This window comes from Trachurus trachurus (genome assembly GCF_905171665.1).
Source record: "Trachurus trachurus genome assembly, chromosome: 5".
Taxonomy (NCBI): Eukaryota; Metazoa; Chordata; class Actinopteri; order Carangiformes; family Carangidae; genus Trachurus; species Trachurus trachurus.
This window is the reverse complement of record NC_139896.1, coordinates 35,843,223-36,079,815: the sequence shown is the minus strand read 5'-3', so window position 1 is coordinate 36,079,815 and position 236,593 is coordinate 35,843,223. Positions and strand designations below refer to the sequence as shown.

The 236,593-nt window shown below is 41.4% G+C and overlaps 5 protein-coding genes and 1 long non-coding RNA gene across 7 annotated transcripts; 2 read left to right on the top strand and 4 right to left on the bottom strand.

The window, feature by feature from the left end:
• Window positions 1–6,723: 6,723 nt before the first annotated feature.
• On the bottom strand, window positions 6,724–10,017 carry LOC310985654 (guanylate cyclase activator 2B-like; the record flags this gene model as incomplete). Its single annotated transcript, XM_083971273.1, has 3 exons — window positions 6,724–6,794; window positions 8,132–8,318; window positions 9,946–10,017. 3 exons carry the CDS (start codon window positions 10,015–10,017, stop codon window positions 6,724–6,726), a joined length of 330 nt encoding a protein of 109 aa, XP_083827399.1.
• Window positions 10,018–13,957: 3,940 nt separating this feature from the next.
• On the bottom strand, window positions 13,958–15,038 carry LOC310985989 (guanylin). The gene is made up of 3 exons (XM_083971677.1): window positions 14,912–15,038; window positions 14,444–14,636; window positions 13,958–14,306 (listed from the first exon to the last, which is right to left on the bottom strand). The coding sequence occupies exons 1-3, from the start codon at window positions 14,987–14,989 to the stop codon at window positions 14,248–14,250; spliced, it is 330 nt and encodes a 109-aa protein (XP_083827803.1). The 5' UTR covers window positions 14,990–15,038; the 3' UTR covers window positions 13,958–14,247.
• Window positions 15,039–32,755: 17,717 nt separating this feature from the next.
• On the bottom strand, window positions 32,756–35,530 carry LOC310986732. The gene is made up of 3 exons (XR_014595421.1): window positions 35,238–35,530; window positions 34,674–34,705; window positions 32,756–32,945 (listed from the first exon to the last, which is right to left on the bottom strand). It is a non-coding gene; the product is annotated as an uncharacterized lncRNA (long non-coding RNA).
• A 2,691-nt stretch (window positions 35,531–38,221) lies between these two features.
• nmur3 (neuromedin U receptor 3) lies at window positions 38,222–43,522 on the top strand (the record flags this gene model as incomplete). Its single annotated transcript, XM_083971174.1, has 2 exons — window positions 38,222–39,071; window positions 43,092–43,522. 2 exons carry the CDS (start codon window positions 38,222–38,224, stop codon window positions 43,520–43,522), a joined length of 1,281 nt encoding a protein of 426 aa, XP_083827300.1.
• A 2,721-nt stretch (window positions 43,523–46,243) lies between these two features.
• Window positions 46,244–61,028, bottom strand: lactbl1b (lactamase, beta-like 1b; the record flags this gene model as incomplete). Its single annotated transcript, XM_083972679.1, has 7 exons — window positions 46,244–47,222; window positions 47,978–48,083; window positions 49,135–49,382; window positions 52,130–52,287; window positions 55,553–55,659; window positions 57,501–57,672; window positions 60,969–61,028. The coding sequence occupies 7 exons, from the start codon at window positions 61,026–61,028 to the stop codon at window positions 46,244–46,246; spliced, it is 1,830 nt and encodes a 609-aa protein (XP_083828805.1).
• A 45,926-nt stretch (window positions 61,029–106,954) lies between these two features.
• Window positions 106,955–234,501, top strand: ephb2b (eph receptor B2b; the record flags this gene model as incomplete). Of its 2 annotated transcripts, none has more annotated exons than XM_083972675.1 (16): window positions 106,955–107,006; window positions 154,898–154,962; window positions 165,359–166,043; window positions 198,025–198,180; window positions 201,024–201,359; window positions 217,291–217,415; window positions 218,736–218,898; window positions 220,626–220,734; window positions 222,166–222,233; window positions 223,824–223,946; window positions 224,082–224,329; window positions 228,138–228,353; window positions 229,347–229,496; window positions 231,270–231,463; window positions 233,179–233,334; window positions 234,393–234,501. In XM_083972675.1, 16 exons carry the CDS (start codon window positions 106,955–106,957, stop codon window positions 234,499–234,501), a joined length of 2,955 nt encoding a protein of 984 aa, XP_083828801.1. The 2 variants fall into 2 exon arrangements, with proteins under 2 accessions (XP_083828801.1, XP_083828800.1); XM_083972674.1 differs by having other exon boundaries at window positions 154,898–154,977; window positions 222,169–222,233.
• Between the last annotated feature and the right edge of the window lie 2,092 nt (window positions 234,502–236,593).

Sequence of the window (236,593 nt, the reverse complement as noted above, 5' to 3'; positions counted from 1 at the left end):
ACAAAAAAGGGAAAAAAAGTATTATGTTTCGACATAGACAAGCTTTGAGGGGGCTTCGAGTGTTTTGTAGTGCCTCCCAGAGGTTAACAGTGAGAACAAGTGATGGCAGGTGACCTATTTAAGGGTTTTTTGATCCGTGTAGTGAAACACTTCATGTTTTTACAGCTTCAAAAAAATAGATAGAGAAAAGGAAACAGACTTCCCATCAAATAGTTTCCATGAAAGATCATTTCATCAAGCAGTCTCTGCATTTACCTCGAAAACAACTCTGGCTCATAACGTTCCGTTATCTCGTATAGCGTGGTGAATGTGCAGGTCACAACTTGTCCACCAGAGCGTTGTGGAGTTGTTGGATTGTGTATTTGATGAGTTTGATGAGGGAAACCAAGAAATCCCATTAGCCTCCGTAGCGTAGCTCTGAGCAGCTCGCGCCTTGGCTCGGTTGTTCTAAAAATAGCTTGCACTGCGGCGGTGTTCAGCTCACTTGGTAGAACTGCCGGCCCAAATTGAGGCTACAGTCCTCACTGCAGGCGGCCCCAGTTCGAATCCTGCATCGGGTAGCCCTTTCCTGCGCATCATTCCCCCTCTCCCCTGCCCCATTTCCTGTCTCTCTCTTGACTGTGCTTAAATTAAAGGCAATAAAAAGACCCAAAAATATACTTATAAAAATATTTTTGATACAAAGCTTTTAAGATGGAGAACATCCACCAAATGAATTAAGCTCGGCCAGATACCATGCTGTAAGCCATGTGTTGGGCATTGTGATGATTATGTGTCTCAACACCCTAAAATGTGCTAATATATTATAGGTTATAAAGAGAAGGATGGCTCAATCATAAATTGTGAGAACTACCCAAAGGTTTTTAAACTTTAAATTTGGAATCCAGAAACCATTGGAAGCTCAGTTAAATGTGCACCCATCCTGTCAAGTTTAGATTTACACTGATATACTACAGTATGAGTGAAGCAGAGAAGTTGGCATCTGCAATTATCTCACCCTCACACCCTACTTAAAATTAAGCAGCAGGTCAAGTTAATTCATTCATGGCCACAATAAGTGTGGTGGGATGGTTGTGACAAGATAAGAGAGACTGGAGAGGGATGAGGCAGAGAGGCAACCAGGTCAATTGAAGCTTTAATTTGCCAAACACATTTGTGTCCCTCCAAGGTGAGAGGAAATCTACAGCAGCTGTGCCTGGAATATTGAGCGATTCTGATGAAATGCACGATCCCTTCGCATTAGGGAGTCATGAAAGACCATGGTGCACGCTCACAGGTAAAGTACAGCTTATTATTTGCCAGAGTAGGAGACAGATGCACGAGGGAACAGGATATTGATCATTTGCCAAATCCCACCTCCAGACAGTGAGTGTCCAATCAAAACATAGCACGGCTGAGCGGGCCTGTCAGACTTTCAATTTGTCAACACAATGAGGCAGTGCATGTGCTTGAAGTTTGGCTCTTTCTTTTGTCTTTGTAAAAACAAAAAAACTTGTAGGAAATGGATTAAACAGTGTTTTAATAGCATAGCACTCTTCTTTTATTTACTGATGTTTTGGTCAGAAAAATAAGTAACTGTTACATCACAGTTACATAAATTAGGGCCAACAGAGATTTGTTTTTCAAGATTCTGAGATAAAAAGTCAGAATTTCTGAGAAAAAACTTCTTAGATAAAAAGTCTGAAAGTTTTTATCTCAGAAATTCTGATATTTTTTTCTTTAGAAATTCATGCTAGCAGATCTATCACGGGCACTGTAAACCTCAATGAAGAATTTAAGTTTCCTGAGAAGGTGAAAGGGTGAGGTTATAGCAAATTACACAACTACTGGTCCAACCAGTAACCACTTGAAATGTATGAGAATTGGTTTGGGAAAGGGGCTGACTCACCCTAAAACACTTCATAATCAAAGTCACTGGGTTTAAATGCGACATTGCGACATACCGATGGGACCTTTACATGTTTGCCCTCAGTCTGGAGATATGGACATTAAATTGTAACTTTAAAACTAATGTGTGAATGTGTGATGGCCCTGCATTCAACATGCTTATCTCTAAGTGTACAAGGCTCCGGGAGCTCAACCCTGAACAGAATAAGAAGTGGAACTGAAAGAGGAATGGACTTACAGTTTCTGATATCCATATGAATCAAGCTATGAACATGGAACCCTCCCTTTCCGGAAAATTGTGAAGTAACTTGTGTGAATCTCTCTGTTTCTCATGGTTCAATAAGACAGGTACAGGACATAAACTTCACAAGGATGTGGTGTCAAGCTGTAGTTTGTCCTTGTGAAGTTAAGAAAAACTATGTTTGATGTAAACAGGACATGTTTAGTTTATTTTCTTTATGATGCCTTTTAGTTTGTTTTCGTTGAGCTGTGCCACGCCCTCTGTGCCACAGTCAACTATTGTGACTTTATTTTCCAATTTTGTTCTCATGTAGCATGCAACTCAGTTGTTTCCCACTTTGAATTAAAATGAAAAGAAATTGGCAAGTGAAGTGAATATTGCAGAAATCTTAGTGACACAAAATGTAAATGAAAGACTATACCTTAGAAAAATCTATTCTCCATCCATCCAGATGCCATGTCCTTGCTCTAAATGCTGCAGGATGTAATAAAATAATTGAGGTGATTGTGCCCTCTGGTGGGTATTAGGAGGAATGAACACACACAATATTATATTGCTCAGAGGGGGGCTGGAGCTGTCCCCAGCTGACAGTCTATCACAGCAATGACATATAGGAACAAGCAACTTCACATTCTGAGATATTAAAGTAACATTCATTACAGATTAAACTGGAATAGGTCAATAAAATGTAATAATAAAACTAGCATTTAATTTAACTATACTTAATTCCAATCACTTTATATAGGCTATCGTTGTTTGAAATCTGTAATGATGCATCATATTTTCAGGCATACCATCTGTGGATGTGGAAAGAGGTAGAGTGTTCATCCATAAAGTAGCCTACCTATAATAGCTGAAACAAATCTGAGAAAGATCAAAAGATCTGAATGTTTGATATGTGTGATTGATAAACCATCCAATTATCAGTTAATTCTTGGAAGTGTTGTTTGCAATTTGCAATTGATTGAAAATTGAATTAATCAACTAATCACTTCAGAGCCAGTCTCACTCAGGCTACTCACTGGTTGTGTCCGTGTAGGCTACAGCTTATTTCAGGTCACTTCTGGATAGGCTACTGATGAAAGTTTTTTAAGTTGTCTTTTTAACTTTTATTCAATAGCCTACATACCTACCCTTTTCTTACTAATTCTATCTTCATTGGCAATACATTTCTGTTCACTCAAAGTTACTAGTAGAATATTAAGACGGATCCTTTTAAAAAGCAAGGGCTCGTCCGGGATTTGAACCCGGGACCTCTCGCACCCTAAGCGAGAATCATACCCCTAGACCAACGAGCCGCGTGACTGGCCGGGATCAAATTTGCACACACAACCAAAGAAAGTAGCAGGAGTTAATACAGTTCAGATCCTGGTTAGCTTTGTCATATTGCTGTTTAGGCTACATGAGTGGGATGAATGGGAACGGTGTCCGTCCGCGTCTAACGTGTTAAAATGCATCTGTCTCTTAACTCTTCATTTTGTCATCTTCATTGTAGAAGGGGCACCGCGGAGTGAATGGAAACCGTAGCTTCAAAACTAGACACCAAAATAAACATGGAGATATGCCAGAGCAGAAATTACTGTTCATTATGCACCAAAACGTTATTTTGTAAATTAAGTGTCCGCTTTTTAGGCTGGCCGACATTGTGGCGGAAGACGTGATGTTTCCCTCCCTAAACACAAAAATGTTTAGGCTATGTCAAAAGCATAAAAAGAGGTCAAAAGTCCAAACATGGCCGACTTGCATCAGTAGGCTGGTTCGACGACAGATGTTTTACGGACGGTAGCTATAGGTGCAAATGTAGGCCTATGTTGTTATCAGAGACATTCTGACTTTGGTTAATGTCCAGAGCGGTCGTTTTATCTATCGCTCTGGTAATGTCCATTAGATATTGGTGTTATGTCGTCCAATAACCGCCAGATGTCGACATACATACATAAGCAGCGTGGACACAGAAGGAGGTGAGGTCTCACTCCGCGTCGCACCTTACACCCCGTTGGGCAGCAGACTTCCGGATCCAGTGGTCTATTTTTTTTTTTAAGCTATGTGTTTATGATACATTGTATAGAGAGCCTAAGCGGAAGCAGGAAGTAACGGCGCCATGGGACCTCAACTCTGAAAAACTCGCCATTCAAATGAATGAGACTGAAAATTTTATTTCGTGATCCGATTGAATTGCGCCATGAGAAAAAAATATGTCCTCTACCTGTTTAAAACATCACGTTTCATGAAGAGAAATCAGCAGTTTATCGTAAAACGGCAACAGAAGAATGTATTTTGTGTAAAGACCGCTCTACGGACTACAGATCTGTGTCCCACAGAAAATACGTCACCAACTGACACGGGAAAGGGCGGCATTTGGTGTGTGACGTCACCTACGCGACTTGTAGTCTTTCTGCTTACAGATTCTTCTGAATTTTATTCTACAATAGCTTTACAACAAACTGCTGATTTCTCGGGATGAAACGTGATGTTTTAAACAGGTAGAGGACAAAATTTTTTCTCATGGCGCAATTCAAACGGATCACGAAATAAAATTTTCAGTCTCATTCATTTGAATGGCGAGTTTTTCAGAGTTGAGGTCCCATGGTGACCGTTACTTCCTGCTTCCGCTTAGGCTCTCTATTTCTATTTTTAATGTAATTTGATAGGCTAAGTGGTTAATGAATGGAAATGGCTAGACTGAAGAAAAGTAGGCCTATCAGTATGATTGAGATAGATTTGTATCAGCTTGTTATGGGTGAATATGGGTAAACTGGGACAGTTAAGCTTAATGATGTTTTTCTATACTTCAATTAGGCCTTCTAAAAATCATCATTGAGTTCATCAAGTATGACATTAAAAAAGATTGGTTCTGTGTTGATGACATCACTCCCGGGGGCGTGACAAAAGGTGAATCAAAAGTTAATTGTATTGGACCTCTGTTTTTTGAAAATTATTACAAATATTTCAAAACAGAAATTAATAGTTGTGCTTATTATTGTGTTTAAATAAAAATTGAATGTGTTGCAAGTGTCCCACTTTGCAAATAGTGCCAGGGAATTTTGGTGTTTGTGTTTTGTGTTTTTGGTGAAGGGTCATCCATCCAGTGTTTAATGTTTCTTTGTTTTTTTCTTCTACATAGTATACAGTAGTAGATATCTTAAGCTGTTTAGAATGGTATCATATGATGGGCTAAGACATTTGGTTCATAATCAAAAATTATGTTGAAGGTTAATTTTCAGAAAGTGTCCCAGTTTACCCATATTCACCCTATATTATCTTAGATATGTAGCCTATAGATTTCTGTCAGAGGTATCATGTTTTAAAAAATGTGTAGGTTATGTAACTGTGAAAATATTCAGATCTTAAATCCAGTAAAGCAGCAGCCTGTCCCCTGTGTGAATGTATCTCAATAGGCTACTTGGGCCTAAACCATGACATTCACTATTATCAGTCCATCATTAGTGTTTAAAGTGAAAAAAAGAGCAAAATTGCTCTACTCTTGACCTGTTTTGAAATTGTGTGTTTAACAAACAGTCCATTTCCCAAAGGCTGAATACATTTGTTTAATGAAACAGGATGACACGCAAAAAAGGACGTGCCTGTCAAAGGATGCATTGACGAGTTGAAAAGAGCAGAACAGCGTTGGCTTTGTTTCTAATTAGTTAAATGCACACTAGGGATGGAAACACTCATCAGCCATTAAGGATTAAACACAGTGATTGTTGAGACTGATCGCTTTAATTTGACCAGTCCATTATCTTATCCCTTACACTCACATTATTGCAGGGTTTATGGATCAGTGGATGCAAATTAAACACTATGTCGACAGCAGCTTTAAATGACTGTTAATAGAAATTCCCTTAATGACTCCATGTGTAAGTACTGATGAACATGAAGTGCTGTGGTAGGAGAAACAGCACACTGACCCCATGTGTATTGATGCATTTTGTCAGTAATGCATCCTCTTGCACACTTAGCTGCTCTAATTGGCTATAAGTAGGCTAATTATTGACAAAATCCATTGTCCATTGTTATTGTTAATTCGATGGATTGATTTTAATTTGGCAATTGTTGTAAAGCTTTTTTCCAAATGATTCATCTCCAAAAGAGATGAGTTGTGAAACTATTTTTGCAATTTGCTTTCATTTGACTTTGAATAGTGACCTTTATTTATTTATTTTTTTGTCCATTCAGTAGCGTTGTCTGTACTACAAATACTCAAAAAAAAACAAAAAACTCCAAGAATACACATTTTATATTTTTATATAGTGTGCATCAAACTCAATAAATTAAAAGTTCAATATGAAAGCAAGAGGCAGACATTAAAGTAATCAAAGACTACAGGACAGCTGTTTTGACTCTTTATTTGCAAGTGGATATATATGTATAAGCACAATCAAAAACATATAAAAATGGTAAATAAGTCAGGGGTTTCTATGTAACTTCTATGTAAAAAAAACAAACAAACAAAACATGGCTACAGCCTTGAGACCCATTCGGCTTGGCTGGATGTCTTAAAGACAGAAATGTAGAAATGTAAAAGACCTATGGAAGTGACAATCCCCAGACGCTCTCTGCCGATGTGTTTCTGTATTGAGCAGATGGCAGTCTCAGTTCAGACACCCATAGCAGGAGGGGTTGGCACATATTTCACAGGGATCTGAAGGCGTGATGATATACGCTGGAAAGAAAAAAGAAAAAAATTAAACTCAATATAATATTCATATGACCCAAAATATGTGTTTGTGCCACCCAAGGGCCAACTTTCCACTTCTGAAATGCCTCTCTTATACATAATGGGATCAACAAGGGTGCCATCTGTGTCCAATGAGCTTTAATGGCCCTGAAAGACTATTTGCACAGCTTTTCATATGCCCTCTCTGGTATTATCATTCCAGAGCCACTTTATGGGGCAGTTGTTCCAGGATGTGCATAATACAATGTGTAAACAGAGATCTCGAGGAATATAGTGTCTTTAATCCTGAGTCTAAGAGAGAACACGTGCCTGAGTAATAAAACTGTAGATTAAACAGCATCTGCGTGTGATTGTTTCCTACAAGAATTTGCCTAAAGCGAAAATTAATGTTGACGTAGATAGGCTACTCATTTAACAGGCAGTTGAGCAGTTGTAGCTTGGGTGGTAGAGCGGGGCAGTGGTTTGATGCTTAATATGCCAATTCCATTTCTTGCTGAGAGAAACACAGTTGGAGTGAGCTGACTCTCATGTCGGGGCTGGTGTGCAGATTAAACAAACAAGATATAAGTCACTGGCTGGCAAAACTTTAGAGGCGCTGAGAAGCCGATGTTATCACCTTTCCACAGAACAAGGCTAAGCAGCCGCTGCTCTTGATGCTCATCAGCCTCTTAGCCTAGTTGAGTGGCACTTTTTGGGATATTCTACAATGTAAGTGGTTATTATTCATTTGGAATAAATCACACATACAAACACGTGGTCAACTATTAATCTTTGACAGAAAATAACACCCAACAGTTTGAGTAATGTTTGCCAAATAACTACAGAGCCCAGCTGTTACATTTCCACTATGGCTGAGTGCCACAGACAGGAGGGTAGATACAACAAATACATGTGTTATAGGCTTTAGCTATGCACAGCTCCACTACTTCCTGAACTTAAATAAGCTCCTTTATTTCCTGTCTGACATTATTGGACAAACTGATGAATCCAGGTGTGTCTGACCATTGTTGTGACCACTGAGGTCAGAGTCAGACACACCTGGATTCATCAGTTTGTCCAATAATGTAAGACAGGAAATACAGTAAAGGAGCTTGTTTAAGTTCAGGAAGTAGTGGAGCTGTGCATAAAGCCTATTGGCTCGTTGTGATAAACACCCACTGGCATAACTTTTCACCCAAACAATGGCCATTGCAGTTCTGCACATTTGTCAGAAAACATATTAGAAAGCAAATTGAGAGGGATACACTAATAATATAACATGAATGGGTTTGTGTCCACATTATTCATCATTATTTCTTGATTTATCCTAGGCTCTGTCTTACCGAGTGTGGAGAACACCAAGCCTGCTCCTCTTGCTTTGCAAACTGGGTGAAACACTTGTGGCAGGAGAGGGTCGTCACAAACGGCTACAACGCTTGTCTCGGCGAGGTGAGGGCTCGCATTATCACCAACGTCCATCAGCTCCTTCAGCTGCTTCACTGCCTCCAAGGGGAAGCTCCTGTCTCCAACCTGGAGGGGAAGAAACAAGAGGTGCTTTGAGAAAAGGAGCAAAATCTGCAGTACAATTTAATTGCTTTAATTTGAGTGTGCATGCATGCAGGGCCGGTTTTAGCTATGGGCAATATGGGCGACCGCCCAGGGCGCAATCTTTGTGAGGGCGCACGAGCGCTCTCCAAAAAAAAAAAAAAAAAAAAAAGACAAAACAAAACTCGCAGTCAAGTTAGTCAGTGGAGTGGTCGCTGGGGCGCCCCTATGTCACGTCAACTTGCTGCTGAGAGTCATAGGTCTACTACATATACTGGGTCTACTACAGGTTGTGTGTGTGTCAGGAGAGGTGAGGGGCGAGGGGGGATCAACTTGCGACTGCTGAGGTCTCACGTCGGATGCTCCGCCGGCCCAGAGTGCTCTCATGCGGGGAAAGAAAGGAGGGTTAAGCGCTAAACTCCTCGCCCTGAAGTTGGCTTCATTTTGGTAATGTTGCTATCGAGATGCCCAGCAGCAATATTACTCTTCTTCCTCTTCAATGTCCGGTCTCTGGTAAACAACATGAATGAACTGCGACAGGATCATGTGTTAAAAAGGATCCTGGACTGTCATGATGTTTATAATGAGCAACGTCACGCTGTTTCCAAAACCACACCGACTTCAGCAGAGAAGTGAGTTTAAGCACATTTTTAGTTTAGCCTACACAGATGGAACAGTGGTTCCTGTCATTACTTTATATTCAAAATATCATCATGTTGCTGGCCCTACACTCACAAACAAAAACTTTTAAATTGTGTATTTTTTTAGAGGTTCAGAGGCTGTAGTCAAGCTGCTCAGTTTTAATATAGCCTAAGCCTATAATTTTATGTGATTGGCTATTTTAAAAAATCATTTAAATATGGCTGGATGATCAATAACAAATTAAACTGTGGTTTGACAAATTCAAACACATTCATTGATGATTTAATTTAAAGGAACCACGGTAGCCTACAAGATCATGTGTAAGATCAAATTCAGTGTTAAAGGCGCTCAGGCAGGTGATTTTGAAATAGGCTAAAAGTCATCCAGAAAGTACTTACTTTACTTGAGTAATCGAAATGCATTACAGATTACAGATTTTGGGACATGTAATCAGTAATCTGTGGGGGAATACATTTTAAAAGAAACCCCCCCAACACTGATTATAATATTTTCTTGTGTTTGTTCGTTGGTGGGGTTTTTGAGGGGGGGGGGGGGGGGGGGGGGGGGCACCAAGGGATGGTTTCGCCCAGGGCGTAAAACTAGCCAGGACCGCCTCTGCATGCATGTGTCTTGTAATGGGAATGATAAGAGGTGCAAAGGCTGAAATTAGCTGGATGAATACTCAAGCTTGAATTGTAAGAGTGGACTGGATTGCTTTTTAAGTCGTGGCTTTGCAGCACTGAAGAGTGAACGTGACTAGACTGAATAACTGTTGAGAAATGCATTTTTAATGCCTTAGAAAACAGGCACACAACACAAAATAATGAATCTTTGGTGTCAAAGACTATTCCTAAGCAACTTTTAGACAATAAATAACAGAGTAAAGACAGCCTGAAAAGAAAGACGCCAAACACATAGTTTGAAAGGATAAAGAAAGTCAACAGTGTGCCCAAGAAAAAGAGATACTGACCTTAACCTGCACACCCAGAGCTCCACTGCACACACACAGCACCAAAACAACGACGACGCTGAGCGATCTCATTTTCACGTGATGCAAGACTTCTCTCAGCTTAGAGGAGGGTTTCTTCTGTGGTCGCTGAATACCTGTGCCGCCTCTTATAAAGCGTCTGGACAGATTAGTGAGTGATTTATTAACAAAGGCAACTGGCAGGTTGAAGAGTAAAGGTAGGGGAACACAGGTTAGTCAAAGATAACCCCAGGCTGCTGCACTGCCAATGCTTTGGATCCTCTTTTTTAGTTTATAACCCCTATACTCTAAATTTGTTTATAACCCCTATCTCTGTTGTGGCCCCCGTCATCCCCATGTTTAATTGTTGACTTTGGGTTTTATACTAACGTACACGACCCCTTAGTGCCATCCAATAAATCTAATCTCTTGTCTTTCTCCCACAGATATTCATCACATAGCTGTCTGATAAGGAGCAGGCTAAACACCTACGTACATGTAGGTCACTTGTTTGAACAGTAGTGATATTTGCAATTGGTGACGATATCAAGAGGCATATGGAAACTCTTTTGTTTGCTTTCACACCTAAAAAAATGCACTTAAAACTAAAGTTATGATACATTTAAAATGCAAGGAACATAGTTAGATTAACACTTAATTCAAAGGATATTTTACTTCCTTGAAAATATACATGTCTTCATTGGAAAAGCAACAAGGAAAATCTTTCTCAATGGTCAGCAATAGATAAGGGTCAAATCTATGATGTCATTAAAAGTCACAGTGTGCTCCTACACCAACAATGGATTATGGTCTGACTGTGTGAACTAAGAAGACTTTTGTTTCATAAGTAATATTGATCTCCAAATCAACCTATTGTGCCAGTATTTTTATCCTGCTGAGTTAAAAAGATGAAATGTAAGCTTCAGATTTGATCTTTTGGTTAATCTCTTCTTTATAACTTTGAGACATACATTGTTTGCACATTGGGCCCAAGCATCAAGTGTCATGTTATGAGAAACAAGCATCATGACATTTTGACATACGTGACCTTTAACTTTCGAATACTTATAGAGGCTTTATGTGCTATACAGAGACACCTCTCTAGTCGGCTGTTCTTATAAATCACACATCACCGTTAATGAAAAACTTTGGAGTTGCCAGATAGGGGTATTGTTTAAAAATCAATAAGGAGTATTCATTGACTTTTACTTGAATGTGCATTATATAACTCAGTAAGCCCTCACAGGTCATGATGAACATAATTGTAGCACAGCTTTAAGTTCATGTACAAAGTATGAGGTGATTTGCTCTCAGAGAAAACATATCATCTGTGCCGTATTCTCTCAGTTAATCATACTAGTCAAGTTTGCCTTAAAAAAACATAAATGTACCGGTATATTTCTCACAAAGAACAAAAAAAATCTCAGATTTGTACCCATCATCCCCAGACTGATGACCTTCACATTCAAGTAATGACCAACTGCCATTTCCCTTTACCTGGTTGAGAGTTTCTTGCTCTGATATAGATTACTACAGTTTTCAAATAGGGCTGGTAATAGTATTTCAGCACAGCTCAACTGATTTTCCTGAATGAGTTTTGGTGACTGCGGGCGGTTGCAGTCCTAAAGATGTGGAATACATTTAAACACATAATGATTACAATAATTGTTATATTTACCCCGGAAGAAAACATTTATTAAAGCACAAAGCAATGTAATATAACTTAAAGGAGAATTCCGGTCATTTTTTACCCCTAAATCGTTGTCCTGATGGTCACAGTGTTGGGGGGAGCAAAAAACGTGACTAAAATTGATGCAGGCAAACCAGAGTTCCACTATAGCTAGACGGCGCTAGCCAGGGACAGCAACAACGCTAACCTACAGTATGGGGGCAATTCTTTCAACCACAACAAACACTCAGAAAACAATTAAATATCTATGGTACATGACTGGAATCCTTATGACACACCACTGAACTCATATAGTGTACAATATAAACAGTATAAACTTTGTCCAAAAGGAGGGGTGCTCTTGCGCTTCAGCCGGTGAATCGGTGCTCTCAGACAGGACCGGTAATAGAAAGGTGCAATTGGGTCACTTCACAGAGGACTAAACCCAAAAGAAACAACTGGAACACTCGATATAATGCAGAGGTTTAATAAAGGTGCACAACAACCGGAATTTTCCTTTAACGATTTTTTTTTTGGACTCAGTTGGCTAAACATACGTAACCTTTGCACAACACTGAGATTTCCTGTGAACAGCCAAAAGCATGTTATTAAATGGTGTGTGCTGATTGTTGTGATCACCACTCGTAATGAAGCGGAAAGCAGTAATGGAGTCTGCAGGAGTCTGTAGTGAAGTTAGCAGCATGTGAGGGAATGACATCTCCATCTTCTCTGTTTACAGCTGCACCTGTTATATAACCTGTCAAACACATTATGGAGTAGCCACCACTAAAATCTCTCTCTCTCTCTCTCTCTCTCTCTCTCTCTCTCTCTCTCTCTCTCTCTCTCTCTCTCTCTCTCTCTCTCTCTCTCTCTTTCTCTCTATCTCTATCTCTATCTCTATCTCTATCTCTATCTCTTTCTCTATCTCTATCTCTATCTCTTTCTCTATCTCTTTATCTATCTATCTCTATCTCTTATATAATTTATTTTCCTCTTCAACTCACTTACTCAGATAATTCTTTTATTCCCTACATGTCTAATCAGTCTAATTAGTTTCCAATCCTTAAAAAACAAAGAATGTGAAAAGTGCGGCACCGTCCTGCTAGAAACAAGTGAAAAAAACTTAAGTGATGTTTTCTTCCCATGAAGCAAGAAAAACATTGAGCAATAACAAAATGAAGGATACAGACAATACCATACAGTGTGTACTGTACTTTGTGAATTTTATTTCTGTGAAAGGTGCTATACAAATAAATGTATTATTAAATTTATTATTACATATTCATTCAGATCCCTTTAGACTACATTCATCATTTTATTAATAATTAGACATTAACATTGTAGATATATTGCACGTGTCGTGGCCAGTAAAGTCCACTAGGGGCCTCGGCTGACAGAATATCTGCATAATGAGATACGAGCTGAGTCAGATATTATCTATATAAAACACATAAAAATATTTGCAATGTCAAAAAACATGGACCTATTTTTGAGGCTGCAATGAGGGTAAATGAGGCTTGAGGTGATGCTATAAGTTGTATTAATGATAGAATGGGGAAGACCGGGCCAGTCGTCAACAGACTGGGCCTTACCTGTGGATGAGCAAATGCATACAAGGTCCAGAACCTTCCCTGGGTGAGCTAAGGGTTAAGATAAGGGGACTAATCGTAGTAGTGATAAGAATAACGGCCTATTCACACAGTTGCACGTAGAAGTTAACACACCTGTAATTGAATATTTATAGCTGTGGCCTCTTTGCACTATTTAAAGACGCTGCCTTAGAGTTTGAAGTGATCTTGTATATCACAGTGAAAGTAAACTAATAAATGCCACTGGTGGTGTCAGAGCAGCTCTACGAGGTGTCTCACCCAACATCAGCTCACCAATTAACGTACTTGCATTTACTGTATCTTTATTTACCTCTCTTATCAGCCCCTGTTATTACTGTCAAACAATGTTAATAACCCCCTGTATGCCACCTGCTGAGCACCACACAAACAAACACAAAGCTAATGAAAAAGTTGAGCATCTGTTATTAAAAGACGTCATCAGGTTTCCCAGGAGGAGACCAAAACACAGCTGAAAGGGGGAAGGAATAAACACGTTTTTGTGTGAACACATCAATACTGTAGTATTATGTTGAAAACCATTGAATATGGTTTGTTTGTCCTCGTCCTCCTCCTCCTCCCCCGCCTTCTGGCTAAAAGTCAGCTAATGTAACTAATGGTACCAGAGCACAAAAAGAGTACAAAGTTAATATATGAGTAAAAGCTTTTTATTCAAAACAATAATAATAAAAAAGAGAAAAGGGAAAACAGAGTATGCTCCTTTAAATACAAATACAAAGCTCGGTGAGATAGAATTGTAACAAACGATGTCATTTCAAAAATAAAATATATGAGGAATAATGTTCAGCAGAAGTACCAAATATGCTACAAAGTAACAGTTTGCAAACAAACAACAACTCAAAAAATTCGAGTCAGAACCTCGGTATTCAGGGGGCATAAAGTCACTGTCTCATCATTTCCAGGAAATCTTTGGAGAAATTCCTAGTCATTAGTTTGAAAGGGAGAAAAAAAAACAAAGAAATGACATGTCTTAAGTTTGGCAAGATGCTTCAGGCTTGGTGGGTCGGTTTAGCAGCCAGTGCAGGCAGCGAAGGCACAGATCTCACATACGTCCAGGGGAACCGCAGCTGAAAGATAAACAGACACTTAACCACTGCAACAGAGCCACTGACACTGTCAAATCACCTGCACTTAAATATTCATAACCTCGTGTCCACTTGAAAATCAATCACAAAGAGAGGGCTGTTCAGTTTAATGGTCTCACCTAGTCTGACAAGAGATGCCGATGCTCCCCTCTGCCTACAGAGTGGCATGAACTCCTGAGGGAGCATGGGGTCGGTGCAGAAGGACCCGCTGCTCGCCCTGAATCGTGGGTTTTGTTGTCCTTTTGCGAACCTGCTCTCTGTCAGCGCCTGAAGCCTCTTGACGGCCTCCAGAGAGAAAGACAATCCATTTTCCTGGAAGAAGAGGCAGATGTTTGTATTAGAGAGGTGAAACCTAAATAAAGGCTCAGTTTGTTAGTATAGCATTGGCTCAAATGCCGAGACCAGACCAAAGTATGTGGCCCGGAGTTCTTTTCTAATTCTGCAGTACAGTTATTTCTGCACTGTAATGTGTAGGTATATGAAAAAACACACTGTCAGGTTCCCTTTAGCAGAAACACTCATTGTCCAGCCCCTGGCATCCCATCATAAAGACATCAGTTAACATAACTGCTAATTGATGCACTTACTTCGACTTGCACAGACTCGGTTGTCCAGCCAAGAGCCAGGACCAGGAGGGTCACCGTGGCGATGAGTGTGGCCTTCATGGTGTCAGCTGTTTGCCTTAGAGCTTTGTCTTTGTGTCTTGGCCGTGGATGTGCTCAGCAGGTGCTCAGCTCAGTGTGTGCCTCTCCCTCCAGCCACAGGCCTCCTTTTAACCAGTTTGGCCCCCGCAGCCCAGCGGTCATGTGACCACAGGTGCTTTTCTCACGGGTTAATGAGTACCGATATGTTTTACAGCGCTGTAAAGGGAAATTCATAAATCCCACTTTGACCTCATCATCTGTCTGATTATTTTTATGGATCTCTGGCTCACTCGTCTGCTCTGTTTTGCAGAATCAACCACACCTCTAGTGAGTTAAAGAGTTACCACGATGACCATTGATAATGATGAAGCCACACCAGCCCATTGTTAGAAAATCCTGTTACTCACACCTATTGGATCGATCAGACCTGAATTGAACTTACAGTACTTACAAGGAATCATATGTTGCTGTAGTTTCACCACATTATACAAGCTTACTGTTTGTTTCAGAGAAAAAGACAATGCTATTAAATTCAATTTCAATGATGTGAGATGCCTGCAGAGTTCTCATTAGACTGTGGTGTGGAATAATCACATAAAAATCATAATTTACTTAAAACTGCTGTTTTCTGCCTCTTCAGCGTAACACATCAAGTTCACTTTATTTATTAAGCCCTTGAGTGCGTCTAGATCTGAATTAATTGTTGGTAACAAATGTAAGACAGGTGGATACCTCCTAAAAGACTTTTAGGCCAAACAGACACTGGATCGGTGCAGAGAAACAGCTGTAACAACTTTTGGTGCAGGTGAGTGTTGCATAAAAAAGATCAGAAACAACATGAGCATCTCTAGCATCATTTCCTTCAAAGCTGTTTGGTAGATGGAGGTTTGGTGACAAACATCAGCAGCTGCATGAATCAAACCTGTGACCTGTAATGGGGCAACTATCTAATCACTTTGTCTGTCAAAGACAGGCAGAGGCCATGAACAAATCAGTTGATTTGGCTTGTGAGTGGCACCAGGCGTGTAAGGGTGTGGCAAGCCAGTGAGACATCTGTGTGGTCGTTAATGAACTCATTAAACATAATTCTTTACGCTGAGCATGAAAGGCCCATCTATCTAGCAGACACAGCTGCACAGTGGATCTCATCACTGTTGTCATCATCTTACTTTAACTTCTGTCGAGACATAAATCAAACCCGATGAAGAAAAAGTCGAGTTTTCTGAGGTGGTTTTAGCAGATAATGATAAGGATGGTTTATTTTATTGATTTTTATAAATAAACATTTACCTTTTTACATATTCAGACCAATTTTTATGATCTCATTGTTTTTTTGGGTTGTTTTTTTGCTAGGGGGTGCAAACAATTTTAAATTCTAACACTGTAAACAGACAAGTTTGTCAGTGTGTTGCTGAGCACGTTGTTATACTGGACTTTAACATTGGTTTCGTTTCACAATCACAGCTGACATAGGACGAGGGCTGGGCACACTCTAGATGGGCCACAAGTCTATCACTGGACGGAAATGTATAAATAAACTTAAAGGATAATTACCGTTTTTTACAATCTGGACCTTATTTCTGGCATAAAATACGATCATTTACTCACCCAGATAACTTTGGTGTCATTACAAGTCATTCCGACGAAATTAGCTCCAGCCATATAATGTGAGTCTACAAGGCAGCAGAATGCAGCCTCTAAATAACACATTATCTGCCACGAAACTCGTTCATTTCACTAATATTTTGTTATTATAGGCTAGTGCTATTCCCCTCTGAGTCCGGGGTTAGCTGTTATCAACATCCGGTGTGTGTAGGTTGACGTTTAACCTCTGACCTGGATGATGTCATCTCTGAGCGCCGCGCATCGTGGCTTGTTGCTACCGCTAATGCTACGGTTCGTTTCCGACTTGTCAGAACAAAATGAGCAGCTGGATGAAGTTCAGCTTCCACAGGCTTCCTCTCCTCAACCTGGACTCACTAAAGCTCTGACTAGTTGAGCTAAAAATGGACCCGAATGCTGAAGTGGAATGATTATTATCAGAATAAGCCGGTCAGCGCTCAGAGATGACATCATCCAGGTCAGAGGTCAGTAGGTCAACCTACAGACCCCGGATGTTGATAACAGCTAACCCCGGACTCAGAGGGGAATAGCACTAGCATATCATAACAAAATATTGGTGAAATGAACGAGTTTCTCTGCAGATAATGTGTTATTTAGAGGCTGCATTGCGCTGCCTCGTGCACTCACATTATACGGATATACGCGGCTCTCGGCTGGAGCTAATTTTGTTGGAACGACTTGTAATGACACCAAAGTTATCTGGGTGAGTAAATGATCGTATTTTATGCTAGAAATAAGGTCCAGATTGTAAATAACGGTAAGTATCCTTTAAAGCGAAAGAGTTCAATTATTCCAGCAGAACTATTTGTTGAATAGCGTTGGATCTTCCATATACACTTTCCTGATGAGAGGGCTCTGTGTCTGAAACCGAACCTTCAACATTCATTCGCACTTGAGGTCCCACTGAGGGACCCCCGGTAAAACAACTTTTTATTATTTCACAGCAGTGTATATCTATTAACATTTTTCTGGCTATTTAATTACTACAAAAAACAACAATACTGGCAAATTACAAACTGATTGAAAGAGGGTTAAAAGAGGCTAAGATTTGGAGCCCATTGGGATTTAATTTAGGCTTGCAAGTGTGTGTTTATATTGGTTTCTATTCTGGTCTTTCTGAATGTATCTCTTTCTCAGATGCATTATGGGTTAAACTCCTGCCCCCACTGACAGGATAAGTAGTTGCAGATAATGGATTGATGGAAAGCTGATACCATGTCTGAATGATCCTTTAACACGTGTATTAGTCATCATTTGTCAGACTGTCTGCATCATCAGTCCACGCAGTCAGGTGGGAGTAGTATATGGGACTAAGTTAGCATTGTTAATCAATAATCTTCATTCTAGACAGGTAAGGTTTTTACACAGTTGGGTATTTTGAAATCAGGCCGACAGGAAGGCTGGCGGAAATGTGTGGGCGTTTCGCTATGACGTGACACAGAAAGAAACAGAAAACAGATAAAGAAAAATAGGATGAATAGATGCTAGCTTATAATAATCTTATTTTTAGTTGTATGTCTGATGTGAAGTGATGTGACAGATGGTTGATTTGGCTCAGTCTGACATTTCAGCACACTCAGTGAACCCTGTTCAACTAGTGTGCTGCTCTTAAAAGCTGCTTATATATTGGTGATTAACAAAGTAATAATAAATCTGGGTTATTGATTTTAAGTCAGTTTCTTTTAGAATCAATTTCCTGTCATACTTTACTATTTGGCCAAATGGCTCTCTGTTGAGCCGAGGAGTGAAAACCAGTCTCTAAGTCATGGGAAAGGGCAAGTACCCAGACAGGTAAGACTGATGACAACCATTATTGTCTGGCGGGAGGTAAATCATCAGCCTGAGTATGAATGGAATATGTTTGAGTATTTGTCTGGCCCCAATTACCACACATTTCCAAGTCAAGTAGGTCAGTAAGCAGTGTTTCTATAGCTCTGTAAATCTGCAAATATGTATTTATTTTGGCTATTTGGGGGCATCATAAGTAAGCTACAAACCTTAGTGTATTAGCATTTCTTGAACATGTGACCAAGCTGTTGCAGCGGTCACTACATGAGACAGGAAAAGAGGGGAGAGAGGGGGGTGACAAAGGGCACATGCCCACCAAAGATGTGTTGTGCTGTGCCAAATGGTAAATACAACTCTCTTACTATGTTAGTGTCTAGTGTGTTTTGCTTGCTCAAATAGTCTAATGAAAAAAACTTTACTCAATAAAATATAAACATGTAGCAAATTTTGTGTGTGCTGTTGTGTGTCTGCGAGGCAGGGAGTGTACAGTTGGTTAATCCAAGGTTAACTACTGAAAATGTATGTGTGTGACACACTGACCACAGAGAAAACCACATTCAATCAACATTATTTACAAAATGTTACAAGAAAGTTGGAGTCATATACAGTATGGGAAAAAGGAACAATACTCTTGGTTTAGCTGGGCCTACAGTATTTGATGCAGAGGTGTTTGTCAGTAAATTAAGTGATCACTCTGTTTAAAATTATTATCTGGTAAGTTTTTTCTATCTATCTATCTATCTATCTATCTATCTATCTATCTATCTATCTATCTATCTATCTATCTATCTATCTATCTATCTATCTATCTATCTATCTATCTATCTATCTATCTATCTATCTATCTATCTATCTATCTATCTATCTATCTATCTGTCTGACCCTGACTTTATCTGTCTGACCCTGACTTTATCTCATACTTCATCAACATTCCATTATTCCATTCCATATTAGCGTGGTGAATGTGCAGGTCACAACTTCTCCACCAGAGCGTTTTGGAGTTGTTGGATTGTGTATTTGATGAGTTTGATGAAGGACAGGGCAGGGGAGGGGACTACTGTACTGTAGCTCACATCTCTTCCCCCCGGTCTCTAAACATGCACCAACAATTAAAGGTAATTAACCTAACCCTATGACTATAGGGATTATGGCAATGGGCGAATTTGCCAAAATGTGGAACTATCCCTTTAAGTAAATAAAAAAAAACATATTAAAAACACTTGACAATGAATGATGGTTTTCTCACACCACTATTACTAACATTTGCAAAACAATGCATTTCTCAAAACAATTAGTGCAAACTGCAAAACTGGATAACCTGCAAAAGTGCGTCACTTGCTCAAAATGGATACTGTAGTTCATTCCTCAAAAGCAAGTGTTCATGTCAATGAAACTGTCAGTGTCAGTTTATTGTAGTGACGTACGTTTCGAGCAATGTAGCTCTTCGTCAGACAGGACTGACGAAGAGCTACATTGCTCAAAACGTACGTCACTACAATAAACTGACACTGAGTCCTGCAGAGTTGCGAGTGCTCTTGTTTTTTCTATTTTGCTTATTGTTTGCACTCTGCACCTGCCCTCACTGGTGTGATGTGCGTGTCCACTCTGTTTTTAATGAAACTGTCAGTGTCATCAAAATGAGAAGTCCTGACACCATCGTTTATGAACAAGATAGTCAAATGGCTTTGTCATGTTTTCATTATGACAGTTTATTCTCTATGTGTTTTCTAATGCAAAAAAGTCAGGTCTTGGTGACACTACCTGAAAATGCTCCAGACATCGTACTTGTACAGCCATGTGAAAACTACAGCAAAGTTACACATTGCTGTATTTAGTGGAGTAACTGATTCTGAATATGTATGTTTCACATTTTGACTATGCTCTTTGCAATTCTAATTTGTTCACAGCATTGTGCAAAAGAAAAATACACTACAGTCATCTATTTACAACAAACATAAGAAACACACTTTGGGTAGAGCTGTGCACAACTGTAAACAATATTGCAGTATTGTAACTGAACCTACAGAGTACTAAACCATTCCTGTCTGTCTGGCCACATGTCTTCATCTACATCACTCTGTCAAGTGTAACGATTGAAACAGATTCAATATTCCCAAGGATCTTGTCATCATCGCTTTGTATCTCTCTCAACCTTATGTCATTGTTTGCAGTCACCACTGCACCTCTTCCACCCTCTTCCAGCTCTGGGAGGTGGTCTTTAATCCTATGTGGTACAGTACATATAGGCTACTGCATCAACCCATATTACTGTAGTGTACAATACTGTAAAAGTGCTTCCCACTTGTAAAATGCTGTAGTACAGTACCATACTGTAAATATGTCAAATATTTACTGTAAGTAGGTTGCTGTAATACTACAATACAGTAAATCTGTACTGTAGTAAAGCTGTGAGTCTAAATGTAAAATGTTTGCAATACTACACATACCTGTTCTCCCTGAAATGTTTGAATAATTGAATTCACAGTGCTTCTCCCAACATTAACATTAGTTTGACAGATTTTGACTAGTTCAACAATTTTGTATGTAATGACTCAAGCAATGAAATGAGGACTATTATTAGTTTTATAGGGAACAAAAGACCATTCAGCATTCATAAGTACATTTTGGCTGACATAACATAAGCGAATGATGTTATAAAGCAGCAGAGAATTGTATGAGAGCAACTGATACATGTCCAAAAGCATTTGCAATTTGTTCAAAGGAAGGAGAAACTGTTACTAATGTGGACAAATGAATACATGTTGTGGAGGTTGAACTAATAGTTATGAGTAATTTTCATTCTGATCTGAGAAAAGCACCAAAGCGACTGAGGAAAAACTGTAAATTAATGTGATATATTTGTTGTTTAATTGAATAACAGTGTATTGGACCGGTGAGGTGAGGTGAACTTTTGGACACGTACCTAAAGAAATACAAACTTACATAAAGTATGGAATTTAGAAAAACTTTGTTCTTGTAAAAATGCCTATGGATTTGATTTGTTTTCACAGCCAGTTATATCCACAATAGATTACGTAATAAAGAGATTGTTAGAGTCTCTTTGCTAATCAAGTCCCACGCTTGGAGGGCTTTAAATTACACCTTTTGACTAGGGGCAACAGTGGTGGCGTTACTACAAAGCCATAAATTGACAGTTGACTTGTCCAGCTCCTGAAGACTAAACTTGTATAGATTTATCGCAAGTGTCAGATTTATGGTTGGCTGATTTCATTCTCACAAATAAATCAGCCTTTTTTATTGAACTTGCAGATTGGGCAGCACTCTGTTGTATGTAGCCTACTGCCACTGTTCCCATCACTTTGTTGTCCACTTGTAAATCCCTAGAAACTACATTTGCTGATCTACTACATCAGCAAAAAAGCAGAGAGAGACTGAGGTCAACTTTTTATACATTCTTCTTCTTCCATCCTCCCTCTAATCTTATATATTTTATTGTGAATAACTGGATGAGTTTTTCTTTCTTGGTGGATTTTCAGGCCTCCAAAAAACAATGGGGAAAATTGGTTTCTAAGGGGATTTTAAAATATGTTGGATTGGGAGTGTCTGCCCGATAAAAATTAAATACAGAAAATATTCAAAAGCATATTATACATTTTTCAACCAGTTATCACACCACATCCTCAAAGTAAACAAAAGGCTTTGGTGAGTGTTTGGTTTAAGGGAAATTGCTGCAGACTTTATCTCTGTCAATTAGAGTTACTTTCACTTTGATTAGTGCATAAACAACATCCTCCAGTTGCTATTTAAGTGAGCAATGATATCATCTTAATCAGTGTTATCTTATCTATTACGATTATTTTATTAATGTTGTGCTAGTATCTGCCTGGCAGAAAACAATCACAACAGTGTTTATCTGATCAACCTAAGTAACTTATTATCCAGCAGTATTGATTAGACATACCCATGACTGCAGCACTATATTCATCATGGGATGGCATTGAGTGGCTTATTTATTTTTATTTATTTATTTATTTAAATTAACGTATGATGACATACATGTCAAGTACAATTTGGGTGTGATAAGAACTGATCATCAGGAGAGGGTTTAGCAGGTTTGGGTCTTTGGATAGGATTTAGTTTATCTCAACCACCTGGTTGGGTTATGTAAGCCTAATAAAAGTATTTGTACTGTGTGTCCCTCTGTTGACTTGTGAAGATGTTAGGAAATGAAAAACATGGGATGAAGGAGAGAGATAAACTGTATTAGAATGTATTGCTCAAATTATCAGACGGTACAAAGTCGATATTAGTCCAGCTGACTAACTCAATCAAGTTGTAAAACAACAAAAATGATAATGATACCATACACAATAATGTCTACTGCAGCCATAGATTAGCTGGATCACAGTAGCAAGTCTACACAATAATCTCTGACTGACCAGTGATGCTACTTTGACCACTGCTCAGCAAAGAGCAGAGCCGAAATCTAATGAGCTGCTGTGATTTCCCAACTGCTTGGGAAGTGTAGCGAAGAGGAAGAGCACTTCCAATACACTCAGCCTTGCCTCCATAGCAGCAAAAACATTACCCATTACAGTAGTTTTATGTATCACGAGTACTTATAGAATAATTACTAAACAAAATTAAATGCCACAGAGAGAGGGGTGGGGTGGGGTGGGGTGGGGGGAGTCATTGGTAATGAGGCTCTGACAAAACAGAGGGAGGTTGAACATGAAGCCTCTGATTAAAATAAAAGTCTATCTTGTTCTGGAGCAGGGGCTACGCCAGAGCCCTTTTACTGGGGCACGAGTCCCAGTATGATCCGGGATCTCCTCCTTCTGTCAATCAAAATCTGTAAATTATACAATTTTATTTGTGCTCTGTGTTTTATTTCTCTTTGAAGTTACTCATAGATCACCTGTTTTGGATGCATTCTAATCCGAGAAAAAAGAAGAGAGGAGAAATTGACAGGTGTCAATCATTAGGTTACGCGATGTTGCAAACCAGTGAGTTTTTTTTTTGGCGCAAATAGGGAGGAAAACAGGAAAAAAAGAAAACAAAAGGACAATTCTGGGACATAGAAACGCTAGTAGAGTAAGAATATACAATAGGAATTAGATGGTTTGTGGGCGGTTCTCAAAGGTAAGCACATGTTTTTTTAATTGCTATTTTCTGTTGTGCAGTGTAATTGATTAAGAGCGATGGGTCCCATCGTTGTGTGGGCATGATGTGCGCATCATGACTATCGGTAGAGGTACTGCTCGACCGATAGTCACGCATCACTCAGTTGAACCTTTTTGAGATTCTGAGACAGGCTGAGTTTTAGAGCTGTAATGGCCAGCAACACTCCTGTTCTGGACTTGTAAGTAATATACAATACGCCTACAGTATTTCTCTCTCACCCCAAGGCCAAAAGACAACTTAAGCACAGTCTGTAACTACAGTTCACAGCTTCTTTCTTTAATGTATGTGTTTGATGATTTAAAGCAGAAGTAAGCGATCCGGTGGTTTTGGCTAACTTCTTGTCAGCAGATGGAGTTAGCAGTCCCCGCCCTCGTCCCTACGTCACCACATTCACGCGCATCCCTTGGCTGCACACACAGAGAGGACCGCCCCTTTATGCCGTTCTCTCTCCTCATTGGATAAAGGTTGTAGGATACAAGGAAAGTTTTCTCCTGGGCTTACAGCAGAGCAGAGTGACTGACAGACCCGTGTTTCAGACCAAACACTCTATAGAAGTGATTGCTGTCGGAAGATACAACTATTTAAGACTTATATTAACACAAATATTCTGCTTACTTCTGCTTTAATCAGGCAACATCAAACACAGTTAGAAAATCAGGATTTCACCACAGGCAGCAGGCACATACTTAGTTTTTTTTTTTTAAGTATATATTTTTGGGGCTTTTTCATGCCTTTATTTGACAGTGCAGTCGAGAGAGACAGGAAATGGGGAGGCAGAGAGAGAGGGAATGACACGCAGGAAAGGGCCACCCGATGCGGGATTTATACCGGGGCCGCCTGCACAAGGACTATAGGCTCAATACATGGGACGCCTGCTAAACCCACTGCGCCACTAGGTGCCCCTACTGTACCTGACCTAGTCTTGTTTATGTGATTATTATGTCGACCTTTTAAAAAGCCAGATTAATACATAAGCAATTCCATTCAATCAGTCAAGCACTGTGACCAGCGTTGCCCTGGTAACTGACCACACACAAACAAAATAACAGCTACACAGACAAAAGTTTATTTCAGATTGTTGCCTTTTAAAAATGAAATGACACAGCCTTGAACATCAAGGCCAAAGTTGGCGACAGCACTCTGCTCCCTGTGACCCGCTCTCATAATGATACCATCATCGCCAGAGCAGTTTTATTGAAGGGATACAACATGCTTTATGCCGTGTAGGTCTTTTCATTCATCCTACTTCATTTTCAGTCAGACAATGCTGACTGTTTCTCTGTAAATCATCACCTCAGAGCAAAGAGCACAGCCTGTTTGATTTATGTCTCTGGTGTAAATTTCAGACTCTTTTCAAGGACGCCTATGAAAACAGTGGTGTAGTGAAAGGCCAAACATGTTCAAATGATAAATAAAGATAAAGATAAGAGGAACTACTACAAAGGGCTAGGTGAAAGACACTATGAAAGCAATAAATAACCCTACTATGTTTCCACCTCACCATATTGAATGAGGCCTTTTATATTTATTACACATTGAAATAAATTGTAAGGTAGATAGATAGATAAATACTTTATTTATCCCGAGGGAAATTCAGTTTCTCAGCTGCACAAAAACATCATCATTCAACAAGACAACACACCAGTTCATGAAATTAGTGCATAGAGAATAGAAGGACAATTGGAACTTGATGTTGCATTGCATTTTACAACATTATGCACAACTGTACTTAACACTGACCAAAAGAAAAGCATCAGATAATCCAATTATACAATTTTGTATATTCAGAACCACCTTTCACTGAGAAAGGGTTGTGAATTTAAGGCCTCCTGAGCTTCAATATGGGAAGCAGCTACATTCATCTGGTTGCAGTGAAAGTAGTTTTCAAACACAGGTTTGCTCATTTAAACAAGGACACAAAGTGCATCCACTTTTGTGTAACAGTATGTGTTCACGTCTTTGCGGACAAACAAAGAACTGAAAAAACTTTTAGATGAGAGAGGAAATGCCATCAAGTCCAAGTCCAGTTGACCTAGATTCAACTCCCTCAGACAACTTGATGACCTGGATGACTGAGAACCTTCACAGGCAAACAAGCATAAAAACAAACCTGATTGTGATTGTTAAAAAACTCATTCCAAAACTATGGGCGCCAACACACCTCTCTGCAGCCCTGGGATTTGGTTCTACTCAGTCACAAGAGACTGTGATGAGATGCAGTCAGTCACGGATGTTGATAGGTGAGAAGACAATATTCACATTGGGGGTTTGATTTAATATCAGGTGTGATGGACTGGCTTGAGGTCAGGGCTCATCACTTGCTGCACAAGTTGCATCATGGAGGAAAGACAACCAACATGTTACAGTAACAAGTTGTGGCACATATTAAACTGATACAGAGCAATGTTAACCCCCGGTGTGTGGACTGGTGGGGCAGTGGTTGGCCTCGCAGCTTTCCCTAGGCCTTGTGTGCCTTTTGGTGTGTGCGACTCAAAATGATGTGTAGGTGTAAATGTGAGTATGTGTATGTGTTGGACCTGTCCAGGTTGTACCCTACCCTCACCCTGTGCCATCTGGGATTGGCTCCAACTCCCATGTGACCCTGAACGAATAAGCTTTGTAACTAATGGATGGATGGATTAGCTTTTACTTAGAGTCTTTGGAAACTGGAACTTGCCTACTCCCCTACTGTTTCCCACATTCTGTTATAAACTGTTTTCTTGTCTGTAACAACATCTATGTCACGTCTGTCCGCCCTGGGTGAGGGATCCCTCCTCTGTTGCTCACCCTGAGCTTTCTCCTGGTTTTCCCTGTTAAAAGGGTTTTCCATGGAGTTTTTCCTCAGTGGATGTGAGGGTCTAAGGACAGAGGATGTTGTTATGATGCCATGTGAAGCCCTTTGAGATAAACTAAAATTGCCTTGCCTTACTGCATGGATGCAAGACTGCATGTTCATATACCTCTTGGTAATATAGTGTTTTACTGTTCATTAAATTGATGTCAGAGTCAAGGCGACATTTCACTTGCACTTATCTAAGCTACAGTGTTGGATGTGCAGGACAACTTGGTACTGTTGATACTTCACCTGACCAATGGGAGGTGCTGCATCCTAGTAAATTATGCAGAGCAGTCATGTTATGCACGTAGAACACGTGACTTTGTGTCCCTTGTTGTGCCATGAAGCTGAACCTACTGTGCCCTCTGTTGGCGAGCTGTTACCTGTTCAGTGACTGTTTCATGTGGCATGTGTGAACTAGAACTCTGGCTTTGAGCAAGCTGATAAAAGAGATTGTTTTGTATGTGAGATCTTATTGTACAATGGTGGTCCAGGCTTGAGCCTTTTTAAAGTGTTTTTCGTTGTGTCTTGTATGTCCTTGTGTGTTCTTTTTTGTTTCTCCACCTGACCTGGAACAACTGTACAAAAATTCCTATGTGTGTATGCACAAATGGCAAATAAAGATTTTTTTTTGACCTTGCTCTGTCTGCAAGCAATGTTTATTCTCCATTACTGTATCTTTCATGACACTGAAAAGTGTTGATCCATGCAGTAGGCTACAGTACATTGTTGAAAGTAAAAATTGACGTAAATGTCTGGTTTATTTTGTTCTTTTTCAAGGTAATGACTCAGCGTTTGACTGTATGTGACTGCCTCTGCCTCTTGTCTTTCCACTGTGAAGGGATATTCATGTTTGATTAATGTTTAGGTTTGTGTGCAGTAGTTGGCCTTGCATCCCTTTATTTCTAGTGTGGCTAATTGTGCCCACTCACCACTGGAAACAACCATAGCAACCAAGGTTGAGTACAGACCCTCAGAGACAGGACAAGATAGAGTCTCTGCCGAATAGGTATTACACCATTAACCGTAACGTGCCCCAGGCCCATTAGTTACACACATATTTCCTGAAAAGGACATACTGTATGTCGACATGTTCCAGATTATTCAATTCAAGGGGCAATTAAAAAGCACGCTGAGCAGGTCAAGTAAGAAGGTAGGAACACAGCAGGAGTCCTACACAGGTACAGATGTGATGTTATCTCATGGGGAGTAACCGAATTTGTACTTGTAGCAGTTTTGACAACATTAATTACTTTTTATTTATTCTAATGTTGAGCTGCTATGCACAGGTTTTGTAAATAGTAATAGGTAAAATCACTGCATTGGCTCCCTGTGTGTTTTAGGACTGATTTTAAGGTCCTTTTAATGGTTTTCAAATGTCTTAGGGCTCTTGGACCTTCTTATCTTTCAGAACTGCTTTTACCATATGAATCCTTGTGGACCCTGAGATCCTCCGGCACTGGCCTTTTAATAATCCCCAAAGCTAGAACACAAACTTACAGTGAGGCATCTTTCCAGCACTATGGCCCCCGAGTATGTTAATTGTTGAAGACCCACCTATTTAATTTGGCTTTTAAGTAATGTCTTATTCTTATTTTTATTTTATATGTTTTATTCAATATATAGTTCAGCCCTCTCTTTATTTGTTATTCGGCAGTTATGCACCTTGCTCCTGATGGGTCGTGGTTAGCGCCTTGCATTGCAGCTTCCGCCATCAGTGTGTGTGAATGGGTGAATGCGATGTACTGTATGATGTAAAGCGCTTTGGGTATCGTTGCAGGTATAGTAAAGCGCTATATAAATACAGACCACCATTCTTATTCTTTTTACTTTTCATTTTAGCTCTTTTATTATTATTTTAGTTTGCGCTGGCTTGGGCCGTGGCTGTCCCTGGCTGAGATCTCTCCAACCCGTGGTGAACATTGGCTTGGCCAGGTGGGGGGTCTAAAAGTTGCCTTGTTAGTTAGTTGTTCTGCTCCAGTTTTTCAGTTGTACTAGAGTCAAATTAACACTTTTGGATACATAGTGGCAGCCAGCTGAGAGCCATGTAGTATAATATAATGGTGGTTATTTGTAATTCTGTGTTACAAAAAAACTAAAGACAACAGTGGCTTGTTAGTGCAGGTTTATCCTTTGCATCAGCGGCAGAGTTTGACAAAGATACAGTGATCACCTCAGACATAAAAAAAAGTGTGAGATGGCGTCGTTTTCTGAGTTGTACAGTAATGAGAAAGCACAAACAAGCTGTGCTTTGCAGTCATGGCCCATCTGTTGCAGTATATTTCTCCTCAGCTCTGGAACTTTATAGCACAATTTACAGTCGCTCTTTAGTATGGTCTGTGAGTGTTTAGCAGCTGAAGAGTCAGATATGCGCCTTAGTGTTTAGGTATACAGCAGCTCGAATAAGGATCAGATTGATCTGCTGTGATTTAAAAGGTGATGATGTGGTGGTGTTGCGTTTAAAGCTGGTTTCAGTAAAGACCTTATATGGCATTTCAAGTTGTAGGTATTTGTCAGTGATAGAGCATGCTGTCTTAGTTTCAAAAAAGTTGTCAGGAACACTGATTGGTATTACCTTGCTGGAATGAAAATGCAGGTGGTGGGACGACATGCAGCAGACACCAGCTCAAATGTTCCCACATCGATCCTCTCGCTCCCTCTACACAGCTTCCTGAGGTCCAATACAGAATCAATACCTTGAGTGTTGTCATTCCTCTTTCTTCTCTTTCTAGCACCTTCGCTTCTATATTTCTAGGAAGAAAAACACAGTTTATAATGGGGATTTATAAAAGGGCAGAGACAAGCAGTTTTTGTAGTGTGTGCTTTGTAAAAACAAGGCTGAATACTAAGTGGACGACACATCTTTTTGTGTAACACTTCAGGAATTGATTGTCTGCGCAGACGAGTGCACATTCTCATTTTTATTCCCAATGACAGAACAGGTTAGCGTGTTACGTTGACCTCTGCATTGATAGCAGCTGTATGTGTGTGTAACCTGCAGAGAACAAAGGATCCAAGATCAGTCAAGGGTTCAGTGTCAATAAATTGCAGCCAGAGAGAGTGTCTTATATGATAGTGGATTGAGGAGATTCTTTACTTTTTGAGTTACACACAGGTTGACAATTATAATACTGCATTTTTTTACCCAATGAAAAAGTAGATTTTTACTGTGACTCTGTGTTGTTTGTTCTTGCTGTGAATAAACTTGGAAAAAGTAAAAACTCAAATTAAACATTTTCTCAATCTCTGAAGTGACTGTTGCACGCCAAAAGCTTTGGGGCATTGTTGTCTTTATAACATGAATGGCTCATGATTTTCAAATATATGAAGATTCAATTTGAACAAATTATGTTGATTGCTGAAAAGTAATTTCCCACAAGAATGCACCAATCCACAATAATGCACACACTCATTTAACACTCACAAACACTATTTGTGTGTGCCCACAACATCCATGCTGTCAGACAGAGCAGCAGGGCTCATCCACTCCAGGAAAACATTTCTGAACAAATGATGTGTTAAGCTAATAGGCTTGGTGGAGGTGTCTCCTCCTAGGAGATATAAAACAGCATGTTAAAAAAGAATACTGGTGTTAACCTTGATTTTCAGAAATTAAATTTACCATGACCAGTGGTATCATCGTGGCTTAGTCGAAGCCAGCCCATGTTTTCCCTTTTTTAGCCTTAGTTTGTTGTGAAACTGACTAAAAAATGATACATTTGTGACACACGCAGTGCTGCATTGTTATATGAAAAGGGGAGGGTTTGCAACAAATTTCAAACACTATTTCTGTGTAAAATGGCCATAACCTTACTGTATAATACAAAAGGGTTTTGAACATGTGACCCCTCAGGGTATATTGGAACACCTACACAGTGATTCACTATCAGAAACTGTACTGTAGCTATAGCTGAGCCAGGGCTAGCTGTTAGCGTGCTAACTTCAGTGGAAGAAAAGTCTTCCTAAAGTGGCTGTGTGCTATTAAAGATACTCTACCCCAGGGGTTTTCAAAGTGTGAGAGAGTGAGCCCCCCTTAATGAAAAATAAACAGCTGTGCGCAAAGGGCCCTGACCAAGCGTCAGTTTATGACGCGTCAGGAGTGAGTGTGTTGCTCCCTGACACATCAGTCGAGCATAATCGCAGCCTGTGTGTAGATCGTGTTTTATCATATCGCAGTATTGCAAACTATAAGCTACTGCAAAAACATGAATCATTTAGCCCTATATGCAAGTGACATGTAACTCATCTTTTGTTTGAATGTTTTCAGTTTTTCTTTTTTCTTTTTCTCATGTCGCGCCCCCCCTCAAACTCTCTGGCGCCCCCCAAGGGAGGCGCGCCTCACAGTTTGAAAACCCCTACTCTACCCACTTGATTACACTTTAATGCTTGGGCACTTGGTGTGTGCGTTCATGTGCTTAGTGTTGTGCGAAAATGTGTTCTCTAACAACCAAAAGTGGAGTACACTTGATTTACACTTTACCCACACTTATGGTAAGACTGCACCAGATCAGTATTTGGCCATGAAAGTCTGCTGTCATCGGGAGCCAAACCAAATACATTTCAATCAAATAAATTGGACTTTCTATTTCATGATTATGATGTTTAAATCTCATATTGTTGTCTTTATGGCTAATTTTGACCTTTTATCAAATAATTCTTTTTTTTCTCTCTATGACTTGAATATTTTTCATCAAGCTCTGTTTAATCCTGTGTTGTTGTTTTGTAGCCTACTTGCTGAGTTGGGACTTCACATTAATGATGTGAATCTTGCGCAAAGGTATACTTTTGCTGTATGAGAATGAAAATATCTATAGACTTCCCCATGTACTGTAACCACTTGTGCATGCAGAGCTGTTCAGCTCTGTTGACAAGAAGATGCCTGACCCTCAAACACGCCACATACGTCATTTAGCAAATCCTCACTCTAACATTCTAACATTCAATAGATTTTGCAAACTATGAAAATTATATTTTCGCGTTTGGAGGAGACCTGTTGGAGTTGCGCTCCAGTGTGAAAATGGCACTCATACACAAGGCTACACTTGACAATGCCTGCTTGGCCACTTAATACATGCTTGCACACTATAGGCTAAGTGTTAGAATTAGCTCCTTACAGCGGAGGAGGGAAAAAAAATTCAAGAACATTTTTTTAAAGCAGAAGTAAGCGATCCGGTCGTTTTGGCTAACTTTTTCTCAGCCGATGAGTTAGCAGTCCTGTTCTGCTGCTGTCAGAACCTACTTTAATAAGGGAAAACTGACTCTGTTATATCAAGATAACAGAATAAAAATTTGTTATCATGAGAAAACCGGCAGTAAAAAAAAAAAAACACAGTAGGCTACATGGCAGTTCTCAGCTTCTGTAGTTTACGGGGTTATAGCTCAGAAAATACTTTTTCTTAAACATGTAATTTCTTTCCACTGCTGGAGACAGTTCATGGTGTGTTTGAGGCTGGGCTCAAGTTTCCTATTCACTGGTAGCATTGTTAAATGTAACATAACTTACAAATAGCCCCTGAAGCTAGCAAACCCTATTAAAAAAAAAAAAAACCTAATCCTAATGCTGTGCAGGCCTATCCTCCCAGCAAACATTTTGACGTCTATTTCACGTCTAATTAACGTCGGTCAGGCAGGTTGATTCGACGTCGATCTGAGGTGCTCAAATGAAAGTTTTTCTGACGTCGGTGTTATGACCGACGTCATTTCGACGGCTAATAGACGGCATCATTTTACGTTGTTTCAACGTCGTTTAGACGACTTATCAACGTCTCACAGAGCAGGCTACTTCATGACGTCTATCTCACGTCTAATTAACGTCGATCTAACAGGTTGATTCTACGTCTATTTGAGGTGCTTAAATGAAAGTTTTCCTGACGTCGGTGCCATGACCGACGTCTTTTCGACGGCTATTAGACGGCATAATTTTTACATCAACATTTCAACTTTTGTCGTTTCGAATTGCAATATAGCTTACATTTCAACCTTTTTTTCTACACATGTAATGTATTGCATTTCAAAAGGTGTCTATAACTGGCATTATCATATCTAGAAATTCTATGAAAAGCACAGATCTTGTGCTGCATATCCTATGTGTAATTCTCAATGCTCTAATCTACACATACTTGAACAAACTTCTCAATTTTAGCAAAAAAAAAAATCTCAAGCTGCATTGACTTCAAAAAGTCAAAGACATCAGATCACATCAGCATTTTTGGAAAAGTGAACCTGACGGAAACTTTGATAGCAAATAAACCTGAAGGTTTAAAATATCCTTGTGATGTTCACCTAGGCTATACTGTAAAATACAAGTGGTGCATGGACTAATAGGTAGAATAATAAAAGGAAAGCATTCAGGACAAGATCTATTCAACTGGTTGTATTGAAAACATATAAACAAGTAAAACAAATATATTTATTAGAGAACAATTTTTTTTTTGTAAAGTCAGGTCATAGCCAAGGAGGCTTAACAGTCAGCGACGAGGATCTGCTCCTTCCCCCCGCTTCTGGCTGGCGCATGCTTTAGATGATTCATCATTGCATTCTCTATTTCCACATCTGTGGCCTTAATGCTCCATCTTTTCACAGCAGCTGGAGAGAGGACACAAGAAGAAAAAAAATTATAGAGCACCTATTCAGATGTAAAATGCACTTTATAAATTACAGTAAGACTTTGTCCTGGGATTTGAAAGAGTAATGACATAACCACTTCTTAGACCCACACAGTAGCCTGAATCTTCTGATGGTTCCTTATAAAGCCTATAGGCATTAGTTACAAGTCATTGATTTAACCAGCATTAGGACTCTGGAGCTAAGGGACACATGGAGCAGGTTTGAGGATGGAATCCTTAAGAGTTCCTCTTTAACCATCCTGTTGTCCACCTGGGTCAAGGAAGGAAGTACAAAGGGAAAATGTAGATCATTCATGATGATCCCTGTTGTGCCCAGTAGGGGTCGCACCGCCTGTGTGTATTTGTGGATGTTTGGGTTCAGTTGTTTATGCCTGCTAGGCTAAAAGTAAGTCTGCCACTCCATGCTCTCGGAGCTACAATAAGAACATGAGCAGGAGTGTCTTGAAGGTCCTGCTTTCTGTGACAAGAGGAAACTTCTCACAGAACTGAAGGAAGCTAAAAACTGCAACAGGGCTGTTTGACTACTACTCTTACCCAACATTGTAATATTGCAACAATGATAAAAAAAAAAAAGTTATTTCAAAAAGTCTAGGGAATATCTTGCACAGTAATATACATGTTCTAGAGAATGTAGTAAAAAATATGGAGGGTATTTTAAGTACTTCAATCTGACATATTGATTGACAGATTAGATCACTAAATCCAAGTAATGTTGCAGGACCGAAAATTGTTTGACTTATTATTTTTGCAACAGTGGGTCTTCCAGGGTTAGAATCACATTTCCAGAGTAATCTGCCAACACTGTGGCTGCTGATGAAATGGTAACAGGAGATAGCCGAGCTCAGGAGAAGTTCAGGCCCACAGCCGTCCAGTAACCTCCCCCTCACAGCCAGCTGCATGTTGCCTCTCTGATTTGTGTGACAATGGAAGACCAATTGCCCACTTAATGCAGACAAAAGGTTGATGGGTTTATAATGCTAATTCAGCTGCTTACTATTTACTAGTACATGACACCACACATCACACATCCTAACACACATAAAATCCTGTTTAGTAGATAAACACATGAGCATCAGCAACATCCCTAATGATAAGGCTAATTCCCTGACCTAAGACATAAGGCATGCACTGAATACCTGCACAGCTGCAAACATCTTCCAAAATTATTTAAATCGCCTGAAATTAAAATTAAAAGAGGAATCTTTAAATGGAGATTCACAACGATTACATTGTGATCCAATATTTGACAGGAGGTATTACTAGCCTTCATTTCTGAATAAAACAGTGGCCAGCGCATAGGCCTGTTATCATTTCACATCACAAATCAAATCAAATGATGATTATGACCAGAGGTGCTTTAAGTGCTGCCTCTGGCGGTCAGTGGACATTCAGATGACATCAGAATGACTTTTGGCGATGAGAATTTGTGAGGGTCATACCCTGTATTTCAGTGAATGGGTGGAGTTACAGCAAAACATGGACACTCCCATGAGAAAGAGGGGGGCCACTCCTGCGGCTGGGATTTGAAGGGAAAACATAGGGAAAACCTAGGCCATTCATCTGACTTTCAGCCTGGAGGGGAACTTTTGAACCGCTACTACTGTAGGCCCTGTGTATAACAAGAGCAATGATGGTAAAATCTTCACAATCATTCAAGCCCCCATCACCCTTAGTGTGTGTATCTTACCTGGTATGCGTCTCTTTATCACAGCAATACACCTGTAAAGTGAGATATTGAAAAGATAGTTATCAATACAGGCCTATGGGAGAGACAGAGACACAAAAATATAGTCCTGTTTCAGGTAGAGATAGCTAAATATGACATCATCAAGCTCAGTAACGTTAGTGTGTCATGATCTTAAAATGTTTGTCATACTGTTAGGTCAGGTAGCCATGCATGTTGCTTATGATAAAAAATATAATGCAGTGATACACTTTTCACAGCAGCAAACTTTTCTTTTTCTAAGAGGTTACTCTGTTTCCTTGGTATGAATTTGAATTTAAAATGTACATTTTGTGAACATATACTCGGTTTAACATCGATGCTACACTCGATGTATCAGGGTAGGCCTTGCTATTTCGCCTGCTAGCTTACTGTTAGCTGCCGCTCGGTTACGAATAACATGCAGCAGATATCTGTAACATTACACGATGCAGCAACAAAATCAGAACTTTAACATGTAACTCATGAACGTATAATGTCTTACCAAGCACATTTTCATTTTAAATTACACTATTTTTCGAAGCTCACCTTTCACACGCGTCTGTGTCTTCTCCTCGCCGACTCAAAACTTCTTCTGCCGCCGCCGCCGCACCGCAGCTGAAACCAGGTGCGTTCACTACGCGAGGAAAATAGTTCCTTGATGGATGCTAGAATAACAAACATTTAAGCCCACCCCGCCAATACACTTGATGGTACTACATTGTTTTCTCCCATTCACAAACATATTTCCATCATTTTGAATAGTTTTTAACAACGTAAACCGATGCCGTCTAAACGCCGTTGAAATGACGTCGTCATCCGCCGGTCATCTCACCCCTCAGATAGACGTCATATCAACCCGCCTGCCCAACGTTAATCAGAGGTTGAATCTACGTCCTGACATGACTGGACGTTGACTGGATGTCTTCATCTCCACACAGCACTAGACAGCAGTAGATAGAGGAAATCATTCTTGGCAGTGTTTTTTTTAGTTAAATATGTGTTATGTGAGATCGTATCCCCCCTAATGTTATCATGTCGAAAAAAAGTCTAAATAAAGTCACGTCGTGACGCAACGTCTGATGGACGTCGTCATCTGGACGCGGATTGAGAAAATGTTTGCTGGCAGTATTTAACCAATTAATCCGATCTAAAATGACTCATTATGTATGTCATATTTACTCAGATGTTATTTTATCATGTTGAAAAACTGTCGAATTAAGGTCACGACGTGACGCGACGTAGATTGGACGTCTCCATCTCGACCCAGGTCGAGGAAATGTTTGCTGGGCTATAGACACACACACACGCACGCACGCACGCGCGCACACACATATTTATCTAATCACAATTGATTTAACTGCAAGATTTAATGCATTTTTAATTTACCTTTTTTTGTGTCTTTTTGTGAAAGAACGCTCGTTCTCGTCATCCTACAGTACAACAAATGACACAGATACGTGATCTCATGAGCTCTCACTCTCTCCCTTTACCTCTCTCTCTCTCTCTCTCTCTCTCTCTCTCTCTCTCTCTCTCTCTCTCTCTCTCTCTCTCTCTCTCTCACACATCTCACCACTTTAATCTCTGGCTGCAGCTCAGTCAGGATCCTTCTGTGTGCTCCCTCCACCTGCTTCTAATCTCTGCAGCGCCCTAAAACATCAACTTTTGCCTCCGCTAATCAGTTTTTATTTGGCTCACTGGCGCCGTTTGTTTCTGCGTTTACAACCATGAGCCCAGAGAGCGCGCACAGAGGGCTGGCACAGCAGCATCAAGGTGAGGATTTCACTTTTATTAGAAATATTGTCAACAAAGTTATTGTTTTCTGATGTCATAGCAAATCCTGCTCATTCTGTGTATTTGTTTGTGACTGGTGTCTGTACCTTAGTATTAAGTTGTAGCCTATAAGTAATAACATTTAAGTTAACACACGATTTTTAAAGTTATGGGCTGCCATTCGACCTCATAATTAGAAGAAGATAAAATATATAAGTTGCCTCAAACAGGCTAAGGTAACATTATATTGGACAGGCATTCTTGATTCCTTTGCAGATCACACTGTCTTACAGTGTTAGTCACATAACCTTGGGTCTTTGCATGAAATGTTGCAACATAATTAGTACAGTGTGTGTAATAATATAACAGCAATTATCCACAGTCCCTACTTAATGAGAATGATATGAGCCATATTACTGTGACAGTAAAAGCAGTATTTCCCAAACCACAGGGGGAAAAACTATTGTTCACTAAATTGCTTCTTTGTTGTTCATGACCAACAAAAACGTTTTCATCATCAAGTGCTGGATGTTCTACTGCTAAAATGACTCAATTTGGTGAAAACAGACACTTATAGGCTCTTATGTGCTGTGAACAACGTACGTTCACAGTCAAAAGTTTGTTTCTCAAACAACAGAGCTGAAAATTATTCTCTTTTAACCCAGATAGGAATAAATAAATCCATGTGTGCCTCACATGCACATGCAAAACAGATTCAAAGTGTGTTTTAATTATTTTGGGGACAGTCTGTAACAGCTGGCTGTTAATATGATATTGCCCTAAAAATGTCTGGCCTCCATTTCACTTTCTGGCATTCGTCCCTTGAAAAAAAATAGAAGAAACATCTGTTGTTGTTTTAATTGGACAGAATGCCAGATTTAATTTGTTATCTGAGTGATAATCTGCAGTGGAAACTATTAGTGAATTGATGGTGGAGTAGATGGATATTAAAATCAATTCAAGTCAAAAAACAAAAAACAAAAAAAATCCTTTTTTCTCCTCAGATTTGAAGATTTGCTACTTTTTGCTTGGTTTTATAGATTTGAAACTAAACACCAAGGGTTTTTAGTGATGGTGAAAGAATTTAAAGACACCGTTTTAGGCTCTGTGAAATTATAATGGACATTTTTACTCCATTTGAATATTCATAATCTGCAGATGAATTGCTAGTCAGAGTAGCCTGACAAGCCAGACTATATCATTAATCACTGTATACGACCGGTAGACCTCGGCTCAATCCAGGGGGCGGGATGAAGGCTGTCTTTCAAACTGCCTCTGCACCAATAGGGTAGCGCTACGACTAATCAGAGCAAAGAGCAGGATGACGTTAGCCTGACAAGCCAATTAAAATGTATGTCGTCATGGCGTTAAGCCGCCCAACGACTCTCTAAACAGATAGAGCGCTGTGATTGGTGAACACAATCGGTGTTCGAGACTCAAAAAGTTCCTATGGCTCGTTTCTAGACCCACCTACGGAGCAAATAGATTTGCTGCCGCTAGGGGGCAGCTAGATGTCTAGGCTAGTCAGAGTTCTTTGGTTGAAATAAAAAGAATATGTGAGTCACTGAGTTTCAATGGAAAAATTATGAAAGTTAAAAAAAAAAGCTTGATCAAAGGGTTGTTAATGAAATAAAGTAATTTCACTATGATTGTCTTCTCTCTGTTTGTCTCTTTATAGCAGGTCTCTGGTGCTGAACCAACCCACAACTCAGTACAGGATGTGTTGACGTCTGTCGTCGCTCCAGCTCTTCTCTCCTGAAATGAATGTCTCTTCACAGGGCTCCACCTCAGACTCATCCAGACTGTTCCTCAACACCAGCATGCCACTTAACAGCACTGGGAATTACACCACCAACGACCAGTTTACTGAAGTCAACCTGTTTGACATCCTGGGTCCAAAACGATCTCCCTTCTTTCTCCCGGTGACCAGTGTTTACCTTCTCATCTTCCTCACCGGCTTGTCTGGAAATCTTCTCACATGTGCGGTGATAGCAAAGCACAAGAAGATGCGTAACCCCACCAACCTCTACCTGGTGAGCCTCGCCGTGTCCGACCTCCTCGTGCTTTTGTTCGGGATGCCCTTGGAGATTTACGACCTGTGGCAGAACTACCCGTTCCCCTTCGGCGAGGGCGGCTGCTACTTCAAGACCTTCCTCTTCGAGACGGTCTGCTTCGCCTCCATCCTCAACGTGACGGCTCTGAGCGTGGAGAGGTACATAGCTGTGGTGCATCCGCTCAAAACGCGCTACCTGTCGACGAACCAGCACGCCAAGCAGGTCATCACCGTGGTGTGGGTGGTATCCATGATCTGTGCCATCCCCAACACCTCGCTTCACGGCATCTTCTACCTGCCAGAGCAAATGGAGGAGTCGGCCATATGCACTGTGCTGAAGCCCCTGTGGATCTACAACATGGTCATGCAGATCACCACCGTGTGCTTCTATTTTGTACCCATGATGGTGATTAGCATGCTGTACCTGGTGATGGGTCTTCACCTGGGCAGAGAGACACGGCAGCCCAGCAAGAACCTGGGAAAGAACTGCAGCAGCAACACTCGCAGGAAGATCAGTTTGGAGAGTGGGCGCAGGAAACAGGTGACCAAGATGCTCGGTGAGTTTTTTTTTCTCTCCTGCTATACAGAAAACGTGCATTGCCATGACAGGCTGCAAGGATGTGAAAGCAGATCCCATTTAATCTGTGGCATCAATGCGAAGACATGTTTCCAAAGAGGCAAACACCGAGCATGTAATGACAGAGGATTGTCCATTCTTTGGATAATTTGTATTCTGTAGGGACTTACCATTATTTCTCATCTTCTAAGCTCTGCAACTTTATGAGATTTGATACAATGTTAGCACAGTTCTTACAGTCCACCACACAGTAAAAACCATTTTATAGATAATTGATTTGTTGCTCTAAAGTAATAGATCAATCATCTGATAATGCTTCCTGCAACAGGGAACAAAAATAGCTGGTACTGAATTGAATTCTGCTTTGATCCATCATGAAGGTCGTGTTTAGTCAAGCGGCTACGCACATCAAGTGATGGAATCCACCACCCGCACAATATCATAAAGTAATCCCTCATACATTCAAGGATTTCTGCCTGTGCTTGCCTCTCTGGCTTGAAGTGAGCCGTAGGAAAAAAAGATGAGGCCAGGTATTTCTTCATCAAACAGTGCAAACAGTACTGGGTTGTTTGATTTTGTTTACATGCTGCTCTCACTCCCACACACTGGACAGCCTTGATGAAGCTGATTTGAAGGTCGGTTTGATAGATAATGCACTACCTCAGCGTTAGTGATCATTTTATATTGTAGAACAATTCTTCCACCTGGATTAACAGACATTTTGTCCTCTTGACTTGGCCCTCCACTTCCATTCAACCTATAAAGTTAATGACATGCCGACCATGGCCCTGCTCTGCTCTGATGGGGAATTAACATGCGGCCCACAGAGATTTGATCACAAGTGGTTGATTCTAAGAGCGTCTGTCCACACATGGTGCTAGAATGAGTCTCCACACGTCTTGAGTGACCACTTGTGATGGGATCTCATTTCACCGATTTATATGCAAACAAACACATGTGTTGTTGTTTAAAGCCGGTCTGACGATGACAGATGGAGAGTCATGTTGTGTGCGAGAAAGGAGGATGAGGAGAGAGAGGGGGTGGGTTAGATAATTATTTCAGTCATTATTGCATTGAGCACAGCTGAACAGAGAAATAATGTGTTATCCTTTTGAAATATCAAAATATATTTTCCGTTTCCTATGAAACTGTGGCAGAGAGGGGTAAGCTGAGTTGAGTTGAGGTGGCCCTGGACCACAGACTGTAAATAACACTGGACATGAGCTGCATGATGATGATGACCCATAGCGACCACTTTACTTTTACCATGTTTGGAGCTGAGACTTAAATCCTTGCTGGTTTGTTGCAGGCATATGCTCACCTACCTGTCACTCAAAGTGGCCACGCCTGCAACTTTGAACCCTAATAAAATGTAAAAGTGGAGTTGTATAAATTAAATTCACCCTCACAGTACACAGTTAGTCCTCCTGAAGGATGAGATCTGCCATGGAGACCAAAGCAGTTTTTGTACCAGGCTTATTTAATTCTGATGAAAATTTTAAAATTTTACAATTTTTTAAATGAGAGTCTGGGGATTAACTCGTAGTTTCAATCACATACTAATTGCAATTAGAGGAAGAACAGTTATTTATACTTTTGGGTTGGCTTCATGTCTCAGCCACAGAGCTTGCCACTTTCCCAGGATGCATTTGGGTTCACACTGCTAAAAGAAATGTAGACACGTGCAGCCCAGACCACCTGTAGTCAGTGATCACATCTCTAATGTGTTCACCTCATCTGACCTCAGAGCTCTCCGCTTGTGATATGATCACGCAAGATGAATGCTAATACCAGGTCTGAGCTGGGCCTAGGTTACCAGTCATTCAGATGGTGTTGTGTGTGTGTGTGATGACTGTGAATCCAGGATTCCTTCTTCTTCTCTCCAGTATCTCCTAACATTGGCCTTTCTGATAAATGCTCTACTGTGTTTGCAGATATAGTCATGACTGTATTTGTCTTTCACCCAGTAGGCAGTGGGCTTTTTAGAGCTTGATTTGCTGTAAACAGATGGCTGCTTTATCTTGAAGGCAGTTAGAGTGAAAAAAAGACCCAAAACAATATGTTGAAATGACTTGAAAATTCTGTATGGGGGTATGGGGAGCTAAGGTTGGGTGATAATTTACCCAAATTCAAATTCAAGCTTGCAAAAAAAATAAAAAATAAATCTAGAATATGTGATGCATGCTGGATTTATAGAGCAGACTTGGACTTGGGGGTGAATATTTCACTCAGTGTAAACATTACATAGCTTCAATGAGATGGAGTTGGAACAAGATGATAGAGAATATAAATGTGGAAAAAAGTTGTTTTTTCCAACCTTTCAGTAATACTTAAGGGGGCAAAATGAAAAAAAAGAAAAAACATTATTCACAGGGATTAGACTGGCAAATCTCACCAACTCTCTTGATGCTGCTCGTCCTCCTTTACTCAGCAGTGTAGCATTTAGAAATAGTTATGATTGAAATAAGTGAAAAATACTTTTTACACCTGCAGGATTTTGTGTTCAGATTTATATTTTAGGACCAAGGTGGAAATCAATGCAGATGATATTACCCAGTGTTTTATGATGCTTAAGAATTGCACAGCTTTCCAGTTTAATGTGGTGTTTGGGGATGGTAGAGGGGGATAGGTATATTGTACGATTTTTTTTTTTTTTTTTTTTTAGATTTAGAGAAGATTAGATTTAGAGTAAATTGTGATAGTATGCAAATTTCCTGAGCAAGACTGGTTATTACATGGAAATGGCACACTGCTTCCTTTTCAAGATTCTGAAGACATTTTCTTTGAAAACATCATCATTAAGTGACATGAGTTAGTTTTTAGATTTTAGTGTGAGATGATTAATTGGGCAGGAAAACAAAACAAAGGTTCCACATATTTTTGATGTGGTCGTATGTGAGATCTAAGGTCAGATGTAAACAGACTCAAGATGCACCAACGATGCTTTTGAGAGGTGAGGTGATTCTGGTGGTCTGCCACATTCTAATTAGTGACATGTGTAGATCAAATATGTTCAACTACAAACAAGAATGGGGGAAAAGATCATTCAGCACACTGTGGCAACAGCTCCCACAATTTTAATTAAATTTAAGCTTGAGAGGATCGTCAACAGGGTCTGCAGTCTCAGAGCAGGCAACGTGACATACTGTACAGGTGATAGTCATCTTCCTGACTGAAGCTCAGATTGTCCAGGGGAAAGTCCACTACAGCTAGACACTATCAGACTTCAAGCTCATACAAAGGCTGCATACATTAAGTACATGTCTTCAGAAAGCCGGTCGGATATAATTAATGAGTCAAATAAGCTCTTAAAAAAAACTATTGAAGCCCATTGAGAAGGAGCACAGTCACCTGTGTGTGAAATATTGCTAATTTATGAAAAGGAGCCATTACCACAGCATGAGGACTTTTCATTCTCCCTTGTTACTTACAGGTCTAATTAGTGCTACTAGAGTTTCATAATGGAATGAAATAATGAAATATATTACCATTTCAAATGACTAAAACCTAATATCATTGTAGAGCTGATTGGCTCAGCCCTCTCCTTGCCTCTTTCTCCAACGAACCCACTGACACAAGGCATGTGTTTATTTGCATATAGTACAGTACAGTAGATCTGATCACAAGTGGTCACAGGAGAAATGCCAGATGTGAAGTGACGATCTGTCCACCTGAGACACGTGTAAATACCAGGTCTGAGAAGGCCCTAAATTTGTCAAGGGGCCCTTAGACTGCTTTAGTGCAGTACTTGAATAAATGTCCTTTCATCCACTGGTCTATGTACAAATCCTTCGTAGGGGCTGGTGTTATGAGCATGTTTCACCTTGTCTTTCCATTTAAACAGCTTTTCTGATGACATCTCCTTTGATCTTCCTAGTGAATGGAAACATGTAATCAACAATATCTTATAAATAACATGGGAGAGAGCAGTAAGAACGGCCCTGTATTAACTATGGTACCTGTTTTAACAGCCTGCTTTCTCTCTGGTCTGATCCTCTAGCGGTTGTGGTGGCTGTGTTCGGAGTCTGCTGGGCGCCCTTCCACATCGAGCGGCTCCTGTGGAGTTCCATCAGCCAGTGGACCGACTTGATGCACAATATTTATCAGTATGTCCACATCCTGTCGGGCGTCCTCTTCTACCTCAGCTCTGCGGTTAATCCCATCATTTACAGCCTGCTCTCCACACGGTTCAGGGAGTCTTTCCGAGAACTTGTGTGTTCCCATACGGAGGACAACAGCTCGGTCAGAGACTCACCTCCCTTCCCTAAAATCTTACTGCATCCCTCTGCTTCAGGTTCCAGAGTCCAGGCTAAGGCCAATGACTCTAATGCTTTCATCCCTTTGCTGTCTCCTGCTATTACACTCACCATGGACACTGCAGTTCTCACATGTGCATGTAAAGAGACGACCCGCAAGACCTCTGTGTTCTAATGAGATTTGATAAGGGAGAGCTCACAAGCAGCTGAACTTCAGAGGAGTACTCTAATGTTTTGTCAAATAAGCTGATTTACTTTCTTGCTGAGGGTTAGAAGAGAAGATAGATACCACTCTCATATTTGTCCAATCAGCACCCAGGCTGGAGCCAGCAATTTACAGATGCATAACGACTGGAAATACAGGGGAAACAGCTGGCAAGGTAATTAATATCTGCACATCTCACAAGTTCAATTTGTGTAAAACCCAAGAAACTCAAGAATGTAAATACATTTTAAAAGTAGAGTTGGTACATTGTTTTTTAGTCTTGAACAGAGTCTGGTTTAGTCTTTCTACTAAGCTAAGTGAGGTCATGTTTACTTTACAGATGTGACAGTGGTTTTCATCTAACTCACCAAGAAAGTGCTCAAGTGAACTATTCCTTTAAAGCTGTAACATGTCATTATAGCGCCTGTACATATACTTTGAGCTGACTTGGTTTCTTTGTTACTATGGACAACAGTGCCTGTACACCCCACCCGCTGTCTTATACCATAAGTGCTGTTTTGCGTTATAGAGTGAACCCAGTGAGACAATCAAATGTAATCTGATTGATACAAAAAGATGTCAAACTTGATTATTCATCGGGGGGAAAAGAGATGTGTTGCTGGGCAGGGAAAACAGGTTTTGTTTCTAGTGTTTTGTTGAAACTGGTAATGCTGAGCTGCGAGCTTTTCACTAATCTTGTTTTGCCTCTTGTTGAATATCCAGGCATCATGTACATGATGTGATTGATTGGTAAGCTGTTGTTCACTGTGATTGCAGATATGAAAAAGTGATTATGGCTCTTGTGCAACGCCTAATTTAAAAGCTATACAAATAAATGTCTAAGATATCCACTTATATTTTTTTTTACTTCTGTTAAAATCTGGTTACTTCTGATGTTGTGTCACTCATTGTGCTGATTGCGTTGTGTGATTACTGCTTTTATAAGGCTTTGTAAACCTCATGTTACAGCTTACTTAAAATAACAACATTCAAAGGTAAAGAATCAACACATGGTATAATTTGCATGTTGGTGGAGTTGTTCCAGTCTGGCTTTTACAATACTGACCCAAGAGATCATTTGTTTTTTGTTCCTTCCCACAATTTATCAGAACAAGATTTATTCTGTGGGCTGTGATAACGTTTGATTGTATTGTTGAATGTCAGTGTCAGTATTTCACCCAAAGAGGGATAAAGCAAATTTATTTTCTTGGCATCCATTCACATGCCCCTCGATTCCACTTGTCGCAACTGATGCTTCAAGAGTGAGCAACATTTTCAATTTCTGTTCCATTCCCATCACATCCCCAGAAGATCAACCTATTATTAAAAAAAAGGTAAAACATCAGCCTTTACCCTCAGGAGGGTTATTTCTGTACACTTGAGTCTGTCATTATCCTGCAGCAGTCGGGGGCAGTGTATTACTCATATTGGTGTTCGGGGGCTGGTATGAATTGGAGTCCATTTTCAGGGATTACACAGGAAAGTGTCACACGGGCATCCAAAAGCCTCTCTGTCCTTAATCGCCGCTTATTGGTGAGCCAAAAAATATTTTGCATTTTATTCACATGTAAGTGCATCATTGTTGGTATTAAATCATGGATACATCCTTCTTACTGTGTAATAAAAGTGATTCATATTCACATTTGGCCATGGACATGTTCTGAGTTCACCTGCCACAATAATAACACAAAGATATTAAATCTTTTCTTCACTGATGGAAGGATACATATGCATGAGGTGATGATTTCATGGAACTGCAATCTTGGCCCAAGAATTTGAAAAGAAATGTATGCAAATATTCATGAATGTGACCACAGCAAGTGTTTGTCGTGAGCCATTGTTCAGCTGTTCGCACTCATGAAAAACTCAAGGACAGAGCAGACCAGGACAACACAACAACTGTTTTGATGAAGGCAGGAGAAACACAAGCACCATAATGTGAACGTTAAAGCAGAAGTAAGCGATCCGGTCGTTTTCGCTAATGCTGCGTTCCAGGCAGGCTTTTGAAATCGTAAATTACAGCTTCAAGTCACGACTTACGACTTTGTAGCGTTCCAGGCAACCCACTCGTGTTTTTCCGACCTGTTTTACCGGTGAAAGTCACTATAACGGCCACTCGTAACTTCTGACCCGTGAAGTCGTACCAGATCGAACTGGTACAACTTCACGGTCGGAAAAACAGGAGTTATGAGTTGCCTTGAACGCACCATAACAGTCCTCGTCCCTACATCGCCACATTCACGGCGTTCCTTGGCTGCACACACAGCACTGCATGCCGTTCTCTCTCCTCATTGGATAAAAACTGTAGGATATGATAAAAGTTTTCTCCTCGACTCAGAGCAGAGCAGAGTGACTGACAGACCCGTGTTTCGGTCCAAACACTCTATGTAAGTGATTGCTGTCGGAAGATATAACTATTTAAGACTTATATTAACACAAATATATCACTTACTTCTGCTTTAAGTCAGGAGGCATAACGAAGGACGAGTGCGAGGAGGACGCTCATATACATCTTACAGAAGAGAAATTAATTCACTTTCTGTGTCAAGCATCAAGCATCTGTGCTCTTTATAAATCTGTTACTCCAACTTTTCCATGTGGCCTTTCAATATTCACAGCCTCCCTTATTTACAGTCATTCACACATCCCAAGGGCATAGCATTTGTCTTTAGACCGCAGCATCGCAGCTGTTCAGCTTGAGAAGGTTGGCCTGCGGGCTATTCTGACCACGTTGTACGTATTCAGACCTGGAGCATCAAAGCCAGGGGACAAACCACGCTTGTCAAATATGTAGAAGTTAAATAATTGGCCATCTTGGGCCTCCAGGGACACAGACGCTGTGCCGACCTGCAAAACACATGGGTACTCTTTTTCAAACACCACTCTGAACACCCGGTCCACCAGGTAGTTGAGCTTTATTGTCCTGTACTTCTCTGGGATCAGCTCTTCAATCTGAGGCCCAAACTGCTGCATGACCAGAACTCCATCTGAACCAGCTTTGATTTCATAGAAGGTGATGTTGCCGTAAGTGAAGAAACCAATGTAAGGTTCTGGGTTTGGGGGAGGAGAGAGGATCTTCTTGGCCTCCCTGAAGGCTTTCTCTACAGCTGGGATAATGTAGTTGTAGGCCTTGGTGACCACATCCTGGTTCTGAGACCTGCTGCCGGCCATGAGCACCACCAGGCCCAGCTTCAGTCTGGGTACCAGAGAGAACGTGGCCGAGTACCCGTCCAGATCTCCGTCTTTCCTCACCATCTCGTAGCCCAGCAGCTCATTCACCTCCCACGGCGTCCCGGTCCGGTTGGCAAAGTAGTCCTTATCGCACCTGAAGAGTGGAGTCAGCATGATCTTCAGTGAGTCTGGCTCCAGCAGCTTCCGGTGATAAGCGCCCAGCAGCATCATAGCGAGCTTGGCCAGATCTGCCGCCGTGGAGAACATCTGGCCTGAAGGCCGGTACCAGCCCAGGTCGTAGAGCGGGGCCGCCTTCCCGTTGGAGTACACCCCCACAGCCATTTGACCCTGCAGCCCCGGGGTGATGTCGAAGCCCGTGTCCTCCATCCCCAGCCGGTCCAGGATGTTGTCTGTGATCCAGCGCTGGTAGTCGACGCCAGCCACCCGCTCGGCCAACACATGAGCGAGCAGGGAGAAGGCCAGGTTGCTGTAGTGACATCTGGAGGGAAGGAAGTCACGGAGATGGAGAACATCAACGGAAAGCTAGTTAATTATTTTCCAAACTGAATGAAGTTACAGCGAGCAGACACTTTGAACTATTTAATCATATTTCTGTCATGAGGGCAAGATATAATAATTTAGCATTCAGTTAAAGGGACAACGAGGAGTTTTGGAAAAGCGAAGTGTTTTCACACTTCATTTATGATCGGTGCAAGACAGACTCATGTTTTCATTCATCAAGAATTAAAGTCAGAGGTTGGAAGACGATCACATACCGTCGTAGTTCCCACCATAAACGGTGATTCGGCGGCGTTATTCTCATGACTCGCCACGAAACCGAAAGTAAAGAAACACTGGTCGGCTCGACCAGCATTTCCACCACCACTAATAATAACAAAATAACAATAGAGACAAAACAATATATTTATCGAAAATGGGCCCATTAACAAGTGTGGGTAGCGGAGATTCATCCACATTAACGTGAGACTTTTCCTCGTTGTCCCTTTAAAAGACACCTCAAATCCTGTCAGCTTGTCACATTATTTAGAGACAATATTTGAAATAAACGTGTGAATTTATGATAGTGTTAATATTTTTAACAGTGCAACACTGAAAAAAATGTAACGAAATACGTTAAAATAACAGTTATGAAGAAAGGAATGCATGCGCTTTCACACAATTGCCTATTCTGATTTGCACAGGATGATTGTGTACCGACATATTGACGAAATGACACAGCTAAACAAATCATACTTGGTGCCTGGGTCTGCAACAAGGACGTCATCTTGTAGCAGATTGATTGCAGATTGTGTTTTTCCTTTCCAAAGCAGATTTGTGGCCCTCAGTCTCCTGGGCAGACCTGGAACCATCCCCAGGAAAACAATGTTAAATGGACAAAACACAATGAAAGAAATCAGCAAATAAAAACATGGACCACCTACAGCTGAAGTGTGTTTGTGTGCAGCAGACATTTCCCTCTCTTCTCCACCCTCTTCACTTTTCGTCGCAGTCTGATGGTTTTTTTTGTTGAACTTGTCACCATTCATCTCAAAACACAGTCACTATGTTTGGCGTTGATGCTGATTTATGGTTCTTCTTGTCATGGCCCGTAAAGTTTGATGTGTGTGTCTTTGTTAGTTTGTCTGCGTCTTTATTCCCTCTTCTTCAATTTTCCTGTCTGGCGTTTTTTACCTATGGTTCCGACACTTGCCTGTTTTTGACCTTCCTCTGCCTAGTGTTCTTGTACTGTTGCTTTCTCTGATTGACCCCCCGTGTACCGACTCTGGCCTGTTAATACTGTAAACACCGTCTATTGGATCCATTTGCCTCCGTTCTGCTCTGTGGGTTCAAGTCGGTCCAACTGTGACACTATCTATCTATCTATCTATCTATCTATCTATCTATCTATCTATCTATCTATCTATCTATCTATCTATCTATCTATCTATCTATCTATCTATCTATCTATCTATCTATCTATCTATCTATCTATCTATCTATCTATCTATCTATCTATCTATCTATCTATCTTCCATGAGAAATTTCATGTGAAATGTTCAAAAATGCTCAGTGAGTTTTTTCATCTTTAATAAGACACACTCTTTGCAAGTTGTGTGATTATTCTTGCAAATGTATGACTTGATGTCATGAGTTTTTACTCATAGATTAGCAACTTTAAATTTGAAAATACTAAATTATAGACATTTTTTTTACAGTAACCCACCATGGCTCTACGATGCTTTTGTAGAAACTGTAGTTTTCAAGAGATTTAACATTATATATGTCAAAGTAATGCAAGACAAAAATCATATTTGAGAAGATTTTGATGATTACGGAAACCAGAATTACTTCAGTCATTACCACAGTTCACATAGTTCTCAAGTTTAATTTTTCATTATAATTCCACATACCAGAGAGCTGGCTGGCCATCCTGCGCAGGGTGACTGAAGAGGAGCGGATCTGAACCTCCCCGCTGTCCAGAAATATCAGACCATCTGTCACATACTTCAGCTCCGAGTCTCGCGTCTTCCCTAGAGGATTTTTGATGGTGAAGTTCTCCACATATTTCTCCAGAGGGTCATCCAAGGAGGTGATCTTCCCGTCCTCCCATAGTCTGTACAGCATCAGGGTGGGGAAGATTTTGGAAAGGCTGGCAATTCTGAAAGACAGGTAACAGAGCAAAGTCTGACATGTAATAAAAGGAAACAACAAGAGCGTCTATGTCCCTGTACACTGATGATTTGTTCAGAAAGCTGAACGTTTATTTATCAGAAGTAAACTGATTCATACATAGGAATTGTTGTACAACCTATATATATACTGTATGTGCTCTGACAAAGGAATAGTTCAACTATTTGGGTGAATATCCTTAAACTTATACACCACTGTTGTGCAATAGGTGCTTTATTGGTTAGAGAAACTGAAACTCCAACAGTCAGTTTAAAAACATATACCTAAGACAAAGGATTTGTTATTGAACCATTTCCAGTTTTTTATGTGAAGACTTTTTCATGTGTTAAGTTTGTGAACTGACATCAGTTTGTATACTATGTCTCTGTACACGCTGACAGTTCCTTCACTTTAAAACTCTACCCTGTTTCCAGACATCTAGAAATGCCTACACTGCCACAAGCACTTGCAAAACAAGACAGGGATTTAGATAAACAGCTTTTAGATAACAGAAAGACAGATTTTCCAAAATAATGCACATGAGTGCGTGGAGTCTGACAGCAAAACAAACTGATAATTCAATTTTAAAACTGTCTCTGGAAAATCAATTGCTGAAGAAAATGCAACAGAACAAACAAACAAACAAACACCCCAGCATTTAGAAACCTATTCCACTTCTCAGAGATTCGTTACTTAACCTTGACAGTGAGCAGTGCTTTGTGTTCAATGATTGGTGCTCATGTTTTTTAAGTGCCTGAACGTTGTATTGTGTGTTTGTCTGCCTGGCCTGAAATGGAAAAAAAAAAGACTGAAACATTAATAATGATACTGCATCATCTCAAAAATCAAAATCATTAAAGTCCAATATTATTTAATTAACATTTGGTTTAGGATTATAAAGCTAAAGTTAGTGTTGTACCATGAGATTGCTGTTGAGGTTAAGTAAATCTGCTAAACATCTGAATTTTTCAGATCGTTTCTGGGCTCAGAGCACTGCTGCCATAATTCCTTGTCACAATGAAAGCTCATGGATGTAACATAAACTGTGACCAACTGCACAGAGAAAAACTTACAGCTGTAGCAAAAAAAAAATTATTATGAAAAATTACTAAAATGGTGCTTGTGTCCTTTCAGAAGGAGCTGTGAATGCCTCACAGCACCAGGATGCCAGTAAATCTGTATGGATCCACCTTTAAATGTCACCTCTTCAGAATAAGACGTGTGCTAAAGACACAGCTGTTATGGCTGCTTAGAGCTATACCTACTGCATGTTACATAATGCTGTGGATGTGTGTTCTACAATACGGTCTTTATTCTACGTACGGTTGGCATTTCTGTTCAAAGTTAGGACTAAGGACAATTTAGCAAGAACAGAAATTGATTTTCAACTTCTGTGGGACTGCTCCTTTACTAACCCAGTCATCAAGCGTTGGGAGCATTCCTCCAATCTTACACATAAACATCACAGGCTGAGATGTAGTGCTGGGTCCATGAACATGGCTGCATAATGTCTTTCACACACACGCAGCAGAAAACCAGAGATGGTGTATTTCAGATGCCACCACTCATTTTTGGTTTGAGTGACGCCTGGATAAAGTTGTAAAAACACTGAATAGTGCCATCAACAACATGCCCATTCACTCTGAATTCTCCAGACATTGACTTGCTCAAACTCACACATCAGCTCAATCACATGAGCTGGTTGGCTGAAGTCTATTTAATAATTTAGATATTCGCATCCTCTGGGTAATGTGTGGGTAAGTTTGCGGTTGCAGTGGCTGTGTGAAAACAGTTTTGGACCATCATCAGGATTTTTCTTGAGTGGGCTCTTGGAGACTTCACATGTTCAACAGTGAATCTAAAGGAGTTTGGGATGTTGACATTGATCAGAGAGAACCCAGCTAAAGATGCTACCATGATGCGTTAATGCAACTGCAGGATCTAAAAAACTGATCAAACTTTAGTTTAATTTAATTCTCATCTATTGCACCTCTGCCCGTCCTGGGCTCACCCTGAGGTTTCTCAGATTTTTCCCTGTTAAAAGGGTTTTCTATGGAGTTTTTCCTCAGTGGATGTGAGGGTCTAAGGACAGAGGATGTTGTTATGATGCCATGTAAAGCCCTTTGAGACAAACTGTTTGTAAAAACGGGCTATACAAATAAAATTGCCTTGCCTTGCCTTGCCCACTACAATTGCAATGGGTTAAGGTTAGCATGCTGCTGCTAAACTAAGATGGTTACCATGGTAAATACTGTGTCTGCTGTCTGGGCGTTAGGGTTATCAAGCAAATATAACATGCTGATATTAGCTAATTTTACTGTATGGATCCCAGACCCCTGTCCCTGAACCACCCCTGACCTTTGCTAGACCACTTCCCTGAATTTCAGCAGGAGCATTGTGCAGCTTCATCTAAGTCAGGAGCTCCTGGGCGGATGTGCACATTCTGAATGATATTTATATCCAGAGCTCAAGGACCCATTACACTGACTCAGAATGATAACAATGCTCATCCCATAATGAAAACACATTGCTTCCTCTGCAGCACCGGCAGCACACAACACTGTGGTTGAGCAGAGCATGAAAAGAGAAGGAAACCAAACCCCCAAAAGACGGCGTCAGATGTTTGATGAGTGATCATCAGCTCTTGTTGAAGACACGGAGGTCCAGGGTGGCTGTGATTAGTCACCATAATCTAAATCTAGCATCACCTTACAGTCCTGTGATCTATCTACCCACCTGTAGATGGTGTACTCATTGGGAGGTCCTGAGAGAGGGTCACTGGCATTCCTCTTTCCAAAGTTACCCGTCCACAGAACAGTATCGTTCAAAATCACAATGGCCGAGAGAGCAGGAAGGCCGATGGGGTTGACGTTCTGACGTAGCAAAAGATCCACCTAGAGGAGACATGTAGATAAATCAGGCATCAAGCTAATCCAAAGAACCAACACACAGCAGCATGCCACCTGTTGAAGTTGAGTGGCTTTGAGACGTAACAAAACAGACGTAGCTAAAAAAATAAAATAAAGCTTTATCATTGAAAACAACACTATGCAAAGATGCTTTTGCAAATGAACTCTTCAATTATTAACCTCCTCAGCATGACCACAAGGATTACTAATACAATACAACCGTCATCTAATTGTACTAATTAATGATTATCTCCTTGAAGAAACCACAGGAGGCAGCTGAATGCCCCTCATTTGGTCTGCAAATGGGTTATTATTAAACCACTCAGGGATTAAATGTGACCATCCACTAGATCTAAGAAAGAGAGATTCTATGTTTCACACCACAACATTTGTCCAGCAAATATTGACTAGTTGCACGGAAAAACACAATTTCATAAACTATAATATATTGTTAAAACCAGTGCTTTAGTTCCCAATCCCTTAGAAAACCGTTGTGTCTAATTGGGGCTTCTTATTGTGTTTCAGATGTTAGAGACTTGTTAGCGGCTCCAGCAGAGAGATATTTCCCTTCTAAATTCCTCAGCTAGTTTAATTTTTTTTTTTTTTTTTTTTAATCTGAGGCCCAAAGAAGTAAAAATATGCAACATTTAGCAAAAAATGGGAAGTTGAAAGAATAGATGAATTCATAAGTACACATTTGAGGCAGAACTTTGTTTTCTTTCTCCCTAGCCCATTAATTACTGTATCCCGCAATCCTCAGATTATTCTGGTAACTCTTTGTACTGTAGCTAGGGAACTGTCGCCGGTCCAAACTGTAAACACACTGACCAGCTACTGCAATGAAATGCTGCTTGGATGCATCAGTATTAGGAATTCAATAACGTCATAGCCTAAATAACAATACTTAAAGGAATAGTTCACCCAAAATTCAAACTTTACTCATTATCTACTCACCCTCATGTCGACTAAGAGCTGTGAGAATTTTCGGAGTCCTCTGTGCCTTCTCTGAGTTACGGGGGGGGTCCATGCAGCAGTATTTGTCCATATATGAATGGATGGATAACAACTTTCTTCGTCCAAAAAGACACACCAAAAAACATCCAAATACCTCCATGCTGCTCGTCTGTAATGTCCCTCTGTATTGAAGCCTCAACATGAGAAATTATTAAATTAATTATTAAAAAAATTAAATAAGTCTATATTTTCAGCTTGTTTGTAGCGGAAGCTCCCAGTGTCTCGGTTCACTGCTCGTCCTGTGTCAGTGCAAACCGGCGTAACAATTTCTCATGTTGGGGCTTCAATACAAGAGGGACATTACAGACGAGCAGTATGGAGGTATTTGGATGTTTTTTGGTGTGTCTTTTTGGACGACAAAAAGTGGTATCCTTTCACAACCATTATATGGACAAATACTGCTGCGCGGACCCCCCCGTAACTCAGAGAAGGAACGGAGGACTCTGAAAATTCTCCCAGCTCTTAGTTGACATGAGGGTGAGCAGATAATGAGTGAAATTTGAATTTTGGGTGAACTATCCCTTTAACTCACAGGAGCACTATTACTGCAGAGCAAGTGCTTCTATAGTTACAGTGAACTGAAAATAGTAGTTTGGAATATTTTTGTGGGGTTGTTTGAGGTAATCAGTCTGTTTCCTACAGCACATTTAGCTCAGCAGCACATAGTAGTCAGGAGGCAGCAGGGAGCCTGGAAGCATTAGTGATGCACTACTGTGGATGGGACCAGCGGGAAATAAGTTTTGAAACACTTATTTTCCCTCTCTAAACAGAACTTTCCTTTGAAATTGTACTTTCTTAACAACTGAACTACTGTACACCACACCTATGCATTACTACATGTTTGAGTGGTTTGTAGAAGACACAGAAAATAAAAGAAAATGAAACACTGTACACTGAAGGAGAACTTTTGCAAATTCAGAATGAATGAGCTGAAACAGAAAGACGCAGAGCCCACACAGTGCATAGTATGCTTGGAGGACACTGCTTTGTTTGAGCAGCACGGAAAAGCACAAACACGCGCCAGCCTCAAAAAAATACATCTCTTTCATGATTCACTCAGCAGATCTGGCGTAATACAGCGCAATGCTGCGAAGAAGATAAAGCATTGAAGAATAAAGTGTAGCCTACACTTCAACATACATTAGGCTGTTTGAGTAGACTCATTTTAAAGAGATTACAACATTCTTCCTGCTGCCTCACACAGCAGCAAGTCACTCACATCTCTCTGCTTCTCCTCACCGACTGAAGGATCTGATCTGAATACCTCGTCCACCACTGCAGAACAAAGTGAGGTAACTGTAACTCAAAAGCATGTGGTTCTGTAGAAAATATTCTTCATTGAAATTGATTGATCAAAGATTGAATTAAAGGGGACATATTATACTCATTTCTGCTTCTTGACATGGTACCTTGATGTCTAAAAGTAATGTTAGTAACACGCTTTGGTCAGAAAAACCAAAAGATTGAGCAAGGCTGGGTTCTCTGCACACCAGTTTCACAGCCCTGCTCTAAACGGTCGGTTTAGAATCTTCGCTCTGGTAGCTGAGGTAACCATGGGAGCGAGGGCTTGAATATTCACATCACCCGGCTTGTGATGTAATAAACTGGGTGAAATTAAAACGGCTCGTTAAGACAAAGTTTCTGACTATGGCAGTTTACAAAATGTTGACGTAGTTGTCAAAACTTACGTTTAAGGGGTGAGGAGGCACTCCGGATACGCAAATACACATACTAAAGCAATGAAAAAGTGAGTTTTGCATAATATATTTAAATCTTCAGTTGATCAGCAAACAGCTTAATGAATATCAAAAGGTTCATATGTTTTCTTTCATTATCAGTTGGGTTATAAAATTGTGTGGTTGACGCAAAGATGAAAGAAGTTCTTCTCTGCGCAGGCAAACTGATATATAACTGGCAAACCCACTGCTCAACTTCATTACATGTGGTCAGCACTAATGAGCACCCACACCTCAGCAGCCTCAGGCTCTTCCAGGGTGCTGAAGTGTTGATGAGTTGTTAGTCCATCAGCTGGGAACACTGTTGCGCCCTGCGTACTTAAACCCAACCTCTCACTCGGTCGGACACTCAGTATTTCATCCACTATATCTTTAATCTCCTTCTGTCAACTGCAGCAGCATTTGGTGTGAAGGATTACCACGGCTGGCCTGTAAATTTCCTCAGAGTGAGTGCATGATGGAAATGCGACCGCAGATTTGCATGATGGATGACTCCTCACCTTTTCCAGGGCCTCCTTCAGACTGGGAATAGGATGCTCCAGTGGGAGGGGCTCAGGGAAGCGGGGACAAGTCATCTCCAATTTGGCGTTGCGACCCATCCCGTCATCTGGCCGTCAAGAAAATGAAAATGAGAAGAGGAAGGAAGGAAAAGAAAGAGAAAGTGGGAAAAGTAAAAGGGGAGTGAGCTTTTGTAAGTCGGTCCCACTTGATGTTTGTTAGGATATTGATGGCACAAAAGCTGGTATAATGCAGTAATCAGTCTGGCTTATGGCTTCATTAACGCTCGGCGTCTCCTCATGAACCCTGCTGATCTTATGCGATACAATTTGGCAAGATGTGCGAAGTACAAATCACTGATCAAAAGAGAAGCAGCCCGATCCCACTGTGAACTGTGGATGAACAGTACGTTTCACAGGAGCTTCCGGCCACACTTGCATTTTCATTACAAAGGATTACTATAAATGAAAATTTATTTTTTTGGGATACAAAGAGATGCATTAGTGCATAAAAAATATGAATCAGAGCTGCCAGCAGGGAGCTGCGATTTCCTATTAATGCTAATCCTGATTTCTCTTTAACTCATACAAAATCATACAGAGAGGGGTCACAAAAGTAGACATCACCTAAGCAAGTACAGTATTTTCTTGGTGAGATGTCATTTAGGAGCCAGATGAGATGTTATCTCTATTATTTACTGTCGACATGTTTCTCAGAAAATCGACCTGAGAGCATGGCAAAGGAGTCTGATGTAGAGGAAAAGAGTCTTTTAAAAACATCAGTACAAAGGTTTGGATTAAATCCCAAAAAACATTGACAAGGTCCAAAACACAAGCAGGATCAAACAGGTGGGCAGGGGACTGGGTGCTGGAGAGATAAGGCACATGGCACAAAGACAGTCTGGCACAGAGTAAGTGGAAACAGACCTGCATACAGATGAGGGAGTTAGTGAGGAACCGGGGAACAGGTGAGCAGGTGAATGAGGAGGAGGAGGAGGAGGGTGTGAAATTAATGGACTGAGGCTGAAAGCCTTGTCACTTCAAACCAAACTTAAGATGTGAAGCTCCTTTTGTGCAGCTAGAGTTTGACATTTGCACTGATTTTCCAAGAATAAATGCACCATAAATTAAAACCATTTTATTTTGTGTGTCAGTCTTGTAAGTTGGCAAATTTCCTTTTTTTTTTTTTTTTTTTAAATCCAACTTGTATTGACTTGAGTAAAGGAAAAATGATCAACTTATTGTTTAGCACCAATTGTTTTCCCAGTTTTAGCTGACACTGCCTTCTGAGAACTTAAACGTGTTATGATGCTGCTAATTATACAAACCCCAAGTGAACACAACAACTGGGGGCTAACAATTTACTTCACACACATAATAAGAAATGTGTTTTTTATCTGTCAATCACAAGATCTGTATCTCTTAATAAGGAAAAATGACTACAGGTAATCAGCACTGCAGCAGGAACTAAGGAGATGTTGATCAGATTAAAACAAAACAGAAAGTTGTTTGATACTTAAAAAAACTAAAACAATAATTAACAAATGCAAAACTAGAAATTACAAACTCAGAGTTGAAACAACAACAAACTACTGCAGTTGGCAAAAGTTTGTATCATGCACCATCCTTTTTAAAGGATTTATATATTACTGTAAGTCTCATGAATGGCCAAATCTGACAGCGGTCACGTCACAATGAAATCGCAGGTCAAAATTAAGTTTAAATCTAAATTTAAATTTCAGTTTGTGAACAAACTTCAGTTGCGCTAAATCAAAAAAAAATGACATGATATAATTTCTTTCTTTTTTTTTTAATCTACATGGCAGGATGTGGTTTGAAAATAAAATCCTAAACACCTCAGATATCAAGAAAAGATATGGTAACGGTTACACAGGTTCAACAGGTAATCCACCATGGTGCATTACCCATCAGCACCTGTGCTGGGCCTTACCTAGCTGAACCTTTGGCAGCTGATACTGCCAGAAGAAGCATCCGGTCATCACCAGGGACAGAATGAGGAAGAAGACCAAACCCAGCTGGGTCCACTTCACCTTCATCTTGCCAACCTTGGTCAGTCCTTCAAATTTAACGGTAGCGGCGGGAGCGGCCACAGCAGGGGTTGGCTTAAAGTACACACAGACATGCAACAACACACAGCAGTTAGCTCCCAGCTGTTGGACTCAAACACCTCAGGAGGATTCCCATATTCACAGCATCTGAGCGGACATATTCTCCTCCATATCATCAGCTGAGCACAGTTAAAAGAGAAGACACCAGAAAACCCTGTCACCTTGCTCACATAGCCTACAAGTGATCCCTGTTGCACTTAACGGTACTCACCACCTGATGCTTCACGGGCCAGAGCGGGGTGGATTACCAGTGACACAGAAATCCTCTTATCACTCAATCAACATCCGAGACATTTGCTCTGAGTTAGTTCTTCACTGTTAGTGATTCCTGTAACCCAAAGGCAGTGAATGGTGTCCTATGGAGTTTTCCTGAGAAGGAGAAAGGCACAGACATGGACTTCTAGCTCGGACTTCTCACCGACTGTGCCGTAATTCTGGGCCATCGATGCTCTCGTCCCTCACAATTCAATTTCCTCTGCTGCAGCCACAGGCTGTTGACATCATAATCCCCAGATTTACTCCACCAAAGCGGCCGGGGGAAATCTTAATCCTTAATCCCAGTGAATCAATTCACTCCAGTCCGGCTTCGCCTTGTCGAGCCCACCACCGAGCCGCACGAGCTGACAAAGATGGTGCCCACTCAGCCAAAACAAGTTGAGATGGGGTGATAGTGTGTTGCTTTTTTTAGCTGGAGCATGAGCTGAAAAGTACAATCACTTGGGTGCAGCGAGTTTGGATGAACTGGGCCAGGGGATGACAGACAATTTGGAATGTCGAGGGGAATTCAGATAATGGCTAAGGATAAGATGCACTCTGACTTGTTCACGCAATCCACTGCCAGCTGACACACAGACCGCTCTGCCTGACTCATGCTGGATTTGTCGGGCCACTACGAGATCTGAGAGTTTCAACTATCTCATATTTTGACCAATCCATGGTTTTCTTTAGTGTAATGGTAGGGTTAGGGTATAGTGGTATAGTGAATGGTAAAATATCAATAGATTTTTTTGGACCTCTTTGTACATAGAGAGACCGTTAACCTTTAAAAAATAAACTGATCTTAATAATGGAATTCATTTAATGTAATTTCTTATTTTTTCATTTTGATATTTTGATGCCTAAAATCATAATCAGGTTCAGGTTTGATTACAGATGCTACCTCAGTAAAGAATAGAGAATATGAAGTGGGTAATTAACATAATGATAAAAATGAAGATAAATATAGACAGAAAGTCTAAGCCATATATTATTATATATATGAGTAAAGAAATATTTAAAGATATTCTAAATTCTTTCTTCCTTTCTTAGTTTGTTGAAAAACATCATCTCATCTGACTTTTATATTCAGGGGTAATACCTATGGTTACTAAGCCATGCTCATCTTATCTTCTTATATAACAGTGGCCTCTATGGTTGGATGATATGATGATATATATATACCGTGATATGATGAGATCTGCTCATGCTAAAGTACTTATCCTTTTAATATCTACCAATGGCCATTGAAGACAACAACCATGATCCCATGCCACTTCACATCTTCAAAATTTTTTGTTTTGTTTTCTATCTTATATAAAGAAAACCAGTCTTGGCAATAAATAGGCTCTTTATCCGTCATGGGGTACATTCAGTGACTCTTATTCCTTTACTCATCTTAATCACAAGACATAAATGGTTTGTGCAAAGCTGAGTGATGTATTTTTATGACTGAAGGTACAGCAAGATGAAGCGATGTGGGAAAGATAAGTGTGAAAGTAACTAAAACTGCGGCTGATCCTGGTTACATAACCTGTAACAGCTGTAGAGTACAGCAGCAAGTCCTTTTTGCACAAACAAGGTCTCGTTTCAAAACCACCTAGCCTAGCCTAGCCTAGCCTAGCTTAGCTTAGCCACTAGTCTCAAAAGCTGTCATGGCAGTTTAATGTAGTCTACACTAGAACTGCCAGCATTCCAAGTAGGCTACTCCTACCAAGAGGTCATTTTGACCTCCATTCATTCTAATGCAAAAATGGTAAATGGACTGCATTTATATAGCCATATATATTATATAGCCAGCCAGACACACAGAACACTTCATAGTATTATTATAAATTATTTTTCTATTTTTCGAACAGTGTGTGTATAAAGATTTACAAAATTGTTACAAATTTCTGAATTCATGTCCATTTCTCATGAGAGAATTGTTACATGCCATTGTTATGTTCAATGTTTATGAGTAATGTTCATTTTTTATCTGTTTGACAGCATTCTAATATCTGAACTTGTAAGTCACAACTTCAAGTCACCACTTAGGACTTTGTAGCGTTCCAGGCAAGTTACGAGTTCCAACCATAGGTTACAACTGGGAACTGGAGTACATCGATCTAGTACGAGTTCACAGGTGGGAAGTTACAAGTTTGACTGTACGTTCCAACAGGTAACCATAGGTACAGGTCGGAAAAACACGAGTTACAGGTTGCCTGGAATGCACCATTATAACAATGTAATATTCCATTGTTAGTTCAACTGAATAGAATTTGTATTACAGTATTACATCGCTAAAACAAAATTATCCTATGGTGGCAAAATTCATAAAATCAGGGTTGGGGTTATGTTATTTCATTCATTTTCACATGCTATTTTGAAAAATTCAGAGTGACAGTCTTGTAATTATAGGGCCTGTTGTGGGTGAGGTCAAAATGGCAAACTAAAATAACTAACTATCTAACTAACTAACTGACAAACTGAGTGATTAAATGGACATTCTTTAGCCCAGATTGCAATGATTGGAAAATCAATTTGATACATTTTTATATACACACACTATTCAAAAAATAAACCAACCAAAAGCTTTACACCTTGGTTGCCTATCAATGTCTATTGTTGTTTTTTGTAAAGTGTGTATGTGTGTGTGTGTGTGTGTGTGTATGTGAGGCAGGGTGTGTTTTGAGCTGTGTGTCTGGCTGGTTATATAATATATATGGCTATATAAATGCAGTCCGTTTACCACAGAATGAATGGAGCTCAAAATGTTCTAGGTAAAATCACACTTTTTTTCGTTCTCTTTTATACTAGAATCGTGAAAACGCATAAGATGATGTAGAACACACTTTTAGGAAAAGTCATCGACTGGGAGACATAGGGTTTTATGCAAACAGAGTTACATGCATTTTAAGAAGTGAGAGAGGTCAAAATGACCTCACGACGGTTCTAGTGTTTAGGTTGAATGCACTTTCTTCCTGTGTGCCTTTACCGACTGAGCAGAATAATTTTGTGCAGGAAGGAGTTTGGCACAGCTTGTTCCCTTTTACCTGTGCTTGAACCCCGTCCACTGAGGTCTCTCTCAGGACTTTACTCCCCGCCTTGCCCATGGCTCCTCCGCACCAACTGAAAAACAAAAAAGATATACAAAACAAGGTTGACAGGTTTATGGTCATACAAAGAGTCCACCGTGTATTGTGTAAAATGTATCTCTATACTAAATAGCCAGAGATGAATTAGAGCAAGAAGAGGCGAGAGCAGCCACAGTCTTACTGCTGGAGAAGCTTGTATTGCATCAACATATGACTCACTGGTTATACGTAACCAAAAGCTCTAATGGAGTGCCAACTTTTGAAGGATTGGCTGCCATTCATAGATATTTCCAAGCTACTAAAAGCAGTAAGGATGTACAATCTCCCAGTCTGCATCATGCAGTGTGGGTCAGAGTGATAGAAAGTGACAGTTGTGGAAAAAGAGACAAGGACCTGCTCACTTCCAGTACCTGCACAGCTACTCACAGACGAGTGCCCCTGGGACAAAAATACAGCTGCTGATCCCTCGCCAACTCTGAACATTTTGTCAGAGTTCTTGTTTGACAAGACCAAGGAGACTGTTGAATTACAGGTCAGTGAGCCACAACCCAGAGAATCCAGAGATGCTGTATGCTTTTATAGGCTCTGCAGGAATCAAGAGTACAGCTGGAGAGTTTTTGATTGGACGTCATCTTGTGCTGTGATCAGTGCATGCCCATGCAGCTCAGATTTGATAATATGTCGACATCAACATTTGCATGTTCTACCCCTGCGCCTCCAGCTTCTCCAGCTTTGCCCCACACTCAGAATACATGCACAACGGGTTTACTGGCAACTCTTAATCGTAGGCGAGAATGACCGGTGATACTGCCGACCTGTCCAGAGCGTACAGTGTTTTCTCAAGCAAATACTATATTTTAATGGGCCGTTTTAATTAATTAATCATCGCAATGTTCAGTGCAGGGCTCTGTGTGCGTGTTTCTGAATGCTTTGAGAGGTTGTAGATATACATCCCACAAATTTAGCCATGTAATGTCTGCTCTGTTTCACCTTTCAAAACGTCTCAGAGTCTGCTTGGTGCACTGAGTGGCCAGCCATGCGTCATCTTTGACCTCATTTTAGGGAAGCTTGACCTTATGAACAAAATACTGTCAGACCATTTCTAAAGGTTAAAATGTTTGTACTTGCACAGAGGGACCACACTAAAAGTAGGGTCACAGTGGAGCGAGACATCATTGTAAAAATGGGGATGACAACACACTCACTATCAGTCACATCACATTTACAAACAAAAGCATGAAAGACTGAATAAAAGTGCTGTTTGAAAAAATGACAGCTAAAAGAGCTGGTACAGAAAACTATGTTCACTAATCAGTGGCTGCAATACGAAGATTCCTCAGTTAAGATCATAACATTTTATAAAGCATATTCAGTCCTATGTTTCAGGGTCAATATTTAACTTAATTCCATTTGATTCAGTCTCGTACTGATTATTCTTTGAAGACAACAGCATAAGACAAAGGGCTCTATTTTCGTAAACTAGCGCAGGCGCAGCGGATCAGGCCTGCGCTTCGCGTTCGCTTCGCCAACGAGGCGTGTCCAGGAGCAGTTTGCAATTTTCCTTCGAAGCGCAGCAGGGCGCATCCCGCCTACTTCCCTCCCACCGGCGCAAATGGCATAGAGGGAGGAGAGAAGGCGTGGAGTGGGTTTGACACAGCCAAGTCAGATCTTCACCAATCAAATGAGCTCCTCTCCTCGCCTTTAAATCCGCCGTGCGCGCGAGGCGCACGTTTGATTTCACCGTGGAAGAGGGAGGCAATTGAGAGTTTTCTCACAGTCTGCCTACTGATGTACAGACTAGGCACTATATAGGAAGTTAGTTAGTTAGACTCTAACCTTCACCACTGCAATTATTGTGTTCAGTTACACAGTATTGAACCTAAACTGAATGAGTCACATACTCCTCAGTCAAAACTTCTTTTCAAACTAAAGGGAGAAATGTTTTACAATATATGTGCTCGCAATTTTGCTTGAATGATAACTGTGTTTCCTTTACCTATCTATTTAGATTAATTAAAATGAATGGAATAATTCAATAATTCCTTACTGAAAAACCTTAAGATGGAATGGTTGATAATAACCCACAGTTAACAACTCTGCATTACAACTGCTTCATACCAAATTACAAGGTTTTTATAGCCTATCTCAGACATGGATCTTTTCCCATCATACTGTAAACTTGTCATACTGCCACCTAACTCCACTGTGAGTTTAGTGTTTTCAGAGAGTGAATTAGAGTGACTCTTTAAACCCCAGTAATAGTGCAGAGCAAGTGGTGCTCTCCTATGTATGAAAATAACGTGATCAATTTATAAAAACTTGAAATAGCCTGTTTAGTGATACTTAGTGATACAGTACTGACATGGTCTAAATGATGCAATGCTTCAGACAAATCTGATTCGTATCCCACCATACATAATCATAACTCGAGTACGAGGGATGGGGTGCCAAGTAATTGTTGGCCTATTTCTGATCATAATCAAGCTCATGGTTATTTATCAACAGGTAAATGTGTGTGTTTCAATCAGCCCTGTCATGAGTCAGCAGCTGTTGCTCCTTTTGTATGTAAAGCAGAGCAGGTCATTCCACACAACAAGTCTCTCTCTATGTGACATGAATTAAAGAGATTGATTGATCACATTGTGTCTATACATTTCCAGAGAACTAGAAACTCAGTAGGCTATTCCAGAAGAAAGACGTGAAGTCAGTAGCATACAGGTGACGTGGGGAGATGGGTTAGGGTAACCTGCCAAATGGGTGGGAAATAAATGCCAAGACATAGACAAAACAATAATGGCCAGAAATAAACCACCACATCACACATATGACTGCAATTCAGACCCTACAGCACCAAAATATAGGGACGGTCAGACTTGTGATGTAAAAGTTGAGAAATATTGGGCATATAAAACTATAGCCTAACAGCTCAGGCTAGGGGATTAATCTAGGTAGGCTACAAAACACAATCTGAGAGGACCAACCATCTGAAACAAAGCCAGCTTTAACTAACTCCTCAGTGACGTTGTTGAACAGCACAGGCCATCAAGTTAAAACACTGAAATCCTCTAAACAGCCACAAGGAAGGAGAGAGCCTGTGGTGTTGTTTCTGCCTCCACCAGAGACTAGCTAACATATAGAGCCAGTTTACTAACTAAAGTGTAAAACTGTGGTGAATATCGTTCAACTGGGCTCATACCTGTGGCGGTTTTAATGGTCGAGTGACCGTGCAATGATCCAACAGGTGGGGCAAGCGCTACCTGAAGGAGCCCCGCCCTCTGGACCTGCTTCATGAGCACGATTCTGTTCCAACCATTACAACATGCATGTTGTAATTAATTTTGATGAGCTCCATCATCAAGACCGGAGGTCAAGCCCCACCTCCACTTCATGAATTTGTTAAAAAACAATCAAATAGATCAACCAGAGCGAGCTCTAGAGGCGACTGTGTTGTACCACTCAGGAAAAGTGCTTTTGGTCAAGCTGTATTTTTTTCCGTGCATCCCAGACCTGGAACCAAATACCTAGCACCAGAGCGATAGATATAACAGAGTGGCGAGCCAGCCACTGCTGGCTGGTTAAATTATTTTTAAGAGATTAATGTTGGTCTTATTGATGAAAATTAACAACTGTGGCAGTGGCATTAGTTTGTTTGAATGTGAAGTGAGCAGGACTGCTTCTGGGCTACGGACTGAAATCACCACAGTTACGTAAATAAATAAATGTTTTTCAATGAACCGATCCGTCTAATAATTTTTATTTTGTTAAGTCAACATGGTTACTGTACTTGGGAAAGATTATTACCACTTTATGACTTAAAATTGGTCGGTATTTCATCAACGTAGCTCAGTAGCCTAGTTTCTTGCTGTGCGGCCATAGAAACAGACGTGGTCCAGCGCCGCGGGAGGAATGTTTGGAACTATTGAGGGCTCCATGACCCGGAAGTCGGCCCGCCATTTTTTACAACGGAGTCCTATGGGAGTGTCGCCACTCTGTTATATCTATCGCTCTGCCTAGCACTATACGTGGACTTCCAGCTCCTAAGGCATTACAAAATCAGACCTGTGATCATGAAGTCTAGATTTGTATGTTCACCTGATTGGTTGATTGTATGGGGCACCATTCTGTATTCTTTTTTCCTTCCTTTTCTGTATTGTGTATACATAGGCTATATCTCAATTCATACAATGGTGTGTACATAATACATTTATGTATACAAACTTTGTGCAATATTGAACACACATCTGCATGTGCAATCGTGTGCTATGGGATAGTGCAATTATAGTCGATCCTGCACTTTATTGGGGCATTGTGCAATCAAATTAAATTCAATCTTACACTTATGCACAATTGTCACTTTAGCAAACAGCACTTTAACTAGCACTGTAGCACTTTATAACTTCTCAGTAATCTTTTGGTCCCCTTACCCACTCTTTTAACCGTCTTTAGTCAGTTAGCCTAACTGGTGATTTATGTATGTCGTTCATATATGTTTTGTGTAAGATGTCAAGGTGTTTTATTGTCCTAGTCCTGCCTCTTGTAGTAGTACTTGTTATGTCATTGTTTTCAACCTGCCAATGGGACTGGGGATACAGGCTTGGGGAGTAACGGACTACATGTAGCCTAACGGCGTTACGTATCAGGATACAAAAAAAGGGTAGTCCGTACAAGTAGGCTACAGATAAAAAACCCGTAATCAGATTACCGGTAGGCTACATTTGATAAAAACGGAGATTACTTGGCTGATTACTTCACATTTTTAAAATCAACCACAGGCTATAAAGCGGCCGTAGAAGTTGTATTTCAGAGGAGAGGCACAGAGCTGCTCTGCCTCTTTACTTCTGCCTGTACGGTGTGTGTGTGGCTGAGGCTCCGCAGCCTCATTGTGTAACTCTACTAGTGTGAGCGGCACGTAAATTCAGTTGCTTTCGTGAATTGTAAACAAACAGACGCCCCCTCGGTTTTAGCTTCCAGCAGTTTAGCGGCTAATTCAACTGCAGTGATGGATACCTAGTGATGGGTCTCTGACACCCGAGGCTCCGACACATGCGCGGTAGCTCATGAAGCATTTGTATCGAACCACTGTGCCGAGGCGTGGTTTGGTCACGTGACTTGTGACGTATGAACCACTTGGATGACGTTTGAAGCAGTTGAGTGGTTCAGTCATTCATGAAGCACCGTCAATGTTTTGGTTGTCTCGGCTCTCTGTGAGAGCTGAGCTGAGCCTTCGGAGCACATAGAAACTGAGGCGGCAGAGATTTGGTTGGAAAGTGTAGCATTCAGTACCAGGAATTCTATAACATGATATGTGGAGCAGAGGAAAAATAATTTATTTAAGCGTTGTAACACGCATATTTGTAACGATTGAAGCGTCAACGACCGTATGGGCTTCAGAAATATTTAATACGTCCCGTACAACACATCGTGAAACTGACGGTGGTGCACTGTGATTACATCGGGCTCTCACCCTACAGACGTGAGTTCGAATCCTTTGCCGAACTTGCCATATTTCTTTTCTATTTTGAAATGAGATCACATTTGCCATCTACACCATTTCACATCGTATAAAGCCATAGACTGTTTAGACTTGTTTCAGAGGAGAATCAGGCTATCAGGCTAAGTCAATACCGAAAGCCTATCACAATCATATGCCAAATGAGAAACTTCATGTTTATTTTATATTTTTATTTTTATTGTGTCAGCTTGAAACCATACAACCATGTAACGTTTGTTGAACAGGAGTGTGCATGGCAAATCAAATCTCAAACAATCAATGAACCAATGAATGACACGTCTCAATTGCACTTCATTTTATTGAACACTAGATGTCGTACTGGAGCACTGTGTCAGTGAAGCCTCGCGAGTAATGAATCATTACTCGAAAAAGGTGTTGAAGCCTCAACAAAGCCTCGATTGCCCATCACTATGGATACCTGTACCGGAGACGCTCAACAACTTCACGAGCTTCATTTGAGGAATAAACGACAGCTTTTACCTGACGGAGACCGACGCCTGAGCTACGGTAGCTAACAGCTAGCAGCTAACAGCTAGCAGGTTACAGACTTTCTCTCTCTCCCTCTCTTGTTTACACACGCACACGCACACGCACACGCACGCACACACACACACACACACACACACACACACACACACACACACACACACACACACACACACACACACACACACACACACAGCCCAGGTTGTCTGTCATATCTGTTGTAAACATTGTAATACTAGCTTGTTGAGTACAGTTAACATTATTGTTGCTTTGGTTTGAGTGTGGGTTAATTGTTAACGGTTTGTTGTGTAGCTAATGTGAGCGGTGGCCCAATACCACGATCCTGTTACTTATGAGTTGGGTTTTAACAGCTGATCGGTGTACTGTAGATGGCGTGGATTGTGATGAGAAGGTGTTGCAATGCACACATTTTAAGACTTATCTGTGCAAAGTGTAATCCATTGTTTCCCTCAAACCTGTTTGTTGTGACCCCCCAAACTCGTGGTTTATGCCGGCGGCGGCTGTCACTAATGTAGATAAAGTGATGATTTACAATCGTGTTTTATTTTGAAATTTAGCGGATGCTCGGTGCGTTTCATTTCCTGTTTCCTCTGCGTGGATTGATGCGTGACTGAATTTGCATGTTTGGTATTAAAGTAATCCAAAAGTAACTAAATGTAATCCGTTGCATTACTTTAATTTTGTGGCACTTAGAGTAAGTTACTAATTACATTTTACAGGTAACTTGTAATTGTACTGGAATACATTTTTAAAGTAACCCTCCCAACCCTGCACACATATTTACAGTACATGTCAATGTCCATCAATATGTACTGTTCCCATTTAAAAAATAAAAAATAAATCTGAAATCTGAAATCCGGAGGTAACACTCTGGTTAACAACCCGACTTCCCACCAGTCAGACATAGGCCTCTAACAGTGCGTTCACACCAGGCATGCCTCGCTCTACTCGCTCAAGTTTGGCCGCTGGAATATTTGTTTTTACTCACTTACTTACTTATATTTCGCTTGAGTTCAATATTTTGAACTTGCGCGAAGAGGCATATTTTGTGTCTTTGCTTCATTCGCGTCGCTGGCACAAATTTGCGTCCATTTGCATCTGTACATTGACTTTGTATGTAATCTTATTGTGCGAAAAATTCACCTCGCGCCCGGTGTGAACGCACTGTAATTGTCTAAATGTCAACACTTAATTTTCTATCCATCATTCCGACAATTTTTGCCTCCTATGGTCGGAATGACGGTATTTCAAAAAAATGTTTTAAACATCCTGCCTTTCCGACAGTTCCTTTAATAGCATATAAAAGATGTTGCACTGGTTGGGCTTAGGCAATGATGAAAGGAGTTGGTTAAAGCAGAAGTAAGCGATCCGGTGGTTTTGGCTAACTTCCTGTCAGCAGATGGAGTTAGCAGTCCCCGCCCTCGTCCCTACGTCACCACATTCACGCGCATCCCTTGGCTGCACACACAGAGAGGACCGCCCCTTTATGCCGTTCTCTCTCCTCATTGGATAAAGGTTGTAGGATACAAGGAAAGTTTTCTCCTCCGAGCAGAGTGACTGACAGACCCGTGTTTCAGACCAAACACTCTAAGTCAGTGGTTCTCAAACTTTTTACACCAAGTACCACCCCAGAAAATACTTGCCTCTCCAAGTACCACCAAGTGGGGGGGGGGGGGGGGGGGGGGGGGGGGGAGGTGTGGTGTGTATCCTAACATTAGAAAGCTGTCTTAAAGATCATATTCATATATTCATATGTAAGAAATGACTCATCTTTCACCCAAAAACCTGCTGCTCTTTCATCTTATACAAGTTACTTAATTTAAACTTAAACGGTATCAATACTAGTCAAAATTTAGGCTTGAAAAAAATATATTAGTTTCTGACCTAAAAAAAATGTTTTTGAGCTGTAAAACCTACACACTGACACAGCCATGTAAATTCACATGCAATGTCAGGGAGGGAGTGGGTATTGAGCAAATTTACACACTGTTATCCCTTATTGGTGAAAGTGATGCTGTTACAACCATCCCCAGTCTTCCCTAATAATAATAATAATTAGCCTACTAATTACTAATTATAATGGCGGTATACAATGATACGTCGTTTCATTTTTCAGCTCATACACGTTTGTTTTCACTCGGGTCCAAAAGCCACAGCACTGACAGAGCGTCATGTTTCCATGACGACTGGCCGGAAAAGATTAGCAGTGCCTCATGTTTATATGACCCCCGATCGTAAAAATAAAACTCTGAGAAGTAACACTAAACTTTAACATCAAAGACACACGTACGCAGTGCACAAGTACGCAGGTTATTTGAAGCGCTGCTCAACGAGCCGCTCCAGTTGGACTGTAGCCGAGCTAACGGAGCTAACGGAGCTAACAGAGCTAACGGAGCTAACGGAGCTACGGCGCTAACAGGTAAACAGATACACGTGTGGTCGGAGCGGTGCCTGGACTTGTTTGCTGATAATGATGTCGGCATTTTCGGCAGGTTTTTGCTTGTATTTATACAGTCTCTATTCTATGGTATCATCACAACATCCTGCAAATGCATTTTTGGTCATTTTCGGCCGAAAATATGCGGTTGCCTGATTTTTTGATGCATCTGAAATTTATTTCATTTTATTTATGTTTAATTCGGTGAGTCTTTTGCGTACCACCTAGAGGGAGCCCACGTACCACTAGTGGTACGCGTACCACAGTTTGAGAATCACTGCTCTAAGTGATTGCTGTCGCCTGTCGGAAGATATAACTATTTAAGACTTATATTAACACAAACATTCCACTTACTTCTGCTTTAAAGGGATAGTTCAACATTTTGGCAAATTGGCCCATTGCCATAATCGCTATAGTCATAGCAGTAGGTTCGTTATCTTTAATTGTCAGTGTAAGCTTTTTTTAGAACGGAGGAGCGGAGCGGCAGGCTGCTCAGAGCTATGCTATGGAAACTAAGGGAATTTCTTGGTTTTCCTCATCAAACTCATCAAATACACAACCCAACAACTCCAAAAGGCTGTCGTGGACAAGTTGTGAGCTGCACAATCACCACGCTATGAGATAATAACAGAACGTTACCAGACAGAGTTGTTTTAGAGGTAAATTCATGCAAAACCGCTGATGCGCGTTGCATTCAGGGACAGTTTTTCAGCAAGCAGACTCTGTATTTACCCTGTATTTACCTCGAAAACGGCTCCGTTTCGTAACGTTCTGTTATTATCTCATAGCGTGGTGAATGTGCACGTCACAACTTGTCCACCAGAGCGTTGTGGAGTTGTTGGATTGTGTATTTGATGAGGTTGAAGAGGGAAACCAAGAAATTCCTTTAGCCTCCGTAGCGTAGCTCTGAGCAGCCTGCCGCTCCACTCCTCCGTTCTAAAAATAGCTTACACCGACAAATAAAGGTAACGAACCTACTGCTATGACTATAGCGATTATGGCAATGGGCCAATTTGCCAAAATGTTGAACTATCCCTTTAAGTTAAGTAAAAAGACCTGGTAGAGGCTAGACAGGCAGACTAGTCTGTCAGCGGTGTTTCAGGGGGACGTTCGGAATAACTGTGTTTCGGAGTGAGTGTGTGTGTGTGTGTGTGTGGGGGGGGGGGGGGGGGGGGGGGGGGCTATGATAATATAACCAATATTACAATTGTGACTATTCCTTTTATTACTAGGCTACTGGCCTTCTGGCATGATGCAGTGACGACTGTATCTTCAATGTACTAAATGTGGTTCAGCCTTCAGACAGTCAGTGATTTCAACCTGATCGTGCAAAACTGAAGATTCTCTATTTCTTTTCTTATAGAAAAAAAATTGTTGCTCCAACAGCGCTTACTGTACGTCCAACCGTATGGCAACAATGGTCAGTCAGATGTGCAGAACACACCTGAAAGTCAAAATGAGTCACTAACAATCAGGGCCTCAAAAAGCAAACCAAGAGTAAAAAAGGGAGAGAAAAAAGAAAGGAGCAAGGAGGCAATGCTGCATTTCTGACCATAGCTTATTAGAAAACACTACTGTGCTACCCTAAAATTTGCACAATTTCTGCCTGAATTTGTTCCTGTAATAATGTACTGACGCTGCTGGTATTAGAGCCAGGAGGTGGGAAGGTACAGTAGTCATGACGGTGCTGGTGTGCGTGTGATTCTGGATGAGGGGCCCAATTTAGAAAATGTCGTTCCCCTGTTCATATTTCCTAATGGCTTGTCTGATGAGGCTATACAGTCTTGGAACTAGAATAAATTAATTTGATGGACATTTAATCTCCTAAGAGGGGCAGTGACAGCTAAGGATTTTCTGCTTTTGTTCAAAGCAGCAAATCAGTCAGTCATGAAGGTGTAGTCATTAAAATGTGAACAATGAAATAATGGGGTTACCCCCTTTTGTTAAGGACAACATTAGCTACTCTGATGATGAAATTCAGGCATCTGCAGCGTGAAAATCCTCAACTTGGATCACAAAATAGTTATTCTTTGGATGTAGGTTTTTCTTTTTTTTTGCTTTTCAGAACAGAAAACAAGTAAAGGTTTGTGACTGAGGATGATCAAACTATGCATGCAGTGTGTGTTTACATTTAATCCTAATGCAAATAAAAATAGGTTTGTGTCCTGCATTTCTTGGCCTCCAACTAATTAAAATTCCATCAGATATTCAGCATCGAGCTAAAACCTGACCTGGCATTTTGGTAGTTATTCAGTGGCCAGGGGTAATGAGTCAAAATGAGTCTCTGCTCACAGAGCAGCCTCTATGCTGACCAGGCTGCATCTTTCCCAGTGTGTAGCTTGTTGTTGGGAGTGATGGGCTTGATTTTAATACATCAAATAAATGCATAAAACATGACATACAACAAAAAAAAAAGGTTTAAAAAGAATGAATGCTGTGTCTGCAGCCATTTAGACACTGGTCTCCTGCTAGCAACAACAATGCTAACATACTGTAGCACACACACTGAACAATGTTAACCTCATCTCATCTTAGCATGCAAGCAGTTGTTTATCATTACGAAACATACAGTAGAGGGTGATGAGATCAAAAAGTCAGCATGTATTTAGTTGTAAATTAAATAGACTTATTGGATATATTAAGTAATTCTTTAATGTTTGCTTAATGAGTCCTCTTTGCTCTCTGTTGCTTAAACTGATCTAATTTGTTGAAGGATCATTGAAATTGATCTGATTTCACCAGGTTAAAACCATGCTGTCCACTGTCATTATCACTCTGTCATATTCACAAAGCAACTTGTCATATTTTGACAACATGTTCTGCAGGCAATGAGGGTGTAATTATGTTAAACTGGTGGTTGTGTAGTGTAACATTGATTAATGTCATAGAATGTTTATCTGAAGGTTTATAGAGGTGTTGTGCACAGCATAATTTGTGTATGTATAGTAAAACATATATTTATATTATCTTAAAATATACAGACTAAGGTAAGCTTTCATGCTCAAAAACATGTATTTAATTATGCAGTTGAAATTCTGAACTGACATGAGTTCACCTCAGAGGTGAAAGCATGTACGTATGTATTCAGTATAGTTATCATGAAGACATTGACTGAGAAGAAATGAGCTTTAAAACAAGTCACCTGATTTGGACATCACCTCAAACAACCTCTCGTCAATAAATAACATCTAAATGAAAAGAGATCATAAAATTATAGCATTAGCAATGACAGTCCATGTGATCCTCGCATTGATGTCGACAGCAGGATAAAAGCACGTATCCTACTTTTAATTCTGCATAATTATATTTTGAGCAATCAAACTCTACTTTCTTGTGATATACTATATCTGCAAATCAACTGGTTGTGTTCATGAGCCTAGCTACGAACAATCTACTGTCATACATTGCATAATTGCTCCTGATTGATTTAGGTTTGAAAATGCAAACAGGTCTATTATGTTGACTCATAAAGAACATGAATTATATTTAAAAGGTTTTCTGAAATGTAGAACGTCCTCAAATGGAAAGATGCGCCACATGTATAAAGCATGTAGAATCCAGACTGTGGAAAAACATGTTACATAAGCTGTAATCAAACACCTCTTTTCTAGGCCATGAAATGCTCTGCATGTATTAATTCCTTATACACTTACCTTCTGAATCTATTAACTGCTTTTCACTCCTCTTTGTCAAAGTAAGACAAAAATATTCCGCTTTCCCGCATCAGGGTTTGGGAGCTTGAAACTGGATCCTGACAGATGTTAGTATCATGGTCATGGCTAAATCCTGCTTGTAGCAGACCCAGCATTCTGGATTAACCAGCACAACCAATGGCCACATCTGTCATGGCAAAAAAAATTGGTGCCCTTTCAGTGTGGGTGGTATGCGTATTTATTTATTTACTTTTTTTTTTGCATTTGCATGGCATGTGGTTTTTGGAGGACAAGTTCACCAACTGGTGCTATTCACTGGGCTGAAAACAGTTTTTACAGGCGGGGAGAGATTACACAGCTCATTAATGAGGTTATAGGTTTTATATACAGTATAGTACAGTCTTTTGTCCCGGCTGCCTCAAAATACCTTTTGTGGTGTCGTCACCAAACTAGTTCACCAAGCCCTTATGTTGCTCTGTTAACTTCCTGGCACAGCTGAAGAGCACTGGTTTTCTTTATGAATTTGGAGCCATTTTTTGGAACATGCACAAAACAGATTTCCCCCTCCTCCAGTTCTGTTGTGGATTTATAGAAGATGTCTGATCTGACCTAATTATCTGCAATGTTCTCATTTAATGTTGAATAGGAATGTGGTAAACATGTCCTTGTAGGTCAGATGCATGTTTAATACGATCTGATGAACACAGATAAGAGCTTGATCAGACAGGCCTGTTGTCCCTAACAACGGTATTGAGTAGATGGATGAAACTCAAAACGCAAAAATGGATGACACGCTGTAACACAGGTGCACAGTTTCTGTCTTTTACGTCAACGAGCTTCAGGGAGTATGACACTGCATTTGGTCATTTTAAAACATTATGAAATGTCCTCAGGGGTCTACGAGCAGAAGGCAACTGTCTCTTTAGTGCACGCGGGTTATTGTATAGATTGCAAGCTGCTGCTGCGTTCACTGGCATTTTGATTATTCACAAGATCACTGGTGATATGAGAGAGGTGGCTGTATTAAAGGTTCACTATAAGAGGAGCGTTGTGTCATCCCCATGTTACACAAATGCCGTCTTGAGGGTAGGTTTTATAACTGGAATATTTGGAACAGGATTTAATGAAGTAAAATATCGTTTGCACATTTTGAACTGCAAGAGTAGGGAGAAAAGACAAGCTAGGCATGGATCACAAATAATGAACTGATGTTAAAGGTTTCCAATCTCAGCAAAATTCTCAGTAATGATGTGTTTAATCTAAATTTACATTTTTGGCCCTTTTGAAAGGGACACACAACAAATAATTCTCACATTAAAGGTCAAACACCGTCTCACTCACTCCTGTCTCACTCTTCTTTGCATGTGTATTCTGATCTGATCCTGATCTCTCTACTCCATTTAATTAATTCTATATTCATTCAATTTTATATATGTTGTATGTTTAACATCCGCCCTCACCATCTTTACTGAAGCTAACATCAGTAATCTCTAGCACTTCAGCATTAACAGAGTAAAGCTACTAGAAATGGAAAATCCAAATCCTTTATTTTCCATTAACAATCAGAGACAGTTCTCATGTGCATTAATAAAATGCTTTCTACTTTATTTGACCTTTTTTTCCAGTAGTATACAACATTTACAATAAGATACCTGCCAGATGGGTCTCGGTATTATATTCACAGTAACTCCACCCAAAATTTGCTGCTGGGAATATGCTTGGTTTCTAGTTTTTGGACATTTTTATGCTTCTGTACAAGCTGTTATTGTACAGTACAGTACTAGTGATTTATTTATTTTTTAAAAAGAACACATCTTTATTTTATGGCACGTATTGTAAAATATAATGAAATCTGAAGAGGAAGTGCTGAAAGACACCAGAAAACTTCAGCACAGTCTCATCAAAAGATGTGCTTAGTGCTTAGGTGACACTAAGTACAGACCTACTGTATCATTTTGTTCAGATTATTTCCATGTTATATGTAATGTATTTTTTGTTTGTATCTTAATAAAGAGACTAGAAAATAAATATGGAGGGTAAAACTTAGTGGTGGTCTGAGACTTTTGCACAGTACTCTACATTTAATCTTTACAACAATAAAAAATATATCTAACATAGGCTATGTTAATACATTAAATGCTCCCTTTTAAATGTTCTGTTGCTAGTGGCAACTTACACGTGGCCCGGTCCTGAAACTGTTTGAATTTTTCTGGTACATCCAATGTGCAACCACTTATCCATCCTCTAATTGGCCTTGTTGGAACATTACCATCCAATTTCGTGACTTTTAAGATGTTGAATTAGGTTTTCAGCAATAATTTCAATGCTAACGACGCTGTCCATTAGCTGTCTTCAGATATGTTCAGACAGAATGAAGTCTTCAGGACACTGTGTTTCCACGTGAATGAAAAACCCATGGATTTATGAATGTAATCCATTCAGAGAGCCCACATCAGAGGCTGCTGTTTACCATACAGTACCATGCTCCTTTACCAGAAAAGAAAACAGGTCAGGACTGGAGTGATAATTAAACGGCAGCTTCTCATACCAATGGAGATAATTAGTGGTTTTGGAGCTAATTACATGTATAGAGTGGTAGTGGTACAAGTGAGCAGGATGTGACATCCACAGGAAGTTGTCTATCAAACCAGTTGAGCAAAAATGTGGCACATTTTTACTCTGTAACATAAGAACTTCTGCCTCTTGTCTGTGTGTGTGCAATGATACCAACTTGTGAGATCTATAATCAAACACTGGCAGCCGTCTTCCACCCTCTCTTTGTCCTCTTTAAAAGCTCGTGTTTGAGCATTGTATGTCAACACTCAATAGCTGATTCTGTTTGCTGTCTGTAATTTGGGATGTAAATGGATTTTTAATTGCAAACAAAGCTAGCTGTTACACCAGCTGTCATAATAGGCTGTCCTAATTCTAACCTTTTTCTTCTTGATGGCTTAGATCTCATCTTTTCGATTATGTTATACATGCATTCTTCTGTTTACAGTAAATAGCCTTTGCTCATGTTGTTCTTAGCATGGCACCTTTTTTTTGCCTTATGAGCATCATACCATTGAGTATCAAATTGATAATTCACATTTAAAACAAACAATTATCTTTAAAAAAGGTCATTCTTCAACCTTAGAAGTATGTTTAGCTCACCGCTTAGTTTGTTGTACCTACAGTATTAGATCTGAAGAATAGTGTTGTGGTTATGGAAGAGAAGCCTGGTTGTTGCTAGGATTGACAGTGGCCTCTAGTGGACAATGTGCATACTACAACTGCTTCTATGTGGGATCCTAAAATTGGAGTCTGAAATACTATATGTACAAACAAAAGCCTGGGCTGATATCACAGGATTCATTTTACCTCGCTGGCCTGAAAGGTTTGAAAAGATGACTGAGGTGAGGATGCTTTAATGATCTGGTCGCAGTGCTACCTTTGATGAACTTCAAAGCTAATGTCAGAACTGGTGAGGATTAATCTCTTTGAAATTGCTCATGCTTCGCAGGAACTGATTGGCTTGGCTGTTCTTTGTACTTGGTTGTCAAGGCCTTGTCTCTCTGAGGTCCATGCACACAGATTAATACCACAAGGTTTTACATGTAGTGAAATTCTCATTTTCAGCCTGACCTTGAACCAGTGGAGCCACAAAATGTAATTACTAAATGTAAAATCTAAGTTCCAAAACTAAATGAATTCAGTGTCATCAGACTGAATATAATTTAAACATTGGACGCAAGTGTTAAAGAAAGTATCAATTTCATCTATAGTTCAATAGCTGCTTGCCCTTGTCTGCTACTTTGATTGAACTCCACACGCCTGCAAATCAGAGCACTGTGTAGTTACCTCTCTTTTTAGCTACTTTATCTTAAATAATCGTTTTTATTCTGTATGTATCCAAGTAGGTAATAGTTTGAAAATATGGGAAATGTGCATCTCACTGGTGGCTAAAAAGATGAATGAGTCACTCTGGTTTGAAGACTTGAAACCAGAAGACAACGTGTATCACAATGAAACTCACAATACACAACACAACCCCCACACTACAACCAAAGGAAACTCAAAACCAATCCAATACATGCTCTTTTTTAATAATTCTTTATAAAAATTCATCTTCACAATAAACAAATACATTCAGAGTGAGAAAAACAGTGGTCAGAAAAATACAATAAGTAGAGATTTCTGTTAAACAGAAAAGTGTCAGATATTAATTGAATGTAATATCTGTCTTGTATTATTCCTTGAAAAACAGAGACACAATTTTAACTTTAAAAATAAACATTGCTTTATTTTCTGATGTAAAAAAAAAAGGTAATCATTTCCATTATAGTTTGTTTACTCCCATGATAGCAGGAAACAAAGTTTCAAGCTTAATGATACTGTGTTCCAGTGTTTCTTTGTTTCACATTTTCATCATGAATTATTGTAATGAATAAAAAGTACATCACTGTATGTATACATATTATGCTCTTAGATTGATTCTTTCAGAGCTAATTTGGTGCCATTTTGCAATCTTTGTCAAGTCAAGGTCAGATACAATGAGCTACAGACAGATGACTGACATGTTTTGATACATGCTTTTAAAATTAATCAGAGATGACATCAAAAGGCCATCTGCTGTTATATTAAGACATCAACAACAGGAAAGCAGCAGCAGAAAGACCCTGATATTCTCCCATGTGCTTTTCACAGAAAACAGGAAGAAAAAAAAACATCCCCTGCCTCAATTACAGTAACTGCACTAAACTGCTTCAGTTTAACAGCACATCGCTACCCAGGGAGTTTGATGTGAAGAACTGTACGTACAGTCCTTCACATCAAACTCCCTTCTTCCAATACAGTTCATGTATAGTGAGCTCCCTGATGAGCTCACTATATAGTATGTATATAGTGAGCTCATCACTATACAGTATGTATATATGAGCTCACTATATGTAAGTGAGCTCATCACTATATGTATATAGTGAGCTCATCAGTAATAATGAAACACTTTTGCACACTACACAGTTGATTTTGATTTTCTCTTTTTTTAACTTTTGTCTTCCAAAAGTGAAGAGCGCCTCGGCCCTCATAACAATCAGAAAGTCTTCTGGGGCCCACGCAGACTTTCCACATCTTGAATGTAATATCTGTAAACCTTCACAACATAAAACACGCTTACTGTCACAAGTGCAAACTAGATGTCCTTGTCATTCATATATGACTACAGGAAACTATTTTTAAAATGATAAATGTAAGAACTTTAGTGCAAATAGTGAATAGTTGTCCTGCATGTCTGCCTGTTAATTTACTATCTGACTCAGTATCAACATTAATAAAGAAAGACACGAAAGTGAGCTCCCTGATGATATGTATACAGTTATGTCAGTTCTTTTTTATGTATAGCCTAGTTTTATTTATAGCTAATATTCACATTTTAGTACAGAAACTCAACTGAAACAAAAGTCAAATACCAAAAACAATGAACAAATAAAGAAATTTGAGGTCCAGGGGTGATCTGTAAGTTTACAAGACAAAATACCATACAATAATCCTTAACAGTCTCCCTCATATGCCTTTTTTCTCATGCCAGTATTTTGTAATGGCCTTTTTATTGGCGACCGGTAACACCAGAAGATAGTTTTACACAATCTGTCCGGCATATTTCAAGGTAGGGGAGAGTGATGAGCCACTTTTCATAGTCTGGATCACTACATCAAGACAATTATAATTTTGTTGCTAACTAATATATCTGCATAATATCTCAGGATGTTGTGCATCCATACAAATAAACAGAATGAGTGTAAAACATAACTGTTTTGATAATATAGCATGTTCAAAAAAAGTGGTCTTGTGGCACAACTTACTCCTGTGGGGTAAATTGAGCATACCTGTAGGGGCAGGGTAAATTGAGCCACCTCCCCCTTTACCCAGTATTCCACCTGTCCACGTTGCAGGGAACACAAGCTGCTGGGAGCTCCTCGCTGAGCCAATAACTTACTGAGGTTTGGAGAGTTTTGCAATAACATTGCATCTTGGGAAGAATAACTCGTCTTTCTCATCATTTTGAAAGTAATGGCTTGCCACAAACAGCCTTGCCTGTTCTCAGGGACATACTTACTATAGCCTACTACAGTAATCATAAAAATACAGAATCATGATTTACACAATTAATCATAAAATCACTAGTCACCAGAGACTTAGGAATCATGTTAATTTGAAATACTGATCTAATTGACAACAATAGTACAGCCAGAATATTTGTGTTTAAAAATTTTATTTGCAGCCAGCAAATCATGTTTATGTTTTGATGTTGTGTTTTGGCCTGTTGCTCCACCCACTGCTCTCTCCCAAACAGAGTCTGTGGCATTTGGGCCTCTGGGTTGCCAGTTAAGCTACCACTGAGCTGCAGCTGCGGTTGGGAGGGAAAACGACCTCCATTTGAGATTGTGACAAAAATTTTGATTGATTTCTAACAATGGCTATGGTCATATTTCCTTGATATCACACAGGAGAAATAAGCAGCCTGTCCATCTGCCATCTGCTCCACCTCGTGAGCTACAGCAGCTAGAGCTAATGGGAAGGATTACAAAGTGAAAGTTAGAAAAGAGGGAGGAAATGTGGTGAAATGGAGCCGATGGTACTGTAAATAAAGTGATGGTGAATGTGTGGAGCGGTTCATGAGACGAGTCTGGCCCGGTCAGGTCGCCTCTCTCCGGTCGTCATGTGTTGACGGTCAGAAAGTGGAGGAGAAAAGTTGATGAAAGTTGAAAGTTGAAAATTGAAAATTATTGAAGCTATAAGCTCCCATTTTTGTCAGTTTTGGATATAGTAGTATGCCCATTGTCTGTATCAATGAATGTCTTGTGATGCTGGTGTGAAGCAGGGTCATACGCTGGACATCTAAGCAGTTTTCTCTTTTTTTGAGTTATATGTTTTACTTAATATATGACAACATATTTGTGAGTAATTTTGAAATCAGTTACTGAAAACCTATACCCTAGTTATTGTTGCAACGTCTTCCCCCACCAGGGGGCAGCAGCCCACATCTTATGACTCACTGGTTTAGATTATAATGATTGATGGCATACAGTAGTAAAGTGGGAAATTCATTATAGTGAACTATGAGTAGTGAGTGATTTCAGCACTGATTGATTGGAGTATATACTGGACTATATAGACAGTCACAGTAGTGAGTGATTTCAGACTTAATTGATTGATTGGAGTCGTCATCAGTGTGATTAAGAACACCAAAATGTCCAGAATTCAGCCCAATAACTAAGTGAAAAATGATGATGAAACAAGGCGAGATATTGCAATGTCATTGGAAAGGGTCTGTGCATGAACTGGAGCTTTCTTGCTCTCTGCTAAATCCTAAGAGATGTGGTGACAGGTCCTAACCACTAGATGGCAGTGGTGTTCCACCCAGGTTTTGAAGCTACCCAGCTTCTCACTCAGCAGAAGCCTGAATCACATGTGAAGAGATGTGACTGAATAACTTGAAGTGGACTGATGTACTGTATATCAACGTGCTTTTGGCAAATACAAGAGAACATAGCAATGTATGTTGTGAAGTAAAAGTTGCATGATGAATTATGAGACTGTTTTATAAATGCTCTGGTGATCTCCTGCTGTGAGCTGTAAACTGTCATCTGTTTTCCAGCAGAGAGGGAAACGCTATTAAAGTAAATAGCATTGGTGGCTTGTGTTGCATCTTGGCCTCCAACCCTCGTTTATTTCTTTCTTTTTTCTTTATTTGATATTCGTGTGCCAAGTCTCGACAGTCTTGCCAACTGTTGCCACCAACACTAAACCCACAGGACTTTCCATCCTTGATACAAAATTGCAATCAAGTCAAGTCCCAGGGGAAAAGTTGGGATTCAGTGTCTCGGTTTGTGATGTTCTGCGGATGGCAACAAACTGTTGTGCTGCCTGCCAGCGCGTCAAGCCAGGAGCATTAGAGAGGGAAAAGTGGAAAATTAACTGGTGCCACTTGCCAAGACGCTCACGTGACTGTGACACATGGGAAGCACTGGTAAGGACGCTAATGCATGAGAAACATTCCAGCAAACGCTCTGACATGTGACACTCAATTACAGCATCACACAGGCCCTCAATGTTTGTCCTCTTTACTTTTTTGGAACCTTGCAAACTATGTAAAAAAATCCGCTTGGCCCACTAAAGATCAGATACGATGATAAAACAATTACAGTGAGTCTCGGGGCTGTTATTAAGACAGGGAGGGGTATTTCACCCTAACAATCGTTTGAAGAAGTCAGTTTCACAAAGCACAGACTTTCTTTAGAGGCAAATGATCAGTAATCAGACTGAGAGAAATTCTCTGACGAGGAGCCAGAGATAACCAATTCTACTAACAGCAGTCGCCCCATTAGACCAAATGTAGTGTAGCTTTGTGGATTCTCTCTCTTCTCTCTTTCAGTTAAAAAACACAATCCTGATCTTTCCTTTCAATCACTTTTGCTGTCGCTTTAAGGATGGACGAGAGGGTGACCATAAATAACTTGTAAGTTACTATTATTTTACATAGAGTAAACGAAAGGCAAAAAAGAAGCCAAGTAGCTACAGCAAATCAACCTCTATATTTAGTTAAAAGAGCCGGAGCAGTCAGACCAGGTGAACTAAAATCCCCTAAGAAAAGCAGAGCAGAGGGCAACTGGAGTATGGCTTCGATCATTCAAGACTCTTCACTTCTCATCCAAGAGGCTTCTTCAGCTCTGAGTGAGTGCTGAGAAGAGTCAGGGCATTTAGCCTGCATAACCGACAAGTATCTACAACCATGTGGTGCTGCCCTCCATTCAACTGGATTCAACCAGCAGGTCAACAGAGTCCTCAGAGATGTTCCTGATGATCTGTCTCTGTCATCACACCTGCATAAAAACCTCACAATATGATCCAAGGAATGAAAACTTAACATTATAATAGCTTTTCAATAGTTTTTGTGTTTATTATGGCTTAATGACGGCTGACAAGTATCAGAGTATTTGTTGCAGTATCAGTAGTAGTATTGGTTTGACTCATGATCGATCATGATTGATTTTTATTTATTCCATGAACATTTAAACTGTTTTATGTTAGAACCCACCATTGCACTTTATACACACTTACAGGATTTTCTTCCCTTAATACTCGAAGGGTATTGCACTGGTACACCTTCATTTACAAAGCTATTTTAGGCAAGCTGCCGCATTACATCTGCTCTAAGTTTATTGCTGTCCAGTTGACACACAATCTTAGAGCCAACAGTTGGCTGCGATTTAAGGTCCCCCATATGAGGACCGAGTTAGGGATGAAGACCCTCTCCCATTTTGGGCCATGGTCGTGGAATGACCTACAAGCCAGGCTGAGATTGAGCTCTCTCATCCCTCTTTCTTGCTTCAAATGCTCAATCTCAGAACTTTTAGTCACCAGCTGCACCTGTGACAATTAACTTAATTCTGTAATTGTGCTGCTTGTTTTTGATGTCTGATGTCTCTTGTTACCTTGATCTTGTTGTGTATGTTTGCTTGTATCTGTATTTCCTCAGGACATCCTCGAAAAAGAGATTTTAATCTCAATGGATCATTCCTGAATAAATAAAGGTTAAATAAAAATAAAAATAAATGTTTGGACACAAGCACTGACTGTGTTCTTGTCGTCTTCACACTGAACAGTATAGCTTCTGCAGATTCATCCCCATTTCTTTTGATCTGTGACAAACGTCTTCAGGGAAAGTCCCCATAAAACCACTTGCTGCCTGTTTGGGTCTTGATTTGCTTTGGTCTTGGTTTTGTGTCCAACTTCCTAACTATGCAGATGTAGAGTTATCATACGTAATAGCATTAGTGTTGTAGTATCTGTGTAGTTTTCATTTCATTTGCCGATGGATGCATTGCTATTGTGAGTTTGAGATCATTTCAACAAAATGATTTGCCGCCCGTCATTTTTTATGGTTTTTCTCCAGTGGCTTAATGCTGCATTCAATATCGGCAGAACAGAGCTCAAACCTCCTGTTACTCCTACTTGGAAACATTCTTGTGTAGCTACTCTATTGTTATCCTTGTTGTCGAACCATTTATTAGGCTAATTTAGCCACTTTATTAAATATTAAATTAGCTACCTAAATTAGCCATGTCGCATTTTCAGTATGGCTTGTCCCTTTTTTAATTAGCTAAATTGATCATATCAGTGTTAACATTGAATTTTAGATGTGACCGCCAAAGTTTGTGCCCATGTTTCCACAAGCACGTTTACTGACAGGATTTTGTAGCTGTCAGAATTTCCAAAATTTTCCAAAGTTACAATTTGGAGGCGGATATGATCATTGTGAACTCATCTGCTCCTAATTAGGTGGTTAACGATGTGACGTGGACGTGCATAAAACAACGGCTCGTTTGGTTTAACTTCATGCAGCTGTGGGGAGTTTTTCAGTTCTTTTGTGAATGACATTGTGGACCAGCGTTGGTAAACTGGATACATTTAGTATGCACACACTGACATCTCTCAGTGCACTTCATTATGTCACTTTTCTGGTGTGAACGTACTGTAAAACCTGCATGGAGTTAGCCTGTAGTGTGAAACTGGGACACACTCTTTAGTCTTCAGCCAGCAGCAGGCATCATAATACCTTTAGAAAGCACTCAATGTCAGACCTTCAAATGACTCACTAATGAACGTTTCAGAGGCTTATGGCCGCTGTGAGCGAACACTCACCCACCACACACACACACACACAGTGTCAGTGTGTGAATCTGAAGGTTGACGCCTGCAGTGTCTAAAGTGTGCCCACAGACAAGCTGAGCCCGCTGCAAACATGGCACAAACAAGCGGCCCAGGCTTTTTGTTCTTCTCCATTGAGCCTGTTGCTGATTGTGTGTCCTCCCCCTTTCATTGGTTTTCTCCTGACCTCCGACCTATTTTCACTCCTGAGCAGAGAGAAGGGCATCTGGACGCAGCGTTCCCACTAAGAGCAACTCAAACACTGAGCTCTATGTAGGTCAGCGAATGGCCCTCAGTGTCACTTGCAAACCATAAACAGATCAAGAATGCATGAGAGTGTGTGCGTTCGTGTCTGTGTGTGTGTGTGGTAAGAGTTCAACTAACTAATTGCAGGGTTGATGTGCATTTCACAGGATGTCACCGCATTGGGGGGAAAAGTCCATCTGTTGCCAATGCTTCTTCATGCTTCACGCTTGTTTGGCCATTCATATGGTCTGTATAATTATTTGTTTTTGACATGCATTACATGATGTTCATGCTAATAAAGGCTTTACGTTTACTGGATGCTGCTTAAAGCCATTCTGCTAATACTTGTGTGTCTAGAGCACGAAACGTGGAAATATTTGATGAAGCAAAAAAACATTTTAGAAACAGTGATGTGTTGGAGCTGCATTTAGGTTAAAACTACATTTACCAGTAGGAGGCACGATGAACCCAAAATAAACTCACATTTTAAACTGAACTCTTGGGCATCTTATTAAATTCCATTTTAAGTTATATCCAGCACTCACTTGTTTTATCTCTGGTTTATTGCATGAGCTCCTGTTTTCATTTCCACATGTGACATCTCATGGTGTGATGTTGTGTGTCAGATCATCAACGCTCATGATTTCTTGACATGATCTTCAATATGCCAACTTCCCATCACCTTTGTCCTCCTGTCCTTTAGCTAAACATTAATGAGGAAAAACAAATTAAGCAGTCTAAATTACCACCAACGAATCAAAATTGCAGGAAATGTGGTCATGATTTCCCCATTGGATATAAAATGTCACCACTTCATCGCAGGGCTATGGACAGAATAAGATAAGTATGAGGCTGTTATGTTAAGTTGTGTCATATTAAGTGTAATACCCCCCCCCCCCCCCCAAAAAAAAAAAAAAAAAAATTGAGCTTCTACCACCATAATTTGATCAACTCATTGAGTTTAAGTAAATGTTTTTACCAAATTTGAAGAAATTCCTTGAACGCATTACTGACATATTGCATTTATGAGAATAATCCAATCCAACTTTATTTATAGAGCACATGTAAAAACAATAAGGATGACCAAAGTACTGTACAAATAGATATATAAGATAAATTACAAATAAAAAGGATGAAGGAAGAACAAGGCAGGCGGATGGACAGATACACATAATACCAGCAGCTGTGCAAGTTGCTGATGCAGCGGCAAAAACATCATTCATATAAAATCACAATTTTTCCTTTCCAGAAAATGGATATTGTCAGTAATTCTAAAGTGAACAAAGTTTACATAGAGTTTGTGGCTGAAATTGCCTGTAAACAAAATGTATAATAAACACAGAAAACACTGACGGGCTGAGGATTAGAACAGACTGAAACAGAAAAAGAATTTAGCATTTACAGTATCGGTAAACATAAATCACTGAAGATTAACCCTCTGTTGCTTAAACAAGACAGTCACCCTGTACAGTTGTACACAAGTCAGAAGTTCAACATGAATACCATCCTTTATGGCAAATACAGGAGGACAGAAACTGGTCACAAGCTGATCACAGGGACAGGATGCCTGTCTGGGTAAAGACTGTGCATCCTAACTGTGTCTGACAAGCACGTGGCATTTACATCAACACAGGTACAGAAGGAGGTAGACTAACAGAAACAAATACAAAGTGAGCACATGATCGACCGCAATGCACCATGCAGGTTTGTTTTCACAGGCTGCAGACGGCAGTGTTTAGACAGGAAAGTTCATCTGGCTTATAAAAGAGGTAATTCAGTGTATATGTGTGTGCCTGTTCCATCCCAGCTGAACTTACTACCCCACTGAACTCTGCCGATTGTCATTCACACTTAATTTTACACTGTGGGTGGCTCATTGATCAACATCAGCCAACAAACAACGGATGTCTCTCATGATTTCGCTCTGCAGAGGAGATGTATCGGGTTTGTGTAGTTTGACACAGATTCAGCAGGCAGCAGCGCCTGGAGGGGAGCGAGCATTGATGAGTCCATGCTTCAGCTAACATCGGAGAGTTCACAGAAACAAACTCTTCATGACCTTTGTGTGACACCCCTGATCCAGCCAGCCATGGCTTATGGTGAGGCTTGAAGCCGGGGAAGTACAAGTACCGTACCATCCAGCGCTGCCTGGCAACACACACATCTGACCAGTTTGAGGAGCAGTAAATAATCACAACCCAGTTTTGGAAGTTTAAGATCACACATGGTTGTGAGCTACATTTGAAATAATTACATATGTAAACATTTGATATGACATCTAATTTTGAAAACAAGACCCTGCACCTTGCAATACATTATAATTCTTTGTCTAAATAATAATAATCAACGGTAACACTTTACTTGAATTGGTATTCATAAGATTGACATAAAACTGTCATAACCATGACATAACAGCTGTCATAAACATCAATGAATACTTATGACAGCTGTCGTTAAGTGTCATTCGGTAAGTTATGTCACTTTTGATGCAAAGTTGACATTGTTTGAGATGTCCTAGTTATGAGAACTTGACATAATCTTTTAAAGTTTGGCAATTAGGTCTGCTATGACAGTTTAAATTGTCTTTATGTCAAGTTGTCAGAACAAAAACATCTCAAACAATGTCAACTTGACATTAAAAGTGACATAACTTACCGAATGACACTTAACGACAGCTGTCATAAGTATTCATTGATGTTTATGACAGCTGTTATGTCATGGTTATGACAGTTTTATGTCAATCTTATGAATACCTATTCAAGTAAAGTGTTACATAATCAACTAACTATATTTCATCCATGTGAAGACAAACCATGTTCTATACCCCGTGGAATCAAGACAAAATGTCAAATATAAAAATAGCATCTTTATGACAAATGATTTTTCTCTCTGTAACTGAATAATTTTAATGGTGAATATGAGATAATTCTTTCATTATGCCCCTTTTAAACAAAGTGTAATTGTAAAGGTGTTAAACTTCTATTTCAACAGCAGATTTGCAAAGATAAAGGAATACTACCCAAACTCTTGAAACTCTTATGAACTCATACTGTAAACCCACCGTCTCCCTGAAGTCACAGCAGGAAGCTCCTGAGTGTGACTGGTAAATGCACAAAGACCTGCAAATTCTCTTACACCTTCCTCACCTCCTGTCTTCTCTCACCAGAGACGTGTGTCCTTGTCTTCACACCAGCCACAGTTGTCAATGTCTCTCGTGGTATCAACAATGGCAGCGTGTTGACAGGGATCGATTCTAATGTCAGCAGCTTCACGGCGTCGTCCTGAGGAAGAAAAAGACATCATTGGTGGAGAGTCAGCGACTGAGGTGCCACTTAGTGAAGACAGAAGAGCTCTAATCTCGGTGACAATAGAGCTCGTTCAACAGAGTCCATGATGCTCACTCGACAAAAAGTAATGTAAATCATTTCTTATTTATGCCACCATGATTATATGATTATCTTTTATTCTATTCTATTCTTTTCTATTCTATTAGACTGGATGTATTTGAATATTTTATTATATGCAGACAAAGACAAATTTCAGTTTACAAAAAATGTAATAAAAATAAGACTAACTTGATAATAGGGCCATCAACATTAAATCAAAATAAAACCAGCCATTTACAAGCCTGGTTTAATTAATTTACTGGTAAACTTTAAAGCAATCTATACATGTAATGCAATGCATAACTAAAGTAGTAACCTTAGAGCTGCTTTTTTTTTTGCATCTATTGGCTAAAACATCATGCTAATGCTAAAAACTGGTTGAACAGAACTGTTAACTTTTAAACGCATATTAACCCTTTTTAGGGCCAATGTTTCCTAACTTTGTAAATGTTACATATAGATTCATTAAAAAAAATATTTTTTTATTTTTATCTTTATCTGTTCATGAGTTATGCTCGTTCTTTGGGGAAGTATGGGCATTTATGTCTGCTCCCATTTAGTTTAGCTATACAGGCAAGGCAAGCCATGTTACTGTGGATTGAAGTCTGACTCTCACAGATGAACAGGGGCTTGTCATGTTGATTCTCTATAAGGAGGGGGAAAACCCCACAGATTTCTACCACTGACATGTCAAACAGTTGCAAAAATAATGACACCTTGAATATGCTAAATTTGGAAGTTTATATCCTGCAGGCCTAAGGGGGTTAATGGGGGAGATGCCTGCAAAACACCCTGAAACAATTGTTAATTAATGCAACATGTCCTAGTGTAGAGACAGATTGGCATAGTGTAATTCATCCTTATAGACATAGGATGTAAACTTCCCCAAACCAAACCAAGGGTAGAAAATAACAATTTGTTACTCTAAACTCATCCTAATGGTCACAGGATGGAACTTCTCCTCACGTAACCTAGAATAAAGAATAAAGAACTGTAACATGAATGACATGAAGATGATTTTAGGCAAAGACCATTCAGTTGGACTGAATTGCTTTTTATTGTTATGTCTAGACGGATCTCTGCTGTTGGGGTTCAAACATTTAAACTAAAGTAACATGAAGGGGCTTCACCACTGCTGATACTGTGGCAGTCTAATTTGCAAGAGCCATGCAGCAGCATCAGTGATCATCACACAGAGCACCTCGGTTAATCTTTCATTGCCACTGGTGACTTCAGTCATACAAATTTAAAGACTGCTTTGCCGAAATTCCACCAGAATTTGTTACAGGAAGAAAACAATACAGTTTAATGGATCTTATCCAAGTTGTTGCTGCTGATGCAAGAATGCTAATTCTTAGCCTTGAGACTGTGAGATGTTTTTATGTCTGTGTGACGCACTGAGGAACAAAGCATAATATGAACACAATGAACCTGCCATTGGAAATAATGCAAGGTGACTCATGCCAGTGCATGACATAGTTTATGGGCTTGTTGACGTATGCAGCTTACGTTAGAGCAGATACACATATATCTATTAGCTAAGATTTTGCTCTTGTTGATTCAGGTCATTGATATTAGTATTGAATTGGAAACACGACTGAAGAAAAACTTGTTTCATAATTCATATTACACAGCACAGCCTTCAAAATAAAAAAAGGAAAAAGTACTGGAGAACTACACTTCCAGCAAGGAAAAAAAAGAAAAATGTCAGCAACACACAGTTTATTCTGTGTTTGCACTTAAAAGAAATAGTAAAATCTTTTTAAAAAACAATATATGGTAGATGGAGAAAACATCAAAAAAAAAAAAAACTCTTGAGCAAGGAGCTCAGCTTTTGTAGCTGAAGCATTAATATAAAATCTATGGTCTAGATTCTCTATTTCATCTGGGCTCACCATTGTGTCACACACGGCCTGTTTGGCAGCACACATCTCTGTTCTCAACAAGGCATCAACATGTTCCGTTGCTGTGTCCTGGGAGCTCTGTTACTTTCAATAATGCATGAGTTTGACTACAGTACGTGTGCCAGCAGAAACAGATGATGCCCCTGGTTTTTATCCCATTTGACTGTAATCAGCGTGTGAACCTCCTAAACTTACCTTGCCCTCCCATCACGGTTTCTCTTCAAAAGGAGATACTACACCAGACCCAGCAGAGCCGTCTCTCCAACTCTACCCCGGCCCTCATGCCATGAACGTTAGGCTACTAGTTTTTATACAGTAGCACCCACAAACGGAAGCATGTCATTGACCTTCGTATAAATGTTTAAAGCATCCACAAAATGATCTTTAGGCATTGTAAAAGCCTTTGCAAATTTAATGCTGTAAAACCTACAAGTTAGAGGCTGGAAGGCTGAACTATTTTAACCTCTACTACTCACATATAATGTATTCTGACATCCAGATAACTGTAAACAGTGAAGTTTTTGCAAAGTCTTAAAGTAGAAGAAGGTTTAGCCCAAGTCTAGGCATGGCATTGCATGAAAGTACGGCCTACTGGGCCTTGCAACATAGATATCTTAAAGGGACAACGAGGAGTTTTGGAAAAGCGAAGTGTTTTCACACTACATTTATGAGCCTCCGCACCGTGAAATTCTTTGACCGGCGCAAGACAGACTCATGTTTTCATTCATCAAGAATTAAAGTCAGAGGTTGGAAGACGATCACATACCGTCGTAGTTCCCACCATAAACGGCGATTCAGCAGCGTTATCCTCATGACTCGCCACAAAACCGAAAGTAAAGAAACACTGGTCCGCCACCACTAATAATAACAAAATAACGATAGAGACAAAACGATATATTTATCTAAAATGGGCCCATTAACAAGTGTGGGTAGCGTAGATTCATCCACAATAACGTGAGACTTGTTTATAACCAAATAGAAACTCCTTGTTGTCCCTTTAAGTGCATATTTGCTTGTATATGAAGTCAATTTTTAAATGTGTCTGGATGTAAAAACAAATAATTAAAAAAAAGAATCCCTGTACAGATTCAATCTTGTCTATAAACTTCAGCAGTTAAACTAGCATACTGTAGGTGTATATCCTAATTACATAACAATGATAACGACTGTATTCCTTTTAGTTGGGCCAGTTCCAGCAATGGAGTCACTGTCATCAGTCTTATTAATGAAGCCATAGATTTTGTTGAAGCTGCATTTAATAGAAGAAAAATAATTGCCAAATGCTAACTGGCTAGCTAGCAGTGCTGCCAGCTAGCCATCTACCAAACGGCAGATGAGCTGCCAGACAAATGAATTTCCCCTGGGGATAATAAAGTAATTCATATGGTATTGTACTGCACCGTACCGTACAGTACTTACCGCATCGTATCGTATCGATGCACAGCTATGTGTCTTTGGTGTATTCCCTTGTAGCTGTGATAGTAAATTAACATTTGAATTGTTTCAATAAATGTCAAAACATACAAACAGGACTGAATATTAACAACACAATAGTGGTGCATAATGCAAACTAGTGTTTTATTTTAGATTGTGAAGCACTGGTGATAATGGTACTGACTTTTCCCCCCATATAAACTAACGGTAGAATTCCCCTGTGGACAGGGGTTTTGCAGAAGTGTTAGTGCAGAGGGGCAGAGTGAAAGAAGGTGGTGGTATAGTGCTTTATCCCTTGATCAGCCTTGGAGGAAAGTTGATGCACAGCATTAACTACTCATTGGTGTGCCCTTTTGCCTGTCTCTCCCTCCTTCCTCCCAGATCACTGTCTATATCCGGGCCAGCATCCTGAGTGGAGCGCGCTCTCATGTTCTAGATATTAAATTACTCATAAAATATTTGCTTGGCCTCCAGGCTCTGCTGCAGCTTGCTCCAAAACCTCCACTTAGCCCCTGAAACGTCTCCGAGTGCAGGCTTGTGTCACCTCTCCGAGGAAGGTCAATTTTTCCAATTTAGAAATGGGGCATTACAGGCCATTTCAGATTGCATTAGCGTCAGAGTTCTGCTCTTGTCACCTTTTTCCTCTTCCTTGCCGTCGTTACCTTTCTTCCTTGCATTCAGACGGGGAGGACTCCCGTCCTAAAACAAGCAGTCTGAGAGGTTGAACATTGCATGATTCAGTAACAAGAAGAAGCCTGATCACTCACGCTGTGTGCACTTGACTGTACCAGAAAGTTCCATCAAGCTCGGTGAACCTTGAAGACATTTTAAAGATACAGCCGCAGAGTTCAGAAGGGCAACATGAGAGTTAGAAACTGTCTAGACTGACGTGCTAAGACTGAACCTGATGGCTCCTGGGTATGCCGCATTATGAATATCAGCTTTTAACTCTGACTCAAAATATAATTCATTCTGAAACAGAACAATTAAGTTAAATTTATACATCGTGCCAGGCACTGTGCACCACAGACAAATCAGTGTTATGTAAGCCATGATCTGGTAATCGCTACTTTGAATTTAAAGAATAATGATTATGATTGAAATGTACATTTTTAAATGACAAACGGTGTTTATAAATGTTATATATCATATTTGAAGAGCTCATTGAAAAAGCCCAATAATATTATAGATCAAATTCTTAGATAAGTGTTAATGAAACGGTCTGCTGCAGAAAAATTATTACAATTTTATTTATCACCACACTGTGCCTGGATAGGTTTGCTATTAATTCCTTATGACCAATAACTTTATTACATTATTACATTTTCATTCATTCATTTATATTTCTATTACATTATTAACTTTATATATATATATATATATATATATATATATATATATATATATATATATATATATATATATATATATATATATATATATATATATATATATATATATATTCAGATTATATATAACTTTATAACTTACAACAGCTGTGTTCTAAATTTGAAAGACACTAGGAGACTATTTGGCATGTGTTTACAGTACATCTGATAGTGACCACTCATAGTTATTTAATTATATTTTAATAAATTTAAGTGTATCTGCCAAGAATAAAGACAGTGAGATAGAGCAGTTCCTTTCCTTGTTTTTATAGGCTCAGTTATTCTCATGCAGGCAGATGTGAACACCAGTGAGGATAGTTGTATCAAAGTTACTGCACTGTATATCTTTGGCCACGCATGCTGCGGTACAGGCATCCACTCCGAAAATGATCTATTTAATTCCCAGAGGAGCTGCATGCACTAATAAGCCACTCAGTGTGTGGAATTACTCTCAGAATATACCATACCTGTATTAATTAAGTCATGCAAATTTTTACCGCAATATGTTTTCTGTTGCTTATGGAATATGGAATATTTTGCCTCCAGGAGAGAAAATATGCAAGTGAAGGAATGTTTCTTTGCAAACTGCAGACACTGAATAATTTTTTTAACACCTGCACCTACTTTTCTTGAATATTTCAAGATGTGTAAGGTAAGATTATATTTGCAGATATGGCCTCCCCATTTCAGTGCTTATTTGCTTCCAACATGTCCCCATGAGATTCAACAAACGTCAATAATCAACAATGTGCAAATACTGCTGCAAAAATAAGTTGTTATTTTTTTCTTTAATAATTGCCGCAATTCTGTAATATGTAATCTGCTATTTCCTAAACTTGGAAGCATATAAAAAGCAGATAAAGTAACGAGAAGCAGATGTAAAGATTGCTCTGACTTCAGACCTCAAGCATTCCCATATGGCCACCGAAGGTCTCACAAGTGTAGCTGCGCCACCTCTTATAGATCTCAACAAAAAAAAGAAAAAAAAGAAGGTGAGAATGCAGTCACCCGTGATTATTACCAGCTCACTCATGAAATTGCCAACCACCGGGCAGTGATGGAGCAGGGAGAGGCAGTCAGAGATCAGTTTGAGCCTGAACTTGTCCACAGTGTGTTTCCTTGTTTAGCCACACCACCTGACAAATACCAGGGAAATAAAATATCATCTACAATTTGAACAGAAAATATGCATTCAAATGTCGGCTACCACAGTAATTCCTGTCCTCCACAACCAATTCTTTATTATTTCAAATTCACACGGATGAAACATTTATATTCCGCAGCAAAGCTTTTCCATTTCCTTCAGCATTGTGTTCATTATGTCCAGATTAGATTCAGTGTTTTATCAGCGTGCAGCAGTCTTTAGGGCTACACCAAGCTGAATCATGAGCGTTTCTCAGAACCACAAGCAAGTGAAGAAACCCTCTGCAGCTATGTCTGCAGAAAATTAATGTCTTCCCATATACAAATCAAATTTTATTAATGCATAAGTGAGTGTTAAGAATTTAGATGATCCAGACCATGAAGCTGACTTGACCTAAAATACGATTTAACAGCTCTCTGAACCACAGAAAATGAGAGTTTGTATTAAGCTCCCGCATTGCTGTATGAGAATGTATCTGGAAACCCTTTACCAAAGGCACATAAAACTATAAGACCCCTCTGAGGCTGGCTATCCGCACTATCCCAATACTCTAGAAACATAGCGTATAAATCATTCAAATCATATCTGTGTTTTTGCTGCATGGCCGCAGGCTTCTGTAGCTCACATCCTGGATAGAGTGCTTCCCAGAGTTTCTCGCACTGGTGACTTTGTGTGAGGTTGGATTTATCAAGTTACATCTCTGTACAAAGATGTTCAGCACGAACAGAGGTACATTTTGAAATATCAAAGTTCTCTTTCACTTAGTGGCCAGATAAAACACACAGAGCAGGAACAGTCTGTATCTGGTACATTTGGGCCTCCTTTACTCTTAGTGTTGTGTTTGGGCTCTTGAAGACCCAGCGGCCTCTTTAACAGCTCACTAAACATACTTCACTTTGTTTTAGCTTCGTACTTTGGGACTTTTCCTAATTTTATAAGAATTGCTCATAGACATGAGTTTGAACTGACGATGGGTTTAAAAGTTTGACAGAAGATAATGCATCCGCAAACCCCTGTTTGCTATAAAGTTAAATACATTTTCATAATGCGAAGTTGGTTTGTACTTTTGCAGTACACTGCTTTACCTTACCAAATCCCAGATATTTCTGATTTCTTTTTTGTTATTATTCGTTTTTATAATTATAAGTAGAGGTTTAAAATCTGCCAGAAATATAGGCTAACTAACCCAAACATTAGTCATATTAATACAGAGGATACTGTGCATTTCAATGTCTATGAATATATGTTTTTGGCAACATACTTCTTTGTCATGCAACACACAAACATTTCTTTCATGGAAATGCTTCATGATAATTTGTATATTTACACTGTATATTCTGGGTTTTAAAAATCTTGATTTGTAAAATACTTGAAAACAAAATAATAGTTGCTATTCACTTTTTTTTTTCAAATACAACAGGTGGATCTACAGTATAGGACTTCAAATTATAAGGTAGCCAATCTTAAGAAAATATATACTTCATGATATGATTTAATAAGAGGAGAACAATGAAGATCTGTTAAGTATTTCAAATTATTGAGGCAATAATTTGTCATTTTGTAACTTTTTTTTTTCTTTAATAATTAACTACTACTGTATAACATAAAATTAAGGTGATTGATAAAGGTAAAACTTACATTGAACTTATATTATGATTTTCTGCCATATAAATAAAATTGAATCATAAAAAATATTTATGAACTTTATTTTTACTGCAATGTGGATCGGGAGAAGTTTCTCTCATTAGTGAAATTATATATTTGTTATATTCCAAATATAGCAAATGTTTAATAGATTGAATAATTGAGGAGAAAATTTAGATTTAACATGAAACATTTAGATGACATAATTAAAATAAATGAGATGAGTGATATTTCTAACTAGAACATATACTGTACGTGATACCTCTACACGTCCTCATGGCGGCTTTACACTCAGCAGGATATCATTCACTCGGCAGCTAGTGTTGCTCTGTGCCAATAGACACAACATAAATTTGTTGACATATACATTTAATGGGTCAGTTCATCATGTTACTATAAACACGACCATTATCATATAGGTTAGCCCGCCGACGAGATAAGCCACAGTGTAAACCAGCTTTCCAGTATAATTTATGACCCACAAGTCAAGCCAGATTAGGCCTGATTGGATCGCTGGTGCCATATGTGACCTACAATCTGTGCTCCGCTTGCACTACAGGGCGGGGGGGGGGTCAGTGATCTCCCTGGGCAAAGGTTGCCATGGGAACGACCTCTGGATGCTCCGCTCTGTTCTTTGCAGCCCTCACACATCTTAGGGCAGAATTATCCAGGATTTCTTTATGTCAGGCCCGTTTTCTTCTGCTCTATTTCCTCACTCTCCTCTGTGCAGTTTTAGCTCCCTCTGTTTCCTCTCCACTCACACACACAGACATTTACATGCACTGGCATTTGGACACTTGCATGCACGCTGACAGATATATGTTCATGCATGGCCCCAAACACACAGGACAACACCCCCACCCCTGCACACTCGCACATATATGGTACTGTAAACACACGTAACTCTTTGAACTGCCAGTCAAAGGGCAATGTTCAGCCCAAGGACATTTCTAATAGGCACGCACTTGCTTGTTAAATCAGGCAAATGTCACATTTCCTGTAGAATTAGAAATCTTTGAGTACAGCGAAGTCAGCTTGCATGTTATCTTTTCATGCTGTTTGATAAGATAAGATAAGATAAGATATACTTTATTAGTCCTTGACAGGAAACTTGTCTTGGGCACAAGTGCTGACACAGCTGCATCTAAGACCACACATGCATATAGCGAGCACATGGTACTCATACACCTGCACATTCACATGTACACATAGTACGCACACATCCACATACACGCAGAGAGCATAATTAAACATGGTGTACACATACATGTCCATATACACACAGAGCATATTACACAGAACATATTACCCATGGTGTACACATACAACTATGCAACAACCAGAGAGCCGCAGATAGTATGGTGCGCGAGGAGCACATAGACAACCACCATTATTTAGATTCAAATAATAGAAAAAAGAAAATTAAAATAAAGTCAAAAATAAGAATAAGACTCAAACGTCCGTAACACCTGCTTCTACTCTACTATGGAGGAGGCAGGGCCGGTTTTTTGTTAAGAAGTGTTATGGAGGTAGGAATGAACGAAAATCTTACTTTACTGGCCCTGAAACGTCTTCCCGAAGGAAGGAGTTGATATTGTGACAGGATGTTTGTTGGATCATTAAGGATCCTGTGTGCCTGTCTGATCACTGTTTGGCTGCTTTATAACCAGGTTACACACTTGTTTTGTCATCCCCATCGTCATCCTGTCAGCTGAATATCACCTGAAGATATTTAAGCGTCCAGACAAACTCTAGTTGGTGGTGACAGATTGGTGGAAGCCGGCTGCAGAGAAAAAATTCAAGCCAGAAGCTACAGGACTCAGAAAAGTTACAACGTCTGCTCATGGTGAAGCTTCATGGCTGAATTCCACAAGATCTGTGATTTGCAGAGAAAACGTGCATCTGTGAATCTTAACCAGCTGTTTCTGAAGTGGCTTTTAATTAAAGGGTTTGATTTAGTGTAAGTGCTGAGCTTGTGCCACATATAAGTAGTTCTTGTCTGCCATACTGATAATTAGGGTAAAATTGTGAGATGGTCACTGGATAACAAATGTAGAGGTCAGATAAAGGATCCTAAAGGAATATTAACTTATTTTCCTGAGTCTATTGAGATACAATCTGAAATCTGAAAAAAAAACCACAGAGAGCAAAAAAGGGCTTTTTTTTTTTTGCAAAGTCATTATATTTCTGTGAACACGGGAGAAAATATAATTGAATCCCTCTGGAGATCTCCAATTCCTCTCCCTCCTTCCTCTCAGGGGTTGAGGTTAAATACAAAGGAAATACAATAAAGAGGTAATATCCCTCAGAGCAGCAACCAAGTTAAATTAACCATTTTTATGCTTTCGCACAGCAAAGGTATCTACACCCAGATCCCATGAAGTCATTAAACGACTGCAGGATTTTTATTAGATCTCTATTGAACTGTGCACGTGTGAAATACCTTTGCAGTAGTTTGTACCTTTGAAAGTTGGTTCTTTTGTAAAATCGCTCAAGTAACATGACTTGAGAAATACTGATGCAAATATGTGTGAGTAGTACACTCACCCACAGAGGGTCTACTCAAAATAACATTCACCAAACTCAATAGAAAATCAGTGCAACTGAAAAACTCTGTGCAATTTAAAAGAGATTATTAAAAAAAAAAACACATCATAAAGGAAACAAAATGCATTTCCTAGACCCACACTGCTGTACAGACCAAGCTGAAAGGTGTGTGGATGAAACAAAGGCTTAAAACACTATCACCACAATGCAGTCATAGTACACAGTAGCATGTAAAAGACTGCACGGAGAGTAAAAAGCACGAAGGACGGTGACTCGGGCCTTTCAATAACATTTCTTATGCTGTGCCAAAGCATTGTGGGGAACAGTTTCTGTGCGCACAAAACATCAATGAACCAGACTCACTATTCCTTTGTACACTGTAGCCCAGTGTTATCATACAAACACTTCCACTTGTGTTTGTGTGGAGGGGTGAGGGGTGAGGGGAGGGGGGAGGCTGTGTGGAGTGGAGGGGTCGGCATGCTTAGTGCGCCTGAGGAAGGAGGCAGCTCTCTGAAACTGCGTTGGCACAATAAAGTTGCAGCCCTGAATACCTTTTCCTTTCTGTGCAATCTCGTATTTCCAAGGTCGGAGGACGCCTTCAGGAGGCTGTAAAAATGAAAATCCTGTGTACAATTGAAGTGCCTGAATGCTTTCACAGACTGTCACCAAGATCTTTGACACATAAAAAAAAAAGAATTCCATCCAGTAAAAGCTTTACAGTTAGAAAATAATAACTCTTCAGGAAACGTATGCACAAAGCGCAACACAGAGCAGCTGCAAACTACATTTTAATTAATTATGCACCACATACATTCAGATGCTTCCTCAAACATCCCACCTCTCATCACCAGATATGAGCCCGGAAGTGTTGTATGTATGTTGTGATGCTAACAGAATGCATCAGCACCGATCACATTTCAACATGTCTATCTGAATTTGCGTTTTCAAAACATCATCATCATCTAATGCCTGCAAATCAAATCCATGCAGCTACCTGCTGATGGGAAGCTCACACCTCCTCCTGTGACAGTGTCACTCTAGTACTACAGGTGAGTAAACTTGACACTGGGCCATTCACACACACACACACACACACACACACAGAGTGAGAGAGAGCTGGCACATACCTCAGAGTTCTGAGCGAAAGGTTAGAGTTCAGGGACTCAAGATGCTATGAGTACTTTCTAATCCCACCTGGTTACTTATTTTAATGTTATTCACAGCAGACCCGACTGGGGATTTCTGTTTGCCAAGCAGGTCAACATGAGTAGTGGCGGGTTTCAGAGGGCTTAACCGACAAACTCGACACCAGTTCCAGTAAGCCAGTCGAGCTGGGTCATGATGAAAGACTCTGTCTCCGCAAAAAAAAGTCCAGAGTGACAGGCAAGGAAAGAGGAATCCTCTTAGTGGTAATATCCTGTTGTGCACCTCCATCTGTTGCTCTGCGATGGCCGGCAGGCTAGATGGAGAGGGGAGAAGAAGGAGATAGATGAGGAGGAGCATCATCAACAGTGTTGTGGAATTCCTTAAAAGTAAAGGGATTTATTTACAACATTTCGGATCAATGCAACATTTGTGTACATTTTCTGTATAAGAGATAAGGTCGGCTTGGTAACTTTTAGACACTTGTTCCAAAAGCACACAGTTGTACTTATGGCACCAACATGAGATGAGATATGTTTAATAAAAGATAATTCATTGATCTGGATTGTGACTGATGGTTATTAAAGGGATAGTTCACCCAAAATTCAAATTTCTCTCATTATCTACTCACCCTCATGTGGACTAAGGTCTGGGAGAAGTTTCGGAGTCCTCCGTGCCTTCTCGGAGTTACAGCGGGGCTCCGCGCAGCAGTATTTGTCCATATAATGGTTGAGAACGGAGCTCACTTTTCTTCGTCCAAAAAGACACACCAAAAAACAGCAAAATACCTCCATACTGCTCGTCTGTAATGTCCCTCTTGTATTGAAGCCCCAACATGAGAAATTGTTGGAGCAATGAACCGAGACACTGGGAGCTTCCGCTACAAACAAGCTTAAAATATAGACTTATTTAATTTTTTTGGAACAATTTCTCATGTCGGGGCTTCAATACAAGAGGGACATTACAGACGAGCAGCATGGAGGTATTTGGATGTTTTTTGGTGTGTCTTTTTGTTACGAAGAAAAGTGAGGCCCATTCACAACCATTATATGGACAAATACTGCTGCACGGACCCCCTGTAACTCAGAGAAGGCACGGAGGACTCTGAAAATTCTCCCAGCCCTTAGTCGACATGAGGGGGAGTAGATATTTGAATTTTGGGTGAACTATCCCTTTAACTCAAGTTATCAATTCGCTATCTAATCTACAAGACACATTCCCATAACAAGCACTAAGAGCTACAGAAAAAACACGAAAACTAAAATGATTAAATAAATTATTAAGAGAAATAATAGCCTATCTTTTTTTTTTTTTTTTTAAATAGGAGGACAAATGAAAATTGTGAGTCTGCGAACAGTAATTATTTGAATAACAATGAAACAAATGATTAAATTTGCCAAGTGTATTTATGTTGATTGACAGAAAAATTGTTAAATACTTGAAATTTCTGTTCTATTATTGACAGCATATTTTAACAGGGAACATTGTTTTTGTTGATATGTCAAATCATAGGGAAAAAAAGTACCAAAAGGAGTGATGAATAAAAACAAAATAAGGTAATTGTTCTCTTTCTTGCCCGACGGAACCCAAAAGAATAAAACTCTCAGACACTTGGAGCAAGTAAGAGTAAGAGTATAGCGTAGATACTGTGGTGTACAAAGGAAACCAGTCATGATACGAGCAGCAGGGAGATTTATTCATCTCCCTCCCTAAAGTCTTTCTCAGACAATGCAGTGGTAGTTTTTGGTGCCAATTAAATAGTTCACAGTTTATCTGTCTGCCTAGATCTTTGTGAATCTAAAGCTGCTTCTACAGTTCAACACAGGCCGAGGATCATTTCACACAGTGTTTGAACTTTGTGCTTATCTGAGACCACAACTCAAGTGTTTGGGAGTGATCCCTGGAGCAGTGCAGATTCTCAGCCAGCGAGGATGGGAGTGGGTGTCACTCAGCATTTATGAGAGAGATCAATCTGAACAGTTCAAAACCATATTCTAGTCTAGTCCTGTTAGAACATGACAAAACTATCCACATTGTGGGAGAATGAGATTAACACATGTAGACGACTGCTCAGTATGTGTTATGGGAAAATTTATCTGTGGTTCTGAAATACAAACCACAGCGACAACAGCGCGCTGCATCGACACATGGCTGCTGATTTATGTGAACGGTTCATATCAATTAGTAGAGAGCTTAGACGGGATGTTAGCATCCAAAACCAAAGTCATGATTGATGACTGCCATTTTATCAAGGCATTCATTTCATCATGACTGTCAGCTGAATCACGTTTTACTGGGCCGATGGTTTATGGCGATACTGCTTGGATTTATTATGATGGTAAAAAGTGTTGTCTGCCCCCCGACAGGCATGCACTGTTTAAACACGTTTCTGGAAAGCCCGTAGATCACCATCAACTAGAGAAGATGTCGATCCCAGCCCTCACCTCAACTCATTTGTCCGTGAAGTTTGTGAAAATTGTATCAATTAATTCTAATGAAGTGAAACGGAAGGAGCCCAGAGCGCCTGTGTCTCCTCTCGGGTCTCAGCAGTACACTAGTGGAAGTTCTGTAAAGTTCACTTAACAAGAAAGTAAATGAAATCCTGCCAAGGCTTTTGGTCTATTTAATTAAAGCTGGAGCAACTTAGTGGGATTGAATTAAATTTTTGGCAGGAGTAAACCAATACGCTGGGAAGGTGGTGGTGGTGGAGGATGGTTGGAGTGCAGTGGGGGGGGGGGGGGACTTTTCATGAAAGATAAGCAGTGAGCCCATCTTTTTTTTTCAGCTCTATTCAAGAAATTGAAATAACCAAGAATGCCTTTTGTGTCTTCAGAATAGAAAGTGGCAGGAAGGGACAAGGTTTGCCTTATCTAAGGCAAACAAACAAACAAATAAATTAAAAAATAATAATAATGGATAATCCACCGAGGTTTGGTCCCTGTGCTTGTCAGGGTTCAATCAGCCAGCTCTCCTCTGGTCTGAGCTAAGGTTAATCCATGTGCTAAAGGTCTCTCTAGATTAGAGGGCTCCATAGCTCCTTCTCAGCTCAGGGTCAGGGAGCACACACCAACTTTTATGGAGAGCAGGTCGTTTTATTCCCCTGCTCTTTATCCAGCTGCCGATGCCGACCGAGTACAATACTTCACCGTAAGCCCTCCATGGCTCAAGGTGAAATTGATTCCAGCCCAGTGTGGTCGTTTTGAATGGGTTTAAGTTCCAACTAAATATTCCAGAGGATAAGTAATAGCTTATGAACTGCAGGAACTCCCTCTAACCCTCATCAATTTGGTCTCATCCCACTTGACCAATAATGACATGTCTTTAAAAGATAATGGAGCTCAGTGTTCAGAATTTTTTTTTTTTTTTTGAGCTGAAGTTCGTTTAGGTGAATAGCTACCAATAGATAATAAGTAACAGGAAAAAAATAAATACTAATGTCGCATATGACACTGCAGGTAAATCATTAATATTAATTTAAATACGACTTTTCTAAGGAATATCTTCTGTGCAACTAATCATCTTAGTAAGAATTGAAAAAATACAATTCTTCTTCCAAGGTTAATCAGAATTTAATAACTCTTTATGAAAATGCATTTCTAACTTTTTATTTGACGAAAAAACAAATTAGTTTGGCCAAAGCATTCAACCATTCTTTAAAAGATGAAATTCCTAAAACTAATTTCGCACTGATTATTTTCAATTTGCAAGATACCAAACTAATATTGCCTGCAAGTATAAAGAAAATCTGCACTTGGAACTGACTGTTAATAAAAACGGGTGACCCTGAGCTACATTCAGGCAAAGAACTGCTCTGAATAATCTTTGTTGAAAACGTTCATGTGAGAATGAATTAACTACGATTGTTCATCCTTCAGACTCTGGGTGGCACTGTTGATGCAACGACACATTACACAGCTTTGGAAAGGAAATCCACCCCTGCTAAGCAAAATATTTCATTTTCATATTATTTTTTTTGTTTTATAGGAGGTGCTGTACATCACTGACTTTTGCTACATTATGATTTTTTTTCAAAATATTAACATTCATTCTTTAAAAAATAAGGTACAAATGATTTGCTTTGCCTAGTTGAGGTCTAGGCATCAAATATTAAATCCCTGTATAGTGAATGTCTAAAGGTTTTTGTCCAAACAGCTTCCCATCCATCACTTATCACATCTTTTATACAAATATTCACATTAATATAATGATAAAGGTATTCTTTATCAATATAAGTGTATGTTCATACATTCCATTTATTTTCATTGTCAATTTAACAATTATTAAAATAAATAAATAAAAATATGATATATCACAGTAATGTAGACATTGCCAAAACACAAAAAAATTAAAAACTGCTAAAATAATGGGAATTATTTTTTGGTATTTATAAAACAAACAAAGAGCCAAACTGGAATCTGTGTTAATTATATATTTGTAATAATAATAACAGTAATAAAATCTATGTCATCAAAGGCATACTGTTGATAATACTTGCAGTTTTGATGAGCTCTATCAAATTTGAGCCATTCATACAAGGCGTGTGTTTGATTATCATTACTAAAAGTAAATTAAAATAAATAAAAATGTATTACACCGCCATAGCGAAATTTCTTTTTATTGGTTTATGTGCCTGCATAAAAAATGCATCCAAAAAGATAGCAAGCAAAATAAAATACATCTATTTTGAGATGAATTTGAAGAAAATCTGAATAATAATACACATGTTTATATAAGGATGAATTAATTATAGTTATGATGTTGAATTAACGCTGAAAATTCCGTATTATGTGCAACTATTAAACTAAACTATGTCTCACATTCACATCGACATAAATAAAATTCAGATTAATTTGAACCATGAAACTAAAAAATGATGATATGGCATTTTTAAGCATGCTAACTTGTTAAAATAATTCCGAGCAAACAAATAGCTCGGCATTGCTGCTGTTATGCAGCTTTTCTTCCCAGCATGTAGCTGGCCAGTAGAATGCCCTCACTTCATGAATTCAGTGATTATACTACTGAGCTGCATGCTGTAGTTTCTCAAGCATGTCTGAGCTAAAATCAATTTCTCCTTGGTACACCTTGTGTGCATTATTAGGGAGTAATTTAACAAGTAATTTGCCGCATGTATTATGAGCTATGTCTTGTGTTTACGGGGAACTGCTGCAGCTAGCATTACTCTAAAGCTGTGTTGTGTAGATTGTGCTGTGTAAGGGAACGTCACAGCGACAGTACTGTGTGTGCTGTGCTTTTCTTGGAACCAAGAGTCGCTGAAGAGCATGAGAAGATTGATGCCACATTCAGACATCTCTGCTTTGCATTACATATGTTTTATTACTATGCAGCCATTATAACATAGCGTGACAGAAAGATCTCTGTGGGCAATATTAGAGGAGTATTAATATCATTTTTTTCAACATCTTTCACTTCTCTTCTGGCTTTAGTCAATATTGAGCTTGTATGGAACTCATTATAATGAGCTAAAGCTGCCTTCTCAGTGCCTTGCCGTTTTGTTCCATCTGTGTTGTAGTCACCTGAACATGATCTGAAGTCAGCCAGTCAAGTGACCTGGAATCAATACAGTCAAACTCAGTGGAGGCAAATAAATCAGCCTGGCTCATTTAACCCATGAGAGTGCCGCTGCATGGCCACAGTGGTGCAGCACGTATTAGGGAAGAAATGTTCGATGACAAATAATTTATTCTATCTTGTTTCTCAGGCAGCTTTATATGAGGCAACCCCCTCTACGTACTGTATGTTACTCATGGTAATCCTCATGAGCACATCTGCAAAGCAAAGTTTTTTTTCTGTCTTTCAATGTCACTTTTTTGTACAAAAGGCACTTTGATATTGTTTGTCTCTATTGGATTACTTACTTTTTAAAATCATATTTTCTTTCTGGGTATCTTTCCGTCTATCTCGTCTCTTTATATTTAAAACAAAGGAGCAATATTTTGTCATATTTGCAATTCCTGTTGCTGTTACAGTGTATCCCTATGGCATCTGTCTCCATGCCTGTTGTCGTGCCATATAAAAACCAGTCTGTGTTTTATTCTTTACCCAACTTGTATAAAGATACTGGAATTTTTACAACCAGCTTCTGGCACAGGAAATAGGTTTTATGCTCCTCTCAGGAAATTTCAAAAATATGACGAAGGCTGGCAAGTCGCACCATAAATTCAGATGTCATTTTAGGCCAAATAACACTGTCAACTTGAGGAAAGAGAGTAATCCCATTACAATAGCAGAAAACTCATAAAAGATGAATGTGTTATGATTATTAATATGCATATTTATTTTACATATAGAATTTTTATTTATCGTTGGAAAATGATCGCCAGTAACTCCATCGTGCCAGCAAAATTCACCTTAGTGCAGACACAGCTCTAGTTTAATAATTTAGGAAGATTAATTGTGACATGTTTTGAAGGTTCGACGAACTTGAGCCAACATCACATCAACTGATTATGGTTTTATGATGATTCATGCAGAGGAAGGAAAGTTTTGAATTCAGGAGGAAGTTACATTTCACTTGGGCTTTGCTTCTTTGGCTCTGTTATTGGAAAATAACTGCTGTTCAGGTCTACATAATTGACAACACTTAAATCACATGATGCCTTCCATGTGGTGCATGTCTGCCTTCAACACCAAGCTGAATAACTTACATATCTGACTTCTGAATAGATTCTAAAAGTACCTCCTACTGCATTGATCACAATAGTATGATGTTGCCCTCTTACATATCATCATAACATTGTTGACTGCACAAAGGAGAACTTATGGAGCCAATACACACTGACTTTGAGATTTGAGCGTATATTTATATTATGAACAGATTCCTTGGAAACACAAATTTGGAAGTAACTTGTTGTAAACTTAACAGTTATACTATAGCCTACTATTCATTCATAATGTAACTGCTTCTTTTCAGACTATTTCTTTATATGGGACTGTATTTAACAGCAGGAGTAGAGTGCTATGACCCGTTCCCATAGTTTGTCATAATGTCTTGCAGTCTTGTGAAAGCTGAGGGAAACGCAGACTAAATGCAGTTTCATGCTCTGCTGTTTATTGGTTCAGGACCTTGGATCAGGACACTTGGTTCTAGCTCTAAAACGTAATCGTTGCAAAACTTGTGACAGAGAGAAAAGGTAACAATTTATATAAAAAAGCTATAAAATCAATCAAACATTGAATATTTTGAATATAGGCTATTGATATTTTGTGTATGCTTTGTTTAACCCATTGTGCACAAGTATCTGATTTATATATAATAATATGTTGGTGCTAGTGTGGCTTCAGCTACAAACAAATTAGCCTGAATAAGATTGTACCAATGTAAACAAATTGGCCTACTATAGCAGGACTCAATCAATCAATCATTCATTCAATCAATCAATCAATCAATCAATCAATAATTTAAAATATAGGTATAGCAGCAAAATAGCAACAATTGTATTGTGAATGAATTTGGAGAGAACATAACAATTGTTATTATTTCACCCAGATATTATTAGCCTACTAGGCTATTAATAATAACTATTATGTAGAGGGACCGGTGGAAATGTTAGTAGCAAAGTATGAAGTGGGAACAAATTAAGCTAAAAATAACTGGAAATAAAATGGAAAGGAAAATGCTGAACTTACTTTGATTATTCTCCAGTGTTCGTCACCTGTTACAGCGCCAAAAGTCCATTAATGACCCACAGAAGCTCCATGGTGAACCCCCCACCCCAACCCCCCCACCCACACACACACACACATACACACTTTGAACGTGGTCTGACAGAAGAATAGCTAGTAATTCCCCTCCGAGCGATGTGGCAGTGAGAATAAGTTGCTCCATCTTTTATAAATGCCCTACATGGTCCCAAAACACTTAATTATCGCTAGGTAAGGCAGTGCGGACTGTCCCTCTCCCTGTGATTGACAGCGGGGTAAATTGAAGTGGCTTTGAAGGGGATAAAGGGTCCGCTTGAATCACGGCTGCATCGATAATGCAACTGTTATAACCCTTATAACCTTAACAAAATTCTTAAAATAATACTTTCTGTCCAGTGTGAGGCTGGTTGAATTGATGTGACACGGAGATGCGTGGCTGTGGTACTGTGGTGTTCGGTGCTCCCCTCCGTCTGTGGTTTTTTTGGTATCGCCCAAACTTGGTTCAGATTTGAGTTGGTTTTCTCTCCTGTCTGGGATCGCTCTACTGGAGGTAAAGGACCGTCTGTCCCCTCTCTGCCTTGGCTGTCAATGGCTTTCGGGACGTATTTTATTTGAATGTCTGGGCCCTTTAAGTGACCAATAATGGATATTCTATGGATATTATGGACCATACCGGCCGTAATAGCAGTTGAAGGTAAGCTAATGTTTTCATCCCAACGGTTACAGCCGCATCCTCCTGCCGGGCTCTGAGTTTGAGACAAAGCGCTTGCATGGACGTTTACGCTTTCTAATTGACAGACTAACAGTGAAATAAATCATTTCTTCTTCAATATGTGTCCCACCGTTTTACACCGTGGCGTTTCCGCTGCTTAAATATAGCGTAGAGTTAGCGTAAAAAAACAGCATGCGAGCGTTGATGGTGGGACACAAAAACATGCTCCCGCATCTCAGCAGGTACACGGATGCTGTTAATAGCGTTTAATTGCAGATTAATTCAAGGGGCTTTTGTGTGACTCGGTTAAGCTACATCAGGGCTGAAAATGTCAAATCTCAGTCTCAGGTCGCATCCCGAGTGGAGGTGTGTCACAGTTGTCAAACAGTTGGTGATTAAAAAAAAATTAAAAAAAAACGTGTCATAAACAGGGGACCTTTTTTTCTTCCTCAAACCCGTGTCAGAGGTTAAATATGAATATGCAAATGTATGTCCAACTAGGCCTACATGCTGTTGTTAACTTAGAGAGGGCTCTTCCTGGTCGTTATGCGGTCCTGAGGACGCAGAGCTTGGCTGAGCGGCACCGTGGCTCAACGCACAGTCAAACAGGTTGAATGGAGAAAATAATGTCTATAATGATGGTTTACAGTAGCATCTCAGTCATACTGAAAAGTAACTGTATAGCCTAGTGTTCCGTCTTACTATACTTGTTGCTATATATTTTTTTTTAATCCAATAAGATCCCTGGTACAGTAAGCTTCTATTCTACTATTATTATTGTGACGTTTGGCCTTTTATCTTCCATCATAAATTATAAAAGCAGTTGTTCAGGGTTGGTTTTATTCCAGAGGTGTTCAGTCTGTACTTTATAGTATAATTTGCAGGTGATTTTGTGTGGCTGTCAGATGTCTCTCTGATAGGACAGGAGACATCCGCCACATGGAAGAATGTGTCAGCCCAGTCATACATTTATTCAAGGCTATTTTGAGGATGCTGTCAGAAAACAAACATGTCCTCTTCCTCTGGTCAGTTTCACTAAACCTCATAATTACAGGTGCAGCCCAGAAACTACGGAAAAACTCAACCCAATGTAACCACAGGATGAAATAACAACAACAAAAAGAAACACAAGAATAAACACTTAGTTGCCTGTTTGAAGTAAAACCATTTGTAGTCTACATGCAAAATAACATACTGAATTTATATCTGTTAAAGGACCTGTCAGTGCATATGTAGGACTGGCAGAGACTCTGACAAATGTCATGTGTATTTATGCAGACTACTGCTGACTGCTTTTGTTTATAGTTTCAACATATCCAACTTGTTATAGAGAAATGCCAAAAAAAAAAAAAAATCAAGTCTTCAAGGCCTACATTACATTGCTCATGGCAGCTTTAACATTTATGTCTTTATGCTGTAGCTTTGAAATTTATGTCGTAGTTTATTTAATTTATGGTGTAATCATGAGACATAGTTCCCCGAAAACATTTTTATATTTTGAAATTGTATCTGCAGACGTTCTTTGCAGTAAAATCACACCATACAAGTAAATGGAGCCATTTATAACGTGCATTTCATTTTCAATTCTATTTTTTATTTGAATATAATTTTGCTGTTTTGTCGTACCTCTTTTGTTGAGTAGTATGATTAGTATTAATATAGCCTACACAATGAAAGTATGGATGATTTATAAATTATTTTAGCTTAAAGTGCCAAGTGCCACTGCATATTGCCCTCCCATATAATGCGATTTGTTTTCTTTTAATTAATTAAGTCATGATTGCTGTTATTGGTTATTTATTTTTTGATTTTTATCTTGGGTGTTCGGTCCAAAAGCAGGGGAACCACGGGATGTGCTGAATGCCAAAAATAACAAGAGATTCACACTACATATTATTCCACTTCCCCTTGTCGTCTCCTTCTCTCTAAAAAGCAAACATGGCCATGGTTACAGTTTGTCTACTACTGTACTGTAAAATCTTCTGTGGAGCATATCTGTAAGCTGAGAGCACACGGTGCCTCAAACACCAGCTTGGCACAGCTCCTCACATAGTTAATGCAGTTGCATTGAAATAAACCAATCGGTTGAAAAAGAAAGATGCTGTCGATATTTAAATGTCACACCGGGAAAACGATGCATGACACGCGTATACGCCACAGTACCTATCTGGCCTGCGATGCTTCACTTTTTGATTCGGAAACCAAGCTAGTCCCGTCGCCAACCCCCCTCCATTTTACCCTGTGAATCACCCTAGCTCACTGTCCAATGAAGTTGCAAGGATGGTTTACGTATGAGAAATGAAGAGTTGAGAAAGAGGTCACTGCAGCTCTAATCTGTAAAAAAAAAAGAAAGAAAAAACACCCACATCCCAGCATGCATCAGAAATGAACCCTCCAGTGGATCGTTTTGACACATTTAGTGCCGGGACACTACATTGCTTCGATTGTTGTTTTTGTTTAATAGAAAATGACATTCTCGCATATTTAAGAGTACATAGCCTACTGGTTCTAGCTGATGAGTGTTATTACTAAATGTGTGGTAAATAGTAGCCATTCAATTTAAAAACTCGTTGATCCGCAAAAATACTTTAATATACTGCGATAATTTAAAAACATTGTTTTTAGATTGGGCGTGTTCATTATATCACCCTTTTCCTTTTCCCGGGAGTTTCTGAACCTGTTTTCTGTAAAGCAAACGAATGAAAAGGCTACTTATTATACAACTAATCAATGAATCAGGCAAGGGCCAAACAGGAGAAGATTAGAGGATTAAAACAGGGGCCAAACTTAAAGTCGTGGCTGTGCCCGAGCAACCATTTGGTGAGGGGTGTGAACACTGAAAACCATGTAAACACGGAAGTTCTGTAAATTGGGCTAATGCTAATATTTGACTTTAGCCTGTGACCTTTTCCTCTGCATATTATCTCTTTTTAGATTTCTCCACTGTGTCTCTCTGCTGTTGGTATTGCCATGCTAGACATGTATAAATGGCATCCATTCATTAGTGGCTTGCGTCTTTTTTTCTCAGAGGCATTTCATTTACCCTGTGGAATGTGAAACAACTCTAAATTGTTGATTAGTGTTAATGTAAGCTGCCATTGATGCCACGTCTTATTAGTTCGGTTAACAGGAACAGACAGGCTCTTTTTGAAAATTAATGGAGGTACTACTGCCAAGGAAATTAGCTTAGCTATGTCAAACATGTCTATGAAAACACCGTGTGGATTTATCCCTTCATTAGTTTAGCCATTCATTGTCATCAGTGCTCAGATGACAGCCATACTAACAATAGCACTGTTATAATTTTGTTGAGTGGAAATTCTCAGATTCATCCTCGGCTATAAAATTGCAGTAGCCTGTATTGTTCTGAGGAGATGAAATTTACTAGACGGACCCCCCCCCCCCCCCCCCCCCCCCCCCCATCCTTCCTCTTCTGTTGTGATATTACAGTGCAAACACAGCACATGTTTTCTGGGATGATTGGTGTTGCTATGATGCAACAGTAGCCTCCTCCAGACTTGTATGTAAGTTGTTGTTGGGGTCAGCAGGATGATAGATCACTTCGATACGACGTTTTCTCCCTCTTTTGTCTTTGAAGGCAACATAATAGGACAGAAACCACAGCCGAGGATGGTGAAGTGGGGTAGAATGAGATCACAGCATGGAGTCTTTAAAAAATGTCTTGCAGATTTGATTGCATTTCAATATGCGCTGCATTCCTTCAGCGCTCTGTTGAGCACCAGAGCCCACTCATTTAAGAGTTGGCAAACACTGACCAAATTGATGTTTCAAATGTTTTGAGTAGTTTGTTTTGTTTTAAATTCCTAAATCACATTTGTATTTAGTGTCATCCTTTTCTTTACCGTTTCCTTGCACAATTTAAGGCGGCCTGACAGTTGAAGGCCCTGTATGATAATGTTTATAAAATCCTGCCAAGTTTGTTAAAATGCTTTCATATGTAAATTCATTGGCTGTTTTTGACCGGAATTGTTTTGTAAAGCACAGACATGTGAGTGTAACATGGAAGCATTGTGTTTTGTGGAAGAGTAACAAAAGACAGTCGGAGGCGGGCTCAGAAATGGGATTAGATAAAGGTAAAATGAGCGACCGTATACAATCCAGTGTTTTCTCAGTCCACCCAATGAGCAGATGCAGGGAGCTGGCCTGCACGCCAACCGCCACAGTAGGCTTTCACAAAGAATCTGTCTCTATTCAAGCCCTAATCCATGCTGCCGAGGGCCCAGGCATTGTCACTTTGCATGCAAAATTTCAATTAGTGCTGGTACCAGTTGTTTCACTTGAAGGGGGGGGGGGGTGTCACATTTCAGAGACATCTATGGCTACCTTTAGGGTGAGATCAAGGCAGGAGTATCACTGTTTTGCTTAAGAAAATTTAGTGCTCTCTGCACGGCATAAAGTTACTGACGCTGGCACTGCGCCGCTTTGCTTCCTTATGGCTGTTGTACAGTATCAGCCCTAAACCGAGGTCACATTGCCAGTGGTTGGAAGTCTACTGTAGCACAGTTTATACAGTTTACTTATACAGTTTATTATGTCAAAGTTAAACAGGAAGAAAAATACTGGAGGATGTTTCCTTTAAGGCGGCTTTGTCAAAACCTTCACTCATGGGATTTGGATGTTGTAGGTATTTGTCCCAGCCGGCTCTCCAAGCAAAATAGTTGCGCATGTTTCTCCTGGCCGCAGTTGGTTCAACTAATTTAACTAAGGATTCAGTTCAAGACATGCAGGATTGTTTGACACTGTTTCCGTACTTTCAGCTGTTTAACTCTGACTGCTGTGGTTCAGACACTGTCACGAGCTAGCTCTTTATCCTCTCCTGGCATGAAGGGCTCCAATCTACAAATATTTGCCCTCTAGACATCATGCTCAGATGGCATTTTTGTTTGCGGAACATATTTGGTGAACTAACTGACGTTCATAAAATTCAGTTGTGGTTAGGAAAGTTAGGAAATCAATAATGGGCAATGTTGGTGTTTTAAGAGTGTACAGTAACTGCTTTTTACTCTTGACATCCTTACGTGTCACTGAAACAGAGGAAGGTGCAAACAATAACACACTGACCAAACTGGAAATCTTGTGAATGGCAACCCGAGCAGTTTGTTTACTGCGTAGGCTGCTGTAGAAGACTGATGGGAGATTATTACAGTGTCCCATTGTACACCTGAGAATATTTCAAATCTACCGGCGTGACTTTGGTTCTGGTTGTGGCTGCGACACAACTCCCACTCCCATGTATTATAGTACAAGTTGAGATTGTGAAGCGTATCAGACTCAGGTTTGCATGCATCCACTGCCATGACTGTACCACAGGCTTTAGAGTGGAAGCGTCTAAGGATCGGCTTACTTGAGCTCTGAGTTTAACTACTACACTGGCTAGTACTACATTGTACATTTTGAAAACACAATATGGCCTACCAAATTACAACTTCGGAGGCCAAGCCAAAACTCTATCCAAAACTAAATCATACTGCACAACTCCTACAGACTGTACATATAGTGGCAACATACTTTATATTACTATAGAGATGTGTATATAGTGTGGTTGCTGTACTCGTTTCATTGACCTACAGTATTTCCCCTTTCCCTCCCTTTTGTATTTTTATCTCCATTAAAAAGAGCAGGTGATTTATTGTCTGTGTGTTGTAATTAGGCCTGTACCATCTGTACTGTTCAGATATGACTGCTACTCACTGCTGAAAAAAAAGAAAAGAAAATATTTTCAAGCCAACAGGTGTTTCAGGTCTTTCAATATGTAGCGTTGTGTGTCATATTGTGCATTATACTCCCTCCCTGGTTCATTTTAACCTTCAAGGGGGAAAAGAAGAAATGAAAAACAACCACAGCGCTGTGATTCCTGATGCATTCCTTGTATCACACAATCCTAATGAGTTAGACGCTTGCATGGTTTTGATTTAAAGCACACTGTGTCTTAAATTAACCCTCATTATTTCACTGTGAAGCTTTGCACACTCGTACAGTATGGGCTGGAATGTGTTTCTTACTCTTAGATGTTGTGCTATAAAAGTTCATAGCTTTTGGGAATATGTAGTAAAGAAAATGCACATGGCATGAATCACATCGTAGCTTGGTGCCAAAAGGGTGTAATTGTGTCTAATTTATTTGTTTCAGTCAGTCAGGTTGATCAAACAAAGCCCATAGCTAATTAATTCATTATATAAAAGATACAACAACAATTGTGATAGGAAGTTTATCGAGACACAGTTTACGCTTGCATGGGCACAGAAATGATTATGGGTTCACAACGATACAGAAGTCTGTCAAGTGCGTACATGTCTGAGTCTGGCAGGAGATGTTAATCTACAATATCTTTGGATCTTAATCACATGAGATAAATAAGATAAGATAGCTGCACCCACCCACTTTCACTTAATACTAGGCTTGCAAACACCAAATTAAGGCATGCGTAGGTAGCACACAACTCTTAGGATTTGATATATCCTTAAAGCATCAAATAGGCCTACGTCGTTTTAAATTTCTAAGTTAAGAACTAGTGCCAGAGAAATACACCAATTGACTTCTAAATAAGGTAGCTGGAATTAATATTTTCTACCCTGTGGCAAAAGTTTATCAATCAGTTATCCATTCCAAATCCTTTGAGGTTTTCTCAAGCACAACCCAATCTCTGTTCAGAATATAGTTTAATCATTTTCACACCATGCTGCTTTGTGGAGAATGTCTATTGATGTTGGTTCTTATATAATGCTATCGGTGCTATGTGCTCTGAATGGTAAAAAGATGCATTATGTGGAGAGATGCATTATTCAGTGAGGATCAGGTGAATTATGGGTCTTGAGATTTGTTTTTCTTGCAGTGCTTTAAGGATAGGTGTGCCCTTTGATTGGAGGGCTATAATTGTTTCAGAATGTTGTTGGGAAAACAATGTGGTCAGAAAGTGAAAGAGTATGACTAAGGCAATTATACCAGTGATACAGAGCTAAATATAGAGCTGCTAATCCTCACATAAGAGGGCACAAAGATTGAAGTGGGCATCGTACAGTGGGTTGGTGTTCTCTTCTTCATATTATTACAGAAAGTTGCACACGGGGACTATAAATTAATTCAGGGAGTTTAACTCTGAATACAAATAATATTTGCTTCAGTATACTTTGCATGATGTGTTTTCCCGCGTGGAGAAGAGACTAGTTTGGATTGCTGCATAGTGCTGGAAGAAACTTGCTTTACCTCCATGTAACCTCTCTGATATTTCACACAGGAATCTAGATCAAGGATGTTCTTATATCCTGCTATCTTAATTAGCACATGTTAATTGGCAATGTGCAGTCTCTTGGTAAGTCATATTTATTAGGGAGAGCCTGATTCATCCCAACCCACTGGGAATAGAAATCATTAGGGGACAGTGGAATGTATTTCCAGACATTATTCATAACAGGAAACGTGTGAGCACTCACAATCAAAATGTCCCCTGCAACAGCGAGGCCTAATTTGCAGGATGAATTCTTTGCGCAGTTTGCTTAATTTGACAGTGTCTCAACCATTATGTGGAATCAGTGTATTTTATGTCTTTGTCACTGTATGTTTTCCTCTTTTTCTCCAGGCATTCAAACTGTTGCTCATAACGATAACTGAGTTTGCTCAAAGAGCGTAGATAAACTGATCAATGTGACCCCATCTCCTGTCACATCCTTCATACGAGCGTTGAGTCACACACACACATGAACAATATGGCGCTTATAATATTCAACCCAGCAAAGCCCGCTACTCAGCTAGGACGCAGGGAGAAAGAGAGACGGAACAAGGAGCAGGAGGAGGAGGAGGAGGAGGGAGAGTGTACCCTGAGAGAGGTCAGACCTCGTTTCAGAGAGCCCCATCCACACACACCCCAGGTACTGTGACACTGCCTTTATGAGCGCGCCCGGAGAACACAAACCCAGCGGATTAGTGTCTGGCTTTCAATGTCCCCGGGAGCAGAGCCCATCGGCCGAAACAAAGCGGGGCTGATTGCGTTGTCATCTGCATCACAAAGGGAAGCCTTTTCTACCTGAACCGCTGCCTTTGCGCCACGCTGCACATCACATCTATCAGCGACTCTGCACCCACGTGACATCTGCCTTTTTCTTTTTGTCCATCTCTGTCTCCACCACTCCTATTCTCTCTCTCTTTTTGGCCCACGCCGTGTGTCCACCATGGTCCCCCTCCTCCCTCCCTCCCTCCCTCCCTCCCTCCTCAGTGGAAACTATACCTTCTTAGCCTGCGCCAGCACTGGCCGATATCTGTTTTTGCCGGTAGTTATGTGCTCAGTGCGGTGTGCATCATCATCTCTCGCTACAAAGAGCCACTAACACATTCGCTGTCTTCCCTCTCTTCCCCCTCTGGCTCTCGCTGGCTAGCCGCATCCCAGCTCAGCCACCGCGCAGACGCATCGGACATAAAGCCCAGTCTCCCGCTGTCACAGCCTAACAGGTCTATCGGTCTCACTCGGACAGAGAGAGCACAGCAGCCGAGGTGCTGCCAGCAAGCAGACGTGTTTTATCTGATTAGTGTTGTGCACAGGCAGGCTCTGCTCCTCTGTGACTGATGACTGTTGTCTTGTGTTGGTGACCCAGCCAGGTTCAGCAGCCATAACAGAGATGGATCAAGCCTCTCTCTTTGGATTATCTTCTTACGCTTATGTACAGGCGAGTGTACGATAAGCCTTATGTTGGCTTTACAGTACCTCATTGTCGTCATCATTATAATCATCATCAGAGAAATGACTTTTTTAGTCCCCATTTGACTTTTTTCTTATTTCATTATCTGATCATGCACTATTCATTATCCTGTGAGGTAAAAGTTTCATTTTTGGGGAGAAACAAAGATGTTAGAACTGTGTCGGGCGTGATAACTGAAGTTGAAGGATGCACTTTTTTTCATCTCCCATTTAAAGGGCTTTATGAATTAATTCAATAGATTAAACTGGGTATGACATTTAAAAAGCAGAGGGAGGGGCGGAAAGGGAGAGAATGACTTTTTGTGTCCTAAAGTGTGATAGTTGGTGTCTATTCACAAGTGATTGCATTAGCTTAGAGAATAGGGAATTCTCACAAGGCAATTAAGTGATTTGGCCTTTGGCTGCGATTTGTCTTGTTTCAGAGAGCTGAAGCTCATTGTGTGTTTTCATAGATTAATTTAGAAATCACATTCAGTCAAGACCTTGTAAATCCTACAGTGCAAGACCTTATAGAAAAACTCATTAAAATACGTGAATAAATTAAACGCTTTCCGTTGCTGCATGGTTTGTGTTGTGATGAAGCTGCAGGATGTCTGATATCTGGTCAAAAAGACAGGAAGTGTAGGATGGAGGGTTCAAAGGTGAAGGATCTCAAAGGCAAGGGTCGTCACAGCAGCAGGGTAAACACACTTCTTACTGCTTAATCGTCTGTAGTCCAATTACAGAGGACTGCAAGGCCACAATGGTTAATTGTCAACAACAAGGCTGTAATTTCATTTCAACTGTGGGGGAGGGATCTGCTGGGAGCTGCTAAAGATATTACAATTATAATCTTCCCAGGGTGTGGTGTGTTCTTAATGGGATCTTCATGTATATGTTTTTTTTTTAACACAAGTAGTCATAATCTATTTCCTTCTTAAAATAGATCCTCAGATGGGTCTTGTGAATTCAAATCTCATTTTTCATTTCATTTCATTTTATTGTTTATTTGACAAGGACAGTGCACATTAATGAACAATTTGTGACGTGCACATCATGTCATGTAAATGTGCCGGATTTAGCTCAAAGCTAATTTCCATCCGTAGTCCTCACATTTAAAGACGGACAGACATACCATAGAAAAGGATAACAGTAGGAAGCTACCTGCGTAAGTATGAAAAAACATAGTATTAGCAGCAGTTACAACAATAAGAAAACAGACAGCAACCTGCATACATATAAGAGAGGACAGAGACTAGCAGCATTTATATCAGTACAGGATAAGAAATAAGACAACAGATAACAATGCCATGCAGCGCTGCATGTAGGACTGTCTCTAATCGGACCAACTCATGAAGAGGAGCATATTTGAAGTGTAATGTTTATGTCAAAAACATACCCATGTAAAATTAGATGAGGTATATGTGTCTGTGTGACCGAAGGAGATGAGCAGTAAGAGTTTTCTGCCGACCAGAGTGTGGCAGGTGGAGGACACGGTGACCTTACTTTGGCTTTATTGTGAGAATGTGTCATTTTAAACAGAGTCATAATAGTGGTTAAGAAAAGGCAGGACTTGGTGTGTGTGTGTGTGTTCTCTGACCTCATACCACACTCATCAGTCTACCTCGGTTTACAGCTCTGAAATCAATAATCTAGACTCAGCAAAGATCAGACCCTTCTGATTGTGTTTATGGAGCCCTATCAATTGACACTTCATTGCAGTCGTTTCATATGCAGCAAAGCCCATGATAAACGCTCCATTTGGGCAGAGAAGGCTTACATGAATTTACATAATCACTTGTCTGAAAGTGGATCCAGTGTAGGGAGCAATCAGCAGCATTTTCTGCCACACTCACACTTGTAAGAGCTCCTGTTAATGCAGCAACATCTTGTCCCCCTCTTGTTCCAACTAACAATTCATTGTTATTTTATTCTAATTTCAAACCCGTTAAAGATTTCCAGCAGGAAATACTATCTCTAAAACACATGCCCACAGATATACAGCTGCCAAAGAAAGACCAATACATGTCCTGTGGGGTCAATAAAACAATGTCTGGAATCACCATACAGCCATGAGGTAACGTGGCTTACAAAACGGGAGCCAGGTATATAAGAAGAGGCCGAAATGATGACTGTTTTCCATGCTTTCCTCTGGCTGGGCCTTTCGGGTAGAAATCACAATGGATCATTTAAGGGCAGCTGGAAAATCCATAGAGAATCTCCAGAGACCTGCTGTGCCTGTGAAATCAATACAGAGATCCAGCTGAGACCATTAAATGAAATGAATGTCATATGATAGGGTTAAACATGTAGAATATTATTATTCATACAGTCCAAATTGGTTTTTCATCTGCAGATAATACAAGTAGGCACGAATGTCAATAAATGCACCACAAGATTGTCTTGTGTTTCACACTCCCACTATATATACAAGCAATCCATCATGTCTCTAACCTATTTTTAGCCTTAGCATTTCCAAGTGTCCAACAGAGGAAGTTAAATAAATTGAGGCTTTACTTTTTTTTTTGTTTCATTGTAGTTTATTACCAAGAAGTAGCAGCAGTCAGACTGTAAGCACTCTCGGATAAAACGAACTGCCACGGCTTATGTATTGGTGCAATCTTTGAATCACTCTTTTTTCCCTACTATTATTAGAAAAATAAAATCAGAGAATAGCAAAAAAAAAAAAAAATCTGGGATTTCTTTAATGATTAATTAATGATCAAAATAGCTACAGTATTTTTTGTTGCTTGACTAATTGCTTCAAGTCAAGGACGTAAGTTGAATAATTAAATTCCATTAAATTTAAATGAATGTTTTAGAAATTCCTCCGTTTTTAGCTCATCTGCATGGAAATCTGATTCCTACAGTATTCTGCTGTTCTGTTGCTGCTCTATACAAGATCATTTAACTGAGCAAAACCTTTAAGCTGCTACATGTGCAAAAACACAGCTTTCAATGAACATATCAAACACATGCTACTTTGTGGCGTGGCCAAAGTGCCGTCAGTACCATGCAGTAAAGGAACACATGTATTTGTGGCATGGGTGGCCCCAGCAGGGTAGGAACCCCAAAAGCAGGTAGAGTTACTGACACGCTGTGCTGCATGTGGCACCGCCCCAGCCTGATTACACCTCGTCTGAGCACTCTGCAATCTGCTTCCCCTTAGAAAATGGTTTGACACTTTGTAGTGGTCGGGGAGACACACTACATACATGTAGCGCCTGGGCCAGTTGATGGGGGCTGCTGTCAAGAGGCCTGCCTGTCAAACTTATTGAAAAAGCATGTTTGGGATCAGCCGTCTGTCCTCATCCGTATGACGTTCTGGCAGGGTGTGTGTGTGTGTGTGTGTGTGTGTGTGTGTGTGTATCCGGCCTCTCTGGCCCTGCCACGGCGCCGCCGAGTGATGGAGCTGGACCTCAGCTCTCCTGGCTCTGCTCACACACGCACACACACTCCGTGGCTCAATATATTCATGCTGCCAGTTAATAGGAATACACGGAGACGGATAATTTAAAAACCATGCTCCAGAAATCCCCTGGGCACGCTGGATTCAATGCTTTTAACACAAAGAGAAAGGCAATTGTTGTTTTGACTTAGCCTCATTTTGCCACACTGAGCAGAATGGGAAGGCTTTGGGTCATTTTGCTATGTGACTTAACTTTTCTTCTCAGCATGAGAACCGGTAAAACAGCATATTACGCAAAAAATGATTTCCCTTTGATCTTAGTGCCTACAGTAATATGTCCTATTTTGGAGAAATAGAAATTGAGAGCCATAATAGTGTTTAGTGGTTTTCCTCCTTACAGACAGATTTTTGGCATGAACATGCACTAATCTTTATTTCACAGATACCAGCATAGCTACTCATTTTCTGTCTCTCCAATTCTTTTTTGTGTAGTCGTAGACACTCTTTCTCTCTCTCTCTCTTACACTCACACAAATGTTGGAGCACTTCTGTCCACATTACTTCAAACTCAACACCTGCAGGGTCGGGCCAACAGGCTTTTTTGGAATTATGGCATTAACATGGAAACCAGAGGCCTGAAGCTGGATTAGTTGTGAGGAGGTGTGAACACAAGGTCAGGGCAAAGATGGCCTTTCAGCTAATATTTTTGTCGTTATACTTTAAAGCCCTGTTTGTCTTACCGCAGTATTGGTACATACTGACAGCCAAACATGCTGTCACAATAAAAAAAATAAAAAAAACATGTTCATCTTTCTCTTCACCTTTGTGCCTGTGGTTTTTTCCTGTCTGCGCGTTTGATTCTGACAGATTTACATGTCTTTTTCTTGTGCATATTATGGCCTGAGGCAGGTGTTTTGAGAAGCCTGAAGTTTCCCTTTTGTTGAGTAAATATGATTGCACCTGGCAGCTTTTTAACTATCTGGAAACCACTTTGACATTTCTCTTAGCATAATTCCTAAAGTTGGCTGGAATAGCTCTCCACCGCACGGGGTGGATCTGCTTTGACTGTCAAAGATTAGAACTACAAGCTGTCAGTGAATGACAAACATTTTATAATTGCTAGCTTTCCAATGTGAAATCCATAGCTTCCAGCACATGCAAACCACTGAAACGATGACAAAACCTAGCATATTTGCAAGGTTTAAAATGTCAATGATGGACCATGCAGCACGGATGCAAAAACAGTATTTACTGAAGAGATGAAATTATTTAAATTGTAAACCTGGCAGGTGTGACCTGACAAACCCAATAAACATTTTCCAAATGACTAACACCTCTAACTACAGTAAAGTTGCTGTATATTTACTCTTTTAATGCTTTACTCCAACCAAAATACAGAGGAATTGTATGAATAATAATGAGTGATAACATTCATTTGTAATTAGTGAAGATACTGAGATTTGGTCTCAGACTACAAATGTCCATATTAAATTAAATACCACAATAAAAAACTACATAAGCTGCTGTGCACACACTATCACACATAAGAACACAAACGTTGACATCCAGACTGTGTTTCATGTATACAATTGACATGACATCATTTGCATACTGGCTTTTGGTTGTTTATGAACTGTCCTTGATGATCCGTGTCTATTCCAAAATATCTCCACACACAAGTCTTTTTTTTTTTTTGTTGTTGTATTTTTTCCCTACCACCTGTTGCTGTGTCTACACTGACTGTACTGCCACCATTCCTCGGGTTGTTGTTTTTCACTGTGCGTGGCCTCTTATGCTCTTCCAGTTTGATGTCAAAGTTGAACGCTTACAGAGTTATTATTCTGCCCTAGAAGAAAAACAGAAAACACAATTACACATTTCCAGAATTTGGCTTCGATTTCGTTGTGAAGTATTTGTTGTGTCGTATGCACGGCCCCTCCGAGTGGTCCAGTTAGTTTAAGTCGTCCATCAACCGACGGTCATTGAAGCTTGTTGAGATCAGTCTGTGCATTTCAGAAAATGATTAGTAAAGCACTAACAGGGAGAAAGGAGCCGGTAAATCTCATGGTTTTTTGCCTTTCAATCGGGGCGAAGCAGGGACTAGCAATTCACAGCACCTAATCCTTCAGCTGACAAAAGAAGTGTGCTAAACTCTCACTCATTGTCGCTTACACTCATGTTGGGTAGCTGGAGGGCACTTCTCAACAGCTCACTCTTACAGCCTTGCATGCCCCATTTCAAAACACAGCATTTGCTGCCATCTTTACCTCCTTTGTCCTGCTGCAGGCTGGATCTGTAGAAACAGCTTTACCCTCACTCTTTCTCCCTCTGACCATCCGCCACCTGTCATCCCCGTGCTAATGTGAAACATTAACAGCCTATAGGAGCCTGCATAGAAACGCACCACTTCGTAGAAATACATTACCTGTCACTCTGTCTCTGGTTTAGGACTTCACTGGTGCCAAATGATTTAAGAGCCTTTTGCTAGGTTGTCAGGAGAGACATGATTGTGCTTGTGGCCATAAAGAAACATATGTGCTGTTTTTTTTTTCAGGCGTCAGGCGGGCAGCACCAGATGTGTGCGGTGAATGGTGCTCAGTGTTGTTGTTTTTTTTCCTCACTTGAGCGTGTGTCAGACGGCGTGTACAGCTGCACAGAGGAAGGGTTAAGTCTGTTTCACATGGAGTGAGGAGGAGGTGAGAACCAGCAGGTCTAATTGAAGTGGTTAATGGGCTGTCTGAAACCATCATTCTACTCAGCATACCATGTGGAGAAGCTCTTTATCATTGAGCCCAATCTGATAAAACGGCTCTTATTTAAAGGCACCTTATTGGCAGAGACGGGGGATTTTAAAGATGCAAAAATTACTCGATGAATAATGTCACACTTGAGTATTTGGCTGCAGATGTGGATTATTTATGGGGCTCTCAGTGGAAGCTGCAGCTGTCCGTCTTTGTTTTATCTCCCTTCTCAAGAATCTCCTCAGCACAAAACTTTTTATTTTTGCTTTTCATCATCTCAAGGCAACTTTCTATATCCATTATTATAGTTAGACATTTCATCTTAAAGATTGGGTGTTCCTCTTGGAAACACAGCTTTGACATAATTGAATTAGCTCCCATTAAAGTCATATTTATTCTTTATGTAATCGAGTGGTGTTAAATAAAACGGAGCCATCTCTTTTAGTGCTGTGTTTTCCAGGGGAAATTCCCAAAAGGAACTGGAAACTACATTGAAAAAGTAATTATAACATGTGTTTTCACTAAAAAGTGCTAAAGACACGGATAAATTATTTAAGAATATATATTTTTTTGCTGCTTCCCCAGGCGTAGTTGGCCTCAGCTCTGTCCTGACCACATCCCTCCCAAGCCCCATTCCTCTCTGCCTGGCTCTAGTCCCGGTGTTGTCCCGACCTTCCTCCTCAGCTCTATCTCTGTTCCTCCCTCTGCAGCCACAGCCCAGATCCCTGCTCCGCTCTCAGCTCCAACCAAAATCATACTTGATGCGTAGACTTTATGCACTGCGTATATTGCGGCATTTCATGTTCTTTTCATAGGAACTTGAGTCGATGGAGATGCGCCACTCCTCCTGGAACAGTTGGGGATGTGTTTGGCTCAAGGGCATCTCGACGGAGATAGGAGAGAAGAAACATTCTTTGTTCATTGAACCCAACTGGTTTTTCAAGTGAAGTGTTTACCACCGACTTGTTTGAGTTCAGCAGTGTGAATGCGAGAGTCGGTGGGTGTGTGGGTGGTGGAGGTAGTCAACATCTCTGACACAGTGAATTGCTCCTTTGGGATGTAGTCTGTAGAAGGTGCAAGGTTGTGTCAGGACTGGAGCAAAGTGTTTTGGGTGTAGTGAACAGATATCCATTATATCCAGTCTTTGCAGCTGCAATGCATCACATATTTCCCAAAAAACATGAAACCTTTATAGGGGACCATTGGGGAATTTACTCTTTGCAAACATGGCCAAAATACATGATGCCTGAATGACACTGCTGTGGAACGGTCGAGTTTGTTTTGTTTGGTAGAAGAAGAGAGAGTAAGTCATTTACACAAGACGTCTACAACTCGATACGATACAAAATAACTCATGTCAAGTGTTAAAAACTCCACCGGTGCCTTTTGGAAAGAGAGACGGCACTAGACTCTGTAAAATTCTTGAGAAATTGATAGTTGTCACTGCCCTTGAAGCACCTCTCTCTAAAATGTCACAAGAACCTTTTCACAGACACCATGCGCAGTAGGTGGGGAAAGCAAATGATGATTAAACACTAGACGAGTGTAGATGACATTAATCAAGTTTTGCATTGAGCCCCAATCACCCAGTTGCAATTAAAACTCGTAACTCTCCGGCTTTACAGTGTTTGAACCTCAGCGTCCAGCTCTCAGACGTTGCTGTGGAGGATATGAGCTCTCGTTTCTGGAGAACACTTAAAGATAACAGGGTTTTTTTTCCTTCGTTTTTTCGCTCTATAATCAGTTTCAAATGAGAGCTGGGCCTTTGGCAGACTTCTTATGGCGGCAGTTTGATTCAGCCAAAAAGCCTCTTGCGAAGTGGATGAATAGTCAGTGGGAGTTCATTCATACAATCTTAGCTACATATGACTATGCCTGTTTGAATTTATCATCCCTATACTTTCAATTTGAATAATTATCTGAAATTGTCCGAGCAGTATGCAGAAGATTTGTCTCTGTGCTTTAAAAACAGGCTTCATGTTTATCTATTGAAATCAAATCGCACACAGCAAACAGTCAATCTCATGCTCTTGCAGCCAAGGTTATTTTGTATTTTCTTTAGCATTATTTCCCCCCATTGCCAGGCAGGCTGTTATCACTCAGGAGAAGGTGCAGTGAAGGAAGTGACTTCTTGCCATTCATGGCATTCAACATATAGCGAGGCTCATATGCTGTGATCACCATTCAGTCAGAAAATAACACCCCCACCATGTTTCTTTCCCAATCTTCCACACCCTCACTTTTCATCTCCTTCATACTGATTGACAGATTCAGTTGAAGTTCCAGTTGTCATCAGCTTCCCATGTGTAGTCCTCCATGCTATAATGTATTTTACTGAATTATAGACCAATCAGAATCAGTCATTTTGTAGTTGGCTGGTTGCTCGCTTTCAAAGCAAAAGCTGAATAACTGCATTTGGCAATGTCAATAATTTAAAATGATAAGTAGAATATGCTGAAAACATTTCAATTTAGAAGTGTGAAGTGAAATATCATTTGACAATTATGGGTAACACTTCACAATAAGGGTCCCATAATTAACATTAGTTAGTACATTATTAAGCATTAATTAACTATTAACAATCATTATTATCTATTACTTGCAGTTAATTTATGTTTACTACTCAAAGTTAAAATGTTGAATAATGTAATTAGTTATCATTATGTATGCATTACTCAATATTAATTAACACATTAGTTTATATATTAATGCTTAATAATAATAACTAATATTAATTAAGGGGCCCGTATTGTAAAATGTTACCCAATTATGTTATAAATGTATCATTCTTAAATTTACCATTCTTTCATTTCATTACCAAACCTGCATGAACCATAGAATTTAGTCCTCTTTCGCTGACCCCCCCCCCCCCCCCCCCTTTAATTTACTCGATGCAAGTAGCAGTGATGTTGCTGCTCATTTCTGCCTCCTACTTATGTGTGGCTTTACAGCCCCTCAGCCAATGCCAACCGGTTTACACGGCTGAGTAAGAGTCGGATGTGATTTTCAGCGAAGGCCATCTGCACAGAGGATCTCTCGCTCGTGAGAGCAGCATATGCTTCAGTATGTAGATAACCAGGCTGGTAAACACGCTTGTTCCCTGAACGAATTAACCTGCCGTGACACGCTCCCCGTTGTCCTCCATCTTGGTTGTTTCTATCCAGTGACAGTGAAGGGTTAACTCTCCAAGCCCTCCCCTGTCCTCCTTAAAACACACACGGAGCCGATCTATCAGTAGAACATGAGTCATTAGTTCCTTTTAGCTCCCTGGCCAGTAGACTCAGGCAGATTGCATATACTTGACTCAGGTCTGGGATTGCTGAGGGACTTACTGCAAACAATAATCACATATTTTTGTTGGACTGCAAGGTCCAGAATTGACTGTAACCGACTGCCTTTTCCTTGTCAGCAGCAGTTTTTAATGTGCTGATTATTGAAGCCAGACTTGGCGGGATGGAGTCCCAACAACACAGACATGATGAAGTTTGGTACAAGAGCTGGAGCAAGGAAAATCATACCTAATCTCCTCATTAAGATTGCAGAAGTCGGCATGTTAATTTCTGTCGTTAGCCATGTGCTTCCTTTATTACTTAATGGCAGCAGCCTGCCTCAGGAGATGAAGCTTCAGCTGGGTGAGGCCACACATCCCTTTTGGACACTAGCAGGAGCAGATGTGGGTGTGTATTGCATACATGTAGGTTCATCACACTTCAGATCTCCCTCTCTCTACAATTAGTTTGGAGACGTAAGCGGATTATCTCCATGTATTACACAGCTGAGCAAGTTTAAAACATTCAGCACCCTCAGTGGAGAATATTTAAGTATAGCGGTGCTGTGCATTTTTATTTGCCTCTGTAAAGTAAGTGTGGGGGGTAACTATATGCTCGGCCAGAGGGGGAACAAGGGACTTCGTGGTATAGCTTCGTCTTTGAGTCCTTGAGGAGGAGCTGGCCTGTAACAGTATGTGCAAGAGTTGTTTTATAATTGCTCCACTTTTTGTTGCTTTACACGGGATAGATGGATGGATGGATGGATGGATGGATGGATGGATGGATGGATGGTGGGGGAGAAAGACAAAAGGGGTAGATTAGCATTCAGATGGTTGCAATATCCCTCGGCAAAAACAGAGAAACCACAAGGGAAGATAGAGCTCTATAATTTCACCTCTTTTCTTTGTTCTCTTCTCCTTTTGTTCTTCTTTCTTTTTTTAATACAGTAAGTGACACGTCTGCCTGGGCTAACATAAGGAACTCTGCCCTTGTTTTCCAGTGCAGAGCTGCTTTCATGTCAGCTACAAGAAGATCGGCAGGGGATTTGGGCCAGCTCTGCTTAATCATTGCCTCACATCATGCACTTCCTGGAACAGATATCCACACCTAGACTGACACGTTTATGATTCTGTGAAAGAAATGTATAGATTACTGCAGAGATTTGAACCTGTAAGCCAAAGTATCCAGAGAGAGGGCAAGTATTGTTTTCTTGCAACTGAAAACAGAGAAGGCGGCTTTGTGCTGATTTCCATGCTGTTCAGGGCTGGGCCAGATCAACTGTAGTGGCTGCTCTCTCTCTCAGGAGACTGTTGTTGTTCCAGACAGCTCATCAACAAGTCATTCAGCCAGATAAACAGCAGTTCAGCTACCTAGCTAAGAAAACAGGCCACCAGCCACCAGGCAGACCATACCTGTCTTCAAAATATGAATGATGAGCTCAGTGACTGCTTTTTACTGTTATAGTTCTGCAAAAATGTATTTAATATTCATAAATGAAAAGATCTAATTGTGTAACAAACAATTTTATATACTGTAGCAATTAGAACCAGAAATGCCATCAAAATAAATGTCATGGACATTACCTCCAGACTGCAGCACTGTTAACGTTACCCTCTCCTGTAACAACTCTGCTAAAACACTCCTTTTATTTAGCAATAAACTGTCTGACTGAAATGAATGTGGATTGCTGTGTTATCCATTTAACAATTGAGGGCAATCACGCTTTTATAGAATAATTGCCCATTCAACCTGGTTTCAGCAACTGAAAAATTCAAGGTCCTTGATTTCATTTTGTGTCTTTATCATGAAATAAACAGAGAGCCAGAGAGAGGCCTGTGGGAAGCAGAGTCCTGACCCCACTCAATTCTGATTGTTAAATAAACGTTACAGTCTAACCAGCAAATAAATAGGTATGATTTAGTACATGGTGCTGCTGATCTGGCTCAAAGGCAGAGAAACAGGCTGCCCACGGCAACAGCAACCTACACTCTGGAGGACTTCCAGCCTCGGAATCTGCACTAATTCAGCTTGAACCAAAGACACATTTACTCCAGTCTGTTAAGATAGCACATTGATAGAAGCATCAATCAATGCCTGGCAGCAGAGCTTCTGGCATCAACACAATGTTTGTCAGTGGAGTTGTGACTAGTAGTGTATATTGTCTCCTTCTCTTCGTGGTGAGCTTAAGAGGGAGTAGAATGGAGCCGACAGTGTTGGGATCTGCATCACAATATTCCTGCACAGTTTCTGCTCTTAAAGGGATAGTTCACACACAATTGAAATTTCACTCATTATCTACTCACCCTCATGTGGACTAAGGGCTGGGAGAAGTTTCAGAGTCCTCCGTGGCTTCTCTGAGTTACAGGGGGTCTCGGCGTAGCAGTGCATGTCCATATGACGGTTGCAAATGGATACCAACTGTCTTCATAACAAAAAGACACACCAAAAAACATCCAGATACCTCCATGCTGCTCGTATGTAATGTCCCTCTTGTATTGAAGCCCCGAAATGCGAAATTGTCCCGAAAAAAACTAAATAAGTCTATAGTTCAAGCTTGTTTTGTAGCAGAAGCTTCTCGAAGCTCCTCTTCCCGGTTCGTCCAAATTTGACGAACTGTTACATGGACATGCACTGCTACGCCGAGACCCCCTGTAACTCAGAGAAGCCACGGATGACTCTGAAACTTCTCCCAGCCCTTAGTCCACATGAGGGGGAGTAGATAATGAGTGAAATTTCAATTTTGGGTGAACTATCCCTTTAACAGTTAAAGTGATTCTAATTAAAAGTTTGATGGTAGTAGTGAGTTAATTATTTTCCTCATCCAGGTGCTATGGATGGGCTCGGAGCTTATATGCCACATGTCTCTGTTATCAGGGACTCTGGCTCTCATTGTTTTCTAACATACCATTGCAATCAAGGATTTGATGAGTCTCGGTGTCAAAGTTTTGGAAAAAAGACATATTTCAGGTTGGAGCTGTGGTTTAGACCTCGCAATGAGCCAGTGCTAAAAATAACCTCAGTGGTCCAGCCAAGAAATCTGTGTTTCCCTGCAGTGAACAAACCCTGGTCTCTGCGCTGCGTCTCTTTCTTTGTTCTGCCTTGAACACAGAGCAGGGAGCAGATGTGAGAATGGGATGGCGCTGAAGCTGAAGGCGCAACATGCTGACGTTTGCCAGCCACAAAGTTGTGCTGTCTCTCCTGATACAAAGTGTACTCTGTAAGTCACTCGAAGCAGTTGGGGTTGGGATTAGTGTCTTGTGCAGTACACATCAGATATACTGGATAGTGATATTGGACTAAAGCATAACACAAGGATGACCTGCAAGAGCAAAGGTGACGGCACAGTTTGGGCTTCAGTTTCTAAGATACCTGCAGCTCACTGAGAATATGCACAGTCATGTTTCCAGAGGTTTCTAAAACATCTGACCTGCAGTACTGTTCTACACATTTGGTCTAATATTGACTTCATCTAAAATGAACATTAGTTGAGTACCTTGCTGTTTCTGAATGATCTCTCCCCCCCTTTTACACGCTGCCCGGTGTAATAGCCAGTATCCACAGAATGAAAGCATTTAACTCCAATCAATGGGATTTATGGCTGCTTTAAAAGGCAAAGGTGTCTTTTCTCTCTGGAAAGTGCTGTTTTGGCCGTCATCCAGCTCAGATCGGACCAATAGCTATGTATGATGAATTGTTATTATCTTGGCTGCCTGCTTAGGATTCACACTTCTCTCCAAGTTTGAAAGGCCTGCAATATCTTCCTGCATTAAGCAGTTGTGAAGCGGATTCAAGCAAAGGTTTACCTGCCAACTATATGTCACGTCTTGGTCCACAAGGATGAAACCAGACAAATATAAAGCAAACAAATGCAGCCAGACTTTGGAATTTATTGGACAACTTGCACACTTCCCATCCTTACTACCTATGTATTTCTCCATTTCATATGCATCTAGGAAAGTAATGTTCATGTAGCCATTACACTGTGAGCTTTTTTCCTCTTCTTTTTCTTCTTCTAAAGATTAGCTCACACAAGCAGAATAAATTGAGAGCAAGTGTCAAGGAGCGAGTGCTGTCTGGGTTAACAACAATTCTCTCTGGTCGTCGTGGTGTGGAGGAGAGAGAGAAGGAATATACATCAAGGTTAACGCCAAGAAGATGGAGGGAGTTGTTTTATCAACTTCAGCACTGCGTTTTTCGGCATTTACTGCTGACTTTGACGTTCTCTGAGTTCATAGCTGTCAGCTAGTGATCTATCGTATTGTCCTCTAGATCTAAGTCATTGGCAGTGAAAACTTATTTGATCAGATGGCCAATGTTTCCTGCGGGACGGACAGAAGGAACGTGAGGGATGTAATGTTTTAAGTTCTTTGTATCCAATGGGAGGCAACATTACAACCCCTGTACATGATACAGTACATGTGGCTGGGAGAGGAAAACGACCTTGACTCTGAATGCATTCATAAATCCCGAAAGTCAACTCTTCTAAGTTCAAAACGATGTAGTTTCTCTGCTAAGCTGTGACAGTACTCTGAGGAAGACAGCAGATGTTGTGTTGCTATCCATAAGAAGATATATTTGTCATTTTAAGTTCCAAAAACATCTCGGTGTAGATTTACATCTCTCTGGTGCAACAGGTCTATGATGCTGAGACGATTCTGATTGGCTCACTCGTGGAAATAAAGCAGATATCAGACTCAGATCCTGTGAAGTTGGATGTGGGCATGGCAACAACCGCTTTGTGGTGATATCACAACATGACAGGACTCCTGACTGCCCATTTGGCTCAGTTTCAGGACATGCACTGTGTGGATTTCTCTGTGGGCTGAATACTTTAATACTTTTACAACATTAATATCGAACCTGCTTCATAATCAAAAAAAGAAATGAAACCTCACTTGACACTATCTGGAACTATTCAGTGATGGGTAGTATAATACTATTCTATGGGGACAATGATGATATCCAATCTTAAATGAAGGTAAGCATTCAAGAAATCTGAGACAACACATGAATATTTAGCATTTAGGGACATTGTTGTTGAACCTTATTAAGGAAATCTCAAATCAGTTTTGAATAGCTGATTTTTAATCAAAGCGTGACCCCAGACAATCCGAATCAGATTGGACAATGTGAGGTGCCCTGGGTGGGTTCTGACCTTTGACCCTATCTCAACTGACCTCAGTCCCTCTGGTCCTGACCGGTGGGAATGAAAGGTGGGAGAGGGTTAAGGCAGTGGGATGCTGTTATTAGCTTCACATCACTCTGAGGCTCAATACCACACTGTGTCCTCCTGTAACCGTGTTGTGAAGATGTTTGATGGAAAAAAAATACACATAGCTGGGATAGAGTCCAAGCTGGGATATGGGACTCCCAAATATGAGATTTCATTATCTGATAAGGAAAGATTGTACTTTTCCCGGCAAATATATTTATTGTGCCCAGGAAGTAAATTGAAAATGGTATGCTTACAACCTACACCACAGTAAATGAACTCATGACTTACAATATGGTCAATCATATCACCTATTTTTTTTCTTCTCTTGACCGCTGCCACTCAAAACAGGCTCCTCTCTTTCTTTATTTTTATTTTTCTTAAAAAAGTGTTTTTTCAACTACATTCTGTCAGGGAATATATCATATTTTTATTGATCATTATGGGTTATAAGCTCCTCAAAGAAGGGCCACTGAAACTGGATCTTATTTCATTATGACCCGTGGTAATTTAGTGACTCTAATGATTCAGAGAATTTTATGCATGAGGTACGCTCACATTAAGCACAGCATTCTCCATAGCATGAAATTGTTAATAGGTCAACAGTCTCTGTGTGTATAGTCGTCTTGCAAACTACAGCTATTTTTCTACAGTAAGCGCTGCAGGTCATTGAAAAATAAGTGAGCAGTAATACATTAGTGCATGCTGCTTTTTTTTTTTTGAAGTGACAGGAAGTGATTCAATTGATGCTGAATTATGTTTGCATTGCATGTGATGTGTTTTGTTCAAGAGGGCTCATTCGGTGCTCTGTAAAGAGATTTGCCCCACTGCTCAAGAATGCACTATTGTTATTGATAGGAATGCTCACTCTGAATGAATCATTGTGAATTTGAAATTTGATATAACATATTTAATAGCCACTTGATGCGCTTGTGGCTCATTTGTGGTCGAAACCACAATCCTAGGTTGCACAAGTATGAGAAAGTAACATAATGCTTAAAAACGGCGTTTTATTTTGCGTTGAATGTCGGAATTGATTTTGAAAAGGGAGTGGGGTCCGGTGCTGTCTATAGACTGTGCTTGGGAGCTCATTTGCCTAATCTTGGGAACTAGAGTGGAAGCTGTGTATAATGAGGACTAAGGCTTGTCTGGGATGGCGATGTGGGGTTGGGGCTTGGGCTGGGGGGGGGGGTGTGCGTGGTGGAGGCGAGCCTGAAAGACATGAAGGTATTAATCGGACAAAGGGGCAACCGAGAAGTTTATGCAGAGGGAGAACGCCTGTGGAATGGTCAAGCATTTTTGCATTTTGACTGCCTTTGTGTGAGTGCAAATCAAAAGAGGGAGAGGGAAAGAGTGAGAGAAAGGACAGAATGCAGGGATGCTTTCAAGTTTTCCGGAGGGCTCCTCTTGAAAACATTTTGTGCATGTTGGAGCAGCAGGGAGAGGCTGTGACGCTGCAGACCAAGCAAAAGTGCAAATTTTCATGAAGGATGAATCCTTTAGAGCAGGTTTCCGCTTCATTGTGCTTAAAAAGGGGAGAAACAGTTGAGACTGGCATAATGACAGAGAGAGCCTGGTTATTGTTTCCACACACAGCTGCAAACTTTCAGAAGTTAAAACAAATGGATTTTTAAATTCAGAGAAGATAAATACAGAATATTTTATTTCCAAAGATGCTTTGATCCATCTCAAAGTCTGCGGTGATGTTCAGCGGTAGAAGCAACAAAGCTGCACGAAAGGATTTCATCATTTGCTTTATTCAGTAATATTTCAGCAATAATCTGATATAACAATCTTTCAGTTGCTAATCTACTGTGTAATCATAATTATATTACACTAGTGGTCGGGCCAAGTTTTTCTCTGCCAAATTAGGTCTTTAGTCATCTCCCTTACCATTTCTTGACTCTTCCTTCTCTGTAAAGGGATACCAACCCCAGATATTTGTGCAGCATTCAATGTTAAGGGGGTGATACAAATATTGTGATGCTTGGGCAATGTAGGGTAATATTTTGGAAAAAAATCCCTAATGAGCTTTATTTCACTACTTAAAGGAGCGGATCTTCCTCTTCCTCTTCCTGTCTATTTCTCATTTTAAGTGCAAGACTCGCGCACATTCAGTCATATCAGGCTGGAGCTGTTTTGTTTCAGTGAGTTATGCAGGCTATTTGCCCGCGTGTACATCTGCTTGTGTATAATTAAACACCATTTCCCACTTAGGGATGTCTCAAGGGCTATAATAGCCTCCACAAACATGCAAATACACAAATGCTCATTCTTGTGTGTATTGACATGTGCCTGACACTATCTACACCAAGACCACTGTCAGCCTAATTTTGTAATGATACGGGCATTATCCAGTGTAATCTTGCAGTAAATTAATTACAACCCACAATCCCTCACTCCCCTCTGTACTCCCCCAGGAGTTGACCACATTTGCACTCTCAGTCATTCAAGCAGGCTGCATGTCAGTGACAACCATGAACATGGAAGACAGCCTCAAATTTAAGACTCTGGTCAGGTTTCTGAGCATGTTAAAGTCTTATATAGTACCTTTCGGCTATATAGTGGTTTAGAGTGGTCGTACTGTATAATAGAAACGTCTACAGAGAATACAGAATAAGAGTCAGTGGGAAAAGCTCCAACCATGTGACCTTGGTGAGGAAAAAACCTGATCAAATATTCAGTTTGCGGTTCGTTTGCATAAAATCTGCCAAAGGTGTGAATGCATTACCGTGTTGGTGTCCTATTGCCAAGGTCAGTGTACATTTCAAAGTAGCCCACAACTTTCTGAAAATTAATTCACCCTCATAAATAACAATTAATGGCAGGGAAGTTTGACTTTGCTGTAATTAGTCCTAAACGATGCCCTTAGAAAATATAGACTGTTGTTTAAGCATGACATTGGAAATTGTATTAAAGCTTAAGGGTGCAAGTGGTTTTTAATTGATGTAAATCTAATCATTGTCAGTTTGTATATTCATCAAAATTTGGATTTGAGGGTCTGAGGGAACGAGAGCCTGCACTGTCCTTCACTGCTCAAAGGAACAGTGTTGAGTTCAGTTGGAATTGTTATTTTCTTTAAAGCCCCAGTATGTAACTTATTTGGCTTTTTATCATCAAAAATCAAATCTGTCTTTCATAAATACGTATTTCACTGAAGTGGAATCACAGCCGCATACAAATGAAAGCTTTCTGGTACCTTAGAATGAGTTGTTACAAGTCGTTACAAATACATAAGTGGGCGACGCACCGAACCGAGGATCGCCATTTTTTACGTTCAATGGCAGCGTGACCGTAGGTAACCATAGAAACTCAGCGGAGCTGTGGGCTCGGCCTGTTAAAACTGTCACCACTGTGTAGTGTGAGGAAGGACGGAGGCACCGGTGTTGCATTCAGGTGCAGTCAGGCAGACGTCCGTCAGCAAACCAACCGGATGTCATTTTACTGGACGAGAGAAAGACGGTAAAACGTGGGTCAGGTAAACAATACCACATCACCATGACAACATGTCACGCCTGTATTGTTTTGCCTCGTGCTGGTGGACCACTTGTTTACATAGACGCTTGTTTATCCTGTTACATGCAGCGTCTGTTGTCTGTCTGACGTCTGCCCAATTTCACGTGAATGCAACATCAAGAATACGTTCAGATATGCAACCGCACCGCTAGATGGGGGGAATTCCTACATATTTTACCTTTAACATTTTGGGCACAGAATTCATGGAATAAATCTGAAACATTCCCCAGATTTATATTAGCACTGTCCTCGTGGTTTTGTGTGTGCTGATGCCTTAAGTCAGCAGTGCTAAAATGGAAAAAAAATCAAAACAGTATTTGTTGCTTTTATTTAACTTTTCCTCAGTTTCAGGGCTCCTGTAGCAGCTGTCTGCACGCACCACACTGACAGACAGAACCTCCTCTGAGCTGGACAAGTAATCCACGATTAAAATGTATACACCCATTATCAAGAAAGAGCAAGAGAATAGGCCAGGCACCCTGAGCGCTGAGTATACACACACAGTCGCAACAGCGGGGACACAAGGTCACGGCACTGGGCTGGCAGAATGTGCTCAACGTATGCAGGCACATACTCCAGCAGAGAGAACACACAGGAAAATTAATGCGCACACACACTCTCTCTCACAGATAAGCTTTGGCAGCACGTCGCCAGGGGAATTTGGCCATCCATATCATCAAAAAAAGACGGCTCCATTAAATTTTTAAGCTCCTCAAGAGCTGCAGATTATAGACTACAACATTATATAGCCTATGTAATTTCTGGTATTTATTTGCAACTATCTCAAGGAGCGCAATCCAAAAATAAAAAATAAATAAATAAAAAACCTTCCCTGTAAGTTTTTCCAGCATTCAAATAACTGACGCTATTGCAAAAGAAAGTTAACACAAGCAGAGCTGGAGCTACCTACATGGCAGCCTGAGTTTAGAGAGCTGTCTGACAGTTTGGCTAAAAGGATCCCCAGAAATAATTGACACAGGGAACAGAGCAAGACAGGCTGAGTTTGACAGACGGGGAAGAAGAAAAAAAAACACAGAAAAACTTGAGAACTTATAAAGTTTACTCAGGATATCACATTGTTAGTCAGGAGCGCATTATGAAAGAGTACACTGTGATCTCTTTGACTTGGGTTTTTCTCTTGATGAAAAGTTTTGCTTGTCAGACCAGGCGCTGGTTTTGGGGAGGGGAACTTGTGTGAAGGGCCTCTCGGAGTGATGAGGTGTTAATTCTCTGAAGTTTTCCTCACACTGAGTAACCCAGATTCTCGCTGCTGGAGGAGAGCATTTGTCCTGAAAAAAATTAAATAAGCAATGGCAGGTTTAACAAAGATGGATTTCTTTCTCTTTTTTTCCAGAGGAGCTCGTCAGCTATTGTAGTGCATTAGTCTTTCCAGCCAGGCTGTGTACCATGTAAGAGGAGAGCTGATGTTTTGAAATAGCTGCGTTCTGACCAAGAGACACAGTCCTAGTGTTCTGCCGAGGCCTGTACAGTCCCAGACACAGTTTTGCAGATGTGGTTAATTATGTACTGCTTTGGACAATTAGTAAATGAGTCTGACAGTAACCTCCATGCATTAATCACAGTAAATTACACAGAGGAAGGCGCAGCACAGAGGTTCAATTAACCTCTTAGCCCTTCGTCTGAATGTGGTTGGTTATTCAGCGAAGGGCCCTGACACTCTCCTGGGTCACCGTGGAGACGGAGGACATGTCGTAGACGGCGCGCAGTAGGTCCGTCCCTTTGCTCCGTCCCCCTCCCCGTCCCCGACACTGTCCTCACCAGGACCAGTCCACACCCTGGGGATCAGCGAGCGGTCTGGAAATCAAGGCAACCTTTGTGTCCTGTGGTTTTTCTCACAGCTGTGGAGGCATTCACCCCCCCCCCCCCAAAAAAAAAAAAAAAAAAAAAAAAAGTTGTGCCAGAATCCCCCCTATTTATTTATTTTAATTTAGCTGATGGCGTTGTTGTTTGTTGATGTTTTTCTTCATCTACTTCCATTTCTTCTTTGCTTGGATGTATATGATCTAATTTGTGAATTAATTTCTTGTACCAAGGGGTAGACAATATAAGTTTGCCTCTTTCTGCCCCCTTTCATTCAAGAGTTACAGTATTGTCGTTTTTTTATGAGTTATATTTTTTTGTTTTTATGCTCGATAAATTAAAGCAGAAGTTTTGTCTAACTTCCTGTCAGCAGATGGAGTTAGCAGTCCCCGCCCTCGTCCCTACGTCACCACATTCACGCGCATCCCTTGGCTGCACACACAGAGAGGACCGCCCCTTTATGCCGTTCTCTCTCCTCATTGGTTACAGCAGAGCAGAGTGACTGACAGACCCGTGTTTCAGACCAAACACCATAAGTGATTGCTGTCGGAAGATACAACTATTTAAGACTTATATTAACACAAACATTCTGCTTACTTCTGCTTTAATGAAATAAACAAATAAACTAAACAACACTAAAGCTGACCTCGCTATAACCACCGACACAACCTGGCAACTCTCTTTGGAGAACTCAGAAGCCAGCGTCGGGGACTCGGAAGGGAAGGGCCAATCTAGGCCCCGATCTGACACATCTTTTCAACTTGCGGTATTTAAAAAATATGAACGTCTTTGCTGTCGTTGGGTTTGGCCGGGCGAGCTGAGTGCCTCTCAATAGCAAAAAGGTTTCAGATTATTCTGCGGAGTCTCCAACATAGTGAGAGCCACAGAATGCCTCAGTCCGTCTGCTTCCCTGACGGCCGTGTGGCTTTGAAAGTGAGTGACATTATTCCCCAACAGCCAGCACCTCATCGCCCCGGAGCAGCAGGCTCCGTCCCAGCGGTTCCAGTGGACTATATCGTGGACGTCTCCCCTCCACAACTGCTCTCGTGGCCGGTGGCTTTTAAATCACAGTGCTTTCCCCGTCTGTCTGCTTGGTTAACATTCACTTTTAATAACATATCACAGAGGTTTTTATTCCACCCTGGGTAATACTGCATGTTTTGATATACTGCTCTCTCCCTTTTTTTTTTTTTTTGCACTTTGTCAGGGAAGGAATGCGAGCGCCGGGCATCAGACCAGAGACATAACTGTAGGATATCAAATTAGCACTTTGTATTTCTACACCCCCGGTTCAGCTTTCATACATATAGGAGTATCTAGTTGTTGTTGTATTTACAACCTGCTCTGAGCGAAAAGCAGAAAGTGTCGAGAAAGACAAAAAGAAGGAACAAGGGAGACATACTTTCCTTTCTCTTGTCTGACAACAGATCCAGACAAATGAAGAGACAGAGACAGAGACAGAGACAGAGGAGACACAGACAGATAAATGAGGAGGAAATACTCTGCTGCTGCTGTTGAGTCACTTCCCAGAGACAGTGCTGCCTCTGTCCTGCCTCGTCCTCGTCCACGTCCGTCTGTGCTTGTGTGTTGATGCTGATGTTTCAGGATTGATTCGACTGCATTCAGTAGTGAGCCCCCCCCCGCATCCACACACACACAAACAATGAAACAGGCATGCGGCCCTAACACGCTGCCCTCTTGTTTCCGACTGCCCGCTGCCCCTGTGAGAACCAATGGTCACATGACCCCCCCCCCCCCCCCCCCCCCCCCCCCCTTTCCCCTGAAATCCCTGCTCTCCTTGGCCCACAGCTCTCTCTCTCTCACACACACATGCTAAACCACTTTGTGCTAAAGCCTCACTGTTGTGCCAACACACATACAGGTCTAGTCAGACACACACACGCACACACAAACATCAAGTTGACACACAGACACATGCGCTAAACCTCCCCACACACACTCACTCATGCATACACCTATGTGTAAACACGGCATGCACACACACTCCATATAGCCATAACTCCAAGCGCACACTTGCATGCGCGGCCACCCACGTGCACAACAGGCGTGACCGACAATAAAACACAACCTTGGGCTTGCAGATGCCTAAAAGAACACGACCCTTTGTCATCCATACCGGGACCTTTTCCTCCAGGGGAGGAGCGCTATTCAAGGTCCAAACACCATGTTAGCCTTTAAACCTCTCTCCCAAAACATTAAAGAGGCCTCACACAGACACACACACACACACACACACACAGACAGACAGACCCACACACACACACACACACACACACACACACACACACACACACACACACACACACACACACACACACATTAAGCCTCACTTCCCCTCCTTTTATCTTCTTTATGCCTCTCTATCTCCCACACAAAATACTTCATCAGTAACGTTATCTTGTGGTGTGAACAAGTTTTCATTCCATCCATCACTTTGCTTCAATTACATTTTCTTGGAAGAAACAGTCACTTACTTTTCTACTTATTTTTCGTCATTGTTTAATTATTCCCTATCTTCTTGTTTTTAACTTGTAACAAATTTGTTTTTTGAACATGTGGGTGAGGTTTTCATAGAAGCCCTTTTGGGTTTCATACCTCCCCTTTGCACATCCCAGTCATGATGATTGTTCATACTGTTTTAAATGATATGTTTGTGCAAAATAAAAAAAAAATCTGCTGATCTGATTAAATTAAATTAGGAGGAAATACAAAAGGAGCAAGTAAAACTTCTTTAAATCAACATTAAAGTAGGCTTAAAGATTTACATTTTGTTCTTGATCTTGTGTGTAAAAGCACTTGATTGACTGACTTTTTAAAACTGCACCTGGCAATTTCAAAGGTTCGTGCTCTTCCAAAATTTCAACTTCAATCCCCAGATATCATGTAACATGATGTCATAGTTCAGTACTTTTGCCAACCCGGCTGGTCTGTGATCATTTTTACCAAATGACTCCGAGTCCTCAGTCAGCAGCGCTGTTAAGAAGATGGAAGATCCCTAATACAACATCTCACTGAAGAAAGACAAGTCTCTGTTTTCTCAATTATGGCTTGTTGTGCTTATATCTGTGCTGCTATGGTATGCTTTTATCATTTGAGTAGATAAGATAAAGATTGAAAAAAAAAAAAAAATTCGACCCAATCACAGCCTTGTAATGATCATTTTTTGCAGTGCACAACTAGCAGCCACCCCCCACCACTCTTGTTGCCGCTCGGCTGGAATTCCTCGCGGATCACTGCCCGCGCCCTCTTTATTCCCATTCTGTGCCTCCTCCGACACCTGGCCATTGCCCCCCCCCCTCCTCCCCTTTCTCCCCAAGTCCTCTCTGCCCTCTCCCTGCTCTCCCCTCTACTCCCTCATTAATCGGTCCTGATATTGATGGGAGCTGAATGCTGGCAAATGACTGCCTGTGAAGCCCCTTCATGCACCCGCTTCTCACCCTGCTGCAACAACATACAGGCTTGATTAGCATGCCAAGCGTTCACAACGCCTGTGAATCATTCCCTCTGTGCTTCAGCTGGCTCCATCCTTCACCCTATCTATCTGTCTATCTGTTTATCACCCCCCTCCCCACCCCCCTCTCAGTTCCCATGTCCGTACTTGTTCTGTAGGTTTTTTAAGACTCTCCTGGCAGCATTGTTGTTTCACTTTTGTGGCTGTCTTCAGTGTTCCTCTCTGCCACCTGTTGATGCCTTTCTATCGGCCAGCTTTGTCAGGTCCCATTAAAAAAGTTTTCCAAGTGAAAAGACATGGTGCATACACACATCCTGTCTCCTGCTCTTTCACACACACAAATGGTTTTTAAAGCCCAGCTCAAGATCCACAATGTAAATGTCTCTGCACCCAAATGCTCAAACAGATTTTGTTTGTAGTCGGGTTTAAATTGTAATATTTCTGGTCCCTGTTAAAAACTCACCATCAGCACATTCTCCTGTCACTGTGGAGTTTCTAATGAAAGGACTAAACATCTAGTTTATAATACCCTTGACGCTGCCTAACACACCATAATACAATGCCAATATTCAGCACTTAAACAAGTAAACATATACTTCATAGCACAGAGGTAAAAACAACCTCCTAATGTTTAGCATATTTTGGAGTTGAGCTGTAATGGAATAGCTTTATGAAGTAAGGAGCCTTCAGAAGCAATTTGTCGCCGGTGACCGAGAGCAAAACAAGTTTGTCTTGTTAGGTTTAATAAGCGTTCTCTTCTTTGAGGAGAAGAATAGAGCCAGTGTTGGGATTTGTTTTTTGTTTTGAACTTCAGACTTAAATTCGATTTTAGTTTTAACACTGCAGCCAAAGCGAAACCAGTTGGGACAACCTCGGCCTCAGCCCTGGCTGTTGAATGCCACGCAGCCCAGATGGCATTGTTTTAGAAAGGAAATCCAACTTTTCTGAGGTTTTTTCTACCTGGACGGTGAGTCTGCAACATCTGTGACCATGTAGGTTCATCTCCATCCCATAGTAACCAGCTCCCTCAGACTAATGGTATCATGACAACCAGGATAGGCGTCATCTTTTCCTGTTAATGCCATGCTGCCCATCACACCTCAGCACCCTGCTGACCAGTTGCCATGGCAGCAAGCAGCTGCAGAAAAAAAGCGTTTGCGTCCTTGATTTTGATCCACACCAGGCAAATCCCTCAAACAGGCAACCCCCCCCACCCACCCACACACACACACACACACACACACCCCTCCCCTCCCCTCAGCAGCACTATCTGCAGCTATTAGTCTCTTCCTGCTCTGTTTGGACGTCTTCCTCCTGTGCTCACCTGTCAGACACAGACCCTCAGTGCTGAAATATGCCTTTTGTCTTCTTCCCCCCCTGATGGAATGAAACCATAAAGTCACTCACAGACAGAAGTTTGCCGTCCCTTTTACAACTGCTCGCTCGAAAGCAATCTGTCTTTGATCTGTGTCACAAGTAAACACAGCGATAGGAGTTAAACCCAAGGTCGAACAGACGCTGAAAACACTTATACGTTTTTAGCTGTGTGGGAGATAAGGGAAACAAAGTGCTCTGTCAGTCTAAGTGGCTGTAATGGCTACAAAACAAACACAGCCAGGGCTCGCTGTTTCAGAGCAAAGACGGACTTTTGCATTCCACAGAGAAACACAAAGCATCTCTCTGGACTTAACTTGAGCCAGACACTGTTTGTTTACCTTGCAGGTTGTAAGGCAAACATTTATTTGAGTTTACGGGGAGGAGGACTGAGTCTGGTCTACACCTTCCTGTTGCAGACATAATGCCACATGACAGATGAACCAGGGCAACTTGCTCTGCGTCTCACCGCAGGGCAGCATCCTGATGGGAAAGTCCTACTTTCAAAAAGCTAAGAATCTTTATTCTAGTCAGGGCTGGTCTTTGTTTTTTTAAGATTACATTTTGATTTCAGAAACTAACAGAGCGAGCCAAGAGTTACTCAGTTTGTACTGTTCCCGTCGTTCACTCTCCTCCCAGTGCCTCTTTCGATTTCTGTGTCTATGTTGACCTCATATTTTCACAAATACTCGAGTCCCCTTGAAAATACTCCAAACCCCATTAACACTTTTTTGATTGCTGCCGCTGATCCCAGACAAGTGCGTATTTCTCTCCAGATTTGTGTGGACATGACTTATGCTCAGTGACACAATACGATTCTGCTTTTGCCCTATCCATAAAATATAGATGAGTCTGCTTGTAGAGGTGTTATGATTTTGTTAAACAAGTACTCAAGTTAATTATTATAATTTGAAATGATTCATAAAAAGTGTGACTATGCTCTTGCTGTCACTTTTTTTTTTAGCAAATGAGCTCATTTGGTCCACGGAGACTTTAAATCTCTTTAAAAGTACACTTTGAACAATTGAATCCACTTGTGCCGATTTGAGACGAAGGTTGCAGTCTATGACGCCGTGAGGACAGACACAGGTCATGGAAACGAGAGTGGAGTTCTTTTTCTCTCCTCACATAAACAGAGTCTGTGTGGTGGGGCTGTCCTGTTTTTCTTACAGTAAGTGTCTTCTCTCTCCCTCTCTCTTTTTCTCTTCCTTCTCTCATTTGGTTTCTGTCCTGCACTCGCTCTCAGTTGACCACCATGAAACCATTAGCTCTCTGTTTGTGCTCCGCCGGTATCCAATATCTCCCAGTGTGTGTTAGTTTGACTAACACAAGGTCCTTAAGGTGCCTTAATGGTCGGCTAACACAATTTCCATTGTGCCGTGCAGTCGGTGATTAAGAGGATGTTGATTGCAGGGGCTTTAGGGGTGCCTGTACTGTAAGTGATATTTGGGTTATTCTGGGGCCTGTTGTTGCTCTGTTTCTTGTGTGATTGGATGCAGTAATGGGCCCAGAAGTGCAACGAGCCAGCAGGCAGGCAGGCATGTGGCCGAGGTACTCCCTTCCACTGCCTCCCATCCTCTGCTTTATGGACCTCCAGGGGGGTCCCGACCCTACCGTAACTCTTCCAAAGTCAGAGGGAGAGGAGCTAGCTCACAGGCCTGGAATCCCCACACACACACACACACTCCCTCCCTATACAACACCGCCCTACCTTGTTGTACTGTGGTGTGGTCCCCAATAGGAGAAACAAGGGTTGGGATGAAGGGTGGTGATGAACCCTCCTGTTGTCCTCCTGGGTCAAGGAAGGAGAAGGAAGGAAGGAAGGATGAAAGGAAGGACAAAGGGAAAGAAGGAAGGACAAAGGGAACGATGGGAGGAAAGAAGGAAGGGAAAAAGGAAGGAAAGATAGATGGAGGGAGGAAACAGATTGGGCCAAAAGAGGGAAAGAAGAAGGAAGAAGTAAGGATGAAGGGAAGGGAGGGAGGGAGGGAGGGAGGCAAAAAGGATTGTGGAAAGAAGGAAGGGAAAAGGAAGGGAAGAAAGATGGAGGGAGGGAACAGACCCAATTGGATCAAAAGAGGAAGGAAGAAGAAGTAAGGACAAAGGGAGAAAGGAAGGAAAGAAGGATGGAGGGAGGGAACAGAAGGACAACAGGAGGGTTAACGGTCCCGGCTGTTGACAGGTTGCTACACCTGTCCTCTCAGGTAGAGCTGAGCCGAGATCAGCTGCAGCGGAGATGGCACAATGGAGGTGAGAGGAGGAGGGGAGGAGCAAAGAGGAGGGCAGGAGAGAGAGATAGAGGGAGGGAAAAGGCTGGGGAGTGAAGAGAGGAAGAGAGAGGGAGATAAATTAAGAGAAAAGAAGTCCAGACACGGAGTCTACGGTGTACTGTTAAGTGAGAATAAATCATTACTTCTCTTTTACCATTCCTACATGACTGCAGGCGCCGTAAAACACAGGTAAAGATACCCATAAATACACATTATTACACCCTTACATCTCACCTCCCTCTCTTCACATGATAATACCCAATCATCCGTAACGGCACTATTTCACTGCAACTCAACCGCATAGAGCATCTTCCCCTTTTTTCCGTGCCTACCTCATCGCTTTTTAATGCGCATACATAATTTAATGCCTCTTGTCTTAAGTATTATTCTGCCCCCAACATCAAGCAGCGGAGAAGCGAGAGAGCATGCTGTAGCTAAGTACACCACGCCATTGATTAACTAGCAGGAGGACTGGGAGGAGGATGGTGTTGGTGTGTGTGAGGAGAGAGTGTGTGTGTGTGTGTGTGTGTGTGTGTGGGGGGGGGGTTAGAGGCTGTGATATGTGCCCAGACAGAGAAACAACTCTGATATCTGATGACTTTCTTGGCAGACAGGCTGTATCGACTGGCAGGAGATCAGCTCCCCCGGTCTGACCCTGTGATGCTCTCACACATCAATAACGCTGTTCGCAATTCCTCCACATGACAAACAGTCAGGAAGTGTTATACCTGGAAACAGAAGAGAAAAGTGGTCATTAGCGGAAGGAAAAAAAAATCAAACAAAAGTGTTTCATAGACAGCTACGGTTGAATGACTAATTTACTGTGGAATTCCGGTTTCTAAACTCAGAGGACGTTTGATTTATGTGCGAGTCTGGTTTTTTAGCGGAGTCACTGCCAATCAAACACATTGCAGTTTTAATTGAAAAGAATGCACTCCAGGCTTGTTTTCCTTCGCTCACATGATGACAGCGCTGGTGAAAAAAAGATGCGCACAATTACTGACAGTCAGATGTGCTCAGACATGTGGGATTCTTAATAGCAGCATTCCAACTTTTACATTTATCCTGCGCGTGCAACCGTCCAGTGCTAATTCACACAATCAGAGCAACAGCCTGAAAACACATAGCAACACATAGCAACACATAGGCAACACATAGGTTTTACAGTGAGCCAGTGACGGTTTGAAATCTTCCTCCGCTTGTGGTGTTGACAGAACTGGTGCAACCAGGCACAACAACTTGCTTCTAACACATCACAGCGTTCACTCTTCTTTATTACTCATCCATTTTAATCTCGCCCAAAATAAAGTATTACTGCTCTGTAGTCCGTCTTTTCACTGCTGGGAAAACAATTGTGCGGCTGTGGCAGTTACAGTACTCTAATATATTAATACCCAGTGAAGTAGTGAGTAAACTAAGCTCAGCTAGGTAACACACAGTCACACAATCAACAATGCATGCACTCCACCAAGCTCTGCCAATACACAGAGGTGTGTATGAATAGGGATGTGTCAGAGCATGATAAAGAGTGTGTGTGTGTGTGTGTGTGTGTGTGTGTGTGTGTGTGTGTGTGCGTGCGTGTTAAGGAACAGTTGATCTTTGTTCATTCAGTAGAATATACACATGAGCTATCAAAAGAGAGGCACAACAAATCTGATGTATGATGTAATTAAAGTTTTTGCTGTTTTTCCCCGACTGCATCAGTGGTGTTGTTGTAAATAAAGCCTTGATTTTTCTGAAAGCTGATTGCTTCCCCACAAAAAATGTAATCATGGGCAGGGTTCCTTGTTTCATCTCTTCCTGAGACAAATACAATTTTTTCTTTTAGCAAGGAGCCGTGCTACTCATTTGTTGTTGACATTGTGAAACATTTACAGCTCCAGATGAGTCACATTTATCTTTAAACACGAGGAAGGCAAAGGATCTTTCCACTCTCTCCCCTAGTGCCTGACCCAGAAGAAAAACAAAATTCGTTGTGTAAATCAAATCTGTCTTTTGGACAGATCTGTTTGATATATGATGACATGCGAAACTAATTTGTCAAGCTCATGCTGCGGTCTTCAGTTGTCATTTGTGTCAGCGGGGTGTTGGAAAATCTCCGAGGAGCGTTGATATCTCTCAAATAGAGCAACTGAAACTCAAGCTTTAAAAGGCTTAATGTGGCTAAATGCACGAGTCCGGTTCCAATAGAGCAACCCAACATTGAGCTTTTAAGGGTTTAAATTAGCTAAATTTGTAAGACGGTTCCAGTATGTCAAATGCAGAAATACCATAAGAAGTTTTTCCAGTGTGATGGTTTGATATCACAGAAGTCATTGAAGGTCACACAGACTTATATTGCTCTTCATCTTTGGTCCAAAAAAAACACATCATTGATATTATATAGTTAGTTGGTCATCTTTTATTTGATACACTACATTTAGGAGAAATTGGATAGGTAATGGAGAGAGAATATTTCCCTGTAATTAACGTGAAAAGGAAAGTGGAAAGAGCTCTCCTGTCATTTCCATTTTGCGAATATTCTTCTCTTCTCACAGCTACAGCTACAGCCTTCTTCAGGCTTCTTTTCTTTTCAACGTTTCTCCATTCAAATCCAGCATGTTCAGTTTATTAGATCACCAATTTGTCTGTGCATAGTAAGCTTTGGTGAATGTCTCCTTCAAGGCTTGTGCTAACTGTCCACACTGCATGTTTCAATAAATAAAAAAGAGCCTTGATAAGAAAACAATCTCTGTATATTTGTGGTGTTCGTGGTGGTGAATACCTCCAGTTAATATTTGTGATTTTTCCTGGAAACCACATTGATAAACACACTTGATAGTTACATAGTGAGAGGTTTCACATACATGTAGATACTGTCTCCAACAGTACGCCACACAGCCTTGTCCTGTGTGATTACAGTTTACTGCCTTGCTGTGATTAAGTGAACAGGTAGGGATTGACTGTCTGGCTTAAACACTGACTGACTTGTTGTTTATTGATGCTTGTTTTAAAGGCTCTGATATAAAGGCAGGTCTGCCATGAGGCAGCACTGTGCACAGGTCAACAGTTCAAGCCTATCATCAAACTTCAGATGATAAGGACCCAGAGCCTCTGGGAGGAATTTACAGCAGGTTTTAAAGGCAAAGAAAAGGCTCTTTAAAGGGATATAGAAAGGGTCATAAATGGATTTGTTTATCAGACTTTAATGACTTTCTTTGGCACACATTACAACTAGATATCAAACAGGGTGAATCAGCCAAACAAGGATAGGCCATGGCAATAAAAGGAGATGTCTATCTCTCACACCACTCCTCCTTTTCAACCAGCCTCAGACTTTGGGGGTGGTAGCCATCCATCTCTTATCCAAAGCACCTTTTCATCATCACTCCCTTTTTGCTATTTCAACATGTCACCCACCTCCTCTGCTAACCCACAGTTTGCCAGAGCTGCCAATCAAAACTGTTGGCATGGAGATACCGTAGCTTCTCCCTTGACTACTGCAGGCATCATCTCATGTAGGACAGATTAGGTGGGGAAATGGGTCCCTTTGCTCCCAAACTTCCAGTTGAGAGTATTTATAAGCTAGGGGGAACATCTTGTCTTTTAGACTAATACAGGCTCATATCATGGTGGCTCTTCTCATACGGGGCGTTGTTATTACCAGGCCTAATGAAGCACCTGGAAAGTCGAAGAACACGAGTAAGTTACACAAGAGAGGGAGAGAGGGAGAGAATGAAATCCCTCGTGTGGATCCAGGGACCACACATCCGTGAAATAAAGGATTCCTTCATGCTCTTACATGAGCTATGTACATTTTTTAATCATCCACTTTTAACTAATGGCTTGTAGGCAAGGCGTGGGAGGGTTGTGATGATTATTTCTATCAAGTCAATTAGCAGCAGCATCTGAAAAGCTGTCACTTTGATGAAAAGTGATTTCCACACTGCTGTCTTAACTTTGCTGCAGGTATTTCCACAGTGCTCATAAAGCACTTAAACTGATTGGATGGATAGATGAATGTCACTCGTACGGCCTCTTTCTTTTTTTTTTTCTTCTCCTCTTTTTGAATCATATGCATTCTCTCTTCAGCTGCTGCTTATAAAAATGTGGGACCCACTTTTTACAGAATTTTCCACCGCAAAATTTCTAATGTACTGATCTGTTAAACAGGTCTCGGTGGGTTGTCAGGGATTGGGGAAATATGGAAAGCATACTTATAAATCCTCCAGCCTGTGTTATTAGCCAGGTTTCTTTCACACAGCGTATGATTGGCCAGGTGACTGTTCCCACTCACACAATTTATTGCTCAGACTGATGTCTCTCCGCCATGAAATATGGTGTCAGTCCGAACTAACTACATTTTAATGGTGAGACTGCACTAATGATACACCTGGCTAATAGCAAAAACACATCTTGATGCGTGGACAGAAAGGCTAGCCTATACATTGAATGACATTACAATGGTGTATTGTAATTTGAGGTGAGATAAGACAGCGGCAGTCTCTGGGAGAAGAAAAAACGAATAATTTTGAGTCGTAAATAGAATAGTGGATTATAATAGTGCAGCCTGAATATTATTGTTTCATAGCATTCTGATCAGAAAAGGGTGATGTTCATCATTGATGTGTATCTCACTCCAAACATTTGACACTCCCTCACTTTTAGAAAATGATTTTTTGAAGATGGAGAATAATTACAGGCTACTTCAACTTCATGCTAACTAAAAAGTAATAGGCCTGACTCACTCTGAACGACACATTATAAAACGACTTGAAGAAACTGGCCGGCCCAGCAACATTAAGGCAATAAAAACCCACTATACAGCTCTCTCTCTGTGTAGGTGCCTATATGCTACACCAGCATTCACAAAGAGTATATATATAGAGACAGCATAGGGTCCAACATGTAGCAGCCAATAGTACCTGCTTATTGAAGTTTTGGAAAACAGATGATTTAAAACTGTATTGGTTCATTATGAAAATCAAATAAAGGCTCCCCATGATCCGCAGTCTAAAGCACTTTGAGTCCTGACAGTTCTGGCAGTCATATGTCAAAGAGTAGTTTTTGTTTCTCTTATATTTGTTTTTGGCGATTGCCCCTTGGCCTCGCTGACAAGTTAAGTTACACTGACTGATAACGCAGCTCGGCTGTGTAGGGATTACTGTCGTACATCCTGCTTGAGGCCCCTGAGAATGCCATGCTGTATCATTCTGTCAACAGTTAGCGCTCCGAGAGTGCTCTACTTTCTGTGCATTCGTGTTTGTGTGTGTGGTACCATATGTCAGACTGCACCGTCCTCTGCCAAAATCAACTACCCAGCTCCCTCCCTTCCCTTCCCATCTCTCCTTTTGCCTTTTTGGAAAACACGCCACTCTGCAGTCTTGATGAGGTGGAGCTGAACTGTGAGGCCCTATACCTCATCGTTCCCCCAGAAACACCTACATCATCCTCACAACTCTGAACCTGTCTCCTCAGTGCCCAACAATATCCTCCACACCATGTAAATCTCCCTGACAGAGTGATGTCTCACCGGTGACGCGGCGGATCGCTCCCTGGATACCCAGGGCTGCGTGCCAGTCTGCCTATGAGTCCTGAAGATGAAGAAGAAAGAAAGAAAGAAAGAAAGAAAAAAAGCTGTATTTCTGGGGTTTGGGCCAATGCCACATGGTCCACAAAGCCCCTGTTTCATTGTAAAAGTGGGATTAAGAATTCATTTAACACACAGGGATATACTGTTATGTGACAGTGGTGGGAGCTCCACTGTACCTTAATGGGCCCAGCTTGTGCTGACAGATAAGTTGAGCTGAGCTGTTCTGGACCAGGGGCTCCATCCACTTCTTAGCTCTAAATGAAACAGACTGTTATTCTTTCCAACGGGCCATACAGTAGCCCTGTCCATCATTAAAGCTATGAATCATGTCTCTGCACTTGCTCTGGCTCCCTCAGGGGTATATCATTGCTTTGCCCCTTAATCTGGGCAGATTTCCGCGCCGGGTCCACCGTACAGTATAGGGTTCTGTTTTTAGCACAATGAACAGCTTGCTCATGTTACTCTGCGACTGCAGCGCATACCACAATCTTCCCACATTCGCCGTCGCACAGTGTGGTTTCAGGTGTTTAGTGAAACACAAGTAAATGCACATGCGCCCTTCAGCAGTGGTTAAAGTGAACTTTACACAGCTTGGCTTTTATGGGGAGAATGTTTAGTTGCTTTTTAGCCCCTGACATTATCAAAGCAATGGAAAACACCATATGTGGTTTATGTCGATGTTAAATTGAATGTTGAGGGATTTGTTCCGTGGAGAGGAGAGGCTACAGTTCCGCTGGCTAGAAAGATAAAAAGAAGTCATGCCTCCGAGCTGCTTCACGCTGCTTTGGAGGTCAATTGCTTCTTCAAAATACCCTCATTAAACCCTGGGCCCTAAATATAGGCTACTTTGTTCGGAAATTGGTGTATTCTCTTTGATTCTGGTGCGAACCACCACGTCAGAGTCATTTATTTGCGCAGTTTTTCGTCAGCGGTGATGCAAGAAGTTGCAAAGCAATTTGTCAGATTGGGTTCTTCACCCTGAGAGAAAGGGAGCCGAGGAGAAATATCTGGAGTCAGGTCTGCCATTTAACAACACGATTACGTTAGAGAATGAAACTAATGTGTGTGTGTGCTGGTGATAGAAAGTCACGAAATGTCAATGTGATTGGAAAAGGTGCAGAGCAGGAAGGTGTGGGTTAGCCGAGGGTTTCGTCACAGCAGTAGAGAAAGTTTCCATCCATCACTCAGACGGCAGAAATCTGTCTGTTAGCTCTAACTAATTGCCCATCAATCTGTCAAATCCTGATTTCCTTGCCCTTTTGACAAACCATGAACGGTCAGTCACCAAACTACCATAAACTCACTGCAAGTGTTGAGAAAAAAAAAGGACTGGGGGAAAAAAAAACAGAAGAAAAAAAATAGCCAAGAGGAAACGCTGCCTGCTGCAGAGAGAGTAAATGGATGAATACATTTCACACACAGCGAATGATGTGAATACACAGCGTGGTAATGCTGTGTAGAGATACCCCTCAATATCCTTTCATTTATTAATACTGGAAAACACAATAGCTTGTAGATAACTTTGAACCTGAAGTCGTTGCATTTGCATGTAGAAGATGTCGTATATTCTCTCATTCGCTGCGGTTTGTTTGAGCTCAACTGTCTTTTCTGTGAACAGCTCCTCTTTGTGTCCCTCATTGAATAACGCTGTTGCTTTCTTTAGAAAGCAGAGATGCAGCATTGACCCCTGCTAGAGAGGGAGAGTGTTGTTGTAGTGTTAAGGCAACCCCCACCCCACCCCACCCCTACCCCCCACCCCCCCTCCTCCCCGCCTGTCACTTCAGACAGCCTCTCACTGAAGAGCTCTCTCTCAGATCAGCACTAAACTCTCTCCTTAGTCTCAGGAAGTGTTGGAGGAAGCACTCTTCAGCCTAGCAGGCTTTTCTTAGACTCCTAGGCCTCATTGCATATTCATAGCCCCCACCACAGTTGAGGGTATCAAGTTTAAAGAAAGGAGAAAAAAAAGTAAAGACATCCAGGCTTTAATTATTTATTGTTAATGTTTGCTGTAATGGTTAAAAAAAGAAAGAGAGTGAGAAAAAATAGCTTTGTATGTATATGGATCAGCTTTTAAAATGGTTTTGTCTGCGACGTACTGTGACTGTCTGCCACCGTGGAGGTCATTTTCCCATGAGCTCAATTAAACAGTGAAAACACTTTTATGCATCACTCTCCATTTCCGCACAAATAATGCAAAGACACTCATCGGCGTGAGTGGGGAGATGAGAGACTGCAATTTGTCATCAGATCTTAGAGCACTCGATGTGTCCTTCTGAGCGTCACGTGCTGATGGTGTGAAAATCCATTACAGTGCAAACAGCGTTTCACAGGCATCAGGCATTATGGTCTGTGCTGAGCGTGAGAAAACTGCATTCATTAAAATTTAATCTGTTTTTAATAAATTAAAAATAGGTATAAAGGATTGTCTGAGGAACAAACTAAACACTGCAGCATGAGGAACAAGGTTGTCCTGCATTGAAACCAGCTCATAATGAAAATAACATACATACAGTATACTATAGCCTATATCTGTGTGAGTGAACCAATTCACCAGCATACACAAATGAACTATTGCAGTAAAATCTTGTTTTTATTCAACACTTAGAATAATATGGACTCCAAATTAGTTTCAATTGTACTTAAATCCACCCTCAGGAGCTGCAAATTGATACACCTTGATTAATCCTCCTTAATTGATAGAGTTGACAGACTGATTCCACCTGGCGTTCTGCTTTAACTACTGCTATATTGTCTGTTAAGAGTGCCAGGTGTAATGAATCAGTTTCTGCTGTTTGCCTGATGGAGATCCTGTGAGGTCCAAGTCTTTAAACGACTATATTACCCAACCTATTAAAGGCTTTTATATAACTCTTCTTCTCCCTCTTCCTGAGTGCGCCTTAACAGTGTTTGCTTTTCTGACTGTGACCTTATTGGTCTGTTGAGTTCTCTAAGGCATCTCTTCTTTCCCACATAGTGTTGATTGTGGTGTTGACAGTAGATGTGTGAGCTGCGGGACAGCTTGTCTGTACTTTCAGACCTTTATTCTCCGAGGACATTAGCTCCAATCCCACGAGTGGGGGAAAAAATTTGAACAGTCTCATCATAAACAAGCGCACCCAAGAGAAATAAAACAAAACAACCGGATTCAGAGGTTCTCCTCTCTGCATCCTGTCCCGCTACCTGATTTATAGCCAACGGGGTCTTGCTGAGCAGCCATGCTCCGCCGCGGCTGGAGGTTCACACTGAGAACGAGGCCGCGGCTGACAGCGCTGAGCTATGTGCTGCCCCGGCTCTCTGGGAGGTAATGAATCGGTGTGGCTGCCAGGACTTGAAGTGTAGACAGCAGGAGGAAGAAAAGTGATCAGTCTTTCATGGTGAGGCCGGCGCTACTTGTCCAGCGTGTAGGACACTGATAGCAGGAGAGGAAAAGAAGAGAGACGGAAGAGAACGAGGTGAGAAGGACAAAACAGTGGAGGGAGAACGACTGAGAGAAAAGAGAAAGTGGTGGATAGCAGGAGAGAGTGGGTGAAAACAAGAGGAGAGGAGGGGAGTTACCCAGTCTGTTTTAACATGGGGAAATTCTCTCTGTGTTCCCCCCACAACACTCCCCAAACCACCACAGAGGAGATTCATTATTCTCACTGTACTCCTCCACTAATTATCGTTATCATTATGGGGGATAATTACCATTTCACTGCCGAACACCCATGTAGGCCGCTCGGCTCTGAGTCATACACAAGGTTATCAATAGCTGCTCAATTGCAGTCTCATCTGCCTAATTATACGATTTGGGCTTTGTGATAACTGAATAGGATGTGAAATCTAGTATTATGCCTTGCAAGTGCAGGGCGAGATGCTGAAAGTCAGCAGAAGGCCTTGAAATAAAGCAATGCGTGTGGAGCCTGTTAATTAAAAGCTGTGGCTTTTCGCTGGAATATAAATCAGAGGAAATCCAGGGTTATGAAACAACTGGAAGTCTGTGAAATATCCTGCAACCTGGCGCGGAGCTGAGCATGCGGCGAGCACAGAATGAAATCAAGCGAGATGTAACGTCTGATCCCCTGTCTTTGATTTCCTCCACTCATTACCTGTAGTAACACATTTGCATGTTATCTGATTTCATGTCCTCTGTTCTATTTTTACGATGCTCCGACTTTAAGAAAACACAAAAAACGCTGCAGAGTCAGTGCTACAACAGTACAAGTGTTTACAATGCACACAAGTGTAGGGGTGGGCTGCACCATGAAGGGCGTGATGCTAACCGCAGTCACCCGGTTGGAGTTCAGCCCGTGGCCCCATCGTGCTATAGCATCCTTTCACTCTCAAAAATCACAACTGGGACTTTTTTCTTCCTGATACCAGCTGTGATACCCGAGGAATGAATCTGAACTTCTTTTATTATCTATTTTGACAGTCATCATAACTGAAAGAGAACATAAATACAGTATATATTGATAACAAGTATTTAAATAATTCCTTTCTTTAAATAGCTTTAAGAGCTGCCTCAGTGTACAAATGAAAGTTTTAAACATCACAATATAAAACTGCAGTAACAATAACTTCGAAATTGAAATAAATCCAGTAATAAATAAGATATCCTACAAAAGCTGAGCGCAGCCTCAGTTAAATAAATAAAACATCTTAAGTCTGTATCTTTGGTAACAGTATTGGTATAAAACAGTATGAAAATTGCAGTTGTACTGTATCTGTGTGAAACTAATATACTTTAAAGATGTGGTTTTCGTTCAGTGCATGGATTCACGTACTTGCCGATGCCCCATCTGGCGTATTTGGCAGTATCAGAGGAACTGACGTTGTTGGTAATCAGTCCCTGAACGTCACTTCTGTTTCATGTGACTTTGCTGCATGTGTTGTTGAATTGATCAAGATGTTTTCTGAATAAGCAGCACATTTGCTGTCTTCAGTTGTAGTCCATTGAGTTCTCTACTATTTCTTCACCAGGGTCCACTTTAGCACTGATTTAAACAGCTCTATACCACAATATTGATGAGCGGCCACAGCAGTTGCAGTTGTTTACCGAACCTGTGCTACAATCGCAGGCTGTGACTTACGCTAGGCTTAGTAGCCGTGTTCTCCAAGAGGAAAGGGAGGAGGGGGCGGGGGGGCTTTCTAAATCCCTCTGTGGCATTTTGGGGGTTGCAGCTGACGCCTCAGACCTGATGAATGCTCTCTCCATCTGCTGCAGCTCAACACTGCAGCACAGGAGTGATGCATGCAGGCCCAATCATCAGGAGAAATTCATTAGAGCTGTCAGGGACGGAGGAGAGGGCGCGAGGGCGTCGGGCGCAGAGGGTACGGAATAAAAAAGAGGGAAAAGAGGTGACACCAGCAGTGGTTCAGTAAGCCAGTGACAGACACTTGGGTCGGGCTGCATGGCGGAGTGTGCGCCGCCGAGGACCTCATGACTGACAAGAGGCACATTGTCTTTGACCCCAATTACCAGAGGTGTTTCTTTGCGTGGCATGTCGGGTGGCCCCTTCTCTGGTCCATGGGGATTTGTTTTCCACCCGGAGACGGAGCAGAGCTGCTGATCAGGACGGGCCTGACCTGCTTTCAAACTATTTGCCATCAAACTCTGCCTGTACCTAAACTATGCCTACTGTATGCTGCCTTAACGTTGGCAGCTTATTATTATTTTCATTTTTTATGATGGAGAATAGTTTATGGAATAAAGGAAGAAAAAAATAAATTACTGAAGTGTTTTATTGTTTGCCAAAAAATACTGATTTAATTTTCTGCTGATCCAACAAAAAGTTTTAAAGCAGTTAAAGGGACAACGAGGAGTTTTGGAAAAGCGAAGCGTTTTCACACTACATTTATGAGCCTCCGTGCACCGTGAAATTCTTTGACCGGCGCAAGACAGACTCATGTTTTCATTCATCAAGAATTAAAGTCAGAGGTTGGAAGACGATCAGATACCGTCGTAGTTCCCACCATAAACAGCGATTCGGCGGCGTTATTCTCATACTACACTCGCCACGAAACCGAAAGTAAAGAAACGCTGGTCGGCTCGACCAGCATTTCCACCACCACTAATAATAACAAAATAACGATAGAGACAAAGCCATATATTTAACGAAAATGGGCTCATTAACAAGTGTGGGTAGCGTAGATTCATCCACATTAACGTGAGACTTTTTTATAACCAAATAGAAACTCCTCGGTGTCCCTTTAACAGATAGACAATATGCCATAAGCCTGGATACTGTATATAAATTGTCTTTTTATATTGTCTACATTTTTCAGCTTCTCAAAATATACATTGTTAAATTATTTTTTATTCATTTTTGTTTCTATATTGCTGTTTTATATAATTCAAAATGTGAAATTATAGTTTCCTAGTGCTGAGGGTGTCACCATGTTGGCTCTGGTTTCACTATTATTATTATTTTTGGGGGGATGTAAACCTATACTCTTCCTCTCAAAATGTTTCTAATAGTCAACTGTGTTTCAACATGTAGGGAGGAGATGATCTGACCAACCTTCTGTTTCTCATTCTCTCCACAGAGACACTCATGGACTCCACCACAGCCACGGCCGAGCTGGGCTGGACCGTCTACCCTGTGTCAGGGTCGAGCGACAACAGCGTGAGTGACATGCTCCACTTTCAGCTCTGCTCCTGATAATAAAAGCTTTAATTAAGTTATTACTTTAGCAAGAACATAATTGCAAGTCATTTGAGGGCATTTTTCTCGTGACAAAGGAGAGGTGTGCGGCTGCCTTCCTCTTTGTTCAGAGAGAGGCTAATGTGTAAATTTGCTCAGCCGCCCTTGATAACTTTATTTCTGTTGGTACTTCTGTTGGCCAGAGTTTGGGTTTCTCACTCTAAGGTCAAAGATCAGTGAATGAGCCCGCCCACCCCCCAGAGTGAGCTAAATGATTTCCTCCAAAACTTGAGGAAAACAAGCCAACTACACATAGCAGATATAAACAGAGGGAATTTGAATTTTTAAAAGGTTAGTAATGTTCTGTAGGATGATATTATAACATTTTCCCAATAAACTCCACAGTATAGATATATTTGAAGAACTTAGAATTCAGGGAAAGATACCACATGTACTTTTTTTATTAGTACCAGTTCCACATCTCCATTTTCCATTGAGCTCTCCCTGTATACAGCAAGTGACCCATGTTTTGTACATTTGAGCCCAGTCTGAACTTTCTTATTCATGACAAGCACCGTATGAATGAACAATCATACATACTTGGAGCTAAATATGTGTGCTCATAGGTCAGGCCAGAAGCTATGTGTTCGACGGGCCCTGTTGGTGTTTGATGCACAGTATTTCCACATGGTTTGCCAGGGCATTGGTTCCTCTTAACCACATGCAAGCCAGGCCCACTAAGAGCCAGCCAAAACCAGAGGCTCAGTCTCCTTCACTTCTCTCCCCACCATAAGATTTAGACTTCTTAGCCTCGGTCCAAAAGAGAGAAAAAATGTTGTAGACTTATTTGCTGGTGCATTTCAAAAAACCACTGCCGATTTTATTCAATTATTTATGCTTCTGTGGTTTGTATTAAAGATGGTTTGAATTATACTCCATCATGCTGTGTCTTGTGGCAGTAAAAATGAATGGGGAGGGGGTTGCAGCATAGAAACCTGGCCTTTAACAGTTCCATGATATACAACTTCAAAGTTTCTCAGCGATAATTCAGGACAACTTCATCTGTCCCAACCTGAGGGCACGTGGTCTCCTCCCTGCTAATTCCTACAATCAATAGCGAGCCTGAAGACGCCTGGTTTCCTCCCCTCCCGCCAGCTCTGGATCCAATCTACACACACCCAGCTTACGCACACACACACATATCGACTCCAAAGACAGTTTACATCACATCTTTCTTTCATCTTTGCAAAATGCTAGATTCAGCAAAACATTCACTCAACCCATATTTCGTAATCAGATGGAAACTTCAGACTCAGAGATTTAAAAAGGAAAAAAAAACACTGTTGCAAACTAGTTTGTGTTGTAGAAACACCCACACTGGCCAAGTGAGGTGAAATTAGGGTCCAAACATCAAAATAAAGACCACTAAGCTCTTCAAGAACCATCTCTGTTCCAGTAACATGTGGGTTACTGTCTGATTCTGTGGTCGTTTTCTCTTCCAAATCAAATAGCTCCACATTCAGTCTTCCTGAAGGGATTATCTATGACGACTTTTGAATGCGTGCTCTTATTTTCTGCTTTGGACTTCAGAAAATTCCATGCTCCTTTCTACAAAAAAAAAAATTAAATAAAAACCTCCACATGCAGTTATGATGTATCCCTCTGCAGTGAAATGCGAACAAGTCCCTAAGCCCCTGGGTTTAGTCAGGTATAGGTTGGCCTTATCAGCGTGGGCACTGCAGTTTTATGACAGTATGGCTGAACTTGTCAAGAGCACAGTCCGCTGGAAAGTGAAGAGTGAGAGCGATGAAGATAGCTTGTCCCTTATGGCCCAGGGCAACAGGTGTGGAAACAGAGCTCGCTGTCCCGCTCAGTATAACAGCAAGAGGTGCTTTACAGAAGCTATTGTCTTACACACATATATGCATGGCTTCATGGGCTTAGCTGGTGGATCAGTAACATCCAGCAGAGCGCCGCACCAGCAGTTGGCTTTCACTACTCTGTACGGCTTCATGAAATATATCCTAACTCGACATGTGATACTTTGCGGCACAATGGAAACGCAAACAATTAACAGTGTGACATTAAGTCAGAAATGTTATGGCAGTTGGTGTTATTTCACCCTTTAATTTTACAGGATATTTGAATAATGCCTATGAGATTATTAGTATAAGAAGTGAATGCGACCATAAAAAAAAATCTACTTCCTCTGGTAGGGTTTTGAAAGTGACCGATATCACACGCTAGCTTGTGTAAACTAAAATGTATTACCCTTTCTGTGCAAAGCTTGGCAGTCCCTCCTTTTTAATTATATAAAGTGACAGCCAAACCTATGTTGTCCCTGAGCCAGACAAGCAAGACATCTTCATTACTCTTGACAGCGAATCAGAAAACATTCAAAACTAGTGCAATATTTACAAAACCAGTTGTTTTTTATCCCCTGCGCAGCACTTCAGGAAGTTTTACTGACTTTTGACTATAATGCCCAAAGATCCTGGCAAGAACACACACGCACAGTATGTCTCAGTCAGCCCACGGACATCTGGACGGCACGCAGACGTATCTGAGGTTGTTGGAGTGTTGGAGTGAGCACCTTCACAGAGCACAACTTTAAGAATAACTTTTACCTTCTGCTTTTACATATATTTAAAAGCATAAATGATAAAACAGAATTCAAGAGGAAGAATCCACTAATGCTTGTTATTCAAACTTGTACTTAAGAGAAACTCGTGCAGCTCCTTTAGCCTCAGCCTATGTAAACATTATAAGGGACATTGTGTAGGAATTCCTCCCATCTAGCGTTGTGGTTGTATATCTCAAGCAACTCAGTCGTATTTTTCATGCTGAATTCATGTGAAATTGGGCAGACGGCAGACGGACGACAGCCGCTGCACGTAACGGCATAAACAAGCCTCTATGTAAACAAGTGGTCCGTCAGCACGAGGCAAAACAATACACCTGACAATATGTTGTCATGGTGATGTGGTATTGTTTACCTGACCCACGTTTTACCGGCTTTCTCTGGACTTCTGTGACTAAAATGACATCTGGTTTGTTAGCGACGGCCGTCTGCCCGACTGCAGGTGAATGCAGCATCAGTGTAACGCTCCATTCCTCCTCACTGCGTTACCACGGTGACTTTTCACAGACGCCACCTCGACCTGAGCCGACAGCTCCGGTGTCTCCGCTGAGTTTCCGTGGTTTCCTACCGTCACGCTGCCACTGAAGGTAAAAACATGGAGACACCACATGGCAGCAGCACCGAGCTTACCCGCTCCATGGAGATATGAATGATATGAACGGCTCATTCAGAGCTGAAAGGAACACTTCACTTTGTTGATGGGGGGATTACTGGTTAATGAAGAACAGACTTTTGAACCAAATAATCGATTTTCGTGAATAGATAACAGGAGAAGTTACACAATGTCCCTTTAAGAATAACTTTTTCCTTCTGCTTTTACATACTGTATATGTAAAAGCATAATTGGTAAAACAGAATTCAAGAGGCAGAATCCACTAATGCTTGTTATTCAAACGTGTACTTCACAGAGACTGGTGTAGCTCCTTCAGCCTCAGCCTATGTAAACATTAAGATCTTGACCCATCTTAGGAATCTGCTTTGTGACGTGCGGCTGCTACAGTGGGCCAGCGGAGCGAGGTTAAGTGGTCAGTGTTTCCTCCTCAAAGTGGAGCTGAGAGACGTGCACACATCAGGTCAGACATCCTGACCCACTCCCCTGCTATGCTGCTGAACGACCGAAACCAGCAGCAGCCGTTTACAAACAGACGTCTGGCTACTGCTGAAGTGAAATTTCGGTCTCCTGCAAAGGCGGAGGACATAATGAGGTGGTGTGTGTCGGTCAGGTTATCATTATGGATGTGTCATAATGTGCTGCATGAGGACACATCCAGTGTCACTTGGGGACACACCGCAGCAGCAGAGTCTTGCAGGAAGGCACGCTGGAAAATGTTTGTGAAACAAATCAGTTCCTTATGATTTCTCATATTGTATTAGAATTCCTTTGGAATAAGATTGAGGTTGTTTACATATAATTGTGGGCTTGTGCGGCAGACCAACATGGCACACTTTTTTCCACATAGCCCTTCTTTTTGCTTTACAAGTAATTTGCTGAATTTATTTCATTGTATGGGCTCACAGGAATTTAAAGTGACCACTAATTTGCTGTGATTCACAATTAGAGTCTGTGAAATTCTGTTTGGGGGAATTATGCGAGAGAAATATGCAAACAAAATCCACATGTAACTTTGTGGAATTTGGGGGGTAAAAAAGATGGAATTGTTCTTCCAGTTTCACATGTTGTACATTAGCAATGGACAGTGGTAATTGGAGTTGACTGCAGCAGACAGTTCTACTTAGGTCTGTGTGTGTTTGAGCCTCTCCACTATGAAGCCTGGTCTCCTGCAGGATTTGGCTCCCATGGCCTCTCTTGTAGTAATTGAATGCAGAGAGTGGGTGTCATTTGTCCTCTGTCCCTCCAGGGAAGGCACTCCTGCTCTGACAGATTTCCCACCACTGCAAATGGGGCGACTGCGCCCCGGGAGTTTTCCGCTGGATCTCTCTCCCCCTCGCTTTTGTGTGAATAATTTATTTACTTCTGTCAGTGATAGAGCGCTCATGTGCAGTGCGGCCGTGGATCGGTGGGAAGCTAGTTCAGGTTAATTCAAACACTGTAATGACAAGATGTGACAAATACACAGTTCATGTTATGTCAAAACAATGAAAGCGTTAAATCCGGGAGTGCTCTGACAGTGCGTTCACTCTGCGGCTTGACTGATGCATCACTTTATTCTGACTAGCTGAAGGTTGTATAACCGGCTCTTTACCGCTCCGCTGCAGCTCTGTCTCTATGTAATGTATAGAAGTGGAGTTAAATGTTGCTTCGTCAGAGTTTATCATGAGGAAACCTACTTTTGGTCAACGGAAAGGCGGTAATTACATATCAAAGCTATAAAATGACATCTTAAATCATGGTTGGGCTCACTGACTGGTGTTGTAATAGATACAATTCTTTGTTTTTGGGGGTCGACTCTTCCTCTGCTCTTCCAAATAACAGTTTTACGGTCTTTCAAACAGCTTTGAATAAGTGTAACGACATCAATAACTTGTTCGCTCGCGCCCGCCTGCCAGACACATCTATTTATCAGGATTCTGACTGGTTGTTGACAACTAGTGTCCATGAGGACTGCAACTGTGGTCGACTTGTTGCAGCCAACAAACTTGTTGACCGTCTGTGTGCTGGCTGAGCTTCCTTGTTGCGCAGATGTGCAGGAAATGGAGAATTCTGACAACATGATCGTGAATGCATAAGAGCGCGGCGGTCCCAGCGGAGCAGTAGAATAACGGGCGACACATCAACAGACCGACCGCTGACTGTCCCGTTTAGAAAGTGCATCCTTCACCGCGAGGCCGCGCTCAAGGTTTCTCCCTCTGTTTTGCATTTAGGATTAACAGTCGGGAGTTGTTTGTTTTATCTTTTGAGGCAATGTGGTTGTTGTTAATCCCTTTAAGGCTATAACTGTAATTATACTCAGTGCAAACAACTGACGTGTTTGTCCTTGAGCGCCACACCGAACCTCTCTGCGCTCGCTGTAAGGGTAAACTCATTTGGATTAAAATGTCAGGTAAATGGACAAGATGTAAATATGAAATAGCAGTGTAGTGTGCAGCAGCTCCTGCGTAATGTGTGCTTACGGCGGGGAGGGGGGCGTTTGGTTAATTAGTAGATACAAAGAGGTCCAAAGAGATACGAGACCCCGGACTGATGTTATCGTTGGGATCGGTGAATGAAGCAAAGAGCTCTCTTTGTTGAACGCTCTCAGCTGTAGCAGTAACTCCAGTCTATAATTCAGCCCTGACAGCGCGTTCCGCTCGGCTCTACAGATAAAGCAGGGACCTACTGTCACAGAGACGTATGGAGCGCAGGTCAGCTGAACTTTTCTGTCTCTCCCTCTCTCTCCCTCCTCGAGTGGCAGAGGAGATATTGATTCTCAGGCCTCGTTCTCGCTGAACGTCACTGAACTGTAACACCTCATAACTCCGGAGGAGGAGAGGAGCAGCTGACACATAGCAGTCTCTAGGCCTGCCTCGGTCTAACCTCCACACAGTCTACAGGAGATTGACTTCAGGCAGCTTTTCTGTGCACAGCATGTGTCTCTCAGTATCACTGCTCAAGCATTATGCTGGATGAATTACAGGATCCATAGCTTCACCAGTGGGTGGACCTAAAGGCTGTAGGAGAGTTGTTTTTATCAACAGACAGAGACGGTGTGAAAAGAAATTAAACAGTGATCCATATTTCCCCTCTGACTGAGAATGACAGCCATACTCATACAATTTAAAGGGATAGTTCACCCAAAATTCAAATTTTGTATTGAAGCCCCAACATGAGAAATTGTTCCGCCGGTCAGTGCAAATCACGCAGTGAACTGAGACACTGGGAGCTTCCGCAACAAACAAGCTTAAAATATAGACTTATTTAATTTTTTTCGGAGCGAATTTCTCATGTCGGGGCTTCAATACAAGAGGGACATTACAGACGAGCACTATGGAGGTATTTGGATGTTTTTTGGTGTGTCTTTTTGGACGAAGAAAGTTGGTATCCATTGACAACCATTATATGGACAAATACTGCTGCATGGACCCCCCCGTAACTCAGAGAAGGAACGGAGGACTCTGAAAACTCTCACAGCTCTTAGTTGACATGAAATTTAAATTTTGGGTGAACTATCCCTTTAAAAGTGACCTTTCAGTATCTTTTTTTTATTCAACACTTGTGTTTTCGAACACAACAGAATCGCTGCAGGTCTGTTGACAGCTCATTGAAAGGGACTTATATATACTCGGAGCATCAATTATCACATGCAGGTTTCCTAGTGTTGGTCTAGTCTGCTTGGAATAATGGATTGGCAGCACCCAGCAGGTTATAGACCAAACACCGCCAGTTATTTACCAACACGGTTTCGACCCAGTGTTATTAGATTCAGGCCCCAGACGAGAGCAATTAAAACATAAAACAGTAGCTTTTGTTTGGAGCCAGCCGTGCGTTCTACTTCACACTGTTGCTTTTACATGGTACAGGGCGTGTTTGCTGTTTCTCAGAGGAAGGAGGCACAGCCAGTGTACCATGGAAAATATTGTGCTTGTTGTGTGTTGTTTACCTTCAAGTCTTATAGTCCCGCCGCTTATAATTTTGGTAAAAATATTTCACAAATGCAAATGAGCTCTTGATAATGTTTGCTGTGCCTGTGGTTATGAAGAAAATGTCTTTGATCATTCGGATCCTAAACATCTATTTATTTAATGTTCTATTAATGCACCGTTGAATGCACACGGCCCCCTATGGCACTTGACTCGCACACTCAGAGAACCAGAACAACATTTTGCCAAGCGTAATAGGATCTCAGAAGAATAAAAGCTGGAGTTTTTGTTTCCATCATCTGAGGGCAGCTCATCCCCTCCAGTTAATCCATTCTGACATCCACCGCCAGCGTTACCTCCACCTTCTGCACCTAAAACACATGACCACCATTTTACAACACTCTCAGTACGGATCCCGGGGAAAAAAGCTGTGAAAATGAAGACGTTTCTTCTAATTTCACACTCTGTGCTTGATCGTTAGGCTCTTATTATGCCCCATTTACTTCCCTCCACTGACTGTGATGAAAGCAGGCCAAAGAGGCCATGACAGGACAAAAAGGGGCCCTCCATCAAAACACATTTTGTTTGGGGTCTTTTTTAGCGCTGCCTCTCAACCCTCCCTCCACCCCCACATCACTGCCAACACTTTCCCCTGCAGTTTCCCCCTGTCTGCATCCCTCATTAGCAGCAACCCCCACCTGTCTCCACATCCATTTTATTAAACTTGCGATTGTCCGGCGCTCTGTACGCAGCTGAAGCCGTTCTTGCTCTTGTTTAATTGGCCCACAGCCTCCCCCACCGCCCCCACCGCCCCCTCAACAAGTGGGAAGGTCAATGGCTGCTCATGACCTGAGATGATGAAGTCTGTCACTGCCGGGCTTAAGACAGGCGTACCCTGAAACCACACCACCAGAACCAGTAGGTTGTGTAAACACGCAGCCACAATTGCTTTATTTAAGCTATTAAACAAAAAAAAAAACCCGACCGCACTGCATCACATACTTTTGTATTGTGTATTGCATGTTGACAAAACCAGCATGAAATGATGTAGCTGATTAAATGTGAATAACTGCGTTTTTGGGAGCCCATTTCAATTATAATAACTCTAACATTTACATAGTGAAGAGTAGATGGGTCAAAGCTGTCACAGATCAATGATTCAGAAATTTTAGGAGAAAAATCTGTTTTTCATTGATAGTTTTTTTTATTCACAATTGAATCTCATCAGATGTTATTTATGGGAATAACATTACTCATTAAGCCTGTTTTGAAAAGAAACAGAATCTAAGAGACAGATAAACAAAGTCCTATATTGGCTTTTTGGAGAATTGCATCCTTTCCCCCCTCATTATAATAATAATAATAATAATAATAATAATAATAATAATAATAATAATAATAATAATAATAATAATAATAATAATAATAATAATAATCATTATTATTTTTGGCTGCACATCAGTCTTTTCTGTTTCGACTGGCTCTTGTGATGGTTTGCAGTTTGGGTCAAGCCAAGCAGCGCACTAGCAGGGATTAATTAGGACATGGGAATTAAAAACTAAAGCTGCTCTAATTAGTCAGAGGGTGTTTGATAGAATGCTGTTTTGCAACAAGAGGGGTGACTTTCTTCTCCCAACCCGTCAAAATCTGTCAGAATCCTCACTAAGTGGGCACTAATTTGAGAAATTATATCAGCTGTGAAGTGAAGAGTGAAGGGGGAGGGAGCTGGAGCCGTACAGAAGACACAGGGTGCAGCTGAAGCAAAGTGGCTCATGGGGGTTGAGAACGGGATTTTTCTTTGGCTGAGACGGCGGGGTCAAGGTCGCGACCCGCTCAGCGGTCGGAGCGCATGGTGTTTAAAGCAGGTTTGATCCGTGGCCAGGGGGCAGGGAGCTGGAGAGGTTACATCTGGAGTCTGTACAGTCCAGAACCAGGACTCAGATTGGTGTGGAGTTGTGTGAACTTTGAAGTGGAGCAGCAGCATACCCAGAAAACCTGGAGAGAAATTTGCCCTCTTGATTATTCTTTACATGATTACCTGTGTAATGTGATTATGCAAGTGTAGTGTGACTTTGATAGTGGAAAATTCATGTCATGTCTTCTCACTTCATAGCTGCTGATAAAGGAGCTTTCACTACAATGCCAATAACCCATTAGAGTATGTGCTATGAATGTGTCCTATTAAGACACTGTAAAAAAAAAAAAATGGGACACGCTATCACATAAACCAGAGCCTCTCTGCTTTGTTCAAGTGACTTAATGTCAGGTCTTGGGTTTCTTTTAAAGCATTACAGCATGTGAATGGGTATTTCAATGAGAGAACAGGAAACAAGAGAGTAAACATCAAAGCGGCCTGACTCTGCAAAGCAGGATTTATGTTTTTTAACATCCCCAAAATGAAAAGAATTCTTCCTAAATTACTTTTTTTGAGGATAGACACTCAAGTGAACTACATTTAACCTTTAATTTGCAGCTTCATATTATAACATGATTAGGGGAGGGGAGAAAAAAAGGGAAATTGATGGTATGAGCAATGCAGGGTCTTAACTGACAGCTTCAAAATGCCCACCTCCCTTCGTTGGATTTACTTGTCAGAATAAGCCATGCACAAAGTACCAGGTAGCTGATGACATCTAGCTCATCAACAGCTCTTCCCACGGATTAAAAATTGCACCTCTTGGATATCTGAACGTCATTAACCATAAACAATCAACCCTGATGTATTATTTTTAAAATAAGTAACTACGGATTGTTCTGTAGAACAACTTCATCTTTGCTTAATTCCTTGCAGTGGAGTTCAGAGAGTAACCTTGTTAACATCCCAGCATTACCTCAACAAATGGGAGGACATGCAGTAGAGGCTGCCTCTCATCTGCTCCTTTAGACTCATCTAATGCATCCATTTAGCACTCATTAGAGATATTATGTTTCTTTGCACCATGTAATCAATTTAATCAAAACATTGCCCTAAGCTCAGACAGCAATCAAAGTATCATAAAATGCTCACGAAAACATTCTTGTTATGGACTTTATAGTTTATATTAATCAGAAACAGCGTTTACTGCTTTACAGCTGAATTGCACTTAATTGAATGAATCAATGTAACTGCACGCTTCAATTACAGCTGTGTTTTTTCTTCTTCATAAAATTCTTTATTTAATAGAAAATGTTAACTGGATGTTTGTGTCTGTTCTTGACCGACAGTGGGAGGAGGTGAGTGGTTACGATGAAAACATGAACACCATCCGGACGTACCAGGTCTGCAATGTGTTCGACAACAACCAGAACAACTGGGTACGGACGAAGTACATCCGGCGCCGCGGAGCGCAGCGGATCCACGTGGAGATGAAGTTCTCGGTGAGGGACTGCAGCAGCATCCCCAACGTGCCGGGCTCCTGCAAAGAGACGTTCAACCTGTATTACTACGAATCCGACGCCGACACGGCCACCAGGACCTCTCCGGCCTGGATGGAGAACCCCTGGATCAAGGTGGACACCATCGCGGCGGACGAGAGCTTCTCCCAGGTGGACCTGGGAGGCCGGGTGATGAAGATCAACACCGAGGTCCGCAGCTTCGGCCCCGTGTCGCGGAACGGCTTCTACCTGGCCTTCCAGGACTACGGCGGCTGCATGTCGCTCATCGCCGTCCGAGTCTTCTACCGGAAGTGTCCTCGCATCATCACTAACGGAGCCCTGTTCCCGGAGACGCTGTCCGGGGCGGAGAGCACCTCTCTGGTTGCTGCCAGAGGCGTCTGCATCCCCAACGCAGAGGAGGTGGACGTGCCCATCAAACTCTACTGCAACGGAGACGGAGAATGGATGGTTCCCATCGGCCGCTGCATGTGCAAGGCGGGGAACGAGGCTGTGGAGAACGGGACTGTTTGTCGAGGTATGTGGCGCTCTAATGTTTTCATCCTATCTGCTAAGCCTAATGAATCAGTCTGTTCTGTCATCATCAGAGAGTAATCCCACCCCTCAGGGACACTATTCACACAATATTTATATCTGCTGTGCACCCTCCACTGTGAGTGCTCCATTCCCCTTCACTTGATGATGAATAATGGTCATGTAATGGAAAACATGAAGGAAGGTATAAATCCAGTCCATAGATTATTCAGCTGAAGCTTTCCTCGTATTTCCATAGAAATGATCTTCACATCTCCTTTTTTTTATTATTTCTCAACTACACAGTGAAATATGAAACATTCACATGTTAATTCTGGCTGGAGTTTAATCTGAAAACACACTGCTGCCTTTTGAAGTTGGTACAGAGCGTGTTTAGTTTGACTCTTCTGATCGCAGCACCTCATCGCAGGCACGCAGTCGCAAATCACAGCGGCCTGCAGGAGGACAAATAATTTATTACATTTCCTCCTGTGGACCGTGTAGCACATCTACAAGTGAACCTCAAGTCTATTATAAAAAGATTAAAGTGTAATCCCTTTATCTGGATTTAAAGAATTGCATTAAATGCACTTATGGTATGCGAATTTGCCATTACAGAGTGTGTAGGGTCTTTCTTTTGCATTTGAATTTATAAGACACTCCCCACAGAGAAGCATCTCTCTGTGCATATTAACAGAAATCGTCCCTGACAGAAATTCAAAGAAAATAACCAGTGCTATTTTGAATCTGTAACATTTCACCGCAAAAGTCAAGGTTCTCAGAAAAGGCACCCAGGAGCACAACACAAAATCTTTAGTTAGAAAAAAAAAAAGGTTTAGCAGGAGCCAAGATACAAAAATCTATGCAGGCAAAAAACGTACAATGGGTCAGGTAGTGGCAAACCACTCCCTTCCCCCCACTCCCCCCAAAAAAGAAGAAAAAAAAAACACACACACAGGCAAGGTCAAAAATCTGATCAGGATCGAACAGGCAGGCAAAGAAAACAACGCTACAAAGCTGAAGCACACGGCTCCAAGACAGTCTGTCAGGGAGAAAAGGAAAAAAAAACCCTGACAGCTAATCTTTTGTTGGTGGAGTGCCTCCTTCCATCTATGAGGACAAAGAGGATATTTTTCAAAATTGCCCGCATTTTCCTATCAATTGGAATCCCTCACTGGAAAATTGATCTGGCTTTTCAAAACATCAATGTACCCAACATTTACCTGTGCCATGCCCTATCCGCACTCTGGCAGGTGGTATTTGGTCAACGTGCTCAGAGATCTTGATCACTTGAAACAGCATCAGAGTGGAGCCTGCAGAGTGGAGCCGTGCTGCTCCAGGACCAGCACAACAAACCACCCACCTGCGCTTCAGATCCGTGTGTTGCTGCCTCTCTTATGTGCGCCTGTAATTACAACACACACACACACCCTTCTCTAGCCCCCCCCCCCGTGTCTGGATCCTGGATGGGTGCTGCCTCACAAACACTGCCAGGCCCGTTCTGTGACTACTAATGAGGAAAGGCACCGGCTCCTGTAGGAATACACTCCAATAAGAAGCACGTGACAAGTTTGCTTCCGTGCTGTATAGTGAGCCACTCCGACACCGCAACAACACATAGTTACACAAATCTGCATTAGGGATGTCACCATTATAGATTTTCTTGGTACAATTATTGTCAGAGAAATAATCACAATTATTACGATTAACAACACTATGAATGTGTAAAATCAAATACAGTCAAAATATGATTGCATTTCTAATTATATAAACAAATTATTTAAAGTATCTATTAATATAGGACCAATTATTAATCCTTTATCTTATAAATGAGGCAGTAACATTAAATAAATTCCTACCAGTTCAATGTTACGTTGTAATGTTGACATTAACATAATTTAACCGAGTTACTGTGTATTTAGATTAGATTAGATTGCCTTTATTGTCATTGAAAAAAGAATTAAACGGAATTCACGTTGCTTCTCCGCTGTGATACCACACAACACACACAAGACAGAATAAATACAAAACATAAAACCTATAAAAACATCACATGAGATATAAGTATAAAAGCATATGGAAACATTAGTCTACAAAAAGGATATTGCATGTTGCCCGCTGGGGATTGCACAACCCATTGTTGCCTATCTGTTCTTTAGGCTGCTATTATACCTTTACTCTGGGGTACAAAGCAATGCATATCGTTCATAATGTTGCATAACTATTTTTACATTCTGTGCGAGTTGCGCTGATCTGCCGACATGGTTCCGACATAATCTTTTTTGGAACCTTTACGATTAAATAATTGTGGCGTTTAATACCGCCATTAATTGTGAGAACAAGTAATCGTGACATCCCTAATCTGCATGTTTTCTGTATACGTGTAATTCTCAACATGCGGTGGATTGAAGCATCTCAGGGGCGTCTTCAGTCATGGAGGGGTTTTTTTTGTGCTTAACAGGATTATACAATTAAATACTGTCCGCTTGACGGGGGGGCGAAGCAAGATGATCCATTTCATATCCATGCTGCACCGGGCATGAGACCTTGTGTCTGGGAAAAAAAAGAAAAAAGCAGCATCTCTGCCCACGCTCCTGTTTATTCCTCCTTACCTGCAGTCAGAGCCCCGGCTTTTGTTACTCAAGGTCCAATGCAAACAAAGCTTCAGTGACCACATACACACACCTCTTCTTCAGCACTGGAGCACTGCAGTGATCCTTCTGTGTCACTGCCTGATCATTTGATGGACTTACTGCATATTAAAGCTTTATGAGAAAGATGCATTATCTGAGCGTTTTATGGCTCCATACAATAGTTATGAGCCTCAGTGCAAAACAACTGGGATTTGTTTATTTTACCAAGGAGAAAGAATAAAACCATTACAGTTAAAAAGGATATTATTATTCTGTGGTCCTTCTGTTGTGCAAAAAAACCCTTTTTTGATGGAAATCTGCCACCAGTTGCTCTGTAGCCGTCTTCCTAAACAGTGAAAGCTGATATATATGTGCTTGAAACTACGGTCAGCCGCCGCATTTCAACTGCCAGAAGTTGGGTAATGAATTGATCTAAGAAAGATGCGCCTTGCCTGCCGATATTATGGGGTAATGAATTGATTTGTGAGAGGTACCCTCCGAGGGTCTGTGAGATATCCCCTTTCATAGCCGGATTATGGAGCCACCGAGACGGCGCAGAAGCAGCCAAGATGAAAGAGACTATTTGTACTGGAATATTAATAACACTACCAAACACTTTGTTCCACCATCTCTGCAACTAAACGTGTAATTACACATGTAACAATTAAATCCTTGGCTGGGATCCCGAGCAAATAATTACGCTGTCATGAAATCTGTCAAAATATTGACAGTAGATGGGGGTGCTTACATCACACTGCCGAGGCCTTTCTCTCTGTGATTGTCTTACAAGTGAGATTAAGTTTCCTTTCTAAGAGGTGCTGGGAGTGAAGGAACCACACCAGGTTCCTTTCAGCTGAAAACGGCCCTGAAAAGAGAGATCTGGTTTCCCCTCCGAGCCTGGAGGAGATGGTGCAGCAGTCACACACATGAGGTCCTGTTTGCCCTTGCAGTAAAAGCATTCTCTTCAGTGGGGCACAAGGAGAGCCATGTCCCACAACAATGCCCATGTGTGTGTGTGTTTTTTTTTTCACTGTAATTTGATCATCTAACCCCGCGCCATGGTGAGTTCAAGGGTCTGGACTGTGGGAGCGTGGCTCATGTCACAGCGCAGCGAAGATTCAGATGGAGACGATCCGTCACAGCGATAACAACAGCTTGATTCATGACTCGGTTGCGTTTTTGTTAATGACTGTGTTTTTGGCGGAGGGAGAGAGAAAAAAAAAGTGTCATAAAAACAAGCAGTGTAGTTTGTGTAGCCCTGTGGGAGAAGAGTCAACACATAACATCAAGCAGCGTGACAGAGGATGAAAAAAAAAGAAGTGCGACTGTTAGATATTCTGCATGCTCTTCCATTTGTGTAGTGGAAATAATGGTGTGAGAAATTGTTTTGATGGCGAAACCAAAGTGCATTTCCTGAGAAAGAAGCATTCTTAGAGTTCTTTATAGTAGGAAATTATTAGCGGTGTTATTACAAATTACATTAAAGGGGTAGTAGCATTTTTTTAAAGTGTGGTTGTATGATCTACAAATAGCCCCTACTGTAAGTACTTTAATTGCAGTAGAAGACTCTCTGCACTCCTCCCGTTAGCAACGCCAGCCCATAGCCCTGCCCAGAGATTTACAACATACAGTGTTGTGAACAGACCCAAAGAAACGGCCTATATTCGCGGCCTAAAAGAGGTTTTACCTGAAAAAAAATACACAGTTCCATTGTTCACTATAATATAATTTTTTCCAGCCCTTCAAAGTGCAGGAAAAACACAGTTTTTATTTGGACCTAACCAACTGCTGATCGGCGGGCGCTAACCCTGGGCGGAGGGATACGTGAGTTGGTTAGGTCCAAATAAAAACTGTGTTTTTCCTGCACTTTGAAGGGCTGGAAAAAATTATATTATAGCGAACAATGGAACTGTGTATTTTTTTTCAGGTAAAACCTCTTTTAGGCCGTTTCTTTGGGTCTGTTCACAACACTGTATGTTGTAAATCTCTGGGCAGGGCTATGGGCTGGCGTTGCTAACGGGAGGAGTGCAGAGAGTCTTCTACTGCAATTAAAGTACTTAGGGGCTATTTGTAGATCATACAACCCCACTTTAAAAATATGCTACTATCCCTTTAATGCAGCATTTTCTATAAACAATTTTTCCATCTATGTTCACAAGTAAAATAAACATTATTCCGAGATTCAGGTGCACTGTACGACCGACATGGCAAACTCCACTGGACACGCACGACACAGCGAGCCAGCGAGTCACATGAATGATAAGCATGTAGAGGTCAGTGTACGGTGAATCTGAAGCAACACTAGGAGCTTTCTGAACGTCGGGTGTCTCCGTGCGGTCTGCAGCAGCGAGGTAGTAGCTGCTCACAAGCGTGGTTCCTCCAGTTGCACCAGAGCAATTAGATTAAGGAGGTAAGGCTTCAGTAATTCTTCAGCTAAATGTGGTTGTAGATAAAGAGAGTTAGGGGGATCGAGTGCAGAGGTAGGTGCCGGGCAAGACATGATTGGATAGACATGATTGCATGGAAAAGCAGAGGGGAGGAGGAGGTGGGGGGTGGGGGGTGGTGGGGGGGCGAAAGCAGGAAATGAGTCCCCCTAACCCACTGTCAGAATCCCAATTATTGCAGTCTCCTCGTCTGGAGAGGGTTTAAGTGTGGAAATCAGCGTAGCACAGACAAATCCACGCTGCCGCCTTTATTTCCCTGGGTGCCCCTGTCTTTAATGGCAGCTCTAATTGACTAACAGCACACGTGGGGGAAGAGCCACGCTGATGACTGGATGACTGTCCTCTGCGCTGCAACAAGACACAAAGCAAAACAAAACAAACACACCCCCTCAAGGCTTTTGCTGCATTGTGTATTGAGCAAACAAAGATGAAGGAAGGTTTGCATTGGGCTGCAGTAAAGGAGAGAGAAAGCAAGGGAATGAGAGAGAGAGAGGGAGCAGAATGTCAACAGTCTGCCTACACACAATAGGCATTTACACAATATTATGTTAAAGTAAAAAACCATGTTTATTCTCTCAGATTGATGGCTGCTGTTATGAGCCGTAGAGTAAAGCACAAGGAATACAAATCAGCGCCACAACAGATGTTCATTACTGCAGCATTCGCCTGTTAAACGGCGTCGTAGAAAGCGCAACTTAATTTCCATCACTGATTGTTTGATTTAGACCCAATAACGGGCCTGTGATGTATATCAGATAGAGGTTGCCTGTTTGGTCTGTGCGTAGCGCAGGATGTTGGAGCAGCGGGAAGCAAACGGTGCGAGCTCTAAGACATGTCATTCTGTCCACAGAAGCCCCAGGGAACCTTCAGCAGCCTTTATTCCCCCTTCCCCACTGGGATGGGATTTCAGTATGGCCAGGTGTTTTTACTCCTGTCTGCCAGTCTTCTGTTTTTTTTTGTACTTTTTTTCTCTGTCTGTTCCTCAGCCTTTACACACCCATGCAGCAGGAGAGCGAGAGACAGAGAGAGAAAGGGAGAAAACAGGAGGAAAAAGTCTTGGCAAGCCTCTAATGAGAGGAAGGAGAGAGTCTTAATGAGAGAAAAGCTCAAAATCAAACACACACACAGCTCTTCTACTTCCACTATGCATTACAGCCTAGTGAGTGCACAAATCACATTACAGTAGGCATTCATGTGTGCATACCCCACACACACACACTTCATCATCCTTCTTTTCACAGCACATTCATCATATGCGGATGTGATAACGTGACCTGCGATCCCCGCGAATCTCCCTGAACTCAAAGATCACGGCCTGTTAAGCCGGTAAACCTTTTCCACATGTTTTTTGCACATGTCAGGCTCTGCTCCAGATGTCTCTCTGTCATACCGCTCATTATCCCACACCATCTTTTGCATCTCAAATTCAGACAGAACGACCTTTTATACTGTAGTCCCAGTACCTCTTCTTTTTTTTTTTTGGTTTTTTAGATCATTGGTCATCTCTCTGCCTGCAGAGGCTCCCTGCAGGTCTGGTTCTTGTTGATCACACCTAGACCTGTCTCGCTCTGAGCCAGCAGATACCAGAGATCCCGATGGCCACAGACGGTTTTCTGGTGTTTGTCCATGAGAGTGGAACTTTGGGTGACAATCCCGAGACCTTATGGTTTCATTCATGATAAATTCACCATGAACAGAGCGTCCTGACACTGAGGAAATGAGAGCTGTGCACTATAGAGATCCTTCCATATGCGCCTCTCGTTTCTCATCAGGGACAAGGCCGAGGCTTTGTCAAAACATCCCCATGTGCTCTCCCTCTCTCTCTCAGATGTCCTCGGCTCGTGTCCTGTTAGAGGATTCAAGTCTTTCTGGGCTGATGGATCAAGCATCTGTCTGGCTAAAACAGGAGAAACAATCGGGCTCACTCTTAAAGACAGGAATCCCTCTTGAGTATCAGTGACCTTGTTTTCCAATGATGTATTAGAACTCGGTCAACATTGAGAGAAAATTGTGGCGTCTTGTGTTGTATGCCGCTGACCTACATCAGATCTATTTAAAAAAAAAAAAAAAAGTGAGAAGGGAGAGAAAGCTTGTCCATTCCTGGCATCTGTGTGCCTGTGTGTATTTTGTAGTAACCAAGGGATGAGCACAGTTGTTCACACACAGTTAACCCCTTTACTCACACACGATGGCCTGGGTCTATATTCTGCTTCACACAGGATGGTCATTCAATCTCACAGAACATCACAGTGCTCTAACATCAGATAGTGTTACTCCACACACAAAGCTCTGCACTGTCATGGCGGTTACTCAACATAAATATGTGGCCCTTAAAGGGATAGTTCACCCAAAATTGAAATTTCACTCATTATCTACTCACCCTCATGTGGACTAAGGGCTGGGAGAAGTTTCAGAGTCCTCCGTGGCTTCTCTGAGTTACAGGGGGTCTCGACGTAGCAGTGCATGACCATATAACGGTTGCAAATGGATACCAACTGTCTTCGTAACAAAAAGACACACCAAAAAACATCCAAATACCTCCATGCTGCTCGTATGTAATGTCCGTCTTGTATTGAAGCCCCGAAATGCGAAATTGTCCCGAAAAAAATTAAATAAGTCTATATTTCAAGCTTGTTCTGTAGCGGAAGCTTCTCGAAGCTCCTCTTCCCGGTTCATCAAATTTGGACGAACTGGGATGAGGACAGACCCTGGTTCGTCCAAATTTGACGAACTGGGAAGAGGAGCTTTGTTACGAAGACAGTTGGTATCCATTTGCAACCGTTATATGGACATGCACTGCTACGCCGAGACCCCCTGTAACTCAGAGAAGAAAATTCAAATTTCAATTTTGGGTGAACTATCCCTTTAACATTGAGTAGAATTACAAAAACATCTGTTAGTTATATAATTGACTGGTTATTCAATGATGTGCTATTCAGTTCATTTGTATTATTGGACAGGTGATTCCTTGGAGATGAACCTTGATGACAGCGACTTATGCAACTACATGACTGCTGTCGTTAATGGCCCTCGCTGCTTTGACTTCCACTCATTACCAGTACAGTAAAACAGAGAAGAGGCATTTCATCCCATATGGAAAAAGACACTCCAGTGCTGTAATGGATTCTAAAATAAGTAACATCACCCACCAACAAAGATCTCTCTCCACGGTTAAACTTCAGGTGATTAAAGATTAAACGTCTGCACGGGTGAGGCCGAGAGATGGGAGGGTAGAGATAGATCATAATGGAACGGAGGGGGAGGGGGAGGGGGAGGGTGTATTAGCAAGGACACACGGAGAGCTGGAGTTTCTTTATCTTGTGCCGCTCCGTTATCTTCGCTGTATGCTTCGACACACTTCAACATCCTGCGCTGATAGCCACCAGAGATGGTTCTGTTCTTCAGCAGCCTAAAACCAAGACTTCACAGGGAGGAAATATTAATACTATAAACTCTCCTTCTCAAGTATTTTTGTAATTCTGATGTTTTGACTTCTGCGAAAGGATTACTCGGTCGTCTACATGGAGAAGCTTTTCCTGATACAGCAGCTTTCGAAAAATCATTATGTGATTCAACATTTCAAATAAAGCTTCTCTCCCCAGCTCTTCCAACCATTTTCCTGCATATTTTGACTAAATTCCGTTCTTCTGTCTGTATAAACAGTGGCATGCAGCACTGTCACTGGGTAGGTAGGTGTATACTGTAGGTACTTGGGTAGATAAAGTTAAGATGTGTACATTCAAAGTCTCTGAGAGTCCTGTGAGGTCCATTTCACTTTGCACCATGAGTCAGGATGCACTGTAAATCTCTTGAGTTGTCGATAAATCTCTCTTGCAGCATCATTAAGATAAATTCCTGGCCATTTAATTACTTGGTCATCAGAGTGATTCAGATTACGGAAAATAAACCCTGCTGCTCTCAAAGGAAAACAAAAAAAGCTGAGTTCAATTAACCGACATTTCCAGCGAGACAAAGTGAGAAAAACCAACAGGAATCCAAACGTTGATTCAAACATCTCTGTTAAACTCAGAGAATCCTGCGAGGTGGTTCTGTCCATACAAGTCTTATCTAGCTACCCGGGGGCCTCTTCAGTGTTTGCGCAAAATCAACAATCAAATCAAGACGTTTACACTGAGGTTTATTTTGCTTTGGGATTTAATTCCAAAATGTTAAAATGAAATGTCAACTGAGATGTTGGAGCAGTGTGGCAAAGTTTTCCACCGTCATCATTGTCCCAGGAGGTTTTGCGAGAGGTGTTTGAGTTTGAAATTGAACACATGCCTCTAAAGCCCTGTCAATGTTAAACGAAGCTCTCCCCTGTCAAGTGGCATCGCTGCAGGATTCCACTGTGTTTTCTTTGCCAGGCTGCTACATGTGTGTCTCTGACTGCTGAGTACATCCAGGTGAATAATACATCTCGTGTCATCCCCTATATCCAATGTCAAGACCCAAGAGATATTGATAGAACAGCAACACCTGCACATTGACTTCAAACCACAAAATAATGGCAATACAAAATTTCCCCCCTAGCATTTCCAAGTGGTATTAATGTTGGCACGAGAACATAATACGTTTCACCGCAACATTTTAGAAAGTTCACTGCCAGGAAACATGTTATTTGTTTAGATTATACGATGGACAATGAATCATTTGTTTCTGGCTGCTAGTGGAGGTGTTGCAACATGGCTACCTCTAGAAACCTGAGCTCAGCGCTATGGTAAAGGTAGAGTCAAACACCACGTTGTGAGAATGTGTAGGCAGGTTTTATTCCATACTGAATTTCATATTCTTTACTGACTAGTATAAATTATACAAGCTGATTGTCTGTTTGGAATATATAGTCAGACTGGCTAAAGGGACTTCCAGGACAAAGTCTGTTAGCTGCTGCATTGCTGTGCTAGTGGACATTAAAGAAAAAAAATCCATAAAGTCGGTCCCAGTAGACAAATCCAGGGCTGGATTTCCTCCCAGTCTGACCATGGCTCTTTCCATCTGCCTGTAAAGGTACAATGTTGTTTTTTTTGTTTTGTTTTGTTTTTTTACCTCCACTTCTGTCAGTGTCCCACTTTGCCTTCTCTGGCAACTGGGCTCCTTCTCTTTGGCCAGGTAGTTTCCACAATTAGTCCATTTGTTCCACCAACCACCATTACCACTATCTGGGGAAAGCCTTAGGGGAAAACAAAAGCAATCCTCTCTCTGGTTTGGTTAGGCAGTGGACAACACACTTCCCCTGTGCCATAAATCAATATGAACCAGTCTGCTATATAGCATTAGCAGTTTCATTCCCAATCAACATTCACCCCAGTATGTTAAGTTAAAACTTAAAAGTTGCCTGTTATAAATGTATATGACAGAGTTTTCTCAGGTTAAAGGGACAACGAGGAGTTTTGGAAAAGCGAAGTGTTTTCACACTACATTTATGAGCCTCCGCGCACCGTGAAACTCTTTGACCGGCGCAAGACAGACTCATGTTTTCATTCATCAAGAATTAAAGTCAGAGGTTCGAAGACGATCACATACCGTCGTAGTGCCGGCGATTCGGCGGCGTTATTCTCATGACTCGCCGCGAAACCTAAAGTAAAGAAACGCTGGTCAGCTCGCCCAGCATTTCCGCCACCACTAATAATAACAAAATAACGATAGAGACAAAACGATATATTTATCAAAAATGGGCCCATTAACAAGTGTGGATAGCGTAGATTCATCCACATTAATATGAGACTTTTTTATAACCAAATAGAAACTCCTTGTTGTCCCTTTAAAAGAAGGCCAACAAGCGAAGGCTAATTTAGGATTATTCATAGCACAGCGATTGGACTCAGGCAATTGAAAGAGCTTTACAGAGGCATGGAATTACATTAAAAATAAGACATTAAGATTACATTAAAATAGCATTTAAAAGATAATAATAAAAAAAAACAAGGCAATTCCATTAATTAAAAACATTTAAAATAAGACATTAAAAAGACATTAAGAAAACATTAAAATTATATTAAGCAGACAATCAAGACAAACTAAAGAAAAAAACTTAAAACTAAACTGTTAAAAGATTAAAAGAAGTTATATGTGTGCAATTCATTGGTAAGCAGCAGCAAACAATATTTTAGGCTCAGACTAAAATGAGCTTCAGGAAGCTGGTTCCAGGTGTGGAGCAGAGGAACAAAAGCTGTTTCATCTCGCTTGGTTTTGATTCTGGGAACACTGAGTAAACACGTGGGTCGGGATGCTTTGTAGTCTACAAGTGAATCAGAGATGCGTTTTGGCCGAACATCATTTACCGGTAGTGCTTTACAGACAAGTTACAGGATTTTGACGTGTGTGCTGTGACACACAGGAAGCCGCTGTGATTGAAGGACAGCTCTCCACTGACAGACTCTGGCAGCAGCATCCTGGATGAGCTTCAGCTGTCTGATATCCTTACTAAGATCTTTGAGGATGCAGTAGGATTCATCAATTTTGAAACCATCAGTGTCTGTAAAACTTTGTCCCGATATGGCTAAAAGCCTTCTCTAACAAAATCACAGCTATTACAAAAGAAAGACAGAAAAGACTGCGTGTTGACTGGCTCCAGATTCCATATGGTGCCCACATTTTTCTAAGATGTGTTCTTTCTCAGTTGTCACACAGTCATTTTGTTTGTGGTATTTAATATTCACGGTCCCTACTTTTGCTTGTTTATCACAGTTGTCAATTAAGACTTTAATTGTGCAGGAGGAGCGTACTTGATGCTGGGCAGGAAAACAGCCTTGGCTCCAGTGGTCTTGTTTAATTGCTGAAGCCTTGTTGAGGGGAACGGGGTTCCGTTGCTGTGGGGGACAGCTCGGCTTTGTAAATTGACTACTTACAGAATTTTCTGGATGTTAAAACTTTTTTTACATCCCCTTGGGCAGCTGCTAAGCAAATAAATTACTCAATATAATGAGCTGTTCCACTCTCCTGTGGAATTCCCAAGCTTTCGGCAGAAAGGTGCGGTTCGACACGCTTTCTCTCATTCTCATAAGTCTTGTAGAGAACTGGGTTCATCTAAAGGATACAGTATGTGGGGTTTTTTGTTTGTTTTGTGTCTTTTTCTTCTTTTCACTCTGGGAGATGAAAGGCATAGCACGATCTGCCAGGATAATCCCTATCTAGTCAGAATATTCATACTAATGCATTATACTGTAACATATCAGTGGTTTGTGGGTGAGGATATTATCACCATGTTCCCTCTCTCCTCGCTGTCCTTCCTCTCCACTGTGGTCTTTGCGTTGTGATTAGTGTTATTTTCCCACAGTTTATACTGTAAAGCCTTTAGGGATTCACTGTTTATACTGAACTGATGTGGAGAAGGAGGAGGTGAGACTGTAAACAACAAGCTAATGAGAAGGCTGCTCTGTTTTGCCTTGTGTGGAAAAATAACAATTGCTTCCTGTGCCCCTCACAGCATGAGTTAAAGTACAGAGCTGGGATATCTGAATGTTCCCATCATGTTTGAAAATTAGACAGTAATTACAGTTTAATTTCTTTATAGCCTTTCAGTTCTGTGTTATTCAATACGCCACACGTTTCTGGTCATATAGACACCATAACATTTACTTTGTGTATAAAATGAGCATTTAATTGGCTGTGAGCAAAATAAAGCACTCCACCTATACACTTAACTTTACCAACGGAATAAATCAATATCTTCATTATTGGTAAATTGCTCTGCCTATTGAACACAGTTCTTTATTCAAGTTCAGTATCTCAAATAATACAGTAATTCCCCCCCCAAGGCAAAACTGATTACGTAGCTTGTTGAGGATCCATTACCTCTATTGGATTTTTAGTATTGACATGAAAAAAGAAAGAAATATGAGGTACTTTAGGTTAGGCTTTGATTTCCTATTTACTGAAAACACCGACTCGCTGCACTGCAAAGCTCCGCGCATTAAATGTTTATTAGTCAAAGAGAAAGTGAGTAGAGAAAGGCGGGCACTAAAACAGAGACACAGTCAACAGGCTCACGTACCCAACTCCTCTGGACCGGACATCAACCACCCGCCAGTGTTTACGACAAAGGCCTGATTGGCCTCGGAGTGTATTGATGCCTGGGAAATGCTCACTTCGTGCTGGGACCAGTGTTCTGGTTTATTGTGGCCATCTCAAGGCTGTGTGGTCTCTACAGAGTTATTCGGGCGGTTTAGGTGGGGGCGAGATCAGTGCATTTTCATGTGCGGGGTGTTTTCATTCCATCCTGCCAAACGACTCAGTGTGGCACCGTCTCGACACACACCAGGGCCACCGCTGCCTCCCCTCGCAATACAGGCATCTCCTCTCTGTGAAGTATCGGGCTTAAAGAACCGTCTGGAATACATTAGTCACAGTTATTAATGAGGTTTTGATTCTGCTCTCCCCCTTGTCTTAGCCTCTTGTCCTCCGTGCAAAGTCAGAACGATGCTGAGGATTTTGGCTGAAACAAAAAAGACAGACCTTGTCAGCTCGCAGGGGGACGGAGTTAAAACCAGACAGAGAGCTGGTGAGATGGAAAGAAGAGAAAGCATCTTGGAGGAAAAGATCATGGTAGAGTGTAGACCCACACTATGTCTCTCTTAACCACACTACATGATGTTATGCACTTGGCAGGCGAATGGAGTCCTCTCCCCTTCCAGTAAGATATGAACTGGCACAGTTTTGGGACGTCAATGGCATGTATTACTTCACATAATGGATTTCATTTCTCAGTGCTGAAGTACAGTTTGTCTCCAATAACTATTTTTAATAGATATTTCAGAAGGATAAGGATTTTTTTCTTCAGCGTGTCAATACGTTCAACCATGCCATTGAATGGGTTAGAATAACACCGAGCAAAACCGATATTTCATTACAGAGAATCTTAAGTTGGCGCCTTGAAGGTTAGAGTTGTGACATTGACACAGAGCAGCATGTGACATTTTCAGCCACCATGAGGGACATCCCAACTCTCCACGGAGACAAACCTCTCAGTGGAGAAGACATTTTGAAGCCATCTGCATCTAAAATAAGCAGGCTCGACTGAAGCGCAGCGCTGATACACTGATGTCACTCATTCCTTGCAGAGCCTTGATAACTCCTCCTTGCGACCTTCTTACTAAATATAGCAGTTCACGTATTGATTTGGGGACATGGTGCATTCACAGCATGCCTCCACCATTATGACCTATTTCAACAGATTGCTTGTAGTTACGTTTTTTTTTTTCCTTCCGTGCGCTCTTTGTCTGGCGGCTGCAGGAGGAAGACGACACAGCCACATGTTCTGAGCAGATGTAGATGCGACTTACCTCGGTTCTGTCGCTAAGGCCGAGGTACGGTATCATCATGTATTCATGCTGGCCTCTTGGAAAGATGAGTACATGTGTATCTTCTGTGTAGGCACGCTGTGCGAGCGCATATTAAAGCATTTATTTTATGAAATCTTTATCACAGCGTGGCTCTCAAGGCTGTCAGGAGCGGTTTTATCACGACACGGTGCAAAGTTGTGAGATTATGAGAATCTGCCGGGCCTGCAAGCAGCATGATTAAGTATGGATCATTCACAGTGTTTAAAGTGTGGCAATGTGGGGAAAGGGGCCAATGAAAGCCTGGCAAAAGATAGCTTAAATTCCATCTGTGTGTACGCCATGCCAGCGGGCAGGCTTCCCATAACTGAATGACTGGCTATGATTGAAATCGTGGCTGTGACGTGCTTCGTTATCTGTCAGTATAGTGTTGCAACGGGGATGGGCATCAACAGGTTCACTGTTATGCTATTAATGGCAGCTGAGATCCAGAAATACTGTCATTATTTAATCAAAACAGTCGGGTGACATGCCTAAACACCCCACTATTTATCTTTTTGCCCTTCTAAATAACACAGCCTCTCCGTTCAAGGCGTGTTGCAAGTTGTCTGGCCTTGTAACTCAATGCTTAAGTATGCATAAGAAAACAATGGATTAGAGACACTGTAGTCTCATTTACAATCGAGCAACCTTCCTCTCAAAACTCATTTATCTTCTGTTTATCTTCTGTTTTGCTCATTTAACGGGAAGTGGTTTGTACTGAAGACTTTCTACAGTGTCATTGTCATTCAGGAGGAAGATTCTTATCAGCCTGCATCACAAATTCCCCTGAGAATACAAGTCTTTACCTCTTTACCCATTCACCCACTTTCCAAGCACCTCGACAATCAGGCTTTTGTGGGCCCGGCTTGTCTATCATCTCCCTGGTTCTGTTGATATGGGCCTCGTGCTGAGAGCGTGGTCTCCTCATACACTCCACTAAGTGCTGGCTAATTGAGCTTGTCGAGCCAGAACCTGTTACTGTGCTGATAAGGAGGTATTTGACCTCTTAGTGGGGCCCTGGCGGTGCCCAGTGGAATAGATTCCAGATCTTCTAGATAATAGATCTTCTATACAGAAAAAAAAAAAAACACAAAAACATAGCAGTCAAAGGATAGTTGCTAAAAAAAAGTATCTCTGTCCAGTAGCAATGGGGATAAGACGTGAGAGTGAGAAGTGAAGTGTAACAGATTATCGCATCAGTGTGATCACACATTCAATGTCTGATGCACTTATCAAAGTGTGCAGATACAGTCCAAGGAAAGAGCTCATAAAAACACCACCCAGAACAGCAAGTAGGACTTTTCTTTTTCTTGAATCAATTGCTTCTGTGTCTGGTTATAGGGCCTTGACTGAGCTTCCAAAAAAATCGAATGTCTTGGATGGAAGCCCTTCCCATTTCCTCATCAAACTTTCATGCCGCAAAGCAAGACTAACTTGCATCTGAGCCCCACCTCACCTCTTCTCTCACTGTCCTCGCCAGACCTGCTAAAATAGTTTTTGCACATAATTTTCCCCCATTTGTTTTAAAGCATTTGGACCAAGAGTTTAGAGCTTAGGAAACCCGAACCATTAACACACACACATGTTCCACAAATTTACTTCAGTTCTTTGCTGGCGCGTTTTTGAAAACCAAGCCTATCTGGCACTCTAGCCAGGTTAAAACATGTGTAAAGAATTTTTTGCACATGGCATTTCATCCAGGTCTGCTGTGGAAGGGGATTTTAGTCTTGAGTGCAACTGACATGACCCCCACTAGCCCCACTGGGATAATCCTGCTGCCTCCAGGAACCCAAGACTAATCTGTCTGTCTCCCTCTTTGCAGGCCCTCACTCATTTCAAACTTCTCTAACACCTTCACTAACATTTGGCAACCATCGTGGCGAAAAAAAAAAGAAAGAAAAAAAAAGATTTTGAGCCTGACCCATGTGTATGTGTTGACAGTATGGGTAAATCTGCATAGATTGAATAGCTGCCTCCCAGTGGTGGACAGTAACAGAGTACATTTACTTGAGTACTGTACTTAAGTACATATCCAGAGGATTTGTACTTTACTTGAGTATTATATTTCTTTGGTACTTATTACTCTTACTTGACAATTGCTGTCCTCTTATGATACCATTCATTTTATTTGTTTTTCTAGGTGTTTCTGCAGCTTTATAGAACATTGTGGTTCTAAAAGCAGCACATCAGTGCAGCTGCTTTCAAAGAGTTTTGAAGGTACTTAAGTACCTTTAAAAGCAAGTACTTTTTTACTCTTACTGGAGTAACATGTGGACTGAGCTACTTTTACTTGTAACGGAGTAAATTTTGACCCGTAGTATTTGTACTCTTACTCAAGTACTGGGGTGGAGTACTCTGTCCGTCTCTGCTGCCTCCCTCCCTCCTGTAACCTGCAGGTGTGTGCAGGGTACAAACAGTTCTAGTTGTGGATGACTCACATGGCTGTCATCTTACCAGTAAGCACAGTAGCTGTCCCCCACTAGGTAGAGGGATCTACTCCACCATTATATTTTTACAATGACCTTTTCAGCGCCTTAGCATTAACGTCAAAGATGATATGTGCTGGCCTGTATGACTCTGGAACTGGAATGTGCTGAGACGTGCCAAAGGGAAAGCTGTACCTTCAGGCTATAGGTGGGTTACATTCAGGTTATAAGCATACAGTATGTGTGTGTGTGTGTGACATAGAGGAATTGTGAATTGTAAGTCATACGACTGATGCTGGCACACTGAGAATGACTGACAGACAGTACAGGCCTCAGCGGAGACCCTGCACCAGGTCTAAGGTAAAGCCATGTGAAGCTTCGTAGTTAGAATGTGACAAGACAAACAAAACAAAAATCCCACTTTGTGGGGTTCAGATTGTGACACTTGGTTAGGTGAAGGAACGTTTGACCCTAACCCAGAGAGTGGACCTTGAATAAATGAGAATTACACAGAAAACCACAAATTCTGTCTACACATATACATTTTTAATTTCTAGCAGATCTAAAATTCAGTAGGGAAGTTCATATTACATAACCAAAAGACATGCAAGATGACAAAAATAATGATTGCATGATGTTTTTCTTGGGTAGATATTGTGTTGGGAGATGAGGAAACAGCGTTGTACTGTGGTAAACACATACCCCCCTCCCTCTCCCCCTCCCCCCTCCTCTCCCTCTCCCCCTCTTGCCTCACTGGATTTGTTAGCCTGCAAAGTACAACACAAGTTAGAAACTGAATAATACCATTTATTTGTGGTTCATTTGAAACCTTACTACGGTGATGAAGAATCTGCAGCAGTATAGAATAATGTACCACTGTTGTTATATCAAAATCAATACTTGGAACGTGTTGGCCAGGGGTGTAGTGCTGAGAAATGAACACTGCTGATGGGTTCACATTGTTTTTTATATTCTACCTGGTTGTGTTTATTTGTGTCAATTTATTGACCATAAACATACCGGTACGTATAAAGATATTTCTCTAAATCCAAAGGGTCTGGAAGTTAACAGACACAACAACACATTCTTTTTTCCACATATTTCAAAGTACATTCATTGAACTACTGTCACTCCACATGACGACTCTTAGAGAGCAGCCATTTTGGTGCAAACAAGAGGAGAAGAGTTCGACTGGAGGAATATGGGGTTAACTCGGCAGCACTGGAGTTGCCAAGGTAACAGAGGGCTTGCATATCTCCCCCTCCTGCCCAACACTGGCCCGATCCCTCTCTGTGTGAACTGGGTACTTAATTTCACTGACCCCCTGGGTCTGGGCTGAACAGCCTCCATTGATTAGGACAAATGGAAGCGAGAGCAGCCAGCCAAGCCCCTCCTTTATCAGGGTTAAGGATGTAGTCATAGAGGGGGAGAAGACGCAGAGCAGACGGATGAATAGCTCAGGGATCCCTTGTTTTAGATGAATCAATGACATATTTAAAGGCTAATTAGTCGATCTATTCACTCTTTATAAAATTGCTCAGGCCACCACCTCACTCTGCGGCCATGATTGGGCTATTTAATGTATTCTACCTCAAAGTAGCAGCTATTAAAGTCTTCAAATGAATCTCCTCCCAACAATGCCAGGCTTTTCAGGCACAGGTGTGACGGTTTGTGTTTGGTGTGGTGTGTGTGTGTGTGTGTGTGTGTCTGTGTGATGTCACTCCTTCAGGGTGTATCTTTTGAGTCTTGATAGCAGGGGAAATCTGGGTTTGGTGGTTTGTCTTCTGTGGCATGCCGTTGAATTTTCATGAGCTGATTATCCATTTGACAAGCGAGCCTGACTCGGGGCACATGATCAGGGAGTTTACTGCTGACTGAGTGGCACATGTTTTATTCTGAGCCATTTGTAGGTCCTTAAAAAAAATGTTGCAGTCATTGGACAATTAATGAAATTTCCATTTAATTCATATTATTCATCTCATTCATTTATTTTTTTCTTTACAAAAAGACTGCTGTCAGAGAAGATATTAAAGGGACATTGTGTAGGAATTACTCCCATCTAGCGTTGCAGTTGTATATCTCAAGCAACTCAGTCATATTTTTCATGTTGCATTCAGGTGAAATTGGGCAGACGGCAGACGGACGACAGCCATAAACAAGCCTCTATGTAAACAAGTGGTCCGTCAGCACGAGGCAAAACAATACACGTGACAATATGTTGTCATGGCGATGTGGTATTGTTTACCTGACCCACGTTTTACCGGCTTTCTCTGGACTTCTGTCACTAAAATGACATCTGGTTTGTTACCGACGGCCGTCTGCCTGACTGCAGGTGAATGCAGCATCAGTGTAACGCTCCATTCCTCCTCACTGCGTTACCGCGGTGACTTTTCACAGACGCCACCTCCACCTGAGCCGACAGCTCCGGTGTCTCCGCTGAGTTTCCGTGGTTTCCTACCGTCACGCTGCCACTGAACGTAAAAACATGGAGACACCACATGGCAGCAGCACCGAGCTTACCCGCTCCATGGAGATATGAATGATATGAACGGATAATTCATATCCCTCCTACTGGCTATATTGAAGGAAAATGACACAATAAAATATGTTGTTGAGAGATACTGTAAGTTCCCTCTTTGTTTCATACTTAGGTAATGCAATTCTCTTGTGAAACGTGTGTGTGTGTGTGTGTGTGTGTGTGTGTGTGTGTGTGTGTGTGTGTGTGTGTGTGTGTGTGTGTGTGTGTGTGTGTGTGTGTGAGTGTGTGTGTGTCTGTGTGCACGCGCGCTCCTTGGATGCTTGTGTGCGTGCGAAATGGGCGCATTACAGCTGTTGTTTTTCTTTTCCTCTTGTAGATTAGATGGATAATAGAATTCACTCAGACTCCCTGCTGCCTCATTAAATGCTTGTGGTCAGAAGAATTGATATAATCTTTAATAAATACACTCCGGGGAGAGATGGCTGGAGATATAAAATCCAGCCCACGAACATGATACTCACGGACCGGCTTAGGGCACTGTTTATCTTTTGTGCTTTGTTTGAGGTGTGTGTGTGTGTGTGTATGTAAGTGTGTGCGTCCTCTGTGTGTTTGTATGTGTGCACTAGAGGGTTACACAGGGACAGTGACAGGATTCAGCACCAGCTGCTCCTTGCAATGCCACCCCCCACCCCCACACACACACCCTCTCCCTCCTCCTTCCTTGTGACACCCCTCTTGTCCCTCCTGACTGGACAACATGCAGCCTCCTTTATGCCACCTGTCCATCAGCTAGACTGCACCTTGGGGAGCCTCTGTCACCGAGCTCGGAGCTGCTGCTCGCTGCCTTTGTTTGGATTCTGTTAAAGTCCACTCCCCCCACCCCACCACACCCTCCCCCCCCCCCCCCCCCCCCACTCACTCCTCTCTTTCTCTCTCTCTCACTCACTCTCTCTCTTGCTCTCTTTTGCTCTCTGTGCTGTCCTTTACAAACACAGACACACAGAGAGGCACACACATACAGAGCAGTGATTGCCTCTGTCAGCTATTTCCTACATCTGCCTCCAGGCACAAAGGACCCCCCCACCCCCACCACCACCACCACCACCGCTGCTGCTGCTGCTGCTGCTGCTGCTGCCTCCACCGCCACCACCCATCTCTGCTTGCCTCTCACCTGTATATTAGCCAGGATACCAGATCTGAGGGATGTTGTGTTGGGCATAAAAGACTGGCTGTTGAACTAGAATAGATTTGAATTCCGTCAAGCTTCAACACTTTTAAAGATCCCATATTATACTATTTTTACTCAATTTCACTCAGCTGTCAGACGTCCAACTAAACTGTATTCGAAATGTATTGCCCCAAACTGATACTTGGTCCTGAATGTCGGCTGTCTAAAAGTCGCTCATATGAGCTCTACTGAGAACAAGCTGTTTCTGTGCCTGCACCTTTAAGTAACATGGTTACTGTACACGGCAAAGATTATTACCACTTTATGACTTAAAGGGATAGTTCAACATTTTGGCAAATTGGCCCATTGCCATAATCGCTATAGTCATAGCAGTAGGTTCATTACCTTTAATTGTAGGTGTAAGCTATTTTCAGTACGGCGGAGCGCAGCAGCTGGCTGCTCAGAGCTACGCTATGGAGGCTAATGGAATTTCTTGGTTTCCCTCATTAAACTCATCAAATTCAACATCCCAAAACTCCACAGCGCTTTTGTAGACAAGTTGTGACCTGCACAACCACCACGCTATGAGATAATGACGGAACGATACGAAACGGAGCCGTTTTCGAGGTAAACACAGGGTAAATACGGAGACTGCTTGCTGAAAAACTGTCCCTGAACGCAACGCGCATCAGCGGTTTTGTATGAATTTACCTCGAAAACGGCTCCGTTTCGTATCGTTCCGTCATTATCTCATAGCGTGGTGGTTGTGCAGCTCACAACTTGTCTACAAAAGCGCTGTGGAGTTTTGGGATTTTGTATTTGATGAGTTTGATAAGGGAAACCAAGAAATTCCCTTAGCCTCCATAGCGTAGCTCTGAGCAGCCTGCTGCTGCGCTCCGCTGTACTAAAAATAGCTTACACCTACAATTAAAGGTAACGAACCTACTGCTATGACTACAGCAATTATGGCAATGGGCCAATTTGCCAAAATGTTGAACTATCCCTTTAAAATTGGTTGGTATTTCATCAATTTAGCTCAGGAGTTTCTCGCTGTGCACTGCAGCCATAGAAATAGACGTGTTAGGCGTTTTATGGTGCTGAGGGGCCGGCCTCACTCCCGTCATTACGTCACCACAGGAGCTGAGTCTGACCAGCCTGTTTTAGCAGCGTTTCACCAGTGGGTGGGCTGCAGAGTCGATGCAGGACCCTTTTGCTTTCCTCATTCTAGGAGTTGGTAGGCTCAGGGAGGATCAGTTTATGTATGTAGAGACCAGAAAAAACTGTTTTTCATAATATGGGACCTTTAACAGGTTGTTTATTTCATGGCCTGGGTGGGGACATTCATTGTGCGTTGCTTCTTACCCCTGCCAAGCCAATAATGTGAGCTCTAGACCAACCAATTGTATGACTTGTGCAGGTCGCTGAGATTATTTATCTTCCATTCATCCTGCCTCTCTCCTTCCTCTACCTCCACCTCCTCTCATTCTGTTTCCTCCATAGTCCCACTGTCATCAGCAGTCTGAGGCTGTGATCGGGGCTGTAAGGTCTGGGTGCAGCCTGTGGAACGGAGGAGAAGCTGCCTTACATGGCAATGGCTCCTGTTGCCCTAGCAACTAGCTGTCCTTGAGCAAAGGGCACATTTGGGGATTGAGTAGGCCGGGGGACTGACAAGTCCCAGTCAAAACTCACGCGGACTTCAGACGCATCGATCTGTGTGTCTGAGAGAGCGCAATCTGTGAACACAGCCCCGTGCACAAACACCCTAACAATAAAGTGATGAATCATCGGCTCAGACGAAGCATGAATGGTCTGGAATCTGTTTAAGCAAGTGGAGGAACTTAACATTTGCACCTAGTGGTGAGTGGGTGTTTCCAGGGAGGCGGCTGTGGTGCAGCAGGTGATCTGTTCCCATGAGGCTGCCCACATTCTTTTGTTTGCCTCAACAATGACAGCTTAACAGTCCGTCATCCGATCTCTCCTAAGTCTCTTCATTTCCTACCTGGCTCAGATTTGCAACAGTGTAGCCTCCACCCACGCAGGCAGTGCTGTACATGAAAAGACAGGTGTAGTTGCCCCCCCTCCCTTCCTCCCTCCCCACCCCTCCACCAGAGAACGGAGAACGCAGCAGCACCAGAGGCACAATCACCAACTCCTAGTGTCACATGACAGTGAAAGTTCAGCTCGCATTCGATGTTAAGTAAGGCCGAGGCTGCCATTGTTTGACAGGAGACAAACTTTTTTTATGCAACAGTGTGACAAGAGGCGTCACTGAGCTGGGGGTGGGGCAGAAGATGAGGCAGTTGTTCTGTAAACAGATTACAAAAATGTAAAACACAGATGTTTCTTGATATAGTTTATATCCAAAGCAATTAATTCTTAATCGCTGTACACAATTATTGAGCTGAATGAATTTGAATTAGACTATTTTGTAACCACCGAGCACCACACGCTCATCTGCTAATTCCCACCCATATGCAATAAGACACAGAATGAATTCGCCCATCTGAGCACAGAGGCTCAATCGGTGGCCAGATTAGGGACGACTGCACCATAATTTCAATTTATCTACTATTATCTGCATTAAGTGACCCCCCCCCCCCCCCCCCCCAGCACTGGTAATGATCTGTCATTACAAATAATGGAACACCAGGTAGCTGGTTCCACTATGATGTGGATCCTGGAGGTTGACAAGCCATCCTAAATGGAGATTAATGCCGACAAAGGGGCCTGCCTCCTGCCACACCCCGGCCATCTGCAGACCAGTGTACCGAAGGGCTCCACGGCAACCTGATTGGACCCCTCCATCCTCTGGAGAGCAAGCTGTCAAGTGATCTGCCTGCATGAAATGACCCTTTCCGCTTTATTCCCCACAACCGCCCACCCTCTAGCCTTGTTCATATTCCTACCCTGTGTGTATATGTGTTGGCTTAGATGCCTGTAATTTCACCATTCCACATTTGTGCCTCTTTTTTTTTTTTTGCTGAAAAAAATGGGAAAAGAAGAAGAAGAAGGGAAAAAAAAAATGGAGCGCAGTGAAAATTCCAGACATTATTACTGTGCTGCCTGCATGGCTCCAGTGATACTCCCCTTTCATCTCCGTTTCCTCCTCTATTGACAGATGGTAGTTATCAGACAGTATGGAAATACTGTGGTTAAGATAGTTTTCACTGATTTTTTTTCCCCTTTGGTATTTATGACCTGATGATCATCATGAGAGCGTTTGTGGTCTTGAACAGAGAGCCACTCTGCCAGCGTTGTTTGAATCAAGAAACTAACATTTGCCACATGGGGATGACGCACATCTCCAGAAAGGCTTCGAGTTTTGACGAGCCAAGTGGTGCAATGTGTGTGTGTGCCCTTGAGTGTGCTGTAACACAACCGCAGTTTGATATATAGCTGAAGAGACCGGCCGATCAACACTACATTAATTTACTGATTCATCCTTCGTCTGATTTTTTTTTCTTTTTTTTAATGTTTTAAATTCAACATGTTTTGTATTTTTTCTCAGCCAGCTTTTTGACCAAATCATTTTGAAATTTCACTTCTGACGTCTTCATAGACTAAAGGTAAATAGATTAATTAAAAAATAATGATCAGATTAATTGATAATAGAAAAACAAACATTGCCTATAATTATTTTACAGTAATCCTATAGAGCTACATTCTGATCAGTCCAACGGGCACACGCAGTCTTCACAGTATATCTATGCCATGTCACTCGCATGTGCTATGTGTTATTTATGGACAAAGTTAAGGAGATAATAAGAAATAAGGTCAGTTAGTGGGAAATTAGTTTACACCAGTTGTTACATGACTAATATTTCCCTTATGGAGTATTTTTAGCTGCCGCTGACATTCTGAACAGTGTTCAACGCTTCTTTTTGTCCTTGTAAATACCAAACCTTGTGATGGTGAGCCTTGTATATGTGCCACATATATGAGGTTAAGCCTCTGCAGTATGAGCTGAAATTGTCCTCTGGGCAGTGGCCAGTAGGCTTTATTAGCAGCTTCCCTCTTTACGGCCTTTGCTTATTTATGCGTTGATGTATTTGTATCGGAAGAAGATGGAATTAAATGAGCTATGGGTGTGTGTGTGTGTGTAATGTGTGAAGCATGTGGCGCAGCGTCCTGTGTGATTTTAAGTTTCCTGGGAGTGTGTACAGTACATGTGTTGTATGTGTGTGTTCTTTGAGCCTGCACCCTCACAGCTCATTTCCCAGGTGTCCCACATTTCCAACTAATCTGCTGCTCACTTTGGCTCCTAATCTGTCTCAGAGGAGCACGCTGGGGGTGAGGGGGGTGGAGGGGTTTTAGGGGGTGGAGGGTTGTGATCTCTGTGACAACTGCAGACGAGATGCAGCTTAGAGCAAAATGCTGAGGGATACGGAGGGAAAAGTCAGTTTCCTATCACATACCCAGGCACACACTCAACTACACATGTGTATATGAGGTGTCTGGATCAACAATCAGGAGTTTGAGGTGTTTAAGACACTTACACAGATCACAGGCTTGTGAACATGTCGACTTCTGGTTGAGTCTCTGTGTCGTCAGCTCTGATCTGAAGCATTTTTCCGGAGCCTTAAGGGTGGGATTTACTACTAAAGTTAATAGAGTTTCAAAAAAAAAAGGCAAGTAATCATTAAAATAAGTGGCTGCAATGTGTGTGTTTTTTTTTTTCATTGGGTAAGCCCATGAAAGTGGCTACGTCCTGTTTTCAGTTATTTTTAGTGGTTTGGAAATGCAGTGGCACTGCCCAGTTTGCTCACAAAGTTGAACTTGGTTCTAACTGTTTGTTTCTCACAAACTGAACCCAATGTAAATGACCCTGTGCTCTCCTTGAGTCGCGGAGTATAACCTGATTTACACCTTGTAGGTCATAAGTGGTGCCCTCACACACTGGCATTGTCCCGGCTTACAGTGTGAGAAGCCACGCAGAGTCCCAGACCTGTTAATTGCACCAGACATGGAAACCCAGAGGGAGAAATGAATATCTCATTTGTGTGCCAGTGTGTGTGTGGGGTGAAGCGAATGCCAGTTGTCTAATAGCTTTCACACAAGCCTGATTGAATTAGACGGCGAGTAGGACTTCGCTCCTAATTGAATTGCGGAGACCCTGTGTTGCAAAACAGTGCAAGCTAGTGTTCCCCGTGGAAGTGCCGAGGCAGACGGTGGACAGGCTGCCTCGTCCTCGCTCCCAGGAGCGAGACAGACAGACAGACAACTCGTGGCTGCTCTCCTCTGGTTGCTCTGCGCAGGGCCGTTGTATAAGGGAGAAAGGTGATGATAATTCTAGGGGCCCAGAGCCTAGTAGGGCCCACAAAAAACCCCAGTAGTCTGATCTTTGTATGACTGAATTGTTCTGACAGATAGTAATGCTGCATTAGCATTAAATAAAAGTAGGCTAAATAAAAAATGATAGTACATACGTATCAAAGAAATAAAAAAACTGGAAAAGTTAGGGGGTAGGGGCCCACTTTAGTATTCTTTAAGGGGACCCAGAATTCCTAGCAACAGCCCTGGCTCTGCGGCCATGACTGTCGTTTCACAACGTTACGCTCTGCTTAGATGTGACCAGTTCAAAGCCTGACGGTCTGTAGTTGTGGTTGTAGGATGGTAGAGGTAATGAGAAAGCTGCTGTGAAAGCTAACAGGTTGTCTTAATCTAATTCCCCCCCCCCCCCCCCCCCCCTCCCCATGAGAACCAGCAGTTTACCGTGTAAAAGAAACCTATCTCTTTACGATAGCCTCTGATCTGTCCCTGCAGTGATTCATATAAATAGTTTTTACAGGCAGCACCAAAGCAAATAGAGATCCAAACTTGTACGTGGCTCTCTGCAGCAGCCTCATTGGTCACAATGGAATACAGGGAAATACCCAGCGCACACACACACACAATCCCTCTGACGCTGGCCATTTTCACTGCTTTCAGCACTTTTTCCTGCTGTGCTCACAAAACCTTGCACCTCTGATTTTTTTTTTTTTTTTTTGTACCTCTCCAGCCTTTTTCTCTTTCACACCCCGGACACCACACACATACACACACACACACCTTTCCTGTCTTTGTCTCCGTTGTCTCTTCTTTAATGGTGTGTTCATTAAATAAAGCAGTTTTTCGGGGAGAGGGGAGGGGGAGGGGGGACCGGATCGTGAAAAGGGGGGGTGGAGGGGGGGTCCAGAGGGGGTACGCTGTTCTGTTGTTGCTGCGATGCCCCAGACTGCTGGACAAAGAGTCTCTCTGTCGGCTGCTGGTGGACACGAGAGATGGTGGTGGGTGAAAAAGACTAGAGGGGTGCTGGGGTTGGTTTTTTGTTTTTTTGTTTTTTTTTCTCCCCCCCCTCAATAGGTGCGGCCTTAGGCTGGATTACCTGCTATCATCCAGATGATTGTCTGGTTGTGATCGTACAGCACACAACACTACCCAGGCAGCCATGATGGAAATGTCAAATGCCCAGTCTTTGTTTGGCCACTCTCTATGTGCTGTGCTGTACCGTGTGTGTGTGTGTGTGTGTGTAGGTGTGTGTGTGTGTGTGTGTGTGCATGACGGCTGATTCGGTCGGTGGAGCCAGATTCACAGGGAGTATGGCTGGTCACGTCGGCATTGCTGCTGAAAACAACACTCCCTGCTTCTCTCTCTTTCTCTGTCTTTCTCTTTTACTGTGTCGTCTTCTCTCTCTCTCTCGCACACACACACACACACACACACACATGCGCAAAGACCCAGGCACAGATGCACAGACTTTGTAGGATTGAGATGGTTTTAGCTGCAGGTCTCATCTTCAGTGTGCTATAAATCTCTCCAGCAGTAATATTCAGGAAACCTTTGAAACAACCAGCAAATTACCTGCTGTAAAAACCTGACTAGCACCCTGGTCCTGACTTACTTCTCACATCTCACACAGTCCTATTTTTATTCAGTACGTCTAGCAGAAAACCCATAATTAAAGCCTTTATGTCACTATATGTTATTAAAAGTCGTAAACAAGACAGACGCATGCAGCCGGAGGTTTGGAATGCGTGTGTGTGTGCGTGTGATTCGGTTTTAAGGCTCCGTGTTTGATAAAAGTAGTGTAATACTCCGACTTCAAATGATCACGCAACATTGTAAACTTACCGCTCGCTGGCAGAAGTTTCTACGGTGGCCCTGTGGTGCAAATCACAACAGCAAATCAGAAAACACAACAACAAAACAGAAAACACAAAGCAAATCAGAAAACACAACACAAAAACAGAAAACACAACAGCAAATCAGAAAACACAACGGCAAATTGTAATTTGTGTGTGTTTGTATGTGTCTGGTGAAACGAAATGTAAATGTTCATGTGAAAAAGAATTTCCCTAGAGGGACAATACATGTCTAAAGTCTAAACACAACAACAAAACAGCAAACACAACAGTGTTTCGCCACTGTAATTTGTCGTTTTGTTTTCTCTTTTGCTGTTGTGTTTTCTGTTTTTGTGTTGTGTTTAGTAATTTGTCGTTGTGTTTTCTGATTTGCTGTTGTGTTTTGCACCTCAGGGCCACCGTAGTTTTCACTTGTTTTTCAAATGGAAGATTTAAGAGTGAATAATCCCGCTGTGTCTCTGGAAGCAATTTGAGGTGATCTGGACCTTTTGACACAGCTACCACTAAATTGAATTTGAAGTGTTTATAAATTCCCATAAAGCTTTTCTGTGTAGATTTTGTTCCCGACAAACATTTCATTGTTTGTCCCACTTCCAGAAACCACATTCCCAGTCCCCAGAGATCCGATGGCGTCGCGTGGCACACTTCCTTGCTTGATGATATTAATGATATTATTAGCAGTGTGTTTTCTTTTTTTAACTGGTAAAGGTGGAGGAAGTAGGAACAACAGAGGAACTGTTGTCAATGAATATTCTGACAGTAATTAACTCTTCTTGCCAGAAGGATATCTGAAGTTAGGGAGAAAGATCCAAAAAAACAGCCTTTAGCTTCCGCATGTCGAGTGAGACTGCCAGGATGGTGATCAAACAGCTCAACAGCAGCAATCTGGGCAGGCAGGGAGGTAGGGAATTAAAGCTCTGATCTGTTTTTTAATCACTGCTCTCCACATCTTTGCTTCTCTACATCTGACACCAGACAACTTTGCAATTCTTAAAATCTGTCATCTGGATATAAAGTGGAAATTCCCCAAATATTTCCCCAAAATAATGACCGTGGCAGGGCAGAGAGGCATGCCAAGACATATAATACTGTGTCCTCCTGAACTGGATCCTTTAAGTTTATGAGGTGCCAGATGAAAAAGCTTTGTCACATCGGAAAATGCAATGAATTGTGGGATGTTTGAAATGTATTTCAACAGTTTTTGGTAAATACTTAAGCCTGCTCTTTTTTTTTTTGTAATGAATGTTGCATCTTTTACTGTTTGAATTATCATGATGATGGAAACCCCACCCACCTGGTGCTCTACGTTACTGTATGACAAAACAAACACCACCAAGCTGTTGTGCATAAAAACGATAACTTTTCAAACATGTTCAAAAATGTAGAATAGAGACAGTGGGTAAATCACATATGACGTTGATAGTATTAAAGGATTGTTAAAGTTATGGTTGTCTGAACTATTTAAATTGTGAGTGAGTGACACAGACGTGTAGAATGTAAAAGCACATACATTTTTCCTTCAGTGATTTTCACACTAAATTGAACAGACGTGCAGTAGCTGAGAGAACTGTGTCTGTGGACGTTTGTGGTGTTGGTGGGAAAAATTCCATTACCCACCAGTGTGCCATCCAACATCGCAACATTCACTGTTTTCACTCTCCTCCGCCTGTGCAGATTTTTAAAAGTCATTGTTCCAATTATTATTCTCAGTCTGCATACTGTTGCAGCACATACATTCACTGTGGGCACAGTAACACGCTGAATTACCAGGCTGAAAAACTCCCCAAACACAGCCATTCCCCACCTACTCCCCTCTTGTCTCTTTGTTTCCATCTTTACACTGCTCTCTCCTTTCCCCCCTCCACTACCTCTTTATGCCATTTCCTTTAGTATTGCTCCTCGGAGCGCTGCGCTCCCATAGACCTCACTGTGCCGCCGAGGTTCAGTCCCAATTCCCCACATAGCTGTTGCCTGGGCCTCATTCACAGAGTCTGTTGACTGGCAGTGTGAATGTCCAGGCCTCATGTTTCGCTCTGTACCCAAAACCTTTTCCCCCATCAATCATTGGCAAAGAAAAACATGTCAAAGCTAATACTTGGTGAAGAGATATTTAAGGTTAAGACTTTTACTTTGGAGTAACTCTCATTGCCACAGATATGTCTGATTACAAAAAAAGAAACCACAGTGAAGTCCTGATGTCTGGCACACTTTGACATTTATAAAAGAAAACAAAAATGTGCTCCCATTTCAAAGAGTACATTTACTTCCATGTCATCTTGTGCTTTTTCTGCTCTTATTCAACTTAAACTCTTTTCTTGAATGGGGATTCAGTAAGTTTCAGTAAATCTGTTGTTAAATCTATCTTTCCCCACAGTTATCGTAGTAATGCCATCACTAAATTATATTTATTAGAAAAATGCATTTTACAGCACATGTCCATTCTTCTGCCCGTTGCCTTTTATTTTGTTTTATTAAGTGTGTGTGTGTGTGTGTGTGTGTGTGTGTGTGTGTGTGTGTGTGTGTGTGTGTGTGTGTGTGTGTGTGTGTGTGTGTGTGTGTGTGTGTGTGTGTGTGTGTGTGTGTGTGTGTGTGTGTGTGTGCCCTCAGAATTGCAGGGATCATTATACAGTGGGCAGATTTAGAAGGTGACGACTCTGAGTAATGCACTTTGAGTTACAAGGGGAAAAAGAGCATTAATTCCTGGCCTGTAGGGTCTCTCAGCACAGTGATCTGTCTGACTAATATAAACAGTGAGATTGGACTCGGACTAATTCTGCTCTACAGTATGATTTGCCCTCTCTCTCTCTCTCTCTCTCTCTCTCTCTCTCTCTCTCTCTCTCTCTTTTTTTTTTTTTTTCTAAATGGGAGTTTCAGCTGCAGATGTTTCCATATTCCAGATGCTACAGTGGAGCCGTAATTACTGAAACAGCCTTAGAATGAAATAATGGCTGTATTTTTTTTTATTGCTTTGCAGTGTAGAGGACTGCAACAGTGTTAAAGTAAAGTTTTTAGAAACATACTGTATAGAGAATGGGAAAACTGTTACCATAATGAGTGAGACAAATTGTCAAAATCGACTTTGGTACTAGAATTAAAAATACTCAGATGAACATTTCACTTATAATTTAAAAATAATGAAACTGTATAAGAAAAAAACAAAACAGAAATTTACAGAAAAGCTCCTTTTTTGTTCTATTTTATCTGTCAATAGAATTGTGGGCCTTTTACACTGCTACTATAAAAATAACAAAACAGCAGTGGTAGACCTGAGGCTTTTGAACTTCAGATATGCACTATGTCCCGTGTGTGAATTCTTCATGTTACTGTACTCGCAGCACCTCTGTATTTTCTCCTTTATCGGTGAAGCAGGTGGAGCTGGATTACCTGAAGCAAAAGCTGTAGATGCTTTGGCCCAAAATAGAAAAAAAAACTCTCTTGACATGGTGCAGGAGCAAATGCTGGAAGAGGGTTTTTATTTTATTTTATTTTATTTATTTATTTAGCTGTGAAGGTTTAGGTGGAATGTGACTCAGGAGAGGATAAGGGGATTTCACAGACAGCTAAGTTAGGTTGTTTATCACAGCTATGACACAAACAGCTTTAGCCCTTATACAGCCATGTGATTCAACCAAACACAGGCACATACGCAGACTTTAATGGCAGCTGCGGTGTGTATTCATCTTTGTCTTTATCATGAATGTAACTTTCCCTCCCAGGTTTCCAGAGAGAGGCCCTTTTAAAGGGCTCTTAACAGAAAGCAGGGCACTTCAGAGATTTCTCAGGCAACTAGAGCATGGTGAATAATTCAAAGCAAACTTACAACATGTTGCCATGTTGCCATTTCCCCAGAGAGTTGCCTCACATGCAAGGCTTGACTGGTGTGTATTTGTATGGCAGGTTGCACTGATATATATTCCTATGTTGGCTCTTGTGTGTGTGTGTATATGTGTTTTCAGAGTTGTTTTCAATTCTAGTCCCTTGACAACCTTTCTTGTATCATCTTGTATCACACAATGTCACCTAATATGTCAAAGCAAATAACTGAAATACGGAAGTGTCAAGAATGAGATAGTAGTGTTGATTTTTTATTTATTTATTTATTTTTTATTAAATTATTTTTCTATTTTTATAAAATCAGTTCTTTTTAGTTTTGCAGTGAACATATCTTTGGGCTTTTACAATTTGAAAAAAAATATACTAGTATACTGTCATTTAATGGACTAAGTCATTAAACAATTAATCTAAAAATAATTGTCAGAAGCCTTATCTTTTCCCTTAGTACTGAATCTTGAATCTTAAAATTTCTCCCCAGTCAAACGGTGGAAATACAAAGTAATACAGTCATTACATTACAGCTCCTTTTCACATCCTGATCCTTTTCCTTTTCTGTCTTTCAGCTTGTCCATCAGGCTTTTTCAAACCGACTCAGGGAGACGAGGCCTGTATGCAGTGTCCCATCAACAGCCGCACCACCAGTGAAGGCGCCATCAACTGTGTTTGCCGCAACGGATACTATCGCACTGACTCGGACCCCCTCCAGATGCCCTGCACAAGTATGTGTAGTGCTGACGTTGTCATGTGTGAACATAACTTACCTCTCTACACAGAGACATGAACACAAACTCAGTCCTTTGATTTCAAATGTGAACTCTTGGCAGTGGTGGACAGTAACGGAGTACATTTACTGGAGTACTGTACTTAAGTACATATCCAGAGGATTTGTACTTTACTTGAGTATTAGATTTCTTTGGTACTTATTACTCTTACTTGAATACATTTCCAAGACAAATATTTTTACTTTTACTTGAGTTAATTTCTAGGAAGGCTGAAAAGTACTGGTTACTTTCAGGTCTTTTTCTAAAATCCTATTGGACACAAGCTGTGTTTGTCAAAGCAGGAAACCCTAACCCCTAAAAGCAGCACATCAGTGCAGCTGCTTTCAAAGAGTTCATTCTCACTAACAAGAGTTAAAAGCTCCTTACATTCATTTAGAAATAATTATAGTAATTCATTGATGTGGAAAATAAGAAATTTACTCTTACTCTTACTTTTACTTAAAGTACATTTAAAAGCATGTACTTTTGTGTACTTAAGTACCTTTAAAAGCAAGTACTTTTTTACTCTTACTGGAGTAACATGTCGACTGAGCTACTTTTACTTGTAACGGAGTAAATTTTGACTCTAGGACACATAGTCACTACTACAAACCCACAGGCATAAAGCCCTGGGATCAAAGGACAGTGGTAGCCTGTGTAGCTGCAAACAGAGCAACTCTGTCAGAGCTGTCCCTCGCGCTAAAACCACGCTGACATGCTCATAGTGTGTCTGTCCACGGGTCTGACCCCACATACAAGGCTGGGCCGCGCGGCCTGCGCCTCCTCAACATCACACAGCCCGTATACTCCGAGCCAGTGCAGAGGTTACTGGGCCGGGGCGCGGAGCTTTGTGGAGGGCCAGGCACGGAGAATGAGCCCAGACCAGACTCTCTCTTGTCATGCCAATGAAGCTGTTTGAATTTGAATTTGAATTTGAGGCTGACACCGAGGTTGAGAGAGGGAGAGAGGGAGAAGGAGACGGGGAGATGGAAGGACAGACCGAAGCAACAGTGAGTAAGGGCGGGGGCGAAGCATGAGGGAAAGACATGTAGATGGAGATGAAGTAGAGGGAATTTGAGAGAGTAGGGGTTGTGTGTACTGTATGTGAGAGAGACAGGGAGTCAGGGCATAGAGTGTGGTCTAACTAAAACAAAACTGGGCCGAGCGGGGAAAAAAAAAAAAAAAGAGCTCCTTTCAACGTTCTGGTAGAGTTTTCCCCTCTCTCTCCCTCTCTACGTGTTGAAAGGGAGAGAGGAGGGAAAAGATTTGATGGTTTCCAACAAAAGAGATTTGCATAAGCCTGGCTCTGGGAGTGGAGCAGCTGTTGTGAATGAGAAAGCAGCAGCGTCACGTCACCCTTATTAAGCGTAGCAGGGCCCGGCCTGATTAAAGCAGGCGAATGGGCCCATCAGAGCAGCCCAGCAGCTAATGGAGGGGCTCCTCCCCAGGAAGGAGATGCCAAGGAGGAGTTATGTTTCCATGTATGGAGACACCAAGGAGGGCACTCCGATGGGCGTCTTTCCAGAGCCGGAGATGTGTTAATTGCTGCCAATTAAAAGGAGGTTAAATACGAAGTGATCGATTCAGATTTAGGATGTTGTGGGCGGAGTGGAGCAGTTTATCTCATTAGTCCTGGAGGGTACGTCTTCCATAATTAGGTGCACATGATTGTAAAAGATAAACACTTCTCATTGTTTGTTTGTTTGGCCCGTCACTCACCATGCAGCAGCATGTGGAAAGTTTCCACCGCGTAATGCCGAGCTGCTAAGAATGTGTCCCAATTGAGAGGAACAGTAGGTTTCTCTCCACGGCAGTAACTCTATACGATGCTCCATGAGAAAATTGTCAGGAATAGATGTTAAGAAAACACTTGACAAAGTGGACACCAGCTTGGAAAATGAGAGAGTGTAAATGGGCATCCCGAGGGAGGAGGCACTGCCAGCTTGGAACAGAGTCAGCTCAGATCTCACTGAGTCTACGGTGTCTTAGTGAGCTCAAGAGTTTCCTCTCCTTTTGTTGGGGTTATTTAAGTAGAGTTAGTTATTATGCCCTCTTTGTCATCAAGGACACAACCTCCGTCACAAAGTTAGATTAGTGTAACAGAGTGAGTTGATGCAAAAAGTACAGCGTGTGTTCGTACTCCACAAATTATTTTCAACCAAGCCTCTTATCAACCACATTGATAAGAGGCTTGAAAAATGAGAGAATGAAATTGATATATTCCATTGTCCAAGTACAACTTTGTTACCTCCACCAGAGAAACCATCAAGGACTAGTGACAACAATTGAGCCAGTTGACTTAATACTTGTTTCTAACCTTCCGTATGCTTTTTGGGGGGACAAATGGTCCTGGACTGATGAATTTTATGAATCATGGACATGACATCATGGTATTATGAGGTATTATGTTCACAGGATCAACTGTTTAAGTTTCATTCATCACCTCACAACAAATCACACAACTGAAGAATCTATACACTAAGAACAAATACACTAAATGCCTTTTATTGAAGTCTTCACTACATAGATAGTTCTGAGGTAGATATGAGGTGCAATTTGATTGGTTGGCAGAGGCATACAACAACCATGAAATGGCAATGCTAGTTTGCCAGATGCCAATGCTATATAATTTATTGTGTCATTCCAAGTTTCATATGAATATACAGTATGTATTTCAGTAACTTTAAAATAAACTTGGCCTATCTTCTGACAGTAACACACATTGATCAAAGAGTTGTCTTCATTTTGCGTTGAATTATTCACTCAAGTGTTTGCTCTGGAATCTCGTTTGTGTTTTCCAGCTGTCCCGTCAGCTCCACAGACCGTCATCTCCAGCGTGAACGAAACCTCTGTGATGCTGGAGTGGTTGCCTCCTCGGGATTCGGGGGGCCGCGAGGATGTGGTTTTCAACATCATCTGCAAGAGCTGCGGCGGAGGCCGGGGAGGCTGCACCCGCTGCGGGGACAACGTTCAGTTTTTGCCCCGTCAGCTGGGCCTGACAGAACCCCGGGTCTACATCAGTGACCTGCTAGCCCACACACAGTACACGTTTGAGGTGCAGGCTGTCAACGGGGTGTCAGACCAGAGCCCCTACTCCCCTCAGTACGCCTCAGTCAACATCACCACTAACCAGGCGGGTAAGTGGGCCCATCTGTCTTTTTCTACACGTTATAATACCAATGTGCTCTTCTTCTCTTCTCTTCTCTTCTCTTCTCTTCTCTTCTCTTCTCTTCTCTTCTCTTCTCTTCTCTTCTCTTCTCTTCTCTTCTCTTCTCTTCTCTTCTCTTCTCTTCTCTTCTCTTTTCACCATGGCTATTTCTGTGCTCCTCCTTTTGGCGCTTATGCCCCGTACAGTACCTCTTCATCACAATCATTCCTCTACAAGCACATAATGCACAGTGCAAAGACCTCCGCTGAGTCCGTTTCTTTCCTCTCCTGTATGGTGATGTATGCAGATTAAGGGCTCTGAAATGGGAAGGAGAGTGCCGTTGATGATGTGACAGACAGAATGTGATGGCCTGCTGGTCTTTACAGTGTGACCTCATCATCATGTTTTTCAGGCTGCGAGGATGAGAGCAGGCCTCGCTGCTGTCTCTCCACTTCATCTACTGCTCAGTGATTACAGCTCTATTCTCATCCACCCACTTGGTTGTAGTGTTAGATTTAAAAAGTTAAAAACAGAGTGCGTGCATATAGTTTGCATAGTAAATGGTAAATATGAGATACGTTGAGAGTGAGATTAGAGGCCAGTATTCCTGTATGCTCCTGTAGGTGACTGAGGTCGCCTGTTTTACTTTGAGGATTTTCTACACGTATACCTGTAAATCTCCCAGAGCTCCTCTGAAGCTGTTGGAGCTTTGCATGCTCTCCACTGTGTGATCTCTGTTGCAGTCAGCCCCATTGATCTGCCCTTTAATTGTCTCCATGAAACGCATCAGTTGGCGTGCCAGGCCCCCCACCCCCACCCCCGCCCCGCCCCCCAGGCCATGGTTTTATCTTTGCACTGCCTTTGCATCCCATTGCAACATTGTAAGTGTCTGTCATCTCTCATCATCCGTCTTCCCTGAAATGACTGTGAGCCTGAAAACTCTACAAGTAGTCCACTTCACCTGAGGGCAAGTCTGCTGTGCTACCTAAAGCACTGTGCGTTTATTACAGCGGACATATTGGGTTTTGTTTAACTGCACTCTCACTCTCTCATTACTTTCCTCTGGAATTCCCAGATGTCCGGATGCCTACACGGAGGCAGTTTAATGGGATGTGTATACAAGATGTATGAACACTTTTAAAAGGAAATCCCTTTTGCTAAATTGATCCTCTGTAACAAACTTCAATGTTTACTGAAATCTATTTGTGTAAAAGTTCCATAAAGCGCTCAGTTATAGCGCTGAAACTCCAAGTCACACTAAAATGGAGGCCTTTATTGAAACGGCTACCCCTTTTTATTGTCTGTTTTGATTTGAGTCACTGGTGTGGTGGGTTAATGAGGGCCTGTGAGTGCAGTTAAGCGTTGTAATGAGGCCCCTGCCCTATGCCGTCTCACTGGGCCACAATAGTCTTCCACCCCAACCCTTGGCTACTCTGCTTCCCCTGCCGAGGGGTCCTGGCGGAAATTGGGGGGCTCCGCGCCCTCTCGAATGAAGTGCCAGTCACTTTGGATTAGGCAGCGAGAGCTCCCGTCAGATGGAGCTGTGAAAAGAACTCAACTCTGGCTTGCCCCCACTCCACCCTCCCACTTTCTTCCATCACCCTGCAAAACCAGGCTCGCTCCTGGGACACAGGATTGCAGTTTTGCGGTGCTATGCTAAAGGGCTGGGGTCACAGGGACCAGGAGCCCATAATTGCATCTGGTTTGTGAGGCTTGGAGGTTACATAAACATCATGTCACCCTTAATTACCTCAGGCAACTCCGCACCCCCCCCCCCCCCCCCCCCCCCCCCCTCCTTGCCTCTTACACTGAGAGTAAGAGCCTAAGATGAAGAAAAACAAAAACCAGTTTGAAATGTTGTGTACAGATACATGTCAACTTGTGTTGTCTCAGAGACGCTCAATGAAAACAGCAAATAAACAAGTAAAGTGGAAGTGAGCGGTGGGTCGCTCTGCTCAGCTGCAGTACGACTTGTTGGTGTGAAGGGCAGCGTGGAGGTGGGGGTTGGATGGGATGGGGGGTGGTAGTGGTGTGAGATGGGAGCAAAACTTCTCACTCTCCATACCCAATCAAGCACCCACCACACTCTATTACCCACAGGGCTTAACCTCCCACTCTGTAGGTGGCTGGCGACAGTTCCTCTGTGATAAAGGACGTGATTGCCCTGGAAAATGCGGCGCTTGATTACACACTGTAATGCCTGACAAAAGAAGATGCTGTGCTGAATGGCATTTGAGCTCATTTTATAAGCATATGACTAATTCCCCCAAACTTGCATTGTGTAATACACAAACGCCTTCAAATGCACCTCCAAGCCTTTTTGATAATAATGAGTCACAAGTAAGCCATTTACTTGGGGTTCTACTTTGTCTATAACATGATGCTCTTTGCGTGACATTAACTGAGCGGAGGACGTGAGACAGAGTTGCCGTCCGTCCGGGGCCGAGGGTGAAAACCACAGGGTTTGTGTGATACGGTGATTTAACAGGATGGAACAGGTGAGAGAGTGGTAACCAGACCAGTCTCACACATAGAAGGCCTGCAGTCACACCACAGCTAGAGTGAGGGCTGATATAAATGTACTGTATTGATGTCTTGTCTCACTTTGACACCCACTAAAATGGATAATGTAGTATATTTTCAGTCATTTCCGCATACATCATCCTGCCGCTGAAAATGCTCCCAAATAAATTGGGTTCTGCTAACATATGCAAAAAGATACAATGTCCAACTGAAATAAGAGAGGACTAACATAAGAGCTCTATGTTTCTGTGGTCTGCTTTTAAAGATTTACATCTTAAGTAGGACTGAATGAGCCTCAGGCTCAGTGCCACTGACGGGGTGATAGACAGGCAACCCTATGGTTTTGATACTGAAACTTTAGCCTTGTAATGGACTTATTGGCTGCATTTTAAAAATGTTTATGTAGGTTCTTCTGAGAAAAGGTTGCTTCTATCTCTTTTGCATCAACTGTGTCAGTTCAGAGTTTCAGTCAACCAGTTAATTTCAATCAGATTATACAGATACAGAATCCAGTGTATGGTGTTTCACAGAGTTACGATCCAGTCAGTATACTGAAGGTTAAAATGTCTGATAAAGCACCTCGTAATTTGTCATTTTGTTGACTTCTGCTTGTCATGCTGGCTCCTGTACTTTATGTTCACAACTTAGTTTACCTATACTATTTCCTTCCACTCACCACAAATGGATTCCTCCAGGCAGATTTTAGTGTGACTACGGCTTCATGTTTTTTGGTGCAGATCATCTGCCCAGTCAGTGAGATTTAAAACAGGTCTGCATCATTTGTTTAAAGTTAGTGCCCTCCTGAGAGTGCATGTGGGTTTTAGTTGGCTCACCCTGTGGTAAACTGATCAATCATGCTTTATAGTAGCTGGAGAGTAGAAGGCAGTGAGCTATGAAGGTTTAGCTCTTAACATATTTTTCTCTCATTTTAATTTACGTTTCCCTGGTTTGGGGTTTTTGCCTCTCTGTTATTAATGTTTTTGTAAATAAACTGGACCTTTTTTGCATGTTTTCAATCCCTGTTTTCTTACCATTTTTATGATGGAGCAGCCTTGCAGTATTTTTCGGTTTAGAAATAACTAGAGTGAAGTAGTGGTTTTACCCCTCACTGTGAGACATGCTCGAAGAAGACACTTAAGTATTGCATCATCGTCGTTATGCACATTTACCATTTAGACAGACACTTATTTTTCCACCTCCTTCCCCTCTTTCTCTCTATCCCCTTACCTCAGTTGCCCCGCCGTCATTACTGTGTGACGTGAAAATTGTTGCTGAAGCCACATTTCCACCGTGAATTTTGATCAAATGTTACTGACAGCTGAGAGGCAGTACGTCATTTAGACTTAATAGACTTCACAGCACTACATCCTGTCATTCTGTCTTCACATGTCTGGATAGACAGGCCGGGAACACACACAGTATATAGTAGATGTATATATGTATGTATGCGCACACGTCAGCATGTGTTTGACTTCAGGTGAGTCCATACAAGCCTGTGTTTAAGCTGTCAGTAACATTTGAATGGCATGGTTCTGATTAAAGCGAGGCTGGGGTGGAAATTATAGTCATCGCCACATGTTCTTCATGTGTGTGTATGAAGCCAGTGGAGTCTTTTATATCTCACAAACTAACCAATGTCTCCTCATTGTTTACAGATGAAGCTGCCGCTTTAAATTATGACGACACAATCAAGTAATAGCTAACCAATAATGTGACTGCCAGTTATTTGCTAGCTTACTGTAGAGCCGCTGTGCTGTATCATCACATTCGCTGCATAGAAGACAGATTATCTCCTACCTGAATGCAAACTATCAGCATTCAGCAATGCACAACAGATAAATGAGATCCCCATATACCCAGTTCGTACGTACCCATATTGGGTTCTTCTATAGTGGCTGGATATATTAGATTCCAGAGGACATATTTGTTTAGGCATTTCATTAACTCAAGGTGAGCCGTGGCGTCTGCTGCTAATGCTATGGAGAAGGAGAGGGACTGAATTGGTTTCTTATCAGGTGTGCTGGCTGATTGTGGAAGTGAAGCACATCACGCAGAAGGAGAGGGTGTAATCGGGCGCAGCCTATTCATACGGTCTGGGCAAGATTTATGACTTAATTAATGTCCAAATTGCCCAGGTCTACTGTAACCAGGCGACCAGAAGACTGTTGCTCCACTGGGCCGTGGTGTGAAAAGCACTGGTGCTGAGCCAGGTGGGACTGCCAGGATGTGTCCATGCACAAGCCAGCCACTACTCCACTGTTGACTTTAGGACAATGACACCAGTTAAAATAGGTGCAGATTCAGTGGCTCATTCATGGCGACCACATGGCTGTCTGGTTGAGTATGCCTTCATCTCATAGAGAGCCATTTTATATCGATGTGACCCTCTATGTAAAAGAGCTAGTGCAGAGCTGGCTCTCACACAAAGCTGTCCTTATGTGCTTTACTGCACTGCGGGAGTTTTTTTCCTTATAGTTTATTAAATAGTATCTGTTACACTTCTTTATGCAGGTGCAGCTGTGACCAAGAAATCCACTTACAATGAGTAATGTTTGAGTCATTAGCAAGTTAAAGATGATTATAGCTAAATATAATTTGTACCTGTAGTGCACAATCACTAATTGAGGCTGTTGAAAAAAAATACACGAGGGATGGAGATGTGGACCGGGAGATAAATAGGCTGACGGACAGAAAGTCAGACAGGGACCACCAGTACATGAGCGGTGTGACAGTGACAGAAGGTGTTAAGAAGGGCACATATGGTGGGTGCCAGTGTAGGTCAGCCAGGCAGACAGACAGGAGGCCTCAGCGTGCACCTGGAGCTCAGCACTGACAGAGTCCTGAGAGAGAGCTGCTCTGGTAGTCAGCCAGACAACCACACACAGAACCACATCCATGCTACTGCTGATACGGCGCAACCTGCTTACAAAGAAGCCTCCAGATAAGCAATATTGCAGAGAGAGTGCGATAAGCTCAGCGATAAAGTGTGTGGTAAGTAGCTTGGAGGGTTGACAGTCAGGGTTTATCAGATGACTTTAAATAACCTGTGTATGCAATATGAATTGAATTAGAACTCCCCAGAGAAGAATTAGCACACGGATTGTCAAAATTAGTTAACTAATTGATCTTTGTTCATAAATCATTCAGTAGTAGTGTTTTTTTTTTTTTCTTCTTCTTCTCCTGTACATTTTGTGGATCCTCTTAAAGGAGAATTCCAGTCATTTTTGACCCCTAAATCGTTGTCCTGATGGTCACCCAGTGTTGGGGGGAGCAAAAAACGCGACTAAAAGTGATGCAGGCAAACCAGAGTTACACCATGGCTACGCGGCGCTAGGGATAGCGACAACGCTAACCTATAGGGACAATGGGGTCCGCCCGCTATTCAGACATCCCGCTATTCCGACATGTCTCTATTTAGACATCCCGCTATTACGACATCCCTCTATCTAGACATGCCGGTAGTCCGACACTTTTTGGTATCGCTAGTCCGACACGTCATCTTTTTTTTTTTTTTTTACAGCTGCGATACCCAGGCGCGTCTCTCTCTTTTATTTTATTTTCAGCATGCCTATCACCGGTTTGATGAGGGAGTGATGTTCTTAATCTCAACAACTAAACTATCAAGTCACAAACAAAACTGACACACATGATAAACAAACAGAGCTATGCTGCAGTTTGTTTGTCAAGTTAACCTGTCACCTTCAGCACCACGGACAGCGTGGCGGATGAGCCGCGGAGAAGCTGTGAGCGTCTCTGGACTCTGGGCTTAGGGCCTGGGGCCTCATTTATCAAAACTGTAAGTAAGCAGTGTAAAACTGCTGCTACTAAATGTTTTGCTTAGGCCTACGGCGAAAAGACACCCAAAATATTTACACCTTTTTCAGATCTATCAAACTGTGCGTGCACAACTCTCCGCAATTTCTCTTTGATAAATCAAACTGGATCCAAGAATGGTGCATTCCGCCCCAGGAATGCCTAGACAACCATATATGGTCAGCACTTGCATATTAATTAGCCATGTGCGCTCTGTGGAGCGGCTACAAAGTGACAACAAAGTGATAAGGAAGACAACGGGCGAGGGCAGGGGAAAGAAAGCGAGATACAAGGAGGCATCGGGCAATAAATCAGTCAGAAAAATGATCTTGCATTTTAATAAGCTACAATAAAAACAAAAACCTCCCAAATCTCAACAAAAGGGAGCAGAAAGAAGAATAGTCTTATGTAATCTGCCCCTTTATCCCAGAAAATCTTTTTTTTTTCTTTTACCTATGTTAAAACAATGTAAAGCAGGACGATAGTTACCATTACTTTGAACGCCTTTCCACTACACAGTTACAGCTCTACTGGACTCGGTTTAGGTCATTTTGTCCTTCACAGTTCCTCCTCAGGGCCGCGTTGTCTCACTCTTTATTCTCTCGTCAGCTCCAAACACACGTGCACCTGGTTAACTCAGGTGACAGAATAATAACAGTCTCAGTAGCTGCAGATCAGTGTGCGCTGCTGCCGGTGTGTTTTTAAACTTGGTGGGTTTTTTTTTTCTTCTCTCTTATAGGCCTATGTACAGTATTTGTGTATGAGAAACAGTGTCTCAGATGAAAAATCAGAAGCACGTCTGACTATAACGTAATCAGTCAATGTCGGAAAAGCGGAATGTTTGAAAAATAGTAAAGTGCCGCTACTCCGACAATGAAAAAAAAAAAGTCGGAATAGTGGGACGCTTGAAAAATAATGTTAATGCCGCTATTCCGACAATTAGAAGTCAATGTCGAAATAGCGGCATGTCGGAATAGCAGCATGTAACCAGGGACAATTCTGTCAACCACAACAAACACTCAGAAAACAATCAAATATCTATGAAATAAACGGTGGAGCAGTGCAGTGGTAATGTCCATAATATCTCTGACCGTTTATTTTTGTAAAGAAATCATCACAACAAGGAAAAAGTGTTTGTTTCTGTGGCGGGGAGAGCAGGCGCTCTGTGATTGGATAGTAATGTCTTTCCAGGATGTTTCAGAGTTCTGACTCTGAGGTGAGTGACTACATGCAAAAACACAAAGTTTATACTGTTTATACTGTACACTATATGAGTTCAGTGGTGTGTCATAAGGATTCCAGTCATGTACCATAGATATGTGATTGTTTTCTGAGTATTTGTTGTGGTTGAAAGAATTGCCCCCATAGGTTAGCGTTGTTGCTATCCCTAGCGCCGTCTAGCCATGGTGTAACTCTGGTTTGCCTGCATCAATTTTAGTCACGTTTTTTGCTCCCCCCAACACTGGGTGACCATCAGGACAATGATTTAGAGGTCAAAAATGACCGGAATTCTCCTTTAAGGACGTGGTGTTCAGGTTGAAGTCTGTACAGGGGAGAGAGTAATAGAGTATGCACATCGCCTGCATATAAATCTAGGTTAAAAGGCCATGATCTCTTGGCTCAGTGGGCTGTAAAAATGGAGCATAATGTGAATATACAATTAATTATTGTTGAGTGCATTAGCTGTATACTGAAATGTCTGAATAATTGACCATGTTTTAATGCAGCCATTTATTTACTCTTTACCATCCAAGAGCATGATGATGATGATGATGATGATAATTAAAAAGAGAGATAATAAATAAAGGTGATATTGCAAAAAGGGGTCACAGCCCAATAAGCAATGGGGTTTTGAATTTATTCGTTTTTCTATAAAACTTATGGAGTTAACTTCACTAATTAAGGAAATGGATTTGTGATAAACACAATGGCACTCCCCTCTCTGCCTCTTTTAGCTGCCTCTTTTCTCTCCTTTTTCTTTGCCAAACACCCAACCAAACACCACTCTGTAGTTCAAATTCCTGTGGTGACATATAGACTTAGTATTCCTTTTAAGGCAGTTGAAAAACAGAGATGTCATTGTCTGAGCGACTGTCTTGCCACTGTCTGGAGTTTCTGGTTTGAACCCGACGTGCCGCTTCTCCCCCTTCCACCTCCCTGCTCCTACTCAGATGTCACTAATACCTCTCATTTTTAATGTAGCCTCAATTCATCCGCATACTGCTCATGCGATCTGCATCCTCCATCATCCTCTCCAAGGTTTTATGTGTAAATTGGGGTCAGGAACTTTATAAGCGGAGATGATCTTTTATAATCCTTGCTATTGTGTGTGTCACTCGATGCAGCAACCTCATACTGTGTAGATAAGCATGATTTCAGTGTTAAGCCAGAAGTCGTTGCTGTGTATTGAAACAGAACTGGAGCAGATGTGCTACATGCAATTTCCACATTGTCCATGTTGTAAAACTGCACTGGCAGGGTTTCTCTGAGAAGGCTTTTTTTTGTTGAATGTAAATCAGCATGAATCGAAGCATTGCTTAAAATAACAGTGAAATAATGGGCATGTGGTCCCACATTTCTCAGGAGGTCCAGAATGTACAGAACACACATGAACTGTGCCTTGCAAATGTATTTTGTAGTTGCACATATTTTTGTTAATTAGGCCATGTTGACCCACGCAACTTCTTTTTGAAACAGCAATTCCGCTCAGTTCTGCTCAGGTCAGCAGTGTACTCTGTTTGCACTAGCAGCGAACCTATCAACTCGATAAAACAAAAATATTTTTGCGTATTTGACCGAATCGGAGAAAAAGAAAGCTGCAGCCCACATTTGCCTCTCCAGCATTGTCGGATATTGACATGCATTCTGTGGTTTGTGAGTTTTTCTCCCAGCAGATGCCAGTTTGGAAGTTGTTTAAATGCAGAAAAGCAGCTTGCTGATTAAACAAAGTTCAGTTTCCCCCAGAGCCGCGTGAGTCGAAACCCTCATTCCACATCCCTGCGGCCGACAGCTCAGACATTGCTTCTGTTTAGTCCAAATTGGCCTTGTGGGACTAAATGACTTCAGTGGATCTGGGTTTTTCTGTAGAATAAAGTTTTGAAATCTAACTAAATTGTTCAATTATTTACAAAATGTGTACCATATAGCAACAGAAATGTATAGATGTTTGTGTACATTGCAGATATTACATACTGTATACATGCTTTTAAGGTGCAATTATTATTTTTTGATTTGATTGTTTCTTAAGCATATTTTGTGTTAAAATAGTTTGTAGTTTGGTTCATCAAAATGATACTAATACATAGTTATGCTTAATATCAGATGTTGTATAGATTTTTTTTTTGTTTTTTTGTTTTTGTTTACCTATTTCCATCATTGTTGGTGTGTTTTCATAAAAAGAACCAGCTGACAAAAGAATATCACTGAAACAACAGAAGAACAATTTGTCCTTATATCACTTTCACTCTCTGTTCTGACAACTGTGCAAGAATGATTCAAAGTGCATTCAAAATCCTGTACCGAGGATCGTCGTCAGCACCACCCACCAAGAGAGAATCTCTAAAGAACTGTACTTTTCTGTAGTTGTCCGAGGAATTGTCTCTCATTTCCTCCGCCGCATTGTCTCCTCACATACTTATCTGGGTTGCATCTCCTCCATCTGCAGATTTGCCAGGCTGGCTTAGATTTAAACCCTAACCCCTGCAAGCATCTGAGAACTCTTCAAGCCCGTGAAGTACCTATTTTAGAATTAGCTTATGGTGTGTGTGTATATGTGTGTATTATAGTCCCCAATCTTTTCCAGTACAGATGGTTTAAAGCTTGATGAACTGAAATCTCACTTTTGTAGCTTTACTACACTGGAAAGTCTTTATAGATGTAAAACCCACAATCCTTTGCAGCTGGGGAAACAGGGCAGGCTGCCAGTGTGCTAAAAGTACATGCAAATACGGGCCTCTCCCTTTAAGACGGCTCGATGCGTCGCTCATAAATGGACGGCAGTCGGCAGAGAGTGCAGCAGTGGCAGCCTGTTTGGGAGGCTTCCTGGTAGAGGACCAGCTGTTTTAGGTCCTCTGGGAGAGATTGCGCTGTGGGGAAACTGATTTTTACAATGAAAAGGAAAAGGGATTTACGAGCCCTGACCTGTTCTCGCTGCCTCCCCCATCATCCCCAAATCATAGCACTGCTCTCTGCACCAGAACATTTAATCAAATCAGAGCCACATGGTTGTAGACACATTTGGATGTTAGAAAGATGCAGATAAAAGACCCTAAACATTTACTTTCTCAGAAGCATGAGTCATGTGACAGCGCATGTTAGAGATTTCTTTTCCTATTTTCCACATTATGTTGCTTGTAAAGACAGAACCATAGCAAAAAAGTATCAAATCATGAAGTGGCGTTGTCTCCCGCTGTCAATAAAACAAGTCAGCTGCAGGAACTAAAAGCCATTATTTTGATTGCTTTTATTTTCCCACTCCCTGACACATCTCTATAACGTTACTATGGGTGCTATCAGCTCCTGAAGTACCTAAAGCCCTCGCTGCTGCCTTCAGTCCACAGTGGTCTTTCTTCACCAGCCTTGCTTAAATAAAAAAATGCCCAACCATAATGGGGGGCAAACATTAGGAATCATGCATTAAAAGCAAGGACACACTTAAAGAGAGAGTGGAAAAGCCCCCCAAAAGAGTGCAGTATAATAAAAGATACCAGAGATATAAATTAATGAGACTGAATGAAAGCAAAGCCTCCTTTGTGTGTGTGTGTGTGTGTGTGTGTGTGTGTGTGTGTGTGTGTGTGTGTGTGTGTGTGTGTGTGTGTGTGTGTGTTACTAAAAGCATGGCCCATAAAATCGGCTTGGATTTAAATGAGTGGAAATTTCCCCAGTAAACTCCATCTTTAATTGATTAGAGGAGCCACTAGGTGTTCACACATAACAGCAAAGCATCTATTAGAGATACTGAGCAAAACAGAGCCTTTGTATTCTGTGTGGTTGGGCCCAGGCCAAGGCCTCATGCTAGAATAGACTCCAAAGCGCTGTCTTTAATATCAGCTCCCAGGCTGAGTAATAATGTGGGGTCTGAAACCTAATTCTTTAACAACAGCTGGGGCCTCCCATCCTCTTTCAATTATGGGATATACAACGTTGAATGTTCCAATCAGCCTCCTCCCACAGGCCTAGAAAACTCACAGTTCGATTTGTTTGTCACTCTGAGAGATTTGTAGGAATTCTTTGAGTGAACACATTCATGATTGATCTGTTGTTAACTGAAGTGGTGCAAAAAAAGGAAGCTCCGACATGATAAACTGCATCAGTGAAATTTAACACATTAACCGTAATGATCATCATTACTGACGCACTTCAAGCTTTCTTAGGTTTTGACACGAGGAATGAAAGATATTTTATCTTCTGGGATTATCATCAGCTCCACTGGCGGCCGAGACTCCACTGTCTGCTCTCTCACTCCGTCTGTGGTCCATGAGAAACTCATAAAATACTCCTGTGAGAGACTTATTCATCAAGGCCATTTATCTTTCCAATTCATCCATCTAATTTAATTACATAAACTTACAATCCCTGTCTTTGTCATTATATCCGCTTCATTAGTTTTAAGAACATGAATAGAGCATTCATTGAAGAAAAACCTATAAATAAAGCATCCAGTGAAAGTGGAGCTCACCCACTTTGAAGAAATTGATCTGACTTGACATGGTTTGCGATGAGTTGGCTTTGCAGTGTGTGCGGAAGACTGGGAAACTCTCTTACATCTTTGTTTTTAATTTCTAATCGTCTTAAATGGGGTGCAATCCACATGATTTAGAAATAATTATTGTAACAACAAAGAAAATGTCTTGAAAAAACTAAAACATGTATTTAGTGGCGTAACTAAAGTGAATGATGTTGACACAATGAAAACCAAATATTTACTCAACCTTTTAAATTACAGATTAAGTTGGAAGAGGGGAAAAAAACCTAGGTACACTTGAAGATTTGGAGCACAATGGAGACTTGTAGATTTTGGAGTACATAAATTAGATGTACGAAAATGGTTTTCATATGTGGACCAGTGCTGTAGGCCTCGCTGCAATGAAACGTTGACTTGGCATACCACCACATTCCACAGTCAATTGGTGGAACGTCAGCTTAGTTCGAAATGCGTGCACTGAATTAACTTGAAATTCACAACACAGCTGGATTGCTATTTTCTCTACTAGCTGAATGTTTCAACACTTTTTTTTGTTTATTTTTACCTTGCTCTGTAAAAGTGGCGTCTTCTTTTAATTCAATCTCTGTTTGTTTTCGGTGGCACCGCTCCCTTATCAGCTTCTTGTGGATCCTCAGACATGGCGGCTGCCACCCCGCTGTCTGGAAGTTGTCCTTTAGCAGCAAGAAAACCACAGTGTTCTCCTCTAACAGCTTTTTCATGTTGGCATGTGTCCATCCCCTGTACATGAATACATGAGCTGCCTTTGTTTCTCTGGGCCTGGATCAGGTTACTAGGCATGGCTGTGCTGTGTGTTTAATGGAAATGCTATGCAGGAAAAGGCCATGTGGCAGTCTTGAATATATGTACATCCGTAATGGGATACTCGTGAGTTCCCCTTAGAGTAACTGTTTGCCTTATTAGGCTGTCGTCTTGTGACTGCAAACAAACTAGTGAGTACAGTGAGATGGAGGAGGAGATTCCTTGGACCGGTGTCCTGACTGGGTACTGTATATATTATGGGATCCCACCTCCGGCTCCAGGAAAGAGGCATGATGTATGTGCGCTGCAGAGTCACGGGCCATCGCGGTGTAAGTGCTTTGCTGAGATGAAATACAGAACATCTATTTATTATGGGCTGGCAGCAGCACATGAGGACACACTCAGCCCCTTGACCATCACAGCTTATATGAGACATCATAATTTGTAGCCTCAGATGGACGCTTCTGTTCAGGTCAAAGGACACGCGAGGCTTAGCTGATTAGCTGATGAGAACGAGTGAGGTTATAAAAGAGACTTTTTATCATAGGCTGGAAGTCACAGTGGTCACTTCCACACTACGTATATTTCCTCTCCAGTATCGACAAAGATGTGCTTACCTGATAATCACTTGGAAGAGTTTCTTTAGACACTGCAGGTGAATAGGGTAAAAATTCTAAATAACAGATAAGAGATCACCATGAAACTTACCAAGTTCATCACTTACATTAAGACAAATATTTTTTGTATTACAAGTTTTGTCCAATTGTATGTTTAAATATGTAAATTAGGCAATATCTAATGAAATATGCGCTAGAACCGAAATCTGAAACATGGATGAAGCCACTTTCAAAATTCTTGTTTTATTTTGTTGACATATTAGAGTCAGAAGTGTTTACAGAGGGGTTTTTGGATATCTATTTTTATCACTTTGCAAATGAGAAAATACTGTCACCAGCCCTAAAAAATCTAATTTTGCCATGTTTTTAGGAATAAAATGTTGTATAAATCAGGCTTTGAATGATATATCAACAATCCCCTCTGTAAAAACCTTCAGAATATAGACAGGAATTAAACTGGAAGGTTTGGTGTCTGTAGGTGCTGCTGAAGTGGAGATTTCAGGTTCAGAGTCTGAGGAAAAACTCATTTAGAGAAAACGGCCGTGAAAGACTTGTACTTTAAAATTCCATAGATTGTTAATGTAAATTGTACTTTTACGATTGGTTTACAATGATACCTGACATGACATGGGTCAGACTAACTTTTGGTGAATTTAGGAGAAATCTATTGACGAAAGAGACAAAATGAAGTAAAATAACCACCTTAATGTGGATGTTCTACCACCAACTTTTCTGAAAGAATACATGCCAAGGAAGAAAAATAGCCCAAAATCTCAAAATTCATCAGTGCATGAAAAAAACACTGTTTTTGCCTGTAGTGTCTGGCCTTACGTGAAGTGTGGATCAACAGATAAATCACGTAGGAGACGTAGAAACCACACACATGCAGCCTCGTAGATTATAGAGGCGTGGCACTTGTAGTTTTCCAGTCAGTGGATTTTCCTTAGAGAACGCGTGCCGGTGGAGAGACTTGTGTCTTTATTGCCGGGACTCCAGGGAGCCACTGAGCTGCCGGCTGAGGGCTGCGTGGCTGCGTGTGTGTGTGTGTGTATGTGTGCAGCACGGGCCTGTAGGGGATGAGCGTGGGGCTTGGTGTCCATAAATCTTGGCCAGCACCCCTCCTTCTCTGACTCTCCAACCCACCCCGACCCTTTCAAACACACAGAGGCTTCTCTTAGCTTTACACTCACCCAGCAGCACCCTGAACTAATCTTAATGGTTGTTGGAGGACTTGAGGTGATCACGCCCCCCCCTCCTCTCCCCTCCTCCCCTGACCTTCTGGTTGTGCTAAAACAGAGCGTAGAGAGTTGTAGGTCACTGGGTTGTACAAGAGGCCACCCATGATGTAACAAGTCTACAACTGAGTTTGAACTCATTATTTCAATAATGTGACGCAGTTTGAAAACTCAATTACAAGGACCTTGTTTTAACCAACTGCATCACCAGTAAAAAACAATGCAATAATAATTGCAAAAAGGTTTCAGCAAAACTAACGGAAAACAGTCATTTTTTGCAACTAAATGGCTTTGTAAGATGAATCAGTTGAAGGAATATACTGTAATTTTACAAATGATGGACACTTCACATCACAGCCAACAAAGTCTCCAATGCATTGTATTTATTTGTAGTTGATCATTTGTCTTTGAGAAAGCGTTTGTGGTGAAGTTGTATTATCCATGCATCATTCTGCCACTGCTTACTCGCTGATTAAGTCCAATTTACAAGGCAAACAGGCTGGAAAAAGTCATCAGTTAATTTGTCTGTTAATTAATCTAAAAAGATGGCTGTTCATTAGCAGCTGTTTTCCAGTCGTCCTCTTCAACCTTAAAAGATGAACAGAGTTTTCCAAACAAAAGAAAAAGTCGATGACATTGACACTGTTACTTCGGGGAAAAGAGTGAGAGCCATGAAGTAATTGTTTTGTAGAGCAACTGGTCTACAAAAATAGGGTTAACATGCAAAGTGAAGAATGAAAACCCATGCTCTGTTCCTCTAAGCTGTTATCAACAAGGACATACTGTTGGAGCTAAATTGAATTAGAAAATACAGGACAAAGAAGCTTGTGTGTGTGGCTCTTGTGAGTCACGCTTTTTGTTTACTTTAGTTTATGTGGCCAAGAGATGCGATTGGTTCGTGTAATACATAATGCTCTGCTGTTATGTTTAAGTGATTTATCTGCAGGAGCAGGTATCTGCAGTGTGACAAGCACAAAGTTAGTTCCATGCAAATCACAGTAGAGTTTTGGGAAGTCCCCGCCAGGCCGCTGATGTGGTTGAGTCTCTGTTGTGACTTGCCAACCTGCAGCACGTAGAGCCGTGAGACTCTCTAAAAGGAGACTGCAGTATATTACATAAATTTTATAGCGTTACGTCTTACACCTTTGTGGAACCCGGCGTTTGGCCGTGGGATTAAAGATGCTATAAATTTCTCAGTACGTGACTGCGAAGGTGCTGGTGAGTTATTTGCAGCCTCATCCTTAACACACTGTCTTTGTCTCTTCACAGCTCCATCCACTGTGTCCATAATGCACCAGGTCAGCCGCTCTGTGGACAGCATCACTCTCTCCTGGTCCCAGCCCGACCAGCCTAATGGAGTCATTCTGGACTATGAACTACAGTATTATGAAAAGGTACCATCGAAGCCTTCAGTAATCCATATCAACGTCAGTTCCATTTCCTTTCCTCCTGTAGCAGCTAAATAAACCATGAGCTGCAGGTAAAAAACAACTCTTTTGTTTAGTCGCACCATACTATCTCCTCACGCTCGTTTGCATAACAGCACATCCTAGGAGGCATGTTGACGGAGCTTCTGAACATTGCTTAGAACTTATGCGTGTTCTCTTTCAATTACAATCACGGTCAGTCACTGGGAAAGGAAACCACGCTCAGCTCTGCAGTAGGGCCACTGGGGATTGATGCACAGAGACTTGCGGTTGAAACAATGCTGCACTGACGGCTGTAAAAATAGTAGTCAAGGGGGCAAGCTCCTCCGAATCAGCATACTTTCTCACAAGAAAACTCTGCAGTCGTACATGCGCATCGATTCAGACCATTCAAAACCGATCGCTTAAACGCGTACAACCGTCGAGAGACTGGACCCGATCACACGCATGTATAGTACACGTGTGTATACTCTCGCGCGCATACGCTGCATTTGTTGAGCTTTCATCCGCACACTCAGCCGTTGAATATAATTCCCTTTACTGACACTGTTGGAGAGAGCTGTCAAAACAATTGTCCCGGCCCCTGCTGTGGCTCAGAAGTGTTGGCTGAGCGCTGGGTTGAAGGGAGCAGCTAAAAGAGTCTCAGTCTCTGTTCTCAGACCTGTCAGCGTTCTGGAGAGGAGTATGGCAGAGAGGCACGGCTCTGATCATCAGAAGGCACGGCTCAGAAAAAGCTGCCTGACCTGAAACTGCCACCAAATGTACCTTCCTTACTGGTGGATGTCTGCCTCTCTAAGTTCTGCTGCTTTATCAAACATTATGCTTTTTGTGGTATCACGTTATTCAGATTAGCTCTATTGTGGTTACTGTAGATGTCTGTTCAAATCAGTATAGGATCGATGTTTTTCTGCTCTTGATACAGTATGTTAAAAGAAGAACAAGCTTTCAGTGTAACTAAACTGTATATTCTGTTTGGCACAATATTATTATTGTATTCATCTCTAAATAGTTCTTAGTCATACTCAGTTTATCATTTTAATAGCATAAAAGTAGAAAACAAACCACATCCCATTGTCGAAGTCAGAATTCTGAGCTTGTGTTGAATTCATTTTTGGTCTCAAACTACTGTACTAAGAGTCAGCACTGTGCTGACAAGGTCGTATCATTTGTCCTAGATCTTAACCTAGTATGTAATTTATTCATGTGGCATTCATAATTGTTAGTCTTTGCAATCGGACTGTAATTACTTATGTTCACAAATCGAACATGTTGTTTTTCCTCTCTTAGGACCAATCAGAATACAACTCCACCACGATCAGGAGCCAGACCAACACAGTGGTCGTCCGTGGCCTCAAGTCAGGAAGCATCTACGTGTTCCAGGTCCGGGCGCGCACCGTGGCCGGGTTTGGACGCTACAGTGGCAAACTCTACTTCCAGACCATGACGGAGGGTGAGAATTCAGCCAATGTTCACCAAAGCACGCATATGCTGTTATCACCTCTCATGCGTGGCCTATCCACACACCATGTAGTATGGTATGGATTCAGACAGACAGCTGTGGCAATGAAAGGGAATCATGTTGTGGAGTAAACAATAAGATAACTTACGCTAGTCAATCTTTATTTTCATGTCTCTGTCAGTACTTGGAAACATCCTTCAAAGAATACTGCTCTAATTACTCCATTATTCTTATTTAGACATATAACAATGCTTTCTTCTATGTGGTACACAGTGGGAAAGTATTAAAGTCAGATTTCTTTTTGAAAAACAAAATGTATTAAGTTTCATATTACCCTCTTCAATAGTACGGAAATCACCTTTTAGACCAAAGGTATGTTTTTGCCATTTGCCACCATAAGCCTTTAAGTTGGATGAGGCCGAAGCTGTCTTATCTTTGGACAATGACACAACTCAGAGGAGAAGGAACATTCAGTAAACATCAGTCATGTAGGTTAATGTTAGAGCCAAGGCCTGGGTTTTCCCCTCTGAACATCTCATTTCCTTCAGCCTGCTGTGCCCAGGGCCATCATTAGCCCGAACTCTCGCACAAACATCCCTGATGCTGCCACACGCACAGATCCCAGCAGTATGGCTTCATCCAACTGACTCATAACTGTAAACACTGAGTAACCTGGAGGATATATAAGGCTCAGTGTTACTATCCTTTCTTTTTTTTCACCATAAATATCCTTTTTATGAAATAAATAAATAAAAGAAGGAAGAACTGTTCAAAGTGATTCTCACCCATATTTGATGTCCCCATACACTCAATAGTTCTGTTTTCTGCTGCAAGGAGACACTGATTACCATCGCGTATAAAGCTGACAGTGTATCTACAGTGTGTGATGGGCACAGCTCTGAAAAGGCTTCTGGAAAAAAATGAGCAGAAAGTGAAACAAGCTCTCACCGGGAATGCACACTTTGGGGTTATTCAAAGTACAACATGCAGTAAAGGAGCATAACAAACCAGCAGTTCTCAGCAGATTGACATCAAGGCCCATTAGTCTGAAAGACTGGTAATACTATAATGCAGTTCATGTATAAGCCTTTAACTCGTCCTATGCTCACCCATTAGTGGAGACTGATGAACAGTCCCGCTTTCCTGTGTATTATAAACTATTTATTAAATATTTACACAGTATTTATAACTGTTATACTGTAGGTGAGGTTATGATGAAGTGTTATTTAGAAGGGTTTTAGCCTAACCCCTTATCATACAATATGAATGCTTCCCACAGATGCAGTTAGAACTCACTAACCCTGCATCAGGCTAAAAATGTGAGGTTGCGTGTCATTTGCACTTCTCAATAGAAGGATCTGGCTCTGCCTCTGTGTGCCCATTCAGTAGCTGCATTCCTGCTCTTGGCTGCCTGATCAGTCTGGGTCTCACCCAAACATGCTCTCTCTCCTCACTTCACACACTTTCTGCCAGATGATTTGTCCATATCCGCGGCACATTCACTGCGCTTTGGAAAATGGTCCATGCAGCCAGTCAAGATGCCAAGATGCTCATTGGTTCACCCAGCCGTATGTCTGTCTGTCACCCATTGCTTCCTCCATATGCAGCGGCTCAGATGCTCCTCCATATGTTTCAGCATGTGACTCTGTGTGTGTGGGTTTGTGTGTGTGTGTGTGTGCATAGCACTATGTTTATGTGCTTATTCCTTCTTTCTATAGCGGAGTACAACACCAGCATTCAGGAGAAGCTCCCTCTCATCATTGGGTCAGCAGCGGCCGGCTTGGTCTTCCTCATTGCTGTGGTCGTCATCATCATCGTCTGTAATCGGTGAGTCAGTCCTGTCGCAGTCCTTACAAAACTGCCTGTCAGTTCAGAACCAGTACAACTTCTGCACAAACTCACAAAGTGGCCACTTTTCTTTTTTTAGTCATTTTTCTGTCTGTGCAGTCGGATGAATCGGGTCTGTTGACTAATATTAGTTGGAGAGATAAAACCATCTGAGTTCAAAGATATTAATTCTTAATAAATTCCATTTCAACTGCAGAACTAATAAATAAATCACAATATTGTCATTTCCGTTCCTGCTAGGACCATGGATTTTAAAAGTGTAGCCCACATAGTGGTTTGTTGTTTTGAGAAACCCCAGAAGTCTTGGACAGACTATTTTCAATACAGCATATAGCCATCTTGTATAATGGTGGGATGGGGGAGAGGTTGTGTTATTGAGATTTCTGAGAACGGTCCGACAGTCAAAGAAGTAAAAAGTTTTAATACACTGCGGTGGCTGTATCACCCAACTCAAAAAGGTACAAAGATGAGTCTGTGCCACGCTACTGGCCAGATGAAACAGCAATGTAGTCAGAAAACATGCAGTATAGTGTGGAATAAAAACTCATTTGCATGCATGAAAATTTGATTTGCCTTGCCTCATGCAGTCATAGAAATTAGTTTTGAGATACAAGTTTTAAAGTGGGTTCCTCTCTGTTTATATTGCAATGAATTTCACACATGCCATTTATGAATCTGGTTAGTTGTATGAAAACAAAGGGCAGTTTACATAACATTTGGGATGTACCAATACATATTTTTCTCACGATCAATATTACGATACCTCAACTGATACCGATACCTGATCAGATATCAGTGTTCTCTTTTTCTGATGTTTAAAATCTGAATAAGTCACTTGATGAAACTCTTTATTCTAAATATAATGTAAGTTTACTTGAGGTCAGGCACTGCTGTGGCTCAGCAGCACAAACTGAATTTCATACTGACATTGACAAAGAAGCTGCACTTAATGTGGATCAGCTACATCTGGCTGATATCCACTATGAGCTGGATATTGATTTGATGGATCAGATGCTTGACACTGTTTTGTATCTATCATGAAGATAGAATAGAGAAGTGTGTTATTAATTATTCTGCTGCCCAGTTCGAAGCCCTCCCTCCCTCCCTCACTTACATTTGCACTTAGTCCTCCTTATCGTAGATAGACTCATGATTTTGAAACAGTTCCTAGCTGCCACGCTGAAGTGCACCACAAAGGAAAACATATTATGACTGCACGGCTCGCTACCTCGCCCAGTGTAGCAAAAAAAGTCAAACGCTTCTCTACCTACAACGTAATGGCTCTCCCCATGTGAACTTGGTTGGTGGTATCTTGGGTGTAGGTAAACCTGGGGCTGTTTGATCTGTATCTCTGCCTCTCCCTGCTCCCTGTCTTTGAACCAGAGCTAGAGTTCTTTGTCTTTCCCCCAGCAGGCGTGGCTTCGACAGGGCTGACTCAGAGTACACAGACAAACTGCAGCACTACACCAGCGGCCACAGTGAGTAAACCCACCACTCCTCCCTTTACCACTGCCTCCAAGCAGCACACCTGTCTCCATGACTACCGTCTTACACAGTCATCTCCATGGCTATCATTCAGCCTCTCCGCTGCCTCACACACCTGTCTCCATGGCTACCACCTTGCATGCTGGTGTCCTTGGCTACGGACCAGCACAGCACAGCACAGCTTCATTTGCCCGTCCCCCACTTCGGAGTAATCCTGCCCGTTGTTTGACTCTGCTCACTTGGAGCCTGGATTTAACCACATCAAAACCAGTGTTCGTGTGTGCGTTGTGTGCATCATTACATTTCATTGTTAACTAAATCCATTGTGGTGGAAATAGGTCAGTCCTTACTCACATTAGCATGCTAATGCCACATGACTCATTTGCCATTGTTAAAAAATTCAAAAGACTTGGTGAATGAATGGAAGTTCTCAATGATCTTCTTTCTTCATATCGTACAGAACCATATAGCTTCAATGACAATAACATAGGAACAGATTTGGTGAGAAAGAACGGTTTCGGGAGTCATTTCACCACGGCTAATCCATCATTCTCCTGCTTGATTGGAAAACCACAGATCTCTTTCTATCTCAAGTTTATGACCCCCATCTTAATGTGTTTATTTAATTCTGTAATTACCGCACTGCTCCCTCCTCTTTCATATCAATAACTATAAATGGTTTCTCGATTAAATCCGATCACGCTGTGAAAAGAAGTCCAGTTCATAATGGAGTGGAGCTATTAACAGCAGAGGCCAACGTGTCCTGTGTGCATCCTGTCCTCTCCCCAGTCACAGTTCAGGCTTCTGCCCCTGTGTTTTGGTGGTCCTTGCCATGGTGGGAGGGTGGTCTGTTGAACAGTGCTTTGGCTTGGGGAGAGATTGTAGGGTTTTAGTAAAGGGGTGGGGGGGAGGTTTGCCTGGTAAGATCCTCACCATCTGTTCATCTCTGCGGCACGTTTCTTCAGTAGTGGTGTGCCAGGTTTTGGGGCGGTGTGCATGTTCTTCTAGCTCTGAAACGGGCTAGGCATGAGTTCAGTATCCATTCAAATAGCCTCAGGCCTGATGTGGAGGTGAGAGCCGAATAATCGGATTTAAAACTCGGGACACTTAAGTCCCTGAACACTTAAAGGCCACCTTAAGCCAATTTACCTGGCATCAGGGCTTAGGAGAGCCAATTTATTTCTTGGAGTGGAGCTGAGCGATGCTGATATAGGGCCCGGGTTTCTCTCCCGAGTGTTAATGGCACTGTGACTCACAGGAGATGATATATATATATATATTAACCCAACCTTATCACAGCTAAGAAGACTGCTAGTACTGTGTCCTTGCTGGCTGAATAGCCATACACATAGCCATGAGGCACTAGTCATAACCATCATTTGTAACCACAATGCCTCCTCCATTTTTCTAACCTTCATCGACCGGATGTCAAACACAAAATCGCATAATTGCTCTGGAATGTGTGAATGCAAGGTGAATTGATTGTTAATGTGCCTGAATGCATTTGAACTGTCAAAGCCTGTAGGAGTGTAAGCATGACCACAAGAATCAAATATTATAGCTGTTCCTTCCTTTTTTCCAAGTGACTCCAGGAATGAAGATATATATTGATCCGTTCACATATGAGGACCCCAATGAGGCTGTGAGGGAGTTTGCCAAGGAGATTGATATATCCTGCGTGAAGATTGAACAGGTCATTGGTGCAGGTAATGGAAAAATCTGACTGGAACGTGGATGGAATACCACGCTGTTAAATAGCTTGACTGTTACTTGATTTCTAAATACAAATGTGTGCAGGAAAGCTGCTTACTTTTAGTTTACTTTTCCTTTTTTTTTCACAGGAGAGTTTGGGGAGGTTTGCAGTGGGAACCTAAAGCTTCCAGGTAAAAGGGAAATGTTTGTGGCCATAAAGACTCTCAAGTCCGGCTACACGGAGAAGCAGAGGCGGGACTTTCTGAGCGAGGCCAGCATAATGGGGCAGTTCGACCATCCTAACGTCATCCACCTGGAGGGCGTGGTCACCAAGAGCAGCCCCGTCATGATCATCACCGAGTTCATGGAGAACGGATCTCTGGACTCCTTCCTCAGAGTAAGACATAGAATGAGATATAATGAGAAATAATCATGGAAATGCCAAAGTGGAGTTCTATTCAAGGATAACCGTTGGCCATATGGTAATAATGAAAAGTCAACCAGACGGCAGACGGCACCTAACGATACCGCCGACAGCTCTGCAGCGCGACTTCCTGAGCTACTGTTAATGTTAGTTTCACAGACTGACAGCAGAGCAGCTCGGCTGCTTTGAATCCTCCAGGTCTCAATTCAGGCTTTTTATTGTGACAAGCCTAAAAAAATAGTATGAAGAAGATAAAAGCTTAAAGAGGAGTTTGTGACGTCTTCATCCACCAGCGTCTGTTACGTTCTACTGCTGCTGAGCTACCTGCCAGCTACCTGTCAAACACTGATGCGATGCAGTCACCCCTGCCCCACAAAGAGAGCACCGTTGTTCTTTTTTAGCTGTTCCACTAACTCACAGAATTAACATTAATTAACTACATTCACTGCCAGCAGCAAGTTTTGTCATTATACCAAGTGAAATAAACAGCTGCCAGTTTAAACTTTCACCTCCTACAAATGATGTTATAATGCTGCTAATTATGTGGGGTTATACTTGGAATTCTAGTTCTTACAGTACTATTTGACAGTCGCACTCTGACAAATATTTACATAAGCATGATTAATCATTCAACCCAAGGATGGTTTATTCAGACACCTTACAAGCTAGGATTCAAATCCTTGTTGCACACAGCCACACTCCCATGCATGTACACACATATTAGTCCAATAATTTGACATGGTTTATTCGCTCATGCGCTGTAATCGTCTAGTAAATATTATTAGTCCCAGATTCTGTCCTGTTAGGATGATGTCAATCATCAGTTTTTAGTTAGGGCTCCCTCATCTCTGTGTAGATATGCCTCAAAATTAACATCTACAGAACATCTGCTAACTCCATCTACTGTATCTATGATGCGTTGTGTTTTATTTTTAAATATTTTTTCTGTGAGTATTTACAATGAGGCAACACATGCCAGAGTCTTGCAAAGCCAGAGTCCATGTCTCTGATGTTTCCCTGGGTTTTGTTTTGCATTCAGTCCACACTTGCTCCACTGCTCCTTATGCAGAAGCTACAGACTGTGGGTGAATGTGGAAATAGCACACTTACTTTTTTTTCCCTTCGACTCCCTGACAAGAAATATGCATCGCTCACAAGTTCATGGGATTTTTAATTTTCATAATCTAACCAGAGGAGGATATTACAGAGAACCGGCCATGCTACTCCCATTTACAACCCGCATACATAATTCAAATACTTTGCAAGACTTAAAATGAGATGTCAGAATTTAAAAATGAAGCTGGTTATGAGATGAAATGTCACATCAGCCCTTTACCATCTGTCTTGGGATGTTAGCGGAATAAAAACAAAAAATTGGGCTTTTTTGTATGATCTCATCCAAACTAGCTGCATTTTTTGATCAAGCACAAAAGGGACTGTAATTTATGGAAATTGCAGATGTCTGAAAAGCTGTATAAAGGCTAAGTAATTAATTGAAATATTATCAAAATTGCAGTATGGCCAAATGCAACATCCCAATCACAAAAACTGCCATTTTCTTTGATAGAAGTAAAATCTTTAAGAACCATATGAAGCATCATTGTGCTACACAGATGCCCCAACCTATAAATAATATTCTCTAAATGTAAGAAAACAAAAATCAACCAAACAAAAAGTACATCATTATTAATTTTTCCAATGCAAATAAAATGCAAAAATTAGCAGTCCGACTGAAATTGTGGCTGATCTCACTGATTATTATTTTTTAAAGATAGCCCTAATTTTTAGTTAAACTAATGATGTGATGAGAAATCTCTATGTAGTGCAACACAGAGTATGCCAATGTAAGTAAGTACAGTAGGAATGCTACATTTTAAATCACTTGAGCCCTATCCTTTCCTGAAGTAAAAAAACATGTTATTATGTTGTTTTGTGGAAGCAGATGTGTAGCTTACGCAGTAAATTGTGTGTGCAATTAACAAGGCCCGTTTAATTCCATGTGAATCACTGTGTTTGAAGGATTCAGTGGCATTATTAAATTGAAAACACACACTGCCTCTTTTAAGCGTTTCCATGGGTTCAGAGCCTCCCTGGCAGTCACTTTAAGCCTCCTATTGCATTAAAACCTTCCTCTCCCCAGACTCCACAGTCTTTACAGTATTCGCATTCTGCCTCCGACCTCAGAGACACAAAGCATCAGCTCTTTTTGGAATTTGATCTCACAGTGAAGGCTGTTTGTGTATATGTAGATGGTTTACTAAACATATTTGACAGAACATTGTATTCAAAAACAACAGGGAACCTCTGCAGCAGCTCACTGTGACAGTTTATGACAACAGTGTCAAAGACTCTGAACATGGATTGTGTCTTCTCTGAGGTGATTGGTGGGTGGCTGGTTAAAAATGGTCTCTGCAGTCTATAGTGAGCTGCCTGCTGAAGGATTGTCTCCCCTGCTGCCTCCCGCAGGAAAAACCTGCAGGGTAGAGCGAGCAGGAACAGGGAGGAGAGATTGATCAGAGCTGGCTTCTTATCAGCAGCCAAACATGAGCAGAGGAAAAGTCGAGGGAAGAAGTGAAGGAAGAAAAGAATGAGATTTTTTTGACAGAAAACATATAAATATAAATCACAGCAGACCTCGATTCACGCGGTTCATACAAAATTTGCAGTTATTTCTTTCAGCTAACCTGACCCCAAAGACTTTAGAGGAATCTTTCCAATTAAAGTATATGCAAACACAGCACTCAGATTAGGTGGCAATGTGTATTTGTGAGAAAGGTTTCATGAATAATGCATTCTGCTTAATTGCTGTGGTACACGAGGAGGAGCAGCTTGACGTGAGGATAAGCATGCGCTCAGCTAATGAGCAGCAAAATGTTTGAAAGAGAAATAGGCTATAGCGGAGCCGGAGCGGTCACGCAGACTGTTAATATGGCCGTGCTCTGGGCCCTTCTCTTCTGGCGCTGCCCCTTCCAATCCCCTCTCTCTCAGCCTCTCCGTCTGTCCACGCCGAGCCCCGAGCTCCCATGATCCGTTCTCTGGAATCTTTCTGTTCTGCAGGCGTCGTGGTGGGTGGTGGGGGAGAGTGCAGGTGTGCGCAGTTGGAGGCACAGCTGCACCACTGCTCCAGACGCTCCCCATGCACGGGGTAAAGCCCTCACCAAACCGTGGAGGGGAACAGCTGTAGACAGCTTAGCCCTGCCCAGCCTGGACAAGGCCAGTTGAGCCCAACCCAAACCTTGCTGCCTGTATCCTGGCTGCAGGGCGTCTTCAGAGAAACCAATACTTCAGCATAACTTTTTTATTTTATTTTTTTTTCGGGGATGGATTCCAAACAGATCTGTGAAAATAAAGATTAGCATATTGAGAACTAACAGTTTGTTAATTCACATGGATGATGAGTTCTAAAAGATTCGTTTCATAAAGTTTTATTGCGTGAAACAAGAAGCAGCTTTTTGATATTATATAAATCCCCCTGGCTTCCAGCACTTCACTTCAGCACCAGTCTTTCTTGCTTCTTGACATAATGCAGTGAACTGCCTAAGATGTATTGGAGTACTGTCAGAAAGAAGAGGGTCAATGCATGTCAAGGCGAGGATGCTACTAAACAAAGAAGGAAAAAACAAGTTAAAACTGCCTCTGACAGGGAACTTGGGTTCACCATCACAGCTAGTAGAATATTTAAATACCTACTGACAGCCTGACTATATCCCCCATATTGTGAGGTGGCCCAGAATTACCACTCCAGGCAATAATGTATTCTAACACTATGTCATTTTTACAGCAAAACGATGGGCAGTTTACTGTGATCCAGCTGGTTGGTATGCTGCGCGGCATCGCCTCAGGCATGAAGTACCTTGCTGACATGAACTACGTGCACCGTGACCTCGCTGCCCGAAACATCCTGGTCAACAGCAACCTGGTGTGCAAGGTGTCAGACTTCGGCCTCTCACGCTTCCTGGAGGACGATACCTCAGACCCAACCTACACTAGTGCTTTGGTAAGACATGTTCAAGTCACTCACTATGTAAAATAAAAAAAAGTTTATGAATTTTAAAATGTATAATATTATTTATATATATACAGCTCTGGAAAAAAACAAGAGACCACTTTCACAAATGTTTCTTAAAAGCATCGCTACATGACAGTCATTCTTTTCTTTTCTTTTTTAAATACCAACATAAACACAACTCATTCTCCTTAATGACAATGATGAGGTCATCACCTGAACCACATCTGGTTTTATAGGAAGATTATAAAAACCACTGCTGGATTAAACATTGACATTATCCCACAAAAACTGATTTATAAACTCTTCCTGAGTTCAAATATTCTTGCTGTGTTGTTTAGGAATAAATATCAACATGTTTTATTTGCATTATTATTATTATTCAAGGTCTGAAAAGACTTGAATTTTTGTTATTTAGACTAGTTTAGTCATTAGGCAAGGCAAGGCAATTTTATTTGTATAGCCCGTTTTTTACAGTTTGTCTCAAAGGGCTTTATGGCATCGTAACAACATCCTCTGTCCATCCTCTGTCCTTCATTAGCCAACATACCTTTAAATAGTAAAACCAGAGAAACTGATCATTTTGGGAGTGGTCTCTTAATTTTTTCCAGAGCTGTGTATATATATATATACAGTATATACTATACAGTATATATATATATATGTGTGTGTGTGTGTGTGTGTGTGAAATGCTCAGGTTGATAATCCCATTCAGTGTGGTGCTGCCAGAGGGTTTTATTTAATCCCCTCGTTGTTGTCCCTATGGAGACAAACACTGCCCTTTCACCTGTTCTCCTCTTCCTCCAGCTCCTGTAGTCCATGTACCATACCTCAGTCCCAGGGGTTTTGTTTTATCCACCTCCTAGTTTGGATTACCGTCGGCATAGCTGCCCTGAACAGTGTCTCTCTCCGGAGCCAGGACACTGTGACGGTCATGTTCCGGTCTTGCTTCCCTCGCTGAGGTTGTGCCCTTTGTGTTTGCAGGGTGGGAAGATTCCTATCCGATGGACTGCGCCCGAAGCTATCCAGTACAGGAAGTTCACCTCTGCTAGTGATGTGTGGAGCTACGGGATCGTCATGTGGGAAGTCATGTCTTATGGAGAGAGACCTTACTGGGACATGACCAATCAAGACGTATGTATTTCATTTGCCTGGGGTCATTTTAAAAGTTGCTGTTGATTATTGAGTCAAATTTCAAAACACTTCTTTAGACAGTTCTTCTCATCACATGTATTTCTTACTCCCTGAGTTTCATTAAAGCGTCACACAACTCAAACACCATTAGTGATTGTATCTGTGTTCCCTTGGCTAAACAGCGGGTTTCACACATGGGCTTTATATGAAAATTCCCCCACTCTCACCACAGAGACATAATCAGATCATTTGAAATGCACGGCAGTGCTCAATGGACAATTTCTGCTCTTGACTGGAGCCTCCATTTCCTATCTCCCTCTGGGTAGCAGGAGAGAGAGCAAATTATATGGAGAGAGATAATGAAAATAGTTTCAAATTGAAAGTGAGAACACTAATGTGCTAAGAGGGACTGAGGACCTTAACGGTTATCTTATTAGCAGCTTCAGATAGTGTTTCTGCTCCATCGGGGTCCTCGTTTGGAGGTCTCATGAATGAGATTAATCTGGGTCTGAATGGAGCTCCTTTAATGGCCCTGGTAATGAGCAGGGGATTGTGCGTCCTCGTCACAAGTGTCCTCCGGGTTGTTCCACTCTGTTAACTGTGCACCACCTCTGTTTGCCCCCCGACCAACAACATCACGGGCCCAAGTCAGACATATCTTTAAGGTGGCTTTCTGGAGAGCGAGCATTAAACACTTTGTAAAAGCCAGAGATGAGGTCACCGCTGGCAGAGCGCAAGTGGAAATGTGAACTTAGTGGAATAAGGTTGATGTTCATAATGACCCGGCCGGTGTTTAACAACTCATCACATCCAGAAGCAATGTGGTGATGTGATGTGCACAAATATGTGTATTTCTACATCCGTAGGTATTCATGTAATAACTATTTAACAGTTGTTTTCTCTGTGATGAGAAGCGCAGATGGTGTCGTTACATCTTCATCAGGGGAAGAGAGCGCATTGGCTCAATATTTACTTCGCTTTAGACAAGACTGTTGTGAATGTCACATCAACTATTCAACAGCTCATAGCAGATATATTTTATGTACTCATGACATTTATATAGTGTGAGGTGATGGCTCCAGTTGGATCACATCACTGGTGGAAAGTTACTCAGCACATTTAATCAAGCATCGCACTCAAGTCGAGTTTTGTGGTATCTCAGTATTTTCATTTTGAGGCTACTTTGCACTGCATCTCCAATACAAGAGAAACAGAAATTCTTCCCTTTTCAGGTTCAAATTTTACATTAAAAATGTGATGAACTTTTTACAACGCTACATTGTGAATTTCAAGATTAAATCCCTAGTTCCCTGTTACAAAGCAGCAGTCAAGACTCTTGTGAAGTCTCTAATGCCTAAAGGTTATTCATTTAACCCTTCAAGAACAGTTAATGTTTGACAAAACCAATAGTGAAAAGTACAAATAAGTTACCATGTCAACTTCCTTCTGACCCCTCAGATTTATTTGTGATCCTTTGGAGGGAACTAAAACTTGTCCCAGCTCAACCAGCAATAAAAAAATACAATGACACATCACTATAAATAATGTGATAAACAATAATAACAATAACAACAATAATTTTATAGTTTGTTACAAATACTTTCGGATTTCTACTTGATATTGTAGTAATTATTTGAACTATATTTTCCTGAATGAACTCTGGTCTAAGTACTTCTTCCAGCACTGGATTGTACACTCCTCTTGTCATATAATTGCACCTCCTGTTTGTAGAGCCTTGTAGCAACCCTTAGAGATCTCTGTCTCCCCCTGCAGGTCATCAACGCCATAGAGCAGGACTACCGGCTGCCCCCGCCCATGGACTGTCCCAGCGCGCTCCACCAGCTCATGTTGGACTGCTGGCAGAAAGACCGCAACAACCGGCCCAAGTTCAGCCAGATTGTCAACAACCTGGACAAGATGATCCGCAACCCCAACACGCTGAAGGCCATGACCCCGCTGTCTTCAGGGTGAGTGGCAGCATCCAGTGGTGGACAGTAACACAGTACATTTACTTGAGTACTGTACTTAAGTACATATCCAGAGGATTTGTACTTTACTTGAGTATTATATTTCTTAGGTACTTATTACTCTTACTTGAATACATTTCCAAGACAAATATTTTTACTTTTACTGGAGTTAATTTCTAGGAAGGCTAAAAAGTACAAGTCATTTTTCTAAAATACTATTGGACACAAGCTGTGTTTGTCAAAGAAGGAAACCTATCACAGTGCAGCTCTCCACTGAGATCTACGTCATCCCTCCCCATCAGGATACCGCCAAAGTAGCCACGCTCTCCACTGCGTTTGTCAACTCAAAACTATACCGCGGTAATACAGCACTGAATTGTGGACAAAGTCATGTCCCCTCAGTGAGGGGGGGGGGGGGGGGGGGGGGTATGGTAGAAAATGCCTTGCCTGATGTGTGTAGGGGAGCTGGGGGGTGTAAAATGTGAAAATGACAGTTGCTGTCCTCTTATGATCCCATTCACTTTATTTGTTTTTCTAGAATCTAGGTGTTTCTGCAGCTTTATAGAACATTGTGGTTCTAAAAGCAGCACATCAGTGCAGCTGCTTTCAAAGAGTTCATTCTCACAAACAAGAGTTAAAAGCTCCTTAAATTCATTTAGAAAACATTATAGTAATTCATTGATGTGAAAAATAAGAAATGTACTCTTACTCTTACTTTTACTTAAAGTAAATTTAAAAGCATGTACTTTTGGATACTTAAGTACCTTTAAAAGCAAGTACTTTTTGACTCTTACTGGAGTAACATGTCGACTGAGCTACTTTTACTTGTAACGGAGTAAATTTTGACCAGTAGTATTTGTACTCTTACTCAAGTACTGGGGTGGAGTACTCTACTCTACTCTACTACTAAGTTAGATTTCTACCAGTTTCCTGTTCTCTTCTTGTCAGTAACACGTGTGTTGAATGTGTTTTCTTTCTTTCTTCTTTTCTCTGCTCGGTCCTTCTCTCTCTGTGTGGTGTCTGCATATGTGTCACTGTGGGCTTCCCACAAGACAGGCCTGTTGGTTTTAGCATCATTTCACAATTCACATTGATGTGGAGAACATCTAGAACAATATAATGCATCCAAATGTAAAGCCCCCCCCCCACCCCTCCTAACAGCAAAGCCCTGCTCCTACGACAGTGCCATCCGTGGCACAGTTCACTTTTGCCGAACTCGGTGTCTCCTGTTTCTCCTGGCGCCGAGCGGTTATGTAAATTAAAGCCTTTTGGTTCGATAGATCAAATCCTTCCCACGAAGGCTTCGGGCGAATCCTGGATTGAAGCCGTTGTGCAATTTTCAAAACAAAACATTTTGAAGCATTTCTGCTCTGGGTGTTAGTTTCCTTTGAGAGCCAGGGTTTGCTGATTTCCATTATCCCCGTCTATACTTTCATTTGTGGTGGGGTGCAGGACCCAGGGCCAGATTTTCCACAGACGCTGAGTGGATGTATTGGCTCCCTGAAACCTATCACTTCATTTGGAAAATACACTCTCCGAGAAATCAGATTGGAAAATAGTGGTTCATGGTGGGATTCTCAACGTACTGTCTCGTCTTTTGAAAATATAATGTAATAATTAATGTTTGAATCAGATGCAGGTGGTCTGGATTTACCATGATGTTAGCCCTGCCACTTATCATTATTCCTAATGGCTTCTTTCTGTGCTCGCCTCAGTGTTCATCTCCCTCTCCTGGACCGCAGCATCCCTGACTTCTCCAGCTTCAGCACCGTGGACGAGTGGCTGGATGCCATAAAGATGGGCCAATACAAAGACAACTTTGCCAATGCTGACTTCTCTACATTTGATGTGGTGTCCCAGATGACCATGGAGTAAGTGCTGACGATCCCCTGCTGTTGCGGGTCAGATAAGCGCGAGGGGAAAAAAAAAAAAAACGAATGTGGAGGGCAGATTTGCTGCGTCTCTTCTATTCCTGAAACCTGAACGAGCAGCAGACTCTGCCTCTGGCCCCGTTATAAAAGACATTAACTGCTCTGCATGTAATTAGCAGATCGTAATATTGCAGTTGCGAGGCTGAACAGTGGGCACAATAGCTCCAAGCCATAAACGATGCCCTTTGTTCTCCGCCATGTGTTCAGCAGGCCTCACTTTGACCTCACTTAAAGTATGGAGAGGAAACATGGGAATATGTTGTTGTTTAGCCAAGGTACAGGGAGAGAAATCATCACAAACAAACAAGATGCAATCGGGTTGAGAATGCCACCTGTGGAGAAACATGTAAAAGCTATTTCCTGTCTACAGATGACCCTGTCTCAGGCCAGAGTTTAGCCCGCAGAGATTCTTTGTCCGAAAACAGATGGTTAAGTGTGATCCAATAAGAGTGATCACAGTTGAAATCCAACATCAGGCATTTCATCATCACGGGATGAGAAACAAAGTGAAACTTTTCATTTATTCTGGTGTTTTTTTATATGACACATGACCGCTGCAATCAGTGTTGTGTCTGTGACTGACTTGGGTCAAAGGGATGCTGTGAATTTGTCTTTTGTAGCGTTTGTTTTGGCGGGCATTAGACGGCTCGGGTTTACACCACATCAGTCAGAAATGTTCAGTCACAGAAAATGCACTCAAATGGCATTTGAACATTTTTTTGTGATTATATGAGCTTCCCGGGCTCAAAGATGGATGATCGCACAGCTGTTTCTCAGCAAATGTATTTTTTCTGCTGTTCTCCGCTGCTCTGCCTCCCCGTCAGTCCTCAAGCTGTTATGTCCTTAGTTTCTGTTTTGTTTTGGTTATGTTGTGCAAAGTTGTTTTTCTCCGGGACTCTGATAGAAAAAACAGATAGATAAAGGGAAGGATGGATGGAAGGCTGTTTACAGTGTGTGGTAACATCAGTCTGACTGGTGCTTCTGTCTCTCATCAACAGCGACATCCTGAGGGTTGGTGTGACGTTAGCAGGCCATCAAAAGAAGATCCTCAACAGCGTCCAGATGATGCGGGCACAAATGAACCAGATCCAGTCGGTGGAGGTTTGACCCTTCCAGTGGAGCAGGGGGGGGGGGGGGGGGGGGGGGGGGGGGGGAGGTGGTTGGGATGCGGGTGCTCTGGCTGCGGAGGATGGAGTGGAAGTTTCTTCTTTTTTTTTTTTTTTTTCGAGTGACAGTGTGTCTGGTCTTCCCACCAGACAACCATTCATCCCCCATTCCCCTCTCCACTTCCCTCTCTCCTCCTCTCACCCCCTCACCCCGAGTCTCTCTCCATCCTTGGGGTTCGCCGTGGAGAGATGTGGAAAACAAGAATCCGTGTGATGAGGCATCGGAGGGGCCGACAGCCAACCCACCTCTCTGGAGCCAGAAACATGGGAGGTTAGAAGTGACCAGCAACACATTTTTTCAATCTTCCACCAATTTTCATTTGATGTTGAACATTTTATTGTTTTGGTTTGTTTGTTCTGATAATTTTGTAAAGATTTTTTTAAAGAAAAAAAAGAGAAAAACTGAGAAAAGGCAAGGAGTTTATCTAAATTTATAGATGATATAAGGTTGTACACTAGAAGAACTGAGTAGGAAAGCTACCCTTTAAAAGGGCAAAAAAAAAACACAAAACAAAAAAAAAAGAAAAGAAGGAAGGGTTGAGGAGGCGAGGACGTCCCCAACGCGGTGTGGATATCGTCTTTGTCGTTTCAATTTTTTGGACAACATGAGGAAACAGAGCTGTCTGAACTGCCGAGGAGACTGAGGGACCGTCACGCACTTCCAGCTGTTTCCACAGGAGAAAAAAAAAAAGAATCAAGAAACGGACGTTCGGCATAGACTGATTCATTCAGACTGACAATTCACACAGTGGAACCAACACTCAAGAAAAAGGAAAAAAAAAAAAAAAAAAAAAAAATTCTCATTGCAAGTAATTTTCTATATTGTGTGAATTTTTGTGATGAAGATTCCCTCACGCCATGCTTCCTCTCACTATAGACAAAAATAACAAGTTTGTTTTTTCCTTTCACAGTGAACTATTCACAGCCTGCCAAATAGAACTCTTCCCTCTTTGCATCCCGATCATGATCCTGTACTGTACATATCAGATGCACTTGACCTGCCATTACCGTGACGACTCAGAGACGTTGTAATGGGTCAGTTGGGGAGCAGAGGAACTGACCACAGGGAGGATTTATTTTGTTGTCCGCCATCAGTTTCTGTCCTCTCTTTTTGAGAAAAAAAAAGAAAACAGCAAACCTCCTACATAGATCCAAATAAACACACACTCACACACACACAAAGCAACGCTGGTTTACATCCAGTGCACTTCCATACACCGTGTCCCGTTCTAGTATCCTCCCTCATGTTGCTCATCTCCAGCGCCGTCTGTGGACACGTGGACACCACGCCGCTCCCCGAGCACTGGGGACTCTGTGTTTGATAGCATGCTGAGTGAGTGGTTAATTTCACAGTGCTTTGATTTGCTGCAATTACTAGAACTCTGTTTGGTAAGAGCTTTGGATTTGACACACTTTACAGAGTATAATGTGGCTGCATTATACTCGGCGCTTCTTCTTCTTCCAGTTTTCCTTTTGAAAAGACAATTCTTATGTTTAAAGGATTAAAGTTTTGATACCACACATGGTTATTTCACACACACATACACAAATACACACAGTCACGAATAGATTTTACAATCAGGCGTTTGTGGAATTAAAAACAAAAAATGCAATGTGTTATATTGTTGCAATTTCTGTATGGATATTATTGAATTGTTATTATTATTACTTTTAGATTTATTTTTTTTTGCTGCACTGAGTCTCCTGTTTGACTCCAACTCTGGATCCTCCATGAATCCTTTGAATTTATTTTTGGAACATGATTCATGTTGGTGCACAAACCCCATGTAGATAAACAGCTTCTCCCTGTGCCAGGTTTTGATTTCACTTTCTAGACAGTATATGCATTTATTGTATGGTTTCCTGTGAACAATACTGTCTTATGAGTTAAGAGCAATTATTGTTTGTATTGTCGTCGCCAACCTGGTGTAAGGGATACGGAGGGGAGGTGGAGGTGGAGAGTTCGTAGCAATGCAGTGATTCCCCCTGAGATGTGGAACCATGTACGTATACAGCCAGCACATGATATCAGC

Excerpts from the sequence above, each read along its gene's own strand:
- LOC310985989 (XM_083971677.1), bottom strand. The coding sequence starts at position 14,989 with ATGAAGGCCACACTCATCGCCACGGTGACCCTCCTGGTCCTGGCTCTT. Across the intron at positions 14,637-14,911 it reads CCGAGTCTGTGCAAGTCGAA|GAAAATGGATTGTCTTTCTC; the intron begins GTAAGTGCATCA and ends CTCTTCTTCCAG. Across the intron at positions 14,307-14,443 it reads GGCATCTCTTGTCAGACTAG|CTGCGGTTCCCCTGGACGTA; the intron begins GTGAGACCATTA and ends TTTATCTTTCAG.